The 232,424-nt window shown below is 36.1% G+C and overlaps 5 protein-coding genes across 8 annotated transcripts; 1 reads left to right on the top strand and 4 right to left on the bottom strand.

The window, feature by feature from the left end:
* Positions 1 to 12,714: 12,714 nt before the first annotated feature.
* On the top strand, positions 12,715 to 17,777 carry LOC142340552 (uncharacterized). 2 transcript variants are annotated; one of them, XM_075391195.1, is made up of 5 exons: positions 12,715 to 13,001; positions 13,101 to 13,152; positions 14,375 to 14,586; positions 15,902 to 16,817; positions 17,240 to 17,777. In XM_075391195.1, the coding sequence occupies exons 2-5, from the start codon at positions 13,140 to 13,142 to the stop codon at positions 17,620 to 17,622; spliced, it is 1,524 nt and encodes a 507-aa protein (XP_075247310.1). In that variant the 5' UTR covers positions 12,715 to 13,001; positions 13,101 to 13,139; the 3' UTR covers positions 17,623 to 17,777. The 2 variants fall into 2 exon arrangements, with proteins under 2 accessions (XP_075247310.1, XP_075247309.1); XM_075391194.1 differs by lacking the exons at positions 12,715 to 13,001; positions 13,101 to 13,152 and having other exon boundaries at positions 14,350 to 14,586.
* Positions 17,778 to 17,916: 139 nt separating this feature from the next.
* LOC142340553 (14-3-3 protein beta/alpha-1-like) lies at positions 17,917 to 111,194 on the bottom strand. 2 transcript variants are annotated; one of them, XM_075391197.1, is made up of 5 exons: positions 110,870 to 111,194; positions 76,028 to 76,229; positions 55,292 to 55,477; positions 49,398 to 49,643; positions 17,917 to 18,132 (listed from the first exon to the last, which is right to left on the bottom strand). In XM_075391197.1, exons 1-5 carry the CDS (start codon positions 110,983 to 110,985, stop codon positions 18,037 to 18,039), a joined length of 846 nt encoding a protein of 281 aa, XP_075247312.1. In that variant the 5' UTR covers positions 110,986 to 111,194; the 3' UTR covers positions 17,917 to 18,036. The 2 variants fall into 2 exon arrangements, with proteins under 2 accessions (XP_075247312.1, XP_075247313.1); XM_075391198.1 differs by lacking the exon at positions 110,870 to 111,194 and adding an exon at positions 76,525 to 76,624.
* LOC142340554 (ubiquitin-conjugating enzyme E2 H-like) lies at positions 76,653 to 77,685 on the bottom strand. The gene has a single exon (XM_075391199.1). The coding sequence runs from the start codon at positions 77,655 to 77,657 to the stop codon at positions 77,103 to 77,105; it is 555 nt and encodes a 184-aa protein (XP_075247314.1). The 5' UTR covers positions 77,658 to 77,685; the 3' UTR covers positions 76,653 to 77,102.
* A 243-nt stretch (positions 111,195 to 111,437) lies between the features above and the next one.
* LOC142340555 (uncharacterized) lies at positions 111,438 to 114,499 on the bottom strand. Of its 2 annotated transcripts, none has more exons than XM_075391200.1 (2): positions 113,024 to 114,499; positions 111,438 to 111,916 (listed from the first exon to the last, which is right to left on the bottom strand). In XM_075391200.1, exons 1-2 carry the CDS (start codon positions 114,441 to 114,443, stop codon positions 111,552 to 111,554), a joined length of 1,785 nt encoding a protein of 594 aa, XP_075247315.1. In that variant the 5' UTR covers positions 114,444 to 114,499; the 3' UTR covers positions 111,438 to 111,551. The 2 variants fall into 2 exon arrangements, with proteins under 2 accessions (XP_075247315.1, XP_075247316.1); XM_075391201.1 differs by having other exon boundaries at positions 111,777 to 111,916; positions 113,016 to 114,499.
* Positions 114,500 to 121,629: 7,130 nt separating this feature from the next.
* LOC142340556 (copine-9-like) lies at positions 121,630 to 185,855 on the bottom strand. The gene is made up of 14 exons (XM_075391202.1): positions 185,726 to 185,855; positions 185,618 to 185,658; positions 185,499 to 185,545; positions 185,117 to 185,398; positions 184,192 to 184,295; positions 183,480 to 183,626; positions 183,342 to 183,414; positions 182,735 to 182,853; positions 182,611 to 182,657; positions 182,133 to 182,317; positions 150,002 to 150,129; positions 147,913 to 148,015; positions 144,715 to 144,846; positions 121,630 to 122,885 (listed from the first exon to the last, which is right to left on the bottom strand). Exons 1-14 carry the CDS (start codon positions 185,782 to 185,784, stop codon positions 122,559 to 122,561), a joined length of 1,794 nt encoding a protein of 597 aa, XP_075247317.1. The 5' UTR covers positions 185,785 to 185,855; the 3' UTR covers positions 121,630 to 122,558.
* Positions 185,856 to 232,424: the final 46,569 nt, after the last annotated feature.

Below are 232,424 nucleotides of genomic sequence, written 5' to 3' on the forward strand. Positions count from 1 at the left end.
ATTCCAACGTTTTGGGGTATGACTCGAGACGTTAGCTGAAGCCATTCAAAAAGAAAAAGAATAAAAAGAAAACGGAAGAAGGAAAGGAAAAAACAAAAACTCAGCCAAAATTCAAAAACAAAATTGGATGCGGACGTCTTGGGGTACGACTCGAGACGTTAGATGAAGCCATCCAAAATAGTAGCAAACTTTCGTGAAATCTAAATCAAGGCAAAAAAGGGAATAAAAGTGGATGCAGACGTATTAGGGTGTGAGTAGAGACGTTAGCTGAAGCCCTCCAAAAAGACACTGGCTGGGCTAAATATTTTTTGTTTTTTTTAATTTATTTTTAGACATGTTTGTATGATTGTATGTGTTTGCATGTGTGTAAGTATGCCTGGCTTTCTGATGCATGTATGTGTGTACATGTGTGTATGTAAATGCCTTTTCAGAACCCGAAAAACCAAAGAAGCGATGGACACCACATCAGAATGATCAGTGAGGGAGACAAGACTGATCACGGGACTCAGTCTAGGTCAAGAAGCTGATCTAGCTCCAGGGTACCAGTGAGGAAGGGCAGCATGATCGTGGGAATCATGCTGAGGCCTTGATACTGGCCCCACACTCTGTTCCCGCAAACCACTCTACCCCGCAAAGGCGATAATACCTGCCTCAAAGAAAGGCAAAAACTACAAGCCTTTGTGCTCTCAGTGCACAAGCCGACTGCTTTTCCTCTGAAAGGGGGGACTGGCTGCCGGTGTGCACTGAGAGTGGCTCTCATTCTCTTTCTCTAAAGACTCTAACTTTATCTTTCACTCGCCATAAGCATCAAACCAACGACAGGTCACGGTACTCTCTGTGCACAAGCCGGTTGCTTTTCTTCTGACAGAATGGTCTGGCTTCCGGAGGTGCACTGAGGGTGCCTCTTTCTTTCTTTCTTTCTTTCTTTCTTTCTTTCTTTCTTTCTTTCTTTTTCTTTCTTTTCTTTTCTTTCTTTCTTTTTTTCTTTCTTTACGTCCCTTCCTTTCCTTTCTTTCCGTTCTTTCCTTTCTTTCCTCTCTTTCCTTTCTTTCCTTTCTTTCCTTTCCTTTCTTTCCTTTACTGTCGCTCAATTTGGACTTCTTTAACAGTGTTTCCAGTTGTGATTGACCATTTGCTGCACATTTCTCCGCGACTGGAAGCTGGCCGGAAACTGGCTGTGGCATTTTCCTGGTGGCAGGTAGTTGTAAGGTCGATTAACCGAAAAGTTATTTGGAGTAAGAAGCATCTCGTTTTCTGGAAGATTGGCGACAAGTGAGTGGTCTGGAGTTCAGTATTTCCTCTGTTTCGACCAAAATTGTCTAGAACACATCAAGTGACATTCTTCTGGAACCAAGAATGATCAAAAAAATGCTCTTCGCCGTCTGGTTAAAACGCTCTCAAATACCGCCAGAAAGAGGTCAACAGGAAGGAATGAACTTTGCTGCTGCCAATGCTTTCTAAAATTTAATTTTGCCAAACATCTTTTCAGCTCTGCAGATGCACCAACAAAAGTTTTACCATTGTCACTCAGCATTGTGATCGCCCGGCATCTGCGGCTTAAAAAAGGACTGTAGGCTTTCAAAAAAGTGTCTGTATTCGGAGCAGGACATGCTTCTAAATGGACACATCTGGTGACTAAGCAAGTAAAGATGACGCCCAAAATTTTTCAATTTGTACTTTTGCATCATCTATGAAGAAAGGTCCGACAAAGTAGACACCGCTGTTTGCGAGTGGATGCTGTTCAAGATCTGTCAGGAAGTGGCAAGCAGGATGAGGAGCCATGACAGGTCGAATATTCTTCATGGCAAAAACTTATTGCTCAAAAGTGCTTTTCTGGGACCAAATTTATATCCGCTGGACAAACGTTTTCACTGGCTTCTGTTCCTTGGTGACAGCAAACATTTAGCGTGCAAAATAATTGGAAAAATCTCAATTTCCTGATTGTCGGACGCAAATGGCAATCTTTGTGGTGCAATTAGCAATTTGCTGTCCATAATTCGGTTGTGCGGATGGACTTTGGAGCGTGCATCTATCCTGGAACTATGTTTCAGAGCTCGGATTGTGGAGAAATTATGCTGTGCAATTTTAAAGTTGAATTCTTGCAAAACTGATGCCATCTGTTGTACACTGCTCCTCAATTGATTCGAAAGAGCAGGCTGAATACTGTTGCTAATGTTTGTAGCAAATTGTTCAGTGTTGAAAACCTTGTTGGGTCAATTATTTCTTGCAAGCCGGTTGAAGTTTCATGTGATGCTAAAACCTGCTTTGGAGGCTAACTGGACAGGCCGTTGTACCTTAGGGAAAGAAGTGTATGTGCTGTCAGCCAATTTGGCTGGAAATTCTTCTGAATTGAGGCCACGGTTACCGTGGTCGGCCAGATTATCTTTTGTGGCAACGCGCTTCTATTGTATAACTTCAAAAAAGGTGAGGATTTTTAGGTGATTCGCAGCGAAGCCAGGTCGTTTCTTTGTTATGGATAGCCAATCAAGTACTTTTGACCGTCTGTCCAGAATATTATATCGACGGAGTAGTGTGAAAGGATGATTCTTTCAATATGGTTGAAAAAAGGCGCACACCAATTACAATGGCTTCCGACTCTATTATAGGTATGCTGACTTGTTTAATTCGGGCAACTTCGCATTTTCCTATTAAGAAAAAGTTTTCAGTTCAGTTGCTAAGTTAGAAACTGTCTTCAAGTATGCAACTGCTGTATCTGAGGCGTCGACGATTATGTGGACTTCGTTTTCACTGTTTGATGAAATGTATTTGCGATTGAGACTTCGAAGTTAACTCTATTGAAGAAAAAGTGAAAAAGAAGTCCACATTTTTCTGAAGAATTTTGACTAATTCAGGTGCAATTGTTTCATCCAGATTTTTCCCAAGCTTCCAGAGTTTTTGTACAACTATTTTTAAAAGGATTGTTGCTGAGTGGCGTTGAGAACGCTCTCTGAGTCTCTTTGTGGAGCAGTTGACTGTTGAAAAAAAAGTATTGCTCTTCCTTGTCGATGCGGGATGGCAGTTGGCTGATAAGCGTTGGCTCTGCTACATTGTTGTCTGCGTCGCGTTGGAGATGGTTGTCTTCTTTGTCATCTTTTGAGGCAGGCGCCGATCGTCGAGATTGGTTTCCTCTGCTTGCGGCTGAACAGACGTCATCGCTTATCTGGCTGGAGGAGTGGCTCAGTTGATCATCATCGTCCAAAAGATCGACTTGCAACTGTGGTTCATTAGGATGATTATTCAGTTTGGCTTGCCTGCCCAGGATTGGTGTTGCTGTAGTTTGATGGGGCTGTTATTTCATCACGCTCTGTGACAGCTTTTTCAGCTCCTTTTCTTGGGCCCTGATTCCTTCGATCAGCAGAGACAAGGATCGAAAACTCTTCCGCTGCTGAATAGTTTCACAAGGGGTCGAGCTGATTGTTCATTGTCATTTCTGTAGCTTGAACATGTTGGTGGTAACCTGGCATCCGGAATTTAGGTGCTAAGACATCTTGTCGCAATCTGCGTTCTGTAGACTGGTTGTTGCTGTTGAAGTTCTTTACCGAAGTCAAAAACGGCTTAAAAGAACAGGAGCAACGCAAATTTTGATGTGAAAAGTCGTCTGAGATGTGAATAATAAGGAACCCAGTTTTTTTCTATAAGAGGCAAACGAAGCCTTTCATTTAGAAAAATGATGTCCTAAATCGTGTTTTGGTTTGCTAGCTTTTGCTCTAAAAAATTTTTTTTTGAACGTTTGCGCGCCAAATTCGACTTCTGTCTCAGGCTCACATAATTGCTCGATTTTTTGAGGAAAAACATGAGTTTTGCTTCAACATCCACCCTTGAGTTCTTCAAAGAATGTCTTTGGCTACACTATTTAACAGGAAATTTATGTTATCTCACAATTAAACAGTTTAGCTTATCTTAGACCAGAACTCAAAAAATTGTTACTTAAACTTTTTTTCGAAAATTGAAAAAATTGCCTGCTTTCCTAAACCACTATAATGTTTTCAAAGGGGAACTGCTAAACTTGCCAAGGAAAAACCTTCTGAGCTCCTTAGCCTTAACCGAACACTCAAAGAGTACCTTTTACAATGTTCTGCAAATTTAGAACTTGGAAACCGGTTTTTTTTAGTTTTTTCTTTTTTGAGGGCTAAAGCAGAAAAATTAGCTTAAAATGCAATGCGTTTAGGCAACAAGGGTTACGAGAAGGGCAGAAAGGTTGAAAACTTTAACAAACTGCATGAATCTTGAAAAATTTGTAGAATTTGTACCTTCATTTTTTCCGAAACACTACTTTTTTCCTACTATTTGTCAACCTGACAGATCTTGTGGGGATCCTGTTGCCCCTGGAAAACATGATTTGACATCAGTTTTATTGTTACTAAATTTCATAAATTATTGAGATGACTACTAAGATCGCTAAGTTGAGAAAATCCGTTTCAATTATTTCAAAAATAGTTCGGTAACTTCTTGAACCGTATTCTTTCATCATTTTTTTCTTATTGTGATGTCTGAAACCGTGTGGATAAAAAATTTCACAGACGGCAGCGTCTGAGGTCAAGGACTTATAGTTTTTTGCGCAGAAAAAATAGGCGCAGAAAAAAATAGTTTTTTGCGCACTTCTGTTTTGGACGGGGATTGTATTTTTCATTTATTTTTTCATTACTTGAGTTTTATTCTGTTTCGGAGCCTACTGTTTCAAAACCACTTCAGGACTGGTTTTGAATCATAATAATTTGAGTTAATACAAATATGCGGTCAACATTTTAAACAAGGCTTTTAAATTTTTTTCTTGTCAAAAACGTTTTTTCGTCAGGCTTCATTTTCGAACGGCTATTTGAAATTTTTATTAACTCTGGATTTCATGGCTCTCTAATAAATAATTCGAAAGTGAGCTTCAACCAATAGTTGGGTTTTATGAGAATATGAAGTCAAAACTTTAAATAGACATTTTTGAAATCCTTGTGTCAAAAACAGTTTTTTTTTCGTCAATTTTTGCTTTCGACCAACTGTCTGTAGTTCTTCCAGAAATGACTTATTGGCAAACAAAAGACTTGAACTAGTGTCAGCGTTTATGACAAAATGAAGCCAAAAATTTGTGCGTTTTTTAAATTTTTGTTGTCAAGAACGTTTTTTCGTCAATTTTTTCAACAACTGTTATTAGTCCCTCCAGGAACAACTTTTTGACTCACTAAACACTAATTCAAAAATGGATTTGAACAATTAACGTCAGGTTTTATGAAGATATATAGCCAAAAAGTTTTACAATATTTTTGAATTTTTGTTGTCAAAAGGTTTTTTCGTCAAGTTTGTTTTTTGAACATCTGTTAATAGCTCTTCCAGGAATAAATTTTTTGGCTAACTAAACACTAAATCAAAACCGGGCTCGAACTAGCGCCAGGTTTTATGAAAGTTTACAGCCGAAAATTTCTACGATTTTTGAATTTTTGTTGTCAAAAACGTTTTCGTCAGTTTCGGTTTTTTTATCGATTTTTTGACTTATGACTTTCTCACTACACTTATTTATTAACAAAAGTAAAAATCGAAGATGTATTGTCAATGATGGGTTTAAAATCAATTAAAGGGGAGAAATTTCAGTTTTTGTTTTTTTGTCGATTTTGAGGTATATAGAAAATTATTGATTTTTGGATTGATCTCACCAAGCTATAGGACTTCTTGAGGTTTGAGGTGACGTCTAGAACTTTGGGCGATCTGCAACGGTGACGTTTAAAACCGCAAAAAAAAATCCTCCATGGGTAACTTCTGACACCGAAGAAAAAAGTTTTCTCGCCAGGTATCGTAACTGGCCCAAAACTTGGCCGTGTCAATAAAAAGTTCAATTTATAATCAATTTTCCGAAAACAATGAAATTTAAATTTAAAAAAACATTAGCTATCAAGCAAATATAATATTACTATACGCTTTGCTAAACTTTGTTTTTAAAGGGATGCTTCCTAAAACGAACACTTTATTTTGTGAAAACAGATGGCTTCACATTAAAATTTGAAATCGGTTTAAAATTATCCACGCTTTAAACGACTCTTTTCTTTGCTCTCTTTACTACTTCAACGCTACCCAAATGACAACTTTAGTTTGATTTCTATAATAAAAACGTCGAAAAAATTGTGAATAGATATTTTTTTAAAAAACACAAAGCACTGATAAATTCAATTCGTTTGGATCGTAAGAACAAGGAAGGTTCAATAACAGCTCCTCTCTATCGCTATTGCTATTACTAAAAAAGTTGTTGTTGTTTATGCACAAAAAAATCCGAGAGCATTCGAAAGCTAACAGGATTGAGCTAAAAACGTAAACTTTCAAAAGCTGTAACTCATCACCCGTAAATGGAGAATTCCTTTTACCGTCAAAGCTGAACTCTAAACGATCTCCGAGTTTGTTGTTTTGGCAAACTAAAGTAAACTGCTACCATGATTTGGTTGATTTTTAAAAAACTTTATGAAAATTATTTTACGAACTATTCAAATGTCTCACGGGTTTTGGCAAAGTGAAAACTGATCGAAAATTTTAAAGTCCATCGATTAAAACCTTGAAACCAGAATAAAGAGCCGTCGCAAATTAACAAAAACCTTTGCACAAAAAATATGCATTAGGTTTTGGAAGACCCAAACTAGTAACAACCAAAAAACAAAATTATCCTTTTTCAAGAGTCTAAGTTTAAACATTTCTGACGCCTACAGGTTTTGCATTCTAAGGACGCCAATGAAATTTTTAAAATTTTCATAGAGCCAGAGGGGGCATTTTTATAACTGAAACCCTAATAAAATATATTGCTTTTTTTTGAAAACCTTTTTGGTCGTTAATCATCAACTCACCGAACGTTCCAAAATTTGATCGAAAATTAAAGGAAGATCTATTAAGAATTATAACAACAATTAAAGAAAACATCGCTATGATAAAATCAATAATAAAAATTGGTTGATGTTTATTGATGAATGCGGTTTTCTGGAATCGAAATAATGTAAATACATTTTCCCGTAAATTTTGATCAATGCAAAGCGTTACCAAAAATTATATTAGCAATAAATTGAACAGGAACAACTCCTTTTCCAAAAAAGAGCAAAATATTCATTTAACCTATTCAGTTTACATTGCATTTCTGCTAACAGTGAAGACAACATCATCTGCAGTTTTTCATCAATTGAATTGGTAAAAATGAAAATTCTCGAAATCGTAAAAAGTCGAAATTGATAGATCATGAGAAGAATTTAGAGAAAAAAAATGGGAACTCTGGAAGCATTTTTGTTCGAATGTGAACAAAACTGATTTAGATTTATATGTGATCCAATGTGCCTGATGATAGAGTTCCTGAAAATTGAATTACTGAATTAACTGAAAACAAAAGGAAGAAGACTTAGCAAAACGAGGTGAAACTGCTCAAAAGGACCCAAAAGACAAAAAAGAAACTGCAGAAATGTTCCAATAAGAAAAAAAGTACAAAAAAGATCATTGAAATTGGGTCACCATGTTCCAAGTTGCAAATTAATTATCCAAAACGTGACAAAGTTACTTTTATCTTGTAAAAAGACTTACATTTTTTTAAACGGGTATTCACAATAAATGTGACTTTGTTCCACGATTTTGGGATGTAATTAGTATAAAACTAAGTGTCTGAATTTTATTAGTAAAGAGCAAAGACTCAAAGAAGACTGTATTATTCTTGTGAACAAGGCTATGCGTAATTGTCTTCCTAATCCTCAATTATTATCGAGCGGAATGTTTTTTTAAATATTCGCCAATTAGGCTTTTTATTTCCGTCTAATTTACACTATCTTAATTATTAGATACCGCAACCGTGAAAAAAAGAGACGTGGAAATGAGATACATATGCAGTGAAAAATAGTAACAAATTTATATTATAATTCATCACGCTAACTCTAAAAACATTCATCGTGAAAACTAGTTTAGGATATATCAAGACAAGAAAATTTGGTCTTAATTTGCTTACTGTAGCCAACTTCCACACACGCTAATAACGCCAATCGTAAAACCTTGAGATAGTACCAAAATCGAGTAAATTGTCTCGAGTAATCCGACACTGGCCAGGTAATGTCAAAGAAGCACTGCATGAAAAGCAACACCGACGCTGGCAAACAAAACACATCTTTGATAAATAAATAAAACTTCTAATTTGACTTTCAGCCTTTGAAGCAAAGATTGAAATCAGAGAATATTCAGCTATCCATAGCTGCATACAGCCAAATTTTGAATTCTTTCTCAAAAATCGCCGAGCACAGTACAAAAACGGCCTTCAGTTTTGAAACTTTAATTCTTTTAATGACAATATTTTCCTGACTTGAGTCGCGCAGCGCTAAAAAATTAATACAAAAATACAAACCTGTTGATTCCAAAGATGGTTTTGTAAAAACAGCATTCATTCTACTCAACACAGCAACTGATAATTTAAATGCCTTAAAAAACATGGCTTTGAATAACGATATGGTCTCCAGGCAAGCATTTTGGGTTTAGAAATTTGACATCTTTCTTGCAATTAATTAGCTTTGAACAGTTGGTTTCTAATTTAAAGCTATGGTTCATCTTTTTTTAGCCCCGCATCCAACCGTTCTGCAGCCGAACAAAATCTAATAGAACCGCAAAAGTGCTTCAATCCTAAACCTCCAGATTTATGTACGATTAGGTTAAACAGTCTTTCTGATACAACGAGGCTCGGTAATGTGCGTTCGCACAAAGTTCCGACCCCGCTCATCCACATTTTTGGCATAAATGTCTATCAAATGAGGAACAGATGGAAAACCCCAAGAATTCAAGGGTTTTAAAAAAAATGAATTTGAACAAAGATCCCCTCCGACGCAAATAACACATTGGAGTAAAAAAGCCGCATTATCAAACAATAACAACAAATATTAATTACATCCGAAATTTTGTGTCCATTTAAAAAAAACTTACTAAGAAGCTCAAAATAGCGTCGGATAAAACTGAAACTAAACAAAATAATTTGTACTTTACTAGAAAACATATGGGACCAATCTATAAAAAGGCTCGGCAACAATTAGACAAAAACGAAAAAACAGCAAAGAAAAAAATTGGCTTATATTTTTAAAAACAATTAGTTTCAAAGAAAGGAAAACCATTAGATAGCAATTGAAAACGTCCAACAAGTTTATGATCACATACGCCTCTAAAGGAGGGCATTAAGACATGTTATTAATCAATTTTTATGCGGTTACAAAAAGAAGAAATAGAGACAACAAAAAAAATTCAATTAAAACCTGCGAGAAAACGCTGTCGAAGCCGAAAGGCCATATTTAGCCCCTCAAAATATGTTCAAAAGAGCCTTCCTCAAAAGCTAAAAATGAGGTATAGGCCCTCTCAAAAATGAGAATAGGTAACAAGTAGACTAAAAGAGAAAAAAAGGCAAATTAAACAACACTTTTATTTTTCGAAAACAATTAATTTCAAAGTCATGAAAGCCGTTAGCTACAAAATGAAATAATTAAGTAGGTTTGTCTATTCGTCCAAGGGAAGCGCTTGAGACCTGTAATTAATCAGAATTTGTCTTACGTCTACAAAAAGAACGTTAAATATTGACAAAAATCAAAATTAGTTTACTTTTTGTGCGGAAAAACCCGTGCCGAAGCCAGTAAATTCATAACGAACTCTTAAAAAAACATTAAATTTTGTTCACTTGCATCCTACCTCGACAACAATAATGTCATATGTGACCATAATTAACCAGACTAAATAACAAATATACAAAAAAAACAAAAGTGCGAAGATAAACAGCGTTAAAAAGAGTTATTTTTATTTTTGAAAACAATTGTTTTCAAAGTTATGAAAGCCATCAGCTATCGACACAAATCAGACTAAAGGCTCATTTATTCTTTCAAGAGATAACAACGGGACCTGTCATTATCCAGGTTAATTCATACGACTAAAAAGACACATTATAAACGACAGTTAAAGACGATTTTAAAAAATTCAATTAAATTCTTCGAGAAAGGGGTGTCGAAGCCGTGCCAACCATAATCTATGCCTTTCAAGAGCTTTAAATGTTCAATTATGCCCTATTTTGAATTCTAGTGATGTAATATGTGAACTGTCAATAACGTGATAATGTGACAAAACGAATAAAAAAAACGTGAAACGGGCAAATACCTAAAAATAAAAAAAAATTGAAATCTAGTAGTATCAAAGCCAGAAAACCATAACTTAACGCTCAAAACCGCACAACAAAATTAGTAGAAGGAACAAGACGAAGAAGCAATCTTTCAATCTTTCTTTGCTGACACTATGCTACAAGTTGACCAAATTAAAAGAAAAACAGTGGCGAATTTCAATAAGCAATCGTTTATTTAAAAAGCAAAAACTTTTAAAAGTCAAAATGACCATAATCTTTCGAGTAAAGAAAATGGATACATTAACTTAAATCTGTTTAGGAAGCCTTTTGGACCTATCAACATTGAGCTCTGATGTGAATTGTTCTGTTCTTTAAATAACATAAAAAAGCTCAAAATTAAAATAAAAACAACGACTGATTACAATCCGAATTCTTTTTTCGAATGTAACAGTCCAAGGTTGAACCAAAAACCAGCCCCGTCATTGCTGTTTGTCCATCTCGAACACTCAATTGTTTCGAATGCTTTAGATCTAGATAACTTGTTAGTTAAAAGATCAAAAATAAATGCTGCTTTTTTGTAGCTTCGGCAAATTTAATCAAAGTGGACTAAAAAGCTTATTTCGGGCAATTTTTGCTGAAAAAGGCTGAATTTTGAAAAATTTAGCCAAAATTTCAGCCAGAAAAATTAAATCAAAATTGTCAACCATACCTTTTTTGCTTCTAAAAATAAAATCAACAGTACTAATGTTTACATTTTTTTATAATTTTTAGCAAAATTGACGAAATGCGAATAAAAACGGAAATCCGTCTATTATTCACAAAACTTCAAACCTCAATAACTCCCTGTAACATACGAAATTCAAAAAAATCTTTTAAATTCTGTGTTCTACGCTGGAGGGGCTTTTTAATGATGCCACTCACAACTCTGCACGGTGAATATATCGATCGGTCAAAAATGTCTGAACAAAAAAAAACCCATTTGAGTATATAGTTCTTCCCCCCTAAAGAGGGGTCGGAACAATTAACTAGAGAGTTAATTATAGGGCGGACTATGGATACAAATTTAGCTCATCAGGTATTTTGCAAAGTCACTTTTTTCAAAATAGACCACGAATTGAGCGATTTTTTTTTCCTGAAAGGCGAGGGTAAAAAACATGAGTCGCTAATACCTGGAGGAAGATCAACTTAGTCAATTAATTTCAAGTTAACTTCAAGTAATAGAAATGCACGTAGCAAAAACATGCAGTTAAACTATCCCGTTTACGTATATTTGTCCAAGTTCCTTAACCTACTTAGTTGCGCTTTCGCATTATCAAAATCTCATTTTGACTCTCTCTTAAGTGTTGACAAAAGTGGCTCGTTTTTCACTTTTTAGGTTATCCAAAATCACTTTTTATGTTATCTTAGAACATAAATCGTGCGCAAGCGCTCTCATGTAAGGCCGCTAAGTCCCTCAGGAGGCGATGATTTATGTTATAACATATACTTAGACTAGTGGTAATCAAAAAATCGGGTATATTAATGTATTCAAACAAGTCCGATATTGCAGAGAAAAAACTGCTAATAATTAAAATGTGTGAGTATAATTTAAAAGGGTAGGTCATTTTTGCGCCCGATTTCATTCCCGATCCATGAAGGGTTAAAATTAATGGGCAATATTACTCGCATTGTTATATTAACGGATACAAAAATCACACGTGACTTCAACTTTATCTATTTTGTTTTAGATCGCATCCGAATTGTACTTCATGGCCTTCGAATGCAGAATTCGCACAAAAGACGCAAGCGTTTTTTCCTCGCTTTCCACTCAGAAAATGACATCAAAATCAGTCAAAAAGATGAGAGAAATAGATTAATATCGAGTGAGCGAGAGTGAATTCTCAATGGTTGATTAGTCTGGAAGCGTGAAAAGGGGTGATTAGTAGGATTGTTGTGTTAATTGGGTAACAGCGCTTAATTAGCCATGTGCATCTATTGTGTATTCACTTCTATTCTGTCGCTCTCTTCAGGTGTTTCCATCCTCAACACCCCCCGACGCCACTGTCATAACAATTGTTCTTGCTCATCGCACAACTCACCCCCCCCCCCCCCCTGTCCACTTGCTCAGGAACAAACATTCATCTTCAATTCATCTGATCTTTGCAAAGAGAAATGTGTGTTAGTGGCGCTCTTGTATAACTGAATAGCATTGAGAAAGCATTGTTCCTTATGCTTGTTTCTGGCCCGGTCTCATGTCTGTTTTGTTTGTTTATGCGTTTGCGAGGGGGGTCAGGTAGGCAGGGGAGGGGAGGGGGTGTTGGTTGTTGATAATTGAATATGATCGAGCCAGTGTAGTTATTATTTCCAGATCAGGGAGCCGGAACAAAATGAGACAAGCCATTAATCAAAACAGCACCTGCACCGGCAGCTACAGTCAAGGTGGTAGCCCCTATCCTATCTCTCTTTCTCTTTCCCCCTCTCTCCTCTCTCTCTATATTCCTCCGATCGTTTTCAGCTCAATCTCGATTAATTACTGACAATTTTCACGTTTGTTTTTTGTTCACATCTTAACGTGCCAGGTGATTTGGGAAGTCGTAAAGTGCGTCTTCACAAACATTTATAATCGCCACTAAATAGATCAATAATTTTTCAATCAATAAAACATTTCAACTTATTATAACAAAGCACACACAATAAACAAAGCGTATCTATTTTGCCTCAGTAGATGAGCAGCGAAACAGTCGTCACAATTCAATTCTCAACCAAAGGGAAAATAAAAATTACTACACACTGAGCAAAAATAAAAGACCAAAAAGTCACCTGCTGCAAATTTATCAGTTACTGGAAATACAAATTCAAAATAAGTCTCATAAATAATATATAACTTTCAGAAACAACCCCATACATAATTTAGCTTCATAATTACTTTCACAATAACTCCACTAAGGTAAGTGTCAAGTTATTAATTATTTATAATTATAATAACATCAATCAAAGTAATTATAAACTGGAGGTCAGCCTTTTACCCATATAGTTTTCCTTTTAGAGACGACATCAAAGTCATTCAAGGCGAGAGAAGTGAGAAATGCCCCACACAGGTAATTAGAGACTTGCAAAATAAGCTATTACAAAATAGCCTTTTAAGTTTTAAGTTCAATTTATATAGCAATACTTATATGCAGCAATATTAGGAATCCCTATCCCTACTTTCCATATTTTAATTGGTTTACAGGGATAGGCCAATTATTGTTTTCCACCTTTTATATCTTTAAAAATCTCAATTATTTTTGTACAGCGTTAGCTTTTTCTATTAAAAAAAGCGATACACAAATTTTACTATAACAATAATAAAGACCCAGATTCGAAAATTGTTTCATCTGCCCACTGCTTGGATAAATATCAGCAATAAAAACGAATAAGTCTGATTACAGTACTCGTTAAAACAGTTATAAAATAGCAAACAAAATAGAATTAGTTTGAGACAATCAAAAACCAAAATGATAAATAATCAAAATGTCGGAAAGTTTCAAATATTTGGCGGTCCCTAAAACTTTCTGAATTCAATTTCCACAAATAACTTGTTACATTATCGTTGGACTGAACCAACAGAGCATTGCATAGTAAACAAGCAACTACTTTAAAAACTATTAAAAATCACTTAATAACCATCACTAAACTATTAAAACAATCACTAAACTAATAAAACAAGCAACTGTAGTTTAAAAATCACTAAAAAACCATGAAATTAGAATAGTTTTTTTAACTTTGTTGATACCGAATTACAACGTTGATTTGCAGAAAACTTCCAACTTTCACCAGTTTGAGCAAAATTAGTAAAAAGTACTTTTGAAATTGCTGGAAAGCTATTTATTTAATTTTTTCGTAATTGCCTTCATCTTATATCGCTCGATTAAAACCATAAAAAAGTGAACAGTTTAATGAATTCTCTTGATTTGACCTGTAGAAATTAAAGCGGTTAATGTGGACAAAACCTTTAAAATCAATCACCATATTGTTTTCAGAAATTGTTAAAATGCGCATTGACAACTTTTTCTGTTTTTTTTTAAAGTTTTGATCAAGCGGCGAGACTCTGTGCAATGACCAGGGCGGTTCTAAGTGAACAAAGTTTCCAGTGAACTGTCCGTTCTCATAGTTAACAATTGTCTTCAGCGTCAAATATTTAAAATTACATGGAAAAGTATACAAAAATTGACCAATCACACCATTTTTTATTAATTCAAAATTAATTTAAAAAAAAGGAAGATTTTGGGTCTTTTGCCATTGGTTGAAATTCCATGACAGCAAAATGTCATTTGACAGGCGTGAACCAACTGGGAGGAGTGTTTGTGAATGGACGTCCTCTGCCAGACTATGTGAGGAGGAAGATAATAGAGATGGCACATTTGGGAGTGAGACCCTGTGACATTTCTAGACAGCTGCTCGTGTCTCACGGGTGTGTGAGCAAGATACTGACCAGGTACTACGAGACAGGCACTGTTCGCCCGGGTGCAATCGGTGGAAGCAAGCCAAAGGTACAATAAAAACCATCTTGCAAATACGCATACTTTACTATAACAAAAATAAAGAATAAGTAAGCAACTGTTTGCGTCTTATGGTACTAAAAAATCACAAAATAACCATCAAAATAGATTTTTTTTTACTTTTTGGCAGACAACTTCCAACTTTTACCAATTCTAGTTATAGGTTCTACTTCTTTTCACCCCTATTCATTTAACCCCCTATCATTTAACCCCGATTTATTCACCCCTGCATCATTTAACCCCTCTATCATTTCACCCCACCAATTAGCAGTCGACATTAAAGACATGTTTTGTCATAATTAAGTGGATAAATTAATCCCACGTTCGGTTGTGATAGTTTCATATCAAGTCCCACGGGCCTCTGAGGCATATAACTACTTTTGAAATTACTCGCAAGCTATTTACCAATTCTAACTATTTTTAAAATTACTCGCAATCTACATTTAACTCCAGGTCTGAATTGTTTTTTAAACAAAATACTTTTTAAATACCTCTCAAAGTCTTCAATCCCATATAGGTAGGCTGTCTTTACATAAAACATTGACATATTCCCATTTTTACATGGTTGAAAACTGCTCAGAATTGGCGGAAAACAAACGTAAGGAAAATGCGATTTGAAAAAGTAAAATGTCAAGCACTGTTTAATATTAAAATAAAAAGTCATTCAATTTGCTACTAAAAAAGCATTAGGACTTTTTCATTTTTTTAGTTGGCAGTTTCTCCAACTATATAAACAATTAATTATTAGACAACATTAATTAAATATAGAAATCAACATCAGGACTTATTTTGGCTACAAACAAACTTACCACTCGTGTCGCATTCGTGATTTCAGAACAAAGACAAACATTATTATTCAGAGCGAAAACCGGAAAAAAATAACACGAAAACTAAAAATCGATGAAACGGTCTTAAATAATGACAAACACATGAACCTCTTCTCTTTGCGAAAATCATGAAAAATGAAAAGAACGATAAAAATCATCCTAAAAACTTTAAGGTTATTTTTGTTTGGTAGTCTATGTGAAACGAACGGAAAAAATGGACCTGAACTCGATTAGAACAAGAATTTTAAAATCTGCTGCAGAGAAATGGAAAAATGTGAAAGATTTGCATTTTTCCGCTCATGCCAAAGAATTTGGTACAATAGCTTCCAAAAACAACTCTCTCGGCTTTTAAACCAAGCTCTCAAAATGAAGAAGCCCGACATGAACACAGTTCCGTACTTTTTTAAAAGTATTCTTACGATTATTTCTGTTACAACTCAGAAATAAAACAATTTATTCAAATTTTAGAAATTTTACAGGTTGCCACTCCAGATGTAGTGAAAAAGATTCTCGCCCTAAAAAGGGAAAACCCCTCCATCTTTGCATGGGAGATTAGGGACAAACTGAACGAGTCCGGAATCTGCCACGACACCAGTTTGCCCAGTGTCAGTTCCATAAATCGCATCTTACGAAACATCCCTGCATACTCCTTCGGAGATGACAAGTGCGCCGCATTTTTCCCACCCGGGCCACCCAATTATTCCCACTGTCCGCTGCTAATACCTTACGGGAACCCATCGACCGGTTTTAACCACAGCATGATAGCATCGGCCGGGGTCAGTCCCGGGCAAACCTTCACGTACCCACCGAACTATTACCCCTCACAAACTCAGACGAGCTTGAAACCAGTTGTAGGTCACTCGGTTGCTTCAACCCTTAGCGAGCAAGCATCCCGGGTAATTTCAAACGGCTCACTTTCCCACAGTTTTGACGCTACAACAGCTCGCAACCCAGCCCTGCCCTACCTGGGTTATGACCCAGTAGTTGGCAACCCATCAGCTGCAGCGATTCAAGGAATCAACACAAGCCCAACTTTGGTCAAGTACCCCCAAATTTACCCCTCATCAGCAATTGCTCAAGTATATCAACACGGTCCTGGAACAACAGTGCAACCGGCTCCGATTGAAGCGTTGGCACAGACTGGAACCGCGAACCCATCGTCCACAGCAGCTACTGCTAGCTTCAGTCCCAATAAAGTCAGTCCCAACACGAGCAGAACAAGCGAGGTGTTACCAGTCGCGGCTGTGAAAAGTACAACTGCAGCAAGCAACAACAACAGTCACATGATTGAAAAGATCTTAGGAGAGAGGAGCGGAGTGAGCAACTCGACCAATGTTGATCACAACACAGACTCATCGCGAAAACGGAAGGTCTCAGACAGCAACCTCCCATTGGGTAAATACCCATTAAGTTTACATTTTAGAGCTTCAATCGCCCAATCTCGCTAAAACGCGCCATAGAAATGTGCTTTTTGTTGTTAAAGTTGCATGATTCGTTAATTTTTCAAAATTGAACTTCAAAGTTCTATTAAATCTTACTTAATTAAATCTGGAGCTTACTTCGAAAAGGTGATTTAGACATAAAGGAATAAGAGCCAAACTAGTTCTCTCACAAAGATGAAATTGTGAACAGAAAAATGAGCTAAAATCTTACAAATATTAGTTTAACCGTTATGAATGCTAAATAGTATTTTGACATATTAACTTGTTCGGTCATAATTTGGCAATAATAAAACACGACAAAACTCAAGAAATTTAAAACGACAACTACGCAAGATAACTTGAGAAATTAAGCACTGAGATATGTTGTCTTTTCAGAAGTGGCTAAAAATCCGAAACACTTCGATCTCACAACAAACCACACCAACAATTTCTCCACCCCTTCTTCTTTCCCATCAATTGCACCTCCTACCGCACCCGCCACTAACAACTTTTCCCTGCTGTACCGGGATCAACCCCCACTAGCGGCAGCAACGGCAGTTCGAGCACCTCAAATGGGAGCCAATACTCATGCAAACCATTTAGGATACTTCCACGATGTAGGCGCTTTCAACTCCAACCCTCAAACAACATTCCCCACACCTTACTCAAACGCGGTGCCTTCGATTCCCCCGGTTTCAGTGCCCCCTTTTGAGCCCTGGGTGTCTGGAAACACCGGAAGCTCCCTGGCCGCCTGTTCAATAATCAGTCCGGCGAAATAAGCGTTACTTAAACTTGAGATGTTGAAAACTTAATTTTGTCACGCCTTGTTCAAAAAGAATCTTTTCTTTCACAATGTTGCCTTAGCTATGTATAATACAAAATGTTCATAGTTTCTACATAAATTTGTTGAATTTGAACTAGTTTTGCATATTGAGAGCCCACACAAGTAATTTGGGAATTATTTCATTTCCCCAGTGAACGATTTTTTTTAATTATAAAAACGCCAGTTCATTTTTTCACATAACGGCCTTTGTTGCCCGCTACGATGAAAACTACAAATTGAAACTAACATATACCACTATAAAGGTGTAAATTGATTTTACATGTTCATATTCTACAGGGGAAAACAAAATAGTTCTGTTTTGTATAACAGGTATATAGACAGAGCATAGAATCCGAGTTGATGACGTATTTCATATGTCTGTCTCTTCGCTATAGCACCACAACATCAGATTGTCCCTCAGCAGATCCTGAATAATCTTCACGTCTTTCAGCATATCGTCAGGCACCTGTTGCAAAAAAGTTCCTCTCAGTATACGAGGCTCTATTCTGTAAGCAATTTTGGGATCTACTCTGTTTCGCCCCCTCCCCCGGCCGCCGCTTAGTGGGGTATGTAACTTTTACGGCCATCAGGAGCACGTGCCATTTTTTACATATTAAAGTGCTATATAACAACACTTAAATTGTAATAGGGGGCATAAAACACTGGGGGGGGGGGGCAAGAATAGATCCAAACTTTATTCCGAAAAAAAAAACTATTAGGAGTTTGCGGTTTATTGCATTGATCAGTTTAATTGCTCAAAAATGTTTGCGCAAGTTCATAATGATTCATCATTTCCGTCGATTAAGATAATTTTTGATGACAGATTTCACTTCTTTGGTCACCTAAATCGCTCACACGAAAATACAAGCAGCTTGACTCAAATGTGCAACTTGTATCGTATAATTGCTCAAATTAACTGAAAAGCGACACATGCAGTAATCGACAGAAATCATTTGTTACTCTAATAGTTTTGCTCCCAAAAACGAGGCTACAAACATCCTTCCTTTAAGAAAACTTCGCCAAGACCGTTGGGTTTTCAGAAGTGTATTAAAAAAACCAGCATGAAAATACAAAAATGCGGGAAAATCAGGTAACTTTTTTATCACAGTTTTTTATTCTAATAGTCTATAGCTTGATCGAACAAAATTTTGTAGTCCTGGTTTTAGGATAGCTGTTTTTGATCTTCAAGTCTTTCAATTTTTTGAAAAACTTCAAAACACAAAAGTTTTGGCTTCCAGCGTTCGATTTTGAGATGTTTGAAATTGACTTTCAGGCGAATAGGCGGGGAAATGGCAAAGTCGCGGAAAAAGTTGATGGCATTGAGTCCTAAGCTTGTTTCTTATACACTACCGTTAGGCATGATTTGATCCCCCTAGATTTGAAATTTACAAATGAACATAAGATAAATTTAAAAAATATCTGCAAAAAACAACCTAGAAAACGACTCTCCAAAAATATCAATACCGCTCGTGATCAAAGGATTAAGTCGCTAAGAAAAACTTGCTCAAAGCAAAAAATATTGCCTGAACAAAAATTTGTCCGCTTAAAGAGAGCTACCAGTGGAAAACGAAACCAAGAAAATCGTAATAAAATTTGCCCGAGTTACAATTTTAAAACATAACCGACTAACGCAGGAATAATTAACTAATCAGGAACGACTGGTACGCATTAAAAATAAATTGCAGCCTGCTTCAGTCGGTGGAGGTGGGGTAACAAAATTCTTAAGAACGCTTCAGATGACTTCATTAGAGGTCATTAAATCCCACTATAAATACTAAAATTTAAAGAGAAAAAAGTAAACCAATTTTGGCGCACTTTTCATTTGACTTTTAGTAATAAACAGCCGCCACTTTAGTTCAGCTGCTGACTATGGTGAAAGATCGAGAAATTAAGATCACGCAAAACGAAAAAGTCAAGGGCGTGAAAGTCACTCCAGAGGTCAAAACTGTCTAGCGCCAATTTTGCAAAACATAGCTGGCAGATTGCCAGAAAACAGCCGCAAAGCTTCGTTGAACTGAAATCTCAAAAAACAGTGAAAAACAGACGAAAACAAATTCTCCTAAAAGCTGAGATGTTATATATTTTACTAAGAATCTGTATAACTTATTGCTGCTTCTATTAGCTGCTCTTAACTAACATTCAATTAGAGCGACACACACTCATTTGACCTTGTCTCTCAGTAAGGAAAAGTCAAGTAAGGAAGTCATTTTGGAGAGAGGTAAGTCACATGTGACTGAAAGTTTAATCATGCGAATGAACAAAGAACTCCCTCCACTAAGAGTGAAAAAACTACGTCACACGCATTACAGTCAAAATTGCATGAACGAATGAGCAAAAAGCAGATTTGAAGTGATTGTGACGTCATATAATTATAACAAAAATCTTGACGACGGAATAAAAAACATCAGGCCAAGATACAATTCAACGAATTTTCATTGACTAAACAAAAAAAAACTGAACATAAAACGGACTGGGAAAACCAATCTAAAAAACACATTCGAAACAATGCGAAATAACTGAAAAATTTGAGAACGTGATCAAAATATCTTGCTCGCTTATTAAAAAATTTTCACACCCACTTTTCTCGCTTTCTCTTACGTGTTATGAACAGAAAACCACTCTCTCTTCTCTGTTATTCAGCAATTTCACGCATTTGACTCCCTGATACAAATACACTCACCAAATTTACCGATAAAAAACATAGCCGGAAGAATTCCGGAAAAGATTCAAAGTCGTATCCTCCAAAAATTGGGTTTTCATAAGAGATAAAGAGAAAACAACAACCTTATGTCAAAAACCAGAAAACATTTTTGCCAAAATAAATTAAAAAATTAGGAAAACTCAATTCATTTTTTCAGATAGTAGAAGTACACATACAAACCAGAACACTGTTTCATGCAATTAGAGCTATTATTCTAACCCAAGAATTTTAGCCAAGCCTTAATCAGCTCACAAACACCTCTATTTTCGACGAAAAGTGGAAATGAAAAAAAAATGTTTTTAATTTCTCAATTCTTTGCCAAATTTCACTGAGAGGGAAAACTTTGTAGCGAAAGAAACTTGTACGTTTAAAGTGAACAGGGCATACAGGCATGAGGCTTTAATTCATTTACCAATAAATTCAATACAACAATGTAATGGGCCAGAAGTGGACTAAAAATCAGCAAAATCGGCGAAAACCTTTAGATTAGCGTTTAATGCCCGTTATTTGCAAAAAACTTCAAAAAGGTATAGAAAACAGGCTGAAAAATATTACTACAGTTAAATGTTAGGCAACACAAAAAATCTAAAACCAAAAAAATTACCTAAATTTCTCGCGCTCTTTCAAAAGAAGTTATGAACAAAATATCCACTCTCTTTTCGCAGCTCTTCGAACTTGATCACTTGAAATAACTTTTTCAAACTTTCACGCGAATGAACAAAGAACTCCCTCCACTAAGAGTGAACAAACTACGTCACACGCATTACAGTCAAAATTGCATAAACGAATGAGCAAAAAGCAGATTTGAAGTGATTGTGACGTCACATAATTATAACAAAAATCTTGACGACGAAATAAAAAACATCAGGCCAAGATACAATTCAAAGAATTTTCATTGACTCAACGAAAATAAAAACTGAACATAAAACGGACTGGGAAAACCAATCTAAAAAATCACATTCGAAAAATTGAAAAGAAAACATTTGAAATCAGTGTCAACATGCCACGTGTGAACAAAATGCAACTTGCGAAAACACGAACTTTTGATCAAACAGCATTTTATTGCACTACTTTAAACTTACAGAGAAATATATTTTAGCGCAGCAAAAAGTTTAGCTTTTTCGCTCTAATTCCTGTTTCGATGTGACTAAAATCACGACTCCAATGACGCAAAAGAACAAAAAGCTCGCTCCACTTAGAATGAATTAACAAAATGACCGTACGTCAAACGGTGCAAAAGAAAATCTTACGTTGAAACAAAAAAAAACAGGACAGGTCCTGACTTACAATTTAAAATATTTTCATTGATGAAACAAAAAAACCAGACCTTAATGTACTACGAATGGATAGCGAAAGACAAATTCCGATCCGAAAATTAAAAACAAACAGCCAAAATGAAATTGTTGCCCGTGAACAAAAAAAAACCACCAGAGAAAATAAAGTTTTGTTCATACACCGTTTTCTCGATTAACATTAAAGTAGCAAAAAAATTCACGCCGCGAATCCATTGATTTTTTCGCCCCACATCCTGTTTCGGCGTGACCAAAAACATGACTGCACTTTGACTTTGAAAATCATGAAATTGTGTTAACAGATCTTACATAGCCGTAAGAAATTCAGAAACGACTCGGAGTAGAAAACACCTACTTGATTACACTAAGCAATGCGAAACAACTGGAAAATTTGAGAGCGTGATCAAAATATCTTGCTCGCTTAAGGAAAATTTTTCACCTACTTTTCTCGCTTTCTCTTACGTGTTATGAACAGAAAACCACTCTCTTCTCTCAGTAATTCAGCAATTTCACGCATTTGACTCCCTGATACAAATAAACTCAACAAATTTACAGATAAGAAACATAGCCGGAAGAATTCCGGAAAAGATTCAAAGTCGTATCCTCCAAAAAATTGGGTTTTCATAAGAGATAAAGAGAAAACAACAACCTTATGTCAAAAACCAGAAAACATTTATGCCAAAATAAATAAAAAAATTAGGAAAACTCAATTTATTTTTTCAGATAGTAGAAGTACACATACAAACCAGAACACTGTTTCATGCAATTAGAGCTATTATTCTAACCCAAGAATTTTAGCCAAGCCTTAATCAGTGTACTGAAGTGTGCTACACTCAGTAACACTATTTGATAATCTTAGTGCTATTTTGAGAACTTACGTTATAGTGCGTGAAGCACAAACTTGATTTGGACAAAGTCCATTTTAACGTGTGAACAAATTACTAAGTAGTTTTGAATAAGCTACTATTTTAAGATCACTAACTAAAACTGAGAATACTATGACGAGATATTATCACGCCACACAGATAACACCAAGTTAACCCTGGTAACTCTGTCGACACTGTTATCTCTATCCAATAGGATACTAGAGAACCACGTGTCCGCAAGTATAAAAAGAGCTTGCACGCTCAACTACCAACACTTTTTGGTCCCCGATAACTTCTGATTTAAAATCATACTCCCGTATTGCTCCCTTGCTCAATCTCAGCTTACTTGAGATATTTTTCTAACTTAGAATATTTTGTGACTTGTTCTTAACTAAGAACTCTCTAAGTCATAAAATATTAACTTAGCACAAATTTGGAAATCAGGTAAGTTCAACTTAACTACTCTAAGTTATAATTTAACATCTCTTAAATTCTATCTAAGTTACAAGTTGACTTAGAATATTTCAACCTGTGCTAACTTGTACTATCTCAGTCTTAATAACTTTAACTACCCTATCCCTTCATGCTCGGTTCATATTTGATGCTGTTTAACATAACTTACTAATTCATATTTGCATTTAACTTTCTTTAATACTTAACTATATACCAAGAGTAGAACTAGGGGTTGAACTCTCAAGTTATACATGTGGTCCCGCGATTAACCCCGTCGTTTAAGTATCTAATGTACGGACCAGCAGTATAAATGGTGGTCCCAGAGAGGCTACTTCAATTTAACTTGTTCATTTAACATAGAGAGGCAACTTAATTTAACTTGTTCATTTAATATAGAAAAGGCATTCTCAATTGAACTTGTTCATTTAAACTATCAGAGAAGCCTGCCTAAATTTAACTTGTTCACTTATTGTAGAAAAGCCATTAAATTAACTTGTGTAAGTTAACTAATCAAAGGGCTTCTCACTAAAATCCTTTTTTGATTTTGATTTAAACTATTCCTCTGTTCTTAATAATTCTAATACAATAACTTCAGTCCTTTAAACAATGGCCAGTCCTGGTGGTAGTACTCCTCCACCTGCCGTTACTCCCCCACCTGAAACTCCCATAACACATCCAAATCTTTCACTTGTATCTTTTTCAGGCAATGATCCTAATCAGGATGCCACTTCTTTTTGGAACTCTGTAGAAAACAAAATACTCTTTTCACTAGGAACTAGGCCTACAGCACCCGCTGCACAAACTAGCTATGATAAAAGGCAACAATCCTTATTCGGCTCACTTCTAACTGATACAGCATTAGAATGGTTTGAAAGTGAAGTCACAGATGCTACAGATTGGAATACTTTAAAAGATGAATTTATAAAAAGATTCACAGACGGTAGAGACCAATTTAGATTTAGACTTGAGGTTGAGAACACATTTAGGCAAGAAGGAGAATTAATAAAGAACTATCTACATAGAATAAAGAGTGGAGTTGATAAAGGTTGGCCAGAAAAGATACCAACAAGTATTGAAGGTGATGACAAAATAAGAAGGGAGAAAGAAATCCAACAAAGACAACGAAGTCAGAAATACATAGATTTTGCTATAAGAGGACTAAGACCACAAGGTTTGAAACGCAAAGCGCACGAGAAACTTATTGAGAATCCTTCAATAACTTGGACACAGTTTGTCGATCACTTAGTCGTAAAAGACTTAACATTTTCTGTAACAACAGAATCTAAAGGAGCTACAGGCATAGATAAACTTAAAACACTCGAGAGCAAAATTAACGATTTAACCAGTCTTTTCAAAAGCAACGAAGTGAATGCTATAGATACTTCTAGGCCTAGAGACCCAAACATAAAAGGCAGACCTAACAGTACTAGATTCTGTGATTATTGCAGAAGCAATGGTCATTCCATCTCTAGATGCACAAAGAAACAGATAGATGATAGTGTTAACAAATTGAGAAAGGAACTAGTTGAACCAAGGAGGCCAAATATAACATTCTCTAATGATTATAGAAAGAATAACCGAGGCAATACAAGATTCAATGGTCCTAGAAACCAAGGCTATCAACCAAGAGCTGGCTACTCAAACTATAATCCTAGGTTCAACAAGCCTAACTATCAACAACAAAATACATCTTTCAACAGTTATGGCAATAGATTCACTCAACCATACGAACATACCTTCCCTCAGCAAAACACCTATAGAAATAATGAACCAAATCTTGAACAACAATCACCATCACCACAACAACAGCAACAGCCACAACAAAGTGCTAGCTTCTATACACAAAATAGAAATAACAATCTACAACAAAGACAACCAAAACCCAACAATATTCAGCAACAACCAAATCAAATAAGTTTCGTTGAAGGCGACGATGACTACGTAAATGCTATAACGGACTTCTTTCCTTTAAACTTTTGAAGTCTCCGAACGCTACTAAAGAAAGTAGTACTAAGTCAAGAATTTACCTCAACTTATATCACTTTGCCACCGGAGACATTAAAAATAATAGTGGTTTAGAATTAGAGTTCATGATTGATCCAGGATCAACCTGCACTATTATCAATCATCCTACATACCTTGCACTAGTAAACCTTGGACAAAATTTGCATTTACAAAATACAAATTGTGATTCAAAAACATATACTGGTTCATCAATCAGAATGCTTGGCTACACAACTATTCAATCTAGCTTCGAAACTGACGGTAAATATACAGTCCCCCATAAAGTATTCGTTACTAAAGAACAGAGACAGAACATAATAGGTATTGATTTTTGTCATTTGTTTTTGAAAGCACTTCACTTCGATATTCCCGCAGTAGAATTAAAGACTGAGAGAAACCTAATTTGCTACGGCTCACTCAACAATGAGAAAGATTACCCATACATAACTGAGATGACTGCTTTAAACATAGCTCAACCACTCTTTCTACAACAGAAAAGTACACAATTGCACAAGCAAAAGCACCCCAGTCAAGCCTTATTTCCACCAGGAACATATTTCATGCCTCATATTAACGTTGCAAAAACTGACCTAGTCTTTGTGAACACACTTTGTCCACAATCTGAAGAATTTCTACCCATATTTATGGAGAATCAAAAGAATCACCCAATACAGATAAATAGAGGAATAATAGGTTATGCAATGTGTGATATAACTGACAAACCTATACAAAGATACAATATCAAAAACTGTGCCGAATTTACAAGTACAATACTAAACGAAAGTGAGGACTATAACAGTTGCTTCATACTGAACACAGTAGTAAATAATTTACAAGAAGGACAGCAAATCCAAACTAATTCTTGCATTAGATATATAGATTTTCGTACCCAATCTATATTTGACTCTAATATGCCTATAGCGCACACGATATCCTCAGATGCAGAAATGAAAAAAGGTTTTGCTAACACAATCTCCAAAAGAATACCTTTATTAAAGGACTACTGTAAAAGTAGAAACTGTGATATAGGTGACATAATAACTTTCAGAGCAGATAATAACTTAGTATATAATCTCATCACTAAGGCTAATCATTATGAAAAGCCAACAATTGATACAATCAAAACAACACTACTTGCTATGAGAGATCATGCACTAGGACTAAATTTACGCTGTATAGCGATGCCAAAAATAGCTTGTGGTTTAGACGGAATGGATTGGAGAGAGATATCTTCTCTAATTGAACAAACATTTAAGAATTCAGGAATAACTATCTATGTGTATACAAGCAAAGATGATATTGATAAACTACAAAAAGTAGAAACCAATACACTAGAACAGGAAGAGGTGCTCCAAATTATTGAGAGTGAGTTAATAGAAAAATGCAAAGAAGATGAGAGAGAACTAGCCACAGACTTCTCTACCGAAGCAAAAGAGTTATGTAGACCTAAAGTCAACGAACAGTTTCCTAAGTTTAGAGATAAACTACAAAGCAACCGAATCATAAATAAAGCAGTTAGTGATTTTGTAATTAAGCAAAATAGAAATACAGTTCGAGACATAGAGTATCTAGAAAGGTTCTTAGATAACTTTGATTTCACGCAAAGTGATTTGACTGATGATGAATTGTTTGAGTTGATAGAAATAATACTTCAGGATAATGATGTCTATTCACATCATAATTATGATATTGGCAGAACTAAACATAAGTTCCATTTACCCTTGAAGAAAGACGCAACCTTTAAAAAGCAACGACCAAGCAAAATACCCATTCATCTCAGAGATAAATTAGAAAGACTAATGGATGAATTAATTCAAGCAGGGATAATCAGAGAGCTCAATGAGACCGATGATATGAATAGTTGGTTTGTCAATCCCGTCATCATATTACCTAAGAAGGATTATGTAAAACTAGTCATTGATGCTAGATACCTAAACTCTATAACTGATACAAGTAATTCTAGTTGGCCACTCGAACCACTAAATGTTCTAATGACAAGAATAACTGGGACTATATTTACAAGTAGTGATTTGTCATCGGCTTATAATCAAGTACCACTAACTGAAGATACACAGAAGGTTACAAGTTTTATTGTAGGAGGCAGACAGTACACCTATCAAGTAGGATTTTATGGTCTTAAACCATTACCCAGTTTCTTTAGCAAACTAATGCGTTATGCATTTGGACCTCTTATAAAGCGTAAACAAGCCATAACATACATAGACGATACTTTATTACAAGCTAAAGATAAGCGAGAAATGTTCACAATAGTAAGAGAGTATCACTCTTTGCTTCGAAAGGCAAACCTTAAAGCAGCCCCCGATAAAACAATGTTTTTCTTACGAAAAGTGAGATTTCTAGGACATGTTATATCTAAAGACGGACTATCGCCTATTGCTTCGCGCATAGATGATATTAGAAACCTAAAAACGCCAGAATCGAAAACAGAAGTTTTAAGAGTTTTAGGAATGATGGCTTTCTATCACACCTATATTTTGAACATTCACATAGATGCAAAACCTCTATATGACCTAACTAAAGATACAACACTATTCAAGTGGTTACCAGAACACGAAAAGGTATTCACAGACCTTAAAAAAAGATTCTGTCACGATATTTCTAACGCATTTCCTTCTAATGACTATCCCTTTCATATACATGCTGATTCACCTAATTTAGGAACAGGTTGTGTTCTTATACAAGATTTTCCTGATAGAAAACGTATGATTTCAGCAAACTCGAGAGTATTTGATAAAGCTGAACAAAAGATGTCCCCTCAACATAGAGAACTATGCGGAATAATATCTGCATTACAAAAATATGAATTTTATGTTATTGGATCCCCTTTTCCAATTTACCTATATTGTGATCACAGACCAATTCTATTTCTTTGGTCACGACGAGGACAAATGTCACATCGTTTCTTTAAGTATCAAGTTGTAATAACTAAGTTCCAAAACTTGCAAATTATATACACTGAAGGCAAAAACTTAGCGTTCCCTGACATTCTTAGCCGAAACGTTTCTTTAGCAGATGCTAAACTTTATCAACTAGAACACAAAGTGATACCTAAGGATATAAAGTTTCATATTAACGGAAAAGAAGTTAACTACTCTGTATTGCATCAAGACGATAAGGACGCATCAGCTAACGACTGTTATCCAATCATTGCTCAAGTCAAAGGCGAAAGAAAGAAAATTATTAATATAAATGATGAAGGTGACTTTAGCGTAGATGATGCACCAGACTACATAAATGAACACTGTAATGCTATACACAGTTTCTCTGATTGTTTTCGCTACGGCACACAAATAAATCAAATAAAGAAATTAACTTCAGAACTAACTAGCGAGTATGATAATCACTACTATTCCGAGATAGAAGAAATAGCTGAAATAAGTGATGACCGAGAAGGTTATGATGACCAAGATTGGTTAGACTTAGTAGAAGGTAATATTGAAAACTCACTTATTGAACAATTAGAATCTGCTAAAGCCGATTATATCAGACGGACAAAATTTAAGAAACTTATTGAACCAGAAGCTTTTCAAAACATCTCAGAAAAGGATGTCCACACAGATACATTAGATTTAATAGCTAAAGTTACAGATTTTGCAAAAAACGCTAATCTTGACACCGATAATATTCTTGAAGAACAAGTAAACGACTCCGTGATAAATAAAGTTAGAGATTGGCTAAAAGTAGGCAAAGCTCCAGAAAAGGACTACATTATTAAACAATCTAAAGCACTACAAACCTATAGAAATAATTTCAATTTGTTGTTTTTAGAAAGTCAATATGATTTACTCTGTTATTCCGAACCTTGTGAAGACGGCTCTTTTGACGTTAGGATATGTGCACCACTTTCACTATTTATAAAGATATTCGAAGTCGCACATACGCATGAACTTAGTGGTCATAGAGCAGAAAGCACAACTTACAATAGAGTTAAGCGATATTTCTATTGGCCCGGTATGTTTAAATGGATTGAAATGTTAATGTTAGATTGCTTAAGTTGCCAAACTAATAAGTCAGCACGCAAAGACTTGAACGAAGCACCCTTAGAACCATGGGGACAATTAGAAGCTATACCCCTACATACACTTCATATTGATCATAAAGGTCCACTACGACCACTTAGTAAAGGAAATAGATTTTGTCTTGTAATAGTAGACGCTTTCTCTAGATTTATACAAGTATACCCTAGCAAGAATGCTGAAGCTCTCGAAACAGTAAATCAACTAGAGAAATTTATAACTACATTTGGTATACCGCAACAAATAGTACATGATAACGGCAAGGCTTTTATTAGTAATGATTTCGTTCACTACACAAACGAAATGGGAATTACACTATGCCCCCGAACTGCATATTCACCGTGGACTAACGGCAAAGTAGAAGTACAAAACAAACATTTGACTAATTACCCAAGACATTTTATTAGTAAAAGTGGATCTAATTGGTCCGAGTACACTAGTAAATTTGCATTCTCACACAATACTGCAGTAAATTACAGTACGGGATATACCCCTTATGAAATACTATTCGGAACGAAACCGCAAATACCCTTATCACTAAAGTTAGGACTACTACGAGATAATCAAAAGAAATGCACATCAGAGTATTGTAATAATCTACCGCCACACTCACATAGTGAAGAAACTTGTAATAACAAAAAGATAGAGAAATTGTTACAAAACAGATTATCTAACGAAATGTTAAAACGAGAGAAAACATTTAAAACTATATACTCGAATACCTACACTAAATGTAGACAAACTACGAATAAAGCGCACAAGTATAGAAATAGATTTAAACTCGGAAAGCCTATACCTGAAGGTAGAAAAGTACTACTAGAAAATCACTCTAAAGGACTACTAAAGTCTAAAAAGCTACAAGAGCTACGCTCAGGCCCTTACACTGTGCAACGAATGCTAACTAATACTACATATGAGATACAACATGATAAAACAAATGAGAAGAAAACCGTGCATAGAAATCATATAGTACCTTATTACCCGAAAGAAGAAAAAATACAAGAGTTAGTTGAGAACTATATAGTCCCAGACGATACGGATGATTATTATACTCAATATAATAAGCATAATATATCCAAATCTAATGCTTATAGAGGCGCACAACATATTGCTATTTCACAGTGGCCCTTAGTAGAAACACAATATACTGTTAATCCTAGTACTACACTACAGCCAACATTTAACGTTGAGGCTACTCCAACAAAAGATTCAGGCTTAGAATCGCTACAAACACGAGTAGATAACACTACACACATTCAAGGCACAAGCTCTTCTAATTTTCTACCCCCACGCATTTCAACCCCCTACCCTATGCAAAATATGTATTCACCTAATAGTCCACAGCAAGAAAATTTTTCCACACCACCTGATAATACTAGTAAATTTAAAGCTACACGCAAATTATTCCCCCAAGCAACGCATAATAGCCCCACATCATCACCTTATAATCCTACACCTACAGCATCACCTAATATATCTAATTTACCTGACGCAAATGAAGTATTAAGCAGACCTCAACGTAATAGAAAAGCACCTACATTCTTTGGTGAACCTATTCCTTCTGACTTGCTACAAAAACTCAAAAAGAAATAGAGACACAAAATCTCTTTTCAAATAATAACTTTTATATTAAAAAGCGTAACCACGCACCAAAAATAAAATAAAAATATATTTACATAGTTAAAATATCACGCGCACAAACCCCATATAAGCGCAAATCTCCACAAATTAAAATCATACCCGCATATTCATAAAGTCTTTTAGCAGGTTCTTAAGCACAGCGCTCCTGAGCGTGTCACACTTGAAGATGGCACACTCCGGAAGTTTCAGCTCCCTCAGCATCTTATATGCTCCTTGAAGCACGGGACCAACTTCCGGATCCCACCACGCATAGTGAAGAGCCCAGAGTTGCTTCGCTAAGGCCTCTTGCTCTTCCCACACCCATTCCACTTTGTCCCCCACAAAGAATTTTTGGAAGAACTAAAATCAAAAATATTTTTTTCTTTCTCTCTGGCTCATAAACATCCCCCTTCTTTTCTTGATTCCCTTAAAACCCTTCATTTTTTTCTTCCTTCGAGTGCCCCTAAAGCCCTCATCACAACAAACAGTTATTCTGAGTTATAAATTAGCAAATACTCACATCGAGCCCCAAGAAAAAGTCAATCATCTCCAGAGTCTCTACGGACACACAATTCAGCTCCCGTCGCCTCCACGGTTTGCTCATTACACTGACACGATCAAGTGCCCATACTTCCTCATCTCCCAAGACAATTTGGAGATGCTGATATGCCTCTGACATAAAGAAGATATAATCATCAGCTCCAAGTCCCGAAATTTCCTGACTGATATACCTCTTATAATAGAATTCCCGCGCCCTCTTTTTGAAACCCGAAACGGGAACTAACTCAATACCTTTTTGATTAAGCTTCACCTCAGCGTAATCTAACTGATCTTGTAAATCCTGATCAGGCTCAAGGAAGTTAATATGCATATTGGAAGGGAATGTAGAACCGAAAATACAAAGTTAAAATAAGTTGAAGAAGGAACTAAGATTAAGAAAATAAAAGTTAAGGAAAGGCTAAAAGAACTAAAAGTGAAATTAATGGTCAAGAACAAAATAAAAGTCAAAGATTAAGAAAAAGGAAGAATGAAAGTTTAAGGATTAAAAGAAAGAAAGTTAGATATGAAAAATCAGCAGGATAAAGAAATCAGAGAAAGTTTAAAGATTTGAGTAAGAGACCAACTGTATAGTATGAACGTTTAAGGCAAAAAGCAAATAGCCCACTCAACACAAATCTTACATAAAGTACGCAATTAATCACCATTGCAAGCTGTTACACACACATAACTTCTTTACATGTTCAATACTCATATACTTTCAATATCTACGCATACCTCTTATTGCAAACTAACGCTGAAAACACATGTTACCCAAAACAAAACTAAGTACAAATTATTCCCCCATGAGCAATTACCTTATCTAAGTTGAATACCTTAAGTACATAAATTTGTCCCTTGCAAACTTTTTAAACACACTAAATCGCATTTTGTCAGGAATGCACAATTAAGCATTTTACATAGTCAACAAAGAGAGCTTAACTTACTAGCTCAAGGACCCAAGGAATGTTTAAAATAAACATTAGAGCACTTATGAACAAATAACTAACCGCAAAATTGCAACCTCTACACACAAGAGTTATTCAACTAAGAGCAAACAAATACCCGCTACTAGAACAAATAGACATCGATTTAGTAATATGGCTAAGACCACTTCTATCACCAGTCGGTTGAACATGCATTTCAACCTTACTCTAACTTGAATTGATAAATTGTGCGAAATCAAAGAAATTATACGAAAATTTTTAAATTCTAAAACTGCCCGTTTACGAACGCGTCCAGATACGATACTCAAAATTTGTCCATAGATGCACAAAAATCCAACAAACAAGACGTTGCGAGCGAAATTTCTATATCGAGCTTATAAGTGAAAATATTGCACTTTATAGTTAATGTTCAGCACTAAAGTTTGATAATTCAACTTCTCACACGAAAAAAAGTCTCCGAAAATGTTTACAGACACTAGAACCCTAAGAACTACATTCAGTTGTTCTTAACATCTAGTACCTTAGCCTGACACAGGGGATTTTTGAATTTCGATTTATAAGTACATTTTTTAGACAAAATGTTCACTCACAAAGGACATAAAACAGCAAATTTCAGTATTAATTTCTAAGAAGTCTCCGAAAATTTCTGTTGAACTACAAGTGTTACTTTTTAGCATAACTCAACTATTGACATCTATACTATAGCCCTACATCTGCGATTTCTAAAATTCGGACCAGAAGTCCCTTTTTAAGGCACATATTTTAATCGTATAGAACATATAAAAACTGCAAATCCTGAGCATTCAATTTTGCAAAATTATCGTAATGTTCTTGTCATATGACCAATTTATCACGTTGCTAAATGCCACTAGTCAAGGCTAGCCATTGGCCAATCAGGTTTGAGTACACAAATTATGGTAACTTAACCCTGAGAACCACTATTTAAGAGCCTTACTAAAATTCAAAATCACTTTTCTCAGTTACCTTCTTAAATCAATTACTTCTTTCTCTCTCAAATTCAGCTTTAACTAAACCTCTCTCTCTCTCTCTCTCTCTCTCTCTCTCTTTCTCACTCTGTCCCAATTTCTATCTTCACATTTTTGCCCCTTTTAAATAATAACTTAGAAAACTTAGAAAAGTTTTCAAGCATTTCAATTTGTGAACACCAAAAATTTGTCACAACACATCTCCACAACACATATACCAGGTATCTCAGTTCAATATTGTTTCTCAATTCACTTCTCAGTCACTAACTATAGCAGGAGTTTATAACTCTTTAGAGACTGACAATTCAGAAAGTTTCCAAATCCCGACAAACACTACCATACACTTTCATAACCAGTTAAACACACCACAATACACCAACACCGTAAAGACAATCAATCCTAATATATGACCGAAGTCTCATTCGACCAAAACGGTTTTCTTATTTCTCTTTCTATCAACCCTGATACACTTGTAAAAGTTTCCATTAAGGCAAATCAAAAGCTGAAATTCAATAGTGAGTTTAACACCTTAACCAGTTGTCAAATTTCTAACGAAGTTAGAACTGTAGTATTGTTTGCTACTAACTCTAACGAAGACCCTATTGCTATCTTCTGGGGAAAATATAACCCTCAACAACTTAACAGTTTACTACTTCAAATTCATTCTTCAAGCCTAGTTGACTTAGACATTTTAAATGTCCCTTGTTTGGTTTTAGAACCACCAACTGATCAATGAATATTCCGCTAAACGACTATTGGGTTATAGCTTCAAGAACAACTTTCTCAACTTCTTACAGTCCTTATAACATCCCACATAAAATTTTGAAATATAATAACAAGTCAGCAAAAATTGGTCGATCATATATTTCATATAAAGAAAACATTGTTATTTTCTTCGTTAAAGACCAGTTTGTAAACTTAGAAATAATTGTTAGTTGGACCCCTAACAAACCAGAACATATTGAACGCTTTCATTTCCAATTGAACAACAGAGACGAAATAGACCTTGAAATCATCGAAGCCCCCTTTACTGTAGACCCTTAATCCATGTTACCACCTTCCCTTGAAACATAAGTTCTTACTGCCCTTGCATTCGACCCGCAATCGTATATTAGAATATTCCTCCTACAGAAAATATTGAAATTCGGAAATAAAACTGTAACACTTGACAAGTGTTTTGTTTCTAATCAACAGAGAACAGTTGCCTTCTTCGTAACATCAGAAAATAACGCAAAATTTGTCATAATTTGGGTACCCTATAATCCTGCTCACGTTCACGAGCTAAAATATCAGATTACCTTCACGGATAATATTAACTTGAATTTGTTAGACTCACCTTATACTGTCTTCGTTTATTAAATGGAAGACGGCGAAATCAAGAAATCACCAGCAATAGACGAAGTAATAAACGTAAGTTACAAAATGTTTATTTTTATGTTACTTTGCTTAACTCTGTTCCTACCTGTAGCAACTGATATTGAATCTGAAATTGCTCAGCATATTGCAGAATTAAAAATCCTAGTTGAATATAACTATTCTCATCCACACTTCATAGAATGTGTCGAAAATAGAAATAATTGTCTACCTGAAGAAATTCCGTACCTTAAATTACTAGATCCTCCTGAAAAGCTATTAGGTTGGTTAAAGCGCAACGTCCAATTGCCACTATCACTGAATAAAGACCAGTTCTTTAAAGAAAATCTTGCTGATAAGAAAGCGCTTCTTTCAAAAGTAGAATCTTTTTTAACCTACATAGGAAACCAAATTCGTTCCGTTCAGTTTCTTAAGATTATTGCTATAATACCTCTCGCACTTCTCTGTGTTATAACTGCTTGCTCTGCAAAATACTTGATCTTTATTATATTTCTTGCATTATTACTCTTAACGTCTTTTACTGACGCCAGACCAATTGAAAAGATGAGTATCTATGAAAACACAGCTCCTAACCTTCATGTTAACCACTTTCACTGCTCAAAAATGATCTCAAACCAGATGTATTCTCTCAACAAAGTAGCACCTTGCGAAATTCGCCCTGATAAAATTAGCACTAATCAAGCACGAGTCACTCTCTACCAAAGAAATTATAAAGTTAAACTAGAAGCAACTATGTGTAAAGCAACCCAACAGCAATTACGTTGGTTTTGCGATTCTTTTGACTCTAGCGGCATAGATGCCAGACATAATACTATTACTACTTCAGTTAAGCTTGATGCTCAGAAATGCAAACTTGCAAAGGTAAGAAAAAAGATAAAACTTTCCTCTTCTTCTAAATCAGTAGAATTCGATTTTGACAAATCTTTATTCTCAAACTTTAACTCAGGCGATGTTGGAACTGGAAACAATGAATGTAACTCCCGAGGTTGGATTACACACTACACTTATGAAACATATATGCAAAATGTTAGCCTGAATGTAAACCTTAGAGATGGCACAGTTAATAACTGGCAAAATATACCTCTACCTTGTCCTTTATCAGCAGGAGGCTGCGATTCTACATCTACTGATCCATTTGCATACACTTGGGATGAACCCAATAATTGTCTTTTCACTATAATTCGCACTTTTGACGCTCAAATGATTAAAGCTAATGACAAATACTACATAGTAAAGGATCCTAAATTTACTTCAGCTCAGTCAGATTTCGACTTACAAAGCTTTATGTTCCAAGTTTATAACAAACCACAGTCTTTATGTAGTCATCCACGAATAGTATATCCTACGCCATATGATTCTCTATACATTAGTCTTCGTGACGGATTTGATATGAACACTGGAGAACCCATTCACAAATTTAAACCCGATACTGGTGCTATAACTCTAAAAAACAAATTCTATTCCAGTGACAACAAAACAGTTGATACAACATATTCTCAAGTTTATGAGAATATTGATTTCGAAGCACATCTTGGAAAAAAAAATTGACTATTTACACTTTAATAATCTTCGGCAACTTCAAACTTCTACTCTAGAGCTATTAAGAAATGACTGTGAATTAGAGCGCTCAACTATTCTTAACACTTTAATGATTTCTCATGAAAATCCACGTTTAGCTGGATATACCTTAACAAGAAACAGATCTATGTTTCTCAAAACAAATGGCAATGTTGCCTGGCTATATAATTGTCCTGAATTTCATTCACCCTTACAGATTCTTAATAAGTGCTATAATCGAATACCAATTCTTTATGAAGATGAAATTCATTTCGTTGATCCGATTTCTAGACAAACTTTCACTGAAGCCGAAGAACAATTGTGCTCTGATAAACACTCAAACTTATTTCAACTAGATGTTGACGATGACAATTCATGGGTTGAACTAACCCCACAAATCACAAAAGTAAGAGGACCTGCACTCTTCAAACCACACATAGTTATTCAACAAATTGCGAATGTTATTACTGCAAGTATTTATGCTTCTATCTACACATATAAAGAAATGATGTCATTCTGGAATTCAATAACTTTCAACTCCAATATGAAAGGAGTTCTTAAACACTTTACTAAGTCATTAATAGATAGCAGGGAATCATTTTCAAATATTTCAGGCACGAATTATTATAACTCTAGAACTATTTATCTAGATTCATTCATTTCACCGGACTTCTTTAATAATCAATTTGTTGAAACCTTTGGTAAAATACAATATATAATTGAGCGATGCGGAATATTCTTTGCCGCTTTCTTATTCATTAAGCTACTCATCGACATAGTCTTATGCTTAATTCGAGCAATGCAAATTAACAAAATTACAAATGCATCTATTCATTTTGGTAAAGCACTCTTTGCTGCCACATTCGATTTAATGTCAGCTCCAATTCTGACTTCTATCTATCTAGCAACTAACTCAGAGAATGATAATACTGATAAAAATAGAGAAAGGACGATGCGTGTTCCAAAATCTGAAGATACAACCAGAGTTATTCAAACTCCACCTTATACAGAGAATACAGGCTTACAAGCTATAAGACATGAGAATAAAAGTGGTTATCCAAACCTACATGATGAGAATAATAAAGACGAAAATAGAAACGATCACAACGTTCCTACGTCTCCTGTATAGGATTAATTCCTCTATTACCTTGATATCATCAAACTATATGATGATAATATAATACAGACTGACTTCATATTTACTACTGATTTACTTTAAAAGAAAATACAAAAAAAATAAGAAAAAGAGAATACTTGCAAAATAACTTCAAAATTATACTCTTAGAATAGAATAAGAGTAGAGAATACTTGATATTTCAGGAACTTTCTTCAATCCCTAACGAACTGATACCAGTCTTACATTTTATTAGTAAAAGTGGATCTAATTGGTCCGAGTACACTAGTAAATTTGCATTCTCACACAATACTGCAGTAAATTACAGTACGGGATATACCCCTTATGAAATACTATTCGGAACGAAACCGCAAATACCCTTATCACTAAAGTTAGGACTACTACGAGATAATCAAAAGAAATGCACATCAGAGTATTGTAATAATCTACCGCCACACTCACATAGTGAAGAAACTTGTAATAACAAAAAGATAGAGAAATTGTTACAAAACAGATTATCTAACGAAATGTTAAAACGAGAGAAAACATTTAAAACTATATACTCGAATACCTACACTAAATGTAGACAAACTACGAATAAAGCGCACAAGTATAGAAATAGATTTAAACTCGGAAAGCCTATACCTGAAGGTAGAAAAGTACTACTAGAAAATCACTCTAAAGGACTACTAAAGTCTAAAAAGCTACAAGAGCTACGCTCAGGCCCTTACACTGTGCAACGAATGCTAACTAATACTACATATGAGATACAACATGATAAAACAAATGAGAAGAAAACCGTGCATAGAAATCATATAGTACCTTATTACCCGAAAGAAGAAAAAATACAAGAGTTAGTTGAGAACTATATAGTCCCAGACGATACGGATGATTATTATACTCAATATAATAAGCATAATATATCCAAATCTAATGCTTATAGAGGCGCACAACATATTGCTATTTCACAGTGGCCCTTAGTAGAAACACAATATACTGTTAATCCTAGTACTACACTACAGCCAACATTTAACGTTGAGGCTACTCCAACAAAAGATTCAGGCTTAGAATCGCTACAAACACGAGTAGATAACACTACACACATTCAAGGCACAAGCTCTTCTAATTTTCTACCCCCACGCATTTCAACCCCCTACCCTATGCAAAATATGTATTCACCTAATAGTCCACAGCAAGAAAATTTTTCCACACCACCTGATAATACTAGTAAATTTAAAGCTACACGCAAATTATTCCCCCAAGCAACGCATAATAGCCCCACATCATCACCTTATAATCCTACACCTACAGCATCACCTAATATATCTAATTTACCTGACGCAAATGAAGTATTAAGCAGACCTCAACGTAATAGAAAAGCACCTACATTCTTTGGTGAACCTATTCCTTCTGACTTGCTACAAAAACTCAAAAAGAAATAGAGACACAAAATCTCTTTTCAAATAATAACTTTTATATTAAAAAGCGTAACCACGCACCAAAAATAAAATAAAAATATATTTACATAGTTAAAATATCACGCGCACAAACCCCATATAAGCGCAAATCTCCACAAATTAAAATCATACCCGCATATTCATAAAGTCTTTTAGCAGGTTCTTAAGCACAGCGCTCCTGAGCGTGTCACACTTGAAGATGGCACACTCCGGAAGTTTCAGCTCCCTCAGCATCTTATATGCTCCTTGAAGCACGGGACCAACTTCCGGATCCCACCACGCATAGTGAAGAGCCCAGAGTTGCTTCGCTAAGGCCTCTTGCTCTTCCCACACCCATTCCACTTTGTCCCCCACAAAGAATTTTTGGAAGAACTAAAATCAAAAATATTTTTTTCTTTCTCTCTGGCTCATAAACATCCCCCTTCTTTTCTTGATTCCCTTAAAACCCTTCATTTTTTTCTTCCTTCGAGTGCCCCTTAAGCCCTCATCACAACAAACAGTTATTCTGAGTTATAAATTAGCAAATACTCACATCGAGCCCCAAGAAAAAGTCAATCATCTCCAGAGTCTCTACGGACACACAATTCAGCTCCCGTCGCCTCCACGGTTTGCTCATTACACTGACACGATCAAGTGCCCATACTTCCTCATCTCCCAAGACAATTTGGAGATGCTGATATGCCTCTGACATAAAGAAGATATAATCATCAGCTCCAAGTCCCGAAATTTCCTGACTGATATACCTCTTATAATAGAATTCCCGCGCCCTCTTTTTGAAACCCGAAACGGGAACTAACTCAATACCTTTTTGATTAAGCTTCACCTCAGCGTAATCTAACTGATCTTGTAAATCCTGATCAGGCTCAAGGAAGTTAATATGCATATTGGAAGGGAATGTAGAACCGAAAATACAAAGTTAAAATAAGTTGAAGAAGGAACTAAGATTAAGAAAATAAAAGTTAAGGAAAGGCTAAAAGAACTAAAAGTGAAATTAATGGTCAAGAACAAAATAAAAGTCAAAGATTAAGAAAAAGGAAGAATGAAAGTTTAAGGATTAAAAGAAAGAAAGTTAGATATGAAAAATCAGCAGGATAAAGAAATCAGAGAAAGTTTAAAGATTTGAGTAAGAGACCAACTGTATAGTATGAACGTTTAAGGCAAAAAGCAAATAGCCCACTCAACACAAATCTTACATAAAGTACGCAATTAATCACCATTGCAAGCTGTTACACACACATAACTTCTTTACATGTTCAATACTCATATACTTTCAATATCTACGCATACCTCTTATTGCAAACTAACGCTGAAAACACATGTTACCCAAAACAAAACTAAGTACAAATTATTCCCCCATGAGCAATTACCTTATCTAAGTTGAATACCTTAAGTACATAAATTTGTCCCTTGCAAACTTTTTAAACACACTAAATCGCATTTTGTCAGGAATGCACAATTAAGCATTTTACATAGTCAACAAAGAGAGCTTAACTTACTAGCTCAAGGACCCAAGGAATGTTTAAAATAAACATTAGAGCACTTATGAACAAATAACTAACCGCAAAATTGCAACCTCTACACACAAGAGTTATTCAACTAAGAGCAAACAAATACCCGCTACTAGAACAAATAGACATCGATTTAGTAATATGGCTAAGACCACTTCTATCACCAGTCGGTTGAACATGCATTTCAACCTTACTCTAACTTGAATTGATAAATTGTGCGAAATCAAAGAAATTATACGAAAATTTTTAAATTCTAAAACTGCCCGTTTATGAACGCGTCCAGATACGATACTCAGAATTTGTCCATAGATGCACAAAAATCCAACAAACAAGACGTTGCGAGCGAAATTTCTATATCGAGCTTATAAGTGAAAATATTGCACTTTATAGTTAATGTTCAGCACTAAAGTTTGATAATTCAACTTCTCACACGAAAAAAAAGTCTCCGAAAATGTTTACAGACACTAGAACCCTAAGAACTACATTCAGTTGTTCTTAACATCTAGTACCTTAGCCTGACACAGGGGATTTTTGAATTTCGATTTATAAGTACATTTTTTAGACAAAATGTTCACTCACAAAGGACATAAAACAGCAAATTTCAGTATTAATTTCTAAGAAGTCTCCGAAAATTTCTGTTGAACTACAAGTGTTACTTTTTAGCATAACTCAACTATTGACATCTATACTATAGCCCTACATCTGCGATTTCTAAAATTCGGACCAGAAGTTCCTTTTTAAGGCACATATTTTAATCGTATAGAACATATAAAAACTGCAAATCCTGAGCATTCAATTTTGCAAAATTATCGTAATGTTCTTGTCATATGACCAATTTATCACGTTGCTAAATGCCACTAGTCAAGGCTAGCCATTGGCCAATCAGGTTTGAGTACACAAATTATGGTAACTTAACCCTGAGAACCACTATTTAAGAGCCTTACTAAAATTCAAAATCACTTTTCTCAGTTACCTTCTGAAATCAATTACTTCTTTCTCTCTCAAATTCAGCTTTAACTAAACCTCTCTCTCTCTCTCTCTCTCTCTCTCTCTCTCTCTCTCTCTTTCTCACTCTGTCCCAATTTCTATCTTCACATTTTTGCCCCTTTCAAATAATAACTTAGAAAACTTAGAAAAGTTTTCAAGCATTTCAATTTGTGAACACCAAAAATTTGTCACAACACATCTCCACAACACATATAACAGGTATCTCAGTTCAATATTGTTTCTCAATTCACTTCTCAGTCACTAACTATAGCAGGAGTTTATAACTCTTTAGAGACTGACAATTCAGAAAGTTTCCAAATCCCGACAAACACTACCATACACTTTTATAACCAGTTAAACACACCACAATACACCAACACCGTAAAGACAATCAATCCTAATATATGACCGAAGTCTCATTCGACCAAAACGGTTTTCTTATTTCTCTTTCTATCAACCCTGATACACTTGTAAAAGTTTCCATTAAGGCAAATCAAAAGCTGAAATTCAATAGTGAGTTTAACACCTTAACCAGTTGTCAAATTTCTAACGAAGTTAGAACTGTAGTATTGTTTGCTACTAACTCTAACGAAGACCCTATTGCTATCTTCTGGGGAAAATATAACCCTCAACAACTTAACAGTTTACTACTTCAAATTCATTCTTCAAGCCTAGTTGACTTAGACATTTTAAATGTCCCTTGTTTGGTTTTAGAACCACCAACTGATCAATGAATATTCCGCTAAACGACTATTGGGTTATAGCTTCAAGAACAACTTTCTCAACTTCTTACAGTCCTTATAACATCCCACATAAAATTTTGAAATATAATAACAAGTCAGCAAAAATTGGTCGATCATATATTTCATATAAAGAAAACATTGTTATTTTCTTCGTTAAAGACCAGTTTGTAAACTTAGAAATAATTGTTAGTTGGACCCCTAACAAACCAGAACATATTGAACGCTTTCATTTCCAATTGAACAACAGAGACGAAATAGACCTTGAAATCATCGAAGCCCCCTTTACTGTAGACCCTTAATCCATGTTACCACCTTCCCTTGAAACACAAGTTCTTACTGCCCTTGCATTCGACCCGCAATCGTATATTAGAATATTCCTCCTACAGAAAATATTGAAATTCGGAAATAAAACTGTAACACTTGACAAGTGTTTTGTTTCTAATCAACAGAGAACAGTTGCCTTCTTCGTAACATCAGAAAATAACGCAAAATTTGTCATAATTTGGGTACCCTATAATCCTGCTCACGTTCACGAGCTAAAATATCAGATTACCTTCACGGATAATATTAACTTGAATTTGTTAGACTCACCTTATACTGTCTTCGTTTATTAAATGGAAGACGGCGAAATCAAGAAATCACCAGCAATAGACGAAGTAATAAACGTAAGTTACAAAATGTTTATTTTTATGTTACTTTGCTTAACTCTGTTCCTACCTGTAGCAACTGATATTGAATCTGAAATTGCTCAGCATATTGCAGAATTAAAAATCCTAGTTGAATATAACTATTCTCATCCACACTTCATAGAATGTGTCGAAAATAGAAATAATTGTCTACCTGAAGAAATTCCGTACCTTAAATTACTAGATCCTCCTGAAAAGCTATTAGGTTGGTTAAAGCGCAACGTCCAATTGCCACTATCACTGAATAAAGACCAGTTCTTTAAAGAAAATCTTGCTGATAAGAAAGCGCTTCTTTCAAAAGTAGAATCTTTTTTAACCTACATAGGAAACCAAATTCGTTCCGTTCAGTTTCTTAAGATTATTGCTATAATACCTCTCGCACTTCTCTGTGTTATAACTGCTTGCTCTGCAAAATACTTGATCTTTATTATATTTCTTGCATTATTACTCTTAACGTCTTTTACTGACGCCAGACCAATTGAAAAGATGAGTATCTATGAAAACACAGCTCCTAACCTTCATGTTAACCACTTTCACTGCTCAAAAATGATCTCAAACCAGATGTATTCTCTCAACAAAGTAGCACCTTGCGAAATTCGCCCTGATAAAATTAGCACTAATCAAGCACGAGTCACTCTCTACCAAAGAAATTATAAAGTTAAACTAGAAGCAACTATGTGTAAAGCAACCCAACAGCAATTACGTTGGTTTTGCGATTCTTTTGACTCTAGCGGCATAGATGCCAGACATAATACTATTACTACTTCAGTTAAGCTTGATGCTCAGAAATGCAAACTTGCAAAGGTAAGAAAAAAGATAAAACTTTCCTCTTCTTCTAAATCAGTAGAATTCGATTTTGACAAATCTTTATTCTCAAACTTTAACTCAGGCGATGTTGGAACTGGAAACAATGAATGTAACTCCCGAGGTTGGATTACACACTACACTTATGAAACATATATGCAAAATGTTAGCCTGAATGTAAACCTTAGAGATGGCACAGTTAATAACTGGCAAAATATACCTCTACCTTGTCCTTTATCAGCAGGAGGCTGCGATTCTACATCTACTGATCCATTTGCATACACTTGGGATGAACCCAATAATTGTCTTTTCACTATAATTCGCACTTTTGACGCTCAAATGATTAAAGCTAATGACAAATACTACATAGTAAAGGATCCTAAATTTACTTCAGCTCAGTCAGATTTCGACTTACAAAGCTTTATGTTCCAAGTTTATAACAAACCACAGTCTTTATGTAGTCATCCACGAATAGTATATCCTACGCCATATTATTCTCTATACATTAGTCTTCGTGACGGATTTGATATGAACACTGGAGAACCCATTCACAAATTTAAACCCGATACTGGTGCTATAACTCTAAAAAACAAATTCTATTCCAGTGACAACAAAACAGTTGATACAACATATTCTCAAGTTTATGAGAATATTGATTTCGAAGCACATCTTGGAAAAAAAATTGACTATTTACACTTTAATAATCTTCGGCAACTTCAAACTTCTACTCTAGAGCTATTAAGAAATGACTGTGAATTAGAGCGCTCAACTATTCTTAACACTTTAATGATTTCTCATGAAAATCCACGTTTAGCTGGATATACCTTAACAAGAAACAGATCTATGTTTCTCAAAACAAATGGCAATGTTGCCTGGCTATATAATTGTCCTGAATTTCATTCACCCTTGCAGATTCTTAATAAGTGCTATAATCGAATACCAATTCTTTATGAAGATGAAATTCATTTCGTTGATCCGATTTCTAGACAAACTTTCACTGAAGCCGAAGAACAATTGTGCTCTGATAAACAATCAAACTTATTTCAACTAGATGTTGACGATGACAATTCATGGGTTGAACTAACCCCACAAATCACAAAAGTAAGAGGACCTGCACTCTTCAAACCACACATAGTTATTCAACAAATTGCGAATGTTATTACTGCAAGTATTTATGCTTCTATCTACACATATAAAGAAATGATGTCATTCTGGAATTCAATAACTTTCAACTCCAATATGAAAGGAGTTCTTAAACACTTTACTAAGTCATTAATAGATAGCAGGGAATCATTTTCAAATATTTCAGGCACGAATTATTATAACTCTAGAACTATTTATCTAGATTCATTCATTTCACCGGACTTCTTTAATAATCAATTTGTTGAAACCTTTGGTAAAATACAATATATAATTGAGCGATGCGGAATATTCTTTGCCGCTTTCTTATTCATTAAGCTACTCATCGACATAGTCTTATGCTTAATTCGAGCAATGCAAATTAACAAAATTACAAATGCATCTATTCATTTTGGTAAAGCACTCTTTGCTGCCACATTCGATTTAATGTCAGCTCCAATTCTGACTTCTATCTATCTAGCAACTAACTCAGAGAATGATAATACTGATAAAAATAGAGAAAGGACGATGCGTGTTCCAAAATCTGAAGATACAACCAGAGTTATTCAAACTCCACCTTATACAGAGAATACAGGCTTACAAGCTATAAGACATGAGAGTAAAAGTGGTTATCCAAACCTACATGATGAGAATAATAAAGACGAAAATAGAAACGATCACAACGTTCCTACGTCTCCTGTATAGGATTAATTCCTCTATTACCTTGATATCATCAAACTATATGATGATAATATAATACAGACTGACTTCATATTTACTACTGATTTACTTTAAAAGAAAATACAAAAAAATAAGAAAAAGAGAATACTTGCAAAATAACTTCAAAATTATACTCTTAGAATAGAATAAGAGTAGAGAATACTTGATATTTCAGGAACTTTCTTCAATCCCTAACGAACTGATACCAGTCTTTCAGAAGGAACCTTCAAATGGTTGGCCCGAATACAATACACAATCAACTGGAATTAAACAACTTGACAGACTAGTACAACCCTCAACTCACGTTACCCCATCTACAACTTTTCTCTCAGCTATCAAGATTTCAGCAATACAAACTCAAGCAACTAGTTCAAATTCATCAACAACAGTTACATCCTCCAAAAAGAGAACTAAAACTTCAGATACAATTGCAAAGAAACAACCACGTAAACAATTCATTAGAGAGACATTCAACCCAGCGACACCGCTAGAAGTAAATATACCCAAGACAAACAGTACGGTACCCAACGTCTTAGCAAACACTACATCTACTCAATCGTCACGACCAAACTTTCTTAATCTTCATCATTACACAACTACCCCCCTGCAAGACCGCCTACAAAAACAACATCAAGCTGAGATACAAGCTAAAACCCCCGGTTTTAGTGGACACCCGAACTACGATATAAATTTAATCTACCAGTTGCAACCCAACATCAATAGATTCAATCTCATTGGTTATTTGTCGAACAAAAATTCTTATCTACTAACTAATCACAACCTTCAAGGACAAACAATACAAGTCCCGTTTGATAATATTACAGCAAACCTCAATCCTCAGCTTGATACCTTCACTTATCAGGTACAGCAAAACTTTCTGACAGAAAGACAACGCTCTCAACAGCTCGAACAACGAATTACTGAGCTCCAACTGGAGATAGCAAATCTGAAGCATCAACTCCACATCCTCCGCTCATCACGTTGAGCACTCACGGAATGGAATAGATAAATTTGTGGTTGTTGATGTTCAGTACTTCCTTCATTACTTCTTCTTCTTTCTCCCGCGGTGAGGAAAATTATTCGTTAGTTTAAACGAACGCCTAATTATTAGTCATTTTGATTACCTTACTCTCTTTGATTCCATTATTTACATCAAGTAAAGTAATCCGCATTTCTTCTATCTCCATTGAAACTATCTTCAATGATTACACTTAGCGCAATTTATGGTGAAAAATGAGTCCATTCTTATCTTTAGATTGCAAATTTGATTTGTTCTCGCTTCTCTAATAAAATCTATTCTTTATCTTTACGATTTATCTTGCTTACGACATCATTCGATTGTTCCTTCGAATTCCATAATTTATTTAATGTCTTACAACCTTTCAGTAGACGTTGAGTATTTCAAAACATATTGCGATCTCGCTGAATTTATTCAATCGCAAGTTATTAAAACTTCGAAAACATTCTTAGTTGGAAATAAATTCTATACACCATTGTCAGTTCATTGGACATTTGAGTTACAAGAGATTATCTTATTCTTGCAAGATAACAATTCCAATGAAATTGTAGTTTATTTTCATCAAGTTCCTGAGTACGATTTATTTGAAATTTTAAAACTTATCCATACAGAAGAAATTCTTAACATCAATAATCTAAACTTTCGACCGCTCACTTATTTCAGTTAATATGTTAGTTTTCAATATTTTGGTAATCACGAATCTATAACACTTCACATATAATGTTACAACATCTCGCTAAGAGATTATTCTGATTTCCATCCGCCATTTATAGTTTAAGTACTATTTGGATCTTCCTGTCAATTCCTTTCAAAGATTAATGGGTCTTCCATTCTCCCCATTGACATTAAAATTGAATTACTGCATTATTCAAAATGAACACATATTTTGAAGGAGGTGTTGATATCGAATGGTTTAAAGACTATTGTCAACTCTCTGATCATGTTGAATCCGCATGGGTTAACTTTTCTAAACAGATTATTTTTAACGATAAAGTTTTCAGAATCTCCGAATTATATTATTCTGAATTTCAATGCGAAGTCATTTTATTTCTTGAAGACTTGAACAAAAAGAAATTGTTATTTATTTTGAACTGATGACAAAAAGCAAGATTAATTATTTCTTAAAGCTAATTCATAATGATCAACTAAGTCTAAATATTAATTCCTTAAACTATAGCTACAAAGCTTACTTCAATTGATTTATTCTTCAACAAGACTCAAATAAAGATGAATTACGAAACGGAATTCTTTATTTGGGGAGCTATTTCAACAACACTAGCCCTTATGGTGTTGTGCGCAGTCATTTTAATTTCCCTATTCATTTACCTCGCTTGTCATTATAGACCAATAACTTAACCAGTATATTCTTCAACTTATATTATTCTATTATTCAACGTCAGATGTACTAGCAGCACAATTTTATAGAAAAACTTCAAAAGGTCTACTATAACGACCAGCCGAAAAAATTGGATCTATTATTTTGTACAGCCCTGTATCTTAGGACATCGTCAACCCTTCTTCAAGCGAGAACTCAGAAACAAGAAGCTACGATGAACTTTAGAACTTTAACCAAGTAATCTACCTCACAAACTTTAAACGCTTAATTATTATAAAATTAAGCTAAATAATTTATTCGATTATGTAAAATTTGATGTTTTGATTTAATACCTATGGACCGGGATGGGATGTACTGAAGTGTGCTACACTCAGTAACACTATTTGATAATCTTAGTGCTATTGTGAGAACTTACGTTATAGTGCGTGAAGCACAAACTTGATTTGGACAAAGTCCATTTTAACGTGTGAACAAATTACTAAGTAGTTTTGAATTAGCTACTATTTTAAGATCACTAACTAAAACTGAGAATACTATGACGAGATATTATCACGCCACACAGATAACACCAAGTTAACCTTGGTAACTCTGTCGACACTGTTATCTCTATCCAATAGGATACTAGAGAACCACGTGTCCGCAAGTATAAAAAGAGCTTGCACGCTCAACTACCAACACTTTTTGGTCCCCGATAACTTCTGATTTAAAATCATACTCCCGTATTGCTCCCTTGCTCAATCTCAGCTTACTTGAGATATTTTTCTAACTTAGAATATTTTGTGACTTGTTCTTAACTAAGAACTCTCTAAGTCATAAAATATTAACTTAGCACAAATTTGGAAATCAGGTAAGTTCAACTTAACTACTCTAAGTTATAATTTAACATCTCTTAAATTCTATCTAAGTTACAAGTTAACTTAGAATATTTCAACCTGTGCTAACTTGTACTATCTCAGTCTTAATAACTTTAACTACCCTATCCCTTCAGCTCGGTTCATATTTGATGCTGTTTAACATAACTTACTAATTCATATTTGCATTTAACTTTCTTTAATACTTAACTATATACCAAGAGTAGAACTAGGGGTTGAACTCTCAAGTTATACATGTGGTCCCGCGATTAACCCCGTCGTTTAAGTATCTAATGTACGGACCAGCAGTATATCAGCTCAAAAACACCTCTATTTTCGACGAAAAGTGGAAATGAAAAAAAATGTTTTTAATTTCTCAATTCTTTGCCAAATTTCGCTGAGAGGGAAAATTTTGTAGCGAAAGAAACTTATACGTTTAAAGTGAACAGAGCATACAGGCATGAGTATTTAATTCATTTACCAATAAATTCAATACAACAATGTAATGGGCCAGAAGTGGACTAAAAATCAGCAAAATCGGCGAAAACCTTTAGATTAGCGTTTAATTCCCGTTATTTGCAAAAAACTTCAAAAAGGTATAGAAAACAGGCTGAATAATATTACTACAGTTAAGTGTTAGGCAACACAAAATATCTAAAACCAAAAAAAATCACCTGAATTTCTCGCGCTCTTTCAAAAGAAGGTATGAACAAAATATCCACTCTCTCTTTTCGCCGCTCTTCGAACTTGATCACTTGAAATAACTTTTTCAAACTTTATTGACTCCGTGAACTTCCGGTTTCTTTGCTCGATCAATTACCAAAAAAAACTGAAAACCATAAACCCTCTTCGAGTCGTAAAAAGCCAGCGCCCCAATACAGATCAAATTCTTTGAATCGCAAAAACAAAGAGAAGGCCAATAATAGCCCAGCTATCGCTTTGCGGATATTAAAAAAGACCAACAAGTTTACAATAAATGCCTCAAAATTCGTTCCAGAGCTATTTAAAACCGACCTTGCCCATGTTGGAGACGCATTTATCATAGGCATCCCTGGCTATCTTGACTGCACGTGTCTGGTTTCCGTATATCTCGAAGTGGAACACAGCCATGTTGAGCAACAGTCCCATCCTCACTGGGTTGTAAGCTGTGAGAGAAATGCTCTTCTTATATGCCTCCTGGTACGCATGTTCGGCTTTCTCTCCAAATATCTTCCGTGCCTCGCCTTCCATTGTCTCCGCTATGTAACGATAATAGTCCGCCTGAACAACACAAACACATGCACTAACAATGTCAAGATGCAATAATACTCCAAATGTCAGAACACCCAAACTTGGTTAAATATTTTACCGTTATACACATTCTTAATTAACCAAAATACAACTTCTCAGCTATTAATAAAAAGACACAATTTCTCTTTTTCGGTCGGTTTTTCATCAAATTTTCCAAGACTGGAAATCTAGAAAGCTGTCTCGGCTATTTTCTGGCAATCTGCCAGCTATGCTCATTTTTAATGGTGAATTTGTTATTTTAATTTTTCAGAAAGACAAAAACATACTCATATCTCAGTCGAAATACTTATAGTGTGACTGCGCGGCCAGGCCTCAGTAGGATGAAACTAATGGTATGAAACTATTACAATCGAAGCAATTTCCTAATGTATATAAGCATGTCTAACATAGCCAAAAGACAAGAAAACCTAGAGATAGGAAAAAATGTGCAGAAGATTAAAAAAATAGGGCAATAGCAGTTCAATATGCGGTGAGAACAGAACTTGCATGTTAAAAAGAAATTTTCAGGTTGGTCAACAAATAAACATAAAAAAATACAAGAAAAGCTTCAAAATTCCAAATACACAAAATAAAACTGTGAAAAGCGACTTAGAGAAATGCGTCACAATCATGCATCTAAATGCATTTCTTGACGAATTCAATTGATAGACTGGCGAAAGTTATTCTGTTCGAAATAAAATTTGAAGAAGGTTGAATTTTAGACAAAGCAGTAAAAACTAAGATGTCTTCTGATAAGGAGTTTTGATGAACTGCTGTCTCTTCAGTTAATATTTAATAAGCAACACCTAAGTGATGTGCTCTCAAATAGCTCTAGCAATGAGAGAAATCAAAATTTGCGAGATCTTTGTAAGTCATTGAATTCAATTTCATTTCCTGAAAACTTCGGGTTTACAGTTGGATGCATATCTTGTTTTCGTTACGTTGAAGAGATAAAATTTATACAACAGAAGTTTCACTGGAGCCGAGGCAATTATTTTAGCGATGAATTAATCTTTCAGAACCGTTTTGCAGCAAAATTTACATACCCATTGAAAAAAAAATGTGTCCACAAAAAGGACAAAGGATTCAGGACAAAGTCTTCGACACAACAGGTATGGACCAGGGCGACTTCATTCACTGACACGGCGGACCAAGAGTCAGTTTAATGGGCCAGACCGAGCGGACTTTGACTAATCTGCGCGAGACTGGAGAGACTATAGTCACCCTGGGCCAGACCGATCGGACCCAAGTACTGGCCCAACAGACTTTGGTAACCCCAGGAGAAATCGTTGTTGTTGTTGTTACAGCTGCAATTAGCAACTAATTTTGGCGGGATACCGGCGCTCATTGCCGTTTTAACTGGTACCCTAGTTGCATTTGTATCATAATAAAAACATATATTAATAGTAGTGTGTGACTGCCAATCCACAACTTGTTTGTGGTGCGGAGATCTTTCTGCATCTACGTCATGGTGAACGAAATGCTGACCCCGGTTTGGGGAGCAAGGAGGGTCTTCGTAAACATCGGGGAAAGGGCAAGGAAGGCGGATTATTCTGTGCAGTGAGGTCGTGTAGTACTGATGGTATTAGGTCCAACCATTTGGCTACGTCTAAAGGTCTTTCCCACAGGTCAATCAATTTCAGGTCCGTGGTGTTCTCACTGCAGTTGTAAATGTGGTTGACGTCATGTGGTGCTACTTCACATTTGGGACAGCGGTTATCAACATTGTCACCGATCCCACTCAAGTAAGAGTTTAGCAGGGGGGGCAGCATCCAGTTCTCAGTTGTGTTTGTCAAATACATGCAATTCCTTACAGCGTTTGTTCTGCTATCTTTGGCGGAGGTGTAACCAGTTGCTGTCTTTGTTCAACTGAGCATGGACAGTGTGTCGGTGGATACCTTTGAGCGCATTTTTGCATTCTTTGCGATTAAATTGCTCTTTATCGTTTGTGTGTTGTTTCACGCGGTCCCTATAAATATCATTTAGCGTTGGTCTCACGGGACGAAAACTGGTTGAAGAGGTTATTTTATGATCAGCACGATGGCTCTGATAACTGCCGGCTAGAAATTGCGCTACTAACATTTATGTGTGACCTTTACAGGCATCATTTTACCCTCATTGTGTAAATCATTGATGTCAGACAATTCTAAACAACCAGTAGTTGTGCGAAGAGCAATGATTTGTTGTGTTTGCAGGTGGTTCCAATTTTTATTTCTGATTCTGGAAGCCAAAATGGGAGCACCGTAGTTCAGAACGCTCCAACCGATAGGTTTGTAAGTCACTGAGAATGTCTCTTTTGAGCAGCCCCAGACGCTACCAGCAATCTTCTTCAGTATGTTATTGAGCTTTTGTAATTTCTTCTTGATGCTCCGTACATGTTCTCCAAAAATGAGCACACTATCAAAAGTGACACCAAGTACTTTGACTTTGGACTTCAATGGTATTGGCGAATTGTTGATAGTGAGGTGTTGATCACACTTGGCCTCTTTGCTCCAGGTTGTGAACACAGTTGAACTTGATTTTTCAGCAGATGACTAAATTTTCTTGATTCTAGACAGTCGTATCAGGTATTTAGGTATGGAGTTATTATGTCAAGTAAATTTTCTAACTGTGGGTGAGATGTAGTTAAAGTTATATCATCAGCGTAAGACGTGATGTATATATTTTTCAGGGGTAGAGGCAGCTTGCTCATGTAGATGTTGAAGAGCATTGGCGAAATTACACCACCTTGGGGAGACCCTGCTTTACTTTTTTTCCATTTTGATTTTTATTGTTACATTCGACGTAAGAAAACCTTCCCTGTAAGTATGTGGCGACCCATCTTTTAGTGCTATTCGGCAGCGTTGAATGAAGTATGTCTCTTAGTAGTAGGTTGTGATCAATCGTGTCGAAAGCGGCTGTGAGGTCTAAAGCAACAAGTAGATTACGGTTTCGGGGTTTCTGTTGATTAAGGCCTTTCTGTATATTGTTGGTGACAATACTGAGAGCTGTTTTGGTGGAGTGTTCAGGTCTAAAGCCATGCTGTTTCCTTATTGTTCTTAGGGTATTTTGTTCTGTTTTCTTGCGGTGTGGAGTGCATTGTTGGTTGAACTTGTTGGCAAATTTCCTTGGATCATGGCGAGGAATTATCTTATTGTCAAAGTATATGGCTCTGTTTGCGTTACTTGACGAAAATCTTTTTATTGTTTACAAGTTTGTTTATTTCATGGTCTAGTTGCGTTATTTTGGGGTCCCCTAGATGTTTTCCTTAGGGGTTTTTTCCTGTATTGATGGCTTTCCTTAAGGTCTATTCCGCGTGGTAGGCATTTGTTGTTTCTTCAGTTTCAATTCAATGTCATCTTTAAAATATGCGCAGTCAGCTTTGCGGAAGTTGATGAAAGTTCTTCAATGTGCATTGTGTGTGATGAGTTAACAGGTGATATAAATATAACTATTCGTATATGGTCCGAGCTTAATGCATACTCCATGCGCCAGTCGATATTCATTGCTATGCTTGAGCTGGCGTGATTGATGTCCGGGGAGCTTTTAAAAGAATCAGTTACTCTTGTGCCGGCCTTTTCGTTGAGTACTACATGATTAGAGCGATCTATTTCACCGTGCAATATTGTTTCCTCTTGTGTCCTCCGGTAGTTTCGAGTGCTATACAGGGCTATGAGCATTAAGATCACAGACAATAATGCAGTTATTTAACTCAAGTAGATTACGGATTGATGTCTTGTATCCTGAATCACAGCTAGACAGTGTTAAGTAGGTGATCACTAGTTTGACGTTATTGCCACCTGCGGTGAGTTCTATGACTTGCACTTCAGATAATTTTCAGAAGTCTTAAGTTTAGTTTCTTGAAACAGAATTGTGTCGATAATGATAAAAGCTATCCTGCACCGTTGCCTTTTTCCTTGGGCCATTTTTCTTGGATTATGCAGTAACAGGGTGGGCTTTTGAGCGTGGATGTTTCACTGAGAACGGTTTCCTGGGTCGCAGCTATTTGGATGTTATTTTTCTGCATCCATTCTATGATTAGTTTCTATTCTATGATTCTATTATAGGTTTTAGAACATTACAATTCAGTTGAAGAATGTTGGGGTGTTTAAAGTCGCGAGTGTGGAAACTTTGCCTTGTATTTGCTTCTATTATCTTGCACCAGGAGCTGCGCTTACAGTCGAATTGGTCGTTCCATCGCTCCATGGACTGTAAGTTAGTGCAAATCAAGTAAACCCATCCTCCGCGGCCGCACCAGACGCCGTGTTCCAGTTGCTACAGTGACAAATAGCAAAGCGTTGGGCCGGGATTTGTTTCCCGCTCGTACTTCTTATGCGTAGAGGCATCCATACTTGAGAACCAAGCGATTTCTTTAAACTCGGGCCACACCGAACAGACCCAAATGAGACCTTGGGCCAGACCAAAAAGACCCAGTGCCAGATCGACGAGAATCATACCAGACCGAACAGACTTTGGTAACCTGGGCCACAAAAAAAGAGACCCAAGGAAAGACTGAACCGACTTGACTGAACCGACTTTGGTAACTCAGGGCCAGACCGGAGACTTTTCCTCCGGGCAAGATCGAACCGACCCAAGTCAGACCCTGGGCCAGGCCGTTAGATCCTGGGCCAGACCGAACAGACTCAAGCAGGACTGAATAGACATTAGTCATTCTGGGCTAGACCGAACAGAACCTGAGCCCAACCGACGAACATGTAGAAGCACAATTAATAAATTCTAATTTATTAATAATAATAAATTATTCGAGCATGATGCTTTTTGGGCCCCAAAATCAGCTCGAGCTATTTTGACCATTTTCAAATTAAATTAAATGAACAACGCAATTTGGTTAAAATTAAATTGGCATGTTTGGTTAACCGTCTACAGTATGCTAGTATGCTGCTAGTTGCTGCTGGGCCGGACCAAAAAATGGATATGAACCGGAGCAAAAAATGGGTACGGCCAGACCGAAATATGGGCCACCGCGAACAAACCGAAATTTGGTGTTGGCCAGACCTGAATATGGGCATTGGCCAGATCAAGATATGGGTATGAGCCAGACCCAAATATGGGTGCGGAGAAAACCAAAATTTGGGTATGAGCCATACCAAAAAAAATGAGTATGGTCAGACCGATATATGGGCCTCAGCGAACAAACTGAAATTGCGTATGGGCCAGACCGATATATGTGTACGGGCCAGATCAAAATACTGGTATGGTCAGGACCAAAATTTGGGTATGCTCGAGAACAAATAGTTATAGGCCGAGACGGTAATTGGGGTGGGCTAGATGGAAACCGAAACTGCGTCTAAACTATGAGCTCAGTCTACCCGGACCTCCTGTTCGCGTCCGAAGTCTGTCTGGTCCATACATATCTAGGGTCGCAAACCTCATCCTGGGTTGCATTTTGGACAAATTTTTTATATAGTTCAGCTAGAGTTTTAGGAGAAAACTCAGACAATTTTGTGTTCGATGAAACACATGAAACAATTCAGAGGAAACAATTCTTTGTAAGCAATTCAGCGACTTCAAGTTGATAATAGAAGTACATTTTAGATGATGAACCCAAAAAAAATCATCCCTAATAAAATGAAGTCTCCAATACTCTTTATTCTGTCTAGGAGCAATCGACATATCAGTGACATACTAGATTTCCTAACCCTGATCTTGAGGTAGAAGACGTGGTCTTCCAACTTCTGGTCGATAACAGATGGGATGAGGTAGTCTGTAATGAGTGCTATCACTTCGTCACATATTTCTCTCATCTCCTTCGCTATCTGAGAAACCATAAGCCTCGATTCATTCTTCCTCAGAGCAAACAGACGCTCCTGTTCTTTCACTGTTACCTACAACAAAGAGAAAAGCGTAAGCGTAAGAGTGTTAGAGCAATATTTACGGATTTTCAATTTCATGGCTATTTTTTCTGAAAAGTTTCTTGCATGCCAGGTTTTAAATTTTGATATTTCAGTTTTCACGAACTCCGAAGCAGCATCAATAAAATTGCACAATGTTCCAACCCTTCAAATGAACAATGTATTTTTTTAAAAATACTTTAAATTTATCCTCGCTGCTATTCTCACTTCAGTATTTCAATATAATCAGATCTTTCTGCATGGACAGGCTGACTCGTAACTACACTAATTTGACGTTCTGCTTGCTTCCAGAATAATTGTGGCGGTCTGTTTCAGAAAAAAAGGCAACAGTTGTTCAATAATTTGCAATCTCGAATTGGCTTTTCGTGCAAATTATGTACGCAGTTGAAAAAAGTGAGCAAAACATTGGACAAATTGAACAGAAAAAATTGGAGTTATAAAATCTGTGAAGTTTAAAGAAATTTATGTGAAGTTAAAAGCAAAACAAGTTTTTTATTATCAATATGCACTATATTTAGTTTTCGAATCTCATTAGTAAAAAAGGAGATTAAAAATAAAATCCGAATCCTAAAATAACCCTATAGATCATTTCATTATAAACTCAATCAAAAGCTTCAAACAAATTGCTGTTTCCAGCAAAATATTGGAGCACTAAATTAACTTCAGTAGGGGGGGGGACTATATGCTCAACTGTCAACTGCGTTTTCTGCTTTCAATCAATTTAAGCCTATCGATATACTCATCGTAGAGTTGTGAGTGGTATCACCTCACTAGGAAGCCCATGCAGCGTAAAATAAACAAACATAGCCGGCAGATTACCGGAAAATAGCCGCGATCGACGCTTGTGGCCTTCCGTGAATTGAAACAACTAAGGAAATAAGATAGACAGATTGACCACCAGTCCTTTAATAGACCACTAGCCTTTTTGGTTAGATTCGGACTGTCATTTTCATGATACGCTCTATAAGGAAAAATTCCTAATGGAGCTTTAATATTCAAACGCAAAAACTCGAGACTCTAATACTCAAGAATTAGGGCATATACGTTTGGGACTACTTAGATTCACACTATTGACCTTTAACTGGTAGATGTTCATAAAATTTAATGTTCATTAAGCGAGTTCAGAAGTCATTTTTTAGTGAGGTATGTCACGCAATTAACCTAAAAGCAGAACAAATGACGTCACGCACACAAATTTCAACTGCAAAGCAGTAGAAATCGCTGAAATTGAGAAAGTCAATTCCAAGAAGTCATGTCGCAAGAATCGTCAATGGAGGCGACAAATTAAAAACATAAACCGACTAATTTCGGACGAATTGCTCTCGAACGACTGACGGGTAGAAAAAAATTGGACCCCGCCGGGATTCGAACCACTTGACCTCCCGATCCATAACCAGATGCACTGGCCACTCGTCCATGAGACACTGTTTTTTGTTATGCTGTAACCAACTTTGTATTAGCAACAACCTTTACTTCGGAGTGAGAGCAATAGAGATCACTCATAAACGAAAGAAAGCGTGAAAAAGTCACTTGAGAAGTTAAAGAATGTTCTAGAAAAGCGCAAAAATGGTCAAGCAAAAATTTGCATAAAAAAGACCAACACGTTTACAATAATTGCTATGAACTTCATTCAAGAGCAATTAAAAAACCACGACGTCCCCAAAAATAGCTGCTATCGCTTCGCGGTTATTAAAATGATTTTTTGAATTTCACTTTTCTCAAGGAGTTATCGAGGTTTAAAGTTTTTGTCAACTTTGCTGAAGTATTTTAAAACTGATTAAGATAATGTAATGGATGTACCTTTAAAAATAGAGGATTAGCGTAGAACTGTTTGATCCCACTTAGACTAAATTAGAATAAATTCTTCAAAAATCAGCGTCTGATCAAAGCTGGCAACAATTATCTTTCTTCGACTCATTTTGTTTAAATTTGACCAGAGCACACCTGAAAAGTACTGGCACAATGTTCGTAAACACCAAAATGGAACAGTTTTAATTCCGATGCCTAAGAGTGTTCTGGAAACCAAAAACTGCCAAACTTTTGCTAATTTTATTCGATAATTATTCAGTATCCTTTATTTTCTGTTTACTGAATATTTTAGTGCCAAATGATCAATTTGGCGAAAATCTCAAACCATTGCGTGTTTCCTATGGACACGCAGTAACAAACGAACCAATTTTGGTCATCGCGGATTTTTACAATAAAGATATTCGGTACTGGTGATTTTCGAAAACTCATACCAAAAATTGGCGTTGGGTGGGTTTGTTACTTGAGGTATCGGTTCAAGTGCTTTTTTGGGGGAGGCAAGGGGGTGGCGTCGGTGTTTGTGGGAGGGGGATTGGCGCCTAGTAGGGTGGTGATGGGGGTGACGACTTGAGTGCTGTCTTTGATGTTCCTTTATGTACGATAGTAAAGTGCTTTTTTCATAATTTGATTGCTTTGCTTTTTTCCTGCTGCCGTTTCTCCTGTGGTGAGTTGTTTACACTTCTTTGCTAGCTAGCTTGGCTACCTGAGGTTTAACTGTTCCGGCTGCACCGCAGAGTTATGGTTGTTGGTCTGTTTTCCCCACACCGCGCGAATTCTTTCTTGCCAATCAAGAATGTTCGTTAAAGTTCTGCGCTCAATCTTGGGTTATCCAGGAAAAATGATTCAATTTAAATTTTTTCATCGTCTTATTTTAGGTGACAATTGTTTTGAAATCTGACTGTTAAATTGTATTTCACGCGTAACATCTCTCTCAAGCATAGATTAATCTTTTACAAATAAACCCAATCACCCTGATAAAAAACCTAGAAATAACATCCCAGATCACAAGCTTTTAGAGCCAAGCAACAAAACATCAACAATGGTAATAGGGTGCTGTTATTCTTAAAAATATTTTAGTTCCCAGTTTAATTCTGTTCGCCTTTCATTTAAGTAACGTGTTTTTTCTTTCGCAATTTTATGTTAATTATCAACCAAAATGATTTCAAATAAATATTCAAAGAATGTCAGATTTCATTTACGTTCAAATGAAGCCCAGCAAATATACTTCATGTTTTCCGAAAAAGCTCATGGTTCTAATTGGCTTCCTTAAGAGGTATAAGTCAACCTGTACAATGCTTTCAATTGATACATAATGGCTCGTGATTTTGAAGAAAATCAATAAAACATTCATCACGTCGCTTTAATATTTTTTCTGTCAACTTAGGGTCTAGCCTCATTAAGGAAAAGTCGAATCTTCTTTCTTTTGATATAAAATTTAACCTTTATAGCGGTTTTATGTTTTAACTGATACCTTTAAGGCTTTGATACTGCGAGTTTTCGTATTAACTTCGTCAATTTTTGCCCTTTTTTGGAGGTTCTTTTTCGACGTCGTGTCGAATAATTACTTTAATGGGGATGTCACCACTAAGGAGATGTACCAAAACTACCTAATGATTTCAGTTTATAGCCAGATATAGGGACTAACTAATTTTTTCAAAACGTGCTTTTGAACTATTCACTTTTTTTTGTCAGTAGGTAACTTAGTCTCAACAATGACAAGCTCCATCAACCTTTTGGTGAACCAAGCATTCGTCTCTTTTTAACTTCGACTCGTAATTTTATGACTTCTGCCTTTTCATTAAAATATATTGGATGTTGAATATGTTAAATATTGAATAGTCAATATTGGTGGACATGGAACTTTTTGCATAGTCACTTTAAGAACAGGGCCCATTGATGTTATAATGAGAATCAAGTGAAGCATTGGAAGTTAGTTTTGCTAATAATTACCAATTGGATTCATTTTTGTACAGACTTTTGAAATTTTTTGTTAAAAAATCAATTCAAAAACAATTCAAGACACTTGAAAATTCCGCGTAGAAAGCCAGTGGAATTTTTCATTCTTGAAACAAAGCGATAAAAAAAACATAGCTGGCTGATTGCAAGAAAAGAGCTTCTTACACTTGCCGTCTCAAAAGACGAAAATAGACCGATAAACAGAAATTCCAGTTCTTTTTAACTGGAATTTATTGATAAAGATAAAATAAGTTGAAATCTGCACATTGCATGAAAATTGCAAAAATACAAAGAACACATAAAAAGTTTTTTATTAAAATTTTCAGGCTCAAACTGTCTCCATGACTCAGCCCAGCTTACGGGTCCAATTCAAGTAATGATAAAAAAGCTAAAGGTAAATCCTACAATAGTTGTGGGTTACAGGTACACTTTCAATGCATCAAGTTTAAATCTAACGTTTGCGGCTTGTGAAAAAGCAAGCGAAAACAAAAACTGATTTTCAAGTGCATTATAATCACACCACTCTGTTGAAACGCTTATTTTCCATACCCAATTTTGCACACCTTAAGATGACATGAAAACGCACGAAACTGATTTCCTACAAAAGTGACTTTGACGCAAAACAAGGTTTGGCATTAATTAAAGAATGGAAATAAGACAAACAAACGCACATACGATAAATTTTTCTTTTTGACAATTTTTCAAATCATTCATTGCTCTTACAAATTGTCCCAATTCAGGTCTTGAAATGGTGGCTGAAACAGTCGGTTTATGCGAAATTTTCATTAAACCTTGGTTTTGAACTCCAATTGACCTCGAGGTGCGAAAGCTTACTCTGGCGCTGAACTCCAATTGCCATAACTTTTGCAGAAACAATTTATAAATTACAGTCTTCAAATTTGCTTCTGAATTATCAAGAATGAGCAAGAGAACTTTGTCGAGAACTGACGGCTCACTTTCCAAATTTCTTCCTTTCGCACAATCTAAGCCTCTGCTAAGGCAAAACTAAGCTGCTGCGTAGTCAAAAATGAGCAAGAGGCCTAACTTTCTTGAAAAATCCCTCAAAACTGCTAAGCATCATGCAAAATTCTTGGAGCTTCAGTTAGAATTTATAGTAAAATATCAAACTTTCCCCATTTTTAAAGTAGTTTAATTTGGATGCAATGGAGCCAGATTTTCAATTTTCTGAATTTTGTAAACCCCTCCAAAGAGCATCTGAACACAAAAATTGAATCAAACAACTTTTGCGCGTAATTTAGGCACTCGATTTATTTTAAAAGGAATTAAAATGATTTTTGAGTATTTTGTGTAATTACTGGTTTCAATGGTCGGGGAAATCTTATTTGCGTCTTGATATAGCAAAATTTCCTAACACAAATGAGAATGTAGTGCTCTAAATACTGCACGGCAAATCGAACTCAGTCCAACGGTTATCTGCCATCATCTTAGGGCTCTAATGCGATCAGGCTTTTTGGAACCATATATGACGACAGGTGGCCGCCGTATTGGCCGACAGGGCGTTTAGCCGACGGTGTCCCGCTTTTTCACCCCTATCATTTAACACCGATTTATTCACCCCTGTATCATTTAATCCCTCTATCTTTTAACCCTCTATCATTTCACCCCGATTTTAATCTTTCTATAAAATAAGGATTATTAAATTAGCAATATAAACATTTGGCCGTGCCTCGCGGGCCATGGCCATGCCTCAGCGGCCCGTGGGACTTGATATGAAACTATCACAACCAAACGTGGGATTAATTTACCCACTTAATTATGACAAAATATGCCTTTAATGTCGACTGCTAATGGGCGTGGTGAAATGACAGAGGGGTGAAATGATAGAGGGGTTAAATGATAGAGGGGTGAATAAATCGGGGTTAAATTAATAGGGGTGAAAAGAAGTAGAACGTTAGCCGACAACGAAAAAATGAGAAATTTAACCGACGATTTAAGTAATATGAGCAATACCACTTATTGTGAAGCTGTGATTGGCCAATTTAAAACACTATTTCGTAAGCGGACAATTATACCGCAGTTTTTTCATCAGCTAGTGTAGCGAATGTCTATTCGTGTTCGGACCGTATTTAACCGCATCTGGTCATGCCTCGCGGGCCATGGCCATGCCTCAGCGGCCCGTGCGACTTGATATGAATCTATCACAACCGAACTACTGATTTATGGACCAATGAGACTTTTATGACCAATTATGATAAAACTGTCGGCTAAATTTCTCATTTTTTCCTTGTCGGCTAAACGCCCTGTCGGCCAAACATACCTAGAAAAACAACTCTTCGACGTGTTAGAAGCGTGTAACGTGGTGGGCTGCGCAACAAAATGAAGCCTCGCATGCGATTTTCATTAAAACGTAAAATATTGCGCATAAAATTAAAGCAAAAAATTAAATTTGTTGCCTGCTTTTATTTGCAAGATATTTTTGCATAGTATTTTGCACAATTGGGTAGCTTAGCAGCATTAACATTGAAAAAAAAATACGGCACAACCATAAATTAGAATGACTTATTATATGTACGCGATTTTTTTCAGTAATATAAGAGTACAAGAAAATTGACTAATAATTCAACTGGAAAAAACTCTGACATGAAAAAGGTCACAAAAACGTGAACATTTTAAAACTAAACACATACGAATGTTGCTTTTCAATACTCATTCTCAATGATTTTACTGGTCGTCCCTACCTCCATATAACTGGATCCCTCAGAAAACATTGTAGTCTGACTCGTCTGACTCGGTATAGACAATAACTTCACTACTATAGACCAAAGGTTTAAATTAAAACCATGAAACCAATTTCGGCACCTTTTTGCGATCGACTTTTAGCTGTTAACTGAAGCCACTTGATTTCAGCTCTTTAAATGGTGAATGAAAGTGAATTATACCACGCAAAACTCGTGTCAAATCGGGCAAGCAAAAATTCAGCGTTAAAAAGAAAACATTAAATTCATGCCTGAAATTTGACATTAAACAGTGCAATCTTGCCAAACCTGAGAGAAACCTGAGAGAAATTAAACAGTGCAATCTTGCCAATCCGATTTATGAATTGATATAAAATAGTATATTAAAATACTCCAAATTCGAGGTCAAAACCACGCATGTAGATTTAGATATCTGACGAGGAGGCTCGGTAATGTGCGTACGCACATAAGGTTTCGACCCCGCTCATCCACATTCCTGACTTAATTGGCTACCAAATGATGAAGAGATAGAAAACTTTCAACAACATACATATCGTTCCATAAACAACCAATGGAATACAAAACTGTCACCCACCCTAAAAGGCCGATGAAAGTTGTTGATAATAGGACTACCGGAAAGGACAATAATAAATATCAAACAACAAACATTATTTACGACCAAAACTCGATGTCTATAATAAATTAAATCATAACAAAATCATCAAACTCGCATCAGATAAAACCTAGAGGAAACAATTTAACCTATACTTCTTTAGAAAAATATGCAACTGGTTAACAGGTAGAAAAAAGAGCAAAGAGGTGCGAAGTTCAACAATACGTTTCTATTTTTGAAAACAATTAATTTCACCGTTATTAATGTCAACAGATATCAACTGAAATCCACAAAACATTCATTTATATCTCTGTGGGAAGCAATTGAGACATGTCAGCATCCAATGTTCAATTGCGCAAAATTTCAAAGTGAATGGGACCTACGATTTTTGTTATAAAATAAAAAGAAAACAGAAATGCTATAAAACTTAAAAATAAAAAATCACAAATATTTTATGAAATCTCGTAATAATAGCAGTAAAAAAGCCAAGAAACAGATGTTTGAAGCTAAAACGGTTATGGAAATTAAATTATAGCTCACTGGAAACGGGTTGCAGCTTTTGTTTACAGAGACTGAGCTATAAATCGACCGAAAAACTATTTAAAAAATGACGAAGTTCAAAAACCAGAATGTGTTTTTGAAAACAAATATTTTCAAAGTCATTTCAGACTCTAGATTTCAACAAACAGCGATAGATTAAATTGCAAAAGTTCAGGAAGCCAATTGGACCTCTTAATATTGAGACTAAGTTGTAACCCCACAAAAAAAACAACATATCAAGAAGCCAAAACTTCAAATAATTTTACGAGATCACACTGTTCAAGGCACTATAAATATAAGATTTTACCTGAAGGAACTGTATGTTGTCACATGCTCTTCATTTTAATATCAAAGAGCCTTCCGTATAAAAAACTACGTAGACATGACAACAAAAAGAAACCCACATATTGAGCATTACAGAAACCTCGAAAATTTTTATAAAATTAATGGTCGAAGCAATCAGTCACAACATATGACCACGCGCAAAAAATTTTTTGAATCAACAAAAAATTTAGTCAGTTAGTGAAATGCTTCTAGTTAGTGAGATTGAGTTACTTGGTTACGAAAATGAAAGCAAAAGAAACCAGGTGAAATTTTTTTCAACTTCAATTTTAAAGTCATTAAAACGTACAGCTATAAACTGAAATCTTTAACTAGGTTGAGATCTACTGCTTGGGAAAGCAACTGAGACCTAATTTTATCCGGTATATGGCGTACAACAACAACAGGAAAGACAAACATAGGCAGAAACAAAAACATCCATAAAATTTTGCGTGATAACTGTCTCAGCCCAAAAAGCATAAACTATATAACAAAAACAATTAGCATATCCAGATGCGCCTTTTTCCAACACTGTGCATTTTCCCTACTATGCTTTCCTTCAGTTGGATCTGTCAATAAGATAATTCGACAAGGAAACAAATGAACTCTAAAATATGCAATTATGCTCAAAAATACAAAATTGAAAACGCGTAGTATCAAAACAAAGAGACAATTAGTTGAGCACAGAACTGTTACCAAAAATAAATTATAACCCACAAGAAATGATTTCTGTATTTATTGAGATTGCGCCAAAATTTGAGAGCAATAAGATAAAATAGTGTCAAAGTTCAAAAATTAACAGATATTTTCTTAAAAGAAATATATTCAAAGTCATTACAGACATTAGAAAACAACTGAAAAAAATGTCTAGGTTCTTTTATGCCTCCTAAAAAAACTAGTTCATTGACTGGGCCAATAACTCTTTCGGCTACAAAAAAGATAACAAATGAAAGCAAACTTCAAGAAAAACAAAATTTTTTTTTACGAAAACAATTGGTCAGAGCAATAAAAATCATGACCTTAACTCATAATTTTTGTAAATAGTACCTGTCATTAATTGAGCCCTGATGTGAAATTCTTGTAAGTAAAAAAGTTTACATAAAAAACATTTACATATCGGAAATATAAAAAGTCGGGCCCCTTTAAAATCTAAAGTTTTTTTTATCGTAATGACACATGGCGAGATGAAGATCAGCCCAAATGTTGTTGCCCGTCTAACAAAATACTCATTTCTTCAAATGGTTGCGAAATAGATCAATTTTTTGACAAAATGTTTTAGTTTGTCAAAAATAAAAATGCATTTTGTATAATTATCGAGTTTAAATTTGCAAAAAAAGGCAATATTATAATTCCAGAAGGCTCTCAAAAAGAGTGGGTGTATAATTAACCCTTTTGTGAGCTTAAAAAGAACATAGCCGCAGCTTTAATGTATCTAATTCCAGCAAATTTAAAGCAAGTGGGCTGAAAAAGCAAATTTGATCCCAAATTCGGAAAAATTCGGTCCCGAAAAGTCGAACTTTGAAAAATTTAGCATAAATTCTAGCCAAAAAACTCAAATCGAACAATTCAGCAACCCTCCTCTATCTTCAAAGATGAAATCAATAACACTACAGTTAACAATTTTATCAGATTTTAGCAAAATTGTCGAAAATTATGTCAAAATTGCCGAAAATGTGAATTAAAACAGCTGAATTACGTCTAATATTCACAAAACTTAAAACCTCAAAAATTCCCTAGAAAAAGCAAAAATTGGAAAAATCTTTTTAATTCCATATTCTACCCTGGACGCGCTTTTTAATGATACCACTCACATTTCTCTACGATGAAAATATCGATCGGCCAAAATTGACTGAACAAAAAAAAACCCATTTGATTATATAGTTCTTCCCCCACTCAAGTGGGTCGGAACAATTAATTCAGCCGAATGAACTCGAAGCACAGAGGAGAGCAACTAACTTTTCCTATAGGTAAAAAACCAACCGAGCAAGAACATTTTTATGACATAAAAATGCATTACTATGGAACATTGTTAAAATAAGAGTAACGTATTTAGTTAACTCTTACCTTCACAAACAAATCAACCTCAATATTTACATCTGTAACTTAGTATGCGCTAGCTGAAATTTGTCCGTGATTTCCTATACAGCACCCATATGGCAGAAAGCTTGTACGATACAGGCTATAAATTTAAAGGATTAGGAATGGTTGGTAATTAAAAAGTCCCGCGACTCACTCACTTAAAAATGTAGCACAAGTTATAACGGCATCTCAACTGATTAATATGCAGAACTCGAAAAAAATAATCGGAGTTTTTAGCAGCTACTTTTATATATGCTAGATTTTGAGACGGATAGGTTCAAAGTTATCCTTCATTTAAGGTTGTGTTTTGTTGAAACAAAACAAAACTAAATAACCAAAATAACACATACCGGGCGGATTGCCGGAAAACAGCCATCGTAGATTCCCATAACCAAGATTTGGACTGAAAGAAAAGAAAAAACTAATTACAATGATTTTTGTACACCAACAATTTTAAGGTGCGAACTATTTTGATGTCATTTTGGAGCTGAACATTCTCCTGTTTCGTCGTGAGACAACACTGGGGCTAGTATCAATACCAATAAGCATTAGAGATGGTAACTAAATACAAAGTTCGGGTAACAGACAACTATAATGGGGCTTTATCGGTTTATCCCGTTTCTATTTCTGATGTCGTTTTTTGATACTGACTGTTCATTTTGAATTGCTTTGCGGAGCAACTGCTGCCTAAAAACACATTTAGCAGAATGAGAGAAGAGTGAAACTAGCCCAGATAACTCAAAGATCTCACGCAAAATATTGAACAAGCTGTAAGCTAAGGTACAACGAAAAAATTTAGTACGACGGATTAAAAAAAACAGCAGGAGAAGTCCTGAAATACAGTCCAAAGAATTGAAAGACAAAATTAGAACTACTGTACCAGAACAGCAGATCAATTGAACAATGCTAACCAAAACCGAAAAACAATATTAAAAAATTAGAAGCTAAAATAATCAAACAAACTAAACAGAAGTATCAAAAGCTTAGAAACCAAAATAATCAAACAAACTAAACAGAAATATAGCCATTGCCAAAAATTCTTGAAATTTTTACTCTCAAGGCCAAATTTGATCCATTTAAATATACCCGTTAACCCATGCACAAGCTTTGCAAGAAGTTTATGGCCAATAACGATAGAAAAAAAGTAGATAAAAATATATAATTAAAACTGCAAAATTTATATCAATTTAGCAATATTAAACCATTTTTGTTTCTCTGAAATCATATCAGTTACCCATCTAAAAGACCTTAACAAGTTTTATTCGCCCGTTACTATAGAACACTTAAAATGACTACAAATTTCCAGTAACCCAAATTCAGGCCTCGAAAAATTTATGTGGCTAAGAAAGATCGATAAACTAAGGAGGACATGACAACAAATTTCAGAAAGATTGAAAAAATTCTCATTTTATTTAGAAAACTGCAAAATTCGTAACGTTAAAATGTTGACAACCACTCCATTACAATTAGACACTATGCAGTAACAAACAATCCAACCTTAAAGATTCCTCTGCCCCAGGGGGCAGGCAAAACTTAAATAATTAAAATAAATGTCAAAAAATGGAAAGAAATGCAAGTTTTATCAAACAATTGCTAAAATTCGTGATGTTAAAATGTTGACAACCATTCCATTACCACATTACCACTAGACGCTAGTAACAAACATCAGTAACGAACTTTCAAACCCTAGGAGATTCCCTAACACGTGGGGCTGAAAAAAAATTCAAAAAACTTGAAAACACCAAAAATTAGAAAAAATTTGAGCATTATGTTTGGAGCACCAAAACATATAGCTCGCAAAGTGGTCATAAAAAGTAACTAAGTCTTGCAAAAGACCTTTATCAACTTTTACAAACCTCAATTTTAGATTGGTCCAAAAACTTGATGCCCTCTGAGCTTTACCTGTTTATCCCGTTTTGAAAGCTTAAAGTCATCAAAACTGGCGTAAAAATATCTTACAAAAATGACAGATCACCATTACAATCCAATTCTTGGATTGTTAAAAAGACCACTTTAACAGACCGCTGACAAGCTGAGGCAGCTATTAATAAAATAACCATTGTTTGATATAGCTGACTAATAAGTGTTATAGTGACATTGGGTAAAAAGGAATTGCGTAAATTATCCTGACACCTTATTTCACATATTCCAAAACTGGCAAAATGCTATTCTTATGTATAGGGTGATTTTGATAATCATTGAAAAGAAAATTTACCAGAAAAATACATAAAAAGAGCAATTTGCCCCAAAGCAAAAAAACGGCTGAAATATGTGCACAGTCAATGGATTAGAAATCTAAGTCAAAAAGAGTTTCAGCCGACTACAGCATATTTTTATTCACAGCAGAACAAATTACTTATGCGGATTGTAAGTTATCAAACGGAATATGCTTTGCAAAAATTTGGGCTAAAATTAGAACCGGCTGACTAGAAAAGTTCCTTACAATAGCTCTAAACTTATGCTTTAACAAAAGGATCTTTTCGAAAAAGTTTTCAAAACGATCAAGCAAAATTTCAAACTAAGAAGGCTAAAAATAAATGCTTCTAACTGCGTTCGAGAGCAATTGAAACATAGCCAGCAGATTGCCGGAATAGCTGCAAAAGAATACACGAGTGTGCCGTATAAGAGATAGAAACAGATAGATATAAGTTGAAAAAGTTATCGACGCCGCTCAATAAAAACATTAAGCGATAAATTAATAAAGCTTGTTACAACTCATTGCTCAGAAACATTTAATTAGAGAACTTTATTACACCTATAAGTAACTTTGACCTCTAAATAATTAAAGTAAACTTAACTTTTGAAGTGCAAAAGTCATTTTATTGAATGAGGCAAGACACGCTTGATCAAAAATTCAATCACACAACAGACTGAAAAAATTTTACTAGAGCAAATGAGAAATAACGTCACGCGCGCAGATGCACTTAGTGAGAGGAAGAAGTCAATCAGAAAAGTTGACTTTTTCAGCTTTGCTGCGTGAACAGATGTAAAACGAAAAAGCGCGCCAGACGAGAAAACAAAACATAGCCGGTAAATTACCTGAAACGATTCGAAGAGTCGTGCAATACAAACTCTTATCTTACCCCACTGATTTTAGAAAAATGAAAAAGCAAAAATAAAGTGAAACCAATTTTGGATTACAAATGTGTGTAGGTAGGTAGGTGGGGGGACATATGTTTGTGGAGGGGTGCAAGGTGTGGTGGAGGTAGATAAGTGCTGTTATGTATTAGGTGAATTTGATAATCAATGAATAGTAAACTTTACTAGAAAGAATACAAAAAGAACAATTCGCCCCAGTGCAAAAAACGGCTGAAATATGTGCAGACTGAATGGATTAGAAATCTAAGTCAAAAAGATTTTCAGCCGACAACAGCACATTTTTAGAACAAATCAGCTGTGCGGATTGTAAATTATCAAACGGCAAATTCTTAGAATTTTGGGTCAGAAATAAAATCTGCTGACTAGAAAACTTCTTTACAATTGCTCTATATTTACGCTCTAACAAAAGGGTATTTTGGAACAAGTTAACAAAACGATCAAGCAAAAATTTCATACTAAAGAAGACACCAGACTACAAAAAAAGCTTCTAACTGCGTTCGAGAGCAATCGCAACACAGCCGGCAGATTGCCGGAATAGCTGGGAAAAATTAGACCAACGTGCCGTAAAATAGAGATAAACAGGTACAAATATCAGTTGAAACAGTTATCGACGTCGCTCAAAAAGCAATGAAAAAATCAGCAAAAAATTTTTAGAAAAACTGTTAACTGACCTTTATTACACATAGGAGCAATTTTGATCTTTAAATTGTTCAAATAAACTGAAGTGCAAAAGTCATTTTATTGAGTGCGGCAAGACACGCTTGATCAAAATTCCAGTTAAGCAACCGACTGAATTTTTTTAAAACAAAATTTTACTAGAGCAAGTGAGAAATGACGTCACGCGCGCAGATGCACTTAGTGAGAGGAAGAAGTTAATCAGAACTTTAGACATTTTCAGCTTTGCTGTGTGAACAAATGCAAAACGAAAAGGAGCGCCAGACGACAAAACAAAAAACATAGCCGGTAGAATATCGGAAAGGACTCGAACAGTCGTGCAAAAAAAATCTAATCTAACCCTACCGATTTCATAAATATGAAAGGAAAAGCAAAATAGTGTGAGAAAATTAATTTTATGGTAGTAATGTCGAGGTGAAGCAGGAGCGGGGGGGGGGCGTTACGTGTGTGTTTGGAGGAGGCAAGGAGTGGTGGAGGTAGCTGGAGGGAGGGGGTATTTTAGATAGGTTGGAGGGACTTACATGGGATCAAAAATTCTCAAAATTAACTTTTATTCTTAAATATTACCATCAGTTCTTCATTACTAAACATTACAAACTAAGCTACTTTTAAAGTTCAATGTTCAAAGACAGTAGTCAACGTTTCAAAACATAAGTCACTGTTTGAAAACAAAAGTCAAATTTCAAGCCAAGACTTCAGCTTGAAAAAATCGTAGCCGGTAGAACAACGGAAGTCGAGCAATAAAAACTCTGATCTTACCATACCTATTTCAGAGATATGAAACACACAGCTGTGAGATTGCCAGAAAAAAAAGCCGAAAGAGCTTCGTAGATCTGCAGTTTAAAAAAACAGTAAAAAAGACAGACCGAAAAATAGCCTTTCATTGAATGCTGAGAATGTTATATTTTTATTGAGAATCTGTATAAGTTATTGCCGCCTCTATTAGCTGCCATCAAATAACCTTCATTTAGAGTGACACACATTCACTTGACCTTGTCTCTCTGAATTAAAGTAAATAAAAGTCATTTCAAAGTGAGGAAGTCCTTTTTGAGAGTGAGGTAAGTCACGTGTGACCGAAAAATTAATCGCGCGAATGAACGAAAAACTCGATCCACTATGAGCAAAAGATGACGTCACACACGCACTTCAGTTGAAATTGCACGAACAAATGCACAGACATCAGAATTGCAGTGGCTCTGACATCATATGGTCGTAACAAAAATCTTGAGGACGAAATAAAAAACAGCAGGACAAGTCCTGACGTATTATACAAAGAAAACATTTCACTGAACAAAACAAAAAACTAGACCAGAAAGGACCATGAGTTAAATGTGAAAAAACATTTCCAAAAAAAACTCGGATAATAAAGTACAAAAAAAGAAAACAATCAATGTCAAAACGCAGCATTTGAACAAAAAAACACTAGCAAGAGAGAAAATTTTCGTTCAAATTAAAAAATAGGCCTAGAATGTACTAAAAATGAATTGGAAAACCCATTAAAACCGATCCAAAAAAAATGGAAACATTAAAAATCCAAGCGAAATTGCCGCATGTGAACAAAAAACCACTAGCGAGATAGCGAATACTTGTTCAAACACCTTTTCTCACTTTACTTTAAAATTAGAGAGGAAAAAATTCAAGCCGCAAAAAACCACTCGCTTTTTCGCTCCATTTCCTGTTTAGGCGTGACCAGAATCATTACTTCAATTTGACTTCAAAAATCATGAAAATGTGTGAAATCATGAAAAAAAAACCAAGAGAAGGCCAATAATAGCCCCATCTATCGCTGTGCGGCTACTATTGAAAAAGCAATATGCAGTGTGAAAAAAAAAACAATTTTAGGGTAGAAATGTGGGTCGGTAGATCGGGGTAGAACAAAGGAAGTCGAGCAATAAAAACTCTGATCTTACTATACCTATTTCAGAGATTACCTATCTTACTCACAGCTGGTAGATTACCAGAAAAAAAATCGAAAGAGCTTCATAGATCTGCAGTTTAAAAAAGCAGTAAAAAAGACAGGCCAAAAAAGAGCCTTTTCATTGAAGGCTGAGAATCTTATATTTTGATTAAGAATCTGTATAAATTATTGCCGCCTCTATTAGCTGCCTTCAAATAACCTTCATTTAGAGTGACACACATTCACTTGACCTTATCTCTCTGAATTAAAGTAAATAAAAGTCATTTCAAAGTGAGGAAGTCATTTTTGAGAGTGAGGTAAGTCACGTCTGACCGAAAAATTAATCACGCGAATGAACAAAAAACTCGCTCCACTATGAGCAAAAGATGACGTCACACGCGCACTTCAGTTGAAATTGTATGAACGAATGCACAAACATCAGATTTGCAGTGGCTGTGACATCATATGGTCGTAACAAAAATCTTGACGACGAAACAAAAAACAGCAGGACAAGTCCTGACGTATTATACAAAGAAAAAATTTCACTGACAAAACAAAAAACTAGACCAGAAAGGACCATGAGTTAAATGTGAAAAACATTTCCAAAAAAAACTCGGATAAAAAAGTATAAAAAAAGAATACAATCAATGTCAAAACGCAGCATTTGAACAATAAAACACTAGCAAGAGAGAAAAATTTCGTTCAAATGAAAAAATAGGCCTAGAATGTACTAAAAATGAATTGGAAAACCCATTAAAAAAACCGATCCAAAAAAATGGAAACATTAAAAATCTAAGCGAAATTGCCGCATGTGAACAAAAAACCACTAGCGAGATAGCGAATACTTGTTCAAACAACTTTTTCTCACTTTACTTTAAAATTAGAGGGGAAAAATTTCAAGCCGCAAAAAACCACTCGCTTTTTCTCTCCATTTCCTGTTTAGGCGTGACCAGAAACACTACTTCAATTTGACTTCAAAAATCATGAAAATGTGTGAAATCATGAAAAAAACCAAGAGAAGGCCAATAATAGCCCCATCTATCGCTGTGCGGCTATTAATAAAAAAGCAATATGCAGTGTGAAAAAATCAATTTTAGGGTAGAAATGTGGGTAGGTAGGTCGGGGGTATTGGGGGGGGGGAGCAGGTGGGCAAGGTGTGGGAAGATAGTTGGGGGAGGGGGTAGTTTAGATATGTTGGAGGGACTTACGTGGGATCGAAAAATCTCGAAATCACCTTTTAACCTTGAATAATACCATCAGTTCTTCATTACTAAACATTACAAACTAAGCTACTTTTAAAGTCCAATGTTCAAAGACAGTAGTCAACGTTTCAAAACAGAAGTCAATGTTTGAAAACAAAAGCCAAATTTCGAGTCATGACTTATGACTTTAGCTAAAAATAAAACCTGTAGAATCTCAATTCTCCTCTTCGAGTCGTAAAAATCTGTAGAATCGCAATACTCCTCTTCGAGTCGTAAAAACCAGGAGCACAGCTTCGCAGCTATAAAATTTCTTTTTGGCACTCCTGGTCTGTCATATACTATCCTATCCAGATGCACTTAGAGGAAGAAGACAATCAGAATAGTTGATTTTTTCAGCTTTGCTGCGTGAACAGATGTAAAACGAAAAAGCGCGCCAGACGAGGAAACAAAACATAGCCGATAAAATACCTGAAACGATTCGAAGAGTCGTGCAATACAAACTCTTATCTTACCCCACTGATTTTAGAAAAATGAAAAAGCAAAAAAGTGAAATCAATTTTGGATTACAAATGTGTGTAGGTAGGTAGGTGGCGGGACATATGGTGGCGGGACATTGTGGAGGGGGGCAAGGTGTTGTGGAGGTAGATAAGTGCTGTTCTTATGTATTAGGAGAATTTGATAATCAATGAATAGTAAACTTTAATAGAAAAAATACAAAGAGAACAATTCGCCCCAGTGCAAAAAACGGCTGAAATATGTGCAGACTGAATGGATTAGAAATCTAAGTCAAAAAGATTTTCAGCCGACAACAGCACATTTTTAGAACAAATCAGCTGTGCGGATTGTAAATTATCAAACGGCAAATTCTTAGAATTTTGGGTCAGAAATAAAATCTGCTGACTAGAAAACTTCTTTACAATTGCTCTATATTTACGCTCTAACAAAAGGGTATTTTGGAACAAGTTATCAAAACGATCAAGCAAAAATTTCATACTAAAGAAGACACCAGACTACAAAAAATGCTTCTAACTGCGTTCGAGAGCAATTGAAACACAGCCGGCAGATTGCCGGAATAGCTGGGAAAGAATAGACCTACGTGCCGTATAATAAATATAAACAGGTACAGATATCAGTTGAAACAGTTATCGACGCCGCTAAAAAAGCAATGGAAAAAAATCAGCAAAAAAATTTTAAAAAAACTTGTTAACTGACCTTTATTGCACATAGGAGCAATTTTGATCTTTAAATTGTTCAAATAAACTGAAGTGCAAAAGTCATTTTATTGAGTGCGGCAAGACACGCTTGATCAAAATTCCAGTTAAGCAACCGACTGAAATTTTTTAAAACAAAATTTTACTAGAGCAAGTGAGAAATGACGTCACGCGCGCAGATGCACTTAGTGAGAGGAAGAAGTTAATCAGAACTTTAGACATTTTCAGCTTTGCTGTGTGAACAAATGCAAAACGAAAAGGAGCGCCAGACGACAAAACAAAAAAACATAGCCGGTAGAATATCGGAAAGGACTCGAACAGTCGTGCAAAAAAAATCTAATCTAACACTACCGATTTCATAAATATGAAAGGAAAAGCAAAATAGTGTGAGAAAATTAATTTTATGGTAGTAATGTCGAGGTGAAGCAGGAGCGGGGGGGGGGCGTTACGTGTGTGTTTGGAGGAGGCAAGGAGTGGTGGAGGTAGCTGGAGGGAGGGGGTATTTTAGATAGGTTGGAGGGACTTACATGGGATCAAAAATTCTCAAAATTAACTTTTATTCTTAAATATTACCATCAGTTCTTCATTACTAAACATTACAAACTAAGCTACTTTTAATGTCCAATGTTTAAAGACAGTAGTCAACGTTTCAAAACATAAGTCAATGTTTGAAAACAAAAGTCAAATTTCAAGCCAAGGCTTCAGCTTGAAAAAATCGTAGCCGGTAGAACAACGGAAGTCGAGCAATAAAAACTCATTACCATACCTATTTCAGAGATATGAAACACACAGCTGGTAGATTGCCAAAAAAGCCGAAAGAGCTTGGTAGATCTGCAGTTTAAAAAACAGTAAAAAAGACCAAAAAATAGCCTTTTCATTGAAGGCTGAGAATGTTATATTTTGATTAAGAATCTGTATAAGTTATTGCCGCCTCTATTAGCTGCCTTCAAATGACCTTCATTTAGCGTGACACGCATTCACTTGACCTTATCTCTCTGAATTAAAGTAAATAAAAGTCATTTCAAAGTGAGCAAGTCATTTTTGAGAGTGAGGTAAGTCACGTGTGACCGAAAAATTAATCACGCGAATGAACAAAAAACTCGCTCCACTATGACCAAAAGATGACGTCACACGCGCACTTCAGTTGAAATTGCATGAACGAATGCACAAACATCAGATTTGCAGTGGCTGTGACATCTTATGTTCGTAACAAAAATCTTGACGACGAAATAAAAAACAGCAGAAAAAGTCCTGACATATTATACAAAAAAATTTCACTGAAAAAACAAAAAACTAGACAAGAAAGGACCATGAGTTAAATGTGAAAAACATTTCCAAAAAAAGTCAGATAAAAAAAGTACAAAAAAAGAATAAAATCAATGTCAAAACGCAGCATTTAAACAATAAAACACTAGCCAGAGAGAAATTTCGTTCAAATTAAAAAAATAGGCCTAGAATGTACTAAAAATGAATTGGGAAACCCATTAAAAAAATCCGATCCAAAAAATGGAAACATTAAAAATCTAAGCGAAATTGCCGCATGTGAACAAAAAACCACTAGCGAGATAGCAAATACTTGTTCAAACACCTTTTTCTCACTTTACTTTAAAATTAGAGAGGAAAAATTTCAAGCCGCAAAAAACCACTCGCTTTTTTGCTCCATTTCCTGTTTAGGCGTGACCAAAATCACTACTTCAATTTGACTTCAAAAATCATGAAAATGTGTGAAATCATGAAAAAAACCAAGAGAAGGCCAATAATAGCCCCATCTATCGCTGTGCGGCTATTAATAAAAAAGCAATATGCAGTGTGAAAAAATCAATTTTAGGGTAGAAATGTGGGTAGGTAGGTCGGGGGTATTGGGGGGGGGGGAGCAGGTGGGCAAGGTGTGGGAAGATAGTTGGGGGAGGGGGTAGTTTAGATATGTTGGAGGGACTTACGTGGGATCGAAAAATCTCGAAATCACCTTTTAACCTTGAATAATACCATCAGTTCTTCATTACTAAACATTACAAACTAAGCTACTTTTAAAGTCCAATGTTCAAAGACAGTAGTCAACGTTTCAAAACAGAAGTCAATGTTTGAAAACAAAAGCCAAATTTCGAGTCATGACTTATGACTTTAGCTAAAAATAAAACCTGTAGAATCTCAATTCTCCTCTTCGAGTCGTAAAAATCTGTAGAATCGCAATACTCCTCTTCGAGTCGTAAAAACCAGGAGCACAGCTTCGCAGCTATAAAATTTCTTTTTCGCACTCCTGGTCTGTCATATTGTTCTAAATTTGTAAGTGGATCATCTACTCTACATTTGCATATTATTTTCCTCCTGCAATTTTTCGAATGCTTCATCAAGTAGGTTTTACTATAATATTTTCCTACCTAAACGGTTCTTCCCGTGGTTAATAAGAAAGCTAGATTGAGAAGTAAACCTTTCTGCCTTCGGCATTATGACTCAGTTCTGCCATAGTGTCAGTGTTGTTCGTGTGGTACAGACCAACTGCCACCCTCCACTGTCCTCTGAGATTGGTAGCTATGGTTTTGTAAGCATCCACAAACAAGTTCCGCTCATCATTTGACAGACTTTTTCTCCGCTCCAGAAAGTGCTTCATCGCTTGTCGCATGTCGTCAAACCTATTTCACCACATTTACAGTTACTCACCATAATAGACGTCATTTCAGTTTCGAAGAATTTTCAGTTTTCACGTCATATCAAGAGCCATTACGGTCAGCCGATTAATTACCAGAATCTACTCAGTGGTTAAGAATGACAGATTTTACGATCATCTTAGACATCGAAGAGTAATTTCATCAGATTTGATGCGGTAAACTGCTATACATTTTTCTCATAAGTTACGCAGATTCTGTTTTATATCGGGGCCGACAAATTAAGGTTACCAGATTCATTTCAAGATCACTGATTGCTTACCCATTTATTAGATCCCGAGCGTTATGACTTCTTTGCCGGGGAGAATATTGCCATATTTGTTTGAATATGACTTGAGGAATATTCACTACATTGCAACTGAAGACTAATACGAGATCTGTGAAAAAAAGTTGTTGAAAAAAATTAATTTATTAAACCCCTTCCCTCTTTGGGCAAATAATTGACTGGTTAGGGGTTTTAACAGTAACTAAATCATTTACATTTTAAATAATCTACTTTAAAAGACAAATATTTATTACGCAAATTAATCTCCTCAAAAGGTCTAATGTCTACTGAATTGAAAATTCTATCAGTGGAAAAAACGGTGCAAATCAAATTTTAATTTATGTATAGAATAATGTATAGATTACTTTACTTTCTTTTAAAAAATGTAAATTGAAATTAAAAAGCCCCTGAATCCTCTTTTCAGGTACTGCACCCCTCTCCTCTCGGAAAAATTATCGTATAAAAAGGGATCTTATAGTCAATTTCGATTAACGTTGATCACTATATGATTGGAGAGGACTGCTCCTATTGTTTTTGACCGTTTTTTGATGCACTTACTAACATCCACTCAATCATTATAATTCCATGTCTTGAGTTTCATCCTCTGATGAGAAGTGAGAGATTGAGCTCTCGTCGTCTGAACTGCTTTGCTCTTCTAGCTCTCTGAGGGCACTTTCTGTAGCAAATTTTTGCACGTAATCTCTGACTTTGGATCTGAATTCTTCTGGCTTGTGAAGGTAGAGGGCTGCAGCGTCTCCATTGAGAGGGTCCTGTGCGTTTGGATAGGTGAGCAAATGTGGCAAAAACACCTCAAAGATGTTTGAGAGGTCGTACATTGAGGTCCATGTTTGATTGATGACATCAAGACACACCGTGCCCGAGGATTCGTCAATATTTGGATGGTATATCTTATTCATAAAACCAATTGATGGTGATTTGAAGGGGTAGTTATCGGGTAAACTGACTCGCAGCTTCCAAACGCCGCCAAAATATGGAGTGTCTTCAGGTCCAAAGAACTTCACTGAGAATAAATTCATTTCGTCTCCGAGGATTGTCACTTCATGTTTACTTTCAATTAATTTAACGACGTCTACTTGCATGCGTCGACTTCCAGGACTTGGTGACGACATAATTTTAATACTTTATGCAATATCTATCTGAAAAAACGCAACCAAATAATTCGATTTTCAAAGCAACAGAGAACACAGACCTTGACGTAGGGAAAATTTTGGATTTAATCTGCCCCCCCCCCACAAGCTTAGAGTGCTCATATAACTTTGCTCCCCCCGCGCACGCACAATTTTTACATTTTTTACGTAGTAACGTGCAATACAACAATACAAATTGCAAAACGGGGGCATAAACAACATAGATAACATAACCGACTAACGTCGGGCGAATTGCTCTCAAACGACCGGCGAGCGGTGGGCTTCGTCAGTACCTAGCCACTGTTTAGTGAGGTTAGCTTTACCTTGATTGACGGCGCGTGAGATTAGGGTAATGGACGATGATCTCACGTCACGGATTTTTATCATGTAACCGATCTGCAAGACTTAAAAAGCTTCGTTGGCCAGTAATGATCGTTAAACACAGAAAAGGACAAAAATATTCAAAAATTTTAAAGATAACAGCAAAATTTAACAAATCTTGCTAAAATTCGTGACATTATTATCTTCAGAACCATTTAATTGTCTCAAGAGACTATCCAGTACCCCTATTTCAAGCCTTAAACAGTTTCGCTGGCCCATAAAGATCCATACGCTTGGAACATAATTTTTCAAAAATTTTTTTAATTAAATTTTATCAAAAAATTGCTGAAATTCGAGTCAACAACATAATGATAACCATTCCATTAACTCTGGAAACTAAGCAGCAGCTTACTATTAAACCTCGAAGAGGTCCCTGGTGTACGCACAAATGAAAAAATCAAAAAATATTTAAAACTTGAAAAAATTCCATAAGATTTTTAAAAAATTGCTTAAGTCGTGATATTAATAGCTTGAATAACAAAACATTGCATTCGAAAACTGCGCAGTAACCTATTACCAAAACCTAGAGGAGGTTTCTGGCCTCTTGAGGCTGGAAAAACCTTAAAAAAACAATTTCAAAAAAATGAAGATTGCCGAAAAAAATTCAAAAAAATCCCAAAACTAGTGATGTTAAAATCTTTAAAAACACTCCATTGCATCTAGAAACTATACAGTAATCTATTAACAAACACTAGAGGCGGTTCCTGGGCTCTTGAGGCTAGATAAACCTATAAAATGACAAAAACTTTCAAAAAACTTCCAAGTTTTATATAAAAAAAAGTTTTATTGAAAAATTTGGAAAAATCAAGTTTTATCAAACAACTGCTAAAATTCGTGATCTTAAAACGTTGAAAACCAATCCATTATCATTAGAAACTATGAAGCAATCTATAATCAAACCCTTAAGGAGGCTTTTTGAATCCTGAGGCTGAAAGATCTTGAATAAAGACAACAAGTGTACTTGTTTTGGTACTATTCTAAACTATGACGCTTTTTGTTACTATTCTAAACAAATTATTTTTAGTTGATTCTTAGTGCATGAGCCCTTTTTGATTGTTACAACTTTGTTAAAGTAATTTGGGATCTATTCTGTTCCGGCCCCCAAGCTTAAGGAGCATCAATTTTTTATGACTCCCAGGCGCACGTGCTGTTTTCTTACATAGTAACGTGCTATATAACAACATTTAATTTGTAACTGGGGTCATAAAAAACACTGGGAGGGGGACGAAACATATTAGATCCGTAATTTGGCCACCATTCAACTTTTCAGTACTTGGCTTTTAAATCCGTAAAAATGATATGCAAAAACAGCATTATAAAAAAAGCGCAGGCGTTCTTCTAGTAGTCGTTCAATGGAAACAATTCTGTTTTGTAGAGCTATTCGAAGAGAGGATATTTTACGCCTCAAAAATAACTGATTGGTATGAATTATTTTTCTTCGTGGGCAGGTTTTGTGCCTGGTTATCTTCTGCCGGGATAATGGTGAGACTCGAGAAATTTGTTCAGTTGGTTTCCTCAATTCATTTCAGAGGTTTTTGGCTATCCATTTTGTGATAACATACCTCGCCAATTGAATTGAATGAAAAACATTGTTCTTAGTTTTTCACCTTCATGTTCCATCTATCGTGATTCTTTTCATTGTGATAAGCTCAAATATTTCTTCAAAGTCAAGTAAACCTAACTGTTAAGTTAAAAAATAAAAAGGGTCCTCGAGTGATAACTCGAGACAAAAGTTTTAAAGTTTCAAAGATTTTTGTTTGCATCATGTAAACAGTCATGAGAAATAGTTGCAAAAACTCTTTCATTTACAAAGTTGTGGTTTCGCGACTTTCGTTGCAGGATCATCAGTCCCAGCCAGCAAATTTTCAAATATTGTCCACATATTTCTACAGAGATGGCAATCCCAGAAGTTTTAATGTGCAGACGTTTTTTCAGAGTAACTTTCGTTAATCAAACGTCACATGATCGATCGCTATTCTTCTTTTCAGTCCGGCTTCGTTCTCAAATTCAGCGTATTTGTCCCTTCTATTCACAAGTCGATAAGTTTTGAAGAAAAACTCTCCTCGGTATTTTTTTTCGGTGCGTTTTTATCGACCGTAAAGATGTCATATTTACTTCCTTTTAATTGCACATTTTCCGGGCAGTTCAATTCAGTCCGAATCTTCGTTCATGATCTTTGACAGAAGCAAGAGATTGTTTATTTGCAGAAAATCGGCAATGGAAGGATATTTAGCAGTCTAAATTGGTTTTCATAACTGACATCTCCAGTGATCCACTCCGACGTGAGCCTTCCGAGTAAGATTACTCGAAACATGAATCCCTAGGTCTTTTTCCATCGCTGAATTCTGAAGTTGTATATCCATTAGTTTGAAATTATCCTTTCCCTTGAACGTAACTTTCCATAATTTTTCCATAATAATGGTCATTTGAATAGGGCCGCAACGAAGAAGATCGAAGAATTATTAAAATTAGGAATTTAATTAATTTGTTTGATTTTTACTGTATTTTTTTAAATGTCGTTAATTTTAATCAAATTAATATAAAGATCGCTAAATTTAACCAGCTTACTATAAAACAATCAAATTATTATAAAGATCGTTAATTTTAATAAAAATTATTATAAAAATAGTCAATCACATAATTTAGAACTCCAATGAATCATTACAATCTCTGATACTTTTATCATCGAAAGGTTCAATGGCGATTTTTTTTAAAATTTTAAGAAGGAAGTTTACTTTAGTAAAATAGTTTTCTCATATACCTAAACATTGTGTATCCAATATAGTTCATTAAATTAATTTGCTAAAAGAGTTTACCAGTTTTTTTGAAAAAAATTCTATCAATAATGCTGTCAATAATTAATTAATAATAATATCATTTGCCATAATTTTTTTAAAGCTCGTTATATTGTTCGCAATTATAGCCTGCGCCATGGATCTTTTTAACATGAGTCGTAAAACTATCTCAAGAAATAAGAGAACAATATCTACAACAAATTTTTTTCTGCTAAATATGTGCTTTTATTTTTCTCAAAAAATTATATGCTCTTGGTAGCATAACAATATTTACATGTTTTATTTACGTCATCTGCGAACAAGCTCTGCTCGTGGTGGGTCTCCGACCAAGCAGATTCCCTGATTTACTTGATTAATGTCAATAAATTGATTAAAATCATTAAATTGATTGACGTCATTAACGTGATTACTATACTATCATTAACTTGATTAATGTTATCACCATTACAGATATTCTCATTATCATTGGTTTTATCATGAGTTTTATCATTGGTCCTATTAATAGTCTTATCATTTGCGACGATGAGTTACCTAGCTCTGCTCGTGGTAAACCAAGCAGTTTCCCTGATCGGTTAAACCGCTTCGCGTATAAACTTTTACCATGTTTCACCATCAGCTGTGCTGCCACAACGCGGATCTGCGAAGCAGCTTACTTAATCGGTGAAACCGCTTCGCGTATGGCACTTTGCCAATGCTTTACCATCGGATTACTCTTATCATTAAATTAACAATCATTTTCAACACAAACACCGCTGAGTAATTTATTTTCACATCTGCAAAAGACCAAGGAAATTGCAATAAGCATGCAATTGAATTCACACTCTAAAGATGTATAAATCATCATTTATATTGTGCTAAATTCTCATTTAGATTATGAGCATGATCTTCAGATTTCATACAGTCATTTAAAAACCTTTTACCTGTCACATTAAAGTAGTAGCAATATATCTTTTATCTTTTATTTGCTCCCGTTCTATAGCCTTATTATCCATAACAAAAGCTAGAAGATTAGCACTAATATCTTTGCTATTATCAAATTCTTCATTTTTAGTATCCTTTCTTTTTTTTATTTAAAGCTTTTATCTTTTCATTTATATATTCATCAAACAGTTTGCTTCCACTTAGATGTTCTTTTTGAATTTTGTTATAATTAGTTTTATTATTATTACTTTTAAAAGTACTGATAAATTTAGCGTTATTTGCGAAGCAGCTTTGCTGATCGGTGAAACCGGTTCTCAACTATTACCAAAGTTATTGTTATGACGTTTTACCTATGTTTCACCATAGTTATTGCTATCACTAGTATCTGCTATACTTCCTAGCTCACAATCAAAATCTACTCTTCGGTCATTATCGGTCATCAGTTGTAACTGTTATTATCGCCAAAAGTCATTATCACTATCATTGTCATAATCATCGTCAATAGTAACCGTTAGTAACGAATCAACCAATGAGTTGAGCACTAAACACAAAAGTTCTAAATAAAGTCACCAAAAAAAGAAATATCAAACTCCGAACACTGACCGATCCGACATACATTGGTCGATTTGATATCTCAACAGATCGGTGATCCCACATTGCAAAGTCCTACCTATTTCTCATGTTTTGACCTAAAATACGGGTATACTCAATTAATGATGCATCCAAATACACCAAACACTGCAACTTTAACTTAAAGAGATTTAAAGTGAAAGGTTCTCATCGATTTAAAACTGGATTTTATGGACTTGCAGACATGCCCGCAGAATTTCAAAAACCGAAGAAGTGTAAAAATAATCGAATTGAAAAACAAGTTTTGTTTTCTAGATGACGCCTTAATTGCAAAAGGATCTGACGAAGTATATCTAGAGCGTGTTCGATCTGAAACTTTTAGATCGCAATATTCTTCGCAATAACCAGCCAAAATGTTATTTCCTATAACTGAACCTAACTGGCTATTTTATCGAGTTCGAGTATTCTGGTCTGTAGGTTTGTTGCCTCTGTCGACCAGCTCCTCCGTGTTGTCCCTTACCCTAGGACAATTCGCGGAGCATCCTGTGTTGCCAGTGTCTGTCAAGTCGTGTCTTTCCACAAACTGATATCTCGCCCCTCAAAAGTAAAAGTTCAGCAATAATGACTCTTCAGCCGCCAGAATTGATCAAAAACTTCTTTCTTTCCAAGGTCTAGTACATTGTATCAATAATTTTTAATACTAAAACCGTCATCGCTCTGTCAATCATATCGCCATCTAATACAAAACCTGAGATTTCAATCAGAAGGAAACTCCAATTGAAAAACTCACAGAAATTGAAATCTGGATGACGAACGCATTAGAAAACTCCCCCCATAAACCGAAAGCGGAAACACGCGCCAAATGTGACGCATCAAGTTCGTGATGTGACGCCGCGACAGAAAAACGCACTGCAGATGGCTAAAAACCGATAGTTTCTGCCTATCAATTCTTGAAGTCTTTTGCAAAGAACGCTATAACTTGAATGAAATAGAACTGCAATAATATCTTTGGTTTACAGACTACTTCCAAAAAACTACACATATAGATTGCTAAGAAATTATTGAAAACGTTCAACCAAAACATCAAAAGGGAAGACAAATTCCAATTACTATACAACCAAAGTTTAAAATAAAATTAAATGAAACTCATCGCAGATACAATTTGTCAGATAGCATGGATCAATTTTTTATATCTCCAACAGAAGTCACTGTTAAAAAAGAATCAATCAATGAATTGAGCACTAGACTCAAAAGATTTTAATAAGGCTATCCGTTGAAACAATTAACAAATGAAGAACACTGACTTATTGGTCCAATTGATATCTCAACAGATGAGTGATCCCGCGCCGCAATATGTTTTATTCCATACTACCAATTAGGAAAACGAATTCCAACTAAATTTCAGCCAAAAGTTAAAACAAATTTTTTTTCATAATAACAAATGGGAAAACGAATTCTATCTAATATTCAACCAAAACTTAATAAAGAATAAAGAGAATTGGTGGAAGAAGCATATATAGTATTACATTGTCAAAGAGTTCAGTTCAACTAATTTTATCTTCAATTGTAGTTTTCTATCAGTTACTACTATTGGAGACATAAACAATTGAACTGAATCGATGAGTTGAGCACCAAACTCAAAAATTCCAAAAAATAGTTATCCATAAAAACAAATATCAGACTCCGAACAATGACCGATTCGACATACATTGATCGATTCGACAACTCAAAAGATCATTGATCCCACATCGCAAATTACTACCTTTTTCTCATGTTTTGATTGGAAATACGGGTAGGCTCAACTAATCATACATCTTGATACAGCAACGACCGTAAATTTTTTATAAAGGGTGTTAAAATGTAAATTCTCATAGTTCTAAAACTGTTTTTTGGACTTGCTGATATGCCCAGAGAATTCCAAAGAGCGATAGACTAAACCTTGAACGAATTGAAAAGAAAAACAAGTTTTGTTTTTTAGTTGATGCCTTAATTGCAAAGGATCTGACGAAGAACATCTATAGCGTGTTCAAATGTCCCAAACATTTAGATCCCAAAATTTTTCTCATTAACCTGCCGAATTCTTATTCTCTGAAACTGATCTTGACTGGCTATGTTATCATTTTCCACAAACTGCTACCTTGACCCTCAAAGCAATACTTCGGCGATAATGACTCCCAAGCCACCAGAAACGATGAAAAAGTTCCTTCTTGGTCCTAGGTTTAATACACCTTATGGGCAAATTTATACTAAAATCAGCACCAATCTGTCAACAACATTGCTCTCTAATACAAACTTTGAGAATTCAATCAGACTGAAACTCAAAACAAACAATTGAAAAAAATTTGATTCAAAAAAACAGAAGTTAAAATACGAATATCAATTGCATCAGAAAACTGCCCTTGTAACTGGAAAGTGGAAACCAGCGTCAAATGTGACCCTTCAAGTTCTGGATGTGACGCCGCGGAAAAAAACGCACCGTAGATGGCTAGAAACCGAAAGTTTCTTCCTATCAAATCTTGAAGTCTTTTGCAAAGAACGCTACAGCTTGAATGAAATAGAACTGCTATAGTATTTTTAAGTTAACAGTCTACTTCGATAAATCTACACACATTATTGCTCAAAATATATTGCAAAAATTAAACCAAAAGATCGAAAGAGAATACAATTTCCAATTACAAAACAATCAAAAATTAAAGCAGAACTACGAAAACTAATGGAAGAAAAACTTTTTTTGAAATTTGTCAGATAGCATAGATCAATTTTTTATATCTCCAACAATATTCACTGTTAGAGAAGAATCAATTAATGAGTTGAGCACTAGACTGAAAGGTACTTAATAAGGCTATGCAATGAAAAAAATATCAAATGACGAACACTGATACATTGGTCGAGTTTATATCTAAACAGATCAGCGAACTCGCGCTGCAAAATGTTTTCTTTCATAATCCCAACTGCGAAAACGAACTCCAACCAAAAATTAAACAGAATTTAAACAATACTAAGAAAAATAATCGAAGAAATATATATTATAACATTGTCAGAGAGTTCATTTCAATAAATTATATCTCCAATAGTAGTAACTGATAGAAACGAATCAACCGATGACTTGGGCACTGAACACAAAAGTTCCAAATAAAGTCACCATAAAAACAAATATCAGACTCCGAACACTAACCGATCCGACATACATTGGTCGATTTGATATCTCAACAGATCGGTGATCCCACATTGCAAAGTCCTACCTATTTCTCATGTTTTGACCTAAAATACGGGTATACTCAATTAATGATGCATCCAAATACACCAAACACTGCAACTTTAACTTAAAGAGATTTAAAGTGAAAGGTTCTCATCGATTTAAAACTGGATTTTATGGACTTGCAGACATGCCCGCAGAATTTCAAAAACCGAAGAAGTGTAAAAATAATCGAATTGAAAAACAAGTTTTGTTTTCTAGATGACGCCCTTTATTGCAAAAGATCGGACGAAGTATATCTATAGCGTGTTCGTACTAAAAACTTTAGATCGCAATATTCTTCGCATTAACCAGCCAAAATCTTATTTTCTGTAACTGACCCAACCGGCTACTTTATATCTTTCTACAAACTGGTATCTCGCCCCACAAAAACAAAACCTGGTCGATAGTGACTCCCGAGCCACCAGAATTGATCAAAAAATCCCTACTTTCCAAAGTCTAGTACATAGAATTAATAACTAATAATAAAACCGTCACCACTCTGTCAATCACATCGCCCTCTAATACAAAACCTGAGATTTCGATCAGAAAGAAACTCCAGATAAAAAACTCAAAAAAATTAAAATCCGCATATCCAACGCATTAGAAAACTCCCCATAACCCGAAAGCGGAAACACGCGTAAAATGTGACGCATCAAGTTCTTGATGTAACGCCGCGACAGAAAAACGCACTGCAGATGGCTAACCGATAGTTTCTGCCTATCAATTTTCGAAGTCTTTTGCAAAAAACGCTATAGCTTGAAGGAAATAGAACCGCTATATTTTCTTTCATTTAATGACTACTTCCAAAAGCTACACATATAGATTGCTCAAAATATATTGAAAACTTTCAACCAAAACATCAAAAGGGAATAGATTTTCCAATTACAATACAATCAAAAATTAGAGCAGAATTACGTAAACTAATTGCAGAAAAACATTTTGAAAATTTGTCAGATAGCATAGATCAATTTTTTATATCTCCAACAGTAGTCACTGTTGGAAAAATTCAATCAATGAATTGAGCATTAGACTCAAAAGTTCTTAATAAGGCTATCCATTGAAACAATTATCAAATGACGAACACTGTTACATTGGACGATTTGATATCTGAACAGATCAGTGATCCCGCGCCGCAAAATATTATATTCCATAATACCAATTGGGAAAACTAATTCCAACTAAATTTCAGCCAAAAGTTAAATTAAAACTAAGAAAAATAATCGAAGAAATACATATTATAACAATGTCAGAGGGTTCATCTCAACAAATTATATCTCCAAAATTTGTAACTGATAGAAACGAATCAACCGATGAGTTGAGCACTAAACACAAAAGTCCAAATAAAGTCACCATAAAGACAAATATCAAACTCCGAACACTGACTGATCCGACATACATTGGTCGATTTGATATCTCAACAGATCGATGATCCCACATTGCAAAGTCCTACCTATTTCTCATGTTTTGACCTAAAATACGGGTACACTCAATTAATGATGCATCCAGATACAGCAAACACTGCAACTTTAACTTAAAGAGAGTTAAAATGGAAGGTTCGCATCAATTTAAAACCGGAGTTTATGGATTTGCAGATTGCAGACATGCCAGCAGAATTTCAAAAAGGATGAATTGTACAGTAATCGAATTGAAAAACAAGTTTTGTTTTCTAGATGACGCCTTAATTGCAAAAAGATCTGACGAAGTATATATATAGCGTGTTCGATCTGAAACTTTCAAATCGCAATTTTTTTCGCATTAACCAGCCAAAATGTTATTTCCTATAATTGAACCTAACTGGCTATTTTATCATTTTCCACAAACTGGAATCTCGCCCCTGGAAAGCAAAATTTGGATGATAATGACTCCCGAGCCATCAGAAACAGAAAAAAAACTCCTTCCTTCCTATGTTAAATAGATTTTATGAAAAATTTATACTAAAATCAGCACCACTCTGTCAATCACTTTGCCCTCTAATACGAAATATGAGAAATCAATTAGACTGAAATTCAAGATACAAAATTTGACAAAATTAAGATCCGCATATGAAAATTATCAGAAAACTCCTTTTAACCCGAAAATGGTAACACGCGTCAAATGTGCCGCTTCAAATTATGGATTTGACGCCGCGTCAGAAAAAAGGCACTGTTGATTGCAAGAAACCAGTAGTTTCTGCCTATCAATTCCTGATATCTTTTGCAAACAACGCTATAAAATGACTGAAATAGAACTGCTATAATTTCGTTGGGTTTCAGATTACTTCCAAAAAGCTACACATATAGATTGCTCAGAAAATATTGAAAATGTTCAACCAAAACTTCAAAAGGTAAGACAAATTCAAACTACTATACAACCAAAAAATAAAACAAAATTATATAAAACTCATTGCAGAAAAATATTTTGAAGATTTGTCAGATAGCATTCATCAATGTTTTATATCTTCAACAGCAGTCACTGTTAAAAAAGAAGCAATCAATGAATTGAGCACTAGACTCAAAAGTTCTGAATAAAGCTATCCATTGAAACAAATAACAATTGACAAACACTGATACATTGGTCGACTTGATATCTCAACAGATCAGTGATCCCGCACCGCAAAATGTTTTCTTGCATAATATCAACTGTGAAAACGAATTCCAACTAAAATTTAACCAAAGGTTAAAACAAAACTAAGAAAATTAATCGAAGAAATATATATTATAACATTGTCTGAGAGTTCATTTCAATAAATTATATCTGCCATAGTAGTAACTAATAGAAAAGAATCAACCGTTGAGTTGAGCACTAAATGCAAAAGTTCTAAGTAAACTCACCATAAAAGCAAATATCAAACGCCGAAAACTAACCGAGTCGACATACATTGTCCGATTTGGTATCTCAACAGATCGGTGATCCCACATTGCAAAGTACTACCTATTTCTGTTTTTGATTGAAATACACGTACACTCATTTAATCATACATCCAGATACGGTAACCACTGCAATTTCAAAATAAAAGCTGTTAAAATGAGAAGTAATCAACAATTTAAAACTGAATTTAAGGACTTGCGGATTTGCCTGCAGGATTTCAAAAACAATGAACTATATTTTAATCAAATTGAAGTATTGTTTTCTAGATGACGCCTCATTTGCAAAGGACCTGACACAGAAGATCTGTAGCGAGTTCGATTATCTGAAATTTTGAGACCTGACGAAATCTTATTTCCTATAACTGAACTTGCCAGGATATGGTTTTCCACAAACTGGTATCTCGCCCTTCAAAAGCAAAAGTTCGGCAACAATGACTCCTCATCCGCCAGAATTGATCAAAAAATTCTTTCTTTTCAGGGTCTAGTACAGTGTATCAATAATTTTATACTAAAACCGTCACCGTTCTGTCAATCACATTGCCCTCTATTACAAAACCTGAGATATCAATCAGAAAGAAACTCCAGATAAAAAACTCGTAGAAATTAAAATCCGCATATCCAACGCATTAGAAAACTCCGCCCATAACCCGAAAGCGGAAACACGCGACAAATGTGACGGATCAGATTCTTGATGTGATTCCGCGACAGAAAAATGCACTGCAGTTGACTAAAAACCGAGTTTTTGCCTATCAATTCTTGAGGTCTTTTGCCAAGAACGCTTTATATTGAAGGAAACAGATCTGCTAGACTTTCTTTGATTTACAGACGACTTCCAAAATATTACACATATAGATTGCTCAAAAATTATTGAAAACTGTCAACCAAAACATCAAAAGGGAAGACAAATTCCAATTAATACGTTAGAAAGAATCAATCAGGGAATTGAGCACTAGACTCAAAAGTTTTTAATACGGCTATCAGTTTAAATAAATAACAAATGAAGAACACTGATACATTGGTCGACTTGATCTTGATATCTCAACTGATCAATGATCCCGCGATGCAAAACTTTTTTTCATAATATCAATTGGAAAAACTAATTCCCATTAGATCTGCTATACTTTCTTTGGTTTACAGACGACTTCCAAAAATTTACACATATAGATTGCTCAAAAATTATTGAAAACTGTCAACCAAAACATCAAAAGGGAAGACAAATTCCAATTAATACGTTATGAATTAATTTGCCATATTAATATCTCATTAAAAACAGGAAATGACTGGCTGGGTTATCATTTTTAACAAACTGATTTCTTGCACCTCAAAAAGAAAACTTCCGCATTATTGACCACGAGTTGCCAAAAATGCTAAGAACTAGAATTGCCAATTAAAGAATTGCCAACTCTGTCGACCATATCGCCCTCTAGAACGTGAATCTTCAAAACAAACTGGACTGAAACTCACGATAAACATTTCGCCGAAATAAAAATGCGCATATCAAACGGATTCGTCAAATGCCTTCATAACCCGAAAGTGAAACGAGATGTCAAAAATTCACGTTCTGCGTTTTACGCCGCATAGAAAACTTACTGTATTTGGCTACTACAAACCAATGACTTTTCTTTCTCAATTCTTGAAGTCATGTGAAAAACGCTACATCGTGAACGAATTATAACTGCTATGGATTGTTTGATATAGAGACTACTTCAAAAACTACAAATTAAAATTGCTCCAACTTCACGAAAAGTGCCAACCAAAACATCGAAAGGGATGACAAATTCCAATTAATATACAACTGAAAGTTAATACAGATTTCCAAAATTTAGTCGAAGAAAAACGATTGGAATTTTTGTCGTATAATTCTGATCATTTTTATATCTCTAATAGTAATCACTATTAGTAAAAATCAAGAAACGAATTGCGCACTAGACGCAAAAATTCCAAACAAATCCTTCATCAAAACAAGTATTGATGATGAACAATGATACGTTGGTTGATTCGAAATATCAACAGATCAGTGAACTTGTGTTGCAAAAAACTACTCGTTTCTCAAATTTTGACTTGAAATACTCGTATTGTCAATTAACATTAAGTCTGAATACAGCAAGCATTGAAACTATAACATAAAAACTGGATTTTGTGGACCTGATGATATGCCCGCTGAATATCAGCAGCAATGGACTAAATTAATCGAAATAAAAAAAACGTCCAATTCCCTAGAACTCCTCTTAACTTAAAGCAAAGTATATGACGAAAAAGTCAAAACAGGCGTTCAATTGTCTCAAACGCTTTGTTTGCGAACAGCCCAAAACGCTGCAGAAACTTCGGCGGTGTTTCCTGGGTTCGGTTTACTATATGGAAAATATCTTAACAAAATCAGTGTGTCAATCACTTTGTACTCTAATACAAAAGTCTCAGAAACTCAATTAGGTTGAGAGTCACAATAAAGAACTCACCGAAAAAAAATCCGCATATCCAATGCAACTAAAACTGTCCTTAAAACACGAACGTCGGAACAAGCCGCAAATATGAGGCTTCAAGTTCTGGATGTGACGCCGCGACAGAAAAAGCCACTGTAGACGGCTAGAAACCAATAGATTCTGCCTACCAACTCTTGAAGTTGTTTGCAAAGAACGCTATAGGTTGAATAAAAATGGAACTGCTATTATTTTGTTATTTTACAGACTACTTCAACACTTCTACACCTATAGATTGCTCAAAACTTATTGAAAAGCTCAACCAAAACACCAAAAGGGAAAACAAATTCCAATTACTATACAACCAAAAACATTAAAAAAATTAAATGAAACTCATCGCAGAAAAAATTTGTCAGATAGCATTTTTTTGTATTTCCAACAGTAGTCACTGTTAGAAAGAATCAATCAGGGAATTGAGCACTAGACTCAAAAGTTTTTAATACGGCTATCAGTTTAAATAAATAACAAATGAAGAACACTGATACATTGGTCGACTTGATATCTCAACTGATCAATGATCCCGCGATGCAAAACTTTTTTTCATAATATCAATTGGAAAAACTAATTCCCATTAGATCTGCTATACTTTCTTTGGTTTACAGACAGCTTCCAAAGATTTACACATATAGATTGCTCAAAACTTATTGAAAACTGTCAACCAAAACATCAAAAGGGAAGACAAATTCCAATTAATACGTTATGAATTAATTTGCCAAATTAATATCTCATTAAAAACAGGAAATGACTGGCTGGGATATCATTTTCAACAAACTGATTTCTTGCACCTCAAAAAGAAAACTTCCGCATTATTGACCACGAGTTGCCAAAAATGCTAAGAACAAGAATTGCCAATTAAAGAATTGCCAACTCTGTCAACCATATCGCCCTCTAGAACGTGAATCTTTAAAACAAACTGGACTGAAACTCACGATAAACATTTCGCCGATATAAAAATGCGCATATCAAACGGATTCGACAAATGCCTTCATAACCCGAAAGTGAAACGAGGTGTCAAAAATTCACGTTCTACGTTTTACGCCGCATAGAAAACTTACTGTAGTTGGCTACTAAAAACCAATGACTTTTCTTTCTCAATTCTTGAAGTCATGTGAAAAACGCTACATCGTGAACGAATTATAACTGCTATGGATTGTTTGATATAGAGACTACTTCAAAAACTACAAATTAAAATTGCTCCAAGTTCAAGAAAATGCCAACCAAAACATCGAAAGGGATGACAAACTCCAATTAATATACAACTGAAAGTTAATACAGATTTCCAAAATTTAGTCGACGAAAAACGATTGGAATTTTTGTCGTATAATTCTGATCATTTTTATATCTCTAATAGTAATCACTATTAGTAAAAATCAAGAAACGAATTGCGCACTAGACGCAAAAACTCCAAACAAATCATTCATCAAAACAAGTATTGATGATGAACAATGATACGTTGGTTGATTCGAAATATCAACAGATCAGTGAACTTGTGTTGCAAAAAACTACTCGTTTCTCAAATTTTGACTTGAAATACTCGTATTGTCAATTAACATTAAGTCTGATTACAGCAAGCATTGAAACTACAACATAAAAACTGGATTTTGTGGACCTGATGATATGCCCGCTGAATATCAGCAGCAATGGACTAAATTAATCGAAATAGAAAAAACGTCCAATTCCCTAGACCTCCTCTTAACTTAAAGCAAAGTATATGACGAAAAAGTCCAAAACAGGCGTTCAATTGTCTCAAACGCTTTGTTTGCGAACAGCCCAAAACGCTGCAGAAACTTCGGCGGTGTTTCCTTGGTTCGGTTTATTATATGGAAAATATCTTAACAAAATCAGTCTGTCAATCACTTTGTCCTCTAATACAAAAGTCTCAGAAACTCAATTAGGTTGAGAGTCACAATAAAGAACTCACCGAAAAAAAATTCCGCATATCCAATGCACCTAAAACTGTCCTTAGAACACGAACACGGAACATGCCGCAAATATGAGGCTTCAAGTTCTGGATGTGACGCCACGACAGAAAAAGCCACTGTAGACGGCTAGAAACCAATAGATTCTGCCTACCAACTCTTTAAGTCGTTTGCAAAGAACGCTATAGGTTGAATAAAAATAGAACTGCTATTATTTCGTTATTTTACAGACTACTCCAACACTTCTACACCTATAGATTGCTCAAAACTTATTGAAAAGCTCAACCAAAACACCAAAAGGGAAAACAAATTCCAGTTACTATACAACCAAAAACTTTAAAAAAATTAAATGAAACTCATCGCAGAAAAAATTTGTCAGATAGCATGGATCAAATTTTTGTATTGCCAACAGTAGTCACTGTTAGAAAAAATCAATCAGGGAATTGAGTACTAGCCTCAAAGGTTTTTAATACGGCTATCAGTTTAAATAAATAACAAATGAAGAACACTGATACATTGGTCGACTTGATATCCCAACTGATCAATGATCCCGCGATGCAAAACTTTTTTTCATAATATCAATTGGAAAAACTAATTCCCATTAGATCTGCTATACTTTCTTTGGTTTACAGACAGCTTCCAAAGATTTACACATATAGATTGCTCAAAACTTATTGAAAACTGTCAACCAAAACATCAAAAGGGAAGACAAATTCCAATTAATACGTTATGAATTAATTTGCCAAATTAATATCTCATTAAAAACAGGAAATGACTGGCTGGGATATCATTTTCAACAAACTGATTTCTTGCACCTCAAAAAGAAAACTTCCGCATTATTGACCACGAGTTGCCAAAAATGCTAAGAACAAGAATTGCCAATTAAAGAATTGCCAACTCTGTCAACCATATCGCCCTCTAGAACGTGAATCTTTAAAACAAACTGGACTGAAACTCACGATAAACATTTCGCCGAAATAAAAATGCGCATATCAAACGGATTCGACAAATGCCTTCATAACCCGAAAGTGAAACGAAATGTCAAAAAATCACTTTCTGCGTTTTACGCCGCATAGAAAACTTACTGTATTTGGCTACTACAAACCAATGACTTTTCTTTCTCAATTCTTGAAGTCATGTGAAAAACGCTACATCGTGAACGAATTATAACTGCTATGGATTGTTTGATATAGAGACTACTTCAAAATCTACAAATTAAAATTGCTCCAAGTTCAAGAAAAGTGCCAACCAAAACATCGAAAGGGATGACAAATTCCAATTAATATACAACTGAAAGTTAATACAGATTTCCAAAATTTAGTCGAAGAAAAACGATTGAAATTTTTTGTCGTATAATTCTAATCATTTTTATATCTCTAGTAGTAATCACTATTGGTAAAAATCAAGAAACGAAATGCGCACTAGACGCAAAAATTCCAAACAAATCATTCATTAAAACAAGTATTGATGATGAACAATGATACGTTGGTTGATTCGAAATATCAACAGATCAGTGAACTTGTGTTGCAAAAAACTACTCGTTTCTCAAATTTTCACGTGAAATACTCGTAATTTCAATTAACATTAAGTCTGAATACAGCAAGCATTGAAACTATAACATAAAAACTGGACTTTGTGGACCTGATGATATGCCCGCCGAATATCAGCAGCAATGGACTAAATTAATCGAAAAAAAAGAAAAAACGTCCAATTCCCTAGACCTCCTCTTAACTTAAAGCAAAGTATATGACGAAAAAGTCCAAAACAGGCGTTCAATTGTCTCAAACGCTTTGTTTGCGAACAGCCCAAAACGCTGCAGAAACTTAGGCGGTGTTTCCTTGGTTCGGTTTATTATATAGAAAATATCTTAACAAAATCAGTCTGTCAATCACTTTGTCCTCTAATACAAAAGTCTCAGAAACTCAATTAGGTTGAGAGTCACAATAAAGAACTCACCGAAAAAAAATCCGCATATCCAATGCACCTAAAACTGTCCTTAGAACACGAACACGGAACATGCCGCAAATAAGAGGCTTCAAGTTCTGGATGTGACACCGCGACAGAAAAAGCCACTGTAGACGGCTAGAAACCAATAGATTCTGCCTACCAATTCTTTAAGTCGTTTGCAAAGAACGCTATAGGTTGAATAAAAATAGAACTGCTATTATTTCGTTATTTTACAGACTACTTCAACACTTCTACACCTATAGATTGCTCAAAACTTATTGAAAAGCTCAACCAAAACACCAAAAGGGAAAACAAATTCCAGTTACTATACAACCAAAAACTTTAAAAAAATTAAATGAAACTCATCGCAGAAAAAATTTGTCAGATAGCATGGATCAAATTTTTGTATTTCCAATAGTAGTCACTGTTAGAAAGAATCAATCAGGGAATTGAGTACTAGCCTCAAAAGTTTTTAATACGGCTATCAGTTTAAATGAATAACAAATGAAGAACACTGATACATTGGTCGACTTGATATCTCAACTGATCAATAATCCCGCGATGCAAAACTTTTTTTCATAATATCAATTGGAAAAACTAAATCCCATTAGATCTGCTATACTTTCTTTGGTTTACAGACGACTTCCAAAGATTTACACATATAGATTGCTCAAAACTTATTGAAAACTGTCAACCAAAACATCAAAAGGGAAGACAAATTCCAATTAATACGTTATGAATTAATTTGCCAAATTAATATCTCATTAAAAACAGGAAATGACTGGCTGGGATATCATTTTTAACAAACTGATTTCTTGCACCTCAAAAAGAAAACTTCCGCATTATTGACCACGAGTTGCCAAAAATGCTAAGAGCTAGAATTGCCAATTAAAGAATTGCCAACTCTGTCAACCATATCGCCCTCTAGAACGTGAATCTTTAAAACAAACTGGACTGAAACTCACGATAAACATTTCGCCGAAATAAAAATGCGCATATCAAACGGATTCGACAAATGCCTTCATAAACCGAAAGTGAAACGAAATGTCAAAAAATCACTTTCTGCGTTTTACGCCGCATAGAAAACTTACTGTATTTGGCTACTACAAACCAATGACTTTTCTTTCTCAATTCTTGAAGTCATGTGAAAAACGCTACATCGTGAACGAATTATAACTGCTATGGATTGTTTGATATAGAGACTACTTCAAAATCTACAAATTAAAATTGCTCCAAGTTCAAGAAAAGTGCCAACCAAAACATCGAAAGGGATGACAAATTCCAATTAATATACAACTGAAAGTTAATACAGATTTCCAAAATTTAGTCGAAGAAAAACGATTGAAATTTTTGTCGTATAATTCTGATCATTTTTATATCTCTAATAGTAATCACTATTAGTAAAAATCAAGAAACGAATTGCGCACTAGACGCAAAAATTCCAAACAAATCATTCATTAAAACAAGTATTGATGATGAACAATGATACGTTGGTTGATTCGAAATATCAACAGATCAGTGAACTTGTGTTGCAAAAAACTACTCATTTCTCAAGTTTTGACTTGAAATACTCGTAATTTCAATTAACATTAAGTCTGAATACAGCAAGCATTGAAACTATAACATAAAAACTGGACTTTGTGGACCTGATGATATGCCCGCCGAATATCAGCAGCAATGGACTAAATTAATCGAAATAAAAGAAAAAACGTCCAATTCCCTAGACCTCCTCTTAACTTAAAGCAAAGTATATGACGAAAAAGTCCAAAACAGGCGTCCAATTGTCTCAAACGCTTGGTTTGCAACCCAAAACGCTGCAGAAACTTCGGCGGTGTTTCCTTGGTTCGGTTTATTATATGGGAAATATCTTAACAAAATCAGTCTGTCAATCACTTTGTCCTCTAATACAAAAGTCTGAGAAACTCAATTAGGTTGAGAGTCACAACAAAGAACTCACCGAAAAAAAATCCGCATATCCAATGCACCTATAACTGTCCTTAAAGCACGAACGTCGGAAACCACCGCAAATATGAGGCTTCAACTTCGGGATGTGACGCCGCGACAGAAAAAGCCACTGTAGACGGCTAGAAACCAATAAATTCTGCCTACCAATTCTTTAAGTCGTTTGCAAAGAACGCTATAGGTTGAATAAAAATAGAACTGCTATTATTTCGTTATTTTACAGACTACTCCAACACTTCTACACCTATAGATTGCTCAAAACTTATTGAAAAGCTCAACCAAAACACCAAAAGGGAAAACAAATTCCAATTACTATACAACCAAAAACTTTTAAAAAATTAAATGAAACTCATCGCAGAAAAAATTTGTCAAATAGCATGGATCAAACTTTTGTATTTCCAACAGTAGTCACTGTTAGAAAAGAATCAATCAGGGAATAGAGCACTAGACTCAAAAGTTTTTAATACGGCGTTCAGTTGAAAAAAATATCAAATGAAGAACACTGATACATTGGTCGACTTGATATCTCAAATGATCAATGATCCCGCGACGCAAAACTTTTTTTCATAATATCAATTGGAAAAACTAATTCCCATTAGTGTTGAGCCAAAACTTAATACAGAATTAAAAAATGGGTGGATGAAGCATATGTATTATTACACTGTTAGAGAGTTCATATCAAATATTTATTTCTCCAATAGTAGTAAATGATAGAAACGAATAAACCAATGAGTTGAGCACAAACTCAAAAATTCTAAATAAAGCTATCCAGAAAGACAAATATCAAACTCCTCTGAGCGATTCGACATCTCAACAGATCAGTGATTCCACATTGCAAGGTACTTGTTTTTCATGTTTTGACTTGAAATACGGGTACACCTAAAAAGATACAGCAACGACTGCAACATTAACATAAAGTGTGTTAAAATGAAATGTAATCATCGACTTAAAACTGTTTTCCATGGGCTTGCAGATATGCCCGAAGAATTCCAAAAAGCGACAAAAAAATTTTTAATCGAGTTGCAAAACAAGTTTTGTTTTCTAGATGACGCCCTAATTGTAAAGGATCTGACAAAGAACAAATATGGCAAGTTTGATTGTCTTAAACCATTAGATCGCAATATTCTTCGCATTTACCTGCCGGAATCCTTTTTCCTAAAACTGAACCTAAATGTCTGGGTTATCATTTTCCACAAACTGGTTTAACGCACCCGGAAGCAAAACTTGGGTGATAATGACTCCCGAGCTGTCAGAAACAGAAAAAAAACTCCTTCCTTCCTAGGTTAAATAGATTTTATGAACAAATTCATACTAAAATCAGCACACTCTGTCAATCACTTTGCCCTCTAATACGAAATCTGAGAAATCAATTAGACTGAAATCAACGACCCAAAATTTGACAAAATTAAAATCGGCATATGAAAAGTGTCAGAAAACTCCTTTTAATCCGAAAACGGTAACACGCGTCAAATGTGCCGCTTCAAATTTTGGATGTGACACCGCGCCAGAAAAAGGCACTGTAGATGGCTAGAAACCAGTAGTTTCTGCCTATCAATTCCTGATATCTTTTGCAAACAACGCTATAACATGACTGAAATAGAACTGCTATAATTTCGTTGGATTTCAGACTACTTCCAAAAAGCTACACATATAAATTGCACAGAAATTATTGAAAACGTTCAACCAAAACATCAAAAGGGAAAACAAAATCAAATTGCTATACAAACAAAAAATAAAATAAAATTAAATAAAACTCATCGCAGAAAAATATTTTGACAATTTGTCAGATGGCATGGATCAATTATTTATATCTCTAACAGCAGTCACTGTTAAAAAAGAATCAATCAATGAATTGAGCATTAGACTCAAAAGATTTTAATACGGCTATATGTTGAATCAGATAACAAATGAACAACACTGATACATTGGTCGACTTGATATCTCAACAGATCTGTGATCCCGCGCCGCAAAATGTTTTATTCCATAATACCAATTGGGAAAAGGAATTCCAACTAAACTTCAGCCAAAAGGTAAAACAAAACTAAGAGAAAAATAATCGAAGAAAAACATATTATAACAATGTCAGAGGGTTCATTCCATTAAATTATATCTCCAATAGTAGTAACTGATAGAAACGAATCAACCGATGAGTTGAGCACTAAACACAAAAGTTCCAAATAAAGTCACCATAAAAACAAATATCAAACTCCGAACACTGACCGATCCGACATACATTGGTCGATTTGATATCTCAACAGATCGGTGATCGCACATTGCAAAGTCCTACCTGTTTCTCTTGTTTTGACCTAAAATACGCGTACACTCAATTAAAGATGCATCCAGATACAGCAAACACTGCAACTTTAAATTTGAGAGAGTCAAAATGAAAGGTTCTCATCGATTTAAAACTGGATTTTGTGGACTTGCAGACATGCCCGCAGAATTTCAAAAACTGATGAAGTGTACAAAAATCGAATTGAAAAACAAGTTTTGTTTTCTAGATGACGCCCTAATTGCAAAAGGTTCTGACGAAGTATATCTATAGCGTGTTCGATCTGAAACTTTTAGATCGCAATATTCTTCGCAATAACCAGCCAAAATCTTATTTCCTATAACTGAACCTAACTGGCTATTTTATCATTAAGAAATCTGCTCTTATAACCCGAAAGTGCAAAGACGCGCCAAATTTGACGCTTCAGGTTCTTGATTAGATGCTGCATTTGAAATGTTAATGTAGATTGCTCGACAACAATAGCTTTTGTCTCTCAATCCTTTTAGTTTTTTGAGAAACACTAGGGCCTGAATGAATTAGAATTAATACGAACTGGTTGGTAGGAAATTTCAAAAATTATCTGTTTGTTCAGGATGTTGAAGTAATCACAGACCACCGATCTCAACTTTTAATATCCTTCAAACAAACACATTTAGTATTTTAATACACTGATTCCCTATAGGAGATTTGCCAAACGCTATAATTGGTTTGATTGATTAGATCTATCCTCTTTTATTCTAACAAACTAACATGGAATTACCTTATGATTAATAATTTGTAGTAGCAAATCTAGAACTCATATCCAATATGGCTAAAATGGTTTTTTGCAATCGTTAAAGCGATCTTCTTGGTACACTGCAAGGCTTTCAACTTCAGAAAGCTTACTAAAATTGACAAAAACTCGAATAAACTTCACCCATACCCCCTCAACAAATGATGGCGGCACCTATATCCTCCTCACTCGGCTTTTCCTTTTATCAAAACCAACCTTCTGCCAACATTCCAAATAATTCAATCGTTAACATCATAATAAAATTCTTTAGAAAATCGCTAACACACTCTCTCTCACAAGGAAGTCCTAAAAGGTGCCGAATAGTTTCCAAAACCAAACTAAAGTCGAGTAACGAAAATCGAAACCCTGGCATTTGAAAGATCCTCCCCCAAAGTCAGACTGCGTGTGTGTAATTTAAAAAGTTGCGACACGAAGCGCATTTCGTGAGGTCCTAGTCGAAGACCTGCATACTAGCCACCACCGATCACGTACGATGATTTAAATGGCCACGCACTGCTTGTGGCTATATATGAAAAGAGAACTGCTAGCAAAACGTGCACATGGATAGGTAAGAACCCCAAAAAAATTACTCACGTTAAGCGATTCCAACCACATAAATCATGTTTTGAACTTAATTTTTGAGCTAAAAATTTTTGACAAAGCTAATGGTTCTATTGTAATTAGACTCCTGAAAGTTTATATCTTAAAACATGAAGTTCCTCAACCAATTAGACCTGACCGAGCAAGATTCTTAATCAGCAATTAAGTGAAAAATTTTCGCATCCGTCAAAATATCGAACTTACGGGAACTCCCGTTATGGACCGTCGCACTTTAGGTATAGTAGAACGTCACAACCAAACAATTAATTTTCGTTATGCATGTTTTAAAGAGGATATCTCCACAAGAATTGCTCAGCATCAAAGCTCCTTTGAAATTCGTCATATAGCGATTACGATTATGCAATCAAAAGAGAATACCGATTTAAGCCTTTGAAGCACGAGTTGGTAGAAAACCAAACATACCGCTAAGCAATTTATGCACTCCTCCAAACTCATTCAATTGACCGTCCAAAACAGAACACATATATATCTTTCGATGACGATTCCATGAATTCCTGTTCTACTTTGCCTGAAAAATCCTGGCAATTGGGTAGAACTAAAATTCCAACATCTGCAGACCAATTTCATTTACAGAAAGCAGCAAAGAGAAAGATAGCTCGAAAAACTCAAGGAAACACGTCTTCCAAAAAGAACCTGGAAGGCTTGTATGAAGCATTCGCGGTTGGGTCTCTCAATGTAAAAACGTTGAACACCACATCTCAAATGATTAAAACCTGCCAACAAGGAAACTACATGTCACTTTTCGAAATACCAATTTCGCTAAAATTCGAACCAGCCAAGAATGGCAGACATCCTTGAAAGAGTATGCTGATAGACGTGGCCCTAGGAAATGTGAAAAAAACGGAGGAGAAGTTTATTCTCAGTTTAAAGATTTCAGGAGAGAGAAATTTCAGGGTACTTTTTTGTAAGAAATGCGGTGAATGAGGTGAACTTTTGTAAGAAAGGCGGTGATTGCTGTGAAAATAAATATTTCACCGCATTTCTTACAAAAATTCACCGCAAAATTCACCGCATTTCTTACAAAAATTCACTGCAACGACTTTTGTGGCAAAATAGTGTAAGAAATACGGTGAAAGCGGTGAATGCGGTGAAAAAAAATAATTCACCACACTTCACCGCATTTCTTACGAAAATTCACTGCGAAATTCACCGCATTTCTTACAAAAATTCACCACATATGATTTCCAAAGTTTACTCCATCTGATTTAAATTCACAAGAAATTTCAAAGATATCAGTGAGAGTTTGCGCAGTTGACTAAGCAGGCATGCAGGAGGGCAGAGTTTCGAAACCGTGTGGGGACGATTTCTTTTTGTAAGAATACTGAGAACGCGGTGAAAATAAATAATTCACCGCGATTCACCGCAAAAACATGTCCGAAATACGCGGTGAAAATTATTTTTTTTTTTCACCGCATTTCTTACAAAAATTCACCGCCAAACCTCGACCCGGGAGGAATATCGCATGCGCAATGCAAAATTGTTTAAAAAACCCAACTTTTCCTCCTTGATGCGAAATCTACCCTCTGAATTTAACTCACCACGCGCCCCACATATCACATATCTCGCATCAAACGCTCCAACTTCTGCCCTCTAACAGGTAGATACTCCAACTGAGGATAAAACAACTGAGGAGGCAAAAACGATCAGGCGAGGAAGAACAATTCAGCCAGCGACCACCCAATCTACATCTATTGTTGGAGTGACTCAAGTTGGGCGACTCAAGTTAAACCAGGTGATCTGCTCTCCCTTTCGGCCGGTCCAGAAGAAGTTCACACTGATGACCCGGGAGGAGGTTTCACCCCTATTTCACCCCTAATTAGCGGGGATTAGGGTTTAATCCGTTTTCCACTCTTATTAAACTGCTTCAGAAAACACTTTAAAACTATCATTTATCACTAGCTATTCATAACCAGTAAATATTTTTGTTGACATTATTTAAAAGGTGAATAATTTTTAATATATGTCACTAAAACATTTTATATTCTGTTCCATTTTAAATCAAAAATTAAAGACGCGTGACCTGCATGATTTCATTGCACAAAAATTCTAGAGGTGTCATATTTACTTCATTTCATTATAACCCCTCGTTTTGTTGATTGACTTATTTAACACTCTTGTTAATTTTACTGTTCAGGTGATAAGCTGACTGTTTATTTTCAATAGTACCAAAATCTTAACTTCTCTATTCAAAATCAGTTGTTGAATGAAAGTCTCATCTTCGCTCTGCGTTTGGCTCTAAGCAAACATCAGCCAAACTAAATTCAACTAAATCATAGATCTTGCTTCGAGGATTCCGCTTGTAAAATATTTAGGGCGGAAACTTAATTCATATCCACTGAAACCGAAGATCTCACAATAGCATTTTAATTGTTGAATTTTACAGATTCAATTTTTATCGATTTTTGAAATTCTTCTAAAATATCAACATAGTTGTATTCTGTTTTCACTTAATCAGGAGCGTAATTGGAATTGTAGACATTTTTTGTTTGCTCTCTCTCATGTGTGTTTCCGCCTGATTAACATCTTTTCCTTGTCAGATAATTTGTTTTATGTTCAATCTTGAATTTTAGTTACAGATTATTGGTTTGTTCGAATTTCCAACAACTTCCAACTTTGTCAATATCTTTTTTAAATCCATTGTTACAGACTTTCCATGACTTGGAGAGAAACTTTTGTGATCAGGACCCATTTAATCTGTTTTTTGGGCAAATAGTCGGTTGTTGTCAATTCATCACTTTGTTTCGTTAAACATAAGTTGGGTTGTGGGCACGATTGCGTTGCAATTTATTGGCGACTTTTTTGCATTGCTTGAGTTATCGATAGTCGCACTAGCTGTACTCTTCATTCGAATTTATTTTTGGATTCGCATCTCTATGTTAATTGCTATTGGTTCAAAATTTAGTTTCAGGGTAACTGTCTCTTTCATTAGTTTAGGTTGAATTTATTTCAGTTATCATAATTCACTTAATGCTCTCTGAATGGAACATTTCATTAGGTTCACTTCAAACCTGATTTGTGTGCAAAACACATAGCATTCACGTGTTGTTTCTGTTTAGATAAAAAGTTCTTCTAAAATTGTCATTTGTTCTCGGGTTTTCAACTTATCAATTTCGCAGTGTTCAAATTGTGGTTTTTCTCTACTTAAAATCATATAAACAAAAGCAAGTAAAAAATTTTAGTAGGACAGTTTCAGCTGTTTTTCTCCTCAGATTGTTAATTTGGCTTCTATATTCTGGCATTTTTCGCCCAAGCGTTTCTGAGCTATTCCTTACAGATTCTGATATCCCGTAAAATGCCTCTCATTCGCAGATCGGTTTGCCAGATCTTAAAATAGATATTCCAAGAATGTGTTATTTTCGTTTACACAAAAATCGGTTGTTTCCCATTATAGCCCCCCTCCCCCAGCTTAGTAGTCAGATAACCTATACCCCCCAGTCATGGTTATTATACCATAATGGAGGGCTATATTTTCATGGGGGCTATAATGGGAAAGACCCCAAAAAACTATAGGTGCAATTTCCATTTTTCACAACGGCGTGGGCGTTCTACGATAGGGCTCATCCAGAAAGCCTGTTTACAGCAAAAAAAAACGTATAGATTATTTTGATGACTGATCCTTGCGATAATCCGTTTTTACAAGAACGTATCGGTACTACAGCCGTCAATATATTTTACTCTGATGGAATCGCAATGGGAACTTACTTTGAAATTGTAAGTAGTTCAAAGCTGTTGGTTCATCTCCAGGAGTTGCTAAGTGCTTCGCTTATGTTACCTGACAGATCATACATTGAGTGTGCGCAAATTGAAAAGACTAGAAAAAACTGAATTCAGAAAACGACAAGGAGGCTCGTTAATGTGCGTTTGCAAATGATGTTCCGACCCGAGCTCATCTACATTTTTGACTTAATTGTCAACCAAATGAAAAGATGACAAAAATAAATGTTTGAACAACCTAACTATTAACTGAATTAAAATTGTTAAACAACCTAACTATTAATTGAAATAAATAATGACATGTCTCAATACAGCGCTCACGAGATCTGCCATTAAAAAGATTACGAGAAAAACAACAAAATAAGCAAAAACAAAAATGTCACGGAAAAAACTAAATATCTAAATTTAAAAGCACTTGCTAACAACTTTTAAATTCACTATGAAACCAGTATAAAGGACCTGTCTTTGGTTAGACTAAGCCATAGGAACGGATATTGAAAACGCATATTGTCCAACAAAGAAAATATCAGTTACGACAAAACATCAGTCAACATAATAATTTTCATAATACAACGAATTGGATAGCACCTCTCAATGATGAGAATAAGTTACAAGTTGACGAAAAGAACAAAAAACTTAGAAGTTTTAAAAAATTTTTGAAATTGTATAATATCCTAAACTTTAAGACTATTCGCTATAAACTGATTGCTTCGGTAACATCATTCCTTCAACCCTCGATTACAAGCTTATGAGACCAGTCACCCTTTTTTGGCTCCCTAAAGAATATAAAAAAAACAGGCAAAAACAGCAAATTTCAAAAAAAAAAATTGAGCCAGAAAAATGTCGAAGCCATTAAAATGAAGTTTTTCGAAAAAACTTAAATATTTTCAATTCATATTTCTAATAGCAATTAGATTCTTTCTGTAGCAATATTATTTCAAAAATCATCACATATGAACAAAAACATTAAAACCACGAAATTTTTTTAGAAAACCCTAGTGTCAACCCCATTAAGTTCAATAGCTTTAAACGGAAGCCAAGAAAAACGCTAAAATATGCCTCGTTAGGACGAAATAGATGTTTGTCATTTAAAGGTAATCAATATACAATCAAAAAAATTTTATGACTATGAAAACAACAACAAACAGAGGCAAAATACAAAAAACTCAGTAGTAAAGTGCGAGAAGAAAATGTCGAAGCCATTTGGATTATGACCATTTATCTGAAAACTTTATCTATGATCCATTGAACGTCCTATCCAAGCCACTGGGAGCCATCAACATTAGGATAATGTGATAAGAATTCAGCGGCAATCAAAAATTCGAAAATATCCAATAATTATAATTTTTTTTTTAATTTTGTGGCATCGAAGTCATAATTTCAATAGTTAAAAGATAAAACCGCTAAATCGATTAATTTTGGTTGCATTAGAGAAAAAAGGTCATATCAATACTCAAACTAACTTACAGTCATCAAAAATAAGTTTAAGATCGGTTTAATAAAAAAAATCGAAAAAATAATTTTAAAGACTTATCAGCCATTAAATTCAATATCTTTCGACGGAAGTCAATAAAATCAGTAAGATACACCTCGTTGAGAAGTCAAGAATGTTGGGCATGCATAGGTTAGCAAAAAGACATTACAATAATTTTCATGACTACGAAAACAACAACAAATACAGACAAAAACCAAAAATTCTGTAGAAAAGAGCGAGAAGAAAGTGTCGAAGCCGTTCAAACACTTTTATTTTCTCTTAAACCTAATATATGATCCACTGAACGTCTTCTCTAAGCCAATGGCAGCTCTCAATATTAAGATAAGGTGATAAGATTTCAGCAGGAACCAATAATACAAAAGAACCCCAAATTTTTAAATAATTTTCTGAAATCTTGTGGCATTGAAGTAATAGAACCAATAGTTTTACAAGATAAAGCCACTAAACAGAAAAATCTGCTGGTAGCAGAAAGGAAGGGGTGCTGTTATTACTGAGATTGAATTACCGTTCAGGAAAACAAGTTAAGATTGGTTAATGTTAAGAAAAAAACTTTTGAAAAATTGTATTTCATGTCTCAACAGCCATCAGCTGTCCACTCAGAGCTCTAGATAGGTTCACATAATGCTCTTTACGAAGTCTCTTGCACTTTTAGCCATCGAATTTTTGCCATAAAACTCCAAAAAATTTTTAGCTAAACCTCAAAAGAAAATCAAAATTTGATAAAAAATTACGAAAACTGATTAGAAGACAAAAAAGAACATGAGCGATTCCTTGAAAACGAATTTTTCGTTCATTGGGCTTAGTTTGACTGCAAAAGAGGTTTGCCATCAACGGAAATAATCTCGATATGAGAAATGACTAGTCTCTAGGTGACTTATAAAACTCAAAAAATATGAAGTTTTCTAAAAGAAACAGCTCTCAAATAGAACTCGAAATTTGTTTTATAATAAACTTCCCTATGAGACCAGAACTAGTGTTCCAGTTTTTTATTGACCAATAGGAACACAAATTGGTTCGTTTATTGCGTGAAATGCAAATTTGAAATAATATTTTTGTAGAAAATATTCTAATTTAAACAAAAATTACACTAAAAGTGAACAACAAAATCATGCCAAATATCCCGTGTTCACACAAAATTTCAACCATCGATATCTCGAAAAAACCAAAATTTAAAAAAAACGTTTTTAATTTCAAAATCTACGCTGGACGAGGTTTTTAATGATACCACTCACATTTCTCTACGATGAATATATCGATCGGCCAAAATTGTCTGAACAAAAAAAACCATTGGATTATATAGTTCCTCTCCCACAAGTGGGATCGGAACAAAAATGAAATTTAGATTAGGACACAATTAAGCCAGGGAAATTATGAAAAAATGATTTTCTTCCCAAACTGAAGTAAATTCACAGCATATCAATAACATGAAATATCACTGTTCTTTTACAAGGAAAAGTTAACTTGAATTTATGAAGCAGTTTGGCACAAAAACTTGATTAGACACCACAAAATCACCATGAAGCACGTTAAAAGAGTGTTTTACAATGCTGTTTTCTCAAATTAAAAATTCAAATGATCAAATTCATATTTGAAGTTCAATAAGAGATTACTGACGAAAATAGATTTTTTGGTTTCAACTTATATATACATTTTCTGGTTTTCAACTCCGTAAAACTGCAACATCCCTTCGCAAACTCAAACATTAACTCTAACCCTTTTTTCTCGGACCCTTAATTTACTGGAGCTTATATCATAGCAAGAATGGATTTTGTTTCCATTTTCGTAATCAGACTTAGTTAGATGCCGAGTTGCTAGCCCTTATCGGAGCAAAAACGATTCGTCTCCCCTCAGTTTTCCTACGTTTTGTTTTCAAAAAATTGAAACTTGTCTGAGAAAAAAAAACAACAAGGACACTAGTTCCAATATTTTATGAATAAGCAGTTGTATTACATTGAAATAAGCAATAGTCTATAAAAACATAATTGGACTTTCCATGCCCTTTTTTGCTCTGTTTTTCTAATTTCAACTCTAATCATAATTACCAAAATCAACCAATCCTTTTGCTTCACCTCATTTCCTCTACCCGGCTTTGTCTTTCAACTCTACCCGGCTTCGTTCAAAAGACAGACAGAATTTTAAGAAATTTCATCAAATTTTGTTTTCCCTTTTTGTCCATTTCTTATAACCTGAGATGCACCAACAAAACGGCAACAAGGATCCCAAGTTAGCTAATCAATTATTTCCAAATTAATTGGCTTCTTTGAGAGAATAATAAACTTAGTTCTTACCATAACAGTGAAATATTGGGAAACTTTATCAAATGTTGTTTTCTGCACAACTTTTCAAATGCGTTGAAATCAAGTTACAGCCTAATGATTTCTCAAAGCCAGCCAATACCGGTTTCTCAAATTAAAAATTCAAATGATCAAATTCATATTTGAAGTTCAATAAGAGATTACTGACGAAAAAAATAGATCTTTTGGTTTCAAATTATATATACATTTTCTGGTTTTCAACTCCGTAAAACTGCAACATCCCTGCGCAAACTCAAGTATTTACTCTTTTTCTCTGACCCTTAATTTACTGGAGCTTATATCATAGCAAGAATGGATTTTGTTTCCATTTTCGTAATCAGACTTAGTTAGATGCCGAGTTGCTAGCCCTTATCGGAGCAAAAACGATTCGTCTCCCCTAAAGTTTTCCTACGTTTTATTTTCAAAAAATTGAAACTTGTCTGAAAAAACAGCGTTTTGATAAGAGTGGCAGACATATTTTCCCAGTATTTAAAAATTATTTAAATTATCTTATGAGCCCTTTTCTGCTCCAAGTTGAGTATATTTAATACTTTTAGCTATTTTGTGGCAAAACACGACAATATTCGAAGTTAAGTTTAACTTTTAACAGTTGTGGGGTAACCTAAAGTTTGTTCCAAAATTCTTCAACATTTTTTGAATAAATCTATAAAAGCCTGAAATTGGAACCGAAATCCAACGTTCTTTTACAGCTGCTATCAAAAACTCAGGCACTAATTAGATGGCGCTTCGTGAGGAGCTGTCAAAACCAGCGATATTTTAAGAAATTAGTAGGAAGTGTTTTTAGCAAAAACTCTAGTAACAAACTTTATTGGGGGAAGCGAGAATTAACAAACAAAGATTCAACAAACGCAGTTCTTTAATAACTGGACCAGTGTTCTTGGTTTAACGCAACACTTTGTTTAGAAAAGAAATTGGTTTAAAATTGAAGAATTTGAAATTTGAGGCTGTAAAAAGTAATACTACATAGTTCTATTGTTCAAAACTTCAGGCTCAAGAAATCAGAGTTCTGTGTTCGGACTGATATTATCAGGTGAGGATCTATGTGCTCAATTCTTTCTGCTGATCGGAATAAAGATATGAGTGTTATCATTAGATGACCAACCAAGTGCAAATGTTTTGAATATGCAGATTTTTGAAATTTGTCTTTCAAGGTATCACGAGGTGATAGTTTCGATGAAAATTTAAATTATCCTACCCATTTTGTTTGGGGAAACATTCTTCAAGAATGGTCAACCTTACTGATAATTGATATGATTTGCGTTTAAAAATTAAACTCAAATGTAGATGAAATGAAGGGTTTCTAAATCATACACGTCTACTCTTTCCTCCAAAACTGTGCAAGATTTGTTTTTAAATATTGAACATCTTCCTGCATTTTTATCTTACAGTAGTGCCACAATAAAATCTACCACTAAAAGAGGTGAATTTTGAATATACTTTTGGCAACAATCCTTCCTTCAATGCTGATTTTTTCAGTAATTTGATATCTGTAATTTGTTCTAATTCCAAGGATGCGTCGCAGAATTTTGTCAGTAAGTACTAGCTTTATATAGAAATTAGCAACATTTAATAAAATTTATTTTGCTTTTAATGTAGCCAAAGCCGTTTTTTCCGCCCACTCATTCAACCGATACCTCTTATAATATTTATAGCAAATCAAACAAAAATGTCCGCCAGGAGAAAGCTTTGTTTTTCAATTTCAAAAATTAAAAGCAGAATTTTCTAAAATTCCACCAGATACATTTTTTCCTTTCTGTCCATTAATTATAATTTTAGATGTAAAAACAAACCGGCAAACGGATGCCTAGTTAGCTACTCAATTATTCAAATTTCATTACTTTCTTTGAGAGAATAATAAATTTAGTTCTAACGAAAACAATTTAAAAACGTTACCAAATGCTGTTTTCTGGACAACGTCTCCCATTCACTCTTCTTAACTTTTATTCCGAAAAAGCGAAGTTGTCTGCTGCTTAAAACATGTTTGAGAAAACAATAATTTGATCAGAATTTTGCGGTCACTCTGGCAGTCATGATCGGACAAGCTGTGATCGACATGGAGCCATGGTTAAAAAATCTCAACCTCAAAGAGGCCGCAGCAAAAACATTTTCTTTTATAATCAATTCATGACATGTAAGGCAACAAACGGTACATCTCCATCACACCTCTTTCAGTTCCTGGTGCTACGCAACAATATCATTTAAGTACCAGCGCAGGATTAGAGCTCAATATCCCTCATTTTAACTTTTAAAGCAAAGGCTCGCTAACGGACGCCAATAAAATTCCATAAATTTACGATAATCAAAATTAACATTGAGAAAATGTAAATAAGTTGAATTAAAAAGCGTAGTATCATCGGTAAAAATTTGATTTAATAGTTGCGCTATACTACTGCCGTAATTGGACAATTTAAGCCCAATAGAAAGCTGTGAAGTAACATCTTCCGTTAATACTTTGACTCTGAAGTTGACGCTGTCATTTAGATCGCCGGCAGCATAATTCACTAATCACTCTATCAAAATTCTTAACATAGCTTAATAGGTGGCGGTCCAGCAAACCGATAGGCAAGCAATCCGATTACTGAAGGGTGCTCTTAGCCGCGATAAGCGGACCTCGGTTTTTTGTTTACATCCTACAGCGCATGAGACGCATGGCCATGGACAGCGGTCCGTTGCGTCTCGCAACAACCTAATGCCTAAGAAATCGCCTGATTCATTTTCTTTGGGGGCACTGGAATAAATCAAATTTCATACTAAGCTGTCTTAATGTTAATGGTTACATAACTATGACACAACATTCGGCTTGCTTTTCCTTCGGCTTACTTCACGTTCTCCGATCGGCTGTGATAGTTATATACCAAGTCTCACGGGCCACTAACGTAGGGCCGAATAATTATATGGACCCATGGATTAAGAAATTAAATTACTAGTTAATAGATTATGTAGGCTTACTTTTCCATTTGCTCCGCATACTCGGCCATTTGAAGGAGGTCAGCCTCACTCAGATTGTGCCAGAGTATCTTGCCAGTCTGGCTGACTACTGGCTTGTCCCTCTCACGCGGAGCCATTGCCACACAAACCTCTCCTTGTCACAATTCTAATGCTTATATACACTCCAGGTAACAAAACAACGTACTATTATTACGTTTATCAGAGCAATCACGATAAAAAATAGTTCTCAACTATAGTATACAGATGTAATTAAGATTGTTCAAACCTTTTATTACGTTCAGAGCACAGCTAACACTGCGTGCTGTCAATTGAAACAATGCACGACTGTTTTGTACGGTTTTACTTCTAATACTATGATAGCTATGCGCAAAAAAGTCAGCTATGCTCATCTTTAAAAAGTTCATATTAAATGCGAATGAATTTCAAGACGCATTTTTTCAAAGTAATCCGGTTTTTGTCCGTACCCACAAACTACAACACCAATGTATCTTGAGGGCAATACAAATGTATCAAGAATTTTCAAGTAGACGTTTTCCATCCTTTCTCAGATCGCCACGAGTAAAAAGGATTCACAAATAAATCTTATTCAATTCTCAAAGAACAAACAAAAACTATCCAGATATAATATCTAAACCAAAATTCCATATTCAATTAATTGGCCACAGTCACTACGTCAATTGCATTATTTGTCAATGTCTAGGTGTCTTTTTGCAAACTCATCAAGCGAAGTGACATCAAACTTATTGTGCTTCAGTTTCTTGTTAAATATGTAGCATATTCTCCGTCTCTCCATTCGTTCCTTTTGCGATAACTCACGTGAGGGTTTCAGTCGCGCAACAAAAGATGGGTGAAAATTTGATGAATTAATAGCTTCTGCTGATAAAGTCCAAGGTTTAGATGGAGATATTTCCATTGATTCCAGTTGTTGATTGGCTAGCAAGCTGGGGGCATTCGGCATTCCTGTTCCTGCCATCAATCGAGCAACTAAGCTCTCGATTTCAGAAGTAAGAGTTGAATTTTCCTCCTCTATATTTTGGGTTGAGCTCACTAAAACACCAAAATTTCAGTCGCACTGTTATATTCCATGAACCAGTTTGAACAAGAAATCAGTTTGTTCATAAAAATCTAAATTTAGTCACAATTCATCACAATTTTGGCAAATTTCATGTTCAACGATGAGGTTCAGCAATGATAGCATATCAAGTTTCAACATTTCATTCAAAAAGTGAGACAATTGGATTGGTTTTTGAATTGAACATTAGTTTTTGAATTAAAAATGCGTCCAGCAAGTTATTTAATGAAAACCCTTTGCATTTCAATAATATAAACCGACTAACGTTGGACAAATTGCTCACGAACGACTTGTGGGGGAATTTATGATGAGGGCGGGAGGGGTAGCCTAGAATTGCTTGGGTGCAAAATTCGACCTCACAGGGGTTTAAACCCGGACGGACCTCCAGGATGTCAGTCTGACATCCTAACTACTAAGCTTCAAAGGCATTGATTCCTTTCAGAATCGATTTTATATTGGCAATTGAATTTCAAAATGAGAGCAACTTAGATCACTTAAAACTTGAGAACTGAAGTATAAAAAGATCACTCAAGAAGTCTATGAATGTTGTAGAACAAAAGCGCAAAAACGGTCAAGCAAAAATTTTGCAGAAAAAACATGTTGACAATAATTTATTCAAACTTCGGTCGAGAAAATTAATTAGTGCAAAATTCCATTTTCGAGAACAGAAGCCACCTAGGACCAAAACAACGTCAATGAAGATATCTGCTACCTTATTCCACTTGAATTCAAAAGTAGTCCATCTGAGCAGAGAAACTCGCAAAAATGTGGGAAAAAATTGTGAAATGAGCTGCAGAAATTTAACTGCCACAAATGAACAACTATAGAGTTCGCAAAAAGCGCAATGCGATCGATAAGAGCCTCGACTGCTTCACGGCTAGCGAAATTTGCGGAATTATAAAATGGGTTTCCGGAGTAAAGAACGTCTCTTGCTTCAGTTCCATTTCAAAAAACAACTGTTCAAAGTTCCCCAAATTTTTACAATGAAACAGACTCATGTGAAGAGTAACTGAAAAATAACAAAAATTCATTCTCACAATTCTGACCAGTTGGAACAGTTACAATTTAAGGTACCTTCCAACCTGTTTCCTCATTTGCTGGCTGCCAAGATGCTTCCTTTGTTTCCTCTACAGGAACATAGCCAGGTCTACTGGATATACACAATTTGGTCCCTATAACTGGCGAATTTGCACTTTCGTCACTACTATGATGAGTCGCAGGTGACCCAAATTCCGGCTTGACAGCACTGGACGAAGAGACTACTGACTTGGCGCTCATTGTTGGAGTCGTACAATCCGATGCAATACCTTGACTAACTTCATTAACTCCACTGTTTAGTTCTGTTTCGCAAAATTCAATAATATCAGGACATTTCACTAAGCTAGGTAAGGCATCTGCATAGACAGAATCGCATTCCTCCACGGGGTTTCCTTTAAACCTTTTCCCTGTGATGTCATCTGTCGCCGTGTTTGCCCAACTTTGCGCTTCCTCGCGAGCACTTCCATTTCCATTTACAGGACTAAAAAGTCGCTTTTTGCGTTGTTTTAACTCTTGATTGAAACCTCCGCTTACAAAACATTCAGTTTCTGTCACATTTGAAAGTGGCTGGTTCTGATCAACGCATCTGGGCGTAATTTGCATGGAACCAGGTGTAATGCTAATGTTAAAATTCTGCAGCTGAAATCCCGGAGACGTTAGAAGCCTTTGAATGGGCGGTGTTTTAGGCGTTTTCGTGTTCGCTTTGCCCTTAAAAGCCAGAGATAGAGACTCAATTTGGGCACTTAACCCTGCGGACGAGCAAATAGATTTTGGCTTAGACAGTGAAGAATTTATCAGCTCACTGCTTCCGCATAATTGATTTGGAGTTGAAGCTGAGTTCGCTTCAAAAATATGACTATTCCTCAGAGCAGTAGAACTTTTGACCTCATTAAAGGTATCATGCAAAGTTAGTGTATCGTCTAAATCATTTGCACTCTGTGAATTATTTTCTTTGTCCTCTTCCTCAGAAATTTTCAATTGCTCTAAACGTTCCTGCTCTTTAATACTGTGCTGAATATATTGGTCCAGAAAGCTATCGCTGCTTCTATTCAGGTCTTTAATGAAATCCTCAACCTGTCCATAGTTCTCTTTGTTTTCCACAAAAGACTTATGATCTGTCGATTCCAAGTGCTTGTCAAGACACGATATCGAACAACCGCAACATTCGCAGTAATTAATGGTCCTTTTTATCCGTTTCTCCCTCAAACTCTTCCGTTTAGACGTCGTTGTTCCCTTTTTCAAATCTTCATGTAGCTGCAATCTATCCTTATGTTCTTCACGTGAGCAAATGAAAGGACAGTGACCAGCCGGAGTGTCCAGATCAATTCTGGGCCATACCTCTGTTTCGTAGACCACAGGCTGGTACTTCTGCAGAACATCTTCTAATTTGAAGTATGTCTTGCGCAGTTTCCGCTCAATGGGTTTACTACCAATTAAGTTGGTCAATTCTTTCTGGCCACTCATTGGTTAAAAAGTATTAGCACCATCTACAATCTAACCTGAAAAAACAACAAGCGACAATCATTTGACACCATAATATTAAACTCTGTATAAATGCCTTCACTTAGAAACAAGTTGCCGTGGTTGTTGTTTTTGGCCACAATGCATTGAAAGACCTAAATGCATGGCTCGTATTTTTCTGTCAATTTCGAACAATCCTTTATAAACATATTTCCGAAAAAACGGCAGAAGCATGAGCTCAAAATGTAAAGTCAAGCTAAAGAGCCAACCCTGACTTTAATCGGATATATATTTGTTTTTTTCTTTGAAAATTTCGATTGAACTAAGGGACGAGATGCTTGACACGTTTTGTATTTATTTTCCTCATGCTGTCTTTTATCCCCCCCCCCCCCTAAGGTTAAACACAATAAAATGTATCAAGCTGAAATGATGAGTAATGTTAAATTAAATAAATAGTAATTTGTAGGACAATATTAGCGCTAGATTTTAGAATAGTATGACCCATTTCTATCCCTTCCAGTTGAGGAAAAATAAATGCTTGGATTCTTTCTGTATGGTTCTTTGGTTGTACCAATTATTTTGCTTATACGCTTCAACCTAATGCAAATATTGATAAAAATTTTTGAATCAACATCAAAAACTCGAAATATTCATTACCAAAAATTCTGGTTACGGCACACACATGCGTATTATACAGTATACTTCAGACAAACAGTTTTTCAAAATTGTTCTGATCCAGCATTATTCTGGAAGCTTTATGATCATCGCGGATAACGTTAAAAAATCCAAATTTTCTGTCAAACGAATAGCACCCGGAATTGTCTTTGTAAGTAGCTAGGTTAAAATAGGTAGACCGAGGCTACTTTTTAAAATATGCAGGCAAAAAAAAATCCCCCTTCAACCATATTTTTTGTCATGATTAATTATGCAATAGAATGTACTCTGTAATGGGGGTGAGAACTTAATTGGAACGGGGGCACAAGTGGAAAAGATACAAATGATGTCGCTAGAGCATATTATAAATTGCTACTAGAATTTAAAGTGAAATGAATTTCATCTCTTGAAATCGACATTAGAATTTAAATGCTTCTAATTGCGTTGTACCTAAAAATTGTGAATGCAAAATTTAGATCAAGCAAAAAAAATTAATTGCTCGAAAAGGCCAGCCAATCCATTAGTTGTAAAATGGTATCCAGATAACAGACATAACGACTAACGTCGAGCGAATTGCTCTCAAACGACCGGCGAGCGATTGGCTTTGTCAGTAGCTAGCCACGGTTCAGTGATGCTAGCTTTAGCTTGATTCGACTCTGCAACTTTTAGTTTTCCAGCCTTGTTAGTAAAGAAATCAAATAAAAGAATGATATTTTAAAAATTTAACAAATACTGCAAAATTTAAAAGAGAGCTTCCGGATTTCGCAGAATGTTCAATACTATTTTTTGTCTCTGGAGTTATGTTAAATAACCCATCTGCAAGACTTGAAAAGCTTCGTTGTCCAGTAACGATCGTTAAACTCAGAAAAGGACAGAAATATTCAAAAATTTGGCAAACAATCGCAAATTTTAACAAAATCTTGCTAAAATTCAAGCTAAAAACTAAAAAACCATTTAATTATCTCAAGAGATTATCCAGTATCCCTATGTCAAGCCTGAAACATTTTCACTGGCTCATAAAGATCCATGAACGTGGCACAATTATTTTCCACAAGAAAAAAAAATTTATCAAAAAATTGCTAAAGCTTGAGTCATTAAAATATTGATAACCACTTCATTTACTCTAGAAACCATGCAGCAGTTCATTATCCAACCTTGGACCAAGTCCCTAGGACCCTGGTGCGGGAAAAATGATTTAAAAATAGTAAAGATTCAAAAATCTTAAAAATTGCAAATTTTTTTTTTGAAAAAACGCTATTAAAATCTTGAAAAACATACCATTACATCTAGAAGCTATGCAGTAACCTATAATCAAACCCTGGAGGACGCTATGTGGCTCTTGAGCCTGGAGAAACCTAAAAAATGACAAAAATTTTCAGAAAAACTTGAAATGCAAGTTTTATCAAAAAATTGCTAAAAATTGTCATATTTGAAATTGAAAGCTAATCCATGTCGAATATAATTTTGTGTATAACTTATTATCAATTCCTTAAGGACATTTCCTGGTTCCTGTGTCTGGAATGACGTGAATTAAGATAAATAAATGACCAAAAAATGAAAAAAATTTGCACGTTTTGTCAAAAATGCTAAAATTCGTGATGTTAAAATATTGAAACCATTCCACGACCACTAGAAACTTTGCAGTAACCTTTTATACCCTAGAGACGGTTCCTTGACACATAGGGTTAAAGGAACTCAAAAAGAAATAAAAATCAAAAAGCTTGAAAAAAGTTGTGAAAATTAGTATAAAATTGCGTGTTTTTAGCGATCGGGGGCTGATGGTGAGGGGCGGGGGGGGGGGGGGGGCACAGCGCGGTGAGGGGTGGGGGCAAAAGCGGGGTAGTCAATAGTGGGGGTGTCTTCGACCTCTAAGAACCGCCCTTCACACCATAAGGATAAGTCTCCAAAACAGATTGAGCCGAAACAGCTGAAAGGCTCTAAGAACACTTTGTACCCGCTGGGCGCTACCTTTTTATCTCGCTTTTGAGGAGAAAAGTCAAAAACGTCTGACGAAAAGCGACGCTCAAGCTTGAAACAGTCAAGCAAAAATTCGCATAATAACTGACAGGACTAATATAATTGCTACAAACTTCGTTTGAGGGCAATTAAAAACAAATTTCCGAAACAAGGATTTTCAGGAAATTTAAAAACTGAAAATTGAAACTTCAGTCAAAAGCTTTATAACAAAAACGCTAATAGCAACCTTTGACATTTAAGAGGAACCTTTAAGTTAAGAGGAAATAAATTAACAAAAGCCAACATAACCGACTAACGTCGGGCGAACTACTCTCAAACGGCTGTTGATTTCGTCAGTAGATAGCTGCGGCCCAGGGAGGCTAATTTTAGCTTCATTGAAGGGGTTGGGGTGATTGCGATTGGGAGGGGGTGGTGAGCCCAGGTGGGCCGAAAGTTGAGCGGGGTTACGGGTGTAATGAGCTGAGTGAGGGCGGGTACTGGAAGGGCGGAGGGAGTGGGGGGGGGGGGGGGGAGTAAATGCAGAGTGGTCAAACTCTTAAGAATCGCTGTTTGCATCATGAATTTATGTCTGCTTCATCATCATTTACATCATGAATTTATGAACTAGTCAAAAGTGTCAGATGAAAATTGCCCAAGCGAACAATTGCTTAAAAAGACCACAGGACTTATATAATTGCTACAAACTACGTTTGAGAACAAACAAAAATTGATTGTAAATTTTTGCATTTGTGTTGTAATATCACCAGATCAGAGAATATCCTAAAGCTGAGAAGAAACTATTAAAAATACGCCAAAAATTGGGCAGCTATACAATAACCAGGACAACTACGTTCGGCTCTCAAAAATTTCAACCTTTAAATTATGCTTTCCCAGCAATCTCACAGCATGGAGCATCTTGGACACCAGCATAATTTTAAAAGCTATCGGTCCTTACCTGTTCACCCAGTTTCAATGTTACAAATCGGGTCAACAAATCTAGGTAGCTTCACGGCTATTAATTATGGCTTCAAGCTTTATTTGAGAGAGTAAACAAGGAGGCTCGGTAATCTGCGTTCGCACATTAAGTTCCGACCCCGCTCATCTACATTTTTCACTTAATTTTCTACCAAATGAGGAAGATAAAAAAAATTAATATATCAACATATCGTTCAACAGACTACTAAAAGAATAAAACAATCTACTCTAGAGGGCCTATGAGACCTGTGGCTACCATAATATGACTACCAGAAAGGACGGCAATAAAAATCAAATAGTTACAAATATTAATTACGACCAAAACTCCTTGTCCATTTTTTGAAAACCACAAATAATCAAAATGGCATCAGACAAAATTTATACCCAGAAGATTAACCGGCACATTTTTTGAACAAAATATGGGACTTTTCCTCAATGCAAGAAGTCGACTAGAAATGATCAAAAGGGGCAAAGTTTATTAAAACATTGCTTTCTATAAAAAAGAACTAAATTCGAACTGATTAAATATTACGCATCAAATGAAACCATTGAGAGAGTCTTTTATACCTCAATAGAGAGCGACTGAGGCCTTTCATTATCCAGGATATGTCATACGACTACAAAAAAAAACGACAAGTACAGGCAAAAACTAAAAATTTGCACGAAAAATTATGCACGAAAACGATGTCCCCCCAATCAATTAAATATTAAGCTGATCACTAAAAACAAAAAATCTTCGTTTGCATTTTTTGGAGGTAACAAATTTTGTAAATCAAATGGCGCCCATTATTGTGATACTGTGAAAAGAGAACAAAAACCTACAAAAAAGGGGCAAATATGCAAAAATCACGAAAATTGGTTTTATGAAAATTGGTTGTTCCAAGAAAGACCATTTGAGGAAAATAAAACCGTTATGAAGAGCAAATTGTAATTCTATAGATAAATGATGTGAATTGTATATAGAGATGCTTAGATACAATTTAACAGAAATAAAATTGCCAGATCTCAAAAATCTAGCTCTTTTTTTATTAAAAACAAACAAAAACAAATATTTTCAACAGCTAAAAGCTTTCGACTAAAAGAGTAGACAGTTTGTCTTGCAACTACTCGGAACATTACTTGCGAATGTTATTAATGAGACTAAATCATAAGACTATAAAATAACATTAAATACAAGCTGAACTAATAAGTTTCACAAACAACTTTACGAAACCGGTTTTGAAGCCATTAAATTTTTAAGATAATAACCGCGAGAATATAACATCTTCATTTGCGTCTCCTTTGAACATCATAACGCCTTTTTGTAAAACGACAATCACAATATGACAACAAAGGGAACCACAAAAACTGAGAAGTATCTAAACTTCACAAAAAGTCTTCTGAAACAAATTGTCAAAGCCCTGAAGACATCAATTAAAACATTTAAACAACAGAAAAAATTTTTGTTTGATTCAACAAAAGATTTTAAGAAAGCTCTAAAAAATGAGGCTAGTTTACGAAAATGATGCACCATTGTATGATACGAAAAAAATGCAAACCAGAACAAAAAGAGGTAAGTTGAAGAATACTATTACTCTTTTTTTTTAGATATTTAACTCGAAAGTCAAAACAACCATCAGCTAATTACCGATATCAGTTAATAAAATAATTTGTTTATCCATAGTTGGCCACTGAGACCTTTAATTACACAATATTTGGCATCTGACAACAAAAATTAACAACAAATAAAGGGCAAAAATAAAAAAACTTCCAATTTCTGCGTGAACGGTATCGCAGCCCTTCAAACCATATGTTATGAAAACGAAAAAAAAATATGTTTAGTTTCTAATGTTGTGCAGCTTTTTACAGTTGGATTGTTAAATAATGTTACAATTTATAAAAGAAACAAACACAACAGCAAAAATGGGAAATTAACAACAAAAATCAGAAAATTTTGTATGAAAACTCGGAGTACCAAAAGCAAGAAAACCTTCTGCTACAATTGGCCACAAAATTAGTTTGTACTCTATACGGTGGAAAGATTAACCCGCACTTACTGAGAACAAACAAAATGTTGACTAAAATAATATAAAAAAAATGACAAGTTCAAAAAATCACAAATTTCCTTAAAACAATACATTCAATAACATAAGACATCAGGTAACAACCGAATGAACAGAAAAGGTTCACACGCACCTCTTGAGGAAGAAATTTAGATCTTTGAGTGGTTGAACTTAAAAATCAGACTGCCAAAAGAATAACAATTGAAGGCAAAAGACAATTGAAAGCAAAAGACAAGAATTCAGTTAAATTTTACTAAAACTCTTCCTCAAAGCCATAAAAACCCTTTGGTTCTCTGAAAACAAACTGTATCTACATTCGGCATCAAATTTACGTAAATTGGAGCTGTCATTAACGGAGCCGTGAATAAAAAACATTGTCAGTAATTAACATTAAAAAAACAAAAGCAAAATATTTTGAAAAAAGGCAGCATCAAAATAAAAACGAAAAAGTCTCTGATTCTAAGAATCCATGATATTGTCAAACCTCTCCCTGATTTTGTCGCGCGCCCAGCAAACCGACCAAGTGTTCAACGTGTTTGCGAATTAGACCCATTGTTGCGTGGAATTCTTCAAATTAGAAAAAAGAACAATGCATTTTGTATAATTATCGAGTTAAATCTGCAAAAAACGGCAAAGTTTTAATTCCAGAAGACTTTAATACGGCGCCCAATTGCAACTAGCGCTCTTTTTGAGATTAGGGAGTCTGTTTTAAGGTTTCTAGGTCACTAAGTATGGCAAACTTCAACAAAGTGGACCAAAAAAGCATATTCTGTGCCATTTTTGATGAAGAAAGTTTGAATTTTGAAAATTTTATCAAAGATTTTAGCCGAAAAAACTTCAAACGAACAATTCAGCAACGCTCTTCAATCTTCAACGGTAACAACAACACTCTGCCGTTAACAATTTTATCTTATTTTGAACTATATTAGCGAAATTGTGCCAAATTACTGAAAATGTAACAAAAACAGTCGAATGTTCACAAAACTTTAAACCTCGATAACTCCCCTTAAAAAAACAAAAATGGAAAAAATCTTTTTAATTCCGTACTCTAAGCTGGATGGGCTTTTCAATGATACCACTCACAATTCTACGATGAATATATCGATCGGCCAAAATTGACTGAACAAAAAAACCCAGTTGAGTATATAGTTCCTCCTCCCCACTAAAGTGGGGGTCGGAACAATAACGGTAATTTCACCCGCTTTTTGACTTTCGGAATTAGCGATTCCTACTAATTAAAAAAGGCATATTGTAAACGCTGTTCATTACAAGGAAGATAGCATTCATTTTTCAGTTTTAGTTTTTTTTGTTAATTATAAAATTGCTCTACACTACTTTGAATGAGAACTGTAAGGGGCCGATGCTAGATGGTTGCTGTGACCTCAACCCGTCTTTCTATCCTCTCGGAGATACTTGATTTAAATTATTAATTGTATTGTATAAATTATTTCGGAGAAATTGATTCTTTTTACTGCCATCTTAGTAGCGCCCTCTACGTTGAGATGCAGAAAATATTGATCATCACAAATTTTCTTACGTGTTGCAGCCTAATGAATAGCATCTGTATTCAAATCTATATTGCGCTAAAGCTTGCAGGAATATTTACAAACCTCTTCCCGAATCGGAGAAAATTTATCCCAAATAATTAGGTGTACTGCCAATCATTGGACGAAAACAATTGCAATTATCATTTTTAATTTTAATTTTACATTCTTTGCGATATCTGAGTAGTAGTGAAAGGAGGAACTATCTGCTATTTCAGTCGACAAGAGAGAAACATAAATGACATGCTTAACAATTATTTGGCAAAAATGCTCTCAATCTATATTACACTAATAATTTTAAAATGGAAGCAGTCATTTGTACATTTAAAGCAATAATCAAATATGACAACAATATTTACTACCTGCTATGTTCAAAACACACTAGTTAATAATGAGGATAATTTTTAAAGTAAAGGATGATTTATTAAGAATAATACATCCACCAAAACTGGAGGTGAATTTTATGGCAATCACAGATAGAAAACACAATGAAACAACACTCAATAGAGGCAACAATTGGGAAGAATAATAAATACCTGATAGGATTAAAATGCAGGCACAATTTATTCAACAATCAGATTTTCTGTAACAAATCAGTGATCGATTTAGCTTCACCGTCACGAGGCAATTCTAACTCCAATTTTTTTTGTTAGAAAGCAAACTAAGGTTATTAGAAAAATAATCAATTTGTTCAAAGGAATTAGAGCGCGGGCTTGGTAGAGGTGTATATTAAAAATAAGCACACTAATATCTCCGAGAGAAGCAGAAACATTCCAGAGCAGACTCAAGAGTAACAGAATCTTCACTTGTTGATCATTGCCATATCCTCCTCGTGTGCCAAGATCTCGTGATTAAGTTGAAACACATATTAAGTTAAACACATTACCTCATCGATTCACAAGTTGCTGATCTATAAGAGCGTTGCATTGAGTCTTCTGAGGTCCCCTTTACTGGTTGATTGTCGCGGGTTGCGGAGGTTGACGTTGTTCCTGAATGATGGCGTGTTCGTCAACATGTTGAGGTTGTCCTGATTGTTGTTGTTGTTGCATTTGCTGCTGATACTGTTGTTGGGCTCTCATAGCAGCAGCCATCTTTGCATTCTCAGCCTCTGCGAGTTTCTTGACAGTGGATGGGAATACGCCTCTGGGTTTCATGTAATTCTTCACCTGTCTTGGCACCTCGGCCAGCACGTGTCTGGCTAGTATGTCTTGGTGCTTGCTGGAAAGTTGGTTCGGATTCACGTTTGGTCCAATAACTTCTCGCAGTGCCACAAACTAGAATATAAACAAAGCTTTCAATTGAGAAATTGTTTGCTCGCCCCTTGGCAGAATACTGAAATTGATACTCAAATTGCTACTTTAAACACAATTCTAAAATCTTTTTTTTCAAAAAAGGGAAAATCTATGTAAAAGGGAAAATCTATGCAAAACGGGACTTTTTCTCCTTCAGTCAATTTTTAACTTTGTTTTCGCATCGGAGAAAAAAAAGAAAAACGCTATTTTGCGGGAACTGGTGTTGTTTTTATCCACATAAAAATTTAATTTTTGTGCATTTCGAATATTGAGCACTTTGAAGAAATTATCGTTCGGGAAACAGTAGACTGAGGCCAATTTTGAAATTACTAAAGCTTTATTCTGATCTTCACTGCAACGACCAATATTGCTATTTGTCAACCATTAACCTATTAGACTAACTGTCAAACTATCAGTCACAAAATTATGAAATTCCATTAAAAGTTTTTCAAAGAAACCATCTGTTTTTGTTTATTTATATTGTACCTAAAACTAACTTCAAAAACAATATCTCTATTTCACTAGAACCATTTATAGTTCACCAAAAAAATAAACAACTCGAACGACAGGAGAGGCAAAAAATTTAAGGGGGAATACGCTAGTAGTAAGTAAATACTGTCTCAAGAGAGGGGGGGGATTTATCCTACGATACTTAAACATGGGATAATAGGGGGTTATCCTAGACGGAAAGGGATTAACTTTCATTCTTTACCAGATGTGACTATTTCCAAGGCGGCAAACTTGTTTTCGGTCAAACAGCCAACTTTGTTCTAAATTTCGTTCCGATAAGAGCTGCAAGTGAACAATTTATTGAAACGTATTTTAGCACTCATAAACACAAAATTTACACGGTTAGGAATTCAAAAGGCGCAATTTACGTAGTTAAGTACAATAAGTTTATTGTCTGCGTGCAACTTTAAATGCTGGTTCTTCTTCATAATCGCTACTACTACTTTCACTGCACTCATTAGCTTCATAATTAATGAATGGGTTAGGGGAGGAAGAGCTGGAGCTGGTGGTAGCATCGAAATCTACGATATCATCGCTATCAATATCGTCCTCGTTAATAATACTTGTCATTGCAAATCCCGGGTCAGGTGTTTCCCATTCTTCCGGGCTTTCACTTATTGTTGTATCCGGTACAAAAAAACTATTATTATGGTCCCAGTTTGGACTCGAATCTAGGAGAAGGTGAGCATAATTTTCTACATTTTCGTAGTCCCACTCTACTTCATCGCTATCCCAAGAAAAATCTTCGACTCGGCAATGATCAATTTTATAGTGGCCGAATGGTAGTGTTTTAATTCCCTCGTTCAAAATGTGGCGTTTATTATCAAAAGCAGAGAGACATATTTTATTCGTTGAAACCGTTTGTAGAACATGCTTTTCCGAAACAATCCTTGTGTTTTCAGCGCGCAGTGTACTACCAGTCACAAGTGTATTATTGTAGTCTGCATGTCGAAGCAAATTTTGGGCTGCTCTTGTTATTCCTTTGGCGGACATTTTTCGGTTACCTATGAACAGAAAAAAGCAGTCAAATTATGACAATCATACAAGGTTAGTTGGTACTTTGTTAGTTTTTTCTTGAATCATTAAACAAAAAACACTCACTAGTGGGAGTAATGCTGTACAGCTTTGGCTTCAGGCATATAAACTCTTTTATATAATCCCCAGCAAATTCGTCTTTGAATTTTAAGACGACGCGCTTATTTTCTTCGCTGTAGAGTTCGTGATCTTCTGGGTAATTTGAGAAGTCGAATTGATCAAGAACATTGCTCTCCTTCAGCTCACGGTAGAGATCTTCACAATTGATCCGGTATAGCAAGCTATCAGTATCACTATAAAGTAATCGACAGTCAAATGAAGATCGCATTGTTCCATAGTGAAACTGATACATGTAGTATTTCGCTAGATCAAGTATTGTGGCCCCTACTATAGTTGGTGTATCCCAATAGATCTTTCTTGGGCGGGAGGAGAGAGCTGCCATGTTCTCGCCAAACACTTTGAATTTTTCAAACTCAAACTTGCTTACTATGGTTAGGGTTCGTCTTGCGTCTCTCGTAAGCTCGATTTTCATCCGTCGACGTTTGGATTCGCAGTTTTTCCCATAAACGGCGTTGTTCATTAGTTTATAGAAACTCTCCTCAAATTTATTCGAAGCCGCTTGTCTCTTCTCACTGTTCAGGGTTATATAGGGTGTTAACCAATTGTTTTGAGTAAACTGTAGCACACGATGCATTTTCTTCACGACTAATCCCAAGTTAACATACAGTTTCAACAGCTTGTAATGCAGCACATAATGGTCTTTGTCGAAGAAAGTCTGCAACAGTTTTGGAACTTTTGAGGGGGGTAAGTTATGACTCTCTCGCAAATTCACTTGGTAGTCACTGAGCCAGTCATCCTCAACAATATTTTTCGATGGTGCGAGGGGGAAGTCCTGATGGTAATCGTGTAGACTTGCTGGATAATGCAAGTCGACTTCCACGAAGTAACCGACAGGGTTACCATCAGGACAGTTTAGTATCTCAGCCAGTGTAATATCAGAGTTAAGCGTAAAATCTGACTGCGGGAGTTTTTCATTTTGCATGACGCCACCGTATAGGTTATTGGCGTCCACGCAGAAGCCAAATGTCGAGGGTTGTGAAGAGTCGTAATCTGGTAAATATTTATTATTTGCTGTAAACTTTCTCATCTCGTAGACTGAACATACTCCCCCACGTACTGCTCCTTCTATCATATCAAGGTGCTCGCGTTCTGTAAGCAATTCGACCTCCGCCTTGCATATTCTCAAGGATGCTTCCTTAGCCATATTTGGCAGTGTGTAAAAGTGCATGCAATCGAGTTTGTAGGTGCAGAAACTGAGCTCTCTGTGGAATTCACAAACGCATGCGAGAAGAGCGCAATCGGTTTTCAGGTATGCAGCGTGGTAGTCTTGTAGAGTTGGGCAATTAAGAGTGTTCCACATCGTCTTGGCGTGGTTCAAGTTTTCTTGAGTTATTGTTACTGCGTTTCCTTCTAAAGTGTTACGCCATTCATTAAGAGGCGGTAAGGAATTTTCGCTGAACTTTTCTCGACCGCTAACATATGAATAGGGGTAATATCCTTTTTGTTGCAGGAGCTTCAATTCTGTTGAGGATAGGTTAGGAAAGACAGAAGCAAGTATTCCAAAACGATCTCTTGGTAAAATGTCAACCAACCTTTCGAGAGACGAATTCATTATTTTGAATGAATCAATGAACCTCAGATTTTCATACTTTTTGATCACTTTTCCATCATCTAGGGTTATGGTCTCCACGAGTACTCCAAAATTCATGGAAATGTATTTTTCATCAGTAGATGGAATTACACTTACAGTGGTCGTTGGCTCACAAGATTGGAGGGCTAAACAAATGTGATGAAGGTCATAATTTTGTATATTATGACCCACCACAGGGGTAAAGTTGACGTTCCTTCGTGCTCGATTGCATTTTTCATGAGCCCAGCCAAGAAATTGTCCGCCGTAGTGGCAGTGATCCAGATCAATTGATGATTGTTCATCATTATCGTCAAAGGCTTCGTTACATATCCAACATTCACTAGCTGCACTTTTCGGATACTGGCTACGGTCACCTCTGAAGAAAGGAAAAGCTCGTTTGCGCTTGTATATATCCTTGGCTAGTGTGTGTAACATGTTCACAAATTTAGTAATGCAATCTTCAGAGCTGTCCACGTGGAAGAAGATGGGTTTTGTTGAGTAGTGATCAATTACCGCAAGTGAAAACCCACAGAGCTCGTGTTTTTCAATAACTCTGGTGTATGAGTTGTTCCCGTGGGGCGTGCATCTTGCTACTGGATACAAGAAGGATTCGAAGTCAAAGTAAATGACTAATGGAACAAACCAGGTAGCGGCCAAGTTTTTGAATTTATATAAATTTTTTCCCGGAGCTGGTAATCGAACAACAGCCGGCGCATTTTCACAGCAGGTTTCCATATGTGCGGTAAGCTTTGCAAGGCCTTCTTCACACAACCAGAAACAATTCCGGCAAATATGAAACGCAAAGCGAAATTTGGTATTTCGGAGTTGACAAACCACCTTAACCAAGTTGGTAATCAACACATAATGGTAACAGTCTGCTTCGTATAAAAGCAAAAGATCCATTGTGAAGTTTGAGACAAACTTTGACACTCTGAGTGGAAATAAGTCTCTACCATCATAACCAAAAACGTTGATTCGAACTTCATTTAGATTTTCGAACTGATTGATGTCTTCTAGCCCCATGGGCATATCGAAGTGTCCAGTTGGTTGATGAAGGTTGGCTTGCTTGTACGTTTCGGGTGAAGTTTTGTCTGTGTTGTAGTTCCTTCCTGGTCGATCTAAGCTAATATTGTTATGCATATGATATGCAGCAATATAGCAGTAAAGGAAGCAATTTGCGTCCTCATGGTTACGAATATTAAGTAAACCGCGGCAATTTTGTAACTTTGATGGTAACGCAATGTAAGACGAGCCAGTTATAGGTCGGTAACGGGCAAAGTTCACAATTATTTTGATAACTTTCTCAAGCACCCAACCACTACCATTAGAGGCAAATGTCGTCAGCACTATCATCATCTTCTCGACCATAGTCCAGAAGGTCTCACTGCTAAGTCCCTGACTATACACCGGTGTCATGAGCGAATTTGCATAAATTTCAATAAGCTCATCTTCCTGATCTTCGTTTTGACTCGGCTTTCGGAGTTGAAGATGAGCACTAAATTGAACTTTTTGTGATCCTTGTGAGAACTTTTGTTCTATAAGCGAATCGATTTGTGGTTTATGCTGGAGCATGAACTGAGCAAGGTCTGCGTTAGCTTGGGTTGGTGATGGCGGCAGATGGTAGCTCTGAAGGGTACCATTAAAGGCAGTTTCGACCGGCGCTTGAGTTGGTTGGAATTGATCGCCAAAGACAGGTAAAGAATGCAAAGAACTCATATGCTGAGCAAATAATCTGGTGTCGTTAAAGCCCATATAGCAGGACCGACAACAATTTGTAAATTTTTGATGACAAGTCCTCATGTGTTGTTCCAGTTCAGAAAGTTTTCTACAAGTGAATGTACAAATACAACAGGTAAAGACTGGTAAACCTACTTCGTCGGGATGGTAGCGATGCTCATGGCGAGATTGATTTCCTCTGTTTGCAAAAGTTGCCGAACAATATTTGTAATTGAAAACCATAGTTGAAAAATTCAAGATTCAAAAGTTAACAGAGATAATGACAACTTTCGTAAACATGTAACTCAACTTCAAATGGCGAATTTATTTCTATTCCACACGAGGTTCATATAAGACGCGCGCAAATCAAACTTTCAAAATTTTCGAATTTGATTGGATAATAAGAGCGCGTCCCCGCTTCAGTCAACTACTATGAACATATCAAGTTGCGTTGAACGTAAAGTAGCGCTTGACTTTACGTTTCTCACTGAACAACACTGACATGATAAAACTTGTTTGTTATTTTCGAATTATTAGTACAATATATAAAGATTTTTTAAAACCAGGGGTAGTTCTTTTTAGTTATTAGTTATATGTGATGTAAGAAAGCATATCAATTGCAATTTTTTGATTTGCTAACTTTTAGGTTTAGTCAAAGTAAACTTTTATGATTTTTCAATGATCTTTCAATCAAATATTTTAATCTTTTTTCTTCATTTTCATAGATAATATGCTCCAATGACATAAGGGTAGAGGAAACATTTGTGTTTGAATCCGTTAGATGTAATATTACACTCCAGTAGCCTACATAAAAAGAAAGTTTTGATTTGATTCCCATAGAATTTTTGAATAATATTGCAAAAACATCGCTTTTTTGTACACTTTGTTAAATTTTAAGTACAAGGGATGCTTTGGACGGTTATCATGCACAGTTTTATTACTGTCACGGTGTTTGAACAGCTAAAAAATCTACTAAAAGCAAATGAAATGTTCAATTTTTTTCGCTTAATGTTGCAAAAAAAAGCGATTTTTGTATTTTTTTTTTACTGTAGATACCGATGGGTGCGTCTGACGATGTTGGTCATCATAACCAAAAATGCTCCCCGGGCACTAAAGCGCAGGAACCGACAAGAAAAAATCCCTCATCTTTATCAGGAAAAAAGTTAGATTTTCTGTCAATCATGATCAATCAATGTCATCACATGACAGCCAATGACAAGCCCCCTGTTGCAAGCATTTTTCGATGACAGCTGTTATGAGATGATTTTGTCTCCAGCCCCCAAAAAATTGGTTTTTTAGAAAAAACCTGGTGTATCATTATTATGTCGGGTACTTCAATTGCTAATTAATGCCAGATGTTAATGAGACGTTAATGTCCAGATGTTTTGAAAATCGTTGAAGGAACCGTTTTTCGACCCTGACCCTTATGACCAAAAGTGACAAGCATGTACCACTGATTACAAATCCGTTTAAAAAAATGGGAATTTTTTTTTCGTTAATTACTAATTAGACTAATTAGTTGCTAATTAGCTGTTAATTAATGGTTAATTATCTCATGAAGGATTGAGTTTATTTTGACGAGCGTTATGAGCTTTTTTGTAGTACAGTGTCTGATAGTGTCAACCCAATAGTCAGTTTCATCCCAACTATCTGTTGGAGCCGACTTTTTTGGGGTCAAAGGTCACCATGAAAAACAAAAAAAAAATTTTTTTAATTTTTTTTTCAACTTTTTTAGAAGAAATGTGGTCAATTTTTTTATTCATATCGGTAGCCCACAAAAAACAGTTGGTAATGGCGTTCAGGTTTTGAGTTTTCGTTCCGTCGAAAAAAATTTATTAAGCAAAAAAACCGGAAAAATCTCATTTTTAATAAAAAATCCTTTCTTTTTTTCCTCCTTTTTGCTGAAAAAATGATGTTTTACTAGTTTAACTAACACCTGAAGGTATAGCCAACAGGAGCGCTGATATTATATCAGCATACGAAGAACGATTTGCTAAATGAAGTTTTTGTTTGATAAGGACTTTATGCATTTTTTGAAGCTTTTGTTCGAACCTAATTTTACATTTCAATAGCTTTCTCAACAAATTTTCTCTCAACCAATCAGAAGCTTGTTTGCTTCCTGCTATACATTCGAACACGTTTGAACATGTCCAATTTGGAATTTTTCTCCCAACTTTGTCTCACTAAACAGTACTGTTTTTGTGAACATGTTTGAACATGTCCATTTTTGTAAAATTCTGATTCTAAAGTCTGCTAGCTATGTAAAAACATTAAAAGAAGAGTGTCAATTAGCGAGCTATTCACAAAAGATAGTAACACAACACACCAAAGTGCAAAGGAAAAACAATTCAATATTAAATAAGTTGTTAGAGGTCAAAAAAGTCCATTAGAGAGTCTTCTTGTTTTCGTTTTTTTGGTGCTGCGCACACTACTGGAGTTTCTGAGCAATTGGGTGTCTTGACATCGGCTGAATTTGTTTGGGGTTGTGGTGTCTGAAAGTTTGAACCAGATAAAATGTTGACATCAAACTGACTTGCAAAATTGTGAGAGATCTTGTTCTTCCTCTGGAAATCCTGAAAGAGTGACGGACTTGGGGTTGGAGTAAAAGTTGGGCTTGGATCCACAGCAGGAGTTGTTGGAACACTGACTGAAACACTCGGTGGCTGACTGTCCGGTGAGGATGGCGATGATTTGACACCCCACATATCACCCAAATTTTCGTAGGCGTGATATGTACCGAGTTGATTCTCGAATAAGGGCACACAATCGCAGTCGTATCTGTACAAGATACGTCTCACTTCCTCCGGCAAATTTTCTTCAGTCGAATGCATTTGTGGTATAGTTTTTGGTGGTAAGTGTCCTCCAGAAGTAATGACACTGGATTCAGCCGGCTGCGTTTTTTCCGGTAGGGCAGCAATAGCGTTAATAAATAGCTTCGGTATCAAACAATGCTGGTATGTGTACCACAAATCGTTTTTTCTTTTCTGTTGTATCAGTACGACAAAATTTTCAAACACGGTTTGGTAAACAAGAGTTCTCTCAAAAGAGATAGCAGACTCCGAAAGAATTTTCACGGACATTGTTTTCAAGTTCAAGTTCGATTCAATAGTTAACTGTTAAGTAAGAGCAAAAGAAAGAAATGAACACAAGTACAAAATTCTTTCCCAACATGTGTTTCGCAAGGTTCGCCTTATCTAAGACCAAAGAAATGATTGGAGCATAATCACACCTAGTTGCCTAATATATTGTATATAACATGTGGTTAGCCACACTGTTGTTCCTTTACAGAGGAATTTGGGGTCACATCTGTTTGTTATTGGTTTTATGTAAATTGTGTGTGGTCTCTGCACTATACTATCTAGGGTCACATCTGTTCTAAATCAACTTGTATGTAAAATACATGGGTGCCTACACTATTAATGGTTAACTATCTCCCACACAGAAGTGTGGGTTGTGGTGATAAATTTATTGCTTTCTATACAAAACACATGTACTTGTTATCTTTGTTCGCAAGTAGGTTCTGCATGTGTTTCGCAAGGTTCGTCTTTTCTAAGACCAAACAAATGATTGGAGCATGGACACACCTAGTTGCATAATATATTGTATATAGCATGTGGCTAGCCGCACTTTGGTTCCTTTACAGAGGAATTTGGGGTCACATCTGTTTTGTATTGGTTTTATGTAAATTGTGTGGTCTCTACACTATACTATCTAGGGTCACATCTGTTCTAAATCAACTTGTAATATATATGGGTCCCTACACTATTAATGTTTATCTCTCTCCCACACAGAAGTGTGGAGTTGTGTTGATAAATTTATTGTTTTATATACAAAACACATGTACTTGTTGTCTTTGTTCGCAAGTAGGTTCTGGTAGTTTATAGAGGTATGGTTTTAATTAACTATTATCTAAGGTCACATACGTATAAAAGTCTAAAATGAACAGTCTCAAGTACGCCGTGGGGCGTACTTGAGATTGTATTTACCAATCACTTGGATTTAATTAAAAATATGACGACACTGGTTTGATCCCAACTTGCCGCGCCTCTTAACTTCGTAGTTATTTACATTAAGAGCAAGTGATAAAACAAGTTGCCTACCATGCCTTTTACTTCCTCAAAAGACACACAGTTTGGAGATTGCTATTTCGACATTTCCCAAACAGAAAAGCGTTTGGTCAGGGCAACTTTAAAAACGTACGAGAGAACCGGAACATATGTGTTTCTAAAGTTGTTCAAGAAAGCGGCCGAGGATTACGAGTTTGAACAGAGAATTTCTCCGACTCTAGAAGAGTTTGGAAATTTAGTCAAAAAAGCAGAAAAAATACGTGAAGCTGCTGCAACGCAAGATTCAAAACCAACCCCAGCAAAGAAGCAGAAATTTGATCAGTGTAGTAGAGATGGTGGAAGCAATGTTTGAGCGATCTCCCAACTATTTCAAACTATTTCAAAAGCAGTTCAAGTTTTTAATTGCTGATGAAAAGCCAAACTTAACAGCTTCGAATAACTATGCTGTGTGTCCTCATTTTGAGTCTGAATTTTGTCAGTTACCAACTAACCATTTTCACGTTCTGATTGAGAGTGCAATCGATGTTGAGACCATGAAGCCAATCAAAATTTTTGCAGTTCCCTGTCTCTTCACTACCTTCAGACACTTATTTTCAACCTCAACGAGTCTGGAATTTAAAGGAGATACATTTTCAAAATTACAGCTTGCCGTTGACTTTAATAACAAATCTGGAGAGAAAATGGATACAGCAAATGTACGCAAGCGACTTCCACCCTTGGCAACAGCGGCAACCAAACTATCAAAATCTACAGCGGTCTCTAGCGGAATCTCAAAAACATTGGCGAGATCTACATCAATTGTACCACAGAAAACAATTCACAATTTTGTATGTTCTACAATTTCTTCGAAAACTCAAACTGATCAATTTAGTAGTGAAACTTTAAAAAGAGTGGAATCAATTTTGAGTGGTCCTCATTCTGGTGCTTTTTGTCAGATTATGGATATATTTATGAGTGGTTTTGGAAAACTAAACATTGATTCTGATTTACTATTTGTTCGTCTTGTATATGAAGAAAAAATTCAGTTTTAAAAAAAATTTATTTCACAATATTAGTTTTGTTAGAGCATCATGTGAAGAGCAAAGCGAATCAAATGAAAATCACTACAATTTACAATTTGTCTATCATCAAATATTAAATGAGCAATAACAATACAAAAGAGTCCACACAATTCTGAGTTTTGACCTTGAATTGGTTGGTTTTCAAGTAATTGGTGAAACTGTACATTATTTTTTGCAAGTCGTTGATAAATATTCTTGTAAGAAGGATCGTCCAAGGGGATCAGCAAACAGAAGATGGTCGTTCTTTTTACAAATGAGGAGCCAGTGCGTGCCAGGACTTTGAGATTTTGACGCATTTACTATTAAAAAAAAGTATTTGATTTCAATTTTGAAGGAAAATTGTCTGCTGCAAATACACCTCGAAATTTGTGCTTTAGTTTTTGACATCTCTGAATTAAACCATTAATATCATCTTCATCCATCATCAGTTTGTTAGAATATGATTTTTTGACACTCGTCGCGCAGTATCAACAAAAATTGTACTAGCTTTTTCTCCAATAATAAAAATTTCAATGTTGGTCGGTAACGCTGATGAAAACTTCAACTCGATAGATATGGAGCAGTTTGTTAGCTCCGGGTGTATAAAATCATGAGAAGCTTGTTGGGTGCTAGTCAGATCAAATACCATTATAAAATGGTTGGGATAGTCTGACAGACTTATTCCGTGTCCATTGTCAATATAGGCTAAATCCGATATTGTATTAAAATAAAGGCGTTTGTTATCAGTTGTAGATATTGGGCTATCAGCCACTGGTAACCCCTTGCGATAAATATATATCTGTTCCAAGTCAAATTTTTGAAAATGAAAAGGATTTTGCATATTGTTGCCCAAAAAAGCTTCGTTCGTATTGAGACAAATTGCTAGTCTTCGGATTGGCTCTCGTGCAAAAATGTCCTCTTGCTTCCAACTATGCAGACCAGTTGAAGCCAAAAACGTCTTTGTCAAAGTTTCAAAGTAGGGATAGACAGCAGGGCTAGAAAGCAAGGTTTTTTCAATGGCAGACACGACCTCGTCATTCAATGTCATCTTGCGAACGTACAAATTAGCTTCAACAATTTTCACCTTGTAATGTTTTGCAGCATCATCCGAAATGATAACAAAATCATCAATAGATCTTCTGAATGCAATACGAAGAGTTACACCACTGAGCAGATGTTTATCACATGTGAAAAAGTCTACCGCTACTTTACCATAAAAAGTGCATTCTGCTGACTCTCTGACCGAGTTTTTTCTTCGAGCAATTTCACCTGCTTTTATTGCAGATGGATCTTCTTCGTAAGAATAGCCTTGACATGCCAACCAAGTGTTCTTTGCGTCTTTGTTATGTGAGAACTCAGTTTCTATAAAACTCTTGTGTGCGTAATTTCCATTTGCGTTAGAGATTTTTAACCCGTTGGCTGACACTGTGCAGTCAGAGAAAAGTGAATGTAGCACATCATTGCAAAAGTATGGAGCATCGGTTTTAGCAGTGTCAGCAGTAGCTGCCCCGTCATATTTGAGATCAGCTCCCGAAGACTGAACAATTTTGCATTTGACTTCCAAAAAAATTTCTTGTAAATCAATAAAGTTGTTACGGTCACCAGTTACCTCGAACTCTAACATGGGTCCATCAGGACTATAAACAGGTCCCCATTTTTGACAAAAACTTCCATCGAAAGTCACCAAGAGCGCCGGCTTCTCAAACAGATCCAAAGAGCTATGGGTTGCTTCGTTTGGTAACAGGTTAGCGATCATATTTAACTTGAGAAAAGAAATCAGACCGACTTCTTTTTGGAACTTTTTGTTTTGAAATGACCAACTTTTGTTTGGTTAATCTTTTTCTTGGTGATTTTTTTGAGCGACTCCTAATCGTTTTTCTTTGTTGCCGAAATCTTGCTCCCCCTGTTTGTTTTTTAACAGTGTTGCTTATTGTATTTTTGAGTGCTTGTTTGGGTGATTTTTTACTGCTGACAACGTCTAGCAGCTCTGGAACACTTTGCTTTAGAAGTTCTTTTCCAATACGTTTTGCAGTAGGAAGAATGAAACGTCGAGCTAGGGGCAAAGCGACCCGCCCAATTCCCGCAGCTAATGCACCAAAACCACTGCCTCTTTGCCGGTAGTGGCCAGAGAAATGTGGTAAGGATGTTGCTTGGTTAGCGTAATAAGAGTCCATGCTAATTGGAAAATTTTTTGAACTGAAGGGTTAAAATGACTTTACCGGTTCCCGAAAAGGGAACCAATTCTCCCGTTTCTGTGCGAAGCTCAATCGATATTGATTGTATGGTGTTTGATAAGAGTTTTTTGTAATCTAAATTGGAAAAAACAATTCGATGAGCTGGTTCAAGCTCGCAGACACTACCGTTTTTCAGACGTTGTTTTGAATCAATGACTCGAAGCAAGGGGGCATTTGTATCACCGACGTACTGGTACTCAATAATGTTCGTATATATAAAAATTAAGTGCTTTCCCGAGCAAAGATCAACGGGAAATTCTCCATAGTATGCTGCCGTTTCATCACTCTTCATTAGTCTGTTTGATGTTGCGCTTTTCATTTTGTACCCTATGTGTACTCCACTGCCATCTGGAATGCCCGAAAAACCAATAATGCTGGGAATTTCTTTACTGGGAAAAGTAATTCCTTCATTTTTCCCCATCAAAATTTCAAACTTTCCAGTTTTCTTGATCTCTCTGAATGAAAAGTTTGGTAGTCCAACAGTTCGTTTGATAGTAGTTAGTATGTCAACAACTGAGTTATAAGTTCCTGTCATGATAGACAATTTTTCACCGTTATACGGACGAGAGATCACATTGGCTTCGGTAGCCCTTTTCTGGCTGTCTTCGTACCCTTTTAAGCTATATACTACCATGTCTCCATTTACAATATGCTCAATTTTTGTGGGGAAAATGATCTCACTGAGAGCTACTCTCCAGTCACCAGCGAGTTGAATTTCATCATTGAAAAAGTTTCGAAATGAACTGAGAGTGTTAGAGTCAAAAATTTCCATTGAAGCAGATGAAATAACATGCACAGTGAATTCATCGGTGAAACGGTTTTCACTCATTTTTCTCTACACGAACAAGCTGTAACTCTGGTTGATAAAATTTACCATCAATTTTTTCACCGTTTGCATCAATAAGTGAATACGTTGGCGGATTGAAGGTTGCTAAGCTTTCTACTTCAAAAACTTCGTCGGTGAAAGATTGTTTATACCCTTTCCTGAAGGCTTCGTCTTTTTTGACAGTTCTAACAAAATCTCCAACGTAAAATTTGGGTCTCTGAAACTTGATTGTTTGAGCGCTCAACGAGACAAGTCGTGGAACATCCTTTTTAGTGACTTTATTTGGAGCAAGTTTGGTTACTCGGTTGACTCGTGAATTAATTGTTTTCACAAATTGATCCAGTTTATCTATGTAGGAGTATGTCCACTTTTCTTCAAGGTACTTGTAGATAATGTTTTTTAGTGACCGAATATTCCGCTCTGCGAATGCAGACTTTTTTTCACTAAAAGTGCTGTATAAATGAATTCCTCGTTTGTTGCATAAGGTTTTGAAGGCTCCAAGAAACTCTGTACCATCATCAACCCACACTTTTTGTGGTTGCTTGTTTTTTATCATTTTTTTAAAGGTCGAGGCAGTTTCCGTTGCATACTTTGTTTTTAAGGGCTCCACACGAAGGTATCTGGAAAGACAGTCGACCGCAACCAATAAATATTTAACATTTCTGTTGTATTTTGCTAGTTTATCCACAAAAGCCAAGTCAACGGACCAAATTTCATTTATGTCTTTTACTATTACTTTAAGTCTTGGAAATCGTAAACGAATTGGGCGATATTTTGTAAAAGATGACTTGGTTTCCAAGTATGTCTTAACTTTACCAAATGATAATTTGCTTTGGGTTTTTAATCGCTTTGGGTTTCCAAACGATGCAGGTCCCTTCAAATACAGTTGATCCAACGTTTTTTTCTCAGAAGAAGTAAGACCATTTTTGCTGTTTGGTCTCTCCTTCTGCCGTCTTTTTTCTTGTGCCCGTTTTTCTTTGGTTGGTAACTTGATAACCGCTTCCTGATTGTGCTCGTGGGCTTGCAAAAATTTCTTCTTCGCTTTCGGATGCTTCCAAGATCTGTTTGGCATAGGTATTCGAAACTAAATGAGGTGGAAGATCGAGAGCTAATAATGCTCGAGAATATTTTTGAATGTCAATTTTCTTTGTTGACTGCTGTGTGTTATACAAAAAAGTTGACGCTTTTAAGCCAAGTGGTTGGTTATCAATATGAATGATACCACCTGGATCTTCAATGGATATTGTCGGGGATTCTAATATCTTGTTGAGAATGATTTCTGCTCTTCCGATTTTATTTTTCTCCATCACTCCCAAATCTCTTATTATTGACTGAAACGTTGTAGTTGTACTTTTTTTGACAATAGGTTCAATTTCACTGTCATCACTCATCGGCTCCTTTTTCCTCATGATCTGTTTCAACATTTATGCTGGGTTCTGTCTGGACTGCTCCATCCTCTTTTTCACTTTTTTCCGGATTTTGTAACATGTTTCTTTGAATGAGACAATTGCGTGGCTTTCTGTTTGTAGACAGGATTGTCAAAAATTTCACTTTTTGCCGGTTGTGTTGACATGAACATTCTTTTGGGAATTAAGATAAATTCTTCAGTATACATTATCACTTCCTCAGATGAAGGTAACACGAGAGAGCAATACCTTTCAAAAGAACCGTGTTTTTAGCAAAAATCTGCCTTTTATTTTTTAAACTTGTTTGTTTAGATAAAAGTTTTTTAAATGAATTTTCATGACCTTGTATTAATGTCCTCTTGACGGGAACGTTACCGTTGACAACATTAAACAAACACTCGCAAAGAAAGTTAATAAAACTATTTGGTGCCGACTTGATTAGTTCTTTTGACTTTATGTCCGATGTCTCTAACATTCGCCGCAGCATACAAAGCTCTTTCTCTCTCATTACTCAAATTGGTTACAACAGCTTTAGCTGGGGGAAGGTAAAAAACGGATGGTCCTGGTGGAACAATATTGGAGCAGTAACGTAAAACGTCCGATGTTTTTGGATCCAGATCGATCAGTAAATGACCAAAGGGTTGTTTGGTTGCTAGCTCGTAGCTATCTTTCAAAAATTTTGTGTTATTAAGCTGTCGACCAATTAAACCAATCTGTTGAAGGTCACGGGGTGATTTAAATAAAATGATGTGTGTTGTATTAAGATCAATAGTTCGTGACCATTTACTTTGTTGAAATAAATTGTGTTTTACGTAAATTACACTAATGTTTTTGTGACGTCCTGCTGTAGCCAATTTCGAAAACTCTTTGTCATTAAAAATCTCTTCACATGAATCGTCAAACACCAGCAGACAGTTTTCGAGCTCCGATATCAGATCGAAGCTTGAAAATTTGGTAAACTGTATGTTTAATTTTGCCTCTAGTGACTTAAATTTGGGTTGTTCATGTTGGTAGAAATAAAAAATCGAGAGGAACTTTGGAGAAAAAGTGTTTTCGAGTAACATTCTGAAAATAAGCTCTGTTTTTCCACAACATGACGGACCGCAAACAGCCATTAACAACCGGTCAGTTGTTGAAATGATTTTATTCATAATTTTGGGTTGGGAAGAGCGTATCCAACTGTACAAGAAAGAAGAGAAAACCAAAATGTAGACTCTTCACATTCAAGCTGGAAAAACACAAGTTTTACCAAAGAAACTATTATGAGAAAAATTATAATAAAAACTTGTGTAAAATAAACAACTTCTGATCGTGGTATCCTTGAATTACAAAACCTCCATGATCGTCTTTCATGGTGATTATCATCAAACACTAAGTCAGTTATTGCCCCGCCTGTATCTAACTGATCCTCTGCTTTACTCATTTCAAAATAAGTTTTTTTTTTAAAAAAAAGAGGTAAATTTGTTTATTTCATTATATAAATTTCATAAGATACAAATTGTGAGTTTTGATTATCATTGATAAAAGTAATGGTGTAGTTCGCATTTACTCTGTCAGTTTTTTCTCTGAAAACAATTGACTGTACGTTGTTCTTTTCAATTCTTCGTCTTATTTCAGCTGGAAGGCTCTTATCGTTCAGTGACATCAGAACTGGTTCTGCACGCTTGGGCATAGGTAAAGGGGTTAGTTTCAGCTTTCGCATTTTCTCTTCCAAAGACATGGTACAATTGGAAGTACTCCAAAAGTGAAAGGTATTTCTTGAACGCTTCTATTTCAGCTCCAGTACAGACAATTTGCTGTTTCCTCAGTACAGTTTGACCACGACTGTCAACTTTTTCCTCTTTGACAAATGTAGCTGTTAATTGATTTTCATCCGCAATACAACTGTAAACCACTAAATTTGGGGACAAGTTCACTTGAAGTAGAGACGATGCTGCTTTCTCGGACCGTCGATTCATTCGTTAGCCACAGGTAAAAAAGTGTAGCTTTTTTTCGTGCACAGTATTGATTTCTTTGCCGCTTAGGACAGCTTAAAACATGTAAAGTACAAATTGGTGTCTCGTGAAAAAATTTCAAATTTTCAAATTTTGGACATAATAAAATCTCTAAATTGATAACGTCCTTTTTCAGAAGTTTCTGAATAGTTTCTGTTTTTTCTGTTCCCTTCGCATAAAAAGTTGCCAAGGGAAATCGAAGTGCTGTGCTATCAAAAATTTGTTGCAAATAACAATATGGATAATCTCCACTCTCCCAATTCAAACCATGGAGATATTTTGACACCCAACTGTATGATCGTCTCTCACTCGAAGACAGTATGTTGAATGAAGTTGGGGGTAAAAATGACACAGTATCGCAATAACTTTCTGTCGAAACAGCTAGTTCTTTGATAATAAAACCAGACTTTTTATGTCGAAAGCCTTCAAAATCGAGAACAACTGGTCTTGATTTCAACATTCCAGCAAACTGAATAAATTGCTTTTAAAAGTCTTTACATATAGACAGAAGGCAAGTCCTGTCACGTGACCAAGATACTCGTTTGTCACTGGACACGGTAGGACATACGAATAGCCCGGCCCTTTTTCACTATATTCAAAGACAAAACCTGAAGCGTCGTGAAGTATAGCATGCAACCTCAAAATTTTGTAAGACTTGAAATACTTGTCCAGAGACGAATTATCAATACCAATCAGTCCACCATAGGGTCTCATTTTCATCGCAATATCCAAATCAAGATCAGGATCCAAGTACTGACATGTTGCCAAGAAATAAAGAAACCTTTCACCGTATTGAAAATAATCCTTTTTCAATTCCTTGTAAATTTCGTGAATAGCTTTCAAATCAACCGTCGCTAGGGTTGTCATGGCGGAAAAATGAGTTTCAAGGCCGCCTAATCCCCTTAATCCCTTTCCGTCTAGGATAACCCCCTATTATCCCATGTTTAAGTATCGTAGGATAACCCCCCCTCTCTTGAGACAGTATTTACTTACTACTTACGCTAGACACTTTTATTGTTTAAACACTTCTGAATGCTGTAGGGTTCGCATCTGCGATCTCTCTAATGAGAGTAGTCGACATTAACCTCTACGCTACACGGGCTATGTACTGTCATCGCCCACAGTCGTTGATATGCGATCGGAAATGCATCAGCGGAAATGCATCAGCCAAGAGATCAATTTAGCTTTTTCAAGCACGAACTCAAGAATTTGATGTTGAAGTTCAAGTAATCGCCGCGGCGTGAAAATGGCATGACAAGCAGGAGAGCCGTGCAGTATAATAGATAAAACGCACACCGAATACATTATATTTCACGTTACTAGGTAAACTGTACGGAACAATGTGCCTCAGGTAATTGAAATTCTGCCAAGCCTTGTTCAATTTTGAGCACATGTTTAAGTCCCAGACAATCAAAAACTAATGCGTAAACAGTCACTCGAGAAATGAAATCGAAAAAATGTTCAAGAAAAAATTGGTCAAGCAAAAATTTTGCGTAAAAAAGACATCTGTTTACAATAATTTCTTCAAACTTCAATCAAGAGCAATTAATAAACTTTCAATACAGAAAACATAGCCGGCAGACAAAGCAGTTATTGTCGAGAAAAACACTTGCATGTCGGATAATAGACAGATACAGCTATAAGTTACAGACGCCGCTCAAAAAGCAATGTAAAAAACATCCAGCCATAACTTAATAATACCCGTCAAAATTCATTCAGCAGAAGCCTTTTATTACCTTTATTGTTGCCTTTTATTACGAGGACGAACCTTCATTATATTTTAAGTTCTTTTGACCTTAAACTAATTCAAATTAAAATTAATTTTTGCAGTGCAAAAGTCATATTATTGAGATGAGTCCCGTATGAGCAAAATCTAATCACGCAAATGACCTTGAAACATTTCCTAGAGAGAGTGAGAATTGATGCCAAGAGCGCAAAAGCCGTAAGTGTGAGGATGAAGACATTCAAATACTTGCAGCTTTGATGTGTGAGCAAATGTAAAACGAAAAAGAGCGTCAAACTGCGGAACAGAACACCCACAACACCCCGCAATGTATGTTAACATAGAAATCATCCCTAAATCCATTTATCTTCAAAAACATAGCCGGTAGATTGTTGGAAAATAGCCGCCGTTGACGCACATCGGGATTGAAACAGAAAAAAAACAGACAAGTTGAGCAAACTAAGTTTTTGTGTCAAAACGTGTGCTAAATTGGCGTGCAGTTCCAGTTAGATTCTAAAACTATGCTTAATTCGGGCTTCTTAACTGAAAGCTAATAAGCCTAATACCAAACACTCAGCTAGCAAACACTCTAATGAACTTTGATAACCTAACGCACTATGACTTAATAACCGGGCTCTATCGGTTTTTCACGTCTCTCGATTTTGATATTTTGACATTGACCGTATTCACCACTTTGGGTAATTCAATGCGCGAAAGAATTTAAAATCCATTCAAGTGAAACAGCGAGTGCAGTAAGTCAGAAGTCAAACGTGAAAATCATGACTTGAGAAAAACGAAAAACGTGAAATTAACCAACTAACGTTAGGCACATTGCGCTTGAACGACCGACAAGCGGTTGGCTCCATCAGTAGCTATTAGTAGGATCAATTTCTAAGAACCGCCCTTGACACCATTAGTATAAGTCTCCTAAACAGTTTCTGTGAACCGCATACTTGGAGACTAGTGAACTCAAAGGTTCTAAGAGAACATATTGCCCACTTGGCGCTACCTCTTCATCCGTTTTTGAGGATGGAAGTCTAATGGGTCAGACAAAAAGCGGGTCAAGCGAAAAATCGCGTAAAAACACCAACAGGATTAATATAATGGCTACCAAACTTCGTTTAAGAGCAATTAACAAGGATTTCCTAAAAAAATGCTAGCTAAGTCATTTATGGTGAAATTTCTACAATAATTTAGCGTTACTGAGGGTAATAGATGATATCACGCCGCATAACAGCAGCTGATGTGCGGCATCAACAAAAGAGTTAAGGAGAGAGATAGTGTGAGAGACATAAATCGTCAAAAAAAAGAGAAGGAAAGAAATCCCACCCGACAGAGAGATAGAGAGCCAAGAAAACTTTTCCACGATGAGAGTCGACTCTGAAATTTCTAGTTTTCTTGCCTTGTTAGTAATTAAATCAAAGAAAAAAAACTGAAAACCGCAAAAATTGAAAAAGTTTCCAGATTTCTCAGAGGAAAAAAAAGATTCAAAATCATTTTGTCTCTGGAGTTCTGTCATGTAACCCATTCAAGACTTGAAAAATATCGTTGGCCAGTAAAGATCATTAAACTCAGAAAAGGACAAAAATATTTAAAAAATTTTAAAAATTGCAAATTTTAACAAAATCGTGCTAAAAATCGTGACATTAAACAGTTTCTGTGAATCGCGTACTCGGAGACTAGTGAGCAGAAAGGCTCTAAGAAACGTTAATGGCCACTGATAGCTACCTCTTTATCCCGTTTCTGAGGACGAAAACTCAAATGAGTCAGACGAAAAATCGGTCAAGCGAAATATCGCAAATAAAGACCAACAGGACTAATATAATTGCTACAAACTTAGTTTGAGAGCAATTAATCAATAGGTAAAGCGAATTAAAAAAAAGAGCGCCTAAATAATAGCCGTTGAGAGGCTGACGGCAGCTATTAATAGTTGAAACTGTTTGAACAAGCAGTTTATGCGGCCTAAAGGATTGATTCAATGGATAAAAAGAAGCAGGCTATTGAATACTTTTCGAAACAAACTTCCAAAGAGCTCTATTTCGGAGCGTATTTTCTTTTTTCTCTTGTTTGATGAAAGTTTATCAATTTGAAAAGTTTATCAATTATGAGAACAATGGGTTAGCGCATTGAAAAAAATCTGAAAAAACTTTTTTAAAGGTAAAGAAAGGATTTAATGTGACAATTAATGGAATTTGTCTGGTTTTTAAGCTACAAAACCTTCTTTCGCGCCCTAAATTTAGGTCTAAACTTTATTCCCTCCGGGCGTTACCTGTTTATCAGTGTATTGAGGAAAAAAGTGAAAAGGTCGGACGAAAAATCGGTCAAGCGAAAAATTGCATTTAAAAAGACCGCAGGACTAATACGATTGCTTCAAACTTTGCCACAGAGCAATTAATTACCGGACCCTTCTAGAGCAATTAATAAGGCTTTTAAAGTGCACATGGTTTCTAGAGTTTTTTTAAATCATTCTCAAGTTCTTATTACTCTCCAGAAGAACTGATGGTTACCATATCGCTAAATGCATATCATTTCAGTTATGACATTCTTCAAATTTAGGCCGTCAAAAGACAGTAAGTTGAGATTAATTGATCACAGCGGTTTGCTAACTATTACATTAGAAATATTCGTACCGCAAAATTTTATCACTCCTTTCTAAATTAATCATAACTTCGGACTTCAAACTTCATTATTTATTATATAAATCATACATCTTCACACGATGACAAAATGTTGCTCAAATTTCGTCATCACTCAAGGGGATCAAATTTCTTCTTATTTCTAATAAGTAATTTAAACAAGAAATAATTACATTCTGTGAGTACAACTTTTCAAGCATTGGGTTAGAACACAAATCGTAGAGGCCCGAGAGATTTTTTGCGCTGACACGAGTTAGGGCCGAAAAACTAGAAATACACTCAATGAATGCAAGATTTCATATAGCACATGCCATCAACAAATAACTTAAATTTTTACACTGGATTCTACAACCATGCTTTCTAAACATGCTTCATAATCATCTCTAAAATATCAAACGAATCAACCTAAAAATTAGCCTGACCATCAAGTCACTATATTAGAAAAACAGGTGTGTGCTGGGCTTGAGAAAGGGAGCCATGTGACTCTAACTTCACTAGTGTATAATGGGTCTTCAAATGTCAGGTAATAATTTGGTGCTGAAATGGGCTGTTAAACTGCGCAGTCAGCCTAACTTTAGCTCACTTTAGAGGTGATTGTTGTGGTGGACGACCGCCAATTAAATTCTGCTGCTCGATACCCTGAATGATTACGCAAAAATCAAGAAGTCAATCGGGACCAGTCACTAAAGTTTGGTCAGACAAAAAATGCTTTAAAGAGACGACAGTCTTTCCCATTATTATAGCCCCCATATGGTATAATTACCATGATAGGGCTATAGATTCTATGACCACTAAGCTTGGGGAAAAGACCTAAGACCACTCGGGGAAAGACCTGGGCTAAAATATAATGGCAAAGAGCTGATACGACAAAAAGGATAAAAATAATTGCTACAATCATGGTTTGATTTCATTTGATGATCATTTTGTGGGTCACCTGTACAATATCTCTAGCTGCCACCCTGTTGCCATATCTAAGCATAGCCTTGTCAGAGTCCAGCGCCTCCATCGACTCAAAATCAGCATTGCCAACTCCAATTATGATGATGGACAGGGGATAGTACGACGCCTAAAACATACTAGCACTAAATGGGGAGTATTCTGCGAGTTCACCAATTCGCAAGCCGTTTGCATATCATTGATATCCAAGTAATCCAGTGATATTCAGTAACACAGCAGGAACAAACGAGTCGCCATTTTCTTCATTCTTACCTCGATAGAGACAAAATTTCGCTTATAGTTGAAAACAACTAAATTATTGAGATTAAACTTTCCTAGTGTCGACAGAATTTAATTTCAACAACAGAATCGCATGTTAATCATTTCAAAATTTTAGGTATCTGATTAGGATAAATATCGGCCCGATATTCGGATCTTTTCAGAACCCCCTGATGCAATACGCGCTTCATTACAAACCATTGAGTAAAAAAACGTAGGTGATATGTTGGTGGTGCAAATAATATTTGCCCACTTTTTTTGGGAGGTGTGTGTGTGTGTGTGTGTGGGGGGGGGGGGGGTTGAATAGAAGCGTACCTTCTATTCAAAAATCCTGGAAGGTTTTACGAAACTGGCTGTAAGCGACACACTTCGTTAATGTAACAGTAAAAATGAATGCACTTTAAAAGCCCACAAAATTAAATTTTTGTGTCAAAATAGCACGACGGGCAGAATAATTGCAAAAAAAAAACAGAAAATTCCAAAAACAGAAAATTGCCGGAATAGCTGAGAAATAGACTCGCGTACCGTAAAATTTAGATAGATAGAAAGGAGTTGAAAAAACCTGCTCTGCTTAAAAACTATGGGTACATCTGAGAGAGCTTGAAAGGAGTGCCAAAATTTCCGACAGTTGAAGGGTTTGTATCCACGATCTCCGAAGGCGAGACAGTGCCCCCAGCCACAACTATATCACCTCTGAAACTTCCAATTCAAATCACGCAACAAGCGTGATTTAAATCAAGGGACGAGACATAATTAGCTAGCAAACGTCACTCCCAGTCGTAGCGAAAACTTCAGCATAGATATCACTGCATCAAGCATAAGCAAAAACAATTATGATCTCATAAAAAATCATTTAAAACTCACAAACCGAAATTAATCCTAGAGTTCACTGACAAAACAAAGTGTGAAATCTCAAAACAGCAAATTGAAAATTATTAAAATTTATATGGTGGCGTTGAAAAACTAGCCATGACTCTTATGCTGCACAAAAGCTGATAAACTCAAAAAACTGACCGCTATGATAATTCTTCCCGTTACCTCTGCGAAAGAAGACACTGGAAAGTATCAGGCATATTACAACCTTAAAAACTGAATCTTGAAAACCAGAAAACAATATTTTAGACCCAAGAAAACAAAAAAACTTTGGTGTCACAGCATTTCAACAAACCAATTTTAAACTGATAACGTCGGAAGAATTGCCCTTGAACGACTAGTGGGAGCTCTAATCTATTGCAGCCTGCTTCAGTAGGGGGAGTGGACTAAAATCGCCAAGGTGGCTTCAAACGACGTCATTAGAGGTTATTGTGTACCATTATAAAAACTAATAAAATTTAGCGTGAAAAAAATGATATCAAATTCTGCGCAGTTTTCATCTGACTTTTAGTAGTGAACTACCGCCACTTGAGTTCAGCTGCTTAAAATTGCGAATGAGAGAGAAATTTAGATCACGCAAAACGAAAGTCAAGGGCACAAAAGTCACTCGAAAAGTCAAATCGGTCAAGCAAAATTTTTGGATAAAAAGACTAACACGTTTAGTATAATTGATTTAAAATTCGTTTGAGAGAAATTAATAATGGCACAAAAGTACATCAGTATCAACTACTTCACTTTCAGCAATGATATTGCAACGAAGCGAAACGTAAATCTAAGATTCTGAAACTCTTAGTTTAACACCAGATATTTTCCCTATCCCATGTGTTTTGACAAAATCTCTTCAATTATTGATCATTTAGTTAACTACACTAATTGTCGCAAGCCATTGTTATCTTAGGGGACCATGCGACAAAGGCCACGAATTAGGAAGTGATTTCAACGTCAAAACAACCGACTAAAGTCGGAATCGCTCTCGAACAAGTAGTGCGAGCTGTAATCTATTACAGCCTGGAGAGGGTGGAGGCCTAGAAATGGAACGCAAGAAGTCCACTAAGGGGCTTCACATGACGCCATTAGAGGTTATTATATACCACTATTACGGTTCAAAGTGAAAAAAGGCACCAATTTCTAGTGGCCAACTAGTAGCAAACTGAAGCCAATTGAGTTCAGCTGCCTAAAACTGTGAATGCGAGAAATAAGATCAGAAAAAAAACGGGAAAAGTCAATGGCGTAGAAGTCTCTAGGATTGTCAAAGCGATCAAGCGAAAATGTTGCAAAAAACACGTATACAATTGCTTCAAACTTCGCTTGAGAGCAACTTTAAAATCTTTAAAAACAGACCAAGGACATCTGAGGAAATTTTTAAACTACGAAGACATGCTGATTACCAAGGCACTACGAAAGCTTGCCTTGGTGGTGTTTAAAAATTTCTTTATACGTTCTTAGTCTGACACAGATTTTTAATTGCTCCCGAACGCAGTTTGAAGCAACTATTGTACACTGAGCGTCTTCTTTATTGCAAAATTGTCTCTCGAACGTTATGACTATTCGAGTGACTTTTACGCCCTGACTTTTTGCGTGATGTACATTTCTCTCATTGGAATAATTGAAGCAATACATTTAGGATTGAAGGCTATTTTGAGGATAATTGAAGCCAATTTTCTCCTTTTGTATTTTATATTTTGTCAGGTTTCTGTGCTTTTTAACTCAGCCGGTTGGTTCGCGAACTTTTCAAACTTTTATTTAATTGTTTTTTTAAGAATAACGTTAGAACGATTGATCTTCTAACGTCACTTTGATCAGGCAAAACAACCCAAGTGGAGTGTAAAAAAAGCGACCAGTCAGACAAAATGCGTTCAAATAATTACAAATTTTGATTGAGAGCAATTAATAAGACTTTAAGCATTTAACTGAACGCACACAAAAAAGAACAGTCAGACAGAAGAAACGTACCCAAACATAAGTTTCAAATTTTAGCCTAAAAAGAATAAATGAAGTTTGCGAACACAAATATATTATACGTGCTATAAATGTATTAGCATACCTCTACAATAGCCTCGATAGTCTGTTCTAGGTCAGTAATAGCTCCATCGGTGATGATGAGAAGCATGAAATAGTGCAACCCAGTCTGGAACTCCGACGCCGTCCTGAACAAACATCCAAATATTAAAATTCAAGCCTCCCCCTTCCCTTCTCCCACCGCGCCGTCAGCTAATACTCATTTCACATCTCCGATCTAGCTATACAAATCTTAATAAAGCGAAGACAATAAGTTGTTCACAAACGCTACTGAAAAATTGTTCATGGGTAGGCGATTTCCTCAAGTTCAGTTTAATAAATCCATTCATTAAGCCAACTCATGCATATCACAACAAGGTCATAAGCTTTAAAATGTAATAAGGACACAGTAATGATATCTCCGGTAGCCATGTTATTGCGTCCTAAAAGAGAACAACAAGCAACATAAGCCCATTTTCTCATTTTATCCCGTTTCTTTTCATTTCCTTTCAGGTATTAATTTGATATAAATGCTCGCTTTGAATGCAACCAATGACTTCAGGGAAATTATACGGAGGTTCAGCTTTTGGGAATAGCTTCTTTTCTTATCAAAGCGAGATACGGCGAATACTTTTGTTTGTCAATTTAAGAACTTAAGACACAGGGTAACCAAATTACTTCTTTTAGTTTTAACTTTAAAACTCTTCAGAGCTTGCTTAGCGTCTGGGTGTATAAACATACCCGGCAGATTGCCGAAAAATAGCCGCCGTTGATTCCAATAAGCATGATTGGGATTGAACGAATAGAATATATTAAAAAAAAAGATTTTTGTACAAAAATATTTTTTAAGTCCGATTTATTTTGATGGCATTTTGTAGTTGAACATACTTCTGTTTCTTAGAGAGAGGCTACAGGGGCTACTATCAACACCAATAAGCATTAGAGGTGGTAACTAAGACATATAGAAACGACGTTCAAATAGCGGGCATCTAAAATTGGGCTTTATGGGTTTATCCCGTTTCTATTTCTGACATCAATTTTTTATTCTGACTCTGTTCATTTTGAATTGCTTTGCTGAGCAACTGATGTTCAAATTCACTTTTAGCAGAATGAGAGAAGAGAGAAACTAGCCTAGAGAAGTCAAAAAGATTTCACGCAAAATGTCGAAAAAGCGGCAAAATGGTAAAGCGAAAAAAAGTTTGACGAAGTAAAAAAACATAGCAGGACAAGTCCTGACGTACAATTCAAAGAATTTTCATTGACTAAACAGAAAAACTAGACCTAGAATGGACTATGAGTGAATTTAGAAAACCATTTTTAAAAAAATCATATCAAAAAAATAAGAAAAAAACAGAAAATCAATGTCAAAATGCCGCATGTGAACAAAAAAACCACTAGCGAGAAATGAAAATTGAATTCAAACAAAAAACTAGGCCTATAATGAGCTGTGAATGGATTGGAAAAACCATTTAGAAAAAAATCCGATCCAAAAAATCGAAAAAACAGTAAAAATCAGAGTGAAATTGACGCATGTGAACAAAAAACCACTACCGAGAAACCGAATTTTTGTTCAAACACCGTTTTCTCACTCTACTTCAAAATCAGAGCGGAAAAAATTTACGCCGCAAAACCACTCGCTTTTTCGCTCCATTTCCTGTTTTGGCGTGACCAAAATCACTACTCCAATTTGACTTCAAAAATCATGAAAATGTGTGAACAGATCTTAAAAAAAAAGACAGCGCCCCAATACAATTCAAATTCTTTGAATTGTAAAAAAAAATACGAGCGCAATAATAGCCGGCTGAGAAGATGAGGGCGGCTATTAATAACTATTTTCATAAGCCACATGCATTTTTCGCCCAGTGGACAATTAGCGAAGCCTGAAAACTTTTACCTAATAGTTTTTGCCTAATATCTGATTTCCCTTTTATTACACCAACTGAACCACCACTACCTCCACACAGAGATATAATATTCTTAATTAATTCATTTTTCTTAGTCATAGAACATCACGCTTCATAGATTGCCCTGAACTGATTCCAAAAGGAACAGCTATTGTCTGTAAACAATCAATATTTGACCAGATTTTCATGCTTTCAAAATAGTGCTAACATTTCTGGATAATCTTTACTTACTTCATTGCGGCCCGGACTGTGGGGGCAAAGTAAGTTGGTCCCGCCAGCTGTGATTGACTCAGCCCATATCTGTATGCATCCATTATTCCCTGCACTCCACATACATTTGGGTTGTCGGGATTATTGTTCTAAAAAGGAAACAACTTTTATGATCTAAATGTCACCCTTTTAATTTCGTCTGAATTCACTCTTGACAAACAGCCGAGAATCCAATTAGTTTCCTCATCAATCAAGTTCTCTATAACATGCCATTTATTGTTCCATTTTCCATCTCTTTTGAAAATTTTGAATTTGAGGAGAGCATCCGCGATAATACCTACTTTCAAAATTGATGTTCGTTAATTGTGTTTGCAGATAATATTCCGCCTCCTCTCAGAATCAAATTTTCCTTTACTAACTTTTTGCTCAACAAATACACTCGCTAACAAAAGTAAACTTTTCCGAGAGCATTTTCAGTAGTTCTCAACATTTCAATTTCCGTCGGTTTTAATTCTAGAACATAGACGGTTGATTGCCGGAAAATAGTCACCGTTGACCCTCTTGAGGTCCGTACAGATTGAAACTGAAAAAAGATGCAAATTGACCTGCATTTTCACTAAGTGCCAAATTTGACGAGCAGTTTAAGTTAGATTACATAGCTATACTTACATTCCATTTCTCAACTGAGGGCTATTAAGCTTAATACTAATGCCAGCAACGAATTGCTCTAATGAACTCTGATAGCCTACTATCCTATTACTTAGTGATGGGGCTTTATCAGTATATCCCGATTCTTTTGATTTTGACCGCATTCACTATCTGTAACTTTACTTGAAAGAATTCTAGAACCAGAATATGCTAAATACTATTACCAGCAATTGCAGAATACTAATATTAATAGTAGCAGCATACACTAAGGAATTTTGATAACTAAATTCATAGTCTTTAAGCTTCAAGCCGTAGTGCCCGGGGTTTATCCCGTTTCTTTTGATTTTGCTTTTTTGGCCTTCACCGTATTCAATACATTAAGAAATTCAATAAGTGAGAGAATTTGAAATCCAATCTGTTTCAACATTGAGTGAGGTGGTCAGTGGTCAATCGTGAAAGTCCTGACTTGTGGAAAAGGAAAACACCAGTTTTTCATTCTGCTTTCAAATTAGAGTGAGTACTCTAACGCCGACGGCGGCCCTTAAAAACGTCATTAAGGACAAAAACCAGATCGAAGCTTGCCAATTATTCGTACGCAGGAGTAAGTTTCATCCCACGAAAAAATTTCAAATTGATTGTGCCTCCATAACTTTAACCTAGTATTTGCCCTGTGAAGAGCTATATGATCCAGTTGAAGAGATTTTAAGTTTGCGTTAAATTACTCCTGCTAACATTAAACTGGCAAATTTCTATATGGCCTTTCTCCGAAAGTACTTGTCATTTTTTATAGCATACTAATTTACTTAGTTTAGTAAAAAATTAATTACAATTAAAATTCTATCGATTCTAAATTTACTCGTATAAACCTAAACGGAATGAATACTACATATTATCTCCGAAAGCAGGTTAATTATAAAGCAATTTTGCATTTTTAGCATCTACTCTGGCAAACTAGTGTTGAGCAAAAAGATAAACTTTCGGAACAACAAAATTGGCAAAAAATATCTTAGAAAGCTGTAATTGGGCTTCAAGAAATTTTCCAAGCAGCTTGTATAAACGCTGCTAAAAACTTTAACAAGCAGTTTCCTGTATTTTGCTCAATATTTACCACACAGTAGCTGTCAATTTTTTAAAACAGATGTAAAAGCAAGTGTGAAATTTTGGACAAAACCTGTACACGACTTGGGATGACTTACTGATCTTCAAATAAATTGTTGCTTTTTATTGCCACCAAAACACGAGTCTAAGAGATTAAAATAAGCTATTCTGGTAGAACAAAGAAAAAACAAACTCTTTCAAACAAAATTTTAGAACCAACAATGCACAAAAAGTCTGATCTTATCAAACGAAAACCAAGAACTAAGCACTAAAGAGATTTTCTTAAAAGACGCTGATGGAAAATTCAAACATCACAAGCATCATTCAAAGAAAAATCAAAAGAAGGTCGAAAGTAATCCATCATAATGCCTTAACTTCTTGAAAAACATGACCAACTGAAGTAGGTGGAATTGTTTCCTAACGTCTGGTGAGGGGTTGGCTAAGGTAAAAGCTAGCTTTAGGGGATTCTTAAATTATAAGATTAAGAAAAGCCCTTCAAACCATGACATTGCCTCCTCAAAAAAGTTCCGGTGAATCGCATACTTAGAAATTAGTACGAAATATTGGTCATGTGAAAGGTCGCAGTAAAAGAGACCACACGACTAAAAAATGCTACCAAACTAATGCTACTAAAATGTTTGAGAGCAATTAACCACTTCTATGGTGCATCTAAGCGAGACAAAACAACTTGACTAAAAAACAAACGGCATATTCCTGGAAAAAACTCAATTTCGTGCAAGTAAGCAAAAAATAACAAAAACGGAAAAAGCACAACTGATACATCACAAAAAAACAGAACCGAAATCAAAACGCGTTAAAGTGAAAGAACTCAAGCTATGGCTCACTGAGACTAGCTTAAACTTAAGATAGTGGGGGTGAGGGAGTAGAAAAAGGGATGCATTAGTCAACTTTTTTGGGAGAGGTGTGTGGATGTAAGGGGTTGGTTAAGCATCTGAGTGGGGTGGTGAGCGAAGTAGATTTGTGGGGAGCATACGAAATGAGGTTGAGGTGGGGATGGAGAAAAGGGAGACCAAACCGACAAAAAAAACAGACACTCAACTGATAGATCTACGTCTTCTCTGCAGCTTCGGTGATTTAATTCAAAAGCGTCTGGCAAAAATCGCTCAAGTAAAAAAATTCATTAAAAAGACCACAGTACAAATTAATGTAATTGCTACAAACCTATCAGGCATAAAACAAATTTCAAGAAATCACTAACAAAAAAAATTCCCATCATGAAGAAAAATATATTCCTTCTCTTTACTCTCCTCAAAAGAGGAAATCGATTGTAGCTGGCCATAAATTTTGAGCTCAATTTTAAGCTCAAATTCATTAGAGCTGAAAGTAATTAACAAAAAAACTGAATTATAGTGATATAAAGACCACTCAAAAGCAAACAAAAAGAGTAATTGCGCAAAACAGAGACACAACCCTGTGATTTTTCGACAAGTGCCTAAGACGCCCTCAATCTGACAAAATAAAAACAACGTTAAGCTTTTAAATCAAAAACGTTCAAAACAATTAAAATTAATGATACACTCGAAAAAGGACAAACCAGATCGAAATCACAATAGACAACGGTCCGTATTACATCTAATGATCAAAGCTTAACCAACTAATTTTGGACGATATGTTCAAAACAATTGGCAAGCAGTTGGCTTCGCTAGCACCTAGCTTTGACTTAAGTAGCTTAAGCTTAACATAGGGGAAGTAACGGAGCAGAAAAAGGGATGCATTAGGCGCTTTTGTGGGTGGAGTGAGGAATGGAATGAGAGTGCTCCTATCCACCAAGAAGCGTACTTTTAAGCTTCACTGAATTGTACACTTAGAGACCATTAAAGCTTTTAAGAGAACTGCTCAGCGACTTACTGCCCTTCGAGCCTTACTTGTTTATCCCATTTCAGAGGACGAAAATTGGATCTTTTCAACAACTGCCCCCCCCCCCCACTTTGGTATTTAGTAGAGATTCGCCACCCATTCTGTGATATACTGTACCACGATATTACTTAGCCTATAGCTTAGATAGCCGGATAATAGTTTAAGCGCAATTGCTGACCGCTGTTCATGGCTATGCCTCTCATGCGCTGTGGGATGTAATCCGAAATCACGGGTCGGTTATCGCGGCGAAGCCACGACGCGCCGCCCACCGACCCGCCAGTCGGAAATTCTTTTCGCTTTGTATTCCGGTTCGGCTAGTTGCCACACCAAGGCGTATTTTTATTCAATTTAACATAGTATCTGCATGCGTGGAAAGTTATTAGCCGTCTCTGATTGGTTAATTAATGGCTCGCTTAAATTCTATTCAAGAATAGCTACAAAACCTATCGGTTATAAAACAAATTACCGAAAGTCGCTCACAAAAAATTTTCCCTTCATGATTAAAAATTTCTCCGAACTTGTTAACGAAGAAAAGACAGACCATCCGAGCGACGTCAGATGAACTGCTCTCAGAAGCGGAATTCGATTGTAGCTAGCTCTAAAATTTACCGCTATGGGCACCACCTTGAAAAAAAAATAAAACTTAAAATGAAACTTAAATGTTAACGAGAAATTTTCCCAACTTTACCGGTTCAACTTTACCAATAAGAACAATTTAACACCTATTTCAAAAATGATCTGAGCCATCGTCCGGTCCCCAAGTGCACTTCTGTTAATAGCAATTAATAACTTTATTTTGATTCGTAGTATATTTTAAGAGCAGCTGCACCAAAAAATTGCTACAAACTTTGTTCGACCGCAATTAAAAATTACCAAGCATAGCCGGAAATTGCCGAAACAGCTGCAAAAAAAACATTTGCGTACTCAAATTATGGATAATAATAGAAACACAAATGAGTTGAAGGAGTTGCTGATGCATCATATACCTCTAGCAAAAACTCATTTTTTCGCGAAAAAAATTATTTGTATAGCACTTAATCATTGACCTCGAAAGGTTTTCAAGTAACCATACTTATCGTATTATTAGTATTGAAAAATCACTAAGAGATAGTTCTGAGGCATAAATGATCAAAAATTAGCACACAACTAAAATTAAAACTAACTGCAAATTAGTTCAAGAAATGAGCACCCGCACATAAAGGCAGTAACAGCACAGTGAAAGCTTCGCAGAAAAAAGATTAACAAAACAGCTCTTCAACGTTTCCGGCGTGAAAACTAAAACAAAAAATGGCCATAAGAGGAAATGAAAACCGGTAGATAGAAACCGGTAGATCCAAAAGCTATTTGGTGCAGTTGAGTTAAGTCACGTAGGATAACAAAAATCACGCATATGACATGAAAGCATTAGCTACAGAGATGAGAAATGAAGTCACGCGCGCAAATGACTTCAGTGAGAGGAAGCAGTAATTTAAAAATGACAATTTCAGCTTTGCTGTGTGAACAGATGTAAAGCGAAAGGCAACTTAGGAACAGACAGAAATACCCAAGTACATTTACGCTCAGCTTCGCAGCTACAAAAGGCTAACATGTCCAACTAACGACGAGCGAATTGCTCTCATACGATCGGCGAGCGGTTGGCTTCGCTAGTACCCCGCACCTGGAACAAGAGATTCAAGCATTGGGGGAGGGGGGGAGCGTTCAACTAATCGCGGGGTCCACTGAGTAACTGATTGAGACGACTGAACGAGAAGGGCGTCAAGACCGCCTGTAGAGGAGGCTTGACTGGGGGGGGGGGGGTGAGTTAGCGGAGAGAGGGGATTGAGTGGTGTGAGGGGTTAAGAACAGAATCCAAGAAACTTTATTGCCTAATCAATTCAAAGCATCCAAGTTGCAAAAATAAACAAAAACTGGCTATTAAAGAGGCTCGATTTGGCCTGATTAAAAACCCATACCTGGCGGAAAATACCCGCCATCGATTTCCATAACCCCGATTTGGATTTAAAGAACAAAAAAATTATTGCACAAAATATTTCGTTGTCATTCCTTAATTAGGCATACCCCTGTTTCTTAATGAGAGGAGGCAGGGGCTAGTAAAAATGAATCAGGCTTTATGGGTTTATCCTATTTTCAATCCGGATTTCGTTTTTATGACTCTGCTCATTTTACATTGCTTTACAGGGCAAATGGTGTTTAAAAGCACTTTGAGCAGAATGAGCGAAAACAAATTTTGATTACACGAAAAAAACAACCAACTAACATCGGAAGAATTTCTCGCAAACGACTAATAGGAGCTCGAATCTATTACAACCTGCTGTGGGGGTAGCTAAATTCACTAAGGGGGCTTCAACTGACGTCATTAGAGATAATTATATACCACTAAGACCACTAAAAAATCTGAAGTGAAAAAAATGTATTTTCGGCAATCTTTTCAAGTGACTTGTAAGATTTCGTAAAAAAATTAGGGAGAAGATATCAGAAAATGGACAAAAAAGTGACAATTAGGCTTAATTGAATCAAATTTCTCACACAAACATATGACTGATTCTCATGAAAAAGCTCATTAAACTATAACAAAATTAATTGATGCCTCAGTTAAACTCACTATAGATCTTAAAACATTTTCGAAACAACGCAAAAACTGCTAGGAAGTCTGTGAAATGACAAAAAAAGCATAAAAACTCATCTAAGCAACGGACTAATGTCCAAGCGAATTTGTCTCAAATGACCGGTCTGCTTCGTCAGTAGCTAGCTACGGTCTAGTGAAGCTAACCTTAGCTTTTTTTAAGAGGCGAGTACAGCGGGGGGAAGGGAGCAGCGTGTGATTGATGGCGGGCAACGGTGGGGGACGTGTGGGAGGGGTGTCAAACTCCAAGAACCGCACTTCACACCATAAGTATACCTCTCCAAAATGGTTATCTGAATCGTATACTCGGAGACTAGCGAGCTGAATGGCTCTGAGAGAACTTAATGCCCTTTGGGCGCTATCTGTTTATCTCGCTTTTGAGGACGAAAAGTCAAATGGGCGAGAAGAAAAATCGGTTGAGCGAAAAATCGCACAAAAAATAAATACCACAGGACTAATATAACTTAGAAACTTTGGTTGAGAGCAATAAAAATGTAATAAATGACGATAAAGGTCAAAAAGACTCCCAAGCATATATTTACATCTCATCTTCTGTGAGAAAAAACATTTAGGTCGAAAACATTAGTTAAAACTAAAAACTGCTTTCGTGCCCTATTCGACTTCCTCTAAAACACGTACTATAAAAACAGCAGTCACCGATTAATAACATAGCCAACAGACTGCCGAAATAGCTTGCGAAATAGACTTGCGTGCCGTAAAATACAGATGAAAACAGTTAGAAATGAGTTGGGGTGTATCATTGAAAATATGCGCGCAAAAAAGTTTTGACAACGGAAAGATCCATACCCCAGTCACGGGCGTAAGAATAAGAAGCATAATCTTCTCGGCTATTTGTTCCTTGCACAATTGATTTTGTTTTAGCAACACAAAACTTCTGAGTGCGAGCAATTTAGTTAACGCAAAGAGCAAGCAAGAAATCAGCCAAGCGAAAGAATGTTCTGGAAAAAGTATCGAGAAGAGCATCAGAGGAGGAAACAAAAGAAACATAGCAGGACAGGTCCTGAATTTCAATCAAAAAAATTGAATGAAAACTTTAAAAACTCAACTGACTAACAGAAGAATTGGATAACATAAGCAAAAAAAAATTTCCGCGAAATTCAGAATAAGCGAAGCAGAATTTGAATTGTAGATACTCGGGTGGTTAAAGTAACGAGAACCGATAGTTAAACAAAAATTCGAAAAAAAAAATTGGCATTTCATAGATATCTTTCTGAACACAAACGACAAGCAAAAGTGTTATTGTCCTCTTTTGTTAAAGCTGATTCGCGAACTCAGCAGCAAGACAGCCTACTGACTAATTGGCAGTTTTCACTAAAAACAAATTGAAAAATTTCAGCTAAAAATCCGATATAAAACAAACATAGCTGTCAGATTGCCAGAAGAAAAGCCGCAATAGCTTCGTAGATCTGCGATCTCAAAAAGATAGCGAGAAAATAAATTTTCATTAAATGTTGAGATAATATACTTTGACTATGAACCCGTATAACTTATTGCTGCTTCCATTAACTGCTCTTAATTAACCTCCAATTAGAGTGACACAATCACTTGACCTTAATGGAAAAAAAATTTACAAAGTCACTTTCAGAGTGAGGACGTCATTTTTGAGAGAGAGGTAAGTCACGTGCGACCAAAAACTTACACTCACGCCCCTATTTCGTCCCTTATAGTTACGTGATGATTTTCCTTTAAATATCCATAAATAGGTGCTATAATTTAGTTCATATTCAGAAAGATCTCAAGGCCATATACAGCTAGTATTTCCATCTGGGCCTTTAACCCCTAATTTAATTATGTTTATTAAAAACAACCGCAAATTGACAGTTTACTGATAAACATATCAAGTGCCTAAAAGCCTCAATATGTACTTTTTTGATTTCCCTGACGATGAATTTGCATAATTGGTAAATAACTTCATGAAAAACTATGTACTTGGTGAAGTAATTGTTCTGATAAAGTAAGTGCTAATACGGAAATTGTATATGTAATTAACAAACATCAAGAAACGTACAAAGGCCGGAAATTGCCCAACTTGTAGATTAGTAAATATTTACGAAGGACCGATAAAACTCAAGGTATAGCCCTGCGGAACCCACGCTCACCAGAACACCTGAGAACCAGCCTAACAATCAGTTGATTAATATCTCTTAAAACTTGATAGAACTTTAAAACTTCTTATTAAAAATTGTTGATTAACTCTTGCTGAAAAAATTAAACAATTTTGCTCTAAGGAAGCCTGATTTAACTTAGTATTTTATAAAGATTTTTCCAGTTCAAAGTTAAATCAGGCTTCCTTAGAGCAAAAATGCGAACGAGTAAAGCTTTGAAATACAAGGCAAATTAGTGGATATATCACGCACCTGAACCGCTCAAAAAAAATCTATTACTAGCTAATCTTATTCAAAATAAATCAACTAAAAATCGCACTGTGAAACATCGAAATAAGTCCTTGTAAAATGCCAATTATTCAAAGTTAATTACTCCTAATATTAACCTCAATAACACATCGAGGATAACACTAAAGTCAGTGCTTAACACTTACTCACGCGAATGAACAAAAAAACCCGTTGGGCGCTACCTGTTTATACAGTTTTTCAAATGCGTCAGACGAAAAATCAGTCAAGCTAAAAATCGGATAAAAAGACCAACATTACTAATATAATTGCAACAAGAATCGTTTGAGAGCATTTAAAAACTTAAAAACATTTTGTGTGACGCCAATATCTATTATATATTATAAATTTAGGACAAAAGATCCGTTTCCCCCTTAAACTAATGAAATTTAATAAGAACAATTTTGAAAACAACGGGAAAAAATTGAAGAGTAAAAATTAGTAAAAGAGTAAAAAAAGTTGAACATTTTGATAATTGAATCTTCAACGTTTTCTCTGGGTCGTTATTAAAAAATCCCGATTTAAGACTGAAAACTATTTCACTGGATAAAAAACTGTTTCATAGGTTACACAACTGAAAAAAGACAAATTTTTTAAAAACTTGAAGAATTGCTTTGACCCCGTTAATTGTGTTCAAGTTGGCCGAAAATAAACCCAAAAACAGTAACCTAACAAGACATTTCGCGTAGCATAATAGCCATCTAAAGCATGATTGACCTTTAGAATAACCAAAACCAAAAATTGGAAGAACATTGACAAAATCAAGGAAGAAATGCTGCATTCATGCTCAAAAACAGCTAAAACTGGCCTTTACACCTTGAATTTAGTCCTTACAGCAATTTCAACATTCTAAGCACTTAAAACGCTCGCAAAGCCAGCTGAGTTGCTCCATTGCAAACTAATGCCCACCGAGCTTTACCTGATTCGTTTCAAAAGCTCAAATTCATGGAAAAAGGTTTAAATCATCTTACAAAAAAAACAACAGAGCAGCAAAAAAAATCAAAATTCTTTGAATAGTAAAAACAAGAGCAACGTAATATAGCTTTTCCAGTTTACAGCTATAAGAATAGAACTATAAAATATAGATATAGAAGACATCAGGAAATGGACAAAAAATGACAATTAGGCTTAATTTAATCAAACTTCTCAAACAAACATATGACTGATTCTCATGAAAAAGCTCATTAAACTATAAAAAAATTAATTGATGCCTCAGTTAAACTCACTATAGATCTTAAAATATTTTCGAAACAACGCAAAAACTGCTAGGAAGTTTGAATTGACAAAAAAAGCATAAAAATTCATCTAAGCAACGGACTAAGGTCCAAGCGAATTTGTCTCAAACGACCGGTCTGCTTCGTCAGTAGCTAGCTACGGTCTAGTGAAGCTAACCTTAGCTTTTTTAAGAGGCGAGTACAGCGGGGGCGAAGGGTGCAGCGTGTGATTGATGACGGGCAACGGTGGGGGACGTGTGGGAGGGGGACGTGTGGTAGGGGTGTCAAACTCCAAGAACCGCACTTCACACCATAAGCATACCTCTCCAAAATGGTTATGTGAATCGTATACTCGGAGACTAGCGAGCTGAACGGCTCTAAGAGAACTTAATGCCCTTTGGGCGCTATCTGTTTATCTCGCTTTTGAGGACGAAAAGTCAAATGGGTGAGAAAATCGGTTAAGCGAAAAATCGCACAAAAATAAAAACCACAGGACTAATATAACTTAGAAAATTTGGTTGAGAGCAATAAAAATGTAATATATGACTATAAAGGTCAAAAAGACTCCCAAGCATATATTTACATCTCAACTTCTGTGAGAAAAAACATTTAGGTCGAAAACATTCGTTAAAACTAAAAACTGCTTTCGCGCCCTATTTGACTTCCTCTAAAACACGTACTAGAAAAACAGCAGTCACCGATTAAAAACATAGCCAACAGACTGCCGAAATAGCTTGCGAAATACACTTGCGTGCCGTAAAATACAGATGAAAACAGTTAGAAATGAGTTGGGGTGTATCATTGAAAATATGCGCGCAAAAAGTTTTGACAACGGAAAGATCCATACCCCAGTCACGGGCGTAAGAATAAGAAGCATTCTCGGCTATTTGTTCCTTGCACAATTGATTTTGTTTTAGCAACACAAAACTTCTGAGTGCGAGCAATTTAGTTAACGCAAAGAGCAAGCAAGAAATCAGCCAAGCGAAAGAATGTTCTGGAAAAAGTATCGAGAAGAGCATCAGAGGAGGAAACAAAAGAAACATAGCAGGCCAGGTCCTGAATTTCAATCCAAAAAATTGAATGGAAACTTTAAAAACTCAACTGACTAACAGAAGAATTGGATAACATAAGCAAAAAAAATTTCCGCGAAATTCAGAATAAGCGAAGCAGAATTTGAATTGTAGATACTCGAATGGCTAAAGTAACGAGAACCGATAGTTAAACAAAAATTCGAAAAAAAACAAATTGGCATTTCATAGATATCTTTCTGAACACAAACGACAAGCAAAAAGGTTATTGTCCTCTTTTGTTAAAGCTGATTCGTGAACTCAGCAGCAAGCAAGACAGCCTACTGACTAATTGGCAGTTTTCACTAAAAACAAATTGAAAAATTTCAGCTAAAAATCCGACATAAAACAAACATAGCTGTCAGATTGCCAGAAGAAAAGCCGCAATAGCTTCGTAGATCTGCGATCTCAAAAAGATAGCAAGAGGAAAAAAAAATTCATTAAACGTTGAGATAATATACTTTGATTATGAACCTGTATAACTTATTGCTGCTTCCATTAGCTGCTCTTAATTAACCTGCAATTAGTGTGACACACAATCACTTGACCGTATTGGAAAAAAAATTTATAAAGTCACTTTCAGAGTGAGGACGTCATTTTTGAGAGAGAGGTAAATCACGTGTGACCAAAAACTTACAGTCACGCCCCTATTTCGTCCCTTATAGTTACGTGATGATTTTCCTTTAAATATCCATAAATAGGTGCTATAATTTAGTTCATATTCAGAAAGATCTCAAGGCCATATACAGCTAGTATTTCCATCTGGGCCTGTAACCCATAATTTGTTTATGTTTATTAAAAACAACCGCAAATTGACAGTTTACTGGTAAACATATAAAGTGCCTAAAAGCCTCAATATTTACTTTTTTGATTTCCCTGACGATGAATTTGCATAATTGGTAAACAACTTCATGAAAACCTATGTACTTGGTGAAGTAATTGTTCTGATAAAGTAGGTGCTAATACGGAAATTGTATATCTACTTAACAAACATCAAGAAACGTACAAAAGCCGGAAATTGCACAACTTGTAGATCAGTAAATATTAACGAAGGACCGATAAAACTCAAGGTATAGCCCTGCGGAACCCACGCTCACCAGAATACCTGAGAACCAGCCTAACAATCAGTTGATTAATATCTCTTAAAACTTGATAGATCTTTAAAACTTCTTATTAAAAATTGTTGATTAACTCTTGCTGAAATAATTAAACAATTTTGCTCTAAGGGAGCCTGATTTAACTTAGTATTTTATAAAGATTTTTTCAGTTCAAAGTTAAATCAGGCTTCCCTAGAGCAAAATTGCGAACGAGTAAAGCTTTGAAATACAAGGCAAATTAGTGGATATATCACGCATCTGAACCGCTCAAGAAAAGGCTATTACTAGCTAATCTTATTCAAAATTATATCAGCTAAAAATCGCACTGTGAAACATCAAAATAAGTCCTTGTAAAATGCCAATTGTTCAAAGTTAATTACTCCTAATATTAACCTCAATAACACATCGAGGATAACACTAAAAGTCAGTGCTTAACACTTACTCAAGCGAATGAGCAAAAAAACCCGTTGGGCGCTACCTCTTTATACCGTTTTTCAAATGCGTCAGACGAAAAATCAGTCAAGCTAAAAATCGGATAAAAAGACCAACATTACTAATATAATTGCAACAAGAATCGTTTGAGAGCATTTAAAAACTTAAAAACATTTTGTGTGACGCCAATATCTATTAAATATTATAAATTTAGGACAAAAGATCCGTTTCCCCCTTAAACTTAAGAAATTTAATAAGAACAATTTTGAAAATAACGGGAAAAAATTGAAGAGTAAAAATTAGTAAAAGAGTAAAAAAGTTGAACATTTTGATAATTGAATCTTCAACATTTTCTCTGGGTCGTTATAAAAAAATCCCAATTTAAGACTGAAAACTATTTCACCGGGTATAAAACTGTTTCATAGTTTACACAACTGAAAAATGACAAATTTTTTAAAAACTTGAAGAATTGCTTTGACCCCGTTAATTGTGTTCAGGTTGGCCAAAATAAACCCAAAAACAGTAACCTAACAAGACATTTCGCATAGCATAATAGCCATCTAAAATATGATTGACCTTTAGAAAAACCAAAACCAAAAAATTGGAAGAACATTGACAAAATCAAGGAAGAAATGCTGCATTCATGCTCAAAAACAGCTAAAACTGGCCTTTACACCTTGAATTTAGTCCTTACAGCAATTTCAACAATCTAAGCACTTAAAACGCTCGCAAAGCCACCTGAGTTGCTCCATTGCAAACTAATGCCTACCGAGCTTTACCTGATTTGTTTCAAAAGCTATCCGTTTCAAAAGCTTAAATTCATGGAAAAAGGTTTGAAATCATCTTACAAAAAAACAACAGAGCAACAAAAAAATCAAAATTCTTTGAATAGTAAAAACAAGAGCAACGTAATATAGCTTTTCCAGTTTACAGCTATAAGAATAAAACAAAACTGACTAACGGGCGAAATGCTCTCAAACGACCGTCGAGCCGTTGGCTTCGGCAGTAGCCAGCTGCGAATTATGAATGCTACCATTAGGGCGCGAAGAAGGGGTAGTTAAACGTTGGGAGGAGGAGTCAGGCGTTGGGGTGGCAATCGATGGGGGCAGGGAGAACGGTCTAGGGGGGGGGGGGCTAGTCGAGAGGGGGTCCAAGTAAGGTGGAGGGTAGACGGAGTTTTTTTCTGAGGAGGTCAAACTTTTAGGAATAGGAACCACCTGCCACACCATGAAATTGTCTCCTGAAAACAATTTCAGTAAAACGCATACTTAGAGACAAGTAAAGCTCTTAGAGAGCTGTTCAGCCACTTAATGCCCTCTGAGCGTTACCTGTTTATCTCATTTTTTGAGGACGAAAAGTCAAATAGGTTAGAAGAAAACGACACCAACCTTGTCATACCTGAAGCAGCTACACTGGTTGCCAATTAGGCAACGCATTATCTTCAAAATCCTATTGTATGCGCATCGCTTTGTACATCAGCCTGGCAAACTCCCACTATATTTATCGGATTTAATGAAACTTCATATTCTCATTGAAAAATTCTTCGTGATAACTGGTGTACATGCGATCGTTTCAATAAATTTTTTTGCAAAGCTACTTTGGACACACCAACAAAAACTGAAGCAAGTCAAATATGTCAAAGAAAAGTTCTCACAGATTATTAAAAAATCAAAACAGATAGCGTGAGGTATAAAGAAGCAGAGAAACAGATTGATAACAGCAGAAAAATATAATGAGTCGGAGAGAAAATAGATTTAAAAATACGAACAAAAATACAAAAGACAGAAAAAAAGAAGGTTGAAACCAGGAAGAAAAACAGAAAACGAGTCTGGGAGAAAAACAACGGGGACGAAAAGCGAAAGAATGGGAACTAACAGAAAAATGAGAAGTAAATATTGAAATTGATAAGAGGAAAAAACAGAAAGAAAGAAATGCAGCGAAAACCATAAGAACATCAGGAACCCACAATAAAAAAACCAATAGGAAAAAAAATTGAATAAAACACAACTAAAAAGGAAAGAAGTTGGAAAACACCCGAGAAAAGAAAAAGAAAGAGAAAGAGGGAGAGAGAGACAGAAAGGACGAAAAAGGAAAGTGATCGAGGGAAAGAACGCAGAAAAAAACGAAAGCAATAGAATCAAGGAAAATGGGACAGCAAAAAGAAAGAAGCCGAAATCACGAGAAAGAACAACAGAAAAAAGAAAGATACAGAAACTGATGAGAGGGAGAAAAACAACAGTTCAAAAGAAAGAAAACAGATCCTGGGTGAGACAATGAATTCCGGTTCTCATAAAAAGGATGATTGGGCTAATGAGAACACGATGGATGTGCCCAAAACGAGAAATGTGCTGATAAAAAGGAATTGTTGCGAATGCATTAACGAAGTCAACAAACACAGAACTGAGTTGAAGGGCTGGCTAATGCCACCAACAAAATTTTCCTCGGAAAAATTAAAGAAGGAAAAATGTATACCTATCATGTTTTTTATGCAATAATTTATTAGTAACAGCGCTTTATATGAAAAATTCCTCTTCTGAGCGCTAAAAAATTTGTATATATTTCAGGACCTCAGTTTCGCAATATATAATTTTTTGGCACCTTTCTTTGTTTTTAGCATCGGCACCTTTTGGGTCTTTTACACTTCACAAATTTTGTTCGCTGAATTGTTCTGTATTAAAAAAACTTTCGCACACTATCATCCATCTGTTAATCCTTGAAATTTCCGGTGAGTGACTTTTCCTTCAGAAATTTTCAAGAAAAATCTTTTCCACCAAAAAGAATTTTTCGACAATGCATTACGAAAAACAATGTCTTTTTTCGGTCATAATCCCTCTTTATCTTGACACAAGTTTGATCATTTACCTCTTTAGTAGCAGAAGCTTTTCGGCCACAGACCGTTTTCTGAGGAAGTCTTTGGTCACAGACCTGTTTCTGAACAGCTAATCGCTCAAGGATTTTTCCGACACTATTGTTATTGTTTATTGAAACATCGATTATTGCCTTTTTCTTTAACAAAAAAAAATCGGCAACAAGTTTTTTTGCATTTTCGGTAGAAAATGCTTTTTCAAGCATTTTTTCGGTAGATGACACAACCTCTTAGCAACATATTGGGTCAGTGACCTTTTGGCAACAATTTTTGGTCAATGACCTTTTTGTAACAATTTTCAAACAACGACGTTTTAGAAATATTAGTAGTGACAAAAGGGGGGGTCTGTCGCACACTTTTAGACACATTCGACCATATCCACCTATTTAGCCGAAAATCCCGCCCCCATCGGGATTTGAACCCACGCCTTCGAAATTTTTTTTCTTTGATCCAAAGGTCTTAACCACTGCACCATCTGAGCTTTGGAAAACTGTTTTTTGATTCAATTTAAACCTCTTGCTTGTTTTCGACTGCGCTTAAGCTGCGCTGTCCAAAACGCTAGAACGCAATTTAAATAGTGAATTGTCACAGTGGCTACGTCACACCAACTTAGTTGGTCCATTTTATTCTAGCCTCTAGAGCGCACGTGCTTTATTATTTTATACTAGTTTACTATATACTGGAACGTCGTAACCACTGCACCATCTGAGCTTTGGAAAACTGTTTTTCAATACCTTTAATCTAATGTATCCACTCCCTTCAGTTACTATATACTGGATCAAAATATTCGCGTTTACACTGAAACAAATAAAAGTTCACTACAATTGAGTAAAATAAACAAATACTTTGCTGAAATCGAACACGTTGCTATAATAATAATACGAATGCAGTGCTGCTTATATGCACGAAGAAGTGATATAGCTGAATAATAAAGCTGAATAATGCTATCAAGTATATCATCAGTTAGTTTAGTTGTCCCTTCTTGCCTCTTTTTTGAGTGGTTCATCGATTTCCTCTTCTTCAACGCTCTCCTGCGTTCTTAGCAGATCAAGCTGAGCATCTCGAGCCTCCCGTCTAAATTTTTGGTACGCAGTCAAAAGACAGCAGAACTCGTCGAGAGTTAGGGAAACCATCGCCTTACTCCAACTCAAATCTGAACGCTCCTCGAACACCTTGAAGTGAAAGTATACAGACTTTCGGCCGTTGTTGCCCAGATATTGTTTGAAACTCATTCTCACGAACTTCTTTGGGCCACCTAAACATGTTTAACTATTAAGTTTGATGAAGGATTATAATTGTTTGCCCATCACCCGACCTCAAAACCTATCTCTATGTAACAAAAATGAATGTTGAATTAACATGAAAATAAGTTGATTGAAAGTCACTCACCCATATAATCATTGACAATAACGCACTCTTCGCCGTCTGCCTCCATTTCGGGGGAATTGCTGTAAATGGTTCTGTGATGAGTTGTTAGGTCCAATTTTCCGACCGCTATTATGTTGATGAGTTGGCGGTTGTTAATCAACTGCATACTCTCCATATAAATTTCGAATAGGTTCTTCTTCAATACCACCACCTGTTTATCGCCTTTCTGAGTGACCACCTCTATCCTTATACTTTCGCCCGCGGCAAATGAAATTACGGGTCTATTGAGCACGGCCGAATCGTAGTTGAATTCCATATGGCTGAACAAAATTTTTTGACTTAACAACAAAGGTGATTCAATTTAGTGATTATTGCTCTCACAAAATTCTTCGACTTAACAACAAAGGTGATTCAATTTATGTGATTATTGCTCTTGGTTTGCGCTGGGTTTGTGGGTTGCGATAACGAGACGTTTAATCTCGCCTAATTTATAGTTTGTTGAGTCAGCAGGGAAATAATCTGAACTTATGAAGGAAAACCTGAATTTATGGTCGATAATCTTGGACTAAGGCTGCATCTGACTCAGGCAGCATTGAAGATTAATGGTTCGAATAAAATCTGAAGGTGATCTACGATAAGCAAGCAACGAATCCGTTTTTGTGAGAAGGACAAAGCCATGATAACAATTGTATAAGTATCTCAGTAAAAAGTTTTGCGTTCTATGATTTTGAATGAAAGATAGGTGAGTGCTTCTATATGGGAGAAAGTATGAAATCTATTAAAAAAGTATGAAATCTATATTCAATTTCTACAAAAATGAAGGGCCGCTTTTGCAGATATACCAGATATACCAAAGGGGTCGCACCTTTGAAAAATTTCAAAAATTTTCGAAAAAATCCAAAATTTTTCAAAATCACCCAAAAGTTTTGATGATTTAAATTTCACAATGTGGAATTGTAGCAGTTGTAGAACCTCGTTCAATACCAGACGAGATCTTATAATTCATCGGGAACAGCAACACACCGCCGAGCCAAGTCAATCGTACGAATGCGGTGAATGCTCCGGTTACAATACTACATCGCGTAGTTTAGTCAGACATTTGAGGACAATTCATAACAGTGGGCGTTACCTGAAATGTTTATCATGTCAGACATTCTTCTCTTCACAACAGAAACTAAATGACCATTGCGCTACAAATCATGACATCAACGATACATTAGCCTCCCGTGCATGGGTCCAAAATACTGGGAATATGTCTGTTTTACAAACCAGGCAATCTATTCGTGGTTTCTTTAAAACATTCCGATTCAAGCCTTCAAGTGACGAGGTTTTTGATTCCTTTGAATACTTTGTAGCAAATGAATTGAGTTTAATTGGTTTTATTGACAGCCACATAGATTCCCAGACCATGAAACTATCGCTGTGTGTTTCAATTGACTTTCTAAAACCCATAACATTAGACAAAACCACTTCCTACTTCACCAGCTCAATGGAAACTGTTTCGCGAAAATTGACCTCAGAAGAAAATTACTCACATGTTGACCAAATTATGACTCAAATTAATATCTTTTGTACGGGTGGTAGTGGTTGGGTTATTGATCGAATGAAGAGTCTTGACGTGAAAATAAATAAATACAGTCCATTGAGACCTGCAACATATATCCCGACTCCAAAGAAACTGGAGAGTTTGAGAAGAAGTATCCTTAACATCAAAAATTTGAGCGATAGCTTTTGTTTCATCTATTGTGTTCTGGCCGCGCTCTTTCCCGTTCGAAAAAATCAACAACGTCCGAGCAGCTATCGATCACACTTTGATGACCTGAATTTCAATAAAAGGACTATGCCAATGCCTCTCTCAGCTATTCCAGCGTTTGAGAAAACAATCTAGCAGTGAATGTCTATGGACTTGAAGGGAATGAAATTTTTCCTGTCTATCTTACGAAGCAGAGGAGTGTTCAAATCACTAAAATACATCTTTTAATTTTGTCAGACGATCAAAAATCTCATTATTGTCTGATCAAAAATCTAGATCGACTCCTCAAGACGCTGCTGCGTTCTGAGCGAACAGCTAGATCCAAAAATAATGTCAGAAAGTTTTGTGATCGGTGTCTACAGAGTATTGACAAGGGCAAATTGATGCAGCATAGACGACTTTGCTTCGATCAGGAGCCTCTGCTGATCCAAATGCCAAACAAGCTAGAAACATTGAAATTTAAAAGCTTTAATCACCAAATTCGGTGTCCCTTTGTTGTTGACGCTGACTTGGAGGCATTTGATGTCAAAAAAGACTCTTTCACCGACATGTTGGAAGACTATTCTGGAAGCACACTAAACATGGGTGCTGCCACCCTGCATATCGAAGATCAGTTTCCATGCAGTTTTGGTGCGGTTTTGATAGATGTAAGAAGTGGGAAAGCTGAGAAACAAATTTTTTACCGCGGAGACCAAGTTATTGGTGAAATGATGAAAACCCTTAGGGAGTGGTTGAAATGGGCTTACCAGGAGCAACAGAAATTCCGAAAACTCGCAATGAATTTGGCAGACAAAGCAAATTTTTTGGCATCATGGACTGCTCCTTGCTGCATATGCAATGAAGAGTTTGATGGTTGTGAAGAAGAGAGCAAAGTTGTTCATCATTCTCATTTGACAGGAGATATTCATGGCAATGCTCACAGGAAATGCAACCTTGATTGCAGTGTGATGAAATTTTTACCAGTGTTCTTCCACAACTTTCTCGCTACGACTCTCACCATATTATTAAGGACTTGGAAATCTACGATGGAGAAGAGTTAAATGCAATTGCTAAAACAGATGAGACCTTTATCTCGTTTTCGGTGCGTGTACCAGTTGGAAGTTATGTCGACAAAAGAGGTCTCACAAAATGCATCAAAAGTGATATTCGGTTTCTGGATAGTCTGAACTTTATGGCGTCGGGGTTAGACGCACTTGCACAAACACTCTCTGACGATGACCTTAGTCTTTTGAAACAAAATTTCTCTCCTGATTCAGAGGAAATGTTTAAAAAGATTAGGAGGAAAGGTTTTTTTCCCTATGGCTACTTGGACAGTTCTGAAAAATTCCATGCCCCCTTTCCAGATTACGGTCCTGACTGGGTCAATACGCTCTCGGGAAAGATTGATCTTACTCTGGAACAGTATCAGGAAGCTCGCGAGATGTATCATTTGATGGGCTGCAAGAATTTTGGAGATTATCACGATGTTTACCTAAAAATTGACGTACTTTTGCTGGCAAGTGTTTTTGAAAAGTTTCGCGACGTCTGCTTGGACGTGTACAATTTGGACCCTGCTTGCTTTTATAGCGCGCCAAATTTAAGTTGGGATGCAATGCTAGTGACGACTGGTGTCGAGTTAGAATTACTGCAAGACTATGACATGTTGTTGTTCTGCGAAAAAGCGATCAGAGGTGGGCTGAATGGCGTCGGATCTTTGCGGTACTTTAAGGCAAACAAGTATATTCCTGGGATGATACCTTGACAGTGGAGACGATTTCGGCTCACGATTGCGAGAGAGAATACGCATTCTTTGTTGAAGTTGATCTTGCATATCCCTCTGAGTTGCATATCGACCATCAGGATCTACCACTAGCTCCCGAAAAGCTTGTGATACAGTCTGATTGGCTGTCCGAGTACTGTTCTGAATTCAATGAGAAAAGAAATGCGGATGTTCCGAGGCTTGTAGAAACACTTTTTGATAAAAAGAATTATATTTGCCATATAAAAAACCTGTAGTTTTATATCCAGAATGGACTTCAAATTGTCAAAATTCACAATGCACTCAAATTCAAACAGTCCAATTGGCTATCATCATATATAGAGAAAAACACAGTCATGCGGAAGCAGGCCAAGAGTCCTTTTGAAAAAAATTTTTACAAATTGATGTCGAATGCTTGTTTTGGTAAAACAATGGAAAACAAGCGAAACCGACGAAATGTTCATTTTGTTAGCAACGAACAAGAAGCAATGAAGTTTACCAGCAAACCAAACTATAAATCCTTTCAGATTATTAGTGAAAATTTGTGCTCTGTGTCCTTGTCACAGCAAAAGATATTTTGGGACAAGCCCACGCCAGTCGGAGCGGCTATTCTAGATCTTTCCAAATTGTCATTGTACGGTTTTCACTACAATGAAATGAAGCCGCGATACGGACAAAAAATCTTGGTGACGTATAAAGACACTGACTCTTTTCTTTACCGAGTTGAAACAGATGACCTCTATGAGGACATGAAAGAATTTAAACACCTCGACCTGTCCGACTATCCCTCTGATCACCCATTGTTTGACCCAACCAACAAAAAAGTTCCCTTGACAATGACGGACGAGCTCAATGGACAAATACTGGAGGAGGCTGTCCTTTTGCGTTCGAAAATGTACAGCATCAAGTATCGGGGAGGTGCTAAGCAGAGCGCAAAGGGAGTGCAAAAAAGTGTGAAAAAAAGTTTACATCATGACAAGTTTGTTAACTGCTTGAAGAACAGAACAACTGAAAGGGCGCCAATGACACGCATTACGTCAGAGAACCATCAAATTATTGTAACAATGACAAACAAAATTGCCTTGAGCTGTTTCGACGATAAACGATATATTTTTGAGCCAGGTATAGATACCCTGCCACATGGACACTTTTGGCTCAACCAAGAGAGGGAGTCATCAAAACATGCAAATGGTGACTGTGAAACTTCTTTCTATCAGTTTTGTGAGAGTGATGGTGGCGAAAGCAGCACCGAGAGTGCATCAGACTGCAGTGAGCTGACGTTGGTTGGCCAGCAGAATAACAGCGATGAACGTGCTGCTGCCGCAACTGATACTTTTGATGTTCCAGATCCCGGGTTTCTTCCACGCGACTTGCACGCTGACAGTGACGAAAGTAATATTGTTGATTGGGATGCACTAAGCACAACTGACGACGCTGAAGAAAGCGACAGTCGTCGTAACCCCTTTATTGATGACGAAGCAATCGAAGAAGCCGATCGTGTGGATGATGAAGATGATGAAGATGGTTATGACGATGTTGACGATTGTGGTGGTGGTGGTGGTGGTGGTGGTGGTGATGATGATGGTGATGATGATAATGGTGGTGGTGGTGATGGTGACGATGAGCAAGCGGAAGAAAATGATCTAAAGCTCTCTTCTTCCTGTTTTCCGAGATCGAAGCGGAGGAGGTTAACAACAACCCTGCTGGATTCAGATTGAGTACAAGAATAATGTATTTGAACAAGTTATATCAAAGTAAAACTAAAATCGGTACATAATCTAGAATTGAAAAACCGCACCAAATTTATTTCACTCATAAACTTTATGTCATCCAAGATTGAGGCACATTTTGCGCGAAACTGTTCATCAGATACCAGACACTTGCTTTTCAATGTAGTAGTCCCTTTGGAGAAAAACAAAAAAGCCGCGTATATACAATACAATCCGCAAAGGTTGGATGATGCTTTCTGGACTGATGATGATATTTCGTGCAAAATGTATTCCTGATTATTATATAACATTTGTAGCCTGGTAAAAACATCGATAAAGAAAGCAAGTGGTATATTTAAACTGTTCCAAATTATAATATTTTGACGCAAGTTACAACTTTTTTTTACGAGAGTTTCTTTTATAGGACTTTGGAACGGTTAACAGTAAAATCCAATGAGTGCCTTTCATGTTAGATTTTGATGTGTTTATTATTTGAAACATTGTGCGCTTTTTTGAAACCTTTGGAAAGTTTTCTGCCGACCAAACTCCTCCAAATGCGAATTTTAGTTGTCCAATTTTTTTCACAACTGCAGTAATAGAACGGTTATCCATAATGAGGTTAATTATTGCTATTTAAAATTTGGTTTTTGCTAATGTCTCGGGCGCTGTTTATGAAGACTTGGCTAAACTTTTCACCAATCAAGTAAAGCTCTATGGCTTCTGTCAGAGCTGTCTCAAAAGAAAGCTTGAGGGTAATTGGTGATCCGGTAAGTTCAGGAAAAAGTGTAAAAGACTTGGAGGCTTCTTGCGAGGACGTTAAGTCGAACGTTAGCATAAAGTGATCGTCAAAATCGTCAAGCTGGATACCGTTACCACCGTTTTTAAAACCCAAAGCAGTCAATGTGTTGTGATACAGACGACAATTGTTTCGAGCATCAACTGGAGTTCCAGCAATTGGCAAACCGTTTCCGCGACTGATTTCCAAGCGTGTTAATCCAAATTTGATGTAGTGGAACGGGTCAGTTGCTAATGTACCTCGAAACCTTGCATTCGCTATCATGCACATTGTTATTCTCCGAATTGGTTCTGATCCAAAAAAAAGACTCCTTGACAAAACTGTTTTGACCCGACTGAATAATGTAGCTTTTGGAGAGACTCTCGATATGGGGATACCTTGCCGGAGCTTTCAAAAGTGCACGCTCAATAGAGAGCTTTACTGATTCCGTAAGGGTTATTTTTCTCACAAAAATTGATGCTTTTTCGACGACCGCAGTGAACGATTTTTTGGCGTCATCGCCCAAGCCAATGAGACTGAACTCGTTGCTGGAGCGATAGAGCTTGATCCGCATACTAACATCTGGCAACAAAAGTCTTTCACACGTAAAAAAATCGACATATAGAGCTCCATAAAAGTTGAGCCGATAATCGGAGGCTAGAGTGTTTTGCAGTCGTTTTGCGTACCACTCTGTTGTAGTTCGCTTGTCGTCTGGATCAGGATTGTAGGTGTAGCCTTGACGGGCGGCCCACGTTTCTTTGCTATCCTTGTTTGTGGTCAGCTCAGTCTCTATGAATGCGCGATGGTGATACGTGTTGTTGCTGTCTGCTATCAGGCAACCGTTCAAGTAAAGCTCTACTTGCGAGAACAAACTATAAAGCGTATTGTTTGTGAAAAAACTGCTGTGCCGTCAGATGCTTTCACTTTATCTCTTCCGTCTTTACCATAAATGCTTGCTACTAGAGACAAATGAATGTAATTCATGTCAATACAATTCCTATTGTCCCCACTAACAACAAAATCTACAGTAGGCCCATTTGGTCCGTACTGCGTGAAAACCTCTTGATCGTAAGCACTTTCATAATTGACCAAAACACTAGGTTTCTCAAAAAAATCCAGAGCTGTGTGAGTTACTGGGTTGGCAATGTCGGTGGCTAGACTTTTGAAAGATGTGTTGTTTGTTGCTCCACCGCCGCCGCCTCCGATTAGCTCTTTTGATGACATCATTCTTAGCTAAATTTTATATTCGCAAGGATATCGGCTGTAGAGGCTCTTGTGGAGAGTCGACTGCGCTTTGCGGGTGATTTGGAGCAAGTGCTGGCGGTAGCTTTTCTCTTTTTATTAACACTTGCTATCTTTTGTTTGCTCAAAGCATTTCTTCCCGTGCGACCCATTCCGCGCGCCGGTCCACCCGCCCGCGCCGATCCGCCCGCGCCGGTCCACCCGCCGCCTTGCCGCGTCTGGATACGCCTCTGGACAACGTTCGAGCGCCCCGAGGGGCGCTCGCACGTTGTTGAAGAGTTTGAGCAATCGACTTTTTTACTGAAGTTTTGAGGGCGCTCTTAATCTTCTTCTTTCCTCTCAAAGCCTGACCCAACTCTGGAATAGCTGCTTCAATCAAGTTTCGTCCAACTTTTTTGGCAAGAGGCAAGGCATATTTTCTCAAAAGTGGGAGTGCTGATCGTCCCACGCGCACAGCCAGGGCCCCCAAACCAGCTGCACCAGAACCAAATTGCCTTGCTTGTCCACCACTGTATGTTGAGCTCGCTTGTCGAATTTGTGCCTCGTAGTGTGAGTCCATCGTGCGTGAGAGCTAGTTGGTTGATGAGTGAGTGCGACTGTTTTTTGGTTTTGATATTGTCAAAATGATGCTGCAGAATTCCTCTGCAGACGAAACTTTAGAGTTAGCGATGTTCGACCGCGTGACAAAAAAGGAACTAGAATACCCATTTCGTTCCGTAGACTGACAATTATTGACTGAAAGGCTGATTTTACAACATCTTTCCACTGCAACTTTGCAAATGAACGATAGGAAACGGCGGACACTCTTTTGTCGTTGTCGTTGTCATGGGTCAACGTAATGCTACGAAGAAGAGACGTACCCTTGTCACCCAAAACCTCATTTTGAACCAAGTCACAGTAAACTAGGATATTGTGCAGACCAGCGTCAATGTCCACCGGGAAACGACTACCGGGCTCGTGCACACTCAATGTAGTTACACCCAAGATATTTTGCAAATCGTCAGATACCAATCGAATAAAGGGCAACGATGGGTTGTTTTGTGCTGATGGTTCTTCATTATCCCCTGCATGTATCTCTAGGCGTTGATTCTCTTTCCTGACTGTCCAGGAAAAGGGCCAGCGACGAGTTGTTGTGTTGAACGCCTTCTGACATAGCTCCGTCATCAGGTCATCAACAGAATTGTATCGGCCAGCGCTTATTTGATCTCGACGAATGCTGCCTTCTCCGCTCTCATCAGAGTCATCGTCTTCGTCGTCGCTAGACCAGTTGAGAAGGGACGAGTGATTGTCGCGAGAAACTGGCACCCAGAAGCAATTGTTGTTTCTGTTGTATGACTGCATGTGATGCTTGTTGCAACGACAAGTTCTCTTGCTTGATTTCCTCCTCTTCGTCCATACTTTCAAAATCATCATTGGATAAATTTCTAGAGTCGTCGTCATCGTTGAACGCAGCAGCAGCAGCATTGGTTTCAAAAGTTCCGTCAGTAACGTTTTTGATGGTAGAGGGCCAAGAAATTTCCAAAAGAGCCACTTGCCATGTACCCAACGACTTGTTCAGCTCAATGACATTTGGTAAAAGATTTTTAAAGCGTGCTAAAGTGTTTTGCTCGTACGTTTCCATCGATGCATTGGAGATCAGATTCAACGTGAACCCCCGCTGCATTCCGGTGACTTAAATATCCGAGAGAGCAGTCATATTTCCTGATACTTGACAAGTTGATTCGTAAAAACGCCCAAAGATTATTTCGTTAGTTTCGTTAGAGACCACCTGATACGTAGGAGGATTTTTTGTCAAAATGGCTGAAATGCGAAATATCTCGTGGCTGAATTGCACCTTGTAACCTTTGTGAAATGTCTCCAATTTTCTTCGAATCCTCACCGTGTCTCCAATTTTAAAGTTGGGTTTGCGCAGGTCTTTATTCAAGGTCAAAGAAACCAAGTAACCCACGTGATCCTGGGTTACGTCTTTTGGAGCCATTCCTATTACGCGATTGGTTCGAGAATTTATAACTTGAACAAAATTTTGTAACTGGTCAATGTACCTTTCTGTGTGATGCTCATTCATGTAACGATAAATTAATGCCCTTAGTGACCTTACATTCCGTTCTGCGAAAGCACTCTTCTTTTCATTGTAAGTTTGATAAATGGCATTTTTTTTCGATTGGCAGTATTTGGCGAATGCGCCCAAAAACTCTTTACCATCATCGGCCCACAAGCGCTCGGGAATAATACCACTGTTTTTGAAACCTTTTCTTTTTGTAATCATTCGGCAAAATGCTTGTTTTGTTGTTGTTGCGTATTTGTCCTTCATTGGTTCGACTCTCAAATAGCGGCTCAGAGTTTCAACAGCCACCAAAAGGTACCTAACGCCGTTGTTGAATGACTGGACAGATTGCATATCTGCCAAATCGATTGACCAGATTTCGTTCAAGCGATATGATAGAACCTTGAGGCGTGGGAAAATACGCCTGGTTTGCTTGAATTTTGTGTAAGTGGAACTCGTAGATAAATACTTTTCAACAGTTGACACAGGCAACCCGGTTGTTTTTGCGAGTGATTTGGAGTTGCCAAAAGCACTGCTAGAATGCGATACGTCAGAGTAATGCCTGTGTGCTTTCTGAAAACTTGGGTTCACTGTCAGCGCTTGAGAAACGACTCGCTCCCGAGAACATTTTGTGCAAGTAAAATCCTCCTCATCGTAGTCCCTGACACTAGCCAAACCACTGCAGTCAAAATGGACCCAGCCACAAATGGTACACCAGAGCAATGGCTTTGTTTTGGTGCTCTTTCCCAAAGTCTTGCTACATGAACCACAAATTGTTTTGGAGGGCCCTGGATTGGGCTCCACGCCGTCAATTTTTAACAAGGCACACAAAAGTAGGCCGCCGAAGGTTAGCCAGTGCTTCAAATAAACATTGAGGAGTGAAGAATTTACCCTAAAATATGGAAAGCCAGGTAGGCGTCGAAGTTGTAGTGGGCGGCTCTTGATGCTGTGGCGTGTTTGATGCAACTCTCTTGGCAAAAGTATTAGCGACAAGATGAGGTAGTAACTGCAGTTGCGAAATAAGCTCAAGGTCATCTTTTGTCAATTTTTTGTTGGGACTCTGTATATCAATAAGGAAGTCAAGTAGATTACTAGAAGATTTTTTGTTGTCTTTTCCTTGTATTATACCTGATTCCCTGTCTAAGGTAAAATTTTTTTGGCTGAGAATGTTTAGAATACGCTTGGTTCGCTCAATCTTTCCACTGCTCATTCCACTTGCCAGCAGAGTATCAAGTACCTTGTCGACTGCTTTGTCTGGAAGAAATTTGTTTTCAGGCAAGCTAGTTTGATCTGTTGTGGTGGCGTTGTAGGACGGAAAATCTTTGTTGTTGTTGTTGACGAGTTGAGACGAAACACTCAACTTGGCTATTGCCTCTGAGTTGGAGTGACTGCTGGGGGCTTGCACCCAAAATTTCAATTTTTGCTTGTTCTGATTGGGAGGGAAGCTGCTGCTGCTGCTCCTCAAAGTTGACTGCTGAGGAACGTTTCAGCGACAATAGGTCGTTATAACAATTCAACGATAACAGAACATACTTTTTAGTGCCGACTTGTTCCTTCATTTAATTCTTGACAAATGAAGCAGGACGTCTGGGGCGATTATTTTGACGAGTGCTATTCCCTGATTGGTCGCCAAAAGTCTACGCTTTTCAGAAACCTTTACTTTTTTCAGACATATCGTCTCAATAATAGGACGAAACTGTTTGGATGTAACATTTTTATTTGACACGCAAACATTCCCCTTAACCACATTAAAAACGCAATTTATTAGAAACTTTATAAATGCCAAATCCGCATGAATCAAAATCAATCTCTGTAAAACTGGTTTAACAGTTGTAAGAATCTGTAAAATACTTTGATTTTGTGAAAGACTCATTAAGTTCAATATGATCGGAATTTTTAGAGTTTATATGAAATAATGGTGGCAAGTTGCCCGTAGCGCAAATATTTGAAACTAGGCGTAAATTTTCGTCACAACGCGGATCCAAGTCAATCAGAAGATGACCATAGGGCTCCTCTGTAGCTGATCGGTAAGCAGACAACAAAAGATCTCGATCTCCCAGCTGTCTCCCCAAGCAGTCAATTTGGTTTATGTCGCGTGGGCTTTTTAGCAGCAGCAAGTGGGTTAGATTCAAGTCGATTGTCTTTGAGATTGGACTTTTTTGATAGAGATTATGTTTTAGGAAAATAACGTGTTGATTTTTGTGGCGACCGGACACAACGAGGTTCAAAAACTCTAATGAATTGGCGAGTTCGTCGAACACGTCATCAAACACCAACAGGTTGCGCTTGAGATTTGACATTACCGCCAGCTTCTTCCAATCCACGCCATTGAGAAAGTTGATCTCATTGTGCTTTAATTTCGACGCAATATCATCGTAAACCGGCTGCCAATGCTGAAATATGTAGGTTATGCAATCAAAATTGGGTCGAAACAGTCGACGATGGTTAACCAGCAAATCTGCAACAATTTGTGTTTTTCCGCAACCACTGGGACCAACCACGGCCATCAGGAAGTGTGGATCGGTGCTGAGGATTTTGTTCATCTTTACCAAATTTGAAAGGCGGCGCTGTGGGGTTACTTTGGTGTAGGAACAAGGCAACCAAGAAAAAAGCCAAGTATTGACCAGATTTGGGGGTTACTGTACTGATAGTAAGTTATTGATATAAAACAACAAATGATAGCAATGAGTAGGAGGAAAGAGTGTACAACACATATGATTAGAGAACGCTCTATATGAGCGCAACAAATCTTCCAAGGTGGGCGCTCTTGATTCTCGTTATCAAAAACCATCTGATTGCTGAGATCAATTGCGCAGTCTGGATGGTCTGTCATTATCAGCCAAATGTTACACGCTGAGGGGGTTTTGGTGGACCAATTTTGGAACTAGCTTTAGAGATGGAAAGAAAATATTCCAAAAGTTTTATGGCCTCGCACAGCAACTCGAGCTCTGAGAGTGTTAAATCAATTTCTGTTTTCATAATAACAGTCTTCCCACCAACTTTTTTATAACACTGCTTCTGGAGAATGACTTCAGTTTCATCTCCGTTATTTTTAGCATAAAGAGAAGCAATCTTTGATACGTGCAGGGTTAGTAAATTGGGGTCAAGGCAACTCATGCTCAGAGCGGTAAAGCGTCAAATACTTGGCACCTTTGGCACTTAAAGTTTAGCCAGTATAGGAGACCGCTAATGTGACCAAGAAGAAAATGATTATATACGTTAGGTATAACATACACATAGCCGGGTCCGATGTCATAGGTTGACTTCATAAATCCGTAAGCATCATGAAATATTGCGTGACACCGAAGAATTTTTGAATGTTTAAAATAATTGTGCAAAAGACTGTCACCTGGACCAGCAGTCCACCAAAAGGAGCTTTTTTATTTACTTCGCTTAGGATGCACTCTGGATCAATTGTTAAACACACTGCGAGAAAAGCATTCTTAGTGTCTGAGTTGTTTTTGAACAGAGAACGGCAAAGGGAGAAATTCTCTAAAACTTTATTTAAATTTTGATCTGGAAACATTGAACGAAAAACCAACTGTTTTACATGACGAGTTTACAAATTATGAATAGGCTTTGAAGTCTTATCAGTAGTCTGTCTGCTGTGACAGATACATGTCCGGGTTTTCATTTTTCTCGTCTGATCCTTCGTTGTTGATCAAGTCGTTTTCCCAACATTCCCAGCAACTACATTGCGCTTCTGTGAGTCCACATTCGACTTTTAAAAAGGCTGAATGTTCTGACATGTTCACACTTCCATAACCAGCGGCCAAAATATCAATAAAAGATTCAAGCGATGATTTAAACGGCGAGTCGCTGCTCTGAAGACTCTCAATTTTTGCCAGAAGGCGGCGCTGATCCTCGTTAATCGTAGTAAGCTGCAAGGGTCGTACGGGACATGTTTTTTCAATTTCCCAAACTATGTCCATCTTTTCGTTCGTTTTCTTGTCCAATCCCAGCTCATCTGCTCTTAGAAAATGTTCAAATTGTTCTCCTCGACGAACAACGTCGACGGCGCCAATCCCAAGAAACTGATTTATAAAAGTTTGAAGGGGCGACTGTGGAACAAACATGCGTGTCCGTATTTCATACAAGACCTTTCCTTCGTGCCGAACGAATGACTTGATTGTTTTCTCCATCTGCTTTGGATTGTCGCTGCATACCATAATGTGTTGATGATCTGAAGTTAAATCTTCACACCAGCGGAAGCAGCTACCAGAGTTCTCTGAGCCAGCCTCATGAGAAACAACTGCAAAGTCGAAATCGGTGTGAGAATCAATCCACTGAGTGAGGCCACGAGTTTGATTCTGGATGGAGAGTGAAACTTCACTTGCTTCATGTTTTCTCTTCTTTTGAGAGACTGAGGCTGTTTCCAACGAGAGTTTCGCAGGAACAAGTAATTTTGCTGAATATATAATGAAGCGGTAATTTTTTGAAGAATAGTTTGAAACACTCATCTGTACAACTGATTTAGAAGGCAACGTTGATGCAAATGAAACGGAGAGAGAAAGAAAAAATTTTCCAAAATTCCAGAAAGATTTCCAGATAAGATATACCAACTTTTGTTTACGAATGGAATTTTCTTTTAAATAAAAATAAGACATCTCGGTCTTTCAGGATTCGAACCACAGTGAGGAGTAGGACACTTGTGCAACATTTAACTGCGTTTAGCCATACCTGAAAGACCAAGGTGCCTTGGTTTTAACGAAAATTCAAAAAAATTTTATAGTTGGATTGATCTTGAAAGAAAATGTAAATTTGACTCGAATTGCTTAGTTTAGGAACTGAAATGGACTCGAGGAGTACAGCTGATGATGGGAAATGGGTTTAAAAAGGCTTGGAACAAATTAGAGAAAATGGGATTTGGCGCAGTGGTTAAGCCCAATTTCAAAAAATTTCGAGATTGTGCGGGCGCAGGTTCGAATCCCGCACGGAGCTGGGTTTTGGTAGAAATGTGTCTAAAAGTGTGCGACAGACCCCCCATTTCTCACTACTAATATTAATCCGTCAGTGACCTTAAAGCAAACTTTTTCGGTCATTAACCCCAATTACGCAACCGCTTAACCGTGCTCTTTGGCAGTACTATTAAAACATACCCGGCAGATTGCCTGAAAATAGCCGCCGTTGATTCCAATAAGCATGATTGGGATTGAACGAATAGAATATATTGAAAAAAAAAGATTTTTGTACAAAAATATTTTTTAAGTCCGATTTATTTTGATGGCAATTCGTAGTTGAACATACTTCTGTTTCTTAGAGAGAGGCTACAGGGGCTACTATCAACACCAATAAGCATTAGAGGTGGTAACTAAGACTTAAAGGAACGACGTTCAAATTGCGGGCATCTAAAATTGGGCTTTATGGGTTTATCCCGTTTCTATTTCTGACTTCAATTTTTTATACCGACTCTGTTCATTTTGAATTGCTTTGCTTAGCAACTGATGTTCAAATTCACTTTTAGCAGAATGAGAGAAGAGAGAAACTAGCCTAGAGAAGTCAAAAAGATTTCACGCAAAATGTCGAAAAAGCGGCAAAATGGTAAAGCGAAAAAAGTTTGACGAAGTAAAAAAAAATAATACGAGCGCAATAATAGCCGGCTGAGAAGATGAGGGCGGCTATTAAACATGCTGCTAAGTGATGCCTCTAACACATGTAGTCTTATGTGATCACTCGATTAATATATAGATGTTCCCAAATTTCGCTCTAATTTTGGAAGACGTTCGTTCTCGCATGCCGTCGCTGTTGAGTGGAATAAACTCTCTTTTGAGCTGAAACTTATACTATCTGAAAATTTATTCAGGCAAAAAACTCAAAACTTATCTGTTTTAATTTTCCTGCACTGTTGACATTTTAAATGGTGCTCAAACCGATAATAATAATAATAATAAATCGTTCGAGCAGAAAACCGCATAAAAAGACAACAGGATTAATATAATTGCTACAAACTTCGTTTGTGAGCAATTAATCACCATTACTACTCTTTAAGTGGGAAAACAAAAATAGGTCCGCTATAATAGCCCGTTGAGATGAGTGCAGCTATAAAACCCATTGGGACACATTAGTCTGCAAAACCATTGTTTAAGCATCATTAGAAAGCACATCGGCCCAATTATCAATGAGAATAAGTGATTGAAAAGTACGGGCAAACTCGAAAATTCATTTGTAATTTATGAAGCTTTCACCTACCAGTGGCCAATTGTGGTTAATTGCCATCTGGCCAAAGAAGCGTCCTCCAAAGCCGTAGACAGGGAATAGCTTGTCACTATCATACTCTTGTATAATGTTGCCAACTGCCTGGATGGCTGTTGTGTACTGATTGAATGGATACTGCGGATTGAAGAAGTGGAGAGAGCTAGGGTTCCTGGGGTCACCTTCAGACAAAAATTAACAGAACCCAATTACAGGTCAAGATCTCAAGGCAGTAAATGATCTCACACACTTTTGGCAGTTTCAACTGATAAGAATATTAGACCAGAATTTATTAGACCAGAAGATTACAGTCCAGCTGATGGAAAAAAATGACCAGTTTCAGTTTTTCGGCATATTCGAAATCGAGAACTTGAGTAATATTTGAAGCAGCATTTGAAACGTTCTTTTGGATAATTCTTATATATGATATAATAATTGGTTGGTCAAAAAAGCAGAAGTTATTATGAAAACTTACCATTAGAAGCTGTAAAGTCGATGGAGACGATAAAGCTAATCTGTAATCTGAACAAAGAGATTAAAATTACACTTCAACCGAATTTTTTTTATTTCTTTTTAATTGTCAAACATTTTAAACTAACCCTGCCTGAACGTAGTATATGAAATCACAATCTTCTTCAATAGCAAAGCTGCTCAAATGAATAACCCCTGAGTTATCGTATTTCTTCCCTTTCTTTTCCTTCTTACGTGCATTGATCAACTAAACAACAAATCTTCATTAAAAATATTCAACATATTCCACTTTCTAACACTAACATTTGTCAGTGATCAGCTCAGTTTATTTCACTTCAACTATTTTTAATATAGACCCTCCGGTTGTCTTCAGAAATCAATTTCACTCGCATTGATCGACTCGATATAAACTCAAAAAATCTTGAACTGCTCAGTGTCGTTCGACATGACTTGCATCGCAAAATTTTATTATAATTTTGAAAGCGTCTTCAGATTTTGTTTTTAACTTTGCCCTTCCCATAACCTTATAGTTGTCACAGGACAATCAACGAAAAATAATCTCAGAAAACTAATAATTTTTTGACTTGACAGGCGTGAGAGATATAATGGAATATTTCCTGCTGCGCTAAGACTCCAACGGACCGTCCTTTCACAATAAAATTGCTGAATTCTACAAACGTCTTCTGATAATATGTTAAAAAAGCAAACTATGCTTAGGCAAATAGGAATGCTTACAGGAAATGTTTTTGTTCCAACATCTTTGAACAACTCTGCACTAGTAACCGTGAAATCTCCAATGAAATCGTGCCTGAAAAATTATCAAATTACCCGAACACAGAAATCTCTATGTACTGACATCGAGCTAATACATACGATCCGTCATCATCGAAATCGTAACACTCGATTTTGATCGGCAGTTGATCATTGTTGTCGTTGAAGGTTGCTTTATTGACTACGTGTGGCTTCCAATTAGGGTTGAGATTGTTGTTGACCACATTTGTCTGACCCGTCGCGAAGAAACTAGAATTTAAAAAAAACTTCACATTAATTCGTAATATATGAATAATCAATATTTTTTTAATTTTATGAACAAAAACCGACTACCGTCGGAAAAATCGCTCTCGAGTTATTCTGGCGGGTAATTTAATTCAGGGGCTGTAACCTATATTTTTCGTTACGGGTGCAAAAAATCTGCGACCGGGATGGGATATGAACCCGACCTCCGTAGGCTTCACGACAAGCATTTACCAATCGGCTATCACGCCCTTGTGCTTTCTCATGCTACAATGGCTTCTTTTTAAGCAAAACTTTACTTCGGAATGAGAGCAATTCAAATTACTCAAAAATGAAGCAGAGAAGCGTGAAAAAGTCACTTGCGAATTTAAAGAAGGTTCTAGAACAAAAACTCAAAGCGGTCAAGTAAAAGTTTTGCATAAAAAAAAGAACAACGCATTTACAATAGTTGATCTTAAAATTCGTTCGCGAGCAATTAAACACGGTTTTCACATTAAATACTCGTAATATTTGAGTAATCGATTTTTTTTTTAAATTTGATGTTAATCATTCCAGATATTTGAATGCTTACTCTCCCTTTGAGGTCTTCTTGTAGAATACGAGATATGGATCAGATTTGCTGAAGAAATCTTTATTGTCCAATCCACGACCGCAGAAGGACAAATTGTAGGACTCCTGAAAAACAAATAAATTGGTGACTTAAGTGTTCATTTTCACAAATTCCATCCTGCAAGTGTTTTACTACACCAAACATGTGAGGTAAAACGGGGCACAATTCCTACAAATTTATTATTAAATTAGAACTTTAAGCAAACCAAACATTTAAATAAAACAAGAGAACGAATGGAATTGATAAAAGCCCAACATGAAGACAGAAATCGCTCAGAAATTAAAAATTGCTAAAATTGTGCTCAAATTTGCACTAATAAAGTTGATCTTAGTGGAGCATGTACACTTCAAGTTCAAAAAGACTGAAAAACGCCCCAATAATTAATAATGTAAGAAAAACCTATTTGGTCTCAAAACATGGTAAGGTGAACATAAACCTATTCCGTCTTCTCATTAAAAACCTAGTTATTGCCTTTGTTCCTCGCTTTCTTACATCCTTAAGCTAATTCACGTTCTCCGTAATTGTTAACATTATAATCCCATCCCATACAGTACTCTTTGCTTCAGTCATGCCACTCTCGAGTAGAAGATGATCATACATTATTTCAGACCTTTGATTTGATTTTTAGTAGTAAGCTGCCACTAATTGATTTCAGCTAAAGTCCATCAATCAAATATTTTGCTTCAAAAGACATTACTGCCTTAATTTCCACCAATTTTGTTTGGGGGAAGCTAATAACTACTCTCTCCTCGTGCTTTAAACCAAAGACTGACAGCGTTTTTACGTATTGCTGTATCACAAACACTGACGGAAAGCCAACAAATCACAACAACTGATCGTCTATCGATCGAAAAACTGCAACTGTTTTAAAAAATAATATGCTAACAGTGCAAGCTACAGTTTGCTGTGCCCGGACAAATAATTTGGCGGTGGAGTTTCCCGAGTCAGTGAGGAGCTTGCCTTGAGTTGCAATTCGTCCTTGCACAATTTCCGCTAACGAAATCTCCAAATGACCCAATTTATCATGTCGGTCAAGGCTGCTCGAATGCGAATCACAGTCGTAAATTTCGAATCTTAACTCTTGCCTTCTCTCGAAGAAGTAGGTTAATCTGAATGGAGTATTGAAGCTAGGGTTCAGGTTGTTTTCAACTCTTTCAGTACGCCCGACCTAAATATAGCTAAAGTCAGTCTTACATACCTGCAGCCCAGATTTGGGCGCAAAAAACGTAATATGTCTAACCAATGTAGCAACGGCTGATCAAACTTACCTCGAAAAATGGCGATGACGGATTGTCCCGAATAAATAATACACACACTAAACAGATTTAGCATACATTTTTGGACTTTTGTTCTAAACTCTGGGGAACTTTGATTAAAAGAAACTTACTAGGGTCAGACTTTGAAAAAGTGTCTTTGTTCTTCAAATTGCTGAAAGAAAACGTTTAAAGATGAGAATCAAAAGCTCAAATAATGGAAGGCTTTCATTTGAACGTACCTGCAAGAGACGGTTATGTCCAGCAGATTGCTCAAATCTGCATCACTTTGCGCCGACATTTTTAGACAAGATTTATCGCATCCACTTTTTCACATGCCTTTCTAAAAAATAATAGCTGTTGCTTTACACAGCTTTGCCAAGTTGGAAGTTAATAAACATAGCCGGCAGATTGCCGGAAAACAGCCGCGATAGACACTTGTGGCCTTCCATGAAGTGAAACAAATAAAGAAATAAGATAGACAGATCGACGACCAGTCCTTTAATGGACCACTAGACTTTTTTGGTTAGATTCGGGCTGTCAATTTTATGACATATATGGTCTATAAGGAAAAACCCTAAAATAGCTTTATCAAAATTGATATTCGAAATCAAAAATTCCAGACTAAAACTCAAGAATTAGGGCATGAGTTTGGTACTACTTAGATGCCCACTATTGATCTTTAACTGGTGAATGTTCATAAAATTTAAAGTTTCATAAGCGTTCAGAAGTCCATTTGTTGAGTGAGGTAAGTCACGCAATTAACCTAAAAGAAGAAATGACGTCATGCACACAAATTTTAACTGCAAAGCAGTAGAAGTCATTGAAAAAGTCAATTCCAAGAAATCGATGGAGATGACGAATTAAAAAAACATAGCAGGACAAGTCCTGAATTACAATTCAAAGAATTTTCATTGACTAAACAAAAAACTAAACCCAGAACGGAATATGAGTGAATTGGGAAAACCATTTCCCAAAAAATCAGAATAAAATTAAAAAAAGAAAATCAAAGTCAAAATGCCGCATGTGAACAAAAAACCGCTAACAAGAAATGGAAATTTGATGCAAACAAAAAACTCGGCGTAGAATGACTTGCGAATGGATTGGGAAAACCATTTAGGAAAAGAAAAAAATCTAATCCAAAAATTCGATAAAACAGTAAAGATTAAAGCGAAATTGCCGCATGTGAACAAAAACCACTAGCGATAAAGCGAATTTTTGTTCAAACACCGTTTCCTCACTCTACTTTAAAATTAGAGCGAAAAAAAATTCACATCGCAAAACCACTGGCTTTTTCGCTCCACTTCCTGTTTCGGCATGACTAAAATCATTACTCCAATTCAACTTCAAAAATCGCAAAAATGTGTGAAAGACAGCGCCCCAATACAATTCACACAATTTTTTTAAGGAGGTCAAATAAAAGAAAGCTGCTCTCCTAAATTGGTAATCGGTCAACTCGGGGGCAGCAAGTCAACTCCTATGTGTATTTATAAATTCTGACAATAGTCAAAAATTGAAGCATCAGATGTAAAAAATAAAGCATCAGAATTATAAATAAAATAGATATGGTAAATAGCAATTAAAGTATAATGTGTAGTGATTTTGAATCAAGATTAGAAAAATATAAAGCAATTAGTACAACAGCCTCTCTTCCTCTACAATGGTTCCTACTGACGTTTCTACTGCAGGGCGCCGGCGAATGGAGGGCGCGCCACGGAGGCAGAGTATGGAGCAACGCAAAAGAGCGAAACTTAATTTTGTCCTTATGTACGTGACCACGTCCGAATATGAATCTTCTTTCTTATCGCTGATCCTGGAAGCCAATCTCTGTACGGCTTTTGATGCTGACGGAACAGCTCCTGTACACGAGAAGATTAACGGACAGAAGGTGGCTTTCTCGACTTCGATTATCCTTTGTTCGTATTTCAGCTTCTTGATCGACTCGTGATATATGTAGGAATCCGGTATGCTCCTTGGGCAACTCTTCGCATACGGATTAAACACTTTCAAATCAAAGAACGTTCTGCTGAAACGTAAATCGAAGAAACCATTAGCTTTGATGTCTAGTCGAGCGTCGTCATCAATAGTGGTAGTTCTATTTGCGAAGGTTTCCACTTGCAAAGACTGAAGACAAGGCTCTACCTCGACATCATCGCAGACCTCATTGAGCAGGTTGGCAATAGAGTCACGGATGTCATTGTGTCTTATGTGCGTATAGCCAGCTTTTGGACAATGAAAAGCATGCGCTGCGATCCCATTCATATCTAAGAGCAATTCCATATCTAAACTCTCCCTTGGTTAAATTAAGATGATATCTTTTCAATTGAAGTGCCTTTAGCCAGCATGGAAGTGCGTTTCGCCATAGTTATTCCTGAGACTTGATTACACTTTTATCAATGAAAAGGTCTGACGGGTTCTTATACGAGTTTCTGATTGCTGTAAAAATTGAGGGACAAAGCATTTTGATGTTTTTCAGAGCCATATCTCTATTCAAGCTATTAAACGCGTTCCTGGCATCAATCAGTAGGATCCTTTCAGTACGACCTTCAATAAAGCGCCGCCAAGGTGCATGGATAGCATGTTCGATGCCACTCTTTTGTCAAAGCCGCATCTGTACGTTTCCCCCAAGTAATTGGAGATCTCGTTTAACGCACTTCACTATAATCCTACCTATAATTCGTCTTAAGACCTCGCCAATGCCAGTTGGTCAAACCCCAGGGCATTTATCTACCGCAATAAGACGACAAACGTTATAAGAATTCAAGAAATTTAGTTCTTCGGCGGCAATTCTGATTGCAAATTTGGACACTGCTTTGCAAAGATCGATTGAGGAGGATTTGTATTATGTCAAAAGTCGTCTCCATTCGCCTGCATCAAAACCAGATGGGCAATGGCTGCCATTTGTTTTCATTGCGGCGCGTTTTATTTCAGAGCCATTAATTTCTTCAAAAACAGAAGGATGGAACGGCAAATCCCGATTTTTCAGGTCGGTTACTACGTATTTAAGATCAGCTTTCTGACTAAATGTATGCTTTTCTTGTAGAAGATCGAGTACGGTGCAGTTTTTCCTTGGATAGTCACTTTATCAGATGTTGATAGCACACCGCCCTTTGCATCGTCTGAAAGATATCGTAAAGCATTCGATATCTTACCAGACTCCATTTGTTTGTCAAAAGCTTTAAATTCATCCACTTCTCGTTTTCTATTTAATTTCCTTAAGAGCTCCTGAAGTGCCTTGGCCTCAACAAAAAGGTCGTCGAATTTGCACCCACCTGATTCACAGATCGAGCCTTCTAGACAGTTTTTGTTATTGAAGCATCATTTTCACTTTTGGATCTTGCGAGAATAAATGCGGCATTATCATTGTGCAAATCATAGCGCATTGAGTCTGACTTCCATCTTCAAGCATCCTGGTGAGAATGATGTTCATAACATCTGCAATTTTGAATCCTACTTTATTTTTGCTAATGTTAAAAAAAGATTGGTTTCCAGTGAACTATTTCATTGTATATTTTCCGCAGTGTTTCTATTTGTTCGTTTTGTAAAAAAAAACCTAAATTGTAAAAAAACCACGATGTCCCCAATAATAGCCGCTATCGCTTCGCGGCTATTAAATGTTTATTTCTTCGGCAGATTTCACTTGTATTAGCAAAAACACTTTTTTCAGTATCGAGCAGTTCCATCAACTGTTTTAGAGAAAGCGCAAAGAGATGACTTAATTAAAACAATCTGACACTTGTCCCAATTCTGTTATCGAGATGGCAACTTCGATACGGCAAGATTTGCTTCTCACCGGAAATGTGTCAGTCTGTCGATCATAGTTGTTCGCGCAAGAAGGCATTTCTTTATGACAAAACAGTTCACTTCCAAATGGAACAAACTTTGGGTCGCAACAAGCGTTCATCAAAAGACGGAAAATGTAGCTTCTCAAAGAAAAACTTAAATCAAAGAAACATTTGAGATGATATAGATATTGCGAAAAACTGATCAATGAAAAACTTATTTGGAGCAAAAGAAAATTAGAGAAGTGTAAAGGAAATTCACGCTGGTAAAGATGTGCAACGGCGGCTATGACATTGACCCACAATTGACTTTCAAACTTGGAAGAGTGAGTTCTCGCGACTACAGAATTATCCCACACATTGAATACCCTACTACTGAGCTTCAATACCAAGAATTCTTTGTGAGAACTTGCCGTCTCATAAAACATTTACCAGCAGTTGATGTTACCCAGCCCTTGGGCCTCAAGCCAAAGCTCCTGTCGATCTTCTTTTTTCCATGAAAACATTTCTGACTTTTTTCCATGAAAACTATTCAGAGACTAACCTCTGCTCTCGGCGCTATTCATGTAGATGCTCCATATGTATTATCTGACTTCTGTAAGAGGGATATTGAATCCCCTCAACTTTTTCATATTCAAATTCATATTATTATTATTAATAGCAGAATTTGAAACATGACTGGATTCGTTTTTTCCAATTTGAGGTATCAGAATATGAAACTTTTACCCCCATTAGGCAGTGCATAGCTGTCAGCTAAGGTTACTTAAATTGGAGCCTACAGTATTAGAAAAATGTACTGGAACGGCTCAATAAAGAGGAAATGCTTTTGGATACAACGTAACGAAGTGTAATCTAATTGCAAAACCGAAATATATAGTGAAATTAAAAACTTTTTCTATGTAGTGAAATTAATAACTATTTGATCCTACTCCAAAAACTCGTGTAACAGTAAGGTGTCTCCTCAGAATGTCTAAGTCTCACACAATTGAGTTCAACATAAACTCATAGTAATTGCAAGAACGACGCAGCAATGCTCAACTATCTTTCCTTCTAAGATAGGTATAGAATGTTCTTTTCTGTTCCAGTCAAAGAAGGTACCCTAAACTTGTAACACAAAACCTCAAAGATCTCCTCAACTCCGTGATCCCTTGTACGAGTGTAGCGTAGCCAACCCAGATAGTTTGCAAGGTCAGATCCTTGAGACGCTCAGAAAAGAATATTTAACCCGAGAAAATTTGGCTCTTTTCTTTATTGCCCCCCCCCCCACGTCCGTTTGCACCCCCCACTTATACATGTTATAGCATATTGGTTTCATTTCATACACTAACATATACAATTATATACAAACGGCATTTACAATTTAATTGTGCAGCCAAGTTTTGAAATTAAGACGTATACGGTAATCAAACTTTGCTTATAATGTAAGCAGACAAAGAATAATCGTGTTTTTAATATTTTTTCGCCTTTCTTTTGCAGGAATAGCTCTATGGTACTAATTTTTTTTTTGACAACCGGAAACAAAAATTCATCCATTCGTCTACCGGCAATTTATTATGACTAAAATAAAGGATCTCTAAGGACCAAAAAGAACATATTTGGGGGTGCAAATAGACTGGCTATATAAGGCAGGGGGGCAATAACAGAAAAGAGCCGAAAATTTAAGAAAGAGATCACTGATGAAACTGAGGCTTAATTCTCTATATCACCCAAAGGATAGAGGAGCGACTTTCAGGTTTAATGCAGTCCATTTGAAAGGATAGTAGTGGTAGTATTAAAAGACTTAATTCCTTTTAAGATAAGTTTTAAGAAAACACACATGTATGACTTATGCACGACAAAATGTACAATAACACTTGACAAAATGTGAACACGAACAGTTCATATCATAGTAATTTGATGTTCTGGATTTCAGGTAATTGATGAGGGAACTTTTCAGAGTTTTTAATGGCATTTCGAATGAAATGATTTTTAACCGGATGAGCTCGTTTGCAGCTCTAGTTGCTCGGCTGAAAAAGTTGTCTTCTGAAGAGACCTTGAGATATATTTTTGATCAAAGCAATGAAGAAATTGGCGATGTCTGCCATCAGATAAGGCTGGGAACCTGGTCAAATACCATTAACATGTGCATGTGAAGAAACATTGAAACTACTGCCCCAATGCATTGAAACTACTGCCCCTATGCATGTACATCGAGTTGCATGATTTACTGTACCTTTTAGCAAATCAAAAAGGAGACTACGACGTAGACATCAGCCTAGAGAGTGACAACTCAAACGCTGAACAAACTAGACAAGTACTTAGGGGAGAGTTCAAAACCGACAAAAACCGCTTGACTAAAACTGACGGCAACTTTTTTCACCGGACCAAAGCACTCTTCAATCAAATGATCAGAAATTACAAAAGCTATGGCTAATACCTCACCAAAGACAGGCTACTGAAAATTTACAGGAATTTTTTTAACAGATTCTTCACACCAGACAATAAATGCACGTGGAAGATCCTTTGCATATGCGGAAGCTGTAACCCCATGAGCAAACTAATAACCGACTGAAAATTTTGAATGCATCAACAGGGTGAAAACCCGTGGACCTAACCCTAAACCCTACTCTACTACTACATAGAATGTAGTTCATAAGCTAGATTGTCCAAAAGATGGCTATAACCGCATCATCAAACTGCTCGGTGAAGTATGCGACGATGTCGAAGTGTAGTGTAGCCCTGTCTCCAGGCTTTTCAAGAGCATCCTAAGTTAGCCTAATTGTTGTGATAAACTTATTAAGTAGATTGTTCTGATAAACTTATTAAATAGAACAAATTTACATCCGTGGTATTTTCAAATACGTATGCGCGCTTGGCTCAGTCAAACCTACACCTTTTCAAGCCTCGCCACCCCAGCCGTAGGCGAGTGAACCAATCTCCTACCCCGACTCATCACATCAGGTCGTATCATTCTAACTGATTTCATTTTTAGAACAATTTCTTGTGTTTTTGAATGATAACAGGCTCCGTGAATGAGTTTTTGATACCAACCATTTTCCTTCACCACATCAGTTCGCACCATTCTAACTGATTTCATTTTTAGAACATTTTCTTGTGTTTTGAATGTTAGCAAGCTCCGTGAATGGGACGTTTTGATGCCAATCCCCTTCCCTCCAGCTGCTCGGACTTGGTCTTGGGTACTTCTCGTACCAAATATATAGACGAGGGTCACGTACAGGGTTGTGTTCGCTCCTAGCGAGGTGCTAAACTGCTAGATCTCTGTGATGTTATCAATCAATACACAAATAAGAAGCTGAACATTGTTGTAGTAATTGCTCGCTTCAATGATCACCGTAGTAATATTGAAACTGTCATAGAGCATTGGAAATTCCTCATTCAGCCCATTATTGTTAAGTTTAGCCCAAATTTTCGATTGTTCTCAAAGTTACACCCACCAGCTGTAATTGCCTCATAATTAAGAAAATCAGTGCCCTTAACTACGCTTTGTTAATTATATTAATTCTTGTGCCTTAAAGTTGTTTATTGTTTCAAACTCATTTAGAAATGTTCCTGAACCTAACCTGTTCTGTAAAGACACCGTGCACTTCGTACCAAATAATTAACTCCCGTAATTAACTCAACCCAGTCCCCCTCAGTACAGCCTTCCCCACTCCTAGCCCGAAGTTTGACGGATGAACGAACCCATTGTCCACTAAGCAAGGTTCCCCTACGTAGGAGAGGCGTCTGGTGTCATACGTGATATATTTTTTTTCACGTGGAAAGCAGGGGTCTAGCCACAGCGAAACATTGGACCGAAAATTTCAGCCGCAAAAGCTGCTCTGAGGTGACCGCAGCCACCAAAACAGCAACCACAACGCCGGCACCACACAAGGTTTTGACCGATTCCGACACTGCACTCACAGATCCTGCAACATCGCACGCCCCCCGAACGTTCCATCGCCGAACCATCGGATCTATTTGGGACAATTTCTAACCTCATCACGCGGTAACAGTGCTCAAAATATAACGCAAGGTCGTCACATGCAAGCCCTCGTTCTTCACGCTCAGAAAGAACAAGACAGGGGAACAGTTCGCCGAAGCATTTCACAATGTCTCCTCCCGGAGTACTTTAAACACGGATAGATTCGATATGTATCTGACCTTTGTATGATAATTCCGCACCTAACCCTCAGTCGAACAGAGAACACGGACGATGAATCGAACAATAAGAACATCAGGCGTAGACTGCGTGCATGGATCAGCTGCAATTTCGCAGAACTGTTCTGTGAAGCAAAGGCAATCCAAATAAGAAGGAATTCAAGGAACAAAAAGCAGCACTCTGGACTCAAGATGTTCAACAATTTCATTTCTCGAGGTAAGATCAGCAATACTATTCACGTTTTTTCGGATGAGCATAAAGGCGGGGTGCTCGCACCTACCGATTTCATAGAAGGTAGAACGGTCCTTGAGACTTCATGCGACAAACATCCTGAAGGGCAACCCTCGTTGCCCAACTGCATTCAGAGCAAACATCCACGCACGTTTCCTTGCCACCCCGCTGTTTGCGACAAAATCAGTGCCAAGTTCATCCGAAAGCATGCAATGAAGACTCATGGCAGTGCCGGGCCTTCAGGTCTCAATGCCGATGACTGGCAGAGACTATTTTTTGCTTTCGGGCAAACCTCCATGAACCTGTGCAAGCTTGTTGTCAAGTTTCTTAAGAGGCTGGCCACGTCTATAAATCCCACCGTATGATTTGATTGCATACAAGGGTTTTCGACTAGTGGTTGTGAATAAATGTCCAGGTTTGGGACCTATAGGCATTGGTGAAGTAATAGGTTGCATCAACGAACGCATAATTGCCGACTGCATCAGGCAAGATCTAACATCCCTCGGTGAAAATATGCAGCTGTGCCTGGGCCTCAAGTGTGGCATTGAACATGCCATACATTCGCTTCGCCACAGTTTTGATGATCCCGAAAACAAAGCAACTCTACTAATTGATAACAAAAGCGCATTGAACGTGCTCAATAGACAAACATAAAAACTTTAAGCCCATCTTTGAGGGTTGCCTTATAGAAATCCGATAGCCATCCGTCTTATCTCTACATCGGTAAGTCGACCATTCTCTCTCAGGAAGATACGGCACAAGGCGATCCCCTTGCGAAGGCCATGTTTGAAAACGCAATCCGAACCCTAATAACAAGACTTCACAATGACTCCTTGACACAAAAGGTATGCCAATGATGGTAGCGTCGTGGGTATTTTGAAAGATATCAGGGCAAACTCCGACAGGCTCACTCAGTTTCGTCATAAGTACTGATATCTTGTCCGAAGTGTCAGTTGATAATTAAGCCAGGAGGTGAGCGGCAAGCGTAAACCGTGTTTGCAGGCACAAAAGTTGAAATCACGCAGGGCGCTCGGGTCTTGGGATCAGTTATTGGAAGCTTAGAGGCCAATAAAAATTTACTGAAATATGCAGAAATTATATACTCAAAAAGTTGGGACAGACTTGGTCAGTTAGCTAACACCTTTCCCCAGAATGCTTATGCAAGTTTGACGAAGGGGTTTCAACAGAAATTGAGCTTCCTCTCGCGTACTATACCTTCCATGGACGGGGTTCTGGACAAAGTGGAGGAGCAGTTTGGCCGAATCATACCGAACTTCGTCAGCAAAGAAGTAACCCAAGAGGAAAGAGAACTTTTTTCTCTCCCTTTCAGAATGGGTGGGCTTATAATAGCCCTCCCACAAGACACTAATAAAAATCTTGAACAATCAATTGAACTCTCAAGTCCATTGACGTCATTCAAAAATGATTCATTCGGAATTCAACAATGTGAATTAGAACAAACCAAGATCAGTGTCAGACAGAAAGCAGACATGCAACCTGAACTCATCTCAAAACAATCCAGAATTGAAAACAATCTGCCAGAAATGAAGTATACCATCCAGCTAGCCTCGTAGAAAGGAGCATCTAGCTGGCTTAACGCGCTTCCTTTATCAAACCATGGTTTTGACCTCATGATGACTGAGTTCCGTGATGGAATAGCACTTCGCTACACCTGGGATGTGAAGATCACGCCAGCCATATGCCCATACGAGAAAGAATTCAGCCTCAGCCATGTTCTAAATTGCGCCAAATGCGGGTATACGCAACTACGACACAACAAAAATCAGAGATGTGTTTACAAAACTGATGGACGTCATTTGTCAGGATGTTCAGATAGAGCGAAAACTTCAGTCGCCCGATGGAGAAACTCTCTTGAGTAATTCCACCACTACTGATAATGACGCTCGACTGGACATTAAGGCAAACGGTCTGTGAGGCTCTCGCTTTAACTGCATTTTCTTTGATGTGAATATTTTCAAACCTCACGCGAAGAGCTGCCCTAAGACCATTAAAGTTGCATACAAATTTCAAGAGCATCCTTCGCAAAACGTTATAAACGTTGGGGGGCTACTGTGGGAAAGACTCAATATTTTGTACACTTCATATATATATTCTGCTATTTTTGCTGCAGGACACACTGAATAATATATTCAACATCTTTGTCAAAAAAATTTGGTTACGGTCTTCTTGAGGTTTACGATTTTTTGAGAGTTCAAACTCTGTTATAGTTTCAGATTCTTTTAGATGAAAAATTGAGCAAATATCTGGTAATAGATGGATGGGAACATTATGGTTGTCTACACATTACTGTACCCTATTGTCTAGACTTTCTGTTCAAATGCTTTCATTGCTTTCATGCTTTTCTTGTGCCCGCCCCAGTACGTTATCCCCTCCATTTACAGCCAACGTGTCTTTAGATGTTAATTTTTTAAAAAAAAAAACAAGCACGTGCTTCTCGGAGGAACAATTAATATGCCAAAAAATATCCCAAATGCAATATCGACTTCAAAGATAAATGCCAATAATCAATAAAAGCCAAAAAAAGTTTAGTCCTATAGCTTGACGGGACAAAAGTTGAAGAGCGCAAATTGTGCAATGATGAAACTTTAACAGTTTGATGTATTAGAAACAACAATGCCTAAAATTTTATTTGACCTAATTACATTTTGAGTGGTGTTGATATGTCGTTTTATTACGTTTTTAAATATTTGTGCGACGCAAAGGCAAGCATAGCTAAGGTTAAATTGATGTTGTTGTTGGGGATTTAGAGTTGTGCTGAGGGATCTAAGTTCCCAACCTTTAAATTGATAAAAAGTGCAATGGTTTCTACAATTTTGACAATCGCAGAACAATTGCCAAGTGCAAATATTTCGCCCAGAAAACTTCTCGTAAAAATTCAACATTGTACGTAATGATCGGTTTTTCAGTCCAAATTGTTCTCTTACGTTTATTAATTTTTCTGTCATCAGTTGTCTGCCATCAGATAAGGCTGGGAATTTGAGCAAATACCAATAGCATTAACATGTGCATGTGAAGAAACATTGAACGTAGTTCATAAGACAGATTGTCCTAAAAAGGCTATAACCGCATCATCAAATTGCTCGGTGAACTATGCGATGATGTCCAAGTGTAGTGTAGCCCCTTCTCCTGACTTTCCAAGAGCATCCTTTACAAAAAAATATAAACGATGGGGTCTACTGTGGGCAAGTCTCAATATTTTGTACAGTTCATATATATATATATATATATATATATATATATAAATATATATATATATATATATATATATATATATAAATATATATATTCTGCTTTTTTGTGCTGCAGGACACACTGAATAATATATTCAACATATATATCTGTCAAAAAAAATTTGGTTACGATCTCCTTGAGAATTAAGATTTGTTGAGAGTTCAAACTCTGTCATATTTTTAAATTCTTTTAGATGAAAAATTGATTAAATATCTGGCAAAAGAGGGATCGGAACAATTTGGTTGTCTGCACATTACTGTACCTTCTTGTCTAGACTTTCTATTCAAATGCCTTCATTGCTAATATCCGTAATCTTCGAAAATTTTGATTGTCTTTGTTACTCCTCATCTTTCCTGTTACAGTACCAGGATCTTTACCGTTGGCCAAAAAGTTTATTCCAAAGCTTGACCGGATAAAAATGGAAGGGCAATTATTGTGCAATAATGAAACTTCAACAATTTGATGTATAATAATCAACAATGGTTAAAATTTTATTTGACTAATTACACTTTGAATGGTATTGATATGATATTCTATTACTTTTTTAAATATTTGTGCGACATAAAGGCAAACATAGATAAGGTTAAATTGATGTTGTTGTTGGGGATTTACAGCTGTGCTGAAGGAGTTAAGTTTCCAGTCTTTTAATTGCCCAGTACAATTGCCAAGTGCAAATATTTCGCTAAGAAAACCTATCGTAAAAATTCCACATTGTACTTAGTGATCGGTTTTTCAATCCGACTAGTTGTCTTAATTTTAATAAATTTTCTAGTCGGATTGCAACATGATGGGTTTTAAAAGAGAATTTTCTACGCGGCTTCTCTGTTCGAGTCTTCGCCGTTATGAAAATTTTGTTCCTTCTGGTATTTTTGGTAGTTTTTGGTAGTCTTTTTGGTAGTCTTCATACAAAGTTTTTGAAACTAGTAAGTGGTCACTAAGCTGACTAAATATTGATAGTTGCAATATGTTTAATAGTTGAAGCTTGCTTTTTGTATTCTATATCTTTATTTCTCGTTATCCGTTAGCCTACGTTTTTTTGAAACTTTTCTAGAATTTGAATTTCAGTTCTTCCTGCAGTCAAGCACGCAAAACCATACAGCAGTGCCGGCAAAATGAAGGTTTATAAAATCCTGATTTTACAGACGTGTTTACTTTAAATGCAACATTTCACTGAAGCATGTACAAAACTTTGTTTGCTTTCTTCATTTTATCTTCAATATGGTTTTTCCACGATACATCAGCCGCCACGTGGATTCCAATATCCTTGACAGTTGTGGAGTTTGCCAAACTCTTTCCCATCAACTTGTTACTTTAGATTTCAGATATGCATACTTGTCTATTGCCAGCTCTCTTTTTTTGGATAACCGAGTTCTCAATCCCATGGAGAACATCTTAAACTTCCCAGTAGCTTCATTGCACAGCAAAAATTTTAAGCGAAGATAAAGTACACGCGAACATATTTTTGCCAATTTTACAAGTAATCGATTAGTATTTCAAGCAAACATCCCCAACTCCAATGTCAATCAAGTTTTGATTTTATTCATAATGTAGTACTTTGTCAAAAGCTTTTGAAAAGTTAGTATAGAAAGCAATTACCTCTGAGTGAGGGTCGTGTTTAAAAGTTTCGTATTTTGTTTTGAGAAAAAGCAGCATATTTCTTTACACAGATCTTCTCCTGACAAATCCATGTTTACGTAACAACTCTCCAGTCTTTACGTAAAAAACCGGACGTTTGCCGTTGGGCCCTCTGAATTTTGTGGCATCAATATATTCTGTCATAATTCTGATTGTAATCTTCGAGATGTCAAAATGTGTACAAGAATCCTTCTGTACTTTGAAATCATTGAAACTGAAGTTAGTTTTTGGGAGAAAACGGAGTGAAAGAATTCATTCAACATAATTACATGATTGAAACGAAGCTAGGGTTCTTGGTATCATTCATAAAGACTGTTGGCAGTCAAGCAGATTTGCATAGGTTGTTTTTCAGATGTTTAAAATTTTTGTCTGTGTTTCCTGATCCTAGTAACTCTTCTTTGTACACAACTATGTCTTTCTCAGTTGAATCAATAAGTTGAATTTCAAGTTTTGAAAACAACTGTTTTCGGTAGGATGATGGTTTATTTTCCAATGAACGTTTCTGTGTCTTTAATTTATTAATCATATTCGATGTACCGTAGGAAATTCAAGGTAGCAGTGAATGTCTATGCCATGTTCTTTTTGCGACATTTAAATCGAATATTTTGTCGAGACTCCAATCATGGCCTTGTCTCCAATCGTGGCCTGATGACTTATATTAATATTGTAATTGTTAAGAAAGAGTTAGGAATCATTGACGTTACAGTTCGAGCAGGTTTCGCAAAGACATAAAATGTTAATATCTGAGCTAATTACTGCTTTTATGATTTTTGATCTTCTTTCGATATTTACTAAGCTTCTTGTATTTAATTGAAAGATATGGAGAAAACCTAGTATGTGGGCAGGGGCTTTCTGTATATCCAACTGCACTTTGACACCATCGTTATTAAGTTCTAAATTTCGAATTTTTCATTTTTCCTTGGGTAAACCTCCGTTAAGCAGCTCCCTTCACTTTTTGAACATTTGATTCTCTTTCATTGCGTCCTCCCTCGTCAACGGTGGCAGGATAAAGTGTTTGTTCTGACCAAAATGTTTCTGCATTCAGGATTTTTTTGCTAGGATGTTTCTTCAGTAGTGTTTGTTTGCCAAGGTTACTAAAACCGGTCTTGGTTTTTTTTCTGCCATTTCGAAATTTTCCAAGGCGTTGTATTTCCGTGACAAGTGAGATCACACCTACCGAATCGAGCAGACTGTTAAATTTATCCTTTGTTGCGACAAAATTTTCCCGTTCGTTTTTGTTTCATTAGGATCCTCAGGTATGCCTTGTAATCATAAACATTTATTGACATTGTGACTTTTCGAGTTTTCATCCTTTTTTATCTCCTTTAGGTTTTCTTGAAGTATTTATAACAATAATAACTGCAGCAAGTGTTTTTCAACGTCGTCACACGTCATTTTCAAAGCATTTCCAATTTCCTTGTCAACTATGCCCATTAGCCACCTTTCCATATTATTCCATTTTTACCAACATACAATCTATCAAATTTTTCTGCAACTTTTTGCCAATGTTTGACAGCGAATACATCCCTCTCCATTTGTTCATTACACTTATTGCAAATTAGCTTGGCATTCAAACCAAGCTCTTCAATACCGGCAATAGCAGCTGGTGAAAGAGCTGTACATTCAAGATTCCGATTCATTTTACAATTACATGCCACACGAGTATAACTTTTATCGTTTGCGTTAACCGTCTTCCTGCAAGCTTTAAAGTTTTTCCCGTTTCGTGTTATTTTTTATTCTGAGCAAAACCAAGAAACTCAGCCGTGTAATTTTCTCAAAAGCAACTTAAACAACTTGGACTTGAGGTTAAATTTTCTGAGCCGGTGCAATGAACCTAATCGCTACGAACTTCATGAAATTTAAACTAAGCTCAATGCTGATTCTTTGTTAGCTGAGTTTTTCTTTCGTTGTTTTTGGCGCTTGTTGTTCTTCTTTTTGCAAATTCGCTTCAATTCACCGTTGTTTCATTCGATCGTGACGGCTATTTCAATTCGAGAAATGGATCCAAGTGAAGCTTGCTGTACTTTTTCAACACCTTCTTGTCCTCTTTTTACCGGCGACATAAAAGATACTTGGCAGTATACAACTCTAGTATTTCATTTTCATTCTTATTTTATAGACACCAGGAGTGCCTTCTCTGATACAATAAACAACTCCAACTATATCTATATTTCGTTCTAGACGATCGATTTCAACTTTTAAATGATCACCACTGAGGCGTGTTCTATTATCGCTTCTCGAGCTGATTACCAATTTATTGATACTATTGTGCCCTAATACAGTTTTGGTATTATCTTCAACGTATCTCAATTGATTTTGAACCATCTTCTACATATTTTTAGCGTTTGGAAGTAGATTGTATACTGATTTGGAGATGAACTTCCCTTTGAGTCGTCTTCGAATGTTCTCCCATTTCTTCCGAGAATGATGCAATGAGCTAGCTCCAACAATCCATATTACAAAAGGGCAACCACATTTATACTGGTTATACTGACCTTCAATTATATCTGAAACTATGTCTCGACTTCTAATTCTTTCATAATTGACGGTTTAAAGAAACATTCAAAACAAGAAATATTGTATACCAAGATAAGCAAAACAATAAGAAAGCTATCCTTGATGTAAAATGGCAACTTTAAAGAGCAAAAAAGACCATTAACTGTGTATTTTTGGACTAGAAGAGCCAGAGTTTTCAGGTGAAAATCTTGCAACAGTTACGTACAACAATTTAAGGCCGTGTTTTTCAGCAATGGTTTGGAAAAACAATTGGAATTGCAATAATTGGCAATTAATTGATTGCAATAATTGGTTGGTGATTCTGACTTCCTTGCAACGTTTGATTGGAACGACACAACCCAGGTCGAGGTGGCCAGACCGAAGTGACCCCTGATCAGACGAGTTTCGAGCGCACACATGTTCCGGGTGCGCTCGAATTACATGGTCTGGAAAAAGCTTCGAGCGCACTTTCGTCTGGACAATGGTCTGGAACTTGTCTGATTAGGGGTCACTTCGGTCTGGGACGGTCTGATCAGAGGCAGTTTCGAGCGCACACTAGTCTGATCAGAGACAATTTCGAACGCACACTAGTCTGATCAGGGCGGTTTTCGAGCGCGCACACTTGTCTGATCAGGGGAGGTTTTCGAGCGCACTTTAGTCTGATCAGAGGACGTTTCGAGCGCACTTTTGTCTGATCAGAGACGTTTCGAACGCACTTTTGTCTGATCAGAGAGACGTTTCGAGCGCACTTTTGTCTGATCAGAGACGTTTCGAACGCACTTTTGTCTGATCAGAGGACGTTTCGAGCGCACTTTTGTCTGATCAGAGACGTTTCGACCGCACTTTTGTCTGATCAGAGGACGTTTCGAGCGCACTTTTGTCTGATCAGAGGACGTTTCGACCGCACTTTTGTCTGATCAGAGAGAACCCAAAAAATCGACAGCACGCCAACTACGTCCCCAACATGAGGTGCACAAAATCCCAGCGGGGGGGAACCGACTAACCGGCGTCTCAACGGGGCAGGGAGGGGGGTGCACCTCATGCGGGCCCGAGGCCCTCAACTTAGAATAATAGTAAGACTGAAATAAGCGAAAAAGTCGAGATTTCCGATTGCGATATGAACTTTTTTTCTAGGAAAGCTAAGCGGGCCATTCTTTTTGTATCACAACCTAAATGATACTGGTAGTCTGGGATATCAATTTGGTTCACTTTGAACAACTCCTTGATCCGATAAAATTTCTCTATTTTTGAAAATAGAATAAGCGAATAAATCGATATTTCCGATTGAAAAACGAACTTTTTTTCTAGGAAAGCTAAGCCGGCCATTCTTTTTGTATTACAACCTAAATGATACTGGTAGTCTGGGATATCAATTTGGTTCACTTTGAACAACTCCTTGATCCGATAAAATTTCTCTATTTTTGAAAATAGAATAAGCGAATAAATCGATATTTCCGATTGAAAAACGAACTTTTTTTCTAGGAAAGCTAAGCCGGCCATTCTTTTTGTATTACAACCTAAACGTTACTGGTAGTCTGGGATATCAATTTGGTTCACTTTGAAAAAGTCCTTGATCCGATAAAATTTCTCTATTTTTGAAAATAGAATAAGCGAATAAATCGATATTTCCGATTGAAAAACGAACTTTTTTTCTAGGAAAGCTAAACCGGCCATTCTTTTTGAATTACAACCTAAATGATGCTGGTAGTCTGAGATATCAATTTGGTTCACTTTGAACAACTCCTTGACCCGATAAAAATAAGATATTTTTTAAAATTATTTAAAATTAATTATTCGAATTAATCGGAAATTAACGTACGAAAAACTAACTTTTTTCCTAGGCAAGCTATACCAAAACTTCCTTTTGTTTTACATTCTACATACCCAGGGGATACTCTATACCGAGTTTGGTTCGATTTGAAAAACTCCTTGACCCGATGAAATTTCTATATTTTTGAAAATAGAATAAGCGAAAAAGTAGAGATTTCCGATTGAAATACGAAATTTTTTTCTAGGAAAGCTAAGCGGGCCATTCTTTTTGTATCACAACATAAATGATACTGGTAGTCTGGGATATCAATTTGGTTCACTTTGAACAACTCCTTGATCCGATAAAATTTCTCTATTTTTGAAAATAGAATAAGCGAAAAAGTCGAGATTTCCGTTTGAGATACGAACTTTTTTTCTAGGAACGTTAGGCTGACCATTCTTTTTGCATTACAACCTAAACGTTACTGGTAGTCTGGGATATCAATTTGGTTCACTTTGAACAATTCCTTGACCCAATAAAAATAAGATATTTTTTAAAATTATTTAAAATTAATTATTCGAATTAATCGGAAATTAACGTACGAAAAACTAACTTTTTTCCTAGGCAAGCTATACCAAAACCTCTTTTTGTTTTACATTCTACATACCCAGGGGATACTCTATACCGAGTTTGGTTCGATTTGAAAAACTCCTTGACCCGATGAAATTTCTATATTTTTGAAAATAGAATAAGCGAAAAAGTAGAGATTTCCGATTGAAATACGAAATTTTTTTCTAGGAAAGCTAAGCGGGCCATTCTTTTTGTATCACAACCTAAATGATACTGGTAGTCTGGGATATCAATTTGGTTCACTTTGAACAACTCCTTGATCCGATAAAATTTCTCTATTTTTGAAAATAGAATAAGCGAAAAAGTCGAGATTTCCGTTTGAGATACGAACTTTTTTTCTAGGAACGTTAGGCTGACCATTCTTTTTGCATTACAACCTAAACGTTACTGGTAGTCTGGGATATCAATTTGGTTCACTTTGAACAACTCCTTGACCCGATAAAAATAAGATATTTTTTAAAATTATTTAAAATTAATTATTCGAATTAATCGGAAATTAACGTACGAAAAACTAACTTTTTTCCTAGGCAAGCTATACCAAAACTTCCTTTTGTTTTACATTCTACATACCCAGGGGATACTCTATACCGAGTTTGGTTCGATTTGAAAAACTCCTTGACCCGATGAAATTTCTATATTTTTGAAAATAGAATAAGCGAAAAAGTCGAGATTTCCGATTGAGATACGAACTTTTTTTCTAGGAAAGCTAAGCGGGCCATTCTTTTTGTATCACAACCTAAATGATACTGGTAGTCTGGGATATCAATTCGGTTCACTTTGAACAACTCCTTGATCCGATAAAATTTCTCTATTTTTGAAAATAGAATAAGCGAATAAATCGATATTTCCGATTGAAATACGAACTTTTTCCTAGGGAAGCTATAAAAAAAATTCTTTCTGTTTTACACTCTAGATACACATGGGATACTCTATACCGAGTTTGGTTCAATTTCAAGAAGTTTTTGACCAAACGAAAAAGACCTATTTTTAAAATTCGTTATTCGAAATAATCGCAAATTTCCGTATGATAAACTAACTTTTTTCCTATACAAGCTATACCAAAATGTCCTTTTGTTTTATGGTTCAATTAGACAGGGAAATCTCCATACCGGGTTTGGTTTGATTTGAATAACTCCTTGACCCGATAAAAAAGACCTATTTTTAAAATTCGCTAACCATGAAGTTCGCAAATTTCCGTTTGAAACTTTCCGTTTTATGATCACAACGTTTTATGACCACATAATATGGAAGTTCTATGGTGACTACTTCTCCATAACAACAGAAAGGAGGCATTTAACGAGTCTTGGTTTTTCGTGAGTCCTCATGAGCTTCTTAAACTACAAGGAAACAGATTTGACTGTTTTTCTTGCAGAATAAGCAAAAACGGAGGCTCTTTTCTTCCCAAGACATGATATATATAGTTAAAATCCCGGATAGGCCAGGACTAGAACATCATTAAAGCAAAGAAACAAAGCACAATTAAAATACAGCACATGGGAGAAGGTGCCTGTAAGGGCACAAAGGGATGGACATTTAACAAAAAATCATTTTTTTTTAAAGTTTACCCCCAAAATTTAAACAAAGACGCCAAAACAAAAACAATCTAGTGCCTTACAATCCTTATGGATAGAAGGCACAAGCAAAGCAGTATGGGTAACATTGAACAACTCCTCGACCCATAAGGTCACATCATATTTTTGAAATACGAAACGACTTTAGAGAAACATTTGAAAAAATTGCAAAACTTGACTTCATATATAACTAATCTTGAATTTCTTCAAACCATGGCCAACGTTAGCCTGCCACACGCTTGTTGTATCATTTTGAGCCGCCCAGACTCAATAGTCGAGAAATAACAAGACATTTTACAAAAAAAAACAGACCAATTTTTTGCGTTTCCGAACTTAACTTTTCTACTCTACCACTTTTTGAAGTATTGACCCCAAAGCAAAAATTGCCAGTTTATAACAATCTAATTGAATAGTAGATTCTATGAAAATAGTCTGAGCAACATTGAACAACTCCTTCACCCAGAGGGTCACATTATATTTTTGAAATACGAAACGACTTTAGAGAAACATCTGTCGAAATTGCAAAACTTTACTTCATATACCACTATTCTTGAATTTCTTTACATCATGGCCAACGTTAGCCAGCCATAGGTTTGTTATATTACTTTGAGCCACCTAGACCCAATAGTCGAGAAATAACAAGACATTTTACACAAAAAACAGACGAATTTTTTGCGTTTCCGAACTTAACTTTTCTACTCTACCACTTTTTGAAGTATTGACCCCAAAGCAAAAACTGCCGATTTATTACAATCTAATTGAAGAGTAGCTTCTATGAAGATAAGCTCAGCAACATTGAACAACTCCTTGACCCGATAAAAATTAACTATTTTTTAAAATTGATTAAAATTAATTATTCGAATTAATCGGAAATTAACGTACGAAAAACTAACTTCCTCCCTATACAAGCTATACCAAAAAGTCCTTTTGTTTTAAGGTCCAATTAGACAGGGAATTCTCCATACCGAATTTGGTTTGATTTGAACAATTCCTTGACCCGATGAAAAATACTATATTTAAAAATTCAATATTCGAAATAATAGCAAATTTCCGTATGAAAAGCTAAAATTTTTCCTCGGCAAGCTATACCAAAAATTCTTTTTGTTTTAGACTCTACATACACTGGGGATACTCCATGCCGAGTTTGGTTCGATTTGAACAACTCCTTGACCCGACAAAATTTCTATATTTTTGAAAATAGAATAAGCGAATAATAAGCGAATAAGTCGATATTTCCGATTGAAATACGAACTTTTTTCCTAGGCAAGCTATACCAAAAACTCTTTCTGTTTTAGACTCTAGATACACAGGGGATACTCCATGCCGAGTTTGGTTTGATTTAAACGACTCCTTGACCCGATGAAATTTCTATATTTTTGAAAATAGAATAAGCGAAAAAGTCGAGATTTCCGATTGAAATAAGAACTTTTTTTCTAGGAAAGCTAAGCGGGCCAATCTTTTTGCATTACAATCTAAATGTTACTGGTAGTCTGGGATATCAATTTGGTTCACTTTGAAAAAGTCCTTGATCCGATAAAGTTTCTCTATTTTTGAAAATAGAATAAGCGAAAAAGTCGAGATTTCCAATTGAGATACGAACTTTTTTTCTAGGAACGTTAGGCTGACCATTCTTTTTGCATTACAACCTAAACGTTACTGGTAGTCTGGAATATCAATTTGGTTCAGTTTGAACAACTCCTTGACCCAATAAAAAAGACCAATTTTTAAAATTCAATAATCTCAAGTTATTCGAATTAATTGCACATTTCCGTATGAAAAACTAACTTTTTTCCTAGGCTAGCTATAGCAAAAATTCTTTTTGTTTTAGACTCTACATACAATGGGAATACTCCATATCGAGTTTGGTTCGATTTAAACGACTCCTTGACCCGATGAAATTTCTATATTTTTGAAAATAGAATAAGCGAATAAATCGATATTTCCGATTGAAATACGAACTTTTTTTCTAGGAAAGCTAAGCGGGCCATTCTTTTTGCATTACAACCTAAATGTTACTGGTAGTCTGGGATATCAATTTGGTTCACTTTGAAAAAGTCCTTGATCCGACAAAATTTCTCTATTTTTGAAAATAGAATAAGCGAAAAGGTCGAGATTTCCAATTGAGATACGAACTTTTTTTCTAGGAAAGCTAAGCCGGCCATTCTTTTTGTATTACAACCTAAATGATACTGGTAGTCTGAGATATCAATTTGGTTTACTTTGAACAACTCCTTGACCCATTAAAAAAGACCAATTTTTAAAATTCAATAATCTCAAGTTATTCGAATTAATTGCACATTTCCGTATGAAAAACTAACTTTTTTCCTAGGCTAGCTATAGCAAAAACTCTTTTTGTTTTAGACTCTACATACAATGGGGATACTCCATACCGAGTTTGATTCGATTTGAACGACTCCTTGACCCGATGAAATTTCTATATTTTTGAAAATAGAATAAGCGAATAAATCAATATTTCCGATTGAAATACGAACTTTTTTTCTAGGAAAGCTAAGCGGGCCATTCTTTTTGCATTACAACGTAAATGTTACTGGTAGTCTGGGATATCAATTTGGTTCACTTTGAAAAAGTCCTTGATCCGATAAAATTTCTCTATTTTTGAAAAAAGAATAAGCGAAAAAGTCGAGATTTCCGATTGAGATACGAACTTTTTTCTAGGAACGTTAGACTGACCATTCTTTTTGCATTACAACCTAAACGTTACTGGTAGTCTGGAATATCAATTTGGTTCACTTTGAACAACTCCTTGATCCGATAAAATTTCTCTATTTTTGAAAATAGAATAAGCGAAAAGGTCGAGATTTCCGATTGAGATACGAACTTTTTTTCTAGGAACGTTAGGCTGACCATTCGTTTGACATTACAACCTAAACGTTACTGGTAGTCTGGAATATGAATTTGGTTCACTTTGAACAACTCCTTGACCCAACGAAATTTATATTTTTGAAAATAGAATAAGCGAATAAATCGATATTTCCGATTGCAAAACGAACTTTTTTCCTAAGCAAGCTATACCAAAAAATCCCTTTGTTTTACAATCTACATACCCAGGGGATACTCTATACCAAGTTTGGTTCAATTTGAATAACTTCTTGACCCGATAAAAAGGACCTATTTTTAAAATTCAATAATCTCAAGTTCTTCGAAATAATTGGACATTTCCGTATGAAAAAGTAACTTTTTTTCCTATACAAGCTATAGCAAAAATTACTTTTTTACCTTCTAGGTACACAGGGGATACTCCATACTGAGTTTGACTTGATTTGAACAACTCCTTGACCCGATGAAAAAGGCCGATTTTCGAAATTCGCTAATCGCGAAATTCGCAACATTGCAAATGAAAAACTAACTTCTTTCCTAGTTGTTGGCTAACACTTATTGTTGACTTACAGCCTGCATATCAGGGCTAGTCTAGGATAGCACTACTCTTCACTTAAGGAAAACTCCGATTAAGAAAACTTTCTAAATTTAAAGGATCAAAATTTCGAATGAGAATGGCCAGATTGCAGAAATGAAAATAGAAGAGCTAAGAATTAGTCTATCGTGAAGTTGACTTAGTTGTGCTCATAATGCTTGAGGATTGATATCAGATAAATAGAATCATTAAAGCAAAATCTGAATAATTTTCTTATGATAGCAGTCATTGGTACTTCAACAACTTCCTTATGATCACCCACAAGGAAACCGAATGGCAACTCATTGGCAACATCAGTTTTGACAAGCCTAAGTTTTCTTAATATCTCCAGTTTTCGAATAACACATCCCGTTGTTTCATTTCTATAAAAGAACAAGATTTCGCCAACGATGAGACTGTCCAGCTTTACGGCAACAAAGTTGTCAGCAGCTGAACCGCGTCCGTAAGCCGCCGATCCCAGGAAATGGTTTACAAAACTGCGACAGAAGAGTTGGGACGAGGGATTTTTGTCTCGAAATCTTTTTGTTTCCTGACTTTCAAGAAACGCATAATTTTCATCAAATTCTTTATTTTCCTGGAAATCTTTTATTGAGGAAGTCAAGCAGTCATCCTGAATGTTCATTTTTGCCAGCATTTTTGCGCGAATAAACCTTCTGACCAACAACTGGCATTTATTAACAGTACCTGTTAAGGGAGCAATCAATAATCTGTTGGCTGATTCGAACATAGATGCTGACGTAGTGAAGAGTGGGCCAATACTTTTTACTTGCCATGCCAGGTGCCTCAACAGGTGAAAATTGATTGACTCCATGCGTTCTGTTTTATCGGCCATGCTTCTGCAAAATTGATTTAACAGGGTGTCACAGAAATCGGAAAGCTCAACTGTATCGAAAAATTGTCGAGTGGCGAAGACAAGCTTTTTGAGGTCTAATTCGTCACTAGATCTGTCTTCGCCGTGGAAAAATGGAGGCAAAACTATTGGCGACAAATAGAATAAAAACGCCTTCAGCTCTTTAGCTTTAAAATTCGACAAACAATCCAAACCTCTAACGGAATTTTTCAGCTCTTTCGGGAGTAACACCGAGTTGAGAAATTCGTTGAGCTCTTTTTTCTCAGAGGAAAACATTTTATCGTAAAAATAACCAAGAAGTTCTTTGGTAACACCGAGAAATAATTGGTGCATTGGATCTATTGGTGATGAAAGGGGCTGATTGGGTATGACACTCAAAATCTTGCTCCTTCCTTTTACACCCTGTGTTCGGACCTCGCAGTCAGCATTCCTGCCGTATTTCGATTTCAATTCATCAATGCTTCCGTTTTCTAACTCCGAAAGATTTACCAAGTGGGAGTCATAAGATCTCATAGTGAAAGATTCTCCGTGCGGGTAACGGTGAGCTCCAGCGTAATGTACTCCTCTTTGTGTGCATAAAGTGCAACCGTAAAACCCATTGCACTGTTTCATTTTCAAAACTTTGGATTTGCCAATCAAATCTGCGATAAAGAGTATAGGTTTGAAGACAACTTTGATCTGTTTCCCATTAAAAAGAATTGACTCGGAGACTGATACCTCTTGTTCTATATGAGAAAGCACGGCATCGAAATCAGGATAGCCGGACCCTACAAAGAGGCAACCTAGCACAATGTTTTCGAACGACTGCCTTTTCTTTGGAGGAAGGTCTGCCACAGCTAAAAAGAGTGGCCATGTCGATAGGAGGGTGATTTGGAGACAGCAGCACCATCTGTGTTTATAAGAAGTCTAACTGTTGCTACATCTTGATTAGGACAAAAATTAGGCATGAGTATGTCTTCACCACTTATCTTCTCATTCGCATATGAAATAATGTCCGCAAGCAACCTGGAAACGATATCTAATAGCAATATACGAAATTTGATGAGGATAAGCTCGCCATTTGAGCTAATTATTTTTTCAGATTGATATCGGTCACAAAATTCTCGGAACTGCGTTTTAACGGTCCAGGGCGTGATGGCACATTCACCAAAAAGCGCTTGGTCTCGTTTTAAAAGATCGTTCAGAAGGGCATCCGAACCATTATGCTTGGACACCAGGGTAATCAGAGATGCGGTCAAATTGACAGGAGAGACAACAGAAACCGCATTTAAACGATCAGAGCAGAACCGTTTATCAAAAATTGAGTTTTCATTTGCCTGATTGGAGCTGGAAGAGCTGCTGCCACTTATGACAAGACTCCTAGAACTGCTGCTGTTCTCATGCAACTCAATATCACTGATTTCTTCTAAAGAGGTAACGGAGCCTTCGAACGGAAACGTTTCAATGTCTGAATTTTCATGAATTTGCACGGGGAAACTAATTTCAGTGGAACTTTCGACCGATAACAAGCTGGCATTTGAGCATTCATCATAAAAGTTAATTAAACTTTCCAGAGCATTCTGTTTTTCTTCTACAAACAACTTAATTCTGGGCAGAACGCGTCTTCGCTTTGAGATTCGAAAATTTTGAGCAGTTGATGAGGACTCTTGGGTACACTTTACTTCGTGGTGCAAATCATCGTGACCGCAGAGACAATTAACATTTCCATCACCAAAATAATCGCCGCTATAAAAAGTCAGCAGCTCAGAACCGTCCCGAATATCATCCAGAGCACGAAGCCTTACGCATAGTCTGCCATTGAAGCCCCCACTCATATAATATTCACAATTCGGGCGGCATGAGTGGTTGGCCCATCTCGCGACTCCAACTAAGATCTTCTCTCCTTCCATCATAGACCAGTCATCGAGCTCTCGATTCTTTGGTTTTTTCCCCAACAGACCAACTGTGTTTTCTATTACGCCAGATTTAATTGTTCGACCACTTCGATTTACTAGACAAAAACCACCAAAATTATCTCGCTCAATCCTTAAGCCAGCGTCAAAGGATGCTGAATAGATTTTTACCATGTCATCACACAATTTACTGAATTGACGATTAGATTTCTGCATTCTTTTCATCTCATCATCCGACAATAACGAAGTTAAAACATGTGGACTGATTTCCGTATCTTGGATAAAAGATTTGGAAACCCAACCCTCAGCTTGTGACAGCATTTCACACAAATCCATATCTGAAGCGTAAATACAATTGAAATCTAGAGCAAAACAATACTTATTCTATCCTTCTGATCTTAAAAGTACCAAAAAAAACATTTCACAATCTTTTAAATGAACAGAAAAGAAAAGCGATACAAAAAGAAAATTCAGGCAACTGCTAACCGAAGAAAACGTCATTCAAACAAATTTTAGGAACTAACTGAATATCATTTAAGTCATGAACCATCTTTACCAAATTAACAAACTTCACATTAAACTGACATTAACTGCACAAATCTGTTAGAAAATGAGTTCAAATCAAAATTTATTGCACTAAATCAATCCTGGTTAAAAGCAATTCCAATCAGAAATTAAAGTAAACAATTTTTCACTTTGAAGTTTAAGCAACAAATAAAGCAATCGAGAAATAAAGTTTTCTGCAAGGTATTCTAGAGTACAGACTCAACTAAAGACTGCCTTGTAATTTAGTCCTCATCAACATCCGCAATTTGATTATCTTCTAAATCATTGACAACATCATAGTTGGCCACCTCGTTTTCATCACTTCGCCGCATGTAGCTTTTCCGCTCGAGACCAGCTTGGTTTGCCGCATTTTTTGCCTTCAAGAGTGCAAGTCGTGGGGTGACTGGATATTTTTGCTCGACAACATCTAAAAGCAAACAAGTGTTGCATCAATTAAATCGAATGCCTTTAGTATAGGACAAACGTCGAGCTAGTTACTTCATTATTTTATTATTATTATTAATATTGGTTTAAACAACATTTAAAATCTCAACAGTGCAGGAAAATTAAAACAGATAAGTTTTCATCTTAAAATCAAATCTATATGGAGCAAATGGCAACTGACCTTTAAAAACTCTGACCAAAATCTTATCAGCTTCTTTTCTGATAGGGGAACTCTCGCTGTCAATCATATCTGTGGTCAAACCGTCCAAGCCAAACAAATCCTTTCGCAAGTTTCTTCCGAGGGTTGATGGATGCGGCCCTGTCTTATAACGCTTCATAAGATCTTCGCCGTTGAAATCAACACGTTTTGTGGGGTAGGTCGCCAGAAGATGCGGGTACTCGTCAATGCTCTGAAAGCCGTGCTCTTGCAGCTTTTCAATCTCTGTCATATCTTCCAGCTTAAAAAAACGGAAATGACACAAGTCTTCATACTTTCTAAGAAATAAACTCTGTCAAGTAAGGCTTAAAAAAGCGTTGAAAAGTTAAGTATAGGTAAGCTGGGACACATAAATTTCTTACTTCGTATATTCATTTTAAGTAGGAAAAATTTTAACAAATTTTGGCCAACTTAAGCTTAATCTGAGAAACACATTTTGTAGCAAAAATAAACAAGCAAGTTTACCAGCTCGTTCAGTTCAGCAACATTTCTCTTGCGTTTCTTGTCAGATTTCTGCTTCAAGATTACTCCCACAGACTTAGCGCGCACCATTCGTTGCTCATGCTCTTGGATAAATTCGTTGAACTCCTCGCAGACAGCTCCACAGATATTGTCACTCGCAATTGTCGGTGTAGTTGGATCAATTACTGCTTGCGAGCTGCCTGGTTGTATTGGGTTATTTGGCTCGTCATCTGGAAACAGCACCCTATTTGCGTTGCTCACTGCAGGTTGCACACTTGACACGTACTCAGAGGCTCTTGACGGTTCAGCATTTGCACGAGGCGCGTTGGTTTGTAGTTGTTCGGGTTCTTTAAGGTGAAATGGCGGTAGTCCTCTTTTAAGACGCTTGTAAGTTTTGTCTTTGTGATCAGAGACAACTTTTGCTGTTCCTTTTCCTAAGTACAGACACCTGGTTGGTTTCCTTAGGTAAAATGCGTCTATCCAAGTACCTGGCTGGAGAGACAATTTGTCATCGGTAGTGGTTCCTATGGGCCAGTTATCGCTGTTCAATTGGCACGAAAAAAGAGCATGGGTGCAGTAAAAGAGAAATCTTGTGTTTAAGTTTTCTTGCTGACTGCTACGCTCAACTAAAGTCTCTGGATCAGTTTCAAATTCGCGGCTTTTGATCAGTCTACCCGAAACTGATCTTTTAGACACAGGTTTTTGAGACATCTCTGAAAGAACGGTGTAGATTTAAACAAAATTTTAAGCAAATATAACATTCTAACAAACATGCGACTCACAAACAGTACCTCAATGCGATAGACAAATCACTCATCGAAGATTGTAACCATATAAATTAAAACACGAGAGGAGTGATTTTAAATTAAAATCAGTGAAGTAAAAGAAGACAATCATCTGGGGACAGATATAAATCAAAAATCTATCAAAAACATTAAATCTCAGACTACGATAACTAATACGCATTTATACGTCAGAATTAGAAGTACATGGTAAAATACACAAATTTATGATAAAAAAGCGAAGCCTGTAAATGTTCTGAAAACCAAACAGGCAAGGATTCGAACTACTCTATGTAATCTACGCTAAACTTTCTCGAAATTACTTCTTTGGAGTGCCATTCATTTTGGCCAGACGGTTCTGCTTTTTCTTGGCTTTTGTTGATTAGCTGTACTTTCCAGTTGCCTGTAACCTCTGTCGTGCATTTAAGCCCGCCTTGTTTGCAGCAACTTTCGCCTGCTGCTTTGCGTTGGGATAAGTATCTCTAGGAAACTTTCGCTCCACAGAACCTAAGAAGAGACCATACATGCCACTTCTCAATTCAGTGATGCAAAAATCATGCAGTACTTTAAAATACGAATAGAGATAAGATTTCTGATTGCCACAGCTTAAAAACCTAAGAGCAACAAAAAATCCTTCAAAAAGAATTCGGAAGTTCTAACGGAAAAATTTCAGCATCAACTCCTTGGAAGCACATTTTCGTCCTCCATCGAATGTTTTTGAGGGCAAAATCATTTCATGTGCCAGTCCGTTAATTCCAAATATCCACTTCCGAAGAATTCCCCCATATGTTGAAGGCAAATGACCGCTGTACACAAGATCTAAATTCTGATTGTTCAAACCAAATTGCACAGGGGGATTTCTTTCAACGAGAAGAAAGAGATCAGTCTCTTCAGCGTCAGCTGTTACTTCGGCGATGTCCACATCTTCATCGAAGAGAGGTACATTTTCTGTTGTATCAAATGATTTCAGGGCGCTATTCACCTATGCAATCAGAGTTAAAAAAAATTAGTTTTAAAGGGTACTGTCCCCAAGAAACATTGAACTGATAAGAATAGTGAGAATAACTAGGATTCTATGAAGAGATATCTACTTAAGGAATTTATAAATACGTTTTTCCCCTATACAACATTGATATTTTCTAGAAAAGATCGTATGTGTTTTGTGGAGAGCTTCGATACTATTTGGAAAATCAGATAGCAAACGAAACGTGACTTACAATGGCCGTCATTCTTCTTTTCAGGTTAGCAAAATCATCGGCCGATTGTTGAGATGATTGCTGCATCAATTCGACAGTCTCACACAATCGTTCTTCATTTTGTAGAAGTGTTACTGAGATTGCACGATGAGCAACGCAGCACTAAACAATAACTGATTTTCGTAAAGTTGAAAAAATCGTTGAGCCTAGTTTGTGAAGAAAACGAAACAACAGAAAATTGAAATTGTCTTTTGTTTGAACAAAATTTTTCGAAATGCTTGCTAAAAATTAAAAAAGTTACCGAGACAGCCTTGACAGTTGTAGAACTTGTGTCGGTAGGTTGAGGTGGAGCTTCAGTTTGACTTATGCCCATATTCGATGTAATTTGCATATTATACTTCGATCTCAGCTCTGCCAAATTCTTTTCAAAATTTCCCATTCCTTGCTGCACCACAACGTACGTGACTTGTTTGTTTCCCACAAGGAGCTGATCTTCCGTCCCCTCCGTCTTTGTAAATTTGTCAAAATGACTTGTTGAACCCCACAACTCCGATTTCGCATCAATAATTCTGGCATCCTTCTTGTCCGTAGAGAGAAGTAACCATCCAAAACTGCATTTGACAGAAGACATTTGTCAGATTATCTGAAAATAAGTTGAAAGTGCAATTAACGAAGAGAAAATAAAGCGCCGACATTCAAATTACGTTCGCTAAAAAAGAAACTCGAAGAAATTAACTGAAAACACTCTTCATAGCTCAAACATCGCTTCCTTATGAAAACCAAAATAATGGTACATTGACTACAAATTAACAAAACTTCATCAATAAAGCAAAGTAACAAAATATTGTCACAGACAACTCGTAAACAATTACCTAATTAAACAATTTTTTCTGCTAGTTCAAGGCATACATCCAATTCAAAATCAGGGATTTTAGAGGGAAACATTATGCTCATATCTAATGTATCAATCCATTCTCAACTGGACTTAGATCTTCAGAGTGAACAGAGGCAGTAGTCGTAAAGCTATCATCTTGAGTCAAATCTATAACTTCAGCTGAGGCTTTTTCCAACTCTGTGACCCGCCTGGTTAGATTTTAAACTTGAGTTTTAAGGAGATCGATTTCGCTTCTCAAATTGTCGTGTTGACTTAAAGTCTCCTCTTGAGCATTTGATAACACTCGAGGCCTTTCGCAAAAAACCCCCTTCTCACTTACAACAATTGTGGTCTGTGTCATAATGAAAACTGAAAACATCGATTTGAACAACTCCTTGACCCGATAAAAATTAACTTTTAAAATATAATAAGCGAAAAGTTGTTATTTCCGATTGAAATACAAACTTTTTTCTAGGAAAGTTACGCGGACCATTCTTTTCGCATTACAACCTAAATAGTACTGGTAGTCTGGGATATCAATTTATTTCACTTTGAACAACTCCTTGACCCGATAAAATTTCTATATTTTTGACAATAGAATAAGCGAATAAGTCGATAATTCCGATTGAAATACGAACTTTTTTTCTAGGAAAGTTAGGCGGACAATTCTTTTCGCATTACAACCTTAATAGTACTGGTAGTCTGGGATATCAATTTATTTCACTTTGAACAACTCCTTGACCCGATAAAAATTAACTATTTTTTTGAAATTATTTAAAATTAATTATTCGAATTAATCGGAAATTAACGTACGAAAAACTAACTTTTTTCCTAGGCAAGCTATAGCAGAAATTCTTTCTGTTTTAGACTCTAGATACACATGGGATACTCTATACCGAGTTTGGTTCAATTTCAAGAAGTTTTTGACCATACGAAAAAGACCTATTTTAAAAATTCGTCATTCGGAATAATCGCAAATTTCCGTATGATAAACTAACTTTTTTCCTAGGCAAGCTATACCAAAATTCTTTCTGTTTTACACTCTACATACCCTGGGGATACTCCATGCCGAGTTTGGTTCGATTTGAACAACTCCTTGACCCGATCAAAAAGACCTATTTTTGAAAAAAAATATTCGAAATAATAGCAAATTTCCGTATCAAAAGCTAACTTTTTTCCTAGCCAAGCTATACCAAAATTCTTTCTGTTTTAGACTCTAGATACCCAGGGGATACTCCATACCGAGTTTGGTTCGATTTGAACAACTCCTTGACCCGATGAAATTTCTATATTTTTGAAAATAGAATAAGCGAATAAATCGATATTTCCGATTGAAAAACGAACTTTTTTTCAAGGAAAGCTAAGCCGGCCATTCTTTTTGTATTACAACCTAAATGATACTGGTAGTCAAGCTATAGCAAAAACTCTTTTTGTTGTACACTCAAGGTACCCGTGGTATACTACATACCCAGTTTGCTTCGATTTGAATAACTCCTTGACCCGATAAAATTTATATATTTTTGAAAAAAGAATAAGCGAATAAGTCGATATTTCCGATTGAAATACGAACTTTTTTCCTAGGCAAGCTATACCAAAAATTCTTTCTGTTTCACGCTCTAGATACACATGGGATACTCTATACCGAGTTTGGTTCAATTTGAACAACTCCTTGACCCGACGAAATTTCTATATTTTTGAAAATAGAATAAGCGAATAAATCGATATTTCCGATTCAAATACGAACTTTTTTCCTAGGCAAGCCATACCGAAAATTCCTTTTGTTTTACAGTCTACATACCCTGGGGATACTCCATGCCGAGTTTGGTTCGATTTGAACAACTCCTTGACCCGATCAAAAAGACCTATTTTTGAAAAAAAATATTCGAAATAATAGCAAATTTCCGTATCAAAAGCTAACTTTTTTCCTAGCCAAGCTATACCAAAATTCTTTCTGTTTTAGACTCTAGATACCCAGGGGATACTCCATACCGAGTTTGGTTCGATTTGAACAACTCCTTGACCCGATGAAATTTCTATATTTTTGAAAATAGAATAAGCGAATAAATCGATATTTCCGATTGAAAAACGAACTTTTTTTCAAGGAAAGCTAAGCCGGCCATTCTTTTTGTATTACAACCTAAATGATACTGGTAGTCAAGCTATAGCAAAAACTCTTTTTGTTGTACACTCAAGGTACCCGTGGTATACTACATACCCAGTTTGCTTCGATTTGAATAACTCCTTGACCCGATAAAATTTATATATTTTTGAAAAAAGAATAAGCGAATAAGTCGATATTTCCGATTGAAATACGAACTTTTTTCCTAGGCAAGCTATACCAAAAATTCTTTCTGTTTCACGCTCTAGATACACATGGGATACTCTATACCGAGTTTGGTTCAATTTGAACAACTCCTTGACCCGACGAAATTTCTATATTTTTGAAAATAGAATAAGCGAATAAATCGATATTTCCGATTCAAATACGAACTTTTTTCCTAGGCAAGCCATACCGAAAATTCCTTTTGTTTTACAGTCTACATACCCTGGGGATACTCCATACCGAGTTTGGTTCGATTTGAACAACTCCTTGACCCGTTCAAAAAGACCTATTTTTGAAAAAAAATATTCGAAATAATAGCAAATTTCCGTATCAAAAGCTAACTTTTTTCCTAGACGAGCAATACCAAAAATTCTTTCTGTTTTACACTCTACATACCCAGGGGATACTTCATACCGAGTTTGGTTCGATTTGAACAACTCCTTGACCCGATCAAAAAGACCTATTTTTGAAAAAAATATTCGAAATAATAGCAAATTTCCGTATCAAAAGCTAACTTTTTTCCTAGGCGAGCAATACCAAAAATTCTATCTGTTTTACACTCTACATACCCAGGGGATACTCCATACCGAGTTTGGTTCGATTTGAACAACTCCTTGACCCGATGAAATTTCTATATTTTTGAAAATAGAATAAGCGAATAAATCGATATTTCCGATTGAAAAACGAACTTTTTTTCTAGGAAAGCTAAGCCGGCCATTCTTTTTGTATTACAACCTAAATGATACTGGTAGTCTGGGATATCAATTTGGTTCACTTTGAACAACTCCTTGACCCGATAAAAATAAGATATTTTTTAAAATTATTTAAAATTAATTATTCGAATTAATCGGAAATTAACGTACGAAAAACTAACTTTTTTCCTAGGCAAGCTATACCAAAACTTCCTTTTGTTTTACACTCTACATACCCAGGGGATACTTCATACCGAGTTTGGTTCGATTTGAACAACTCCTTGACCCGATCAAAAAGACCTATTTTTGAAAAAAATATTCGAAATAATAGCAAATTTCCGTATCAAAAGCTAACTTTTTTCCTAGGCAAGCAATACCAAAAATTCTATCTGTTTTACACTCTACATACCCAGGGGATACTCCATACCGAGTTTGGTTCGATTTGAACAACTCCTTGACCCGATGAAATTTCTATATTTTTGAAAATAGAATAAGCGAATAAATCGATATTTCCGATTGAAAAACGAACTTTTTTTCTAGGAAAGCTAAGCCGGCCATTCTTTTTGTATTACAGCCTAAATGATACTGGTAGTCTGGGATATCAATTTGGTTCACTTTGAACAACTCCTTGACCCGATAAAAATAAGATATTTTTTAAAATTATTTAAAATTAATTATTCGAATTAATCGGAAATTAACGTACGAAAAACTAACTTTTTTCCTAGGCAAGCTATACCAAAACTTCCTTTTGTTTTACACTCTACATACCCAGTGGATACTCTATACCGAGTTTGGTTCGATTTGAACAACTCCTTGACCCGACGAAATTTCTATATTTTTGAAAATAGAATAAGCGAATAATAAGCGAATAAGTCGATATTTCCGATTGAAATACGAACTTTTTCTTAGGCAAGCTATACCGAAAATTCTTTCTGTTTTAGACTCTAGATACACAGGGGATACTCCATACCGAGTTTGGTTCGATTTGAATAACTCCTTGACCCGATGAAATTTCTATATTTTTGAAAATAGAATAAGCGAAAAAGTCGAGATTTCCGATTGACATACGAACTTTTTTCCTAGGCAAGCTATTACAAAAATTCTTTCTGTTTTAGACTCTACAAACACTGGGGATACTCCATGCCGAGTTTGGTTCGATTTGAACAACTACTTGACCCAACGAAATTTCTATATTTTTGAAAATAGAATAAGCGAATAATAAGCGAATAAGTCGAGATTTCTGATTGAAATACGAACTTTTTTCCTAGGCAAGCAATACCAAAAGTTCTTTCTGTTTTACACTCTACATACCCAGGGGATACTTCATACCGAGTTTGGTTCGATTTGAACAACTCCTTGACCCGATCAAAAAGACCTATTTTTGAAAAAAATATTCGAAATAATAGCAAATTTCCGTATCAAAAGCTAACTTTTTTTCCTAGGCGAGCAATACCAAAAATTCTATCTGTTTTACACTCTACATACCCAGGGGATACTCCATACCGAGTTTGGTTCGATTTGAACAACTCCTTGACCCGATGAAATTTCTATATTTTTGAAAATAGAATAAGCGAATAAATCGATATTTCCGATTGAAAAACGAACTTTTTTTCAAGGAAAGCTAAGCCGGCCATTCTTTTTGTATTACAACCTAAATGATACTGGTAGTCTGGGATATCAATTTGGTTCACTTTGAACAACTCCTTGACCCGATAAAAATAAGATATTTTTTAAAATTATTTAAAATTAATTATTCGAATTAATCGGAAATTAACGTACGAAAAACTAACTTTTTTCCTAGGCAAGCTATACCAAAACTTCCTTTTGTTTTACACTCTACATACCCAGGGGATACTCTATACCGAGTTTGGTTCGATTTGAACAACTCCTTGACCCGACGAAATTTCTATATTTTTGAAAATAGAATAAGCGAATAATAAGCGAATAAGTCGATATTTCCGATTGAAATACGAACTTTTTTCTTAGGCAAACTATACCGAAAACTCTTTCTGTTTTAGACTCTAGATACACAGGGGATACTCCATACCGAGTTTGGTTCGATTTGAATAACTCCTTGACCCGATGAAATTTCTATATTTTTGAAAATAGAATAAGCGAAAAAGTCGAGATTTCCGATTGACATACGAACTTTTTTTCTAGGCAAGCTATTACAAAAATTCTTTCTGTTTTAGACTCTACAAACACTGGGGATACTCCATGCCGAGTTTGGTTCGATTTGAACAACTACTTGACCCAACGAAATTTCTATATTTTTGAAAATAGAATAAGCGAATAATAAGCGAATAAGTCGAGATTTCTGATTGAAATACGAATTTTTTTCCTAGGCAAGCTATTACAAAAATTCTTTCTGTTTTAGACTCTACATACACTGGGGATACTCCATACCGAGTTTGGTTCGATTTGAATAATTCCTTGACCCGATGAAATTTCTATATTTTTGAAAATAGAATAAGCGAAAAAGTCGAGATTTCCGATTGAAATACGAACTTTTTTCCTAGGCAATCTATTACAAAAATTCTTTCTGTTTTAGACTCTACAAACACTGGGGATACTCCATGCCGAGTTTGGTTCGATTTGAACAACTACTTGACCCAACGAAATTTCTATATTTTTGAAAATAGAATAAGCGAATAATAAGCGAATAAGTCGAGATTTCTGATTGAAATACGAATTTTTTTCCTAGGCAAGCTATTACAAAAATTCTTTCTGTTTTAGACTCTACATACACTGGGGATACTCCATACCGAGTTTGGTTCGATTTGAATAATTCCTTGACCCGATGAAATTTCTATATTTTTGAAAATAGAATAAGCGAAAAAGTCGAGATTTCCGATTGAGATACGAACTTTTTTCTAGGAACGTTAGGCTGACCATTCTTTTTGCATTACAACCTAAATAGTATTGGTAGTCTGGGATATCAATTTAGTTCACTTTGAACAATTCCTTGACCCGATAAAATTTCTCTATTTTTGAAAATAGAATAAGCGAAAAAGTCGAGATTTCCGATTGAAATACAAACTTTTTTGCTAGGAGAGCTATTTTAAAAATTCGTTCTGTTTTAGTCTCTACATACACTGGGGATACTCCATACCGAGTTTGGTTCCATTTGAATAACTCCTTGACCCGATGAAAAATACTATATTTAAAAATTCAATATTCGAAATAATAGCAAATTTCCGTATGAAACGCTAAATTTTTTCCTAGGCAAGCTATACCAAAAATTCTTTTTGTTTTAGACTCTACAAACAATGGGGATACTCCATACCGAGTTTGGTTTGATTTGAACGACTCCTTGACCCGATGAAATTTCTATATTTTTGAAAATAGAATAAGCGAAAAAGTCGAGATTTCCGATTGAGATACGAACTTTTTTCTAGGAACGTTAGGCTGACCATTCTTTTTGCATTACAACCTAAACGTTTCTGGTAGTCTGGGATATCAATTTGGTTCACTTTGAACAACTCCTTGACCCGATAAAAATAAGATATTTTTTAAAATTATTTAAAATTAATTATTCGAATTAATCGGAAATTAACGTACGAAAAACTAACTTTTTTCCTAGGCAAGCTATACCAAAACTTCCTTTTGTTTTACACTCTACATACCCAGGGGATACTCTATACCGAGTGTGGTTCGATTTGAAAAACTCCTTGACCCGATGAAATTTCTATATTTTTGAAAATAGAATAAGCGAAAAAGTCGAGATTTTCGATTGAGATACGAACTTTTTTTCTAGGAACGTTAGACGGACCATTCTTTTTGCATTACAACCTAAATAGTACTGGTAGTCTGGGATATCAATTTGGTTCACTTTGAACAACTCCTTGACCCAATAAAATTTCTCTATTTTTGAAAAAAAATATTCGAAATAATAGCAAATTTCCGTATCAAATACTAACTTTTTTCCTAGGCAAGCTATACCAAAATTCTTTCTGTTTTACACTCTACATACCCTGGGGATACTCCATGCCGAGTTTGGTTCGATTTGAACAACTCCTTGACCCGATCAAAAAGACCTATTTTTGAAAAAAAATATTCGAAATAATAGCAAATTTCCGTATCAAAAGCTAACTTTTTTCCTAGCCAAGCTATACCAAAATTCTTTCTGTTTTAGACTCTAGATACCCAGGGGATACTCCATACCGAGTTTAGTTCGATTTGAACAACTCCTTTACCCGATCAAAAAGACCTATTTTTGAAAAAAAATATTCGAAATAATAGCAAATTTCCGTATCAAAAGCTAACTTTTTTCCTAGGCAAGCTATACCAAAAATTCTTTCTGTTTTAGACTCTAGATACACAGGGGATACTCCATACCGAGTTTGGTTCGATTTGAATAACTCCTTGACCCGATCAAAAAGACCTATTTTTGAGAAAAAATATTCGAAATAATAGCAAATTTCCGTATCAAAAGCTAATGGAATGTTTTCAACGATTCTGTTGGTAATCTAGGGTTTCCCCTGCAGAATCCTCAAAAACAAACCATGCAAAAGTTAATAGAAGCAGTACAAATAAATGATAAAGAAAAAAAAGCTCTCAGACGGGACAATTCTGATTTCAGATAAGCTAAATCATAAGCATCAAATAAACAATTTCTCAATATGTAAGAAAAAAGTACAAGGCAAACACTAAAACAACACTGCTATAACAATTACTCTACTAGCACAACACCATTTGAAAATATGCAATCAAAAACGTCATCCGCAAATCGACTTTCGTTTATTGGGGACCATCGTTTACCCCAACTGGAAAATTGCCTAGGCACTTCTTTTTTCGCAGGTATTCTTTTTTTTGGTACAGCTACAACCTTCTTCTTGGTATGAAAACCGAGACATCTGATCCTGCCAACTTTTTCAATGATCATTTCGCCATATTTTTCTCTCTTTTTCTCGATAACACTCCTGGCACGTTTGCAGTCTCCACTGCCAAAAAAATTGACCCAGCCATTGTAACGCCATTGTTTTTTTTCGCCTGTTTTCTGATTTGGTCTTAACTTGCCCAACTTGATCGATTTCGCCTTCTTAAATATCTTCCAGACTTTCGCTAGTACTTGCCCAGGTTCGCACTTAGCTTGGAATTTGACAAACCTTATAGAGGTTGCGAGATCTAAATCAACTTGACGTCTTGTCCTATATAATTCCTTGTCTTTTTAAAACCTTCGAAACATTTAACTCTTATCTCCTTTCTGCGTCCTCCTGGACTCAAGAACTCATTAACATTAACTCCCTGTCCAGGTACATGATCGTCAAAATACCTTGACTGCATCTCACTTGATCTAAAATACTCAGTTCCTGCTATTAAAATGACCTTGGGCACGCCCGACACTCTGATCTCTGCTATACAGCAGCGCGCGCAGCTATTCTGCGACGTGCAACACTCGTAAGGTACGACACGTAGCACGGGCGGGGGTATTCTGGTGTAGCTGCCGGGTTTGGGGGGGGGGCTGGGTGGGGGGGCTCTGACACTTTCTCATTGCTTTCACTAATCTACTATCACCATTTGAATGTTTCCGATACATTTCATTTCATATGCACCTCTTTGCAGGTTAATTATAATGATCTAGCCGGACAGCGCTTCATAGCACTCCTCCTGCTGTCAGATGACATGCTCAGATTGTATAGCGCTGGTCATTTGGCAATGCGGCAGTTCATTCGAATATTTCACATTGCCAACACATATAACTTACCTGTTGAGAGGCAAAATACAACTTGCATTCAAATTTCATATTTCAAAAGCTGTTACTAAACGGAATTAACGAAACTGAAATTATTTCAATTTCGTTAGAACCAGCGACGAGTGGGGGGATGGGGAATTTGTCGGGCACGGGAGTAACGAGGGGGCTAGATCTTCAAAACGCCATATCTTCAAGACTACTGAACCAATTCTTAAAAATGAAGGTGTTTTGGAATCAGGAATAAAAGGGCTATCATCTGAAGCATAAAAAAGTTCCGAAAAACAGTTTTTAAATTTTGACGATTTTTAGCTCCAGACACCGGAATTCGGCCAAACTGACACCCCTTAGAAAAGTTAAAAATTTAACTACAAATTAAAACAAAAGTACCCAATATATATATATATATATATATATATATATATATATATATATATATATATATATATTCGGAAAGAGCGTAAAAAATGCAAGAAAATGAGCTATAGTACGTTTCCCAATTCGTTCGTACTAAAAAGTTATTAAACATTGAAACTTTAAAAATGACAAAAATTTCGTAAATTTTGCAACTATTACTAGCACTACAGAGGCTTATTACAACGCCAACGTTGAATGAACTACAAAGATTTTTTTTGGGTTGTAAGACCCGTTAAATAAGCTAAATTTTAGTCATAAGAACTTTGCAAAATATTGTCTAAAGAAAAAAATATTAGTGAAAGATTCTTGAAAAAGAGGTAAAATTCTTTGTCGAAAGTTACTCTTTTACAAAATTTCTGTTTTGAACTACCTTAAAGTGAAGAAATATATTCATAATTAGAAAGAGCGTAAAAAATGCAAGAAAATGAGCTATAGTACGTTTTTCAATTCATTCGTACTAAAAAGTTATTAAACAACGAATCTTTAATAATGACCAAAATTTCGTAAATTTTGCAACTATTACTAGCACTACAGAGGCTTATTACAGCGCCAACGTTGAATGAAATACAAAGATTTTCCTTTAAATTGTAATACACGTTAAATAAGCTAAATTTTAGTCATAAGAACTTTGCAAAATATTGTCTAAAGAAAAAAATATTAGTGAAAGATTCTTGAAAAAAAGATAAAATTCTTTGTCGAAAGTTACTCTTTTACAAAATTTCTGTTTTGAACTACCTTAAAGTGAAGAAATATATTCATAATTAGAAAGAGCGTAAAAAATGCAAGAAAATGAGCTATAGTACGTTTCCCAATTCGTTCGTACTAAAAAGTTATTAAACAACGAATCTTTAATAATGATAAAAATTTCGTAAATATTGCAACTATTACTAGCATTACAGAGGCTTATTACAGCGCCAACGTTGAATGAACTACAAAGATTTTCTCTTGGATTGTAAGACACAATAAATAAGCTAAATTTTAGTCTTAGAAACTTTGCAAAATATTGCATAAACAAAAAAATGTTAGTGAAAAATTCTCGAAAAAAAAGGTAAATTTCTTTGTCGAAATTAATTCTTCTACTCAAACTTCACTAATGTTAACATATATCTATATTTAACCAGAAACAACTCCAAAACCTCTAAAAAATGGACTTTATCACCCGAATGATTTCACCCTAACTGAAAAGTTATTAAACGAGAAAGATTAAGTGACCAAAAATTCGAAAATTTTGTAACTCTTAGTGGCACTACAGAGTCTTATTACCGTTCAAAAAAAAACTACAAACGTTTTTTGGTTTGTAAGAGCCAATAAAAATGCTAAAATTTAGTCTGAAAAACTTTGGAAAACAATGCCTGAATAAACAAATATAAGATTCTTAATGATTTTCTTTTTTAAACCATGATTTGTAAAAAACCGTGACTTTCTTTTTTAAATTTAGCACTCGCCCGTTGAACTAAGTTGTTTTTAGTGCTGTCATAAATTATTTTACGGCTCATTTACTAAAAATGTTGATAATAAATTATACTCGCTAATTTAATTTTCACTCCTTGACGATTCAGTAACATAATGAAGAACAAATCCTTTTTAATGATTGTTTTATGTATATTTTTTTGTACCAAGGCCTGTTTTGACATTTTTTATATGAGAATACGACGTCTATAATGTTTTTTAAATGATTTATTCATGTAAATTGGTTTCAGTTGACCGAATAAGATCCGGCACATCACTCTTTTAAAAGGAAAGCAAAAATCAGAAATGATAATTTGCAGATTTTTCTTAGTCTTTCGTTTTAATATCCAATAGTCGTCTCGATTTGTGAAATCATTCTTCAGCTCTTTCCCGTGAACCAAAAATAAGGCAACTAGAAGTGGTTTCCTAGAAAATTGTTTACAGTGGCGATTGTTCCAGGAGAGCTAATGATACTCAAGATGCAAAAAAATTGAAAATCATCAGAAAAAGATTTGCTGATTTTCTTAAAAAGTTTTTTCACAAGAGCATTTCTATTGATGAAGTAAAAACAAAAAGTCAATGTGAGAAAGGACCTTTTAACCCTCTTGATCAGAAGGAAACTATAAACTTGAAAAAAAATACTTTGCAAAAAAATAAACAAATTTTTTTTTATTGTTTTATACTTATTTTCCCAGTTTTTTAATCTAAGACTACCCACAGACCGTCAATTTTTGTTCCACTTTTTGTTGTTATAGACTCCCACTATCTTTGATTTGTTTTTGAATTTTGATGAAGAAGTAAGTCATGTGAAATTGAACTTTGAAATAAATTGAACTTTGAAAAAAAGAAACTCTATTTAAGAAGTTCAGTTTTTTTGAACAGCCTAGGGTTTTAACAACAAGGATAAAGCTTTCTTAGTAATTTGTTTTGATTTTTTGTTTTTGCTGTTCTTTTTGTATTCATCTGACATATAATGAAATATTAAAAACTTCCTATGTGGTTCCACATATATTTTGTTAATGTGGCGAGTTGATATGTATAGGTTCAAATCAATTGGAGGATTGCTATTTTGAAAACAAAAATGTATGTTTGATCTTTGCCTCTTTTCTGTTCTTTGTCGACCTGTTACTACATCTCATTACTGAAAGTTCTCGTATCTTATCTAGTGAGAAACAGGTTAATTTGTTGAAATCACGTTTTAGCTGATTCCTTTTTCACTTTGTTAATTAGAGTTGTATTAGACACCAACTTTTATGTCGCAGTTATTGTTTTCTGTTATACGGTTTTACTCATCGGCCAAGAAGTCCAGCATATTTGTTAACTTAATCCAGCATTATTTTTCACATTGTTTTGTGGAATTTTGAAAATTTTCCATCTCTTCCTCATTTGGTAGACAATTAAATAAAATCGTGGATGAGCGGGGTCGGAACATTGTGTAGGAGCGTATATGACTGAGCATCCCTGTCTATTTTAAGAATCCACTAAACCAAAATTTAGCATTCCAGGCATTTTGTTCATCTTCAGTATGGACATACTCTCTTCGGTACTTTAACCTGGGTTATATACGGACTCGTTTATTGGTAAAATTTATTTTTTTCATTGATTTATTTTATTTTTTTATTTATTGTCAATTTTGTGCAATTATTTCGTTATTGAAGGTCTGCAGAGATCATCCATGCATATGGTCTGGGACAATATTTCGAGCGCACTTTAGTCTGGACAATGGCCTGGAACTCGTCTGGGCAATGGTCTGGAACTTGTCTGGGCAATGGTCTGGAACTTGTCTGATCAGGGGTCACTTCGGTCTGGAACTCGTCTGATCAGAGGCGACTTCGAGCGCACTTCGAGCGCACAACGATCTTCGAGCGCACACTCGTCTGATCAGAGGTCACTTCGGTCTGGGACGGTCTGATCAGAGGTCACACTTGTCTGGGACGGTCTGATCAGAGGCGATTTCGAGCGCGACCTCAACCTGGGAATTAATTGCCCACTGATTGCAACCGCTTTCTGCCACATCCGAAACCTATAACTATAGAAAAAGTTCCCCGACTCTGATTTCCTCTTTCAGATAGGATATAATTTGACATTTTTCATTGTTGCGGATCTCTTTGTCTGAGAAACTTTTTAAATGAAAAATGCCGGCTTCGGATAGTGTAATCATATGTGCTACAGTTGTTGTAAATCGGGGCAAAATTTTGGTAAAGCTATGAAAAAAATTCATAGATGTTTAAATTTAACTGATAAATATTTGCCCCAATTGATTTTCTTGCCTGGCCAAAAAATTATCCGATTCTTCCTCTTTTTGTCTTCCAATTAGTTTGCCCTATTCCCTGTTTTTCAAAGCACGGAAAAGTTCAAGGCCATTTCAAAAACCAGGCTTTCAAATAAGAAGTTTTAAAATAATCAGAAAATCAAAAAGCATCGCAAAATAAAAATATCTTTTTCTCAAGAATGAACCTCGTTTCATTTCTAGTCCAGGGGTCCACCATATAAAAACACTAATAAGGTTGAGGTGCCGGATGACATTGTTACTTTAATTACATGGTCATTTTTTTCATTAATTGATCAACGGACTTTTTATATTCAAAATTAGTAGACACCGGATTTTTGCTCAGAAGAGCAGATGCAGAAGTTTTGCCTAAAGGAAAAGATAGCTAAAGATGACGTAACTAGAGAAGAACGAGAACAATAGAGCCGTCCACTTACCCCATGGGAAATGAGCCCAGATGTGACAGGTGATTTTCCGCTCTAATGCATTTCTTCTGTTATAGCAAATTTGATCTTTTTAATAAAATCAATCAGCAGAACTCTCACTTTCAAATTCATCATTTGCGCATTATCTCATTTATCAATTAGTTTTGATAATGGCGACTTTAGAGGATCTTTTGTTTTCAGTAATTTAATAATTTGAAGAGGTTCTTCATGAGATAGAATTGAAGTTTTCGTAATTTTACCATTTCTAATAAATGTCATGATGTGAAATCGTAATAACCAAGGTAAAAAGAAGTTTTATGTTAGTCACTTTTAGCATTTTTTGGTTAGTGTTTCTGTAGTCTCGGTTTAAAAATCAAAAATTAAGAAAAAAAATCAGAAGTTATTGCTGTAATAGACCAAGAAAAAGGTCTATTAAAGCATACATTAGTAGCTTGAGATTCCGAGGTCAACTTTGAAAAGCGTTTTGAGAATAGCCGTAGGTAATTTTCACTTTAAATGCAATAAAAGTTGATACACCCATCGGCCGCAGTTTTGGCAAATTTGTGGATGGAATCAATTGAAAACTCCTTGCAGAAACCAAAAGAAGAGAGGCAGAACAAAGCACCTGACATGAAGGGAACGTCTATTGATTATAACCGACGCATTTTTCTCCGAAAGGAAAGGAATCGAGCTCAAATCAAGTAAAAACTAGTTGCTTCCAAAATGCAAAGATATAACTGACATGGATTACACAAATATGCAGAAAACTGTATGGATCTGTCCCTATTGTGTAGAAAAAAGTACAACAGAGGGTACATATGAATTTAAAAATTTCTAGGGGTATGTGGAAAACATAGTGTGCACTGTAAATGGGAAGCCTCTAGAGTACCTGGAGTATGCGAATTCTCTTCACAAATCCTTACAAATTTCTCTGAATAAACTCAACAGTAATGGAAAACAAGCATTCCTGGACTTGGACATAAACGTAAACGATGATAGAAAAATTAGCTGTCATTTGTATCAGAAACCTACTGAAGCTGGCATAATCATAAAATTCCTTATCTGAGCACCGTTACATCACAATAAAAATGTGATTCAAGAGTCTGTACATGGTAGTTTCAATGCAACCTTCGATTGGCAATCTTTTGATGTAGCTCTTAGGAAAACTCAGAAAATCTGGTCTAAAAATCAGTTTTCGACTGAGTGGTCCTCCAGTATTGTTGATGAGAAGCTGGATAAAAAAGTAACAAAAGAAAGTTACAGCAAAATCGCCTTCAAAAGAACCACATATCAAAACTATTCAAATTTCTCAACAGAAATGAGCTCAAATCGATGTTTTTTGTTCGAAAAGAGGACTTTTGCGAAAAGACCTTAAAATATTGGGTGATATTCAAATCATTCTCACAACGAGGAAATCAAGAACCTGCTTGCCCATACTGAAATCATTATTGGACAAAATTGTGATCTCGCATGTGGTATTTTAAGTTACATTTAATTGACGGACTTCCAGTTAGGTTGGCTAAACCATTCGGCATATTGCCCCTAGATTTAAGGTGTCTCAAAAAAAGATTCCACTGTGTGAAAGCACCTTGTTGAATGTTGTGATACAGCGCCTAGTATTGAAAGGGCATTCTCGATAAAGGTCGCGGGGTTGAAAAACTAAAAAGACTCGAAACAGATCTAAAAACCGCAACAAAATACGCGCTGTGAAATCGTAATAACAAGATGTGAAATCGTAATAACCAAGGTACAAAGAAGTTTTATGTTAGTCACTTTTAGCATTTTTTTGGTTAGTGTTTCTGTAGTTTCGGTTTAAAAATCAAAAATTAAGAAAAAAAATTCAGAAGTTATTGCTGTAATGTGATTCAAGAGTCTGTACATAGTAGTTTCAATGCAACCTTCGATTGGCAATCTTTTGATGTGGCTCTCAGGAAAACTCAGAAAAACTGGTCTAAAAATCAGTTTTCGACTGAGTGGTCCTCCAGTATTGTTGATGAGAAGCTGGATAAAAACATCACAAAAGAAAGTTACAGCAAAATCGCCTTCAAAAGAACCACATATCAAAACCATTCAAATGTCTCAACAGAAATGAGCTCAAATCGTTGTTTTTGTTCGAAAAGAGGAAACAACTCAGACTTTTGCGAAATGACCTTAAAAAATTGGGTGATATTCAAATCATTCTCACAACGAGGAAATCAAGAACCTGCTTGCCCATCCTGAAATCATCATTGGACAAAATTTTGAAGTCGCATGTGGTATTTTATGTTACATATAATTGACGCACTTCCAGTTAGGTTGGCTAAACCATTCGGCATAGTGCCTCTAGATTTAAGGAATCTCAAAATAAAGATTCCACTGTGTGAAAGCACCTTGTTGAGTGTTGTGATACAGCGCATAGTATTGAAAGGGCATTCTCGATAAAAGTCGCGGGGTTGAAAAACTAAAAGGACTCGAAACAGATCTAAAAACCGCAACAAAATACGCGCGACAAGTACCGGCGGCGTGAATTGAAAATGAAGCTGTAGTTCAATGACAAAAAATTTGACTTTTGAAATTCAAATGATTTTGGGGCAGATAATAATTGGAAATTTTGTCAACCCCAACAAGTAAAGAATAACAACAGATAGGAATGAAAATAAAAACCCTGAAAATTTCAGGATTGGAAAATGAAAAACCCCGAAATTTCAAAAAATCGTGTACAAAGTACGTAATTTTTTTAGTGTGTCAAATGTTAAGAAGATGTAATTGTGATTTCGAAATTCGTTGTGACATAAACTCATTTCGTTGAATTCGCAAATTAAAGTCAATGATGAAAACATTTTTTTGAAAAAAATCATTTGATTGTGAATCGGTGTTAAGTAGACCTGAAGACGAACGCAGTCTTTGAAAAATTCAATTCACAGTTCCCTCTTCTCCAATGCTATGATAATTCATTATGGTCTGTTTTTATGAAGAGGAGTTCAGTAAACCCAAAATTTTTTTTTACGACACTTCCTTTTCTCAATAGTTTCAATTTCCAAACTCACAGACGTAAAAAAAATCGATAATCCAGATAATAGTCGACTAAAGTGTTTCAAACGTGTTTCAAACGTTAATTTCAAGAAGTTTTTTTGTGAAAATCTAGGTCTTCACTGTGAAATTTCAAAGTAAACTTTAGTGGTGCTACTTGAAGAGGCAAAAAACGATAAAAATTATGTTTTCTACTGACTTTAAGTTTCCCAAAAATAAAACCGCAGGGAACATTTTCCCGCAAATATATCCTATATCAATTGTTTATATATTTTTTTCAACAAAAATTTTATTGCTTATATCTTCAACCATAAAAAAATTTGCACGTGAGCGTTTCAAAAACCTGAAAGCAGAACTTATTTGTTTCTGTTTTTGTGTGCTCTAGAAATTCTTTATAGCGTGAGTTCTAACGGACAATCCAATGTCGATGTTTTCAAAACCTAGAGGATATGGCGAGTCCTGCCGTCGTCTAAAACTTCGGTTT

This window comes from Convolutriloba macropyga, chromosome 6, assembly GCF_964194025.1.
Source record: "Convolutriloba macropyga chromosome 6, txConMacr16.3, whole genome shotgun sequence".
Lineage (NCBI taxonomy): Eukaryota > Metazoa > Xenacoelomorpha > Acoela > Convolutidae > Convolutriloba > Convolutriloba macropyga.

Coding starts and splice junctions, on each gene's coding strand:
- LOC142340552 (XM_075391194.1), top strand. CDS start 14,350: ATGACAGCAAAATGTCATTTGACAGGCGTGAACCAACTGGGAGGAGTG. Junction 14,587..15,901: donor TCGGTGGAAGCAAGCCAAAG/GTACAATAAAAA, acceptor GAAATTTTACAG/GTTGCCACTCCAGATGTAGT. Junction 16,818..17,239: donor AGACAGCAACCTCCCATTGG/GTAAATACCCAT, acceptor TTGTCTTTTCAG/AAGTGGCTAAAAATCCGAAA.
- LOC142340554 (XM_075391199.1), bottom strand. CDS start 77,657: ATGTCGTCACCAAGTCCTGGAAGTCGACGCATGCAAGTAGACGTCGTT.
- LOC142340553 (XM_075391197.1), bottom strand. CDS start 110,985: ATGGCTCCGCGTGAGAGGGACAAGCCAGTAGTCAGCCAGACTGGCAAG. Junction 49,644..55,291: donor TCTTCTACCTCAAGATCAGG/GTTAGGAAATCT, acceptor TGTGTTGTTCAG/GCGGACTATTATCGTTACAT. Junction 18,133..49,397: donor GCGTCTCCAACATGGGCAAG/GTCGGTTTTAAA, acceptor TTTTTGCAACAG/GTGCCTGACGATATGCTGAA.
- LOC142340555 (XM_075391200.1), bottom strand. CDS start 114,443: ATGAGTGGCCAGAAAGAATTGACCAACTTAATTGGTAGTAAACCCATT. Junction 111,917..113,023: donor GCCAGCAAATGAGGAAACAG/GTTGGAAGGTAC, acceptor TTGGTGTTTTAG/TGAGCTCAACCCAAAATATA.
- LOC142340556 (XM_075391202.1), bottom strand. CDS start 185,784: ATGTCGGCGCAAAGTGATGCAGATTTGAGCAATCTGCTGGACATAACC. Junction 148,016..150,001: donor ACAGTCCGGGCCGCAATGAA/GTAAGTAAAGAT, acceptor ATGTTTGTTCAG/GACGGCGTCGGAGTTCCAGA. Junction 144,847..147,912: donor CTATCGAGGCTATTGTAGAG/GTATGCTAATAC, acceptor AGTATGTTTTAG/GCGTCGTACTATCCCCTGTC.